General features: G+C 48.1%; 4 protein-coding genes, 3 long non-coding RNA genes and 1 other non-coding gene across 41 annotated transcripts; 5 read left to right on the forward strand and 3 right to left on the reverse strand.

The window, feature by feature from the left end:
• Nucleotides 1-7,524: 7,524 nt before the first annotated feature.
• RNF34 (ring finger protein 34) lies at nt 7,525-24,595 on the forward strand. Of its 5 annotated transcripts, none has more exons than XM_070629061.1 (7): nt 7,525-7,701; nt 9,962-10,022; nt 17,508-17,726; nt 18,870-19,277; nt 21,064-21,174; nt 21,446-21,647; nt 23,650-24,595. In XM_070629061.1, exons 2-7 carry the CDS (start codon nt 10,014-10,016, stop codon nt 23,838-23,840), a joined length of 1,140 nt encoding a protein of 379 aa, XP_070485162.1. In that variant the 5' UTR covers nt 7,525-7,701; nt 9,962-10,013; the 3' UTR covers nt 23,841-24,595. The 5 variants fall into 5 exon arrangements, with proteins under 5 accessions (XP_070485162.1, XP_070485161.1, XP_070485163.1 ...); XM_070629062.1 differs by having other exon boundaries at nt 7,612-8,287; XM_070629059.1 differs by lacking the exon at nt 7,525-7,701 and adding an exon at nt 8,739-8,885.
• A 3,245-nt stretch (nt 24,596-27,840) lies between these two features.
• KDM2B (lysine demethylase 2B) lies at nt 27,841-145,940 on the reverse strand. 23 transcript variants are annotated; one of them, XM_070629035.1, is made up of 23 exons: nt 145,451-145,940; nt 144,250-144,394; nt 141,241-141,319; nt 139,960-140,006; nt 119,890-120,068; nt 119,565-119,671; nt 107,976-108,069; nt 106,786-106,939; nt 98,480-98,595; nt 92,696-92,822; nt 90,171-90,646; nt 76,320-76,406; nt 49,253-49,477; nt 44,173-44,316; nt 42,910-42,996; nt 42,478-42,738; nt 42,168-42,281; nt 41,467-41,505; nt 40,644-41,323; nt 39,496-39,659; nt 39,246-39,407; nt 38,314-38,532; nt 27,841-29,160 (listed from the first exon to the last, which is right to left on the reverse strand). In XM_070629035.1, the coding sequence occupies exons 1-23, from the start codon at nt 145,481-145,483 to the stop codon at nt 28,979-28,981; spliced, it is 3,921 nt and encodes a 1,306-aa protein (XP_070485136.1). In that variant the 5' UTR covers nt 145,484-145,940; the 3' UTR covers nt 27,841-28,978. The 23 variants fall into 23 exon arrangements, with proteins under 23 accessions (XP_070485136.1, XP_070485135.1, XP_070485147.1 ...); XM_070629034.1 differs by having other exon boundaries at nt 42,478-42,746; nt 42,909-42,996; XM_070629046.1 differs by lacking the exon at nt 145,451-145,940 and adding an exon at nt 145,243-145,435 and having other exon boundaries at nt 42,478-42,746; nt 42,909-42,996.
• LOC139084749 (uncharacterized) lies at nt 59,680-63,758 on the forward strand. Its single transcript, XR_011542434.1, has 3 exons — nt 59,680-59,963; nt 60,052-60,166; nt 61,846-63,758. It is a non-coding gene; the product is annotated as an uncharacterized lncRNA (long non-coding RNA).
• Nucleotides 145,835-153,461, forward strand: LOC139084748 (uncharacterized). The gene is made up of 4 exons (XR_011542433.1): nt 145,835-146,464; nt 146,609-146,708; nt 151,184-151,344; nt 153,249-153,461. It is a non-coding gene; the product is annotated as an uncharacterized lncRNA (long non-coding RNA).
• A 1,377-nt stretch (nt 153,462-154,838) lies between these two features.
• On the forward strand, nt 154,839-162,276 carry LOC139084750 (uncharacterized). The gene is made up of 2 exons (XR_011542435.1): nt 154,839-155,023; nt 161,763-162,276. It is a non-coding gene; the product is annotated as an uncharacterized lncRNA (long non-coding RNA).
• On the reverse strand, nt 157,083-157,186 carry LOC139084968 (U6 spliceosomal RNA). The gene has a single exon (XR_011542907.1). It is a non-coding gene; the product is annotated as a U6 spliceosomal RNA (small nuclear RNA).
• A 7,644-nt stretch (nt 162,277-169,920) lies between the features above and the next one.
• Nucleotides 169,921-182,128, forward strand: LOC103541373 (calcium release-activated calcium channel protein 1). Its single transcript, XM_008508178.2, has 2 exons — nt 169,921-170,492; nt 181,117-182,128. The coding sequence occupies exons 1-2, from the start codon at nt 170,157-170,159 to the stop codon at nt 181,717-181,719; spliced, it is 939 nt and encodes a 312-aa protein (XP_008506400.2). The 5' UTR covers nt 169,921-170,156; the 3' UTR covers nt 181,720-182,128.
• A 1,860-nt stretch (nt 182,129-183,988) lies between these two features.
• Nucleotides 183,989-199,204, reverse strand: MORN3 (MORN repeat containing 3). 8 transcript variants are annotated; one of them, XR_011542436.1, is made up of 8 exons: nt 198,523-199,172; nt 195,702-195,857; nt 191,702-191,859; nt 189,712-189,871; nt 186,603-186,787; nt 186,235-186,321; nt 185,724-185,815; nt 184,627-184,745 (listed from the first exon to the last, which is right to left on the reverse strand). XR_011542436.1 is itself a non-coding variant. In XM_070629068.1 (7 exons), the coding sequence occupies exons 2-7, from the start codon at nt 195,844-195,846 to the stop codon at nt 184,668-184,670; spliced, it is 813 nt and encodes a 270-aa protein (XP_070485169.1). In that variant the 5' UTR covers nt 195,847-195,857; nt 198,523-199,172; the 3' UTR covers nt 183,989-184,667. The 8 variants fall into 8 exon arrangements, 7 of the variants coding, with proteins under 7 accessions (XP_070485169.1, XP_070485168.1, XP_070485167.1 ...); XM_070629068.1 differs by lacking the exon at nt 185,724-185,815 and having other exon boundaries at nt 183,989-184,745; XM_070629067.1 differs by lacking the exon at nt 185,724-185,815 and having other exon boundaries at nt 183,994-184,745; nt 195,702-195,875; nt 198,523-199,204.
• Nucleotides 199,205-221,552: the final 22,348 nt, after the last annotated feature.

Consider the following 221,552-nt stretch of genomic DNA (forward strand, 5'->3'; position numbering starts at 1 on the left):
TAACGTACACCAATCACAATCCTTTCACTCAGCTTTAGTTAGCTTACCTTACCCTAGAAATAGGCGCCTGCTAGCCTTCTAAGGAAATCCCTGACCTGCTAGCCAATCCTGCCTGTTTCCACAGGGTCTCTGCTAAACACATTCTATAGAACTCACTGTTGCCCAAACTCCCTCAGGAAGAGCGGTCCCCTGCTTCTGAGGCAACGTAATCCCGCAGTCTATGGATCGTTTTCCCTTGAATAAAGGACATCAAACTCATTACTAAATTGTTTTAGTTTTGTCATTTGACAGTGGTCAAAAGGTACAAACTTCCAGTTACAAGATAAGTTCTGGGGATGTAATGTACAGCATGGTGACTATAGTGAACAATACTGTACTGTATATTTGAAACATTCTAATAGAGCAGATCTTAAAAGTTCCTATCACAAGAAAAAATTTTTTAACTATGTGAGGTGATGGATGTTAACTAAACTTATTGTAATAATCATTTTGCAATATATACATATATCAAATCATTATGTTGTACACCTTAAAGTAATAAAATGTTGTATGTCAATTGTATCTCAATAAAACTGGGAAAAATAAACAAAACTGAAAAAGAAAAGGGCAACTGGCTAATTACAAAAGTTCTTTTTAGGGGCTGGTCCTGTGGCGTAGCAGTTAAGTTTGCACATTCGTCTTCCGTGGCCCAGGGTTCACCAGGTTGGATCCCTGGTGCAGACCTACGTACCTCTTGTCAAGCCATGCTGTGGCAAGTGTCCTACATATAAAGCAGAGGAAGATGGGCACGGATGTTAGCTCAGGGCCAGTCTTCCTCAGCGAAAAGAGGAGGATTGGTCGCAGATGTTAGCTAGGGCTAATCTTCCTCAAAAAAAAAAATTTTTTTTTAACTCTGATTAGGATGTTATTTTTTCCTGGTGGGCCTTCATATTTAGTGCAGTTAATACAGTTCTTGCTACAAGTAAGCAAAGCAAAAGACTTCTCTTACAAGTAAACAAAAAGGCCAAGAAATCAACAACCAGAAAGAACACTCAGAATAAGACAGGTTTCACAGTTTGAGGGAAAGTCACACCCTAGCACTCTGATCTGGATGCTGTTTATCTTCAGTTCACGAGTGATCGTGTTTGCTTTCATGCTGTTTCATGTGCCTTCATTGGTGAAGGCCTTAAAGTGACTGTCACCATGTGATGACAGTGACAGGAACATGACCATATTTAGCTGAATCACCACCAAGCAATCTTTCCATCCAAATCCAATCTATTTACTCCTCTCTGTTCTCCCTCCCCAAATGTCCTTGGGCCTTTTGTCCATGCATCTCAACTGAAAGCATTGGCTCCCATTTCTAGAGAACCAAAGCAGAGATCCTTTGTTCTAAAAAATAACTTCTTTACTTTATCACACCTGGTAGGGGAGGAAGTTGCTTTACCAGTCAAAGAAACTCAGTTCTCTAGGGCACCATGATGCTAAGGAGAATTACGATGTTTGAAGAGGTTCATTTAAAAGTACAAAGATGGAGAAACTTTTTTTTTTTTTCTGGGAAAGACATTTGCAACCACATGGATGAACCTTGATGACCTTAGGCTAAAGAAAACTGTCTGAGATAAATCAGACCGAGAAAACCAAACACTGAATGATATCTCTTATACATGGAATCTCAAAAGACTGAAATTATGGGCCAGCCCCGTGGCCTAGTGGTTAAGTTTGGCGCAGTCCACTTCAGCAGCTAGATGGGTTCCTGGGTACAGACTTACACCGCTCGTCTGTTAGTGGCCATGCTGTGGTGGTGGGCCACATACAAAAAGAGGAAGATTGGCAGTGGATGTTAGCTCAGGACAAATCTTATAGGAGAGGTGTTGTTTAAGGGTACATACTTGCAAATGGTAGATAAATAAGTCCTGGGGACCTAATACTGAGTATTAGGACTGGACTAATATCCACTAATACACTGGACTGGGGACCAGTACAGTGATTATAGACAACTGTATTACAACATTAAACTTCCTAAGAGACTAGATCTTAATTGTTCCCAACACTAGAAGAAATGATAATTATGAGACAAATTAGAGGTGTTAGCTAATGCTACAATGGCAGTGCATTGCAATATAAATGTATCAAATCAATGTTGCGCACCTGAAACTTACACAATGTTGCATGTCAAATACATCTCAATTTTAAAAAGACAAATATACCAGTATGTTTTAACACAGACACAATGAATAAAATTACTTCAATTGTGTAGCATTTTGTCCTAAAACTAAAGAATGAGAAGGTAGAACACTGAATGTATATTTCTCTTTCTTTAGCAGTCTTGCTACTTGTAGTGGGTTGAATGGCGGCCCTCCAAAAGTTATGTCCCCCAGAACCTGTCAATATGACCTTATTTGGAAAAAAGGTCTTTGGAATTAAATTAAGGATCTCAAGATGAAATTGTCCTGGATTATATGAGTGGGCCCTAAATCCAATATCCAGTGTCCTTTTTTTAAAAAAATTGAGGTATACTTGACATACAACATTATATTAGTTCAGGTGTACAACATAATGATTCGATATTCGTATATATTACCAAATGATCACCACATCCTTCACCACAATTAGAGTTTTTTTCTTGCGATGAGAACTTTTAAGATATACTCTTTTAGCAACTATCAAATATGCAATGCAGTATTGTTAACTATAGTCACCAAGCTGTAATTACATCCCCATGACTTATTTATTTTATAGCTGGAAGTTTGTACCTTTTGACTACCTTCACCTATTTCACCCCCCCCCAATGACCAGTGTCTTTGTAAGAAGAAAAGATGTTGCACACCTTAAACTAATACAGTGTTACGTGTCAATTATATCTCAATAAAACTGGAAAGAAAAAGAGAAGATACCAAGAAGGCCATATGAAGATGGAAGCAGAGACCGGAGTGATGTAGCTACAGCCAAGGAATGCCTGGAGCCCCCAGAAGCTGGAAGAGGCAGGGAAGGATGCTCGCCTAGAGCCTTTGGAGGGAGCACGTCTCTGCCTACACCTTAATTTAGGACTTCCGGCCTGTGAAGCCATGAGAGAACAAATTTCTGTTGTTTTCAGCCACCAAGTTTGTGGGTTTTGATATGGCAGTCCCGGAAAACCAATACACTACTTCTGACATTTTTTTTTATTGTGCCCATTTAAGGTCCATGAGGAGAAGGGATGTGTCCCTCTTTTTGGTGCTTGGCACATAGTGGGTGCTTAATATATGTCAAATGATATGAGCTATCAATACCGGGGGAAATTGTACTGACTCCACATTTCAGTGACAGGTGAATTGTTTCCCCAAAACTGTATAATGTTTACAATATCCATAAAGAGGTTCGATGTGAATGCAGATCTAATGTACAAGAATTAACTTGCTTTGCAAGGTCTGTCTCTTTATTAGAATAGTAATACTGGGCTGGGGATAGAAGCCTTGGCAGCTCTTCTAACTTTCATCACTGCCTCACTAAGCCTCAGGCAAGAGAGCTCATTTCTGTGGCTCAGTTTCCCAAGCCATGAAAAGAAAACCCTGTTCCCTTTCTGCCTACTAAGGAGAAGGATGGGGTTGTGGTGGGGGTGTGGGGGCCGGGGGAAGCCTGTAAAGTGCTTCACCGTACTTAAGAGAAATATAAAATGGCCCCACAGTATTTGTTTTACGCTCTGGAAACGAGTTTACAGTTCTGTTTCTGTTTCACTTTTGGTATCAGGATTTTTCAACCATTTAGCAAAGTGTAAGACATAAGCTGCCAGTTAATAGTCATTATCTCCAGTTTAAAGATAGAGAAACAAGGCAGAAGAGGGTTATATGTCTAAGTCGGCAAAGTACTTCACCGGCAGAATTCCAAAAAGATTCTATGAGTCCAAAACAAAATGATTCTGCAGAACCTTCTGTTCTCCAGCTGCAGAGACACTTCTGTTAAGTGCAGTAAGGATGGTTGAAAACATTTTTATTGTAGCAGAAGTCAATCAGACAGCCAGGGTTCAGATAAGACCCAGTGAAAAGATGCTTTTTCATTCTACCAGTGAGTAGATTTTATGACCTATCTACAACTTTGGCATTTGTGAACTCAGGTTAAGTCAGGCTAGTTAGAGAATCCCTTTCGTCTCTTAAATCATGAAATTCAAGCAACGGCCACAAAGAAGATGGATTACCTTGACGGCATAAAATAGTTATATTTGTGAAGGTGACCAAGGATAAACACAATATAGCAAACCAGATCCAATTCTCAGATAAATCCAACTTTCACTTGGCTCATATCTAGGCAACCAGAGTCATGCACTAATCTAATGATGCAACTTAACTCAGATGGGGGGTGGGTGGGGAGTGGGTGGGGAGATGCAAGCGCTGGAGACAAGGCAAGAATGGCAGAATGTAGAGAATTGTTAAAACTGGGTGAAGGATGCATGGGAGTTTGTTACACTATTTTATTTACTTCATACAGTATGTGTTCAAAATTTTCCAAAATATGAAATGGTGTAGTACAGCAAATTGCTAATCAACTTTGCAAAAGGCTCATATGGTCTTCCATGATTTATTATTTTTAAGAGAGTTTATTGCTAGAACAAAAATAGCTAGTTTTCTACCCTATTTTCTTATGAATATGCATGATAACTGATGTAGATTATTGAGTAACTTAAAATTTAAATAATGAAGCTTTTGCTACTTCTTGAATTTGAGACAGGTTTTGAAATTATTCAATTGACACATTGTGAATTCAGTAAAAGAATTTTTTTGAGGGATTAAAAAAAGACAAACTCAGAGAACAGCCCCAGCCCATCCTCAGCAAGTAGTTGAGCTGCAATAAATTATCCCACGTGTCTTAGTAATACTTTTTGAGTCTGTGATACAAAGTATTAGGCTATTTTAGCAAACAGACCACATTTTCCTAAACTACAATTGGTACAATTAGTACACCATTGAAAGAAGGGTGTCATATAAAGTTTGAAACAAAGAAAAAAATTTTGATCCCACAGTGCACCTCTTTTATATAAAAAGTATAATGTTTAAGCACAAAATTCCTCTCAAGCTTCAGGAGGTCCCAACTTCAAGTATTTAGAGATTATAGACTCATGTGTACTCTATTTATTCCCTTATGATTTTTTTTTCAATATCATATTCCTTCTCAGTTTTCCAGAAGAAAGAATTCACTCAAATATTTATTGGGAGCTTGCTTTGTCTTAGGCACAGAATAAGACAAGTCTTCCTCAAGAATTGCAGGGTTTTTTGTTTGTTTGTTTTTGTTTTTGAGGAAGACTGGCCATGAGCTAACATCTGTGCCCGTCTTCCTCCATTTTATGTGGGACACCTGCCACAGCATAGCTTGACAAGCAGTGCGTAGGTCTGCACCTGGGACCCCAACTGGCGGACCCTGGGCCTCAGAAGCCAAATGTGGGAACTTAACTGCTGTACCACCCAGCTGGCCCAAGAATTGCAGTTTTAAAGTGGTCTCCAATATTTAAATCTCTCCCGACCCTTGGTTGCTTTAATTGCCTTTCTCTGGCCACTCTCTAGCTGCATTAACTCTTTTTTGTGTGTTGTTTCTCAATATCACTATCATTATCATTACTATTATTACAGCTTATTGAGATATAATTCACATATACAATTCACTTATTTAAATTGTAAAATTCAATAGTTTTTAGTATGTTTACAGAATTGGGCAACCATCACCACAATCAATTTTAGAACATTATCATCACTCCAAAAAGAACTGTGCCCATTAGCCGTCACTCCACTTCTCTCTAACCCCCTCCACTTTAGGCAACTGCTACTCTACTTTCTGTTTCTATGGATTCACCTATTCTGGACATTTCATACAAATGGAATCATACAATATGTGACCTTTTGTGTCTGGCTTCTGTCACTTAGCATCCATTTTTCAAGGTTCATCCATGTTGTAGCACGTATCAGTACTTCATTCCAATTTTGGCTAAATAACATTCCACTGTATGGATAGAACACGTTTTATTTATCCATTCATCAAATCACGGGCATCTGAGTTGTTTCCACTTTTTGGCTATTACCATCACGCTGCTACGAACATTCGCGTATAAGGCTTCTTCGTGCACATATGTTTTCATTTCTCTTGGGTTTATACCTAGAACCGGAATTGCTGGGTCCTGCGGTAAGTCTGTGTTTAACATTTTGAGGAACGGCTAGGCTGTTTTCCAAAGCAGCTGCCCCATTTTACAGTGCCACCAGCAATGTATTAAGGTTCCAACTTCTCCACATCCTCAACAACACTTACATTTTTATTTTAGCCATCCTAGTTGGTGTGAAGTGGCATCTCTTTGTGGCTCTGATTTGCATTTCCCTGATGGCTAATGAAGTCAAGTGTCTTTTCATGTGCTTATTCCTTAACTCTTGAAGTAGACCTGCCAGCTTCCTTTCTTAATGAGTTAGAAATACGGCTTTGTACCACCGGCAAATTTTTATTGAGTTTCTTTGTGCCTAGGTCATTAGAAGAACAAGTTAATACTTTCTCTTCCAGCGAAGCTCAGCTGCTGCTCCCACGTGGTGAAGGAAAGGCTTTCTTTGCATTTTTCCAAAGAAGAAAATCTGGGACTATACTGCATAAGAAGTTAAATTACGTTATCAGAGCAGCGCTTGAAGCAAGAAAAAATAAATAAGCTGAAACATAAGCTAAAAAAATAAGTATTGTTTCAGCCTAAGGAAGTGGCGTGGCGGTGTTTCAGTCTGACATAATCCACATAAGCAAATACATTAAAAAGGGATACAACAGTCTCAGGTCCTCGTGAGAAGTGAACTGACATCTTCAAGTCTCCTCTATTTCAATGCTTAAATATCGGTTGAGTCAGAGGAGAGAGGAAGAAGCGTAGGGAAACCAACCAAGCGTCATCCAGTCGGGCTGAAGAAATCGGCACCTTAATTTGCAACCTCACTTTCTCTGCCCAAATAAAGTCAACTCCAAGGGCTAGCCCGAATTCTCTCACGGTGCTAGGACTTGATTATTTTGAAGGTCGCTCTGAACGAGCAGCTGGGTATCTGAGAACCGTTGGTTCTTAAGTGTTTTCACTAAAACCTCGTTTTGAAAGGCACGTCCTTGCGTGCGCAGCTGCCGCTGCTCACCGGGCCTTCGAGCGAGGAGACGGGAGGTCACGACCGAGGGGGAGAGGCCGGAACGCCTCGGGAGGAAATCCGAGGCCCTGCTCTGACGGTTACGACAAAAGCCTTCAAACCAACCGGCATTTTCAAATTTACCACGACCCGCCCCGCCCTCACGGCCCGGGAACTTGACCTCCTAGCCCTAAAGCCAAATCCCTGCCGCACAAGTTCCTAAGGGGACGCTGACTCCTATTTCAGCGACCCAACCACGAAAACCTCCCCAGAGAGCGCCTCCTGCCACGCCCAGGCCCGCCCATCTCCGCTCGGGAGGGAATGAAGTCTTTCTCCGCCCACCGGCAGCGCCAGAGGCCCCGCCCCATTCCCGCCACCTCATTGGTTCTGGCGACCGGCCCCCCGAGTGTCAGCTCCGGATTGGCCGCCTCGACCGCCGCTCGGCGCGCCTACCGGGGGCGCGCGGCGGGCGTGGCCACACCCCTTACGTCCGGACGCTGGGTCGCCTCGGGAGGCGCCGTAATCGCCGCCCAAAAGGAAGGAGGGCGGCTGTGCGAGGAGCTGCTATGGTGTTCAGTTCCCCGGCGGAGCCGACCGAGACGCGGCGGTCGCGGCCATGAAGGTGAGGGGACGGTGGGGCCGGCAGTCCCTCCTCGCCTCTCCTCTCCGGCTGGGGCGTCCGAAGTGCCTTCTTTTCGCCTCAGTGGTTACCCCGCCGGCACCTCGGAGAGCTCCGCTGAGGGGCGGCCCCGGCCGGCGTCTGGGGCCCTCTCCGGGCAGGGCGGAGATCCTGGGCTCCCGGCCTCTCTGAGTCCCGCGGCAGCGCCGTCTGCCAGCCCGGGGAAGGGGGAGGCCGGCCACCCGCCGTCTGCGCCGGGCCCGGGCCGCGTCCTCGGGGGCCTGAAGCAGACCCGCTGTGCTCGCCTGAGCCCTCCGAGCCTTTGCCCGCGGCGGCCCGCCCCGAGTCCTTGAGCTAGCCCGAGGGCCGGGGACGGCGCGGAGCTGCCGCAGGACGGAGGGAGAGGAGTGATGCACGGGGTCGCGAGGCGGGGCCGGGCTCGCGGGTTGGACGTGTCTCGGGACAAGCCTGCCCGACGGGTCTCTTCGTCGGCTTGACGCGGGGCCGCGACCTGAAGCGCTGGCGGACTGGGCGCGTCTCGGCGCCGCTAGGTGCGCAGCCGATCGTTTGACAGCTTGAGTTCTCCGAGGTGGGTGTGAGCGTGGGAGCATCCCCGAGAGAAGTTTAAGAAAAGTGGGGAGGCGGGTGGGATTCTGGCCTACTTCTGGAGCCGATCCTCCCCGCTCGGTCGCTGAGAGTCCCGAAGAGCTCTGTGCAGCCGTCAGTTCGGGTATTGATTCATTCGCCGAGCTCAGCACCCAGCGGGGTGTCACCAGGTGATGCTCTTTCAGACGCAGACGGTTTCCTGAGTCCCCACGGCGGGGTGGGCTTGGTGTGGGGGAGGAAAAGAGAGCGAACTGCTGGTTTGGAACTCCACCTTCCACCTTCGCGGAGCCGCGAGGACTGGCTGCGGAGGGTCGATGGGGAGAGTCCCGTGCCTGGAGAGACTCAGCACGTGTTTCGTGATACTTTTCCTGGGTGTTAGCTAAGAGGGCGACTTGGTGAACAGAAGTAACGGAAAGCATAATCCCACCTTTTAGGAGTTTATCAATCAAAAGGGAAAACACATGCGCAAGTAACCGCATTACCAGGCAGAATGTGATGTAAGGTATCAAGAAAACGCAAAACCCGCAGGAGCAAGGAAGGCTATTTCTGGCTGCAGGAAGCAAGGAAGATTTTTGGGATAGGTAACTTTTGAACTGTGCGTTTAAACACGAGGATATTGTAAGAGCTTATTTTTAACTTCCCAGTTTCGTTATAAAATACTACTTCAACTTAGAATACCTATTAAAATGTCTAAAACTAGCTTTCTTTCCTTAAAACCATCGTCTTACTATGTTAAGACCCGAAAACAAAGCAAGGATCTTTATATATATAATTTTACCTCAAAGAATGTCAGTGTCTTTATCAATATTAAATTCATGGCCCATCAAGGAACTACATGTAGAAGGAGAGAAGTAGGGACAGGTCCAGTGTTGAAATTTTTAATCAAGTTCTTTAAAAATAGAAGTGTTTTTGAATTTAAGTGGAAGATGCTGCTTTCTGAGTTGAAATTTTAGAAACAAAGTTTGGTGGCAGTTGAAAATGTAGAAAAGATAGATATTTTATGAAGCAAGATGCAGATCTAAATAGACATCAATCTGTGCAAGATGACAATTATGAAGATACTACTTTTCATTTATGTTTTTTATGGAAAGTAGACTCACAAAACTTGAATTTCAGCTATTTATTATTTAACTTTGTTTTATATTGAAATTGTTTAATTGTGGGGTATGCTCATCTGTAGCTTTCTGGGCAAGGTTGGTGATTCCTGCTATGGAATTCTAACATGTGAATGTTCATCTAGGCAAGTACTTCTTTCAGTGGAATTAAAATTACTTTAAAAGCTGAGCAATCAGACAAGTGCATCTTCACTTATAGCCAGGAGCAGCTGATTTTAGTATCTGTGTGGAAGGGGTATTTACTTTCTTCTTTTAATTTGTTTAGAAACTGATGTTTTGAAATAGGTTTTACCTCTCAAAGACTCAAGAAACTGTTTAACATGAGAGTAGCGTCTACTAAACTCCCTATAAGGGATTTAAAAATAAATCCAGATTGGTGTCCTGTATGTAATTTAATCCTCCTTCCTGTTTTTCCATACTTATATTGATCTCACCCTTAATTTTACTTAATCATTTTCATTCTTCCAAGTTCAAAATGAGATATCAAGGAAAAGGTAATCTGTTGAATGTAATTTCCTTTTCCTTTTTTTTTTCTCTGAAAGGTGAGGGAATGATGCTAAGGATCAAGTATGAAAAAGAAAACAAAACACAAACATGAGACAGGTAACATTTATGATCTCCAGCTCACGTTATTTTAAAAATCTATCAATTTAGCCAAATATCTTGCCTAAAAATATTACATTTTTAAGATGAGCATCATGTAGCCTGCTTAAGGTCCAAATGGTATGAGAGAAAGAATTTAGAATGTAGAATTCCCTGTTTTGTGGTATATGGTCTGATATCTGGTCATTGAGAGAGCAGAGTTCCCTGCATATTGTACTTCAATTGAAGCAGCAGTTTCCATAAGAAATCCTTTCACATTTGAAGGAGCATGTTTCTCAAGTGGCTCTAGTTAGAGCAAAGATTTTTTGCTGATTATCTCAATTGTTTCTTCTGCTTTGCTTTAACTTCGGTAGGAAAGTTTAACCTAATTGAAATTTAAACTGTAAAACTTATTCTTTTACATCACCAGCACTAAGATTTGAAGGATTTTTTTGTGTTTAACATAAGGACATTGAGTTTCAGTAAACTGGTTGTTCAGAATTTAAAACAAAGCCTATAGTGAGTGAGTTCTCTGAGGTGCTGCAAGAATTGAATCCCTGCCTCGTCCTAGTAGCTTCTTACAACATCCAAGAAAAACAGTGTTCTTGAATTTGAAACTTCTAGGTTTCTATTTAAAGTAACTGTGTAAAATATTACCATATTCAATTTAGAGTTCTGGCAAGCAACTCCTAGGAGGTGGCTTTATTGTTACTGCTGTTTACCCAGTTTAATCAGAAGCGGATGATCTAGTCTGTGAGCGTTTAGTGTCCTGCTGTTTTCAAATCCGTCAACTTACTCTTTGTCTTTGACGTTTAATCTTCCTGGAAACCACCATAGCTTTCCTGAGTCTTCCTTCTAGTTTGCCTGGTCACTGTTACATTTGGTGGAGTCATTAAAAGGGATCACATCTGATGTAGTTTAGAATAGGAGTCGAAATTTGTAGTAAACTTTTTATTAATTCTTTAAATAGAGCCTTTAGGAAGTATTTTCCCCCCAGGGATTCTAAAAGCACATTAGATCAGGCACATGCTCTGACGCTCAATCAAAGACAGCTGAACCTTGAGGCGTGTTGAAAACTCTGGCACTCTTCCAGAAAGAAGGCTGGGCTACTGTTTTTGTGAAGAAACAGTACATTTCCTCTTGCTTTTGTTGACTGAAATGGTGATTGAGAATGGGTTTATGTTGTGTGAATCTGACTGAGGAATCAGAGTGCTTATAAAATTGGTAGTCTGTTGTTATGGAAATAAGTGTCACAGTACTGGTAACCGTCAGTCTTGCTCTCCTGCAAATTGTTTAGGTTTGTGGCTAACATGCCCTCCGCTCCTTTATACTGCTACAGAGGGGAGGGAATTTCTAATTCATTCTCTGGGAAGGAACAGTAGAGGAGGAATGCTTTCAGCCTTTCTGCTACTAGAGAAAGAAGAGGAACTTTTGTGTCAGTGAGTTTTAGCCAAAGAGCTAAACATGCTTGGCTCAGTACTTTCTGGGAACTCCTCAGATCTGTCTTCCTGTGGAAGGATGGCAGTCTGGTCTCCTAGATGATAAGCTCCTGTCGCTCAGCTGTGCCAGTGACTGGGTGGCATATTATCAAGACCAAATAGCTGCAGAGCTAAAGTCATGTTCTCCACTTGGTGTTATTAGTAAAAAAGCAAACATTTAAATTTCTATTTGTCTGATTTCTTAATTAGTTCCAAATTGGGAGTGAAAAAAAGGTAGTGGTATTGGTGCCCTAAAATTTTGGTGCACTGGCTTTGAAAAAAGCACAAGAACTGGCATCAGATACCAGAATAATGTGAAGAGATGTAGGTGTCTGGGGCAGGGCAGATAGGAGGCTTTAGAATGTAATTTTTGACTATAGGCCGTGTAAGTTTTTAATATGATGCCTGGTTCTTAACCAGCCAGGCACGCCATGGTCCTATGGCTGATCTATTCGGGAGCAATTTTGGCCTAAGGGGGTGTGTAGGAAAGGGATTAGATTATCAAGAAAAAGTCATTTTCAGTAGTCATTGACGGCTAGAAAATAAACTGTAAACACAGCTAAATTCCCTGAGCTAGGAGTTTTATGCCAGTCATAGGTAAATAGTTACTCTATTCAGTTATTCTCTCTGTTGTTTTTGAATTACATTCATGGTCAAGGGAGGAAATGTAGCTATCTTTACAGATTATTGTTCCTTTTAACCTCTTGGATTCATGTGGTTTAGCCAGTAGAGTCCTACTCTCAACCATGGTCCCAAGTAGGATTTAGAATTGTTAGAAGCCCAGATCATAGCTTTGGTTTTCAGAGGTCAGACCTTGGCTTCACTCATGGAAGGGTAGTGGATTTTTTTTTTTTAATCAAATAAAAGATGGATGGTGACCCTTACATAAGGAATACGCCTCTTTGGTATTGAGGCAGAGTAACAACTCAGTGAATTTACTGCAAATTCAAAAGCCAAAGTGCTGCGCCTTGTGTACTGTCTGTCTAGGAATTGGGTTTGCACAGAAAATCTAGGAGGAGATGGAGTAGTTTGGAAAATATGCTTCAATCTTACTACCAAAAGGTGAGCAACAAGTGAATAAAAGACAAATAAGGGAATGGAGGCTGATTAAACTGGTGAAAGATCTTAGAGGACAGGAAGACAGAAATGGAAAGAGAAAGAACATGAACTTGAGTCTTTAAAGCTTTTAGAGGGAGGATGCAAAAAGAGGGAAGCTTTTTGGTTATTACCCTAGCAGATAACTGGGCTCCCCGAGGAAGTGTGACAAAGGCAGAGAGTCAAGAGCCCAGAGGATAAATTGACGTCTCCCCTATTCTTCCCTACCCCGCTTCAAGAGTCCACATTCAGTAAACTGTTGGGAAGATGCTGTCTTAAATCGTTCCCTAATTGCTTTTATATAGATTCTGTCACTTGAAAATTGGGACTGTTATATCAAGTAGCAACAGAAAATTTGGGCGGATTTGAGAAGGGAAGATCGGTGTAGGACACTTCAAGCATTTTTGGGTGAACATCAAGGTGACACTTGTTAGGTAGGGATGCATGTGCCCTGAGGGGACATGCAGAAGAAACTTGGGAAATTGGGACTTTAAGAGAAAGTGCAGGAAAATGAAGCATACTAAAAGAGGCAGGGAGATGGAGCCCAAGCCTGGGGGGATTCGTCTTCTGGGTGGATTCTTCAACTCAGAGGTGAACAAGGACAAAAATAGTTTAAACAATGGCTGTTTTTTGAAAGACCCAGAAATCAGTGTCTTTCTCCTAATATTGAAGATTTCACACAAGAAAACATGTAAAGGAATAAGTTAGGAAATAAAAATTTGGGCCAAAAAGCAAAGAGCAAATAAAATGAAGAAAGGCACCAAATTCCAGCAAAAGTTCCAGGCCAATAGGTGAAAAGGAAGTAATGTAAGAATCAGATTAAATTGTTGAAAACTTAGCTGAGCCCTTCTGAAGGGATTAGGGGAAGCCATAGAGGGAAGGGAAACACCAGAGTCTTGTCCCACTGCTGCGGGGGAACAAAAGGAGCCAGGTTATGAGGAGCATGCGGCTGAGGTGTTGGCCCTAGAACTCTAGAGGCACGGGCCTCAGAAGTAACCATGACTCCTTCCCCTCAGGAATCTGCTGAGAGTGATTCTGCAGCAGAAACCATGTAGGCAGGAAGGAGAAATCCCCTAGACTAAGCAGGTGTTAACCTTTTAACCTTGGCTGTAGATTGGAATCACATGGGGATTTTAAAAATATTTTGATGCCCAGGCTGTACCTCAGACCAGTCAATCTCTGGGGCTGGGACCCAGGGACATCAGTATTTTTTAAGGCTCCTCTGGTGAGTCCAACCACTGTCTTAAGGATAGTTTCACAGGCTTAGGCAGTTTCTTAGCAAGAGACAGTGATAGCAGTCCCTGTGGTACAGGACTCAAAATATTGGCTCTGAAGAAGTTAAGGAGGTCGAATCACTAAATAGATCACTTTCAGTTCAGCACTGAGGTGCCAGAAAACACGGGGCTTCAAGGGGAAATGGAAATTAAGTTTTTAATGGGGAAGTTCACATGTTCCGCTTTGTCGGCCCGGGGTTTGCTGGCTTAGATATCGGGTGTAGACCTGTGCACCACTTGTCAAGCCATTCTGTGGCAGGCATCCGACATATAAAGTAAGGAAGATGGGCACAGATGTGAGCTCAGGGCCAGTCTTCCTCAGCAAAAAGAGGAGGATTGGCAGCAGGTGTTAGCTCAGGGCTAATCTTCCTCAAAAAGAAAAAAAAGTGCTGGATGGGAAATAAAGGTACTTCGAATAAAACTAGTGACTGGAATGGCCAGCCTGGTGGCATAGTGTTTAAGTTCATGCACTCTCCTTTGGTGTCCCAGAGTTTGTGGCCCGGATCCCGGATGCAGAGCTACACACCGCTCATCAAGCCATGCTGTGGTGGCTTCCCACATACAAAACAGAGGAAGATTGGCATGGATGTTAGCTCAGGGAAAACCTTCCTCAAGCGAAAAGAGGAAGATTGGCAACAGATGTTAGCCAGGGCCAATCTTCCTCAACAAAAAAACCTGCCAAAAACAAAACAACAACCCACTAGTGACTGGGGCTTCCACTGTTTCTAATTTCTGAACTTTTAAGAGGGCTGGAATGTTGCAAATGCTACTGTCAGAGGATAACAGTATACATAGATTTATCCTTCAGTATAATGCTAAGAGTATTCTTTTATTGGGAGATTTTGTCCAAATTTAAGTTCACAGATCTAATGGGGCTAAAACCTAGATTTTTCAGTGTTTCCTCTTTCCCTCCGCTATACTCTTTGGCTGAGTTATACCAAATATTAGGTTATAGCAACATATTTTTGCCTGGGCCAACACTTCGGGGCTTGACTTGGGCTTTGTTTTTTAATTTTAGTTTTATAATGAGATGGCTGAAAGTAGATGGAAGTGTTCTTTTCATTATTTTCCGTTCTGGGGAATGAAGAGGAAATTCCCTCCCTTTTATAGAAATGTGAGGAATGGGATGAAATTGTTACCCTCCAATATTGATGTCTATACAGAGATTCCACCTGTTTTCCCAAAATAAATCCTCCTGTTGCCTTAACCAGAGCTGTGAATATTTTCAGCCTAGAATTTTAATGATCATACTCATTAATATGGTTTGAAACTTGTATCCTTCTTTAACTCTAGTTGTAAAACTGATTTCTGGTATAAAAAACAAAATGTGTGACAGTGCTGTTTTTAAAAGGGAGTATCTGGGGCCGGTCCTGTGGCCAAATGGTTAAGTTCACGTGCTCTGCTTCAGCGGCCCAGGGTCTCGCCAGTTTGAATCCTGGGCGTGGACATGGCACCGCTCATCAAGCCATGCTGAGGCGGCATCCCACATGCCACAACTAGAAGGACCCACAACTAAAAAAAAAAATACACAACTATGTACCCAAGGGGCTTTGAGAGAAAAAGGAAAAAAAAAAGGGGGGAGTATTGTTTGAGATTTTAAGCCCACTGGATCAGAATCTTTTTTAACTTTATTACTCTTTCTCAACAAGACACAATTTGGACTTGCTAGGTAGCACACAAAATTTAAATAATGTTGCATTGCCTTTAAAGAGGTAATATAAAGAAACTTTTTACACAGTTAATTACTCATCAGTCATGGTGGTGGAACTAGATGCTGTGGAAGAAGTTCACTTGAGTTAGGGAGACAACATAACCCAGGAATCAGAAGGGGGATAAAAGCTAACACAGCTGTTTAATTGTTTAGTAGCTAGGTCAGCAGCAAGCTGAAGCTTCTCAAAAACTTCTTTAAACTCTTGGAACAAAGAAAAGTTTATCTCGGTGTTACTTTCTGCAGTTAAGGTATCCCCCCCAAACTGTTATGTGCAGATTTAATTTTTAAAACGTTTTCCATTGTTTTAAGAGCTCACTGTTCAAAGCACTGTGGATGAATCCTTTGCTAAAAGAACACTCAGTTTAAGTGAACTGTTAGTAAATCTGGATTTTCATGCTTTTATGTTTAAATGAACCATGGCTCTAGAGTCTGAGGTATGTGTTTATTTAAAGGTATGAACTATTAATTATAATTTAACCTGACCTTTAAAAGCATCACTATTTCTTAAGAATTATAGAGTATGAAGCCATATAATACTTAAGTCAGTCACCCTGATACTTAAGACTGTTTGAACCTTGTATTGTGGTTTCTTATTGCTTTACCTACTCTTTTCCTTATATTTAATATAGCATTATTTTTGTGGGTAGTAGCAAGAATAGCACGATCCTTCTACAGTATTCCATATAGCCTTTTAAGGATGTTAAAAAAAATTTTTTTAAAGAGCTTGTTGGAGAAACAGTAGATGTTTGACAGAAATAATAAAATAAATGAAACTGTATGATTGTCATGTGCTGCCATTTTAACTAGTAAGACCTCACCTACCTGGACTTCCCATTACCTATCACATTATCTAGAGTCTAGAATATGCTTAAGAATTAGGACAAGGGACAAAAGCCGATTGGTTCCAAACACTATAGCATTTATACTTTAAGCATGGGAAAATGCCTTGAGCCCTCACTGAAAATGATATTTGTATATATACTTCTAACAAGCGCGGTTATCAGGTTTCCGAGTCTGAAGTCGGAAAGGGGACAGGTTGCTAGAGCTGTAGGTGTAGTGACAGCACTGGTGGCTCACAGGGAAGAGAGGAAAAAACATGAGGCAATACATTAGTTTCAGGCCATTTGGTGGAGTGGCAAATAGCCCTTACACCTCGAGAGGTCATTTTGGTTGAGTCATCAAAAATTGTGTTTAGTATTTTCAATTTGAAAAGGTAGGATAACTCCTTCTTAAGAATATTTTCCTTAGTGTCAAATTAATATATTTTTTATAAAAATTTTGGAAAGTAGAGAAAAACTTAAGAAAATAAATTATAGGAGTTACATTAAAAATCTAGAGAGAGCTTCACTTGACCTTTTGATATTTTTCCAGTCACTTAAAAATATATTTTTTTATTTATGTAGGCCGTAGTTTATTATGGCCAGCTACAAATGGGAGAACAGAAGTTTAATGAAATTCAGTAATGTGAGTTTATATTCTTTCTGCTGAATGACAGCTGGGTAAATCAGCCCCAGCGCAGTCGCCAGTTTAAGGGCGCCAGATAGAATCCAGGCCACTCAGTTACATTTGAATTTCAGATAAACAATGGACAATTGTTTTGGTATAAGCGTATCCCAAATATTGCGCAGCACGCACTTCTAGCCAGTCTTTTTCCTATGCATGTGCACATGTATCTCTGAGTGTATGTAGGTTTGTTTGTTTTTTTTACAAGATTGTGTTCATTTTGTCTTTTCCTTTTGTTTAACGAGTATTCTTAATGCCAAATATTCTTTGCAAATGCCAGGAAATTGTCTCTTTCCAAATTGCTTGAAATTTTGACACTTAAAAGAATAATCTGAAAGTTATTTAGAGCAAATATACCTCTCCAGAATGGCATTCTCTGAGGATCCCAGAGAAACCAGGTTCCACTTAGCTTTAAACTCTGGTCCCTACTTGTGTTCTTTTTTAGGCGGGTGCCACGTCTATGTGGGCTTCGTGCTGTGGGCTGCTGAATGAAGTCATGGGAACCGGAGCTGTCAGGGGCCAGCAGTCAGGATTTGCAGGAGGCACTGGTCCATTCAGATTTACACCAAATTCTGATTTTTCCACTTATCCACCAGCACCTACAGAAGGGCCTAATATAGTTTGCAAAGCCTGTGGACTTTCATTTTCAGTCTTTCGAAAGAAGGTGAGTTAGATAAAATTTTACATACAAAAGACATGAATTAGAATTCTTGATTGTATGTTATTTTGAATACTAATGAATGTTTATTTCTTTTTAGAAAAATATCAGAAAGTTAGTCCTATTAATCATTTCCCATTTAGAAAAGTACTCAGTTGGAGGGACTGTATCACTGCTCAGGTTTTCCAACTAGACATATTACTTGTCACATTGCTCAGGCATTCTTTCCCTTGAGTTCTGTACTTTGATTGTTCCTGATGATGCTTATGTTCTGAAGCAAGAGATTTAATTAGTCTGCAATTTTGTTCAGAGATGATTTACTATAACTGATCTCAAATTTCAAAAAATGTGTCCCTATCCATATTCTTAACTCAAGTGAAGAAATGAGTATATTAAGGTAACTAAATACTGTTTAGAGATTCACCATGAAACACTTGGGCTAAGACAGTTATTTTCTCTAGGAGAGAAAGTCATTCTCTCTGAGAACCATCATCTTGCTATGCCATCTCACAGTCTTTGATCATCAATTCAACCCTTTGAAATACTTACGGAACAAGGTGGTGTTTGTGGCAACAACATGCCAAGCAGAAATGACCACATCTTAGTGGCTTCTGTAAGCTTTGCTACTAGAATGGCTTTGATTGGGATTAAAGCTCTGTAGGGTACTGACTACTGTATTAGTGGGGTCCTCTGTTTGCTTGGATTGACTTTGAGAGATCAGTTGTCTTTCTCTTTCCATCTGTTATGTTTTTGTCCCCTTCTCCAAATGGGGAAATTGTTTGCATAGGAAAAGAGCAGGAAGAGTTTGTAGTTGTGCTTTCTGTTTTATGTGGTTCAAGTCAGCGCTGTTCTGCTAATTACATGTTTGCCTCAAGGAGTAGAAAGGTTTTAATTCATTAACACAAGAGTGTATGTTTTTCTTAAAGGGCTGTATTTGAACTTCTGTGAATCCAAACTGCCTCAGCAGTGACTGTTTTGATTTTCATGGCTTTGGGAATACAAAAATGCCTGTAAGAATAGTCTGGTGCCATGGGGGACTTGATAAGAACCAAAATTGAATTTTAATATAAGGCAAAAAGAAAACTAGTGCTTTCACAATGGCTTGTATCTGGCTATCATTAAATGCTTCTTTTCTATCTGTTTCTTCAGCATGTATGTTGTGACTGCAAGAAGGATTTTTGCTCTGTTTGTTCAGTCTTACAAGAAAATCTCCGTAGATGTTCCACTTGTCACTTATTACAAGAGACGGCCTTTCAGCGCCCTCAGTTAATGCGACTGAAGGTGAAGGATCTACGGCAGTATCTCATTCTTAGAAACATACCGATCGATACCTGTCGGGAGAAAGAAGACTTGGTGGATCTAGTCCTGTGCCATCATGGGCTGGGCTCTGAGGACGACCTGGACACGAGCAGTCTGAACTCCTCAAGGTCCCAGACTTCTAGCTTTTTTACACATTCATTTTTTTCAAACTATACAGCCCCCTCTGCTACTGTATCTTCGTTTCAGGGAGAGCTTATGGGTGGAGACCGGACCTTAGGATCTGGAGCGTTGGCACAGGTATGAGGGCATAATTACTCCAAGGGCCTGGCACATCTACCCTTGGCCTTATAGTGAGGCCTTTAGGGCTTGATGAGTCCTTGCAGGAGCAGAGGTTCCACAAGCTGCTGAACTCTGCACTCACAGGCTGTCCTGATGGGAGTCGTGGCCCCAAAGTCAGCTATGTGAAGGTCTCCAAAATAGCTCATCAGTCTCTTGACCTTAGTTACCTCATTTTCCCTTCCTTATATAGTTAAATACTAACTGCTGAAATAATGACTGTGAAAAGTAGCATAGAAACATTTGCAGGACTATTTGTGTGTCAGTGACCATGGAAACAATAGTGTAAGTTGACCTAATGCCCAGTGGCCTTGCTACAGTAAAATTGTTTTTATTTAGATAATGGGAAATAGCCATCCAAATTAGTGAAAGAATGTGGTTATGTACTAATTTTAAAGAAATGACAGTGCAGAATATTGTCCCAGTGAGGTCCTTGGGCATCCTGATTGAATAACATGCAAGTGCTTGTAATTAATTTTCAATTTGTATATATGAATGATTGTAAAATGCTGAAATAATTGTTTTGAACATTTCTGTCCACATTTAATTGTCTTCTCTGAAGGAGTTAAAAGCAGAGGGAAATTGGTCTAGTTGCCTTTTAAATAGTCATAAATTAGATAAGTACAAATTAGGAGTTTTATTCTTTTCCGAAATGAGAGCTGGCATAATTATGATGCAAACATAAGATCCATCTGACTTCTGTGCTACTGTTGGATGTCTGATACCACTTGGGAGGTGTGGGTCTTTGGATGCTACAGTATGGCGCTTATGAACCAGTGGGGTAGAGTATTTGAAACTGGAAACTGACTCAGGCTGTCGTAGAGCTATGGTCAATAAAGTCGGAAGAAAAAAATGGGAAAGAAGTGCACATAACCCAAATCAAAGGGATTTCTGTTCTTCCTAATGAAAGACTACCTTTGATTGGTGAGGAATTTCGAAAATCTAGAACTAGCATCAGCCATCAGTGAAGAAGTCTTAGAGAGCATTCGTTTTTCTTTTTTTAATTAAAAAAATTTGTTTTTAAAGCTTGGCACCTGAGCTAATAACTGCCAGTCTTTTTTTAAATTTTTTTATTCTTCTCCCCAAAGTCCCCCAGTACATAGTTATTTATTCTAGGTGTGAGTGCCTCTTAGTTGTGCTATGTGGGACGCCACCTCAGCATGGCCTGATGAGCGGTGCCATGTCTGCGCCCAGGATCCAAACCAGTGAAACCCTGGGCCTCCAAAGCGGAGTGCGGGAACTTACCCACTCAGCCACGGGGCCAGCCCCTAGAGAGCATTCTTTAGAATTGGAATGTCCAAGTATGATGTAGGATTGAGATCTTTTCAAAGCAAATGCCCCTGACACTTGGGCTGATTTTAGCCCTTTAGTTTCCACCTGTACCTTAGAGGTTCCAGTTAAACCACCCATATGCAGGTCCTTTGATAATGACGCAGTGCAATTCCATACGCTTATGGCTTTGGCATTCCCTGATAGGATTTTCCTTGGGGAGTTAATATTCTGGTTAGGTTTTACAAATTCACACACACATAGGAATCTGGTTTTTGAGATAACTTTATGGAAGGTAGGGCCCAGCCCTTTGGGAGGGGCAGAGGCATGCAGGATTCAGAGAAGTTGTGGAATATGCCAGGTGTTGCAGTCATTCTTGGGAGAGGACCTATGGAAAGTCTTTCTCCAGTGATAAATACGGGTTGATACTGTTAGGAAAATATGATTCCTGACCTAATCAGATCCATTATGTCTGTAGGTACAAAGTGAAGTAGCTTCAGCAAACACAGAAGATGATGATGATGATGATGATGACGATGATGATGAGGAGGATGAGGATGAAGATGATGAAGGAAACTTGGAGGAGCGGGTGAGATCTCCTATAAAATTTTGTTTCCCTGACATGTCAACCTGGCAGGCAGTTAAAATGTCTTTGTGGACTTTTGCTAGATTAGGACAGGGTGTTTCTTCTGTTTGGATGTAGCACAATATAGAAAATACTTCAAGGACTGAGGAGAGGTCTGGGAAGAATATCCAGGGCCAGTGGTGACTATAGGGTGAAGGGAGCATGCCATTTTCCTTGCTGTGGGGAGGTCTGGATTTGCAGGAACAGAGGTAATGGAAGCGCTCTCTGATTTCAGACGCCTGGCCTCTCTAAGAAAAGAGTGAGAGCTTCGCTGTCTGACCTGTCAAGTCTGGACGATGTGGAAGGGATGAGTGTGCGCCAGCTGAAGGAAATCCTGGCTCGGAATTTTGTCAACTATTCTGGCTGTTGTGAAAAATGGGAGCTGGTGGAGAAAGTAAACCGGTTATACAAAGAGAATGAAGAAAACCAAAAGTCATGTAGGTTTCTTTTTTCTTTTTTCCCCTATAGATCCTTCCTTAGGCTTTTAAAAACTGAGCTATTTTGGTCACAAATAAGTCAAATTTATTTTTGAGAAAACTATGCATCCTTTTACTGAGTATGAATTAGTTATATGAACCTGTTTATAGATCTGTTAAATAGTAAGTTCATTATGCGATGTGGGCTCTCAGACTACCATTGCCACGTGAGTTAGGCAATCATCTGTTCAGTCTGATTTTCCTTGCCATAATTTGTTAGAACTCTAATGAAATTCATTGTCTCTAGAAAAATGATTGTTTTCTCACTAACTCCTCCGGCAGGCTAATACTTTGGTTATTTCAATAGTAGCTTTTAAATCCTAACAGTGGAAAAGAAAGTTCCATGGAGCCACGGTAGTTAAGGAGTTCTTAGCATCAAGTAAGAGGAGTTTCTTTGTAAGTCACAGAAAGCTGAAGTCAAGAACTTCTGTTATTGATGAAGCATGGAGCAGAAGTCCTCAGCAGATAATAGTGCCAAGCCATAGAGCACTTACAAGCAAGAAAAAAAGAATTCAGTGGTGTTCAGCCTGACAAATATTATGTTCCTATCTAGACTGAAGCAGTCCTCACGTCATTTCTCACAGCCTGGGAAACGGTATTCTGGCAGTGAGGGGAGAAGTCAGTTTACTTAGTAGATGTACATGCCAGCTGTGTGCTGGGAGTGCATGGCCATTTCCACTCTCCAGGAGTGTACGGTAGAGCAGGCCACGGCATGCATGGTTGCCAAAGTGCCTTTCTCAGTTAACTCACTGCTTAATCTATCCCTGGTCTAATCTCCAGGCTTGTGGAATACATGGTGTGTTTTGAGCACAGCTGGAATACTTTCCTAGTTTGACTGGCTTCAGCCACTTATGCCGAGATTCACCCCAATAGCCTAGTCTAATCTGCTTGACAGACTCTGGCTCCTCTGCTTTATGCTCAGAAATTCTAAGTGTTAGAAGGAACCTTCCACGCAGGAGAGGAGACCAAGGCCCAGATTCTGATTTACTCTCAAGAGCCCTCTAGTGTCTTCTCCATCAGCTTATCTGTCATCTCGTCCCATGAATCCTTTCTCCTCAATCCCCAGGAGTGGAATGGGCTATGAACTAAGACCCCAGATTACAAGACTCTTGACATGGCACTGTTTATTTCTCTTAAATCCAGAGACTACTGGCCCTTTAAGCTTGAATTCCTGTTCTTTCTAACTGTATTCGTGATTCCCCTCGATCCCCTCTATGACCTATAGAAAGGGAAGCCTCAGTGTCCGTAGCTCTATGGCCAAACCCCAGACTGAGATGAACTTTTTAAATTCATTCAGCACCTTTCTTATTCAGAGCCTAGATTTTCTTAGAACCTAAATCTGGCCACAGAGCCAGGATGGCCTATCCCTTCTGAGTTAGACAGACTTTAGCAGTACCAGGGTGGCTGGGAACACAGATGGCTTTTGAGATGCTTCTAAGGCTGGGGTCGTGTTCCAACTACAGGCTATTTGATGTACGACTCTTCATAGCTTTCCTATCAGTGTGGAAATAAAGCTCCTCTTTCTACTGAGATGAGGCTCCGGAGACTGCAAGTTTCCTAATGCCACATAATTGGGCTGGAAATTCCAATGTTCTGACTCTGAGGCCCATATGTACGACAACCAGGGTTTCTTCATTTTTATTTACAGAAATAATCTATCCTTATCACAAAAGCCTTGAATTATATACAGATATAAAATAGAATTAAATAGCTAACATTTGTTGGGCACTTCCTACCTGGCCTTAAGCCAAGCATTTCTCATTTATTCTTCACAAAACTCTGAGATGTAGGCATTATTATTATTATTGCCATTTCTAGTGGAAGGAACCAAAGTGTAGAGAAGTTGGGATTATTTCTCTTACAACACTGGGCTCATTCTGGGCCTGCCGTGGTCACAGCAGGTGACTTCTCAGCCTCCATCAGGTGGCTGTGCCCGAAGCCCCAGCACTCTATTGCCTTTCAGATGGCGAGCGGCTGCAGCTGCAGGACGAGGAAGATGACAGCCTGTGCCGTATCTGCATGGATGCCGTCATCGACTGCGTCCTGCTCGAATGTGGGCACATGGTCACCTGTACCAAGTGTGGCAAACGCATGAGCGAGTGTCCCATTTGCCGGCAGTATGTGGTACGGGCCGTGCACGTGTTCAAGTCCTGAAGCCGAGCCTCTCCCCAACAGGACACTTGCCCCAAGCTTGAGCCCAGGCATTTCAATGCACAGAAGGGACTGGATACTTAGTGTTCAAAGGCTGAAACTATTTTTAAAAATTATTTTCACTACTAACTGGGGACAGAAAGATCCATCCTAAGTTGCAGCAACTTTGGTCCATGCTGTATGCCTGTCAGCCTGTGGACATGCTCAGTTTCCCAGGTTCCTCCGGGCTTCATCACACATCCACGATCACTAATTACTGAAGTCAGACTGCTTACAACTGCTCTCTTTGGAGGACATTTATCCTGTTCTCTTATTTCTCCTTCATCCTATTTTTAACTTAAACTACTCAGATGTTTGAAACTTCTGTTCTTTGGATGAGATCACTGTCCTCAAGTGGCCGACATGGTTCACACTGAGCAGTGGCCCTTCTGAATGTTCACTTTATTAGTCATGTATATTTAAAATGCTACTATTTGATGAATGTAAGTTTCCACATTGTTTCTATTTCTGCGTTTAAACGTAACTGGGAACAACTGACATTCTATAGTCAACTGCCAGGGCCTTAGACTAAACATGTCCATTCCTGTTCAGGTACAGCTTTTTATAGCAAGGGCTGCATCTAGCTTCTTTCATTAGAAAAGTGTGTGTGTGTTAAATTCTTTATTAATGTGTAATCAGTTTACAATGTTTTGTATAGTGAAAGTGTATTTTCCCGCTAGCTAATTTGAACTTTAGGAATAAAATTAGATTTTAAAATATGCTTTTGTTTACATTGTCCTGGTCAGTTCCTAATTCACTTGGGTACAGCATAAATGAGTTGTCTGTGCCTAATCTCGCTCCCTTCTTAAGAGATGGGAGCACCTTCAAAGATGTTGCAACGATCTACCTTTGCTGCTGACTTACCAGCAAGGTTAACTACTGACTTGCTATTTACCATGACTAGGTTTCATGCTGGGTGCTTGATGGTCACCTCCAGCATCTGAAATAGATACTGTCTTGCTTTGCAAATGGGGAACCTGACCTCTGAGAAGTTAAAGAACTTGTCCAACTCTCAGTTAAAAAGTGGCCTCGTCAGAATTTGAACCTAGCTCCGATGCCAATGATTTTTCCTTAACTCTGCCAATACCACATAGTAAATGAGAAACCTGAGACGTGAGCTTATGCAAAAAGGTCTTGGGGGCCAGCCTGGTGGCACAGTGGTTAAGTTCACGTACTCTGCCTTGGCTGACTGGGGTTTGCTGGTTCTGATCCCAGGCATGGACCTACACACCACTTATCAAGCCATGCTGTGGCAGGCGTCCCACATATAAAATAGAGGAAGATGGGCACAGATGTTAGCTCAGGGCGTCTTCCTCAGCAAAAAGGTGGGTGTTAGCTCAGGGCTAATCTTCCGCAAAAAAAACAAACAAACCAGTTCTTAGGACATGATCTGAAATCTCTTCTATGTCTAACTCTAATCAGGGTGGATTTTGGGGTTGAGTTGAGACAACCTGTGGATTAATTCTCATTGCTAGCAGACAGGTAGGCTTTTCAGAAATGCCTAACTTCTCAGCCGAGTCTGGTTGGGTTTTATCTGTTGACTCTGCAGTGGGTACTTGCTCAGGATCCATGAGTCAATCAACAGACCTGAAAATTATAGCAAGGGAGGCAGAGAGACTGCCCTTGGGCAGAAAGTTTGACTAGTTGTGAAGAAAAACATGCCTTTCTACCTTTTTTGATTTTGAAGGTAGAAGCATGCAAATCAAGGCCTTGTGGGCTATTTTCAAATACCCTTCTCTCCTGTTGCCTGCAGAGCCCAGGGTGGGTGTTGGCCACAATTCATGGTGACCAGCCTGAGCAGACCGTTTCCTCCTATAGAAGCAGGACAAGCGCAGCCCCTGCTGAAGCTTTAGGAGCACTTTCCTTGTCTGTCCTCCTCTAGAGACAGTGAAGGCCCGAATTCAACCTTCCCCACACATCACTAATTTCGTGGAGGGAAGTTTTCAAGTCCAAGCCAGTAGGGGATGCTGAACACACTGAAAGAGAAGCTGAGCAGCACGTGCTGGTTTGTCTAAAGTTAAATTAGAAAACAGATTTATTTGCACATAGTCTCAGCTTGAAACAGCTTGTTTTATGTTTCCTCTTGGATTTATATATTGTTTCAGGTACTTATTTTTAGCAAGAGAATAAAAACTGCTAATGGTGGATCTTTTTAGGTAGCGTTTTAAAGTAACCTTGGTTTAGTCAGAAACCAACCAATTTTTAGCCTAAGAGGCTTGACATTTGGAATAACCAAATTTCAAGGAACTAACTGATTTGGCAGAAGGCATACATTTCTGTCTGGAATCTGCATTTTCTAGGTGGCATGCCATCCCTCTTTAATTTTCTGAATAGGTAATATATGGATAAAATTCTGAAGGTTCACAATGGAATACAGTGACACCTCTGCCCCATCCTCGCAATATGGAAGGACGTCATTTGATGCTTTGGATGTGCTACGGTGTCTTCCTTTGTAAACCTCAGGTTGCCTAGAGGAGGGGGGCTGGAGCTTCTCTTCTTTTCTGGGCTAAAAAGCTGCCATCTAACAGAGGAAGCACTCCCCCTGGTTTATGGTCCTTTCATTACTTTGTCAGATATAGTGTGTGGGCTCAGAGCAGCTGTTTGCAAGCATCTAGCTTAGCCTGGCCTCATCTAAAGCTTATTTGAAAAAAAAAAATAGGTGTGTACAGTCTGTGTACTAGGGTGTAATCTTAACTGGCTTGTTGAGTACACTTCAGGGGAGCTCATCTGTGACCACTGCACTACCCCAGCCTACCTCGAGCCTGGAGAGACACTGTGTCTTGGCTCTGTGGTGTGTCCCTAGGGAAGCTGTGGCTCCCCAGCCCTGGCGGCCCCTCTTTCGCCCCCTCTCTCGGCAGACCTCTATGCTCCCAGAAACGTTACAGGAGAAAGAGGGCCCTCTAACCCCGAGGACTGGTCACCCGGAAACCACTATTACCCTTAAAAACAGTTCCCAAGGAAGAGGATGCCTTTACTGGATGGCAGGGTAACTCTTATTTCGAGGTTCAGAGAACTCCGGCTGCCAAGAGAACCGAAACTTGGCCTCTTGTGGGGGTGCTCCATGATGAACAATCAGGCTTGCAAAGGTAAGCCGCATTTTTATAAATAAACCACAGAGTGTTAAACCAATCTTACTTCTGTTAAGTACATCTCCTGAGTTAAATTCCGAGGTGCAACAGCTTCAGATGTCTCCAGTTTGAGTCAGAAAGGATCTCTGTATCTAAATTAACAGAAAGTACGAACCTAGATGGAATCTCAAACTGTTTCACTATGGCAAAAAAAAAAAAAAGGGATAATATGAAACTACTATTAGCAGGAAAGTCTTGTCCCATGAGACTAAAGTCTTATGTTGCTATTGATTATTGAGGAAGTTGAGTTATCTTCTCCATTTTCAGAGCAGTTGTTTCTGGATATGAGTATGATGCTGCAGGGCCCTGTCCTTAGAAAAATTCTGTGATCTAAAATTATGTCTGTCTGGTTTCTGTCTGCCACCTGGGGAAGTCACCTCATAACCAAGTGCCTCCAGCCACCCCAGGCCAAGGCTACCAAGCACAGGATAGCAATCCTTGAGTTGCCTCCAATGGGAGGTTGAGGAAACGGACCCCCTGCTCCCCTTTGGCAGTGGAAATGCCAAGTGGCCACAGAAGGTATTTTATATAGATGTGGTCAGAGGCACCCAAACAGGGAAGCCACCCTCTCCCTTAAGGCATCTGTACCTGATTCCTACAAGAGGCCATTTGTGTGGCACAGTTCTTTCCCATTACCTTTATTAGCCATGAACCCTAAGATCTCTTTCTGAAGATGGGAAAAAAACATGTACCAAGGGGCTGCTGCATTTCTGAGATGAAGGAGAAATTATAGCTTGTTTGGCTTCACAACAACGTAAACTAGTGTTGAGACTGCGCCTCTGGACTTTCCAAATTTCTAGTCTACTTCTAGAACAGAAACCCTCAAAGTCCAAGAGTCTTTTTTTTGTACAATTGTTTATACAAATTCAACAAAGGTAAAACTGCATCTGGGAAGGTCTCGGAAAACAACACCTTACAACAATGGCACTTATGAAGGCATAACTTTACAACTAGGAAAAAGCCATGTTCTAAACCTTAAATGAGAACTCAACTCACACTTCAAAGGAGAGAAAAAAGGAAAAGAAAGGCTATGTTGGATCATTTATTCTACTTCTTGACTCACTGTATAAATTAGCTGTATGTAGAGTACAAGAGCTCATGCTGGAGCAAAACCCTCCTGAGTGCAAAGGCTGAATTCTGAATTTTAAAATTTTGAGAAAAAGGTAAATTCTATACAGAGGAAACTTGGCAAAGTGTCTTACTTCAACTATAATTTACATATATCCACAACATGCTTATGTAACTTCTTGACATACGAAGCAGGCTCCCAACCGCCAGTTACACATGCTCTTAACTGGAAGGTCTTAGCCTGCTCTGCCAGATCTGGGCACGTGTTAGATGGATTATTTGTTGGTGAAGTACAGGTTAAGTTCTCTCCTACCTTAAGAAAACCAGGAAAGTTGGCAATCTCAAAACAATAAAAACACTGGTATGCATTCAAACCTTGCATAAATAACTTTTAAACAATTTGTACAAAAATAGTTCTGCATAATGTAAGATGTAACAAAACCAAACAAACAAACAAAACAAATATGTCAAGGCGGCAAATGTGGTGTGTGGTCCACTTTATGCTGACACCAAAAACCTCAGAGTTGCAAGGAATGAGGTGTCCAAAACAAAAACACCACCACCAAAAAAACTCCTAAGCTCATGCTTCAGTAAGAGAAATTCTCCAGAGTTCATCCTCCTCTCCGATGGGAATGTCTTCTTGGTAAAGGCCACCTTAGAAATGGTCCAGAAAGCAGTGCAGTTACGATTCAGAAAGACCAAAGGAAAGTGTCCAGCTCACTCATCCCCAAACGGGTGGTGGAACAGCTTCTCCCTCGGCAAGACTTGCAAAATGGAATCGTTCTGTGGTCTGTAGTTCCAAGTTCCAAATTGAAAATAAAAGCCCTAGTTTCTGCAAAGTCTTTCACCCTCCCCTGCCACATCCCCGCCCCCCACCCACCCCGTATTTACATAATTGTCCTTGGACTAACTCAGTTTTTGCAGGAGTTTTTCTTCCACTTGCCCGAACTGGACACTCACAGACATTTCAGCTATGAACTGCTCGCAGCCTTCCTTGGTCACTTGCTTGCAGTACCTTAGGTCAATATGACAGATATTTCCACAGCGTTTGAAGAAGGACAGGCACTGGTCAGTAACCTTATTGCAGTCTGCAGAGAAGAGGAAACAGCATGAGGTGCAGGAAGCACGGAGCCCAAAGGCCCCCCACCCCCACCCCCAGGCACTCAGCAATGGAGAGACCTCTTGCGCATTTACCAGCCCCTGGTGCCCTAAGGAAAACTACTTGCTTCAAAGCTTTCTTCAAATGGGTAATGGTTTCATCTACCAATTATAAAGGTTAATATATGCTCGAAAAGCAGGAATACTGTTCCAAGTGAAATCATTTAGCATCTTACTGCATAGCCGCCTCTTTATATGTATATACTCTCACATCAACAGGTCTCCTGTCTGTGTTGTTTTACAAAGACAGGATCACACGATATGTTAAATTGCTTGCTTTCCCCGTCTAGTATATTGGTGATGAATACCTCTCTATGCACATTATTGTGCATTTATGCATCTGCTTATTCCCTTCAGATAATCCCAGGGGAGAAGGGCTGGGTGGAGTGAAAACATCTGTAAGGTCATCCTGGCATCCTTTTTGCTCACGTGGGCACCAGCACTGTTGAGCAGGGCACAGCATGAAGGCTAGCCCTTTACTGAATGTTCCCCTGAAACTTATGCAGAGGACCAATGTGCTAGAAGGGGCTGGAGAGATTGTCTACAGAGAGCAAAACCAGAATTCAGCATCCTTCATCCTGCCGTCACCTGCAGGCTCACTCTTCAACTGTGTGTTTCTATCAATTTGTCCTTTGCTTTTATCATCATCTTTTCTTTTAGAACTGACTCTACAGTCAACTGGCTTCAATAACAGTTAGCATGCAACTGAGGCTCAGAGCCCCCACTCTGGGCCAGATGAGTAATTCCTTCGCTTCAATGGCATTCAACTTGAGGCCTCTGCGTGTCATCACTAGTATCTGCACTTTCCTTTTATTAAATTAAGTAGGAATAAAAACAGCAAGGGCAGGGGCTGGCCCCGTGGCCGAGTGGTTAAGTTCGCGCGCTCCGCTGCTGGCGGTCCAGTGTTTCGTTAGTTCGAATCCTGGGCGCGGACATGGCACTGCTCATCAGACCACGCTGAGGCAGCGTCCCACATGCCACAACTAGAAGAACCCACAACGAAGAATACGCAACTATGTACCGGGGGGCGTTGGGGAGAAAAAGGAAAAAAAAAATAAAAAAATCTAAAAAAAAAAAAAAAAAAAAACAGCAAGGGCAAACTGCAAGAACGCAGATAAGGCCTGTGCTAGCTCCATACCATCAAAGTCCCTGCAGGTTAGGAGGTGATATAAGGAAGTCAAGTCATAGCACCACACGAGTCACCAAGGAACTGACTACTTTATGCCAGGAGCTCCTTTGAAACAAGCTCCTCAGGTCAGCACAAAATGTTAGCACAGACACGCGCAGATTTTTGGATGCCCATTTCAGACAGCATAAATACAACCCAATCTCATAAAGGCAGTAGGAATTCATGAATTTGGAAGAAGTGGTGATGGAGGCCTGTCTGCATCACAGGCATTGCCACTAACAAACGAAGCCCAGGCAGTTAGTTGGGAAAAGTGACAAGGATGCTGACAAAGAGATGCTTTGAGGATAAGACCTCAGTTTTTCTAAGAGTATTTCTTAACCTTCTAATTAATCCCTCAAATACTTCCCCACAAATGGCTGATCCTTTTTATAATCTTACTGCAAAAAGTCAAGCGATGAAGGATGTTGTACAATGCTATCATACAATTCAGAAAAATCATGCCCCCCAAAACTCAATACTTGATTCATTCTAAGTGCAAACAGGATAGGGATGATTTTGCTGACATAATAAAATAAACTTACTGCCATATATTTCTGTTTCATTTTCCACTCTTCACTATTACACATAGGCCCTGTACTGAACAGGCCTTTTTCTCGTATCAATTGTCCTTGGATATAGCACGAGTGTTCCAGCACTGGCCATGTGACCATACTCCTCCACAGGCGGCAGCACCGTTTAAGCTGACTGCAGGGAGGTCTAATGTATGCCAAAACTGTCTGCCCCAAGACACCCTGGCTAGGACTCCAGGTCACACTTCACAGGAAGTATTGCCTCAGTGTAAGAGGTAACCGCCAGGACACCCTGGAGGTCCCCTCAGCCACCCAACAGCCACGGGCACGACAGCGCACCAGCTAGATGGTGAGTTCTCCAGGATGGAGGTGCCCGCTCTGGAGCATGAAGGCACTGAGGGACCTGAGCCGGGTCCTGCTGCAGGGAACTGGGAGAGTGTCTCAGGGCAAGAACAGCCCTGAGCTGGTGACGGAGGCGGGCCTAGAAGCAGGGGAGAGCAGAGGTGGATCTGAGTGGGGAACGAGAGACACTGGGAATTGAACTAAACAGCACTCTCTGGAAGGCAGGTGAGGAGCTTGCAAGGGGAAAGGTAGTAAAGCTGGAAGATTCTGAGGAATGACCTAAAGCAGGCCAGTGGAGGGGCGTGCCAGGAGTCCAGGGTCATTCCGCCACGTGCATATGCCCTGTGAGCACCAGTTCCACTGCTGGGAACACATGCCAAAGATGAGCACAATTATGTCATATCAGCAGGAGACATACAAAGTACATAACCAGCACCTATGAGCTTTTCTTGCCAAAACTGTCTAATCAGAATCCAAGCAAGCTTCTGGACCTAACTGGCAGTTTACAGGAAATACAGGGGATCAAGTACAAGCTAAAGGACACATGGAACCAACAAACAAATCCTGAATGTGAGAAAACATGCTGGGATACTTCAAAAGGTCAACGTCAGGGGGTAGAAAGCCTAGAGGGACTGTTGTAGGATACGAGAAATTACATTTGGTTGTTTTAACTCTTTAATTTTTTCCTTTGGTGTTGACAGTGCTCTCGTAGTTATGTGGGGAAGATGGCCTTATTCTCATGAAATGAGGGCTGAAGTATCTAGAGGTATTCAGGGGTTTAAGTGTCACAATGTTTACAACTTTCAAATGACAGCAAAAGAAAAAAAGGTCCATATAGAGATGAAGCACATGCAGCAGAGGACACAGCTGTTGCGTCTAGCAGGAGGATGTGCGTTCGTTATACCATTCTTCCAATTCTCCTATGTTTGAAAATGTTCGAATTATAAAACTGGTGGTGTGGAGAACATCATGGATAGGCCCATGATGGGTTAGTAAACAAAGACGTTTTTCCTCGTCTGTTTAATAATGAAAAAATAGACGTCCAAAGAAAGGAGAAGAAGGATTAAGAATTACAAATCTGAAACAATGTGGCCTATCAACACAAACTCCTACCTCACAACACAATAAATTCTAGACAGATCAAAGCACTGAATTAAAAAAATGATACTTATGGAAAGGAAGAAGTAAAATTATCTTTGCCAGCAGATGACATCATCTTATGAAATCCTGAAGGTTCCACACACACACACAAAGTAATAAATGAATCCAGCAGAGCTGTAAGATACTAAATCAATACACAAAAATCATTTCCATGTCTAGCAATGAACAATCTGAAAGAAAATTAAGAAAATAATTCCATTTACAACAGCAGCAAAAAGAATAAAATACTTGGGAATAAATTTAATGAAGAAAGTGAAAGATTTGTATACTGAAAACTAAAAAACATTGCTGAAAGAAATTAAAGATCTAAATAAATGAAAAGACATTCCATGTTTATGAAGTGGAAGACTTCATATGGTTAAAATGTCAATACTACCCAGAGCAATCTACATATTCAATGAAACTGCTATAAAGTACCCACAGCGTTATTTGCAGAAATAGAAAAATGCATCCTAAAATTCATGTAGAAATTTAAGGGACCCTGAATTGCCAAAGCAATCTTGAAAAAGAAAAACAAAATTGGAGGACTCATACTTCCTGATTTCAAAACTTACTACAAATTCAGAGTGTTGTTACTGGGATAAGGATAGACATATAGACCCAATGGACTAAAATTGAGAGCCCAGAAATAAACCCTTGAGTGGTCAAATGATTTTTGACACGGTACCAAAACAATTCAGTGGTGAAAGACAGACTTTTCAACAAATGGTGCTGGGAAAAGTGGATATCCACAAGCAAAAGAATGAAGTTGGACCCCTTAAGCTCACACCATATAGAAAAATTAACTAAAAATAATTCAAAGATTTAACATAAATCTGTTAAAGAAAACAGGGAAAAATCTTCATGACCTTGGATTTGTCAATGGTTTCTTAAACTTGACACCAAAAGCACAGGCAAGAAAAGAGGAAAGAGATGGAATTCATCAAAATTAAAAACTTTTGTGCAAAGGACAGCCCAGGGTTTCGCCGGTTCAGATCCTGGAACATAGCACCACTCATCAAACCATGCTGAGGCCGCGGAAGGACCCACAATTAAAAATATATACAACTATGTACTGGGGGGCTTTGGGGAGAAAACGGAAAAATAAAATCTTAAAAGAAAAAAAAAAGACAATACACAGAATGGGAGAAAGTATTTGCAAATCATGTACCTGATAAAGGATTAATATCCAGAATATATAAAGAACTCTTACAACAACAACAAAATAACCCTTTAAAAAAGTGGGCAATGGACATGAATAGATATTTCTTCAAAGAAGATATACAAATGGCAAATAAGTAGATGGAAAGATGCTCAGCGTTACTAATTATTTGGGAACTGCAAGTCAAAACTACATTGAGATCTTCACACTCATTAGAATAGCTATGATAAACAAATAAACAAACAAATCTCAGAAAATAAGTGTTAGCAAGGATATGCAGAAATTGGAACCTTTGTGCACTGTTAGTAGGAATGTAAAAATGGTACAGCCACTCTGGAAAACAATATGGTATTTCCTCAAAAAAAATTAAACAGAATTACCATATGATCCAGCTAGTCCATTTCTGCATATATACCCAGAAGAACTGAAAGTTGGGACTCGAACAGGTATTTATTTGTACACCCATATTCACAGCAGCATTACCCAAGTGTCCATCAAAAGATGAATGGATAAACAAAATTGGTATATACATATAAGAGAATACTATTCAGCTTTAAAATGGAAGGAAATTCTGATACATGCTACACCACAGATGAACCTTGAAGACATTACGCTAACTAAAATAAGCCAGTTACAAAAAAACACAGCTCCTGGATGATTCTACTTATATGAGATTCCGTGGGAGTCAAACTCAGAGACAAAAAGTACAATGGTGGTTGTGAGGGGCTGGAGAAAAGGGGGAACTGGGGAGCTATTTTTTAGAGGGTTGAGAGTTTCTGATGCAGTGAAGAAAAGTTCTGGAGGTGCACGGTGGTGGTAGTTGCACAACAACGTGAATGAACTTAATGCTATTGAACCGTACCCTTAGAAATGGTTAAAATGGGCAATTTTATGTGTATTTTGCCACAATAAAAACTTTTTTCTTTTAATCTTGGAAGGTGGAGAGGAGGTAACAATTTAGCAAACTTGAGAAAGCTTAACCCTAAACTGGCTGAAGGGAAAGCAGAGAAGCAGTTAGTCTACAAAACACCCCAAAGGTTCAAGCAATAGAAGCAATGGGGACATTGGAAGTGGGGCTAAAGATGGGGTTAGAGACAGGACTGGTTGAAAATCTGTTTAAGGAGCGATGAGACAGCCAGACTCCCTCCCCAGCTGGAGAGGAGTTTTAGACTCTGATGGGTAAGAGAAAAAGTCTCTGGACCAGACGCCATCAGGCACTGTGGAAGGTAGGGGCACCCACTGAAAAACGGGGGCTACAGGGAAACTTACCTGCTGACTTTCGAGACCCCCCCCCGCAGCCTCTTTCCTCTGCCAAGCCCTAGAACACGGGCAGCCTGGCATGCACTCTTCAGCTGGGAGGTCAAGGAGAGTCCTTCTGACAACCCTGACCAGCTTAAGAGGAAAGACGGCAAGATCTCACATCTGGGTTTCCCCAAAGGAATGAGCCACGCCGACCACATGACAAGTGACGTCTACAGCAGACCAGCTCCAGTGTGTGCCCAGAGCCTCCAATCACCCTCGAGTGGAAAACCGCGCACTGACACTCAGTCCACTAAATCTGAGGAGGCCTCTTATGAGGGCCACTAACTACATTTGAAGCAAACAGTCTACGCAAGGAGAATAAAATAAAACTATCAATATCCTCAGGATGGACAATATCTTGATCCAAGAAACAAGAACAGGCCACTCTACAAAAGTTCAGAGAACAGAACACAGCTGTAAAATTAGAAATATAGGTTGAACCATATGAAACTGCCAGTATTTGACTGTTATTGAATTACATAAATAGCAGCTGCATTTGGTTCAACCTAACATGACAGCAGAAATGAAAAACTGACTACAGTCAGGCGTCACTTAACAACAGGGATATGTTCTGAGAAATGTGTCCTTAGGCAATTTCATTGTCGTGCAAACATCATAGAGCATACTTACGCAAACCTAGACAGTACAGCCTACTACACAGCTAGGCTATATGGCATAATCTCATGGGACCACTGCCGTATATGCAGTCCATTGTTGACTGAAACGTTATTATGTGGTGTGTGACCATATATGAATTGTGTGATCAAGTGGAGGAAAACTTCCAGAAAATAGAACAAAAAGACACAAAGGTGAAAAACAGGAGGAAAAAAAGGTATCAGAGGACTAGTGGAGAAAGAGAAACAGAATTTCCCAGAACTGCAGGACATACGTTTCCAGACTGAAAGAGTGAAAAGGCTCATATGCATGTGGTATGGGTGAATATACATTCAAACCAAGGCTCATCATCAAAAACTACAGGAAACCAGAGACAAAGAGAAAACAGATTCACTGAAGGACGAAGAATGAAATGGTTTTGGACTTTGACTCTGCAAGGCAGAAGAAAGAGGAGCAATGCCTCCCACTTTCTGAAACATTATGGTTCCCACACTAGGATTCTATATCCAGCTAAGCTATCAACTCAATGTGAGGGTATAATAAAACCATTTTTGGACATACAAGAAACAGAAGATGTCCTCCAGCAGATCAGAGATCCAAGAAAGAAGATATGAGACAAGGAAAGAGGGGACCCTACACAAGACACAGACCAATGAAATTCCCAGGACGGTGGGAGAAAGTCCCAGGATGGCAGCCATACAGCAGGCAGAGACAGCCAGTTCAAACACAGGCAGGAGCCCAGAAGGAGAAAACAGAAGGGGAGGAAAAGAAATCCAGAAGGGAGGGCTCTACAAAAACTGGTTGGGATCTAATGATTTTGTTTGGGGAAAGAATAGTATTCAAGTCTGTTGTAAAATCTGCTTAGAGACTAAGCAAACAAAAATGAGACAATTATTGACTCTAGGAAAAACAAAAAAAACTTTGCAAGAAAGGAAACTTACTCATGATATACTATTTGGCTCAACAATGGACAATACTTACACGGCCAGAATAAGGTAAATAATAGTGATGTAACCACAAATTGGAAAGATGGAGGGAAAAAAAAGAGGAGAGTAAGAGGATGTAAGAATAGCCATCCTTGTGTTCCACGTAGGAAGTTAATAAATACGGAATGTCTGAATGCAAAAAAAAAAAAAAATCAAGAAATAGCAATGTAGGCTCACAATTGGAAAATGTGCAAGAAAACGCTGGAAGAACTCAAGAGTTGAAGGTGGGGGCCTCCGGGGGTGGGGAGAGACAGGCAAAGAGCTGCCTTGGGCACCCAGTACATATTCCGACAATGAAATGCAACCTGGATAACTAGGCTAGACAAGCGCGACTTCACACTGTCACTAGACCAGATCCTCCAACCAATTCAAGGATCCTGAAACTGTCAACTGTCGACCATTTTGTGGCACAAACTCATTTTATCATTAACCCAACTAGTTATACCGATGGGAGGGGAAAACACTTTCAAAAGAAATGAATCTAGATGAGACTGGGCTTAGAGATTTGCCTCCATCTACTTCACAGTCTTAACAAGAATGTAGAGATCTATAGGTACTGAGACGAAAAGAAGACCTGAATGAATGAATTGTGGTGGAAAACAAAATGCAAAAGATGAGTTACACAAACACACATAGACATCATGGATTGCACTGCAGGGAAGGGGAGTATATATTGGGATCTCTGCCTCACATAGATAATAACTAAATTAGAACAAGTAAAAAGAGTTCATATAATACCAAGCATTTAGAACAAGATGCCACCCAAACCCTTCTCTGCAGGGCAGCCCCAGCATCAATTCAAGACCATGAGCTGAGCCTTGGGCTGGGATCCTGGTGAAACCTCACTTCTGCATGGCTCTCTGTTTTCTGCCTCCATGGGGTGGGACAACCCCCAGCATCAAAACTCCCTGAGAAGGAGGGATGGCTTCCTAGGCACCTAGTGCAGAATTATCTCATAGCACTCAAACCTCCCCACTCCCGCCTGACTGCGGCATGGTTAACAGGAAGGCGTTTATCTATCAGGCATGACCGTGGGATGCAAAGAGAGGCATACAACGAGACAGCATGTGAATCCTGATGAAGCAGAACATCAGACTGGACCGTGTCAAAAGCTAGTTTAAATGACGGAAGGGTGTCCTTTATTACTCGGTAATTTCTGGGGGGAAAAACATTTTTTTCTTTGGTTTTGTCCAAATCTTATATGCCCAATCCAACCATCCTAAGCTATCAGACCAAAACCAGGTTAGATGGGCTGAGCGTGGGCAGCATTGCCTCTGTCCACCTCAGTGACGGTCATGCCCCCAAGTCCTTAAGAACCGACTCCAGCCTCATCAGCAAGCGGAGGGAGAGAGGACTCCCTCACTGTCACTACGTAACAGACACATAACCATAAGGGCACCTAGTTTTGGGGTCGTCTTCTCCCCAAGAACAGGCCCCTTGATAGCAGGGTTAGGAGGAGTACACGGAACCAACAACAATGGCAGAAACCAAGCTGCCTGCTCCATCAGCTGAAGCCTGCTCAGCCTGGCCTTCCCTCACTGCCCACCACTCTCCCACACCCCGTTGCCAGGTGCAGGCCCGTCCACACCACCTGAAGCTTCCCTAGCCTGTATTTTGGGTCAGGAACCACTGCTATATGCTCTCAATGATACCAGCACTATTTTTTGGTAGCAATTATTACAAACCCAATATTTATTTAATGTATGTTTCCCCTCTAGATTAGGCTGTGTGTCTGTCTTGTTCACCGGTACGTCCTAGCACCTAACACTGTGACCTCCAATGAATGTGAAATTCCCAGCCTGTCCAACGGTGCTGGGCAGACGGGTGCCCCGACTGACCTGACAGGTTGATTTCGGTTAAGGAGTCTCGGGTGGTGGTGCCCACAGCAGTGAGCAGGTTGATGGACTGGTCGGTAACATGGTTACAGTAACTAAGGTGGAGCTTGGAGAGCAGGGGCATGTGGCGTATGATGAGCCGCAAGGAGGCGTCCGTGATGTCCAGACCTGCTAGACGCAGCTCCACGATGTTCCGGAGCTTGCTCCGATTGTCCATCTGACCTGAGGGGGCAGGCAGGAGAGGAGCAACATGTCAACCTGACTAGAGAGTTCTGATCACATTGACATGAAACTCTAAAAAGCCTACCAGCCAGATGTAACACTTGGGTTTCATTTAGCCATGAGTATTTCCCCCCAAAAATCAGAATTACTTCCAACATTTAAAAATCAGAAGATTCCACATCAAATTTTACACTTCTAGATTCTTGATAAATCAGAAGATCTAGAAACAGAGAGCCCACATTCTAACCAGCAGTACTTGGCCAACCAGAGCAGAGACAGCACGGCATCTCTGGATCACCACGGTTTCCTTATTTAAGCTACTGGCGAAGAGCAACAACCACCCCAACCCAACCTAGGAAGGCTCTGTCCTCCTGTAAGCCCCTGTCCAACCACACTGATCCCAACGTTAGTGAAGGCTTGAGGCCAGTGAAGGACAAATTAAGAGTAGTCAGATGCACACAGAGCCTCCAGGGTGGCATCTCGGGTGTGCAAAGGAGCCTCTGCCCTCTCTCAGATCACCTCTGTGCCTGAAACTGACTGAGAACACAACAGCTGGGCTCATCTCTGCACCCTCTAGAGAAGAGCTGAGGTCAGAGAAAGCTTGAGGATGTGCACCAGATGGGGTTTGAGTTGAAAACCAGATACAACAGCACAGCTGGGTCCCACCACCTCCATGTGACCCCCCTGGGCACACCCCGGGCCTGGCCTCTCACCTGGCCTGTTATCCGTGGGTGGGGACAGGAGATCCCGCATCTGGGCATCCTTTAGTCCTTCGACCCACTGGACATCCAGGGTCCGAAGCAAGGGACAACTGGAGCTACAGAGGGCTGAGACTGCGATCCACGAGCAACCCGACAGCACCAAGTCTCGGAGCCCTGGAGGGATAAAGAAGGGAGCAGCAGGTCAGGTAATGCACCCGAGCCCCCACTACTGCACATTTGGGGTCCCTGGCCCAGTGCTCACCAGGCAACCGGTTGATGAGCCAGCTCAGCTGTTTCTTGGAGATATTGGTCCAGCTGAGGTCCAGGGAGACAGGCTGTCGCCGAATGATGCCACTCAGCATCAGGGGCGTGATGGACTTGCAGTGGTTCAGGTCGATGCGGGTCCATAACCGCTTATCACAGCACCTGTGGGCCAGGCCCAGCAGAGGGGGCATTGTCAGAGCTGGAAGCTCACTTAGGGAGCCTCCTGCATGCCTGTGGTAACTCTCTGACGTACCAAGCTCAGGGGGAGGCTCCTTAACTCCACCCTCTGGACCCTTCTCTGTTTAGCTCTTGTCTTGCCTGCACCTGGGCACCTCTGCTCTGATTGCCATAGGGTCCCTGTGGAAGGTGCAGGCACTCGCTCTCCATTAAGCAGTTACTGGGAGCTTCATGTTGCTGACGCTGAAAGCTAAGCCACTGCTATTTCAAATACCAGCAGGGTCATCCACAGTGGAGAGGTTTCAGCAGAACTTCCAGAACACACAGACTAGGAAGAAGGACCTGGCCAGCCACTTCTGAAAAAATTGGCCAGGAAAACCCTATGAATAGCAGCGGAGCATTGTCTGGCACCGGAAGGTGAGAGGATGGCGCAAAAAAACCAGACAGGGCTCAGCTCTGCGGTCCACAAGGGTGCTAGGAAGTGCAAATGATTTGACCGCACCACCGACAGATTATTATGCCCTCTACACGCCGCATGTCAAAACCACCCTTTGAGGCAGGCATCGTGGCTGTTCACGGATGAGGGTAAGTAACTCGGCTGAGGCCAGAGCGCTGGGAAATATCAAAGCTGGGAGTGACACCAGAAACTGGCACTCTTGCTCTTAACCTTGGCTAATTTCTTAAGGAAAAGGACTCCACCCGGTCCTTAGTTCACCTTCCAAGGAGCTAAATCAGGAAAGCAAATAGGGTTCCCCTCTTCTGATAAGACCAGACTGACTGGATTGCTGGAGCCACCTGGAACTCTTTGAGGAAGATAATTAAAGCTGGACTGGACTTAAAAAGAAAGCATCATGAGTGACTCAGGTGGGGACACATGCCACCCCCGGTCTAGCCTAAGCCTTAGCCCAGAGCTTGACACAGGGCTGGTCCCTAAGTACGTCCCTGCCTGAGCTCAAGCAGCGCCCTCACCAGCGGTTCCAGGTCCTGCAGACCCGCATGCAGACACACAGGTCTTGGTGGCTGAGGTAGCTGAAGACGGCCATCCACACCTCCCTGTGCATGACGTGGGCCGCCCCATCATCCAGGGGCAGTGAGTCAGGTGGGGGGCTGATGGGGGGGGGCCGGATCACATGTCGCTCCATCTGGATGCACTTGGGTGGGGACACGGAGGGAGGGGGCCGGGAGATGACTCGGGGTGGGCTGCGCAGGCCAGGCCCCAGCTGGTGCCGCAGCTCCCGGGGCGTGCCGTTGAGCCCCTTGCTGAAGCGGTGAGGGCGCTCACAGAGGCCCAGGGGCCGCTTGGGCTCCTCATTCTCACTCTCGGGCTCCGACTTGATGGGCTGGTGGTTCTCGTTGGCCAGGCTATTCTCCGTCTTCTGGATTTCTTGGTTGAGCTCCTTGCTCAGCTCCTTGCTCAGCTCTTTGTTGGGGAGTCGCCGTTTCCGGCGTACCTTCACCTTCTTTTTCTCCTCTGGGCCCTCTGCCCCCTCGGTGCTGGGCCCGGCTGTGGGGGAGCTGGAGCGGGAGTGGTCGCTCTCCCTGGTCTTGGGGGGCGCCTCCGGCAGATCATCCTCTGGTTCCTGCTTGAAGCGCCGGAGAGGCTTGTTGGCCAGAGCCATCCGGTCCTCTGCGTTCTTCCAGGACCGCCGCTGGGGGTGGGGGGGTGGGGTGACAAGGGCAGGTAAGCCCCTAGGCTCAGCGCTGTTCCCACCTAGGCCTCCCCACCCTCTCCCTGACCCATTCCCAGGCCTGGGGTGAGAAGAGGGGAAAAGTGGGGAGGGGAAGCCAGTACCTTTTTCCTGAAAAGCTTATCTTCTTTGCCAGGTTTTAGCTGTCACAGGAAAGAAAGGATGCAGAGCTTGCTCCCAGGGTTGGTGAGATTTGGTCCCCTCTACACCCAACCCCACCATGAATCCACAGTCTCTAGTGTAGGGGCTGGAGGGTCACCTTCCCCGCAAATCCCATCTCCTCTGCTTTGACTGAGAGACGGGTAGGCCTTGCCTGCTGGTTTTAAGGAAAAAGCTGGAAGTGGAGGAGAGTGATCGAATTGTTCCCACCCAACTGACCTCCCCCTTGGTCAGACCCAGACATATGCAGTCGCCCATTCAGGTCAGACTTGGCCCTGGGAGCTAGTCCTGGAGGCAGGGCCTGCGGGATTCCCAGCCCAGCCTTAATGGCTAGAGCTGGGAAAAGATAACCGGGCGCCACCTCGTGGCTGATGCTGGAAGGGCCGGTGGGCGGAGCGGGGCCGCCGGGATCCTCCGAGGTTCCCCAGATCCAAAGGGCTTCCCCGCGGCAGCTTCAGCTTCCCAGGCCCCACGCCAGAATCACGAGCAAGCGATCTGGGACTGAGGCCTGGGAAGCTCCAGTGAAGAGGTGCCTCCCGGCGGCTGCGGCAACGGGTTGGAGGACCAGTGGGGCGGGGGGGGGGGGGGGGCGCCTGGGACTCGCAAGTCCCCGGGGCCTCCGGAGGGCGGGGCGACGTGGGAGCACCTGCTGCTGGAAGTAAGTGAGACTGGATCTCCACCAAGGGCTGAGGCTGCTGCCTAGAGGGGGCCTCGGCGAGAGGTGAGAGGAGGAACCGGGGGACGTTTGAAGCGTCGAGGCCTAAAGGGGTGGGAAGAGGAGTGACTCGCTGGTTTTCCCTCCTTTCCTTTGGGCCGAGCTCTCAGGACTTAGGTGACATGCTCAGGGCAGCCAGAGGCCAGAGTTCTCCCTGCTGCCCGTCCCGCCCCCGCCCCCGCCCAGGCATACCCAGGACCAGCCAGGCCACCCCTCACCATCAGCCCCTCCCAGTCCGTACTCGCTTGCGGCCACTCAGCTCTTGGGGCTTCTCGTATTTCCGTTTCCTCCGCAGGTGCACGTCGTCCGACTTTCGGCGCAGGATACCGTCAGGGGGCACCTTCTTGGGGTGCTCGTCTGACCTGCGCCGGGGCGCCTCCTCACACTCACTCCTCCGCTTGGCAGGCTCCTGTCCTTCCTTGTTGTCCCGGTTCATCTTCTGCTCCTTGAGCAGGGAGCCGGGCAGGTTTGAGGCATACTTAAAGCCAGGGCCACGCTTTTGCTTGTAGGCCAAAAAGAGAGAAGGGAAAAACAAACTGTATATCTTTGGACTTGCCCTTTCCCCGAGCCCGCAGCACCCCACCAGCCGACAATGCCAGGACAGGCTGGGTCTGGCAAGGCCAAGGTCCGCCCCTCCCGGGCTGACCCCTGGGACTTGGAGCGCGGCACTCACTTTCCCGGTCTTGCCGGCATGGTTACACTTTGGACACTCCCAGCAGTTTGGAAGCTCATCGTTGACCACGCCCTCTGACTCCTTAATCTGCAGGGACACGCGCCAGTCAGCAAGCAGGGAGGGGGCTGAAGAGGTCACCTCTGCCAGGAACATCAACACCCCCTCCCAAATGCCATTTCCATGCCATCTTTGGCCAAAAGAAAACAAGAGTGGTTAAGACAGGTGGCTCTGAATTCAGGCCAGGGTTCAAATCCTGATTTTCTAGCTCAGTAATCCTGGGCAAGTCATTCCATCCCCGTGGACCCGTGCCCTTGTCCATGGAATAGAGTCTGCCTATCTCACTGGAGTTCTGCCAGAATTCAACGTGATCACCTAGGCAAAGCAATTAGCTCAGGGCCTGGCACCCAGAAAGGACCCAATAAACTGCACTGAACTGGGTGTGAGCAAGTAAGGTGTGCTTGCCCCTGCCCTCTTGGAACTTCTGACCTGGGAGAGAGAGAAGTCACCAGGCGATTAAGACATGAAAGTCTGACTTCCAAAGCCAGGGAAAAATCATAGCACTCCCGTCAGAGTGGGAGGTGTGTGTGTAGAGGAGTGAGCATCAGAACAAACCCCCACCACCCCACAGAGCGAAGGGGATACTGCAGAGCTGAAGCACGGTGTGGGGCGGGGCCCACCCTGATCTCTCTAAAACACAGATGCACACAGGCTGACACCTGGGCTGACAGGGATGCGGCAGGTATGATGACATTCCCTAGGGACAGAAGGTATGTGCCAGGCCAGAGCAGTTTCTTCCTTTCAAAGGTGGAACCTGCTGTCTAAGACAGGCAGGCACAGCATGGCAGTCCCAAAGAGAAGGCAGCCCTGCCTTGGGCACACACAAGAACAGGAATGCAACTACCTGTTGCTACAGGACCTGCCCTCCCTTGGCCCAGGCCTTGTTTTCCCAGGAGCCCCGAGCCAGGAATCCAGTGAAGAGCCCAACCACCCGGTCTCTCCTTCTGGGAACTCTCTGTGGTTCTGCAATTTTGGGAGCGGGGGGAGGTGTGTTCATTCCCTCAAAGACACAGGTGGAAGGTCTGAGCTACTCCAGACTTTTCTTGCCCTTGGCTCATCGTCTGACACACAGAATACTCCAGACTAGGGGGTCCTCCAGGGAAGGAATCCAAGCGCAGCCACCAATCTCCCCCCAGCATCAATACCATCAGAGGCCATGGGTAGGGGTGTCAGGCAGCACAGCCAGATCCCTTAGGGGCCACTCACCTTAAGGCATCCAGGGTGGATGATTTCATTGCAGATGGAGCACTCCATGAGCATGAGGTTAAACTTGCCTTCTTCCTCTTCCACCGTGTCCTCCTTCCCTGCCTCGCCACATACTAGGCACACGGCGGTGTGGGGCAGCACTGGCTGGGGAGCAGGGAAGAGCAAAGAGAAGTCAGCAGGGGCCAGGAGCTCCGTGGGGAATGGGTCAAAGGCAATGAGCTGCTCTCCTCCAGCCTTCCAGGAGACGGCAAAGAACCAACCCAGGCACTGCCCTTCATTCATTCATATACTTCTCAGGCTACTATCTCCGTGTGCCAAGTACTAGTCTAAGTGCTGGAAATATAGCAATGCATAAGATAGATACAAACCTCTGCCATCGTGAGCTTACATTTTAGTGGAGGCAGACAAAATGAAGAACAATACAACGTATTAGACAGTGAAAAGGGATATGGAGAAAAACAAAGCAAAGAGGGCCAGGGTCAGAGGTGAGGGGTGGAAGGGGGGCTAATTTGAAATGTAGAAGATGGGGACTTCATATTTGAGGAAAGACCCGAAGGAGGTGGGGCGTGAGCTGAGCCCAGACCAGTGTGGGGCTGAGGCTGCATCTCACCAGCAGGTATCAAAGCATAGACTGTGGGCTCCGGGGTCCCCAAGATCTTTACAGGGGAGGTCTGGGAGGTTAAATCTATTTTCAGAATAATTCTGAGACTTCATTTGCCTTTTTCTTTGTGTTAACATTTGGTCTGGTGGGTGAAACCGCTGGCACATGTCAGGGCAGGGGCTCCACAGCACACTGGCAGTCACTGGCCACACACTTATTAAAAAGATTACCAGCTTCATTTAAGAATATCTTTGATGAAGCAGTAAAAATTATTAATTTTATTAAAACTCTGACCCTTGAGTACATGTCCTTTTAATACTCTGTGTGACAAAATAGGAAGTATGTATAAAGTACTTCTGCTATATACCACAGGACGATGGTTATCTAAATGGAAAGCGCTCACGTGACCAAGTAGTGAGCTGAATTGGCCACTTTCTCCATAGAACATCATTTTATTTGAAACAATGACTGATTAAAGAAAAAAAACTCATGGGTATTTGCATATTTTCTCAAAGACAAACAAGTGAGCTTGTCAGTTCCAGAAAAATAATTTATGGTATTTGTTACAAATAACAAAATTTGAACTTTCAAACAAAAATCAGAATTTTGGAAAACTTACATTAGCCATCACAAACTGGACAGCTTCCAAGGAATACTGAAAGACTTTTCTGACGAGATTGGTGGAGGTATTAACAAACATGGTGGTTGTTTTTTTTTTTTACATTGTATAACGCTATGTGCCAATATTTGGAAAATCTGTATAACTCATGAGCCAGTATTTTCCAAATGATGAATGCATGATGTTACAACATCACAGAGGAGCCAATGAGCTATTCCAGGGGCAAGAAAGACTAATGGGTTTTAATGTAACAGGATGCAAAGTCCGTTGATACAGTTTCAGATTCCACATTGCAACTAACCTTTAAGAAACTGCCACCTGTTGAGTTCTGGTGGAGTATCAGAGAAAAATACCCACGGATATCTGAAGAGCCTATTAAAATACTCCTCCCTTTTCCATCTATCTATCTGTGTGAGGCCAGATTTTCCTCATATAGTTCCTCCTAAACAACATATCACAAGAGAATAAGAGAAGCAGCTACGAAAATCTAAGTCTTTTCGAATGAACCAGATAAAAAAGAGATTTACAAAAACATCAACAATGCCATTCTTCCTATTAATCATTTTTGTTTTGGAGGATGTAGTTATTTCTCATAAAACTGTTACTTATGCTAACATGTAGTGGGTTTCCTGTTATTTTTAAATGCATTAAAAATATTTTTTAAATTTCTCAGTTTTAATTTTGAATACAGTAATATTAATAAATAACCCACACAGGGGCCGGCCCCACGGCCGAGTGGTTAAGTTTGCACGCTCTGCTTCAGCAGCCCAGGGTTTCACCAGTTCGAATCCTGGGCGTGGACAGAGCCCCGCTCATCAGGCCATGCTGAGGTGGCATCCCACATGCCACAGCTAGAAATACACAACTATGTACCAGGGGGCATTGGGAGAAAAAGGAAAAATAAAATCTTTAAAAAATAAATAAATAAAAATAACCAACATAGACAAAAGCTCTTTGAGGTCCTCCTGATTTTTAAGACGGTACTGAGATCACAGTTTAGAACTGATGGCCTAGGCCATACACTCCTTGAGGACGGGCCAGGCCACCTGGGGCAGGGGAGCACGGGGAGACTGAAGCTGGGGGTGCTGGGTGGGGAACACCCAGAGGCCAGAAGACGGTCTGTGACGGGGAGTGGTGGGTGGGCAGGGGTCGGAGACTGACTGAAACAAGTGAGGAGAGGCAGAAGCAGAGGTGAAGCTACTGCAGAGGAAACCGAGGTCTCGGCTAGCAGGCAGATGGCGCTGGACAGTGGGAAGGGATAAAGTCTGGGAAGGAAGCCTCTTGGAGGGGGCAGAGGGAAGGCTGGTTATGAGAAGAGGGAGACCCCAGCACATCAAGAGATAAGGGCCTGGAAAAGGAATAGAGGTGGACCTACATGTGTCAGGTGGATAAAATGTGGCAGGAAGAGCCCTAACAAAGTGGAAAGGCCAGCAGAGGAGTAAGGAACCAAGGGTCAGGCCAAGTCTGCATTTGCCATCAGGTCCAGAAGCCATGTCAAGTTGGAGAGAGGAGACATACGAAAGTGAGGTTCCCTTCGACCAACACTCACTGTGCCAGGCACCGGCCTAGGCACCAGAGATGCAAAGAACAGGGGACAGCAGAGACAGGTTTCCTATAACTGGGCCTGAGACACTAGGGAAGATAGAGGGGCTGGAAGAGAACATAAAGCTAAAGAGGAGACAGTTCTGGGTTACCGAAAAATGCCACGTTTTAGGTGACACTGTTCTCAAAATCAACAGTCCCTACAGACGACCTCTCTTAAATCCTGACAAAATGCAATGGGTCACCCGGACCCTCGCTCCAGAAAAATGCACATCAACACATGCGCACAGAGAAAACTCTGTATGTAATTTCAAGGGGGCTTTCAAATTCCCTGAAATCTATTCAAATGACCTGGGGTACAAGTAACAACTAAAAACACAAGCAGTGAAACTCACAAACTTCTGCACAGTAAAGGAAACAGAGTAAAAAGGCAACCTACAGAATGGGAGAAAATATGTACAGGCCATATATCTGATAAGGGGTTAATTATCCAGAACATATGAAGAACTCCTAGAGCTCAACAACAAAAATGCAAACAACCCAATTAAGAAATGGGCAAATGACGTCAAGAGACATTTCTCCAAGGAAGACATACAAATGGCCAACAAACATATGAAAAGATGTTGAACATCATTAATGTCAGCCAGATGTAAATCAAAATCATAAGGAGCTATCACTTCACACCCATTCGGATGGCCAATATCAAAAAACAGAAAATAACAAGTGTTGGCAAGGGTGTGGAGAAACTGGAATCCTTGTGCACCGTGGGTGGGAATGTAAAATGGAGCACCCTCTGTGGAAAATAGTATGAAGGTTCCTCAAACAATTAAAAAGAGAACTACCATGTGATCCAGCAATCCAACTCCTGAGTATAAACACAAAAGAATTCAAAACAGTGTCTCAAAGAGATATTGGGCACACTGATGTTCACTGCAGCATTATTCACAATAGTCAAGAGGTGGAAGCAATTTAAATGTCCGTTAACAGAGGAACTGATGAAGAAAATGGAGTATTTTACATACAATGGAATATTATTCAGCCCTTAAAAAGAAGGAAATCCTGTCACCTGCTACAACATGGATGAACCTTGAGAACATCATGCTAAGTGAAATAAGCCAGTCACAGAAGGAGAAATACTGCATGATTCCACTCATATAAGGCGTCTAAAAGAGTCACACTTAGAAACAGAGAGTGCAGTAGAAAGGTGCTGACAGGGGCTGGGGGGAGGGCAAGAGGAGCTGCTGTTCACTGGACATAGAGTTTCCACTTGGCAAGATGAAGAAGTTCTAGAGATCGGTTTGCACGACAACGAGCATACAGGTAGTACTACCGTACTGCACACTTAAAAACGGCTACGACGGTAAATTCTATGTTACGTGTTTCTGACCACAATTAGAAAAAAAAAAGGAAAAACAAAAACACCAGCAGTGTCTGCGTGGAGGGAGAGGCGGAAGGTGCCCCTGGGCTTGGAGGGGCAGCAGCGGCCAGGGAGAGTCTCACCCAACGCCAGGCTGGGCCTGCGGGGAAGCTCATCCCGGGTCAAGGGTCTGTCCCTCCTGCAGTGGCTGCTTTCCCATGGGAGAACGGAGATCACTATTCCCACAGGGAGGACCCTGGGGCTCCTGTGAGCAGTGCCTTAGGGAAGGCAGAGTGGGTGGGTGTGTGCAGGTGGAAGCACAGGCAGATGCCGGGACCATGCCAAGTCACCCGTCTGCATCCACTGCCGGTCCTGGGGCAAAGCCAGATATAAGGCTGTCTGCAGGGGTTGGCCAGCCTCTCCAGGAGGCCAGCTCCTGGGCTCCATAAATCAGTCCTCCTTATCTGGGGCAGTCCCCTCAGGAGGGCTACTGACCTTCCACCCAGACCTCTGACTTTGAAGGCAGGACAGGAAGGAAGGGAGGGCCTAGAACCGTCGTGAACTGGACCATAAATGTTGGCAACGGGGTCACAGACAGGACAAGCTGCCCTAACATCTTTAATGGCAGAGACTTCAAAGTACTCGGTCATCTAGGGAAGGAAGGAGTTCTAAGACCATCAGACTATCAAGAAAAAGGAGCCTGAGCACATGGCAGGACTGCCCCAGGACCTGCAACGTGGAATATGAAAACAGTACGAGTCGGAGCCCCCTTTCTGGGCAGACCAACAGGCAGATGAACAAACCAGCCTGGTGCAGAGGAAGGTGGGGTCTGGATTCAGGGGAGGGCCAGGGTCTGGGAGGAAGGAAGCGCTGCCACCTCCACTCCCGGGGGTGTAGAAGCGTGGGACCCTGCCGCATGCGGCACCCTTCTCAGGAAGGGGTGCCCCTCCGCTGCACTCACCGCGATGCACTGCCGCATAATGCAGCTCTGCTTCATCCGCCCGGGGCCCCCGAACTTCTTCATGTCCTTGCAGAAGTGGCACTCTCCGCACTCCGTCCGCAGGCAGGCCTCGCACTTGCGGCATCGCGTCCGGCGCCGGCGAGCTCCCGCCGTCGTCCGGTTGGCGGCCAACTTCACCGCGGAGGCCGGGCCCAGCTTCCCCTTGGGCCGACCTACCGCCCGGTTCTGCAGGAGAACACACAGGACGGTGAAACGGGAGGCTGCAGGGCTGGCCATACCCCAGGAGAGGGTGTTAGGGGTTGAACTGTGCCCCTCAAAAAGATATGTTGAAGTCCTAACCCCAGTACTTCAGAATGTGACCCCATTTGAAAATAGGGTCTTTATAGAAGTAACCAAATTAAAATAAGGTCATTAGGGGTAGGCCCTAATCCAATATGACTGGAGTTCTTATGAAAGGGGGAAATTTGGACACAGGCACAGAGGGATGGAATGTGAAGACACAGGGAGAGGATGGCCATGAGACTGGAGTGATGCATTCTACAAGCCAAGAAATGCCAAGGAAGTTAGCAAACACCAGAAGCTGGAAGAGGCAAGGCAGACTCCTTCCCTAGAGACCTCAGAGGATGCAGGGCCCCGCTGATGCCTTGATTTCAGACTGGTGGGCTCCAGAACTACGAGAGAACACGTTTCTGCTGTTTTAAGCCAGCCAGTTTGTGGTACTTCATTATGGCAGCCCAGGAAACCGACACAGAGGCACCTCTGCTCCTGATGGCAGCATGCTCTGGCTCAAGACCCCTCCGTGGCCCCCACACCTCAGGCCAGGCTCTGCTACCTGTGCTTCCCTGGAGAGGACCCAGTTGACACACTGCTTTCTTCTGGCAGCCCTCCCTGACCACCCTGCACTGGGTTCGGGGTGCCTCTTGTGGGCCCCCATCACAGCACTTATCACAACTGTCAGTTCTCCCGTGGCTCTTCCCTTTAACAGGGAGCTCAGCAAGGCAGTTATCAAGGGTGTCTTGTCACCACTGCCTCTCAACAAGGCGGCTGGCACATAGCATGTGTTCAATAAACCAAACAAACCCCAAGAGATGAGACAGTAACCTTAAGGAAACTTGACTTCTGAAACCTTCTCTAAATGGGATCCAAAAGCTTCTTTCTTTGTGACTCAAAGGAAAACAGAGATAGGCAGGTGAACAGAAAGTGATGCTAAATGCCAAACAGAGGATGCCAACAACAGGTCCTGCCCTGAGGTTCTTACATCCTGGCCACCAGCTCCAGAGCCTCTTGCAAACAAGGATCTGTGGTGGAGCTCCTGGGCCAGCTGTTGAGGATGCTGCCGGGGTCCCACATGCACCGGGGATCTGAAGTGGGAAGGACCAGGATGGTCGAGTGTGTCTTGTCTGAAGCACCTTTATGAGCAGCACGAGTCTGCTGAGAAATGGTTTGTTCATCTGTCAGGGAGACACACTACTCCCCTCAAAACTATCTGAGCTAATTGGCATCTAACGCTGAAAGCCCTTCTCAGCCAGTTCAACAACCTTCAGTCTAGGTCCAGCTTTTTAATTTTAGTTGCTTGTCAGACTCAGATCCCTAAACAAAATCCCAATCCTCTTGTTAGCTCCTGGGCCCAGACGTGTGGTTACTATGTACCGTAACAGTGAGGAGGGCCCTCCTGCCAGGAGGGCAACACCACAGGGGCTGCCGAGAAACTTATAACCACATCAGGAAGAAAAACAGTCCACCTTTTCCCGTGAATAAAGCCTCATCGTCATCCATTTTCTTCTGCAGTGCAGTGGGCCCTGCGGAAAAATCTCACAGACCCTGTCCCACACACACCTTTTGAAACTGACCCCTAAGTGGATCCTTCCCTCAGATTTATTTTCCCGACAGCCTGCAGCATTCAAGGAAACTGCAAAGTCTCTGGTGGCTGAGGTGCCCACCTCAGGAAGCTGGGCTGCCCTGGACCTTTATCCCGCTCAACTTGCTCTGCCCTCCAAGGAGGAGAGGGAGACGCGAGAGCCGGCTTCACTGGTCCACCTGTCCTCACCTCCCCCTGCCCTGACCCCATCGCTCCCACAAAGCCACTCCAGACTCACTCAGTCATGCCCACCCTCACCTCTGGGGCAGGCCAGCCCGCGGCCTTGTCATCAGGGAGGGCCCCATGGGCAGGCCTACACACCAACCAGCTGCCTGGGGGAAGGGGCTGCTCCAACACCAGTTATTCTTCCTTCAAGCAATGAAGGGTCTCACAGGCCTCCTCATACCAGTCCTTATACAACAGTGAGGTCTGGGGTGCCCCTTGTCATGCAGCAATAACACCTTAAGCGTGATAAATCGGCCCACACATCATGTACGTCAGTTCAGGCCAGGTCTTGCTGCCAGATGAGTAATGAAAAAAAAAGAGAACAGTTTTCAGAGCCTTTGGATTTGAGAATGGCACATAAGGGACCGCTGGACTTGAAAACTCAGCAGCTGACCAAAGAGCAGCAAGGAGAGCCGGGTGGAGGCAACAACGACGAGGACGGTGACAGCAGTGAAGGTGGCTATTCGCTGAGTGCCTGCTGTTGTACTCATCATTTTACATGACATTACCTATTTTCCCAGTAATAACCCTAAGAGAGACATCACTTTTCAGATGAGGAAAGTGGAGCCAGAGGTTGAATGACTGGCCCAAGGTCAAGAAGGCGGCAGAGGATGTGCACACCCCCAAAGGGCATTCTGAACACTGTGAACCACAGTGATGTGCGGACAAGGAGGGCAAGAGTCCCTGAGAGTCCACAGAACTGACCCCACGCCCTGGGACGGTTCACAGCCAGGGCCTCGACACCCTGTGTGACGGGTGCCAACAGGAGGGGCAGAGAAGCACACCTACTTCCAGAGAAATGGAAATCAGGAAGGTTTCTGCCTCTCTTCACAGCCCGAAGACTTTCTGATAAAGATCACATGTCCTATTACCGATTCACTCCGCAAACCCCTGAAACACGGGCAACAAGGCTGGCGCTTCAAAGCCTCGAGTCAGGTAAAGAGAGAGGAGCGCACGGTCCAGCCTCCAAGGACAAAAGCAGAGGCGAAGGGCTCACACTCTGACCCTGGAGCAGGAGACTCCAAGGACTAGCTTCTTTGGTGAAAGACTGAAAAGAAAATTCCAGGAGTCCAAACACAGCTCTTCCCTCCCCCTCAGGAACGTCAGGTATAAATAGCCACTGGGCACCTCTGGACTTGTTGGCCATGAGGATAGTGTCTCTCAGAAGGAAAAACGGTGGGCCGATCCAGCCAGGGTCACAAAGCTTGTATGTGACTGTGGAACAAGCCCACGTCCCTGTGCTTTCCAAAACGCACTCCCAACCTATGGAAAGAAAGAAATCTGCCTGGATCTCAATGGCAGCTAAGACATCCCGGAAAAATGACAGAGCAAATGACAGACAGCGCCTCAAAAGAAGAGGTGTAAGGAGCTGCTGTTTCCGAAGACCTTGATTCAGGCCCTCTCCAGCCAGCTGCCAAATCCAGCTAGGAAAGCTGCCACCGCCTGCAGTTCACGAGCCAGCATTTGTAGAAGTGTGCACAAGCTGGCTTGTCAGGAGTCAACTGAGCAACACCTGAAATGCAGGATCCTAATAAAGACCGCTGAGAAAATCAACAGGTAAGAAAGACATCAGAGAGTCTCTACTAGGGAAGGTGAACAAGCCTCTCAATTTGGCAAGAAAATTCTGTCCTAATCTCTTTTGGGTGACATCTAAAAGTTTACAAACCAATACTAGATTTTACTCTATCCTACCCTTGCCTCTATTTGTTTAAGTAACCAAGAACGCCTCTTAGCATGAAATGTTCTCAGCAAAAGGCAGTGAGGGCATCCAACTTCTGTTTAGAACTGCAGGCCACCTGTTGATTTCTCAGTCCAGGATCCATATCCTCAGCTCTATCTGGTTAGGAAAAGCTAGAGTCCATATGCCCACACACCCAAATCTTAGTATTCCAACATCCTTTTTCCATCAGCAACTCATAAGTAATATGCTTACAAGAAATACTATTAAGGTAGTTCTCTCATTCATTCATTCCACAAATACTGAGTACCTCCTATCAGATCCTCCTCTCCAGAATATTCATGGGCAGAAACTCTTCAATCCCTCATCTCTAAAATACTTGGATAAACCTAAATGACTGGAAAGACATCCCATGTTCATGAATTGAAAAGACTTAATATCGTTAAGATGGCAATACTCCCCAAAGTGATCTATACAGATTCACTGCAATCGCTACTGAAATCCCAGCTGGCTTTTTTGCAGAAACTGACAAGCTGATCCTAAAATTCAAGTGAAAATGCAAGGGACCTGAAATAGCCAAAATAATCTTGAAAATGAAGAACAAAGTGGGAGCACTCACACCTCCTGATTTTTCAAAACTTACAACAAAGCTGAAATAAACAAGACAGTGTGGTCCTGGCATAAGGACAGACAAATAGATCAATGGAATAGAATTGATAGTTCAGAAATAAATCCTCACAATATTTATGATCAACTGATTTTCGACAAGGGTCAACACAATTCAGTGAAGGAATGAACAGTCTTTTCAGCAAATGGTGTGGGGACAAATGGATAGCCACATGCAAAAGAATGAAGTTGGACCTCTACCTCACAGTATAAACAAAAATTAACTCAAAAATGGATCAAAGACCTAAATGTAAGAGCTAAAACTATGAAACTCTTAGAAGAAAACATAAGAGTTATCATGACCTTGGATCAGGCAATGGTTTCTGGGATTTGACACCAAAAACACAGACTATAAAAGAAAAAAAGATAAGCTGGACTTCAAAATTAAAACTTTTTGTGCTTAAAAGGGCACTATCAAGTGTAAACGACCACAGAATGGGAGAAAATATTTACAAATCATACATCTGGTAAGCGTCTAGTATCCAGAATATATAAAGAACTCTAACAACTCAACAATAAAAAGACAAGTATTCCCAATTTTAGAATGGGTAAAGGATTTAAACAAATATTTCTCCAAAAAAGATATACAAGTGGGCAATAAGCACATGAAAAGATGCTCATTACCACTAGCCAATCAAGTATATGATCCACACTGGAGACTCATTCATTAACTCTCTCACCCACAAAATTCACTCACCCACATACCCACCCCAGTGTTTTCTGGCTGTGAATTATGTACCAGATTCAATGCTAGGTGCAGGGACTACACCTCTGTTGTCTGCGTTCCCTACGCTCAAAGGCACTAGTCTGGGGGGAGAAAGACATGTAACCACATAAATGCAATGCAATGTGATGATGATAATATTTATTGAAGTAACCACTCTCTTCAATACCTTTATCAATAATCTGTGAGGTACGACTTATTATTATCTCCATTTAGAAAGGAGGAAACTGAGGCACAGCACAGTTAGCTGCCCAGTGTCATACTGTCAGTAAACAAGAAGCTGAGATATGAACCCAGGTGGCGGCTCTAAAGCCTGAACCCTGACATGCTGACCCAGAAGAAATGCATCTCACTGGGAAGGGAGGTTGGGAAAAGTGTCACAGACACAGGAGGTGGTGACTCAGGTGAGTCTTAGAGGGAGAATGGGACTCTGCAGGCCAAGGGTAGGGGTGGGGTTAGGGAGTGGATATTTTAAGCAGAAGGAAGAGTAAGATACAGATGTGAAACTACACGACACATTCAAGGAATAGCTTGATATGGCTGCTGGAATACAGCCCTGAGGTGGCAGAAGCCCAATTCTGTAGAGCCCCATACACCACATTAGGGAAATGGTGGCCCTAAGAGTAGTTCAAGGACTTCACATGCAGGAGCAACATGATTGTATTCCGGCAACCGTGTGGAGAGTGAATATTTTTGGGGCAACGGGCAAGATGAAAGGCAGGGAGATGAGTTGAAAATACTTCAGTAGTCCAGGCTCAAGATTATGAAGGCAGAAGCAGAGGCCGCAGACGAGGAGATGATTCAGGCTGTTTCAGAAGCAGCCCTGGGTTTCAACAACCCAAGAGGTTGACTAACATGGGGTACACAGGCAGGAAGAGTCCTGAGAGACTCAGAAGCTTCTGGCTTGACCAACAGAACAAGGGACTTAGGAGAGGGCAGAGAACAGCGACTCCACCATAGACACGTGGCAACTGAGGGACCCAGGGCACATCCAAGGAAGGCGGAGCAGGCAGGAGGGACGGGAGCTGAGACACACAACAGGGAATCAGCGCCACAGCGTTAAACTAGTTAAATCCGCGAGGTTGCCCAGGGAGAACAGGGAGAGGGGAAAGAGGGCCCTGGACAGCGCCTTCAGGACTAAAAACATTTGAGGGCCAGGCAAGAATGAGCAACCTGAAGAGCCACTGCCAGAAAGGCAGGAAGAGCAGCAGGAGGCTGTGGCATCTCGAGCCAAGGAAGAGTTTCAAGAAGGGAGCAGGCTGGAGTTTCAACTGTCAAGAGGAGTCAGTGAGAAAAACAGCAGAACGTGGCTGTGTGTTTTTACTATCAAGATAGTTCAATGTTTCCCACCAAATTACCGTAACAGCAGCACAGTGACACTTAGCCCAAGGGGTAGCTATGGCCCCCCAAACAGCATGGAATTCCTTGTCATGCTAATGTTGCATCCTACTGCATACCATAGATTTATTTCAGTATTATGTCTGTTTCCAAATCTTCCGGCATAATGGACAGCCAAAGAAAAGCTGGATTTTAGCAGCATCACGGGCCCCTTAGCACACACCTGTAGAATCCGGGGAGGGCTTCCGTTTGTTTATATAGTGAGGGTAAAGAGCAAGGGAATAAAAACACACAGAAACCCAGTGGGTGGGAAGACCTCTGGAGAATCTGAGGAAGGCTAAGGACCTTTTTCCCCAGAAAAATGCACAGGCATAAAATCACAAAACTTTTGCATATAATTTCTGGAAGGTTCAGGGAACCATCTTAAAATTTCACTGTGTAAGAAGCTATAATGAGTAACACAGTGGTTAGGGCTGCATAAATTTCCAAAAGATTTTCTTCTTCATAATTTCCTAAATATTACTATTTTTATTATTTTAAATAAGCAACAATCATTTTTATAGGAAAAAAGAAATAAATGTATTTTCACTTCAGGGGTTAAAAGAAACAAGATAGGGGTCGCCTGGTGGCATAGCAGTTAAGTTCGCACATTCTGCTTCAGCAGCCCAGGGTTCACCGGTTCGGATCGCGGGTGTGGACATGGCACCGCTTGGCACGCCATGCTGTGGTAGGTGTCCCACATATAAAGCAGAGGAAGATGGGCACAGATGTTAGCTCAGGACCAGTCTTCCTCAGCAAAAAGAGGAGGATTGGCGGCAGATGTTAGCTCAGGGCTAATCTTCCTCAAAACAAACAAACAAACAAGATGGAACAAGAATTCTTCTCACCTAACAGCCCTTCTTTAAGGGGCATCTCCACAAACTCAAAAGCAGAGCTGAAGAATTTTCTGACACATTCTGCACTGGAGAAGCAAATGAAGTCCATAGGAGAAGTCCCAGCTAAGGGTGGGCATTGGCACAGGGCGTGCAAGGGGTCTCCTCCTACCCACCATCACCCCCTTGCTCCAGTCCCACAGGCTGCAACATCGGGAGCAGGGGAAACCCTGGCTGCTGTGGTAAGGTACGGGGCAGACAGGCCAGCCCAGAAGAACAGGCCGAAGGAAGCCCAATGCTGCCCAGGACTGGACACCAGCCTCGAGTGGGGATGGGAGAAGAGCACAGACTTTTAAGGTGGAGCAGGAAAATTCTGATGAGGGGTGGGAGTGAGGGGCTGGGCAACAGTGACTTCCCAGCGGCTGCCGCGGGTCTTTTCATGCAGCAGGTGGGCGAGTATACCTGCCTGCCCGCACTCCAGGACTTCCACCTGTCCTCCCTCCAAAAGGGCTGCTCCTCTGGTGTCAAACCCATTCCGACAGGGTGGGGTGGAAGCCGCAGGAGTCAGACCTCCTGAGCCCTCCCAGAAGGAGACTTACTTAGAGAAGAGCGGGGTCTAGAGCCTGCGATCTAAGACTCCAAAGACTTTGGCTCTCGTGTGGAAGAAACAAATGCCTTCGAGGTCCTTAGAGGAAGCCACTCTCCTCCGGCCCAAGAAATCCCAGGGCTGAGAAAACCGGTGAGAGGGTGGGGGGAGGCTGGCAGCAGTGAGCCACAGCCACAGTGTCCCTAAGAGCAGGTTACTTTCGCTGACAACTGTCTTCTCTGTTGGGACTGTAGGAAAAACCTGCTGCCCACGGATCTGGCTTAGATGTTATCTCCTTCAGTGCACTGAGTGGAAAAAGTCGTTGTAGAGTGAATATCGCAACCTCGAGAACGTCTGTTGTTAACAACTCCAGAAGTGCCACGACCGGCCGACTGACCAGAGGAGGAGGAAAGAAAATCTGGCTACAGGGAGTACAGGTCCTCTCCTGATGGAAGTGTCTCAGGAGTGGCAGGACCTGAAAGCGTGGTTTTAAGCCCAGAGACACCCGAGGTGCTGTCTCCTGCAGTGTCAAAGATTGTATCTACCACAGGCCATAGGGTGTGGCCAAATTAACAAAACAAAACAAAACAGGTAACAGGAACCTCAATCCTGGAATACCAAAGCACAGTCAACGCTGAACACAAGAGTCTCATTAAGGACCAGATGCCACAGAAATGGTAAACTGCTGGCAGGGATCAGACAGACCGAAATGAACCGAAAATTCCAAACCAAGACTTGAAGTGTGAACTAAGCAGCAGTAATTGAGAGCCACTCACCGAAGGTGCTACTGACTCGAGAGAAGTTCCGAGCCCAAACCGCCTGGGTTGTCTCTGGCTGAATCCAAGCCCTAAAACCATGAGATTCAGGAACACCTCACAAGGTCTACGTGGCTGAGAAACGTCCAGCAAAACTGAGAAAACAACACAACTTAACTTTGTCAAATGAAACCACGGAATAAAACGTCAGCTCCGACTTCAGTGCGGCAGAGGTGGCGCTTCCTCAATCCCACCTAGGGGCGGGAGACAGACGCGTCCACAGCTCGGCCTGCACGTTCCCCAGCCTCCTTATTGCACCGAGGAGACGCGCCCCGGACTGGAAGCAAGCATCTCACTCGCCAGCCCCATGCCCACAGCATAACTCAGCCCGTCCACCGCTTAATTCCCCGGGCGACTCCATCCAGCCCGCGTCCTGGTGCAAATACCGTGCCGATTATACTTCGTAAAACCTCAACTTTCTTCCCCCGCTTCCTAGACACGAAGCTTCCCGGAGCAAATTCGTGCCGTAAACACACCCAGGGCTTTGTTTTATACACGCATCTCTCCCCCCGGTCCCAGGAGAGCTTGCTTTCCCTTCTAAATCCGACCGCGGCCACACGCTGCCATCTGGGGTCACGGCTTCCTCCCGCCGCCGCGCGGAGCGGACTCGCCCGGGTTCCGGATTCCCCGCGCCGGCCGCCGCTCGCACCCCTTCCTGTCTCCGTCTGCCCACGGCGGGCGCGCGGCGCCCAGACAAAAGCTCGGGCCGTCGGGCCCACGGGCCCCGTGCGCCCTCCGGCCCAGACGCCGGGGGTCCCGGTGCAACTTCGCCGACGGAAAGCGAGGCGGCGCCGGCCCCGGGTCCGGGTGCGCCCGGCGCGCGCGTGGGCCGCGGCGAGGGCGCGAGGGGAGGGCGCGGCGCGCCCCGGCCGCCCGCGCCGGCACCCGCAACTTGCCCGCCGGCCGTGGCCCGCGCCGGCAGGGCCCGCCCGACGGCGAGGCCCACATTGTCCCCGCGGCACGGCCGGCCACCCTCGCGCGGCCGCCCGCACACGCCCCCTGCCCGGGTCGGCTGCGGGGCCCGCGGCGCCCGCCGGCCTGCCGCGCTCCTCCGCGCCCCGCTCGGGCCCGGCCCTGGCGGCCCCGCCGGCGGCGGCTGCAAAACTTTCTCCTCATCGCGGCGGCGGCGGCGTCGCGGCCGCCCGGGGCGCGTCAGTCGGTCGCTCGGGAGGTCGGGCGGGCGGCGGGTCCCTCCCTCAGCCCCACCCCGGGCCGCCGACCTGGTCCGGCTCCGATTCATAGTCGTCGTCCTCGGCGCTCACGGACATGGCCATGGCTCATGGTGGGCCCAAGCTCGAGCGCGCTGACATGGCTGGAGCGGCGCCGCCGCCGCCGCCGCCCGCCCGGAGCAGGCTCGGCTCGCCCTGGCTCGGGCTCGGGCTCGGGCTCGGGCTCGGGCTCCCGCTGCCGCGAGGAGGGAGCCGCGCCGCGCGCCTCGCACGCCCGCGCGGGAGGGGGCGGGGAGGGGCCGGCGCGGGGAGGGCCGGGGGGCTTATGCATATGCATGAGGCGAGCCAGGAAGGGGCTGGCCCCCCGGGCCGGCGGGCCAATGGCGCGGCCGCGGCGCTCAGGCCGCACACAAAGGGAGCCCGGCCTGCGGTGACACGGGGGCGGGCCCGGCGAGGGCGGCCCCTCGCGGCCGGCGCGCGGGGACTGGGGCTGCGTGGGGGCGTGCCCCGCGCCCCGCCCGGCCCGCGCGCCGCGGGATGCACATGGGTGGCTGCACGCCGCCGCCGCTCGAACAGGAAATGCACGCTCGGCCTGGGGTGGGGTCTTTTGTGTGGTCCTGCAGGGCGTCTCGCGGGGGCCCCGGGGCGCAGAGGCCACGGCGGGCAGCCCTGCACGCGACGCCGGGTACACGTCCTTGTGCCCCAGGAAGCGGGCACACGGGTTCCCGGGTTTGCACAAGCCCTGGGACCGGGACCTGATGCCGGCGAACCCGGGATACGGTCAGTGGCCCAGTTCCCCCGGACGCGGGCAGTTGGCTTGGGCGATCCCCTGACGCTGCCCTCTCTGCCCTCTGGTTTGCCTTTCCAGGTAGAGAGGGAGTCAGCGTAAAACGTGGGGTGGTGCAGGCCGGAGTTCCGATCGAGCTGCCTGACTTGGAGGCTGCCAAGGAGAACGCCCTGAATTTTCAACACTCTGCCCTAAGGTGGGTGCCCCACACTCTTGGACAGGAACCCCTCTTCCTGCGGTGCCCGGGAGCTGATCTCAGTAAGGGTGAGGGCGCTGCAGGCCAGAACTCAGTTCTCCTAGGAGACTGGCAGTACCCGTGCCTGGCCCAGAAGGTGTGGGTTTCTAAATTCTTAAACTGTAAAGGTTCCTAATGCTTATTACTCCAAAAGCAGCCCACTCCTGCAGAAAATTGTTACTGGAAATCCAGACTGAGATTCATTATAAAAAATAATGTCTATGGGGCACTTATGCCAGCAGCCCTTAGTGGGAAGGAGGAGGTCAGTGACCATTAGCTAGAGTGATCAATGCTGTTATAAGCATCAAAACCACAGCTAAACTCAAGCTAAGGAGCAGGGTTACTTAGCTGAGCAGCTGGCATATACATCATCTAACTAAGAATGTCCAAGGTGACACTAAACAGGCATATCTGTACCTGCTCATTTCTTCATCTATAAAATGGGAAGGTTTGCCCAAACCAGGGATGGGTAACCTTCTGTAAAGAGATCTGAGGCTTTCCCAAGAAAAAGCTCATTAGCTGTGAAATCTGGTGATCAACTCTGTGATGTCATCCAACTGTTATTCATGCCCAGGCCACTGGCCATGAAATCCACTGTGAGAACAGAAGGGACCCACAGGCAGGTCATGGCCTGGGCTTTCAAGGAAGGCAGAATGTGTGGCAGGAACCTTGTAAATAAAAATCAGGAGGCTTCTAGCAGGAGTGAACAAACGGGGATGTCAGTTTTCCTGAGTGGATTTTTAAAGTCTGTCTGAAATTTATACACCGACTGACAACGATGGGAAAAAAATCCCAGCAGACCTGCTCTTTACTGAAACGTCTCTCCTCTGAGTTTCCTTCTTCCCTTCTTACATTTTTCACAATCCACTCAAGGTTAACGACAAAGACAGAAAGCAAAAGAATACTGCCCCCCTCCACCCCCAGAGGTCTCAACCTTTAAAAAGCTACCTTGATGGACTGAAATCTGCATCTGATGACCTCTTAGGGGCCACACTACCCTGTAGGAAGCCTCTTAAAAGAAAGGGGCGGGGGGGGGGGGGGGGACACTGATAAAATGCTAACCATGCTTTCACTTCATTGTAATTGATCAAAACTGGAAGCATACAGAGATACCCAAATAATATAATGCATCAAGAGAGAGGTATGGAAGCAGGGCTTTTTCTTAAAGGTCTCTCCCATTACATATCAGGAATGCAAGATTATTTAGACTTGTCTTTGAGCTGATTTTGAGAACTCTCAAAAGCTCACTTCTGTATTTAAGGAAGTAAAAAGACAGTTTTCATTTATCATGGCTCAAAGAAGAGAAAGGGAAAGTGTTGATAAACAGAAGCTGTAGCTAACACAAACTTCCTTCCTTCCATCATATCATTTCTGAGCTAGAAGGGGCCTCACCAGAGCCCCTCACTTCACAAGTGAAGAAATAGAGGCCCCAAGAAAATTATGAAGTAGCGCTCAAGCCGGGGGTCCCTTACATACCGCCAACCAGAGACCTCCTCCAGGGACCTAGGCAATTTCAGCAGCTAATACTTACTAAGCTTGGTTGAAGGGCAAGACCCAGCACTAAGTGTGCTGTAGACATTATCTCATTTATTCTTTTACCAGCCCTGTGAGGTATGTACCATTGTTCACCCATTTTACAGACAAGGAAACTGAGGCACACTGCTGCTAGGAAATGAAAGGACCTGGATCTGAACCCATAGGCAGTTGGAGCCTGGAGCCTGGGCTGTTAATCGCACCACTCCAAAGCCTCATGCCTGCGACAAGAGACAAGGATGCTAAATGAGACCTGCATAATAATCCAAGTGAAAAACTCAGGCTTACGTGTTTCATACTAAATTTTGCAAATTCTGTATTCTTGGTTCAAATTCAATTTCAAGGCAGGTAGGTATGGTTTTGATAACCAAACTGCTGTCTGATTGATCTGTCAGGGGCCAACCATGGAAGTGGGAAGCCAGGATTAAGACATGATGATGCGGTGGGTCCTCTCTAAATGCTAAGAAGGCTCCTGGCAGCCACTATCCTAACACCTCTTAAAAATTCCTCTTCTGGGGGCTGGCCCCATGGCCGGGTTGTTGGGTTCGTGTGCTCCACTTCGGCAGCCCAGGGTTTCCCTGGTTTGCATCCTGGGCGCAGACATGGCACTGCTCGTCTAAGCCATGCTGTGGAGGCATCCCACATACAAAATGGAGGAAGATTGGCACAGATGTTAGCTCAGGGCTAATCTTACTCACCAAAAAAGGAAAAAAATTCCTCTTCTGACACTTGCAAAGAGCTTCTCCCTCTACTTCCCACAATCAAGTTTCCTTTAGCTTACTGGTCCACACAATTATCCATCATTTGTTTTGTATTAACAGTGTGCTGGACTGTATATAAAATACATTGTGCCAGCCCTCACCCAGTAGACTTGCCACCTTAAAATTTAGTGTTGACATTGTACCTTTGACGTCATCTTTGAGTGACCCTAAGAACTGAACACTCTCTCTGAGCCAGTGCTTACAGTCTTAGTAAGAGCTCCCTGAAACTCATGCCACCTAGGCAGTTGGTGCTTGCCCTGAACCAGGAGGATCCAGAACTTACACCAAGTGGTGAGGAACTAAGCAAAAACAAATGGAAGCCAAGTCCCCCTCGGTCACAGTCGTTACCCACTTGCCTGCTTTCTCTGAGTGTCATTTAATATTCTGGTCTATCAGATCATGAGACACCAGGAATGACCCCTATCGGCCAAGAGATTCTGCCCAGATTTAGACACCTAAGGGTGCTGCAGGCTGTCCCAGGGCAGGGGTCAAGAGAAGAGGAAGAGGGAAGCCATCCTCGCCATCCTCATTTCCAGGAAAGGGAAGGGAAAAGGGCAGACTGGGTAGTGCCCCTGGACTCTGGGATTCCTGCAGGCGAGCATCTCTCAGCATGTGGCCCCTTTCCTCCTACTTAAGTCACAAAGGGCTGGGCAAAAGCTTGGAAACATTATTTCCAAAGGATCGGGGCAGGGAAAGAGTCCTGAACCAGTGGACACCATTTGTAAACATGTCCCTAAGGAGGGAAGAGAAATGACAGAGCAGGCATGCACAGGGTCCCTTCCTGATGCAAGTAATAATTTGTGCTTAACAGGCAATAGAGAATGCATGCTTCAGTTATTTTACTATTATTTTACCATTTGTCTCTCTGTTCTTCAATAGGTTTTTTCCCCCTTAATGGCAAAAGAAGGTCTTTTGGAGAGTTATTTTTCTAATAAAATGTAAATAAGAAGAATTTTTGCATAGGGTTACATAGCAACTTAGGACTGATTCCGGGGTTGCCTGGATAAAACTGTGGTTCAGAGAGTGACTGAATGACAGACCAAGGGCTGCAGTGATTTCTGTTAAGGAAATTACTGATGTTATTTAATTGCTTTTTATTTTCCCCCTGGAGAGGCATTCCACAAGCATTTAAAAACCACGTGTATTTGTCATATGGGTCTTTTAAACAGACCGAGCTTTCTGTTAAATGGGGGTTCCTCTCCTAATACTGTCTCCTTACATTACCAAAATCAACCAATAAATATTTACATTCACTGGAAGACTTGTGGCTGTGCACAGGATTTTTAAAAAATTAACTAATTTAACAGGTGACTGGCAGTGATTTGAGAAATGTTTTTCCATCACCCACCCTATTTCCAATTCATTCGCTGACCTTAGAAAGTTACTTCCCTTCTCTATTCATTTCCCTCCGAAAATCCAGGCTAAGGCTGAGGGCTCAGACAATCCGGACGAGACAAATAGGTTCACTTTACAACCCCGACTCCCCACTCCCGGCTCCAGAAAATATGAGGAGCTAAAAGTACATAACATGCCAGCATAATTCCAGCCTACAAACAGGACTTTTGTAATTTAAAAATATTTCTCTTAACAAGACCACATCTCCCCCTTGGTTTCCTTCCTAACCAGAGCACCCATCACATTATCTATTCTACCATCCTCAAAAAAGAACTTGGAGAAACAAGTCTGTATAAAGTTACGTGGAACTTAGATTCAAAAGAAAAGACCAAATCCAAAGATTACTCAAAATGGGATGATAAAGCAGACAGTTAACAGGCAAAATAGGAATAAAATTATGTTCATCATTGATAGCAGCTCTGTTCACAATAGCCAAAATGTGGAAACAACCCAATTTCCATCCATTGACGAATGAGTAAACATAATGTGTCATATCCATACAAGGGAATGTTATTCGGCCATAAAAAGGAATGAAGTACTGATCCATGCTACAATGTGGATAAACCTTGAAAACATCATGCTAAGAACAAGAAGCCAGACACAAAAGGCCACGTACTATATGATTCCATTTATATGAAGTGTCCAGAATAGGTCAATCCATAGAGACAGAAAGTAGATTAGCGGTTGCCAGGGGCTGGAGGGAGGAGACGCGGGATGGGGAGTGACTGCTGATGGGTACAGGGTTTCTTTCTGGAGTGATGAAAATAAATATCTTGGAGTTTAGATAGAGGTGATCATTGCATAACATTGACTACATACTAACTGCCACTGACTTGTCCACTGTAAAATGGTTAATTTTATGTTAGGTGAATTTTACCTCAATAAAAAAGCATATTTTTTAAAAAATTTTTATTTTCATCAGCCATCACTTTAGAGGGATCTTAGTTCCTATTCCTGAAAGGCAATCTGGTTAGGAAATGAAGGCCCTAAATCCTGGGGCATGTTGAAACTAACCAAACCAAAGAGATAGTTGAATCACCTCTCAAACGAGCTGCTAACAGTCACTGCGGGGGTCCGATAGGCTCTTCTGCTCCGGGACAAATGACAAATGCAAGCGCACACAGGTTGGTGTGGCTGGGAGTAGGGATGGGGAACAGACACGAGCACACATACACACACACACACACACTCTCTGGCTGTTGCCATGTGCTGCTCTTCATTTACCATTCTTGCTTTTCTTTAAAAATGGCTCATCTCCAGCAGGCCAATTTGCCTCTAAAAGCCCCCTGGATCTATGAAAATCCATGAGTTTATCATGACACTCAAAATAGAAAAAGCCTGACAAAACTCATCCGTCACCATCTGAAGCAGTCATTAAAACCAACTCCTTACTTTGAAAATTGGTATTTAAAGGGAAAGAATTAAGCATGTATGCTGCCTTTTCAGGAGGAACTGTATTTAAAGGTAGCCCCAACTGATGAGGGAAAGTCCTGCAAAAGAAAGCCAGCTAATCCATATGGGAGGGATGATGGACTTCAAAGCTTCCTTTTCGTCTCCTGATAAAATTATTGATACAGGAAAGAAGGATCAATTGGTGTTGAAACCATCAGTGAATGATGGAGGGAAGCAAGGGGCCAACGTATCCGCTTCCAGATTATTCTCTGGAGGAAAGAGGGACCAACATAACTGAATAATGGAGGAATCAGGCTGGCATCACCTTAATCCACTAACTATGATATTTAACCTTAATCTAACCAAGGCTTTAGATCTAACTTCCAGTTTACAGAAATTACAAGAGATAGGGAAGAAGCTACATGACACCACAAGGACACAATCAGACAATTATATAAAGCGGGATATTCTGCAGGACACATGGTTCCATCTTCTCTACAAATCATTGTCCTGAGAAATGTCTAGATTAAAAGAGAGAATTAAGAACAGATTCAATGTGTGGTCCTGGACTGGATCCTGATTTGGACAAAGCAGCTGTAAAGGGTAATTTGGGAAATCTGAATATGACCAGGCATTAGGTAGTATTAAAGAATTGTAAATTTTTTTAGGTGTCACATTATTTTGGCTATGTAGAAAAATATTCTTTTTCAGGGTGCAAATCTAAGTATTTAAGGGTAGAATGCCATGATATCAGTAATTTTCTAAAGAATACTTCAGTATAAAGAAATAAAGTGAGTTAAAAAGAAATAATACCCACCACATCACACCCATCAGGATGGCTATTGTCAAAAAAACAGAAAATAACAAGTGCTGGCAAGGATCTGGAGAAACTGGAACCTTTGTGCACTGTTGGTGGGAATATGAAATGGTGCAGCCGCTATGGAAAATGGTATGGCAGTTCCTCAAAAAATTAAACATAACATGACCATATGATCCAGCAACTCCATTTCTGGGTATATATCCAAAAGAATTGAAACTAAGGACTTGAAAAGATGTTTACACACCCATGTTCACAGCAGTATCATTTACAATGGCCAAAGATGGATGCAACCCAAGTGTCCATTGACAGATGAACGGATAAACAAAATGTGGTCTATCCACACAATGGAATACTATTCAGCCTTAAAAAGGAAAAAAATTCTGACACATGTTACAACAAGGATGAACCTTGAGGACTTTTTGGTAAGTGAAATAAGCCAGGTGCAAAAAGACAAATACTGTATGATTCCACTCATATGAGGTACTTAGAGGAGTCAGATTCATAGAGACAACGTAGAAAGGTCATTACCAGGGACTGGAGAGAAGGGGCAATGGGGAGTTAGTGTTCAAGGGGTACAGAGTTTCAGATAATGACAAATTTCTGGAAATCAGTGGTGGTGATGGCTGCACAACAATGTGAATGTACTTAATAATGCCACTGAAGTGCACACATAAAAATGGTTAAAATTGTCAATTTTATGTATATTTTTCCACAATTGAAAAAAATAAAATAAGAAATAACACCATTCCCCAGAAGAATCAATCAGGAACACTCAAACCAGCAAGCCCTCCTGCTATCTCGTCCTATAAGCATTAACCAGGAGGGAAACAAATCTAAATGGCCAAAAAATATATATATATCATTTTTCTAAGTGAGATTATCTCTGAAATCCTTCAAAGTACTTGCTGTTCAGTCCTTTACACTCCTTGGTGGTTTAGAGCAGGTTTTACTACAGCTTTCACTTCCCACCCACTTTCTTTGTGTATAATCAAGGTTCCCCTTGTCCCGACAAATACCTTTGCCCTTCCCATCTCTGCAACATGAAGTAAAATCAAACAATGCAGATATTTCACCTGTATTCACGTAATCATGCTTTTTTCCTGTAGATCACCTAAATTTGAAGAACAGATTATCTGACAACGTCATTTGTTCGCGCACACATCCGTCTTTCCAGCAAAGCCAAATCATAGCGAGGGGAAAGAAAGACTAGGACAACTTATTCCCAATGTCAATGATCAAGTGTCCTCCTTTAAAATGAGAAATACACGATGACATCTGACAAAAAGAAAAGTCTGAAGGATAGGCCATTGTTCCAAAAATAAAACCATGATAATGGCAAGCAATCACTTACAGTGCCTGCCCAGCTTTCTAATTACTCCACCAAAGGCAGGAGCCCTCAATATCTCAATTGCTTTCCAAGAATTTGTCTTTGGCATTATTAACACAGACAGCTGAGCAGGTTATCAGACTAAGAAAGAAATCCTGGGCTATAGACTTTAATTACAGGTTATTGCAGCTGAACACTGTCTTAAAGTTCCAATAAAGTGGTTCTAAAATGATACAGATGATGGCTGAAAAATTCCAGGTGAGGTAAGATCCAGGTGAGGTAAATCCGGTGGGATTAAGGGGGATGCCTAAATTTGAGGGACAAAAGGATTTAGGGAGCGCCAGGAGCTCTTTTTAGTACTCTTCCATTTAGCATTCTTTCAACAATTGGCTGGGACTGAGACACAAAAGTTAAAGGGGAGAATCTTATTCTCACCAAAGAGAAGACTCGGAGGCATCTGGAGAGCAGGTGAAACAGCAAAGAGACGGAAACTGACTGAATACAACTTCATCTTTTAGAACCTCTGGGAAAATCCTGCTCTCAAGTTCATTCATTCAACAAACGTTGCCCGGGCCCATGCTCTCTGGGAGCAATCTTGCATGATAGGATACAAGAAGGGGTAAGGAAAGAATTAATAAGGTGAGCTCCAGTCCCAAGAAGCTAGTGGAGGCTTAGGACAGATATGCAACAAAATGCAGAGAAGAATGTGGACGTCCAGTGGGAAGGGAAATTGGGGGAGTATATCAGCCAGGATGTTGGCAGAAAATAGATGGCACCCTGGCACCCTCACACCAGGTCCTGGAGAAGAGTTTAACAAAGGCTCAATTTACAGAGTGTAAATAGAGTCAAGGGAAACCAACAAAGCATGGTGATGCGCCCCAAGCCTAGTGACAGTGATGAGCCATTACCTCCCTTTGACCAATGGGCTGGGGGAGGGAATGGTAATCAGAAAAGCAGAGAGCAAACGTGGAGAAAGCAATGAAACAGAAGCTGTGGTCTTCATGGAAGGAAATAGCCAACCTGCAATGATGTCATGGGGAGGAAACCAGGGGAATAAATACCCCAACCTCTCTCTCCTCCCACCTCCTGCTGATACCTCCCATTGGCTGAGCCCAACCAGAAGCCAGAGAGGTAAAGAATTCCTTTGATGCAGCCCACAGAGTGCCTGGAGGAGGCTGGAGTGGGGCGCTGGAGTGGGGCTCTGGAGGTACAGCTCGAAGACATCCAGCTCAGGAAGCTTCCTGGTGAGGAAGGAATTAGGTTGGAGAAGGTGGTCGCCTAAAGGTGGAGAATTTCTATGTGGGAAAATAAGAAGGGTATTCCCACAAAGACTGAGGCTGACAAGTAAGTGGAAAATATGGAGTAATTCAGTTCTCTGGCAATGTATAGAAGATGATGAGAGGACTTCAAGGGATCCTAAGGCACAGGGACAATTGGAGACGTGGGCACTCAAGGCCAGGTTAAGGATTTGGGAGATGATGTTAAAGAAGATAGTCAATGAAGGTTTGATAAGTTTATAGGCTGAACTGTGTCTGCCCCAAAATTCACATAGTGAAATCTTTCCCTCCAGTACCTCAGAATGTGACCTATTTAGACAAAAGGTCTTTACAGAGGTGATGAAGTTAAAATGAGGTCATTAGGGTCCTAATCCAACATGACTGGTGTCCTTATAAGACGAGGAAATTTGGAGGCCGGCCCCGTGGCCGAGTGGTTGGGTTCACGCGCTCCGCTTTGGTGGCCCAGGGTTTCACGGGTTCAGATCCTGGGCACGGACATGGCACCGCTCATCAGGCCATGCTGAGGGGGCGTCCCACATGCCACAACTAGAAGGACGCACAACTAAAAATATACAACTATGTACCAGGGGGCTTTGGGGAGAAGAAGGAAAAAATAAAATCTTTAAGAGGAAATTTGGACACAGACTTGTACAGAGAGAAGATGGCTAGAACTCGTGCCTCCAGAAAGCCAGCAGGTAACGCTACTGTCCTGTCCTGCCCAGATCTCTCCTGTGGTGTGACTCTGGAAACTTCCACTTTCTGGCTTCAGTTCACTCCACTAAAAAGGGGGGCTCCGATGGGATCCTTGTCATCCAGATTACCAGCAGGTACAAAATCATACGGTTCAGTCACTAACAAATTTGGAATCGGAGCCCACATAAACCAGAGACCTGGGTCCCTGCTTCTCCCTTTACCACCAACAATTTTCTTTCAACCGGATTTTTCTGACGTTGACATTGTACATAACATCATTCAGAATAAGCGGACCATCTTTTGTGGGTATTCTCTTATCACAGGTTTTTTGCTGCACTTCTGGGAACCTGCCAGACTCCAAACTCCATAAATGATTTAGCTATCACTTAGGAAAACCCTGGGGATTCCACGCAAGGGTCTCAGATGGTTTTTTGCTTGGTTCCCCCACCTTGCACCCTCCTCGCTGTCCACTGGCTTCTCTTGCCTTTCTCTGCTCTCCTGGCCCTGTGGCTTCCCGTGCCGGCCTCCTTCCTGCCTGGTGAGCATCACATGTTCCGGGTCTCGGAGGCTGCTCTCCCACGAGGCTCTCAGGCCTTTTCCTGATCTCTGGAGGGTAGAAGGACTGGACACCCTTGACTCTCAACACCCTGGACTCTCAACACCCTCTCCTTCTACCCTGGGCCCAGCAGGTGGCCTCAGCTGCCTCAAACCCCCAGAGGCAAATTCTAAGGCAAAAGTCACCCTCTGCTCACAGGGCCTAGGACATCTCCCTTCAGGGGAGTGAGGAAGGGATAAAAAAGAAAGCACTTCTTTGAACCAGCCCCTTGTAGGAAACACCAGCCATTTCAGCTCAGCTGTGACTACTTTAGGGAAATTAAGCCATTCGGGCCCTTGAGTGACATTAAATTCTTGCACCAGCCAAGAATAATTTAGGGATGGAAAACGTCTCTAAACTTTTCACCGCTTTCCCCTGCTCCTGGCTCTTCCTTCCGTGTCCTCCACTCCATTGAGAGCATCACCAGCCTTCTGGGAGGGAAGGTTCAGGGTTATTGTTTACTTGTAACCCAGAGTTACAAAAAATTATAATAGCCATCACTGACTGATGGTGTACTATAGAGGTATATTACAGACAGCATCTCACGGCAATCCTGCACGAAAGGCTCTGACAGCCCCTTTTACAGATGAGTAAACTGAGGCTCAGACTTGCCCACAACCACACAGCTAGTAAGTGGCAGTGGCAGGATTCAATCCCCAGGTGCATCTAACCCCAGAGCTCTCCAGTGATTCTGAGAAGCATTTAGAAAGTACAGATTCCCAGGCTCCACCCCAAACCTACTGAATCACAGTATCTGGGGTGGGGCCCAGGAAGCTGTATTTTTTTTAAATAAGCTCCCCAAGTAAAGCTGATGCCACCAGCCTGAGTGCTGGTCTTCATTAGAATACACTGCCCTTCTAGGAAATTACCTGGCCCGGGGTAGGCAACAATAAATGGCAGCTCTTATCGTCGTCATCCTCCTCCTCAACTGTACATCAGCAACTTAATTACTGCAGGGTGACAGGAATTGGGAGCATGGCAGAGGAGGAGATAGGAAGTATAGGGGGGCTTCTTTTACTGAAGTATGTGCCTCTCCTTCAGGGAAAGGCTGAGTGTCACTCCCAAGGTACCCCTACTTACCAGGCCTCCCAGATGGAAATGCAGAGGAAGGGAAAAGAAACAAGGCAGGACTGAGGGTGACACGGACATCAGGTGTGTGTATGCTGCTTCCTCCAATGGTTCCTGTGTGGCCCCATAGTGTCCCCGTAAGGAAGCTGATCCAATAACTGCTGAAGGGGACGGTTCCACGTCCCCTGTCAGGGCACTTGTTCATACACACTCCAGCCACTCTGCTCCTACACTCCATAAAACTTGCCAATAGGAGCCAGCCCGGTGGTGTAGTGGTTAAGTCCGTGTGCTCTGCTTCAGCAGCCCAGGGTTCGCGGGTTTAGATCCTGGGTGCGGACCTAAACACTGCTCGTCAAGCCATGCTGTGGTGGCGTCCCACATGCAAAATGGAGGAAGACTGGCACAGATGTTAGCTCAGCAACAATCTTCCTCACCAAAAAAAAGCGCCAATAATTGAAATTCAAGTGGTGGCCTGGTTTGGCCACTAGACATAACGGATTAAGAAGCAGGATTCATCAACAGGCTTGCTTTCCAGAGGCAACCTCGGCTCAGTCTCCCCTCCTTCCTCAGTTTCCTTTTCTGTGAATGAACCAGCAGGCAGGCCGGGTAGAAGTGTCTGGCTGGTGAGCTGAAGGTCAACTTGCTAATAAGGCTGAGGTCAGAGATCAGGCCTCAAAAGCTCAGTTCCTTGGCTTGGTTCTAAGGTCACAGACAGGCCCCTAAATCCTGCCACCTGGTCATAAAAGGAAGCGGCCAGAGTGTAGACGGGTCAAAACAAATCCATCACCACTGGTGGAAACAGCCAATTGGGGTGAATGGTGACGGATGGTGATTCAGTAGCATCTCTGATTTGAAAGACACCACATCAGAAATGACCTCACAGCACCTAATCAGTTCCAGAAAAGGACTTTGTTCTCCAGGAGGCAAGGTGGGAGATCAAAGCATTTCTTGCTAATCATCATTTAGCATTAATTACTTGTTAAGTAACCTGACCCAGACCGAATACCGCTCCCTACCTCGCATCCTGACAGCCTCAATGAGCACCCTTGATCTTTCAACCCAGCCTGCATCAAATTGGGAGGAAGCCGACTGCAAACCTGGGAATCGAGAGACCCCGGGTGGCCCAGGCAGTCAGTCGTTTACTTACTTCTTCCTCTCCTGTTAACTTTTTAACCCCACCAGCCAGGAAATGCATAAATATAGTGGCGGGCCTCCCCTCCCCCTTCCCTCTGCCACACTTCATTGAGTTCCTCTCAGCACAGGGACAGATCTGGGGATGAACGCCTTGCTATTCACAAGCTGTGTGGCCCAAGGTGTACCAGTGTACCTCTCTGAGCCCCCAGTGTCAACTGCACCATGGAGATAATATGCTCCACCTCCTGGCCTCTTTGTAAGGATTAAATAAGATCTAAAAACTGCATCTAAAAACTGGCACATCCACTGAGGAAAAATACCCAGGGGTTTGGCTGTACTGGCAATAACTTATTTCTAGAGCTGAGTAGGGGGCCATGGTGTTCATTATTATTATTTATACCTTTTTGTAGTTCTGAGATAATTTATAATAAATATTGTGGGCTGAATTGTGTCCCCCCAAAATTCATGTTAAAGTCCCAACCCCCAGGACCTCAGATTGTGACTATATTCAAAGATAGGATCTTTCAAGAGGTAACCAAAGTAAAATGGGGTCGTTGGGGTGGGCCCTAATTCAGTGTGACTGGTGTCCTTATAAGAAGAGATTAGGACAGGCACACACAAAGGGAAGACCACGAAAGGACAGAGAGACACAACAGCCGTCTACAAGCCGAGGAGAGAGTCCTAAGAAGAAACATGCCCTGCCAACTGACACCTCGATCTCACACTTCTGGCCTCCAGGATGGTGAGAAGATTAATCTCTGTCATGTCGCTGAAGCCAACCCGTCTGTGGCACTTTGTTAGGCAGCCCTTATAAACTAATACAGCAAACTTAAAATAAGTTATAGAAAACATAAACTAAATCAAAAAGAAGAAGACTGCACTGCCACAGCTCTAATCAAAAAGACAGGTAATAAATGTTGGTGAAGACATGGAGAAACTGGAACCTGCTGGTGGGAATGGAAAATGCTGCAGCCACTGTGGAAACAGTCAGCAGCTCCTCCCAAAGCTAAACACAGAGTTAGCATCTGACCAGTCAACTCCTCTCCTAGGCTCTACCCAAGAGAAATGAATACACATGTTCACATAAAAACCTGTATACGAATGTTCACAGCAGCATTATTCACAACAGCCAGAAGACAGAAACAGCCCAAGTGTCCATCAACAGACGAATGGATAAACAGAATGTGGTATATCCACACAAGGGAATATTATTCAGCCAGAAAAAGGAATGAAGGGGGCCAGCCCAGTGGTGCAGTGGTTAAGTTTGCACATTCCAGTTCTGCAGCCCAGGGTTCACCAGTTGGGATCCCAGGTGTGCACATGGCACTGCTTGGCAAGCCATGCTGTGGTAGGTGTCCCACATATAAAGTAGAGGATGATGGGCACGGTTGTTAGCTCAGGGCCAGTCTTCCTCAGCGAAAAGAGGAGGATTGGCAGAGGATTGGCAGAAGGACCTATAGATGCTACGACTTGAATGAAGCTTAAAAACATTATGCTAAGTGAAAAGCCAATCATAAAAGGTCATATACCACATGATTCCACTTATACAAAATGTCCAGAATAGGCAAATCCATAGAGACAGAAAGCAGATTAGTGGTTGCCAGGGGCTGGGGGGAGCAGGGAAAGATTGGGGGGAGGGGGGACTGACTGGTGATGGGGTTTCTTTTAGGGGGTCTGAAAATGTCCTAAAATTAGATTGTGGTGATGGTTACACAATTCTCTGAATATTTTCAACATACTAAAAACATTTAATTGTGTACTTTAAGTGGGAGAACTCTATGGTATGCAAATTGTATTTGTTTTATTACAAGGTGTTAAAAAAAAAAAAGGCTGGTACTCCCTAAGTGTTGTTAAGCGTTGAAAGTCCTTTCTTCTCCTTCCTACCCACTCTTTCCCAACCACTGTAGGAGTTTCAGTGTCTCCCGCCGGTGCTGATGATACCAGCCATGCCAAACCGGTGCACAGTGCTTACAGACCGTCCTCCACAGGAATCTTACTTAGACAGGGGCTACTGCCCCCTTAGAAGCCAGCTCCCTGTTTCTAGGCCTTTGGAGGAAAGAGGGCAGAGGTTTGATTTTTTTTTTTTTAAAAGTGCCTTTAAGCCCCTTACGAGTGGGCTGAGGGTCTCAGGCACGGAAGACAGGACACATTTGCAGTCCTGAAGTGATTTCTCCCAGAAAGGCTCATTTGGACCCCTCCATTAACTCTGAGATAATAGTGCATAGTGGTGCATTTGTTTTTTAAAAGCCCATGTTCTGTGAACCCTAATCCCTCCCTGGAGCAATTCCTCAGCCGGGGGGAAGCGGGCGGTGAGGCAAAGCCACGGTTCCCTCTTCACATTCAGAGCAGCTGGGGGCCTGGCTGGGTTGTTTCAAGGTGCTATGTCTGCAGGTACAGTCTGTGGTCTGATAAATGGCATTTATATTTAGTGCCCACGTAAGGGGTAAGTCAACTTTAAAATTCCGCACACCTCCACAGATTGGAGAACGAAGGGCAGAAGATATGGAGGCAATATCTTTTTCATTTCTATTGCCACCTGAATTCCCACTAAGCTTCAAAGAGAATTAGAATTCAATACCTGCAAGTAATGGGTGCCTTTCTCCCCAGCAATCCCACGTCTAGGAACATACTCTAAGGAGATAATCGAACAAAGGTGAAAAGAATAACCTAGAACAGCACTGTCCAAGAGAAATATAATGTGAGCCACCTATGCGCTTACAAATTTTTTGTAGCCACGTTTAAAAAGGTAAAAAGAAACAGGTGAAATTAATCTTAAAAATCTATTTTATTTAACCAATATATCCAAAATATTATCATTTCAACTAGAGTCACCAGATTGAGTAAACAAAAATACAGTTCACTCAATTACATTTCAGATGAACAACAAATAATCTTTTTTAGCGTGAGTATATCCTAGGCAATATTTATACTAAATATCTCAATTTGGACTCACCACATTTCAAGAGCTCAATAGCCACATACAGCTAGTGGCTACCATTTTGGACAGCACAGATCTAGAATGTTCCTCTGAGTGTTTTTATAACAGCAAAAATAAATCAGAAATTAACAAAATACCCATCCACGAGGAGGCTGCTTAAGTCACAACCAACATTTAGAGAGCGCTAACCATGGGTCAGTCCTGGTCCTAAGGACTTTGCAGGCATTATTTCATTTCTTATTACAGTAAACCAGAAACAAGTTTATTCAAGAGATAAATTCAACAATGGCTTATCTCCTTTAGTCCTCACAACCACCATTCGGAGTAGGTACTGGTATAACCCTATCTACAAATGAGGAAGTAAGGCTCAGGGAACTTATATAACTTGCTCAAGAAAGTGGTGAAGCCACGTGTAGATAGATAGATGGTTACTAAATGGGTTAATATATACATATCCCACTCTAGCACTGTCTTTGGAAGGAAACACGCCAAAATGTTACTGGTCTTCTCTGGATGCTGGACTTTGAGGCGAGCACTGGTTGCAAGTTCGCTGTCAAATAGACCCATCTTCGCATCCCTGGCTCTGCCAAGTACCCTAACAACTGACTTCGCCTTTTTAAGCCTCAGTTTCCACATCTGGAAAACGGGTCACGAGTGTCTACCCCACCGGGTCGCTGGAGTCTAAATAAGATAAAGAATGCAGAGGACTGGGCAAAGTAACCTGTTCCTGATGCGCGCGCAGTGACGTCACTACTCGTCTTCCCAGTGTTTGATGAGACTCTCATGGTGAGCATCAATCCGTTTTACAAAGAGAAAAAGGCTACTTTCAAAGAGAGGGAAACAGCCCATGAAGCAGCTGGAGGAAAAAGGGAAGGAAGGAAAGAAAGAAGCAAGGGGAGAGGAGAGGAGACAAAGAAAATTCCCCTAAAGATGGAAGGTGAAACATCACTTCCCCAGTTTTCTGAGGGACCACCAGGGGGCACTGCCTGCAGTTTCCACAGCTACGGAAAATGGTCCCTTTTAAAAAACAAAAACTGGCAAGGAACGAATCACCAAAACCATTCCTCTTAACTGGGGTGCCCTCTCCCAGGGGTCCCCCCTGAAAAGATGCCAACGTTCACCTTACAGGAGAGGGAAAAGGCAGGGGCACCGTCTCCCAGCGGCGGCAATCTGCGTCTTACCTTTGGAGTCTTCTTTGGCCAAGTGACTACGGGGACCCCAGTGATGGCCAGACTGGGGTCGTCTTCCGCGTGCTCCTTCAGGACATTCTGTGGCCAAACAAAGGAGCCATATTAGCCCAGGGTAGGGGGAAGGTCTCTGAAGGGGGCCGGAGGCCGACCTAACCCAGCCAAAGACTGAGAGCGCTCCACAGTCGATGCCCCCCCTCCACCCACACACTCAATGGAAACCACGTCAGTGTCACTGATGTATAAATGCTGTTTATAAAGCGTCTCGGTTCACTGCTACATCCCCCTTTAAAGCCTCACACAATGACTAACCTATAATAAGTTTCCAGTAAATAACTCAAAAAAAATAAAGCCACAAATCCCCAAAGAGGGACTTTCTACTAAATGCCTGACCAATCCTCCTCAAATCTGTCAAGGTCAACAAAAACAAGAACGTCTGAGAAGCTGTCACAGCCAAGAGGAGCCTAAGGAGACACGACGACTAAATGTAATATGGTGTCCCGGGTGGGATCCTGGGATAGATAAAGGACATTGGGCAAAAACTGAGGAAATATGAATAAACCATAGACTTTAGTTAACAATAATGTATCAATATTGGTTTATTATTTGTAACAAATGTACTATACTAATATAAGATGTTAATAATTGGGGAAACTGGGGGGTGGGGAGTGGAAACGCTCTACTGAAAAGAAATCTGCTGAATTTTTCTGTAAATCTAAAACTGCTCTAAAACATAAAGTCTATTAATTTTGAAATGCCAATCAGACAGTACTAACAGCAACAATAAAGCAAAATAGAATTCTTATGGTGCCAATTTTTCTAACAGGTACGTAGCATATTTAAAAAGAAATATAAGAGAAAGGAACCAAGAATATGGACACGACTCAGCTCAGGTGAGGACTTCACATGGAGTATGAGGGGCCCCCAAAGGGTGGGGGCTGTGGGGAGCATCTGTCCCTGGGGAAGGAGTATTTCATCACTGACGCTGTTTAGAATTGCCAGGTCCCAGTGATGCTACAAAGCAGAACAACTTCTCATCAGTTTCAGCTTTAATGAGGTTAATTGCTGTTTTTAAATGCACTGCAGACAATGCACCCCAGGCGTACTTGCACCCAGGTGGGCCATCCCATGGCCCTCTCCCCACCTTGGTCTACCACTCAGGGTAGGTGAGACTGGCTAGGTGAGGGGTGCAAATGTAAGCCTCAGCAGGACAGACACTGCATGTTTGTTGAATGAATATCTGAGTAAGATGTATTGAATACTTGTTCTGTGCTGGGCACTGCAATAACTATTTCATATCCATTCTCTCATCCCATCCTCTTGACCACTCTGTGAGATGGCTTCTTATCATTTCCACAGCGCACATGAGGAAACCAGGGCTTAGCGGGGTGGAGAAAACGGTCTAACGCCACTCAACCAGTAAGGGGTGGAGACCCCTCCACTCCACAACCTGTGCTGTCTAACTGGAGGATCATTCAGCCTATCTTTAAAATACGGAAAGGGGGCCATGTTCAAGCAGCATTATTCACAACAGCCAAAAGGTGGAAGCAACCCAAGTGTCCATTGCTAGATGAATGGATAAACACATGTGGTCTATCCGTACAATGGAATATTACTCAGCCTTAAAAAGGAAGGAAATCCTGTCACATGCTACAACATGGATGAACCTGGAGGATATTACGCTAAGTGAAATACGCCAGTCACAAAAGGACTAATACCGTATGATTCCACCCATGTGAGGAAACCAGAGGAGTCAAACTCATACAAGCACAAAGTAGAATGGTGGTTTCCAGGAGCTGGGCTGGACAAATGGGACGTTACTGTTTAATGGGGACTGAGTTTCAGTTTGCGAAGATAAAAAAAGTCCTGGAGATGGATGGTGGTGATGGATGCACAACAATCTGAACGTGCTTGATGCCAGTGAACTCTAGAAAATGGTAAATTTTATGTTAGGTATATTTTATCACAATTTTTAAAAAGGGGGAGGAGGGAGTGCAGCTAAGCAGTCCCCCCTTAAGGAATGAATTCAGAGGTTCTAGAAAGTACAAGTTGGGGGCCTAATATTGCACTACTTACCTGTCACTGTTATGCTAGGTCTAGAGTCAGCAGATCTGGGTTCAAGTTCTGCAACTTACAGACTGTGTGACCTTGAGTAAGCCATAGCTGCCTACTGCTCCTCCCAAGAGTAGAACAGTGATACCCGCCTTGAGGTGACACTGTGAAGCTAGATGTGATTTTACTACCATTCTTAGGAGCAGTTGTTAAGTGCTTGCTCTGGACATTAAAATAATCCTATTTGTGGGGTAGGGCCGATTCTCCCCATTTCACAAAAGCAGAAACCAAAGTTCAGAGAGGTTAATTGACTTGCCCAAGATCACACAGCTAGGAGATGTTGGAATCTGACATTGACCTGGTCCACCTGACTAAAAGCCTGGGTCACAACACTGGGTGATAAAGCCTCAGGAAATATTCCAGTAACCTCTGGAGCTGATCTACACCCCATTATTCAAAAACGGGACACCTAGGAGCCAATCTGGGCTCCACATTCACGGTTCTATTAACAAATACAGAAGCGAGCCATCCTTGTCTATTCCTTGCAAATAAGAGAGCTACTTCTGCCACTAACTCCTTAGAAAGCATTTCTCAAACTTTCCCCCAATCACAGAAGAGGCACGTGCACCCAAAGTGGGCCTGCACAAGCATGAAATTTCATTATTTCATGGTTTCTCTTAATAATCCATATGAATTTCACACCCTCTACAATACATCAGGGTTGTTTTTTTCTAAAAATAATGTTTCCCGCCCTCCCCAAATAATTTTTTAAAAAGATTTTCCAGGAAGATGCTCCATGGTTAGCCAAAGCCTTTCAATTATATACATATATATATACACATATATGTATAGTCACATACCACATAATGACATTTCAGTCAATCATGGCGCTCCATTCAGTCAATGATGGTAGCTCCATAAGCTCAGTGCCGTAGAGCCTAGGTGTGGGGTAGGCTGTACTGTCTAGGTTTGTGTAAGCACACACTATGATGTTTGCACAATGACACAACTGCCTAATGATGCATTTCTCAGAAGGTATCCCCGTTGTTAAATGACATGTGACTTTATATATATATATATTCCCCATATGGTTGGGGCAGGGGACCCATCACTTCCACAGGATTTTCTGTCCCCTTATCCCAATCTCAAACTCTAGGCCGGGGGTGACAAGCTCAAATGCCTCCAGGAACCAAGCTGATAAAGTGAAAGATGTACATAGACTATGGCAATAGAGAGTGGTGTGGCCTATGGCAAACTAGAGATCACATGCTTCATTTAAAGAGGGCAAATGCTACTCAATTCCAATCTACTAACCTCCTATGGGAATGAAAGACCTTCCAGATCTCTGGTTTTTCAGAAGAAATCAAAGACCCAGAGTTTTACTTGAAATCTCTCCACTTTTAAATATTAGCAACTGATCGAAAAATCTTTTTAAAAAACCACAGTGAGCCAAACATACCTGTGGGCTGGTTTGGGCCATGGGCCACCAGATTACAAATGCTGCTCTGCATATGACTGAAAATAATGCCCACTCGCTTTTGCTTTCCTTGAGTTTCCTTCCAAATTGTCTCAAGATATCTTGTCATTTCAACAGCAGAGCTGGAGCAAGTAATTCCCAAACACTGAAGTGAGGTCTCCTTAGAGGCCTATCTGGCTACAAAAAGTTATACTGAAGGTGTAGGTATTATTAATGATCAACACATTGATAATGATAAATAATAATTAAAAATTAAGGGGGCTGGCCTGGTGGCATAGTGGTTAAGTTCGTACACTCTGCTTTGACAGCTGGGTTCACCAGTTCACATCCCAGGCATGGACCTACACACGGCTCATCAAGCCATGCTGTGGCGGCATCCCACATACAAAATAGAGGAAGACTGGCACAGCTGTTAGCTCAGGGCCACTCTTCCTCAAGCAAAATGAGGACGATTGGCAACAGGTATCAGCTCAGGGCCAGTCTTCCTCTCTCTCTCTCTCTCTCTCTCTCTCTCACACACACACACACACACACACACACAAATTAATAAAGAGACCTCCCCAAGTGCCCTTAGTGCCAGGATCTCCCACACCCTGCCGGAAGCAGAGTTCCCCTCCATGTGTGGCCCGCGATGGCCACCAGGGGGCGCTCTGGGCTCTGTCCCTCAGGGAAGTCTTTTCATTTGTATGTGACAGGCTGCAGGAAGAGGAGATTATTCTAATTGGAGATTTTCTCTCTGGGAAATAAATTGTGCTGAAAGGAATCATGTCACTGGCTTCCCTAGGCTCTGCCAGAATTTATACACTCCCTGGGGCTCTTGGAAGCCAAGACTAGGAAGCCTGGATGCCTGTACCAGCCCAGCCCCCTAAGGTTACACCCTGCAAGCCTTGTAGGAAAGCCCAGGGCAGGCTTCTAAAAGAGAACAACTGGGGCCACTGGGCCCTTTCTGCTGGAAACTGCCCTGCTTTTGACCTAATAAGACAACCACAAACAATGGATGTGCTGGGCCTCTGCTCCCCCTTATGCCAACTTCTCTCAAAGAGCTTAATTAGTTAACAATGGATTCAGGCCCCACTGCTCCTGGGGTGGTGAGTTAACAATTAGAAACTCCATCTATACTGTAACTAAAAATACCAGCACTGTGACAATAAAACAGAAGTAGGCATCGGGAAAGAATCGCCAACCACAGGCTGGTAAAGGGAGAGTAATGCACACGGAGCACCTCAGACTGCTGCCCTGGGGAACCCAGCCATCTCAGGGGAACCCCCTTGCCACAGGCAAGGGCCCCTGCAACCAGGTGTCAATGCACCTTGGGTCTTCCCTTCCTCCACTCCAGCCCCGCCATCTTGTGCCTGCCTGTTCAAACCCATCTGTACTAGGCGGAATTGAGTCTCTCAGAAAGCTATGTTCAAGCCCTAACCCGTGGTAGCCATGAATGTGACCTTACTTGGAAAAAGGGTTTTTGCAGATGTAATTACTTAAGGGTCTCGAGATGAAATAATCCTGGATTGAGAGTGGGCCCCACATCCAATGACGGGTGACTTTATAAGAGGCAAGGGGAGTGGGATTGAATAAAGAACGCAAGGAAGAAGGCATGGGAAGGTGGAGGCAGAGATGGGAGTCATGTGGCCACAAGCCAGGAAACACCAGGAACCACTAGAAACTGGAAGAGCAAGGAAGGATCCTCCCCTAGAGCCTTCCCAGGGAGCACAGCCCCACCAACACCTTGATTTCCCACTTCTGGACTCCAAGACCGTCAGAGAATAAATTTCTATTGTTTTAAGCCACCAAGCTTCTGGTTATTTGTTATGGCAGTCACAGGAAACTAACTTACCAGCCTTGCCATAGCACATTATGGTCAAAAGTTTATTAGCTGCATGATTTGGGCAAGTCACCACATCTCTCTGAGTCTCAGTTTCCCCATCTAAAAAAACAGGAAAATAACAGTCCCCATTTTTTGTCTGGTTGTGGTTGTGGTGAGGATCACAATGCATGGAAGGTATCGGGCGCATGGAAAATGCTCAACACATGTTGACCAATCCCTTTTGACTTGTGCCATGTTCCTTGTTGCAATACACTGCCCCAGCCTCTGCTTGCAGAATTCATCCATTTAACAAGTTCTAAGCACAGGGAAACTTAACAGTTTATTTAGCTGCATATGTCATAAAGGTAATAAATGTGATTCAGGGGCCTAGAAATTAATTTTAGGCTAAAAAAAGCCCCAAGTGGCATGGATAAACCTATCCATTTTTCAGGTCTGGGGTTTGCCCGGGTGTCTGGAACTCAGATCTCTGAACCCTCGCTGTTCTCCTTCATTCTCCTGAGGCGGCACAGGCAGGGGACTGAGATTACTTATTCTGTAATCATGCTGAAGGTCCTAAGGTGAGAGGCCTATCTTGTTGACCCTTACATCAACCCTCTATCCCCTCACTGCACCCCAAAATACCAAACACAGGGCGCGGAATTACACCAGCCCCCGCAGGAGAGCCTCAGCAACCATGGGTGGCCTGATCCCCCTGGTGGGGCTGAATCTGGCTGTGCTGTTTTCTGCGCTCTGGGTCATCTTCAGGGGGTGACCAGGTCAGGCTGCAGTCCTCGCACTGGGTTCCCACCTTTAGGCTCCTCTGAAGCAGGCAGGGGTGTGATGATTCTACACACACTGCTGGAGACCTACTCTACACCTCACTGTTTTGCAAAACAGCAAGACCCAGGAGGGGCAACTTAAATGAGCAGGTGTGTTCCGGGGTCAGCACCTGATGACCCCAGGAGAGAAAAGCTATATACACCTTCCACGGTCATGGGCTCTGCAAACTCTCCCACTTGACCCTAAATGGGCCTGTTTTCATCCCACCGTGTCTGAAAAAATAATAAGGCTTTACACATGTCACTTCGCTGAACCCTCACGACCCACAAGCATGCATTCTTACTATCCCCATCTCATCAAGTCCCCAGGGGCACTGAGCTGGTTAAGGGATGGCTCAGGGGGTTCAGCCTGACTCCAGAACTTTTGGTCTTAAAAGATAACACCTGTTTGGATAATGTATTCAATTTAGAATTTTTTTTTTTTTTTGAGGAAGATTAGCCCTGAGCTAACATCCATGCCCATCTTCCTCTACTTTATACATGGGACGCCTACCACACCATGGCTTGCCAAGTGGAGCCACGTCTGCACCCAGGATCCGAACCGGTGAACCCCAGGCTGCCGAAGTGGAACGTGTGAACTTAACAGCTGCGCCACGGGGCTGGCCCCTAGAATTATTTTCTTTCCTATTATATTTGGGTTTTGATGAGAAAACAATACAATTGATGTCTTTTTTTTAGCATTAAAAAAAAGATACCTGAAAGCAATGGTCCCTCACTCTCTCTTCCAGCCCTTTAATTTCATTCTGCCCCACAATTCCATGTAGCCCCATAATTCCCTGCAGCCCACAATCCCATGTAGTCCCATAATTCCATGCAGCCCCATAATTCCATGCCATCCCATAATTCCATGCTGTCCCATAATTCCATGCTGTCCCATAATTCTGTGCAGTCTCATAATCCATGCAAGAAGAAAGGTGGCTGTCTACAGTGAGCTCTGACAGCCAGGGGAGCATGATCTCATGGGAAAGAGCCTGGTATCACCTTAATTAGCAACGACAGCTGCGAAATCACCTTGCAAAGGGATAACTGACAAAGACCCTCCCACCTCCAGTCTCGGTGGTCGCTCCCCACTTAGGCCCAAGTCCTTCACAACCTTGCAAGGCACCTGGTCGTTTTCAAATCATTTACCATCGATGTGAGGACTAGATCTGCCCCTAAATAGCAAAATGCCCTATTGTCCTCCCATCAGGAGCCCAGTTCCCTGAGTTCTAGTTGAGTGTAGGTTCTTCTCGGGGGGATAGCATGCAGGGCGATCCCATCTGACTGTGAAAGACTGTGTCCACCAATTAATGGTTGCCAATCCAAGAGGGAAAAAGATGATGTACTGGATTGAACAGTGTACCCCCGCCGACATTCACGTGCGTCCAAAACCTCAGAATGTGACCTTATTGGGAAAAGAGGTCTTTGCAGATATAATCAAGTTAAGATGAGATCACACTGGATTTGGGTGGACCCTAATCCAATGACCGATGTCCTTATAAGAAGAGAAGACACACAGACACACAGGGAGAAGACAGGCAGCCAAGTGAAGATGGAGGCAGAGATTGGAGTGATGCAGCTGCAAGCCAAGAACACCAAGGATTTCCAGCAACCACAAGAAGCTGGAAGAGACAAGGATTTTCCCCTAGAACTTCAGAATGAGCGTGGCCTTGACTTCGGACTTCTAGCCTCCAGAACTGTGAGAGGAGAAATTTCTGCTGTTTGAAGCCAGTTTGTGGTACAGTACTTTGTTCTGCTAGCTAGCCCTAAGAAAATAATACAGATTTCAATCGCTAACCTGAAAGAGGGATGGGGGAAGCTGAGAGGTGGGGAAAGAGCTTGGGAAGGGTGGGGAGCTGGCCAAAGACAGCCTGGCTTTCCTCTGACTCTTACCTGAGAACGGCTAATCTTTCTCCAAGGGCTTACCAGCAACCCGAGGTGTTCATTACCTCATTGTTCCTCAAAATAATTCAGTGACATAGGTACCTTTATTATCCCCATTTTACAGTGAGGACACTCAGGTTTCAATCAGTTAAGCACTTCAGAATGGCCAAGAACTACAGAATCTAGTACATGTAGTCCAATATCCTCATTTCACATACAGGTAAACAGAAAGGTGGAACGACTTGCCCAAGGCCACACAGCAAGTAGCTAAGAACAGAAACCACAAGTGAACTCAAGGGTCTCGTGTCTTGATTTCTTGTTCTTCCCATTACACACAGGCCAATATCCTGCACCTGCAGCAGAATAAGTGTCTCGAAGGAAGAAGGTCACTGAAGGCACCTCAATGCCAAATCCCAAAGGGTTTCACAAAGTCAGGGAAGAACATGGTTTTCTTAGTTACATTTTTACAAGATGCTAGAATCTCCTTTCCTTTCACAAACTAAATTAAGCAGGATGGTCATTTTGGTTTGAATCTAAATCCAGATCCCTCATGGCAAGTTTTCAAGGTCCAGAGGAGCTCTCTCGGACCTGCTGAAACCACAGGGTCACACTGAGGTACTCTCGTCAGCACAGCTGCAAGGACAAATTCAACTTTCAAAAAGTCTGCCCTCGGCCCAAGTGGGCAGTGGTTAAGCTCGCATGCTCCGCGTCGGCAGCCCGGGGTTTGCAGGTCCAGATTCTGGGTGTGGACCTATCCGCTGCTCATCACGCCATGCTGTGGTGGCATGAAAACAGACGAAGACTGGCACAGATGTTAGCTCAGCGACAACCTTCCTCACACACAAAAGTTCTGCCCACAAAAAAGAGTGAGCTAGACTTACAGGTATAGACACAAAAAGGAAAGCCTTAACGGACAAAAGCAAGTTGCAGAACAGTATGATGCAATTTTTTAAAAATTATGTATAGGAGGGTGAGGGGAAAGCTCCAAAAGTATATTCACCAAATGATTAACAGGGGTTACCACCAAGGTGTAAGAATTGAAGAGGGGGCTGGCCCCATGGCCGAGTGGTTAAGTTCACGCGCTCTGCTGCAGGCGGCCCAGTTGGTTCGAATCCTGGGCGCGGACATGGCACTGCTCATCAAACCACGCTGAGGCAGCATCCCACATGCCACAACTAGAAGGACCCACCATGAAGAATATACAACTATGTACCGGGGGGCTTTGGGGATAAAAAGGAAAAAATAAAATCTTTAAAAAAAAAAAAAAAGAATTGAAGAGAGGGACGTTTTCTAGCCGATAGCTATGTTTAATTTCTTTTTACATTGATCATGTACCACTATTACTTAAAACTTTTATATCGATTATTTTCAGAAAGCAAATGTTAGGATGCAAAGCTACCTTACAATGAAATATCCAGAATAGGAAAATCCATAAGACAGAAAGCAGATAGGGGGTTGGGGGAAATGGGAAGCACCTGCTAACAGGTATGGCGTTCAGTCTGGGGTGATGAAAAAGTTCTGAACTACACAGTGGTGGTTGCACAATATGGTGAACGTGCTTAATCCCACTGAACTGTGTACTTTAAAACGGTTAAAATGGGGCTGGGCCCGTGGCCGAGTGGTACGGTTTTGCTGGTTTGGATCCTGGGTGCAGACACGGCACCGCTTGTCAGGCCACGTCAAGGCAGTGTCCCACATGCCACAACTAGAAGGACCTACGTCTAAAATATACAACTATGTACGGGGGAGATTTGGGGAGAAAAAGCAGGAAAAAAATATATATTGGCAACAGTTGTTAGCTCAGGTGCCAATCTTTAAAAAAAATAAAATAAAATGGTTAAAATGGTGAGCCAGCCCTGACAGCCTAGTGGTTAAAGTTCGGCGCTCTCATCACTTCAGCAGCCCAGGTTCATTTCCTGGACACAGAACCACACCACCCGTCTGTTACTCGCGATGATGTGGCAGCAGCTCACACAGAACTAGAAGGACTTATAACTAGAATATACAACCATGCACTGGGGGCTCTGCAGAGGAAAAATAAATAAAATAAAAAATAAAATGGTAAATCTTATGTGTATTTTACCACAATTAAAAAAAATATTTATTACAGGGGCCAGCCCCATGGCCAAGTGGTTAAGTTCACAAGCTCTGCTTTGGCGGCCCAGGGTTTCACCAGTTCAGATCCTGGGCACGGACATGGCACCACTCATCAGGCCATGCTGAGGTGGCATCCCACATGCCACAACTGGGAGGACCCACAACTAAAAATATACAACTATCTACTGGGGGGCATTTGGGGAGAAAAAATAAAAAATAAAAATAAAAATATATATACTACAAATGAAAGAAAGAATGGATTTTTGATAAAAGCCAAAACCTAGACGTCTGGAGACTGAGTTGCTTTGGGGACAGTCTCCAATCCCAGGGGCTCTGGTTACCAGGAGCCACCATGTGCAGCAGCCTCTGAGGTCCCAGAGAAAGGGAGAGAAGGAAAGAAGATGTCATCTTTTTGCAACACAAATCAAAGATCGTAACTGGTCAGTCCTCAAGGGCACACCACCCCTGCTCAGGAACACAAGTCACTGAATGGAACTCGGGGCAGCAGGCATGGGCTGAGAATTCTGTCTTGGACTCACATTCCTGAGCTATCTTTTATTTCTTAGCTGGTGCAAAAGAAACCCCACCATCTGAGAAGAGAGAACAGAGAGACCTAAGCGTGCAGCCCGGAAAAGCCGCTTACCTTCTGTGACAACACTCTCACTGTGAAAGTCAGTCTTGGGTTCAAAATCTTTTCTGGGTCTCCAGGAACTGTGAGGGGCTGATGGCCTCGCAGACAGCCAGGAACTCCTCTGCTTTGGAAGAGACGACTGGTCCACTTCCCCCATACAGGCATTTGGCCACACAGCACTCAGAGGCTGGCAGAGGCTCCGATTTTCCTGGGACTCTAAGCAGCCCTGTCTACCTAATTTACAAGCTGTTTAGCCTGAAAAGGGCCTCCTCAGGCAAAGATCAAGAACGTAAATATCTCTAAAGACAGGCAAATTCAATAAATGAGCTAAGTGGCTAGATTATACAAAAAAGATGGGCGAGCCCAATGGTAAATACATACTCAAGGAGACAGTGGGGAGTGCTGGGAACTGAGGTGTATGAGGTCACCTGCTACTCACGTCCTGCTGGTTGTAGCCAGTCAGGAGCATGGGTCAGGATAGCCAGGATATTTTAATACTGTGCAGGCGAAACACAACGCCTAGAGGCTAGATTTGGCCCAGGGACTGCCAATTTGCAACTTCTGTTCCAGGACCAAATCCATTGCTTGTCCTGTAAAGAAATCCCCAGCAGTCATCTTACTACCTTCTCCCTAAATGTAGGATGGCCTCTGAGAAGGGAGAAAACTGCTTTCCCTAAAGCCGCCAAAGAAGCAGGATGGCGTAGTGGGTGAGCTCATGGACGGCCCCACTGAGCAGCATGTGTGGTCTTAGGCAACCTTAACCTGTAGGTTACTTAACCTATCTGTACCTCAATTTCCTCATCTGCAAAATGGGGATAATAAAAGTACCACAGAGGGTTGATGGGAGGTTTAAATGAGTTTATATGTAAAAAGACACCTACGACAGCATATAGTAATTGAGACACATTATCATGAGCGGCCACTGAACCCCATGGTGGGGATGGAGGGAGGGAGGCTGGGCTCCTTGAAATGTGTCTAAGCCTCCACCCCAGGCAGCCTCCACACCATCAAGGGGCTTAGGCTGGATCCAGCCTCAGACACCCATCAGGCAGGTATAGGTGAGAGATGGGAGGGGCCGAGCCCCATCCCTGCAAAGAAATCTGAGCAACCAGGAACACTGCACAGAACAGATCAGAGACACAAAGCTACTTTTAAAGTAAAAAAGGCTTTCCACGAGCACAAAACAACACTTTCTCTTAAGATGAATGTGTTGTTGACTCATTTACAACATTTTGGGACCCTAATACTATTAACAGTTTTATTACTGATGAAAATTCCTTGTTTTTACTTTATAGGACTCAGATAAAAAAACAGCCACATGATAGAATTCTAAGGTTTCCTTTAGGAAACCCAATATACAAAAATCCATGCCATAAGATCAGGGGTCTAGGAACAGGCTCAGGGGGTCAAGAATCCCTGACATTGCATGCAAAATTTTGTGTGTATAAGCATACTTTGATAAAACTCTCAAGAGAGGTCAGCAACCTCCCAAAAAGTAAGAATCAATAAAAAAGACCCATTAGGAAATAAAGATTTGCTTTATAGGGATATTCACTACAGCGTTCTTTTACCTGGCAATTTCTCCAGGTTATAAGATTTTCATTTCACAGCACCTAAGGGGGACATACCTGCTAAATTAAGAGAGATGTACTGGATTAATGATTTTGTACACCAGCTCCTTCTGCTGGTGGCACCTGTCAGGCTACTTGACATAGGCCCCAGTCTCTATCTGGCTAGACCCCAAGAGTTCAGCCCCTGATCACTGAGCACCTCAAGGGCTGGACACTCTGAATATTTCTAGATCCCAGGACCTGATACAATGTTTCCTAAATGAACAAATGAACGAATTAATAAGTCCTGGGTAGAGTTTGCAACCCTCAAAGAGACTTTTTCCAACCCCAGCAGGCAGCTGAAGTCACTTGGGAATCAGACATAGGAGAAGGAAGCCCACATGCCTCCAAGGGCTCACACCAAAAGGCCTTAGCAATGCTGAAACAGGACGCAGTTCCATGTGGTGGTATACACACGGGAGCTCTGGAGCCACTGCTGGGTCCTCATCCCAGCTCCCCTATCTAGCTGCTCTGTCACCTCAGGCATGTCCCTTAACTTCTCTGAGCCTACTTTCTCATCCGTTAAGTGCAGATAATTAGGGTACCTTGCCTAGCACTGGTACCTGACAGGTAGTTGTGTTTTCAAAAAATGTTATGATTGTGATTACTACAGGACAAGACCTCCCAATGTATTTCCTGGGAAATAAAACACACGGCACGTTTGCACTCTGCCTGTAGCAGTCTTCCCCATCTGAAGAACTCCTATGCAGCCTCTAAGGCCCAGGTCAAATTCCCTGTGCATAACTGTCCCAGAGCCCTGGCCCCTGGTATAGCTGATAAGTGTCCCCTCACCCCACTTCCATGCCCTGAGTACACACAGCATGCTCAGTGGCACTTAATTCCCCGTCTCCTGATTTCTTCACCCGCCTGCTCCCCTGCTAATTGGTGAGCTACCTGAGGGCAGTGACCGTGCCCTCCTGCTTTCTGTTCCCCCAACGGCCAGCACACCTGGTGCTCAGTGAGAGTTTGCTCAATGAGTGGGCTCCATTTGGAGACCTCTGAACCTCGTGTAGCCACATGGCCCACCTTAGCTGGCCACCTGGAGGACCATCAGGATGTACCAGCTGCTCACATGAAACAGAGGCACACTTCAAGGGAAGGCAGCCCAGAACAGCAAGTCTTCCTGAGCAGGACGGAGGAGTCTGTCCCCAACCCAATGACAGTGCTACGAGCACACCTGTAACACTGCTGGTGACGCTTCTGATTTCTCAGCAAGTGCTGAGCGAGAACTCATTGTCAACCAGAGCCAACTTCCCCCAAGCTTCCCATGCAGCTCGCAGTGGTGGCCTCTGCTTAGACACTCCAGATGGGCTTGCTTGGACCAGAGACCCCAGAGGCCCCGCTGCGCCTCGACTTACCCCCGGCCAGTCTGCACCGAGCCACCCTGAGCTGAGCCGCCCTTGGGAAGCTGCACCTTGAACAGAACCTGCCGGCCCTCAGCTGCCCAGCCCCAGACGTGACCCTCTGCCCACCTTCACACCCTCCAGGAGTGCCTGGGGGTCCTCGATGCCTTCAGGGACACACTTCTTGTTTTCCGGGAGGGATTCAAGTTTCTCCACCAGAGCTTTCAGGCCCTTCAATTCAAACTCGGTAAGGTGGGTCCATTTAGCTGAGACCTCGGTGGTGGGAGAGCCGGTGGGCGTCTTGGGGTAGTCTATGGGCACCGTCGTGGACTTCACACTTTCCTCTGACTCATTAGACAAAGTCCTTTTGAGGAACCGCATGGCAGGTGCTTTGGGCTTCTTCCCAGGGGCCTCCTGGTCCTCAGAAGGGGTGCTGGTGGGTGAGGCAGGGCCATCGGTGGGCGGCTTTGGTGCCTTATCTGCACCTTCCTCCTCCTCCTCCTCCTCCTTCTCCTCCTCCTGCGGCTGCTGCTCACAGGACTCCTCCTCCATCTCCAGCCAGGAATCAGATGAGAAGCCGTCTATGCTGGGCTTCCGTGGGGCATCTACGGGGGGCAGGGGTAAGGGTCATAAGAAAGACTGAGGTGACATCCTAAACTCCCTGCTGGAAGTCCCTGGGACCTCTACTCACTGCACCTCCACTGTACTCTGCAGATGGAGCGTCTTTTCACAGTTCTATGGTCTATGCCTCCCTCAGCCTCTAGAAAGGCTGGGTCAGTCAGACATAGGTTCAAATCCCAGCCCTGCTCCTTCCCAGCTGTGTGTACCCAGATAGGTTGCTTCACCTCTCAGAACACACCTGGCATTTTATTTTTCAATATATAAATATAAGGCAAAAAGAGCACATATTATATATGATTCCATTCATATGGAACATCCAGAACAGGGGGAAATCTATAGACGGAAAGCAGATCACTGGTTGCCTAGGGCTGGGGTGTGGGGTGGGATATGAGATAAGGAGATGATAACTCAAGGGTACAGGTTTCTTTCTGGGATGACGAAAATGTTCTAAAAGTTGACTGTGGTGACGGTTGCACAACTCTGGGAATATTCTAAAAAGCACTGAATTGTACACAGTGAATGGGTGAATTGTATCATATGTTACTATATCCCAATGATGCTGTTTAGAAAATATAAGGCAAAGAACACTTCTGAAGGCTCGTTGTGAGGATTAAGTAAGGCGTCACCAAGCACGGTTTGGCACACAACTAGCATTCGATCAAGGAGGTGTCTCCCTAACATCCCCCCTTCTCTTTGGGGGCAAGGAGAAAAGAGTGACAAGACAATTTAAGAAAAGAGCGGGTGCCGATGACCCAAACACTGCCTCCAGATTTCCTCTCCTGCCTGGAAACGGAATTGGAAACGTTCTTCTATGGCCCTAAATATCCACACGAGACAAGAGACCCTTCGTTTCCTGGTCCTGGGGACTGTCACAAAATCAAGCCTCCGGTCCCCACAGGAATGTGTAGCTACTGCAACCACAGTAGCTATGACACTCTTTCAGAATCATTTCCCATCTCGGATCAGGCTGGGAGCTTCAGAAGAGCAGGTTGTAGGGTTTCAGTATTTTTCAACACCTGAATATCGCATCATCTGACAGGAATGAGACTTACAATAGACCCCCCCAGACAAAACTGAATTTCCAGAAGGCGAATGAGCACTTCCCAATAAAGACCCCAGCAGAAACATTAGTCCCCATCATCTGTTCGGCCTGAAACCCCTAAAGTCATTAAGGAGGGGAGTCAAGGGAAGGAAGGAAGAAGGCTTACAGTGAGGGGTAAAAAAAAAAGAATCTGAAGATCCCGGAAATTGCAAGAGAAATCACGCAGACCCTAAAGGAGATAGACCGATGGCATTTTTCTATCCCGTGATGAGAAAGATGCAGTGAAGGAGGCACAGCAAGTGCAGCCCCGGAAAACCCCTCAACAGGAACAGCAGAGGAGAGACAGAGAAACGCGTTCCTCCTACAGATCGCTCTTTGGGGCTGTCACAGCCAGATGCAACTATGGGGAGGGCGTCTGCGAGTCAAGATTCAAGGACTGAGCCATTCTAGGGGGACGATGTCCCTTTAAGTAGGGCAGGGCGCTGCAGCTGCGGCTATAAATGTGCTCTCCCTGCCACTGTCAGAACCACCCACTGCTCTGCCAAGCTTGTCTCCAGCCCCGGTCACCCCTCCCTCTGGCTTAAAGCTGGCTTGGGATTTTGGAGACTGGTTGCATCTCATGGGCCTGCTCCTATATAGACAAAAACCCAAACCCCGGTGCAGGAAGAAAAAAGTCAGCTGGTGGCCAGGGAGGAATAAAAAGAACCAAGATTCTTTGCTCCGTGGGGATCTTTGCCCAGGACGGGCCCCTCCCCACATCTGCATGGTCACCAGCGAGAAGGGAAGCTGTTGGGGTCACGATTTCATTTTCTTGGACTCTGTGTTCTAAGGCAAGAGATGACAAGAATGGCTTCCCCTTCTAAGGGGTCTCTAGGATCTGCCCAACACTCTGGCTCAAAAGATTTCCTGAACCCAAGACTCCCAAAGGCCCACTGAAACAATTTCTGCCCCAGCTGAGCAGTCAAGGCGGTCGGGCCCGAGGTTCACTCACCAATAAGCATTGATTCTCTCTGGTATTCCTGAGTGAGGTAGGACCGCTGGGTCACACAGTACACGTATCTCTCCAAGACATACCAGCACATCTCATAGTAGAAGGGGTAACGGAATTTGGGCTGCACCTGAAAGCAAAGACCCAGGGGCAGAGATCAGCTTCTGGAGGGCAAAGGGGATCAGAGGGAGAGAATTAGGGGATGGGAGGAGTTCCTTGGGGGGAAGTTATTTTCATCATCTTAGCAAGAGTACAAATGGTGTGAGGGAAAAATGGGGGTGGGCTAGAGGGAAGGCAAGAGGGAGGCACTGGACAGGACAAGATACCAGTAGCATGCACAAATGAGGAAGAGACCTATGTGAGAGCATCATTTCAAAGTTCCCTGAGCTGTGCACAGGGGAAGCTGGATGGGGTCCGCTTTGTGCTTCTGTGAGATGCAGAGAAACAGAGTTGTCCCCTGCCCTGCTGACAGAGGGTGCGGGTACCTGCAGATGCAAGCCACTGCCTGATTCTAGCTACAACAGACGGGGGCTAGAATTCTTGCACAGACTCTACTACCCCTTGAAAAACAGAAATCAACCCCCAAACCTTACCCATTTGCAGACAGGCTATCAAGCATCTCCTGTACTCTAGGAGGAGGCCACACCAGGCACACCAATGACGAAGGAGGGGTGTGGCCTCTCCTACCTCTAGGGCGGGGACTCAGAGGGGTCCACCTCCGGCTCCTCCTCCACAACCACCTAGCACTGCCCAGCCTGTGTTCCCACAGAAGACTCCCTCAGACACAAGTTCCCAGTGTGACCTGGGACCACCCTAACACACCCCAGGGTCTGGAGCAGGAATCCAGGTGGAGGTCCCCTTTTGCCTGTTCCTTCTAGGGAAGGATAGGTGCAGATAGCTTTGCGCATCAGAACTGTGAGAAGGGCTGGGCCCCGTGGGGATTCCGATGGGTGGCAGCGAGGGGTCTATACGGATGAGATGGCAGCGAAGGATGGGAAGGAAGCAATACCACTGATGGCCCTGGCACAAATGAACCTTCCAGAAACTACATCCTGAGGGCGCAAGGGAGGAATGCGGGTGATAGGAGGGTGGTCTCTGTGTCCCACCGCTGGGCCCAAGGCTACACATGGATCCTGCACATCCATACTCACCCCTGGCCTGCTCACTTGCCCTCTCACCAAGGGTGTGTCTGCCTCGAGGGACCTCTGCAGAGACCAGAGACCCCTCCTCACCTCTCCTATCCTATCCTCCAGGAACGCAGGAAGTTGGGTGTTAAGCAAGCACACTCTCCCACTTTGTCTGCTGACAATCAATAGGCGACATTCTACAACTGGGATGGCGGCAAACACAAGCAGACAGATCCTCCATCTGCCCCAGAATACGACTGTCCTGCCTCTCTCACAGTGCCCATCTGGAAAAGGCCCCAACTCTGCCCTCTTGGAGAGTCCCAGCTCCTGTCCACCCCAGGCCCCACCGACTCAGCTTCCAGGTGCGAGGCCCTTTACCCACATTGGGGGCCTCACTTTTCCTATCTGCATATTGGGTCCATTTGACCTCCCTGCCTCTGGCAGATGGTATGCTTTGGAATGAGATCCTGGCTGCCGCATGCTTTCAAGCTCCTCGTGGGGATGCATGGAGTTGGGAACATCATCTAGCGGTTTCCTTGGCTCCAGCTACTTTCCCGAGAACCCCAGTTTCATTGCTGGGATAACATTAATCTTTTTGCACAGTCACAGGATCGGTGTCCTCTGGAGTTTAAAAAGGAGTGAGGCTCCTCGTCTTGAGGCAGACCCTGACCTCCTGTGAAGAGGGTTTGGGGGTCTCAGCCCCACCCCGACTCCAGAGCAAGAGCCAAGCCATTTTGAGACAAATTGCCAATACCTAGAGAGCAGCGAGAGACAGGCGGCCTGCATCTCCCCAGACCCTAACCCATCTCCTGACTTCAGACTCAACTGGTAAAACTCTGAAGTTGCTTTTGACTTTTCAAATTTTGGGAAACCGTCCGAGCCACTCTGCCTTGACGGGCACCATGGTGCCTGAGAATCTTTCTAGATTAGGAAAAAAAAAAATTTTTTTTGGCTGTATTTCAGGAGAGGAAGATAAGTATCCTCTCACGGTTGCTGAACCCAAGGGAAACCAGCTGGGTGGAAACAAATGCTGATGAAGGAATTCAGAGTTTTTCATTTTATTTTTTTATTTTTTTTTTCCAAGAGAGCACCGCAGGAAACAAAATTTGCAAAGAATTGACTTACAAACGGGTTGTCGCCTTCCACCCTTCGCCTTCAAAAGGTTTCAGCCACATGCCTGGGAACATTAAACACACGATTGCTCAACATTATTTGTTGACAAATTCGGAGCCTCACCAAATTGAGCAGTTCACCAAAAGGCAAGGCAGTCAGAAAGCATGCAATGCTCCCAGCCTGGGGGGTAATCAATCTATCAGCGGGTCTCAAGGGGTCAGTTTGAGTTCCCAAAGGCCCATCTGAGCAGCACCTGGCCGGAGCCCTGCCTCGTAGAGCTGAGTGACCTCAGGAGATAGAACCACAGGTGCTTCAGTGTATCTAAAACTCCCAGGTCTCAAGGACATAAAACACTAAAATATGAGGGTGGGTGGAAGTGTCTTAAAATTTGTTTTTCTCCTGGAAAAAAAAAAAAAAGTCAATGGAAAAAAAAAATCCAATGGTAAGGGAAAGGCGAGAGAAAGGGTAAATTATTTGCAATTTCCAAATCGATTCACTGGCTGAGAGGGAAGGGGCGTGCCGGCATTACCTTTCCTGAGAAGGCTGCTTCACCAGAGCCATTGGGGGAAAAAAAAAGATAAATATAATAAGAGACGGCAATTTAATGAGTGATCAGCTGGAACATCCCTATCCCTTATCAACCTAACTGGAGTGAAAAATATGTACGGATAGTTGTTGAGACGTTATCTTCAAATAATAAACATGCAATACATCCATTCTTTGGTGTAGTTCTGCCACCCCTCTGCATTGCTTCCAACGAGAAGGGGAAGATTTAAACTGCACAAGGGGGAGGGAAAAGGAAACCCCCCAGTCCAGGACACCTGCACCTGTTCGTGCTTGCCTTATGGGCTGCAGGGTGAAATAACCCATCACCCGGCCCAGAGAAATTAAAGTCATGAGAGCAAGACTTGGCTTCCTAAACAGAGGAGAGCTTTGGGGTTCCCCTGGTCTGGATGGGAGGTCCCCCACTTTGGGCCACAAAGGCAAATTCTTGTTCTAAAACAAACTCCCCACCGTGAGGCTTGGAGACTGATGGTTTCCTCTGTCCCACCCCTTGCTTTTGGTTTCCAAGCAAAGCCATGTTTTAGGACTCTTCAAAAACTATTTTTAAATGGCCATAACCTTCTTACGAAAGCTCGCGGGGATGTAAAGAATTAAGCTGTAGTGAGCTGACAAGGAGCCCTGGCATTTTCTCTGCTTCCAGTCCTCTCTCCCCAGTATCTTTTGTCTGCCTTGGCTCCTAAGACATAAACAATTGGGCCTTGTAGCCAAGCCCTCTCCAAAGACCAGAAATCAAAGCAGATTAAACAGCCTGCCACTGCTTCCAGCCCAGCCTGCCCGCCAGCCCCCCGCCCATCAACCTGCTTCAGGGAAACCAGATGGGGTGCCCACTCAGACAACAGGACAGTGGGCCTTAGGGGAGGGGCCCCTGCTGCGTTCATCCCAATGTGGGCGCGATATTCCACAGGAGCTCAGCGGGATGCAGGGTTCCGCTCGATTACTCTCCCTCCCGCCTCCTGCCAAGGGTGGGGGAGGGGGGCTGGGTTCCTAATGGAATGATGGGGCCCAAATCCACTGAGATGTATGATCTGGTTTCTCTGGGGGAGGGGGACGGCTGCCAAGCAAGTTGCAGAAGACTTTAGAAATCTCAGCCTGACTGGCTTTCAGGAATTGCCTGGAAAGTCGCGGGCCTGCCTTCTTGGAGATTTCTCCTTTTCTATCCCACACCTCCCAGTCTGCTCACAAACAAACTGGCCCATTCTTCAGGGCTGGCCAAAGAACAGTTGGCCAGAGCCCCAGACAGCACTTGACCCAGACTATGAGATGACCACTCACACCCAAATGGTTTCTTTCTCCAGAATGCCATGGGCGGCATCCTCCAGAACGCCACGGGCGGCATCCTCCACAACAGGGCTGGGGCTGGCCTCCCCTAGACCAGGAAAGGGATGGTGGGTGGGCAACAGAGAAGCCAGGCGCAGAAGTCCACAAAACGAGATCCAGTCTCTGCAGATCTGGGCACCCTAGGGAGCAAACCTGCCCATCTGAAGAGGCGCATTCCCCCTTGTAGCACACCTGATGGTTGAATGTGGCTCAAAGTGGTCCCCAGGAAACCCCAGGACGAAGACCCTCAACATCAGGACTGTTAAAAAGGTCAGATACGCACATAGTGGCTAAGACTTTGCCTCACTATGCATGTGATTCCATGCAGACCGAGGCCTGAAAACAAGACCAGGAAAGGCAGGGAGCCTGGGCAGGGGGCATCTGCCGCTAAGACGTTCTTTAGGGTCCAGGCACGGCAACACCTCTCAGGGGCAAAAAAGTCATCTCCACAGCTCAGCCTAAGAAGACATGGTGTGGTCTATCCACACAATGGAATATGATTCAGCCATAAAAAGGAATGAAGCACTGACACCTGCTACAACATAGATGAACCCTGAAGACATCATGCTAAATGAAAGAAGCCAGAACCCTAAAGGCTACGTATTATATGATTCCATTTATAGGATATCCAGAACAGGCAAATCCATAGAGACAGAAAGCAGATTAGTGAGTGACAGAGGCTGGGGGAGGGGGGGATGGGGAGGGATTGCTGATGAGTGTGGGGTTTCTTTTTGGGGTGATGAAAATGTCCTGGAATTAGACAGAGGTGATAGCTGCACAACATTGTGAATGTGCTAAATACCGCTGAATTATGTACTTGAAACGGTGAAATTTAAGGTATGGGAATTATATCTCAATTTTAAAAAGAAAATAAATATTTGAATAACTATAAGAAAAAAGAGGAAGAAATGGGCTCTTTTTGCCCCAGTTCCCCACCCTCGGACCTGTCTCAAATGCCTGGGGACCCTTGGTCAAGTTCCAGCCTGGGACAGAGAGTAGCCAATTCAAGTGGCCAGTGCTTTTCAAGGGAAACTCAGGGAGTGGAGCGGAGGGTACACGGCAGGTGTCTGAGCCTCGCCCTGGTCCCAAGGCGGACGGGTGGGTGAGACTCAATGTCTGAGAAACTGTTAGGGTAGCTGTCAAGGGGAGCTAGGGACCCCCAAGCGGACACTGAGGCGGAACTCAGAGACAGCACCTCGGGGACCCACAGACACTGGCTTCCTCGGGGCTCCACACCACATTTGGGGGCCCCGGGGGACATATGGCCAAGACCTGACCTTCTTTCCAAGGCCCCAGCCCCTCCCCAAACCTCAGCAACAACAACCATGAAATTCCCCCCACTCCTCGCATCCTTTTCTTCATGTGGGAAGAAGGAAGAGGCAGGGTTCCCGACACCTCACGGTGCTTTCTCAAGAGGTACTTCCTCTTCAGCAAGGGGGTTTTGGCCGCCACCGGCCTGGAGGTGCACAGAAACCCCCGGGGCCCTGGGTGGGGCTCTTGTGGGCACCCCCTGCCCTGCAGAACCAGGACCAAGGCCCAGCTTGGGGCAGGGAGCAGGAGAGAGGGGGACTGTGGAAGACTTCAGAGTGACTTGTCCGCATACCCCGAGCGCCCGGCAGAGCTCAGGGGCCGGCATGCCCACAAGGAGAGAAGGAAGCCGCCTTACCCGTGTTCTGTCCTCGATCTCGTAGATCCGCAGCTGCATGGGCACGTTAAAGCTGTGCAGGATGTTTCCGCCGAATACCAGAGAGTCTACAGGGGTGTAGACTGCATGGATCCAACCTGGGGTGGGAGGGCAAAGGGAGGGTCAGTCACCGGCCCCTTTGGGGTCCCTCACCTACACCAGCATGCAGGAGGGTGCAGGAGGCCCAGGTGAGCACCCAGGGCTGGGATCGAGGATGCTTGGGGCTGCCTGCTGCAGTACGCTGAGGCTCCTGGCTGGCCTAGAGGACTTCAGGCCAGCAGCCACACTGGACCACTGCAGGCAGTGACTCCTGGCCAGCTCAAGTCAGGTGGTGGGCAGCTGGAGACTAGCCCTCGCTTCTTGAGGACCTCGATGACAAAGGCTTCCTCGTAGTGTCGTGGACCTGGCTTCAGCAGCCAACAGAGAGGCAGGCTCTGCCCGCCTCCCATGCTGGCCGGGGAGCTGGAAACCCCTCGCTCAGGCTGTTCAAATGTCCTTGAGCCTTCTCCTGGACATCCCAGGGACCACTGATCTCAGGAGGGGTCACAAAGGATTACTTGGGGCCACAACAAAGAAGTGGTATCTTGCCAGGGCTACAGGACCCAGACGCTTCCCTCTGCCCAAGTCTACCTTCTGCCATCAAAATCCTCCCAGGCCCATTTTCAGGTGGTCTCCTTAGCCACACAAACCTGTAGTCTCACATCAGCTCTGCCCTACAGGCCATATGATGCTGCCAAGTCTCTCTCCTGCTGGCTGCAGCTTCTTGACAGCCTGCGGCATGGCCTTTTCACCTCCCTGAGCTCCCAGACCAAAGCCTGGCACAGGAATCATGAACATGATAACTGAGTGCTACCCCGGTGCCAGACACTGGTCTAAGGGCTTTACACTGGTCTAAGTCATTTAATTCTTACAAAATCCCTAAAAAGCACATTCTATATTCATCCCCAATTTACAGATGAGGAGACTGAGGCACAGAAAAGTCAAGTCACTTATCAGGATTGCAACCCAGGGAGTCAGCCTCCGCTTGATCCATAAAGGCTAGGGACAAAGCAAGTCACCGAATTAACTCACACATCTCAGACTGGCCATATTGTAATTGCTCAACAGGCCTACATGAGGCTCCTAGCTACCGTAATGGGCAGCGCAGAGCTAGAGAGAGGTGGTATTATGATCCACTCCCATTTACAGATGCGGAAACAGAGGCTCAGAGAAGGTAAGTCACTCGCTGAATGAAGTCACAGCTGGTAAGTGACAGCACCTCCGTTTTTCACCGTGATGCTGCACTGCCGTTGCATCAAAGGCTTAGCACAGGCCTGCGAGTCCCAGGAGACAGGCCTGCAAACACAGAGGGGAGGCAAAAAGAGAAACGCAGATAGAAACAAGAGACACGGAGGCAAAGACAGGACAGAGGAAGAGGGCCTCACAGTGAAAGACAGGATCAGCAGAAGGGGAGGGGACAGACGGGGCAATCCGAGATCCCGAGCCAGACACTGCCGCCCCTCTTCTCCCGTCCACTCTTCTCCTGAGCCTGTGCCTAATGCACTGCTCAAAGGAAAATTCCAGAGTCCCCCCTGAGCCCGAGCAGTTCCAGCCTCTTTCCTCCGGTGAGCTGAAACACGCCAGCCCTGAGTCACGGGCACCATGGGCGGCAGGGCTGCCGGGAGCCAAGCTGCCACCTGGGAAGAGAGCTTGGAGGCTGCGAGGCAGTGCTGGCATCTGTGCCGACACTCTGGGCGGCTGGCCCTCCCTGGCTGGGGGCAGTGGGTGGGACAAAGCTGGCAGTCCTGCGGGGAGGGCAGGGTAACACCGCCAGGCAAGTGCACCAGAACGAAGGCTTTATGTAACCTGGTTCTGCTGTTAGCTCCCCTCGTCTCTGGCTCAGTGGCGACAGAGGGAGCTGCTCTGCTGGACAGGTGTGCCCTTGTCGCATTACCTGGGCGCCCACCCCACCACCTTCACCCGCTCTGTGCAGGATGAGTATGGCTGCCGCCTTTAAAGTCTCGGTTTCCACATCTGCTCCAGCCTCTCCGCCTCAGCTGTGTACCAGCTGATTTTCTCAACTGTACATTTTAATTTTTCCACCAAGCAGAGCTACGCCGTCTACTATTACTGTTGTTGTTACCACCATCGGCGCTATTCAAGCAAGATTTCTGTAGACCTAGGACTGCCAGGTTCAGATGGATGCACATGGTGGGGTGAAGCCTGAACGGGACCAAAAATTCCTGAGTCCTGTTCCTATGCTCCTCGCGGGCCTACCTACCACCCCACAGAAAGCCCAAGTCCGGGAGCCTGGGCTCCAGACTGTCCCCAGCCCCGACCCACCACGTGACACAGGGCACTTCTGCTCCTTCTCCTGGCCTCCCTCCGCCTGCGTGAAATGAGGGAGACCACTGCCTCCGTCGTGGGGAACTTGGTGAGCAAGAACTCAATCCATGTAAGCAACTGCCACTGATATTTGTGGGAGACTCATCCATCACGAGGGCTTTGGAAAGAACGGTGCCCACGTGAACCCACAGTTATCAGCCCTGGACTCGCCCTTCTCTCCTATCAGGTGGAAATGCAGACACATCTGACTTTCATGTGTTACCGTGATGCGTGAGCAAAGAGGGAAACAGAAGAGAGGTGCTGTTTCAAGTAGGGGGCCAGGGAATTTGTACTCCCAGACATTCGAGGGGTTCTGGAAGCTTCTACCCATTCTCCTCTCCTCCCCAAGCCAGGGCCTCGCAGGTGGATCAGGCAGCCTCCCCTGGATTAGAGTTGCTGCCAAGTCCCTTCCCCCAGGCCCCATCTCATCTGCTCCATTAAACGCTTCCCTCAGGAAGAACCAGAGAGTGGAAATGACAGCGTTCGTAAGCCCCTCCATGCCCGCCCTCCTGATGGCGTCTCATTCGCCGCACCCCAGGAAGCATGAGAGAGCAGGCGTCCCTGGGCTGGTGACTGGGCTGGGGAGGCTGCTTCCGTACCAGAGTCAGAAACAATATGAAGGCAGTAACAGAGGCTATTCAGGCCAAGTGACAAGGGACAGATTTAGTCGTGGAAGGAAAACAGGCGACCCACAAAACCTACTGACGGGTGTTCTCTGGGACCTGAGGGGCTGAGAAGGCCAGTGGAAGCACATGGACTCTCGCTCACAACCCAGACACTCGGGATTCAGAATCCAAAGGCCCCCCGCCCACATCTGTCTACCTTTGTGGCTGCCACAGGGGTAATCCCAAAGGTCACAGAACGCAGCGGCGCCTCACAGAGGCCCACGGTCTGCTTCCTTCATGAGCACTGATGAACTCCCTGGGCTGGGCCAGGCACCAGGGCTGGGCACTGCAGTGGCCAAGATGAAGTAAGGATGGCCTCTCCTCTCTAGGACCCGGTAGATGGTACCAGGGGCTCAAATTGGCAGGCCAGGGGCTCCCTCAGACCCAGGGGCATGTCTAGTTTGACACACCTGTGTTACAAAAATGGGGAAATTTCACAAGACAATCTGAATTGCTTTCTTCCCTAGAAAAATGAGAAGATGGGTTCACCAGGCCCACTCCCACCTGGCCATAACTGGTTGGAGCTGAGCAGCAATTGCCTGGTTTCCCACAGCCCCACCACCCTCTGCCTCATGTCCAGCTTGCTTTACTACCACCCTTTGTCTGCTCTGTACCCATTTTACAGATGGGTCATCTGAGGCCGAAGTCACGTTACACCATTAAGTAGCTACAAGTTACTGTTTCTCAGACTTGCCAGAGTCTAAGAAATACCTGGGGCTACCGTGAATTTTGGGTCTCAGGTGTTTCTTAATACAAGGCACGGATGGGCAACACTTTCAGGCCAGCCCAAGCCACTGACGCCAGGGTCCTTTCCCAGGTCCCTATACTGGGCTCCACCATCCTGGCTGCTATGTGGCTGGAGAATGGAGGGCATCTGTCTGACATCCTCCCCAGGGCCTTCCACAGCACCAAGCAGGCCCTAAAGAAAGTTTATTAAATGAGCAAATAACTCTCCCAAAGTCACACAGCTGAGAAAGTGGACCAGATCCCAGGTCCACTGACTCCCAGGTTAATGGGGAACCAGGTGGGCTCTGAAACCAGACACACCTGGGTTCTCACCCTGCCCTGTTACTTATTATTTATTTATTTTTTTAAAAGATTTTACTTTTTCCTTTTTCTCCCAAAGCCCCCCAGAACACAGTTGTGTATTCTAGTTGTGGGTCCTTCTAGTTGTGGCATGTGGGATGCCGCCTCAGCATGGCTTGATGAGTGATACCATGTCCATGTCCAGGATCCGAACCAGTGAAACCCTGGGCCACAGGGCCAGCCACAGCCCTGTTACTTATTAACTGTGTGACCTTGGGCTAGTTTATTCACCTCTCTGGGCCTCAGGAACTTTATTAAAAAAAAAAGGGCAGGAGTTGGGAGGATGTGTTTCCTGACATGCTTACGGAGAAGGTAAGTAATGTAGATAAAATGTTCATTGCTCAGTAATGTGAGTTCTCATTACTATTAACTGTAGCTCCCCTGGGCTGGTGAAGCCAGGGGGTGAGGCCGAGCCCATGAACGTGGTCAGGGCATTGGCCATAGGTCAGGTCCGGTAAATGAAAAAGATGTCAGCAGCTTCATCCAACTTCCTGTTCCTTGGGGATGCATTCCAACTCCAGCCCTCCTTACTCCTAATGATCAGACTGAATCCTGGTGACTCCTCAGCCACTCCTGACCCCGACTCTGTGTGGTCTTGTGAAGCCACTGTTTTCCCACCTTCTCTGCCTCATTGAGGGCTGGCCAGCTCAGCAGGACAAACCCAAGCCCCCTTCTCCAGGTCATCCCAGTCCTCAGTCTCCTTCAACAGTCTTCCTCTTCCAGGCAGCCTTCCTGGACTACCCAGGAGTGAGATCGGAGGAATCAGCACCCCTGAAACAGAGCCAGTGCCCAACCCCTTCACCCCCAGACACCAGAAGAAAAAGTTAAACCGTGTCTCACAAAGATACTGTGTTATTTAAAATCTTCCATGGGGCCAGCCCAGTGGCGCAGCGGTTAAGGGTGTACGTTCTGCTTTGGCGGCCTGGGATTCACCGGTTCGGATCCAGGGTGCAGACATGGCACCTCTTGTCAAGCCATGCTGTGGTAGGCGTCCCACATATAAAGGAGAGGAAGATGGGCACGGATGTTAGCTCAGGGCCAGTCTTCCTCAAAAAAAAATAATAATAATAATAATAAAAATAAATAAAATTGGGGCCGGTTCCGTGGCCGAGTGGTTAAGTTCGCACGCTCTGCTGCAGCAGCCCAGGGTTTAGATCCTGGGCACGGACATGGCACCGCTCGTCAGGCCATGTTGAGGCGGCATCCCACATCCCACAACTAGAAGGACCTGCAACTAAGAGGTACAACTATGTACCGCGGTGGGGGGGTTTGGGAAATAAAGCAGAAAAAAAAAAAAGATGGGCAACAGTTGTTAGCCCAGGTGTGAATCCTTAAAATAAATAAATAAATAAATAAAATAAAATCTTCCTATCCTATCAGCAGCCATGAGCTTTCACAGAGGCGACGGGAGGGGACTTTAGGCCGGCATGAGGTAGGAAGACGGGTGTCTAATGTCACACTGTGGAGATAAAAACCCAGGTCAGAGGCAGGAAACACCAGGATTAGATTCTCCACTTTGATACAGAAAAACTCACATGCACACACCCCAACCAGCACAAATCTCAGATGTGTGTCTATCCATGGCTCAGAGATGTGGTTGCCCCCGTGAGGACCCAGGGTGGCCATCTAGTTCAGTGACTCCAAAACTCCGGTCCTTTAGTTTGCAATAGTTGGCAACAAAATGAGAAAAATGAAGATGGTGTCGATTTTCATAAAGTCAAAGCCATCAAATTTAAAGTACTGTCCTTTATTCTGGAACTGCGTACTTTCAATTTTTTTAGCGTCAGAATAGTCTTCCTTACATGAAACATCAGAAACAGTAGATGCTGGGTTGTTTTTAAATTAATGCCCATCTTTAGCAAAACTACAAATTAACAACTTTGTATCAGCTCCTAACTTTTTTATTTCATTGGTTCATGAAATCAAAGCCTGGGAACCACATGTACCCCCTGCCTCTGAGAAGGTGACAAATTCCAAGTGTCTCTTTTTCACTTTCCAAAAATCCAGAAAAAAGTCCTAGTGTCTCACTCCTGACCCTGAGAGCCAGAGCCTTTGCAGGGTCCTCCTTGACCCCTGCTAGCCACCGTTCAAATCCACACGTCCTCTGCCTGCCCGCAACACTCACACCCCTACCGTGGTTCAGATGCCGGTTCTCAAGACCTTTTCCAACTTGCTTAAGTCACCAAAAGTATCACCCCTCCCATCCAGGACTGGGGAAAGCAATGAGCCACCTCCCAGTTCTGCATAACGTCCTGAGCCAAGAGGGCCTGGTTCCCAGGGAGGTTAGGAGGCCTGCGCTCAGGGAAAGGAGGAAGGGTCCCAGAGTTCAGCCCCACCCAGCCCCACGCAGAGACGGGATAGCTGAGGCACACAGAGGGGTAGAGACCAGCCTGAGATCACAGAGAGAGTCAGCAGCAAGGCCAAGAGCACTCTAGAGTTCCTATGAATCCGCCAGGGCCCAGCCCCCACACCTGCAGAGTGGCGTGAACCCATTTCCCAAGGACACCGCCTCCCTTCCGATTCTCCATGGCATATTGCCAGGGTGTGAACCATAAACACTGCCCACCAACTATAATCCCTTCGTGTCCAAGGCAGGGGTCCCTACCTTCCCGAAGCCAAACACAGGCCCAAGAAAAACCTAGGGCCATGGTGACAAACTCACCCTCACTAAACCCTGCCACCTCCAAATCCCAGATTTCCCTAACAGTGAAGTGTCCACCTTCTGCCCGATTTTCTAGAAGAGCCCAGGTGTGCAGGCCCCATCCCCATGGTGGGAACTGCTACCGCAGCCACTCCCCTTTACTTGACTCCACACACGAGTGCTTGATGTCCAGCTTCAAGCCCAACTCTCAGAAGCCTAAGTGTGAGCAGCTTCTCCATCCAGTGGATCTTAGTGGCCCCAAAGGATATGCCTATCCTAAGGTCCAAGCTACCACTCAGTGGCAAATTCTCTACAGACTCCTTGGGTATACCCATATCTGGACTCTACTTGTATACCTCCTGTGGTGGGGAGCTCACTACCTAGCAGAGCAAGTCATTCCAATACTACTCGGTTATACCTTTTCTTCCAGGAGATAATCTTTCACTTGGCTGACTGCCATTACCACACACCTTCACTTCCTTGGGTAAAACAACCCAGTTCTTCCTTCAAACTCACCTCACCTGTCCAGACCCCTCTCTGTCCAGGTCAACTTCTCCTCTAAAGTACAATAACCAAGAGGAACACAGCCCCCTACATGTGGCTGAACCCCTCACCCTAGACAGTAGGACTGCCACCTCCTTCTTCCTGGGTAAAACGCATTAATTTTACCATTAATGAAAGCTAAGATCACACTCTCTGATTCCTAGGTCACCTGCCACATCCACTAGTGACTCAGCCTGCAAGTGGCCAAAAGCCCTCAGTCCATCTCTGAAGAGCTGTAAGCAAATAGGTCTTAGCTCACTCAGTCCTCACAACCACCCTGGGAAGTCTTACTCCCATTTTACAGATGAGAACACTGAGGCACAGAGAGGTTAAGTCATTTCTGTGAAGTCACAGCGTGAAAGCAACAGAGCTGGAATTCAAACTAAGGCCATGCAGGCTGGCTCCAAGCTGGTGCTCTTAATTACCGCCCTCTGCTGTAGTTGTGGAGTTAATTTTTTTTTTTGAAGGGGGAGTCCAAGTGCAGGAACTGACGTTGATCCCAATGACATTTCACCTTGTTCTGCAGGAAGGAGGCGGCCACTCCGGGTCCTTCCTGGACAGCACATTCCGCCCCCACATACACCCACATCCCCTGGGTCTGCCCTTCCCCGGGGCCTCCCTCTGAGTCCTCAGGGTAAACGTCCTCCTCTCCCCACAGGCCCACCGTCATCCTCTCACACAGAAATCTCTGCAGGAAGTCCTAGGAAGGCTTCAAACCTCCCCTGAGGGGGAGCCCTGGGCTTTCTCCCAGGGAGAGAATTCTTGCCCTGGGCAGGGAGATACAGGGGAGATGTGAGAGCAGACGGTGCTGTTGTTCCCGCAGCCTGAGGCTGCTCCTCTCATGGACTGCCAATGGCCAGGAGGCACAGAGAAACCCGTCACCTGGCCAAAAACCCTGGCTGAGGCCACAGGGGCACAGGAGACTACTCCGAATGCTGGGAGAGTTGGTGGCCGAGCAAGAGCCCAGTGTCAGCCTCGCCAGAACCTACCGGAAGGGATGAAAAACGTGTAGCCCTGTTTCAGCTCAATTCTTTGGCATCGCTCCACGCGGTCTCCCAGGAAGATGTCGCTCTGTTTGCCTGACAGCACCCACTCCTCATACAGTGCCAAATTGTGCAGGGTTGGAGGAATCAGCCAAAAGATCTTGGGAGGAAAAGAAGGCAATCAGAGGAAGACGCAGGCCAAGGCCTCTAATTTCATCCAGGTTCTACCACAACCCAAGGAGACAGCCCCACTTGCCTGGGAGGGAGCGGGACAGAAGAGGCTCCATCCCCAAGGACCCCCTCCAGGACTGGGCCCAAAGGGTATCTGGGCAGGCTGGGAGGGCTGTGCCACCCTCCTTGGACGCCCCTTGCCTGCCTTTAGGGACTCTCCGTTCCAGCTGAAACACCAGAGTGAGAAGACTTCCTGGACTGGGTGGAACATTCTTTCTCCTGAGCCACAGGCTCGTTGGAGAGGTGGGGGAAGGAGAGGAAGGGGAATTTCCTAAGTTGTATGATAAAGTGGCCCAATAAATAAACCCAGCTTGTGCTCACTCTGGAGAAGGAGAAAAAACATCTGGAACCAAGTGGGATGACTTCCTACCCAGAATTTCTTCCAACGAGTTTGGTTACAACAAATGCACACCCCAACCCAGTGGAGCAGGGTGGCACACACACACGTATCGTCAAGGAGCACCCACATCTGTGCAGGGACCTCCATGTCCCCACGCAGACGTGCACACAGAAGCAAACACAGCAGGAGCATCCTGAATGCACGCCCCACCTCCTTTCTCTGGGTGATGTCTGTCCCTAACGTAAAATGTTCTTGGAAGCAGGTGGTGCTGGCGACTAGACTTTTAAGTTCAACGGTCTCAGTGCTGGAGCTGAAACTAGAGCCAGGGGAAATGAATGCTGGAGGTCCTTGGGAGCCAAATCTGGAGTTCTAATCTGGCCCAAGGTGCTTAGAACACTTGGGTGGGTGAGCAGGTGTGAACAGATGACCAGATGTGATGCAAAAGAGTGGATCTTGATCTTTCCCTCCAGAAGAAGACAGAGACTGAGGAGGTGGCCCTGAAAGTACTCACAGGGCAACGGCTGGCTGGAGGAGGGGGGCAGGAGGAAGGGGAAAGGTGAGTGAGCCCTCCATGCCCAAACAGCCAAAGATGTACAGAGAGTTAAAGAGACTCGACCCAACTCACCTTCCCACCCCGGAAAACGTGGTACCAAACGGAAGTGCCTCCGAAGTCGATGTGGAAGTCAGTGAAACAACCTTTCACGCTCATCAGACAGTACCTGCAGCACAGAAGCAGGGGAGTAGAAAAAACAATTCAGCGCCTGAACCACAGGAGGTGAGCAAACAGCTTCAGAGATGCTTGACCTGCTGCCCTTTTATAAACGCTGACACCGGGGAATTTTCTTTTCTTTTCTTTTCTTTTTTAAATCCAAATCTAATCGGAGTTCCCCACGGGGGAAGCCCCTGCGATCAGGTGACGAATCTCAAGCTTTGGTCACCTGCCCCCAAGGCCGGGGGAGGCATTTTTGTTTTCAGGTGAGGCTGGCAACCCACAGGCTACTTGGTTCGGTTTCTGCTCTGGCCCCACCCCTGCCCCTGGCCAAGTAAGAGGCTTCCTTTCTGCTCCTTCGCAGCTGAGACACCTGTAGTTCCCCCAAGCTGCCAGCCCCCTTGTAGCAGCTGGGCCCCCTGGAATTCAGTTGTAAACCACCTGCAGAGCTTGCCAATTACCAGTCCTCATTCATTTCCTTATTCATTCAACAATCACTTCCTGACAGCCAACCAGTGGTCCAGCCCAGAGAAGGCATGGCACTTAGAGAAATGCTTAGCCCTCTGCCCTTAGGGATGGGACACTCTTCATGGAGCACTGCACAGAAAAGCTGAATGGCAAGACAAATGGCAAGTGACTTCAAAGCAAGCAATGCAGCTAAAAGTACAGGGGTCCCAGTCACAAAAGACCACACGGTGTATTATTCCACGTATATGACATGTCCGGAGTAGGCAGATCTACAGAGACAGAGAATAGATTAGTGGTGGCCAGGGGCTGGGGGGGGGGGGCGGGCGGTTGGGAGGAAATGAGGATTGACTGCTAATGGGTACAGGGTTTCATTTCGGGGTGACAAAAATGTTCCAAAATTGACTGTGGTTGCACAACTCTGTAAACATACTAAAAACCATTGAAGTCTACACTTTAAATGGACGAATGGTATGTGAATTATATCTCAGTAAAGCTGCTAAAATAAAAAGTAAAGGGATTCAGAGAAGATCCTGGGGGTGTGGTGGTGGACAGGCAGAGAGGGAGGGAAGGAGAGAGGGAGGAAGAGCCTGCCCCTTAGAGGCTTGGATGGAGTGCATTTGGGGAAAGAAGGAACACGCCAGCAGCCCCCATTCTGAGCTCTAGCAGCAGCCAGACAACCCACCCTCCCTTGCAGGAACTCACCAGTCTCCTCCCTCGATATGCTGCCCTCCTAGGGGTAGGCAGAGCTTAAGGAGGAGGGGAGACAGAGCTGGCTTCCAAGTCCAGGCCTGGCAGACAGCAGTGGCAGGGACCCCTCCCTCCTACCCACCCCTTCCCACAAGAGCCACCGGTGGCACGGATGGGGCAGCCTCCCCACGGCTCCTGCCCATGCACCTTGGCATCGCCGGAGGCCCGCACACACATGCTTACCCCACTGACCTCTTTTCCCTGCTGCACTTTGCTTTTCCATGGTTTGGGGAAGGGAAGAGGAATGGGGCGGGAACGGGCAGGGAGGAGCCAGCTGCAAGCCCAAGAGAAGATAATGGGGGGTGTGGGGCTGAGCTGGTTAGGAGGCTGGAGGGCTCCAGGTGCCCCCTCCCTCTGGCTGCCTTTTGCACCTCACATTCAGGTGGACCCGGGGCTCGGCAGTATGCAGGCGGCGTGCCCCGCGTCCCTCCTCCGGATAGGCTGGAAGGAGCCTTAACCATGTGTCTGCAGGAGGCTGACAAATCAGAAGGCCTTCCCGCACATCAGAGCCCCGCTGCCTAGCAACCCCATCGGAGGGGTGTAGTTGACAGCACAGGACGCAGCCCTGTCACGAAGACAGGCGCGGGCTGCGGTGCTGCCGCTGGGGTGGTTAAAGTCCCGGCTCGCGCTGGGGCTCCACAGCCTCCCTCCTCCCGCAGTGTGCCCAGCCCCAGTCAGGTCCCCACTCTGAAGGCCTGGGTGATCCTCTTCTCTCCAAGGAACTGGGGGGGGCGGGGGGAGCGGTCAGAAGCCCTACCCACCCCACCCCCACAGACCACACCGGCCTCTTCTCTCCAAGCACCACTTCAAAATATTAGTCCTCATTTTCCTAAAACCACCTCTTTGCCTTGGTTTTTTTTCTTTTCTTTTTTTAATCTAACCTTGGTTTCCACCCCCTCCAGGCCTCGGCAGAACACAGTCTAGGGAAAACAATTTAAGTGTTTGTGAGGTGGAGCCAGGAGACGTGCTTCCTTCAATCTGCAGCTGGATACCCACTCAGGTGCCCACAGCGGAGAGGTCAGGAGAGAAGCTTGGCTCTTCGGCCTCCAGGCCCCAGACCTGCCTGGCCAAACTGGTCACCCGGCCCCCCAAACTCCCGCCCCAGCCCCAACCTCCCCAGCGTGTAAGGAGAGCGGAATCCCTGCGAGCTGCGGCCGCCGTGTGCGGGGAAAGTTCTCCAAGTTGAGCTGGTGTGTGATCTGCCCTCCCAGTCACCCTCCAGCATCCTCTGAGGCCCCTCTGAGCTGGGGGGCGCCACTTCCAGACCCGCCTCTCCTGGAGAGGCCCCTCCTCCCATGTCCCTCATTTCCTGGCCGCCAGGCCTGGCCACCCCTCCCGCCGGGCCACTGCAAGCGTTTGGTGGGCCAGGGTGGCTGTGACAGGGCGGCTTTGTCCGGGCCCCTGCAGCCCGCCACCCCCGCCCTCTCGCCGGCCCCGCGCTCATTCCGGGTCTCCCCCTTCACTCCTGCTCTCGCTTGCTCTGGCGTGACGCCTTTGCACTGACCTCTACAGCTTCCTCTTCCAAAGCACACCGCAGTCACATGGGCACCCCGGCTCGGTGCCACGGCCGCTCAGCTCTCCCCGGCCGGCCAGCCAGCCGAGCTTCCGCCTCGGCCGCCCCCTGCCCGGAAAGCCGCGCCCCTCGACACCCCCAACCAGTGGCCCGGGTGGCTTCCGCGTAGGAGAGCACCCTCCAAGTTGGGGGCTGAAAATGGGGAGCCCCCGAGCTAAGCCTTTGGGGGTTCCCGCCTCCCGAGGCCCGGGCTGGCGGGGGAGGAGTGTGGTAGGAGGGGGCGCTGCACCTGCAACACCAACTTTGGGGCGCTACCTGGGGTCTGGGGAGGCCAGGAGGCGGGGCGGCCCCACCCCGCCCTTTTCCCTCCAACTTAGCGAAACTCCCCCGGCAGCCCAGGTGGCGTCCCCTCGGGCAAAGGTCTGGCGGGGGCACCTGGAAAGCGGGCACCGGCTGACGCGGCTGGAGGCGCGCGCACACACTACACACTTACACGCAGCCCCAGGAGACACAAAGAGCTGCTCCGCGACGCCGGCCGTGCACCCGCGGGCGGGAGGCGACCCGCACCCCGCCCCGGCGCGCCCCGATGGAGCGGGGGCCCCCGGCAGCCCCGGCCCGGGCTGCCCGCGGGGCGCAGCGCAGGGGCGCCCGCCCAGCCCCGCCCGGCGCGCCCGCGGTTACCCTCGGCGGCGGCGCGGCTCCCGGGCGTCCCCTTTGGCGGCGGAGGCTCGACGCGCGCCCGGTCCCGGCGACCCGAGCCGAGCCCCCTCCACCGCGCTGCCAGGCCCCGGCCGAGGACCGCGAAGCCCTCACGCGCTTCCTTCCTTCCTCGGGGAGCCGGGCGCAGCCTGCGCTCATCCCCGCGCTGAAACTGAACACCGGCGCGGCGCGGCGGCCGCCAGGGAGGCGGAGGGAGGCCGCGGCGGCGACAGGGAAGCGCGCCCGGCCCGCGCCAGGGGACGCCGCCACCGCCCTCCGCCGCCCCGTGCCCCGGCTGGGTGGGGGCACGAGGGTAGTTCTCCCTACCCCCGTTCTACCGGCGTGCGCTAGGGCACCCCCGCACCCCAGTTTTCAGGGAGCGTGGACGCCATCCTGCTCCTGGAGGTGACAACCCAGCAAAGCCACCTTCCTTAAATGTGCCCATCGGAGCCCAGCTAGAGAAGAGACCAGTGCTAGGGGGTTGCAGGGATGTCAGACGCAGGGTACGGCAGCCCAGAGACCAGGGATGTGGCTCTCGCCCTCAGAGGGACTGGCTGCGTGACCTTGGACAGCTTATTCACCTCTCTGAGCCATTTCCTCATCCTAAGGGCAGGGAGGTGACCTAAAGTTCGACTCTGCATTCTAAGATGCTTTTTGCTGTCCCTTCCCCTACCTGCCCCGCTAAGTGGCTGTGTAACCCTACATCGCAGAATTATGGTGGGAATTCACTGAGATACATACGTGTTAACACAGTACCCAGTTCTATGATACCTGGATTATTTAATCCCATTTTCACACAACCTATCAGGTCATTCCCAGGGTTGTCCCCATTTTACAGATGAGAAAGCAGAGGCTCAGAGGTAGTGACCGTAGTCACTACCCTAGTCGGTGATGGTGCTTACCCAAGCTGTCTGTCTTGAGTTTCTCAGCCCTTCTTCCAGGTCTACCTGGCAAATCCCAAGACTCTGAAGAAGCAGAGTCTGCAGGTTACAGCCAAACCTCAACCACTGACTTCCGGCTGAAGAAGTTAGTCCAGCTCAAATCAGAAGTCCCACCCTCCAGGGCATGCTCACCAGGGCCACCGCCCTCCTCCCATCCTGTCCCCACACCCTTCCCCCAAACCACCGGGGGCAGGAGATGGTGGTATCCACTCTGCAGGGGCAGAAATCAAGCTTCTCCATTCTTTGACCAGACCCCATCCACAGGGGCTCCCCACCAATATTAATTAGTAGGTTCCAATTATTAAGTGCTAATAATAATACCTGTTTTGTTTCACCCTTAAACAACCCTATAATCCCCACCTTAGGGGAGCAAACACTGAAGCCATGTCAAGGTGGTCAAGGCCCTGGGCCAGGGTGTTGCTTCCTGGAGTCATTTACGGGATGGCCCACCCATCAGTACCTCCCCGGTGGCCTGCTGTGAGGTCAGACTGTGAACTCTTGGGAACTAGTTGAGTTTTTCACCATATGTATGTTTTCCCTATTTAAAAGAAAAAAATAGTAATTACAAGCAATATCCCCCAGTAGGATTTGAGCACCAGTCATTGAGTGGGTGTCCCTGACCAAGGGCTTTGACACACACAAAACAGAGGTGGAGTTAAATGAGCTAAGAGAGAAGGCCCTGACAGCTAGACCAGACTGTCCACATGGGAGAATTATTATTACTTTTTTTAGTCACAAATGCCTCAGCTCCTTCATGGCAGGGATGACATCAGATTCATCAGTGTAAGTGTAGCCCCCAGCAACGGCCCTATAACTATTCTAATCAGCTGTGTGACACTGGACTAAATCTTCCCCTTCTGGAACTCAGCATCCCCATTTGTTGAACTAGTCAGGGGTCTCTAACTGGTGGCCCTCATGGGTCAAACCAGGCCCTAGATGTGCTTTGTTTGGCCAGCACTGTTTTAAAAAAAGGCCTGCCTCTTCAGTCATCCACAGGCCACATCAGCCCCTTCTGTCTTACACTCAACTGCTACACCCATTACCTGAACTGAGCCACTGTGCACTTCAGTTTCCTTGTCTGTAAATTTGGGTACTAACTGCTTCCAGTACTGAGATGTGTGCGTAAATGTCTGACACAGCGCCTGCGTCCATCTATGGCAGCACAGAAAAGCCTGACTTTCTTTGTTCCTCTTTGAAAGGCAGAGAGGTAGAGAGGAAAAGCCAGGAATCCAGAAGCTTGGGGCCTGGTGCATGGACCACAGCTTCCCCGTTGTGTGACACTGGCAGCCTCTCTAGGTCAGTTTCCCTGCCTGATATATTACACTGGGATGACCATGTAAGATGCCAGCAAACATGGTTGATGAGAGTTAAAGGGTGAAATGTGAGTTGTAGAGATAAAAGCCCAGGGGCCGGCCGGGTGGCACAGTGGTTAAGTTCGCACGTTCCGCTTCTTGGCGGCCCAGGATTTGCTGGTTTGGATCCCGGGTGCAGACATGGCACCGCTTGGCACGCCATGCTGTGGTAGGCGTCCCACATATAAAGTAGAGGAAGATGGGCACGGATCTTGGCTCTGGGCCAGCCTTCCTCAGCAAAAAGAGGAGGACTGGCAGTAGTTAGCTAAGAGCTAATCTTCCTCAAAAAAAAAAAAAAAAGAGAGAGAGATAAAAGCCCAGTGCAAATGGGAGGGGAGGTAGCTTGAAAAGCAGAGGATGCCAGGATGCCAATGGTGGCTGGAGCCCTTGTGTCCACTCCGGGCCAAACAGACAAACATCTTGTCCGAACCACATTTCACATCCACTAGAGGCTCCATCCTCCTTACAGCGTGGGAAGGAAGCAGGGCAGGGATGACAGGATCCCCAGTTGGTGGAAGGGAAAACTGAATCTCTAAGAAACGAAAGACTTGCCATGGCCACCACAGAGTGGCAGAGGCAGCTCGTGAAATATGCTCATCCCAGTGCCTGTTGCCATCCTCTCTGTGTTTCAGATTTGCACCCCAAAATTTTCCCACCACCCCCAGAAAGTACATGGGGAGAAAAATGCAGTCAACTCTCAAATATTTGGGAACAAAATATAGGCTTTATGTGGGGTCCCCTTTTTGTGGAGCTTTTGAGCTCTTTCACTGCTTGTCAGTCCACAGCATATCTCCACTAAGCTGCAACCTTCATTTCTGCAAGTCCTGTGTGCTACAGGAGCAGGTGAGGAGGGAACTGACTTGCTAATTTCCTTCTGGAATGTGTTATAAGATCTAATGGTCCTAAGTGAAAAAGCTGTGCCCAAGTCACAGACCTAGGAGATTGTGGAGGCTTCAAAACATGTCCACAAAGTCTTTGAGACTCCGCCCTTCCAGAAGCAGAACTAAATTCCCCTCCCCTTGAGTGTGGGCTAGACTCAGTGGCTCGCTTCTAATTAACAGAATATGGCAAAAGTAAACAGTGCGTGACTTCCAATCTTAGGTCCTGTGGCTTCCTCCTTGCCCTCTCTTAAACCACATGCCTGGGGGGACCAGCTGCCATGTCATGAGGACACTCAAGCAGCCCAATGGAGAGGACCATGCGATGAGGAATTGAGGCCTCCTGCCAACAGCCACATGAGTGCGCCATTTTGGAAGTGAATCCTCCCAGTCCTAACCAAGTCTTCAGATGACTGCAGCCCAGGCCTAAGTCTCGATACAAGCTCTGGTTCTGAACCAGAACCACCCAGCTAAGCCACTCCCAGATTCCTGATCTACAGAAACTTTGAGGTAATGCTTGTTGTTTTAACCCACTAAGACTTCTGGGATTTTTTTTGGTGAGGAAGATTGGCCCTGAGCTAACATCTGTGCCAATCTTCCTCTGTTTTGTATGTGGGATACCACCACAGCATGGCTTGATGAGCAGCGTGCAGGTCTGCACCCGGGATCCAAACCCACAAACCCCAGGCCACCAAAGCAGAGCAGGCGAACTTAACCACTATGCCACCAGGCCGATCCCAAGACTTTTTTTTTCAACTGTGAAGTTTTAGGGTAATCTGTTATGCAGCAATAAACAAGTGATACAGAGATACCCGCAAATAATTGTTACTGTTTATATGATTATAAGGAATTTTCCAAGACAAATAATTCTCTACAGCCAAAATATTTCTGCAGGTGGGGATGGAGGGGATGGCAATGGCAGAAATGCACGATGCAGCTGATATTAGTTCAGCCCACCCTGTCATCCCCTTTTCCCTTACTCCTGCTTTATGGTTCTTCGCAACACTCATCACCTCCTAAATTATATTATTCACCGTTTCCCTGTCTCTTCTCCCCACCAGAACATAAGCTCCATGAGAATGGAGACTTTGCTTTATTCACCGCAGTCTACCAACGACTAGAATGGTGTCTTGCACTTAACAGGCACTCAGTAAATGCAGCAACAGGTAACTAACACACGAACATACTCCTTACAAGTCTTTTGTCTCCCACAAAATTGCAACTACTCCCTCGACAACTGTCATTACCCCTTGTATTAAGTATCTCGACCAAACCCATTAAAATTCCAAATCCCCTCACCATGATGGAACAGCATAAATCCTGGAGCCGGGAGAAGGCGGTAATGGGTTTGTAACACTTCTCTCTTCCCTCCTGCAAACCCTCAGTTCAGGTAGCCTGTCAGCTGTCTCCACTCTCCAGGCACCTCCAGCATAAAAGCTCTGTGATTTCTAGAAACAGTGTCATTTTAATTAAATTCCACGGAACCATTCTGTGGTCCCGGAGGGCTTCATCATCGTGGGATTTTTACCTTGCTTATGAACTGAAATCAGCATTCTTTTCAGCCGAACAAATGGACTATTTTCAAGGTGACAGTTTCCTTCCTAACAAGGTTCAAATCCTCTAACAAGTTCCCACGGCCACTGACGGGGTCTGCAAATCTATTTGCCACACAATCTAACCAATATGTTGAAGACATGCGGTCCTAGAAAATTGTGTGTGAGCCTTTTTTTGGTGATTAGATAGGATTCTCAATGTATTAACAGAGCTTACTATTTAGAGGAATCTTTCAATAAAGTGAAGAATATACTGAATATCTCAGGGAGGCAAGACAGACATAAATTAATTGAAATCTGTGTCAGCCAGTGCTGTCTGTTCTACCTTCCCTGATACATGTCCAATTTGTCCTCTCCTCTCCCCTGCCCCATCGTTCGCCCGCATCTAGACGATGCACTCTTGCTCTTCATATCACTCAACTCCATCTCCTTCAATCCACGTAACAGCAGGAGAACTTGCAGAATACAAATCTGAACACATCCCTCTCTGCTTAAAGTCTCAGAGAGCTTTCCGACTGCTCTTAGGAGAAATACAGACCCACTCACCACGGCACATCAGGCCCTGTTCAGCCTGGCCCCGCCCCCATCCTGCACCCACTGCCCCTCCCGCGCTCTGCTCCAGCCCCCCTGGCCTTCCTGTCCCAGGACCCCCTGCCTCCCTCTCTCTGCCCCTCCCCGCCATCCCCGGCTCTCTGCACACAGCCAGGAAAGCTCTTCCCAGGCCTCTTCACCTAAGAGAGCCCTCTCCCCTACAGACCCCAGCTCGGACACCTGCCTTGCCCTCCTCGAAAGGTGAATCCCCTGCTACACGCTCTCATAGTATGGTGGGTCCCCGCCTTGTGGCCTCATCACAGCTGCAAATTTCCATTTGTTTCTCTGATTATTGGATTAATGTCTGTCTCCCAGATAAACTGTGAGCCCCACAAGGGCAGGGAGTTCATCTGGTTTTCTCCCTGCTATATTCTCAGAACTAATCAAATGTTCAATACATATGCTGAATGAATGAATCAATCAATGAGAGCCATGATCTGCCTAAAACTAACCTGAGTGCCACACTCTTTCCCCGAGGTCCACCCTTGATTTCCTCAAGGCCCTTTGCAATTCCCAACCTTCGGCCCTCCCCACCAGCCTCCCATCTCCTCTGTCTTTTTTTTTTTTTAAGGAAGATTAGCCCTGAGCTAACTACTGCCATTCCTCCTCTTTTTGCTGAGGAAGACTGGTCCTGAGCTAACATCCATGCCCATCTTCCTCTACTTTATATGTGGGACGCCTACCACAGCATGGCGTGCCATGTCAGCACCCGGGATCTGAACCGGCAAACTCCGGGCCGCCAAGAAGCAGAACGTGCGAACTTAACCACTGCACCACTGGGCCGGCCCCCTCCTCTGTCTTTTAAAGCCCAGGTTGAACATCCCCTCTGAAAGGACTTCCCAATGCCACCAGCCAAAAAGGATTCCTCTTCTCCCCATCGCCCTCCCGGGAACCTGTGTCCCTCTGCGTGGATGAGGTCTGCCCCTTATCCCTGTGTTACATGGCATGTTCCCCAAAGGGTAGGGGCTTTTAGTCTCATCCTTTTACTTTCCCATCCCAGGGGTTCCATACATTTTGCTGTGATCGAATCGGAATGGAATGGAATTGAAAACCCTCCTACCCTCCTCACCTGGAGCCCAGTCTTTGCTTTGATGCAGCCCTGATCGAAGGGGTGCACAGAGCTTCAGCTCTGAGGGGAGGAAAAATGCCTGAGAAATGATTAAAGAAAGAGAGAGAGCTTGAAAGCAAAATCTTGAGAAGCCCAGGGCCAGCGTGCTGGCCTCCCTCACAAAGCCTGGCACGCAGTCCGCATTCAATATGCACTGAATGAAGAGCTGCGTGAATGAAAAGTTCACAGCCTGTAAGCTCCTGGGGGCACTCCTGGCAGCAGCGCGGAGCAGAGGGATGCTAATGGATTCCCAGGCGCCAAAGCCAACTCTTCTAGGAAGCCCAGAGCAACAGTCCTGCCTGGGACAGCGGGTGTCTCCTTCCCGTTTTGGAGATGGAAACAGAGGGCCTGAGATGGTAGGGGCCCCAACGTGACTTCCTCCTCCCCAGGGTTCGTCCCTGAAGTCCTAGGACATGAGGGGCTTGTTGGTGCCTCTGCTCGTGTTAAACAATCAGTCTGGGGCCGGCCCGGTGGTGCAGCGGTTAAGTTCACACGTTCCGGTCCTCGGCGGCCCGGGGTTCGCCGGTTCGGATCCCGGGTGTGGACATGGTGCTGCTTGGCATGCCGTGCTGTGGTAGGCGTCCTCCCACATACAAAGTAGAGGAAGATGGGCACGATGTTAGCTCAGGGCCAGTCTTCCTCAGCAAAAAGAGGAGGACTGGCAGTAGTTAGCTCAGGGCTAATCTTCCTCAAAAAAAAAAAAAAAAACAATCGGTCTCAGGACTTGCTGGTCACATCCCATGTAGCGATTTCCCTGCAATTAGATGTGGCCACTTTCCCAGCCCCACGCCAACCTCCCACTTAAAGGGCACCGTCTAAGGAACATCTGGCGAGTAAGTGCCCTGAGGCTTTCTTTGGGAAAGGTTCTTCTGGATCAGAGGCCCCGGATCTCAAAAGCCAGAAGCAGAGGCTGGCCCTGTGGCATGGTGGTTAAGCTCAGTACACTTCACTTCAGCAGCCCAGGTTCGTGGGTTTGGATCCCAGGCATGGACCTACACCGCTCATCAGCCATGCTGGGTGGTGACCCACATACAAAGTGGAGGAAGACTGGCATAGCTCAGGGCTAATCTTCCTCAAGCAAAAAAAGAGGAAGATTGGCAACAGACGTTAGCTCAGGGAGAATCTTCCTCAGCAAAGAAAAAAAAAAAAGAAGAAGAAGAAGAACACCAGACCTCTCCCCATCCCTCAACAGAAACAAAGTGTCCATGGTGGGTGGGTCCCACTGAAAACGCCCATGCCCAAGGCATGCTGTCATTTAGAGAGAGCAAACAAATGTTGACAAGAACACACAGGCACTCAGAGAGACAGTTCCATTACTCTCCCTCCTCTTCAGATCACAACCCTCCAGGGAGAGCCGGCAGGAAGGTCAAAGGACCATCTAGATGAAGATTCCAGACCCAGAGCAGAATACAGAGACCCTGCATTCCAGGGAAGCAAGATCCCAACCTGCCCACACCAGGGACCCCCACCCCCTACATGCCAGCAGCACCCCTGTGGGGCTGTGGCCTCGGCCTGGGCTCATTCCTTCAGCTCTGGAGAAGACTGGCTGCAAAGTGATGCTCAAGCCTTCATGGACAGCCAGAGACCCCTTTTCAGGCCCCCCAAGGCTGCGAGTCACCGCCTCCCAGCTCCCGCCGCCAGCCAGGCAGTCTTACTTCTTCACTTTCGGGTACTTCATCTCTGCAATGGCATTCGTGGCTTCTGTCTGCTTCTCCTTCAAGTGCTGGGGCCACATGTTGTCCACCCAGTCCACCAGGTCCACCTGAAAGTCAGACCACCGTCAGAACTTCCTGTCTCTGGGTACTCTTAAGCTGGGCCGTCTCACCAATTCAACCGCTTTCTCCTGCTCCCAACAACCCTCCCACCCTCCCCCAGGGCTGGCACAGGCTGGCCTTGAACCTGTGTAGCAGCAAGAGAGGCAGGGCAAGGAGAGGAGGAGGTGGAAGGTGTCAGGGGAAGGCACCGCGGCCAGGGGCCTACCACAGTCGGACGCTTGACCAAGTGCTCCAGCTTGGTGTGGCTGAACTCGAGGCTGATGACGTTGTACAGCTTGTCCCGCTGAGCCTCGGGCGTCTCATAGTACCGCACAAACTGGGACATGCTCATCTCCGTGCCCTTCTGGGTGTTCACATCCATCACGTCCACCAGCCGCCGGCTACCTGGGGGCAGAATGCACACGCTGGTGGCTCCTGCCGGCTTGGGGTCCAGATCCCACTTGGGAGCCTCCAAACAAAACCTCCTCCTCCTCTAGGGTTTCCCATACGCCTCAGCCCTACACCACATCTGCTCAATTACCTCATCTTGCTGCTTTTCTTACTGAACCTCTCTCCAATCCGTCTGCTTCCCTGCAACACCACGGCCTCCACTCAAGTCCAGTCCACCATTACTACTCTACCAGGTGGCCTCAAGAGCTTCCTAAGGGGTCTCCAACTATCCCCTCCTACCCATCCTCCACACTGCTTTCTAAAACAGAGACCATATACAGACACTCCTCTCTCTGCTTAAAACCTTCCATGGCTCCCCACTGCCTACCGAAGAATCCCTTAGCACGGTATCAAGGCCTTTCTGCTTATTCATAGCACCAGGACAGTGCTTATCTCTGTAGATAACTAGTTGTTTAGTAATCTCCCTCCCTAGTCTGTGAGGCCAGGAAAGTTACTTGACTTCTCTGAACTTCCTTGTCTTCATCTTGCTGTCTCTTCTGATAGGCTAGTTGGGAGGATTAAATCAGACGAAGTACTCCAGATGCAGTGGCACAGTGTCTGGTACACAAATGAATGGGTCCCCCGTCATTCCTGAGCACTAATTGCAATTCCCTGAATATTGTGTTTCTTTGTCCACTTTGCTGTCTTTCTTCCCTACTACTCTGTAGTCATCGTGAGAGCAGGAGTCTTGTCTGTCTTGCTCAATATTCTATCCCAAGTACATGGAACAAAGCCTGGCACATAGTGGGAGGTCAGCAAACACTCATGGAACAAACAAAAGATGAATGTTGGCTGCCCTGTACAGCACGTGACACGTGACTTCTCATACGCAGGCCCGCCAAAGCACAGAGGATGAGGGCCCTTCTCAGCAAAGGCCCGACTTTCATCCCAGCAGCAGGCTGCGTGCCTCTCACGGCTTCCCAGAGAGCGGGGAACAGCTCTGGACCAGAGACAGGAACCTCCAGTGCTAGCCCTGGGGCCACCGCTGATTAAACCCTGGAGGAAATCATGACCCTTCACGGCCTCTGCTCCTCATCTCTAAAATGGAAACAATAATGGCTCCAGAACTCCAGCCAAGGTGCGAGAACCACCAAAGCTAAGTGGAAGTACTCGGAAAGGGGAGAAGGCAGACACAAAGCAGATTGCCAAATCCGTGGTGATTGATGAGGAAAGCTGGCACCTCCTGTCTGTTAGGACTCAAAATAAGCATCATGACTGCAACGAGACGCCCACCATCTGGTAAGGAAAGATCCCAATTCCTCATTAGCTCAGTGACAAATACACAGTCCATGGAGACTCAGAAACGTGGAAACCAGGGGGAAAAAAAGCAAAGAAAAGAATAGGGAGCAGGGGATCACCTTGTTCAAAGCTACCCAGCAGCAAAGACTAAACTAAGAACAGTCAGCAGACGACAGCCCAAGGGCCAAAGCCAGTCCACCGCCCGTTTTTACATGGCCTTAAATGGCCTACATACGACCTAAGAAAGGTTTTCACATTTTTAAGTGGTGGGGGGGGACATCAAAAGAAGAAGAATATCTTGTGATGTGAAAATTCTATGAAACTCAAATTTCCAGTTCATACATAGTTTTACTAGCACACAGCCCCACTCAGTTCACGTATCACCTCTGGCTCCTTCCACGCCCCCACTGCTGAGCTGAGGAGTTCACAGAGACTGAATGGCCGGCAGAACGTGCAAAACCTACTTTCTGCACCTCCACGGAGAAAGGCCGGCGACCCTTAAACCGGCACAAATCTTCATGGAACTCACACACTGATGTGAGCCATATTCCCATCTGGTTCGTCGCTACACACTCAGCTCTGTGCACAGAGCCTGCCCCACAACAGGCCCCATAAAAGGCCCACGGTCAATATTTGTTGAATAAATACACAGTGCTTTTCACATAGTAGGAAGCGAAGGATAAAAGTAATCCCCTAAGCGCGCAGGACAACTTGGGTGTTACTATCTTTTGGGTTCAATATCTAATCTTCACAACCACTCCAGAAGCTGGGTAGGACTGTCCCCACCTTACAGATGAGGAAACCAAGGTCGAGAGATGATGTGAGTGGCTCAGGGGCCCCAGAGCATACTCTTTCTACCCATGAGAACAGTTAACACTGAGCGCTCGAGCACAGGCAAGCTCTCCACCCAGGTTATCTTCATTGTGTTGACAGTTCTGGGAGGTAGAACGTCGACCGCAGCATACACAGTCGATGGATGAGAAACTGAGGCTTGGACAACGAACTTGCCCCTAAATGCCCAGTTAGTGAGCAGAAGAGCTGGGATTTGAAGCCAATTCCATCTAATACCGAAGCCCAGGCTCATATCCCCTCTCCTATCCCCGACCCCTGCCCTGAATCTTGATCATGTGCCAAGGTTGAAAAATGATCCCGGCCTTCAGTGGCTGGCTCCGAACCCAGTGGTGGATCCTGGGAAGCCTCAGGGTCATGGGAGAACAGCTTTGTTTTTGAGTCAGGAGTGCAGATCCACCAGGGGGCATCCCTGAACTTTGCTGGAAATTCTGGCCGTGTTCTAGGCAAGTGCTGGCTCCTTCCTTACCAGGGCTCCTGGAACAGGTGGGCTCTGCTCAGCTTTTCTGGAATGCCCACCTGGCAGAGGCCCTGCTGTTAGAGTGGGGGAGGTGGGAGGAGAACAGGCACCCAAGCCCTCCTCACTCTCCGCCTGCATCCTGCCTCCCTCTGCCTCTCTTCCCTAACCTCGCTTCCGGCACGTCTGCGAAGCCCCCTGTTGGGCAGGTAGGAGATGGGATAACGGACTCGAAAATCACAGTCAGCACAGAAGGCCCAGGGCTGCGCCGCCCCTGTCAGCACTATGCAGTGGTTAAGCTAAGATTTCATGGGTTCAAACCTCAGCTGAGCCTCAGGCCCCAGTTTCTCTGAGTATCAGTTTCCCCATCTGTAACAGGAGGACAAAAAAGGTAGCCAGCCAATGGGGTTGTCCTGAAACTTATGAGATAATGCACATAAAACACTTCCAGAGGGGCTGGCCCTGTGGCTGAGTGGTTAAGTGCGAGTGCTCCGCTTCTGCGACCCAGGGCAAGTTCGAATCCTGGGTGTGGACATGGCACTGCTCATTGGGCCAAGTTGAGGCGGTGTCCCACATGCCACAGCTAGAAGGACCTACAACTAGAATATACAACTATGTATTGGGGGTTTGGGGGAGAAAAAGCAGAAAAAAAAAGATTGGCAACAGTTGTTAGCTCAGGTGCCAATCTTTAAAAAAAAAAACAACCCTTCCAAGAAGTGCCTACAGGTAGGTGGTGTTACCCAATCAGCCAATTTCATCTATAATTATAGGTGGAGAGAGGGAGGCGGTGGAAAGTCAGAGCCAGTGAAATCTCTGCCAGCCAGTCCAGTGGACTGACGGCTTAAGATCCTAAAACGTAGTCAGGACAGCTAATGGGTGAGGGGTTTTTATGGGTAGTGATAAAAATGTTTAAAAACTGACTGTGGTGATGGTTGCACAACTCCAGGAACAGACAAAAAAAACACTGAATTGTATACTTTTTTTTTTTAGAGATTTTATTTTTCCTTTTTTCTCCCAAAGCCCCAGTACATAGTTGTGTATTTTTAGTTGTGGGTCCTTCTAGAAAGTTGTGGCATGTGGGATGCTGCCTCAGCATGGCTTGATGAGTGGTGCCATGTCCGTGCCCAGGAACCGAACCGGCGAAACCCTGGGCCGCTGAAGTGGAGCTCCTGAACTTAACCACTCAGCCATGGGGCCGGCCCCTGAATTGTATACTTTATTTTATTTTTTTTTTGAGGAAGATTAGCCCTGAGCTAACATCTACTGCCAATGCTCCTCTTTTTGCTGAGGAAGACTGGCCCTGAGCTAACATCCATGCCCATCTTCCTCTACTTTATATGTGGGACACCTACCACAGCATAGCTCGCCAAGCAGTGCTGTGTCCACACCCGGGATCCGAACTGGCGAACCCCGGGCCGCCAAAGCAGAACCTGAGAACTTAACCACTGCGCCACCGGGCCGGCCCCTAAATTGTATACTTTAAATGGGTGAATTATATGGTATGTGAAGTATATCTCAATAAAGCTATTTTAAAAAAAACAAACCTCAAGCTCTAAATGACCAAGAAAGTTGGGTTTTTCTAAACGCATTTTTTTCTGAGGGCCAGCCCAGTGGCCGAGTGGTTAAGTTCGTGCTCTCTGCTTCAGCCGCCCAGGGCTTCGCTGGTTCGGATCCTGGGTGCAGACATGGCACCGCTCATCAGGCCACGCTGAGGCAGCATCCCACATGCCACAACTAGAAGGACCCACAACTAAGAATATACAACTATATACCAGGGGGCTTTGGGGAAAAAAAGGAAAAATAAAATCTTTTAAAAAAAGTATTTTTTTCTTTCAAACGTCTTAAAAATCATGTAAGTTATTCAGCCAAAAGGAATAAGAACTGACACCTGCTATAACATGGAGGCACCTCAAAACATGATGCTCAGTGAAAGAAGCCAGACACAAATGGGCAGATACTGCATGATGCCATTTATATGCAACGTCCACAACAGGTTAATCCATAGAGATGAAAAGTAGCGAGTGGTTGCCAGGGGCTGGGCGGAGGGGAAATGGGAGTGACCACTGATGGGTACGAGTTTCCTTTCAGGGTGATGAAAATGTTCCAGAACTAGAGTGAGGTGATGGTTGTACAACCTCGTGAACTAGCAGAAGCGACGGTTGCACAACATTGCGAATGCCCTAAATGCCATCGAATTGTTCACTTTAAAATCGTTTATGTTGTTACGTGAATTTCACTTCAATCATTATTTTTTTAAAAAAGCAACGGAAGACATTATTTTAAATCTCATCTACTTCCTCCACTCTGCTGGAACAAGAACTTCATTTCTTCCACTTCTCGCTCTCTTCTTTTACCTGTTTCTTGCGTGTGAGTCTCCTCTCCTCACAGCTCAGGCACTTGGGCCACAGACTCTTTCAGCCCAAGTATGGGTGGCCCCCCAAAAAGAGTTATCTTCCTAGAACCTAGGAATAGGATCTTATTGGGAAAAAGTGTCTTTGCAGAGGTAATTAAGGTAAGGATCTTGAGACGAGATCATCCTGGACTTAGGGTGGGCCCTAAATCCAATGACAAGTGTCCTTAAAAGAAGGTAACGTGGGGCTAGCCCAGTGGTGCAGCGGTTAAGTTCACACGTTCCGCTTCGGCAGCCAGGGGTTCACTGGTTCGGATCCCAGGTGTGGACATGGCACCTCTCGGCAAACCATGCTGTGGTAGGCATCCCACATATAAAGTAGAGGAAGATGGGCACGGGTGTTAGCTCAGGGCCAATATTCCTCAGCAAAAAGAGGAGGATTGGCAATAGTTAGCTCAGGGCTAATCTTCCTCAAAAAAAAAAAAGAAGGTTACGTGTAGACAGAGGCAGAGATGCAGAGATTGCAGTGATGCGTCTACTGGCCAAGGAATACCAAAAGCTGGAGGAGGCAAGGAAGGATTCTCCCTCAGGGCCTCCAGAAGGAACTGATGCTGCCAACAGCTTGATTACGGATTTCTGACCTCTGAAACTGAGACTAAATTTCTGTGGCTTTAAGCCACGTAGTTTGTGATACTCCATTATGGCCACCCCAGGAAACAATACAAGACAATGGTCACCCTGGAGGTGGGAGGGTCACACTGGAGCTTCTAAGGAATTGCAATACTTCCTAACCTGGGTGGCAGGTGTTCATTTTATAATCTTTTTGTTTGTTTGTTTTTTGTCTTTTGGGTTTTTTTTTTAGGAAGATTAGTCCTGAGCTAACATCTGCTGCCAATCATCCTCTTTTTGCTGAAGAAGATTGGCTCTGAGCTAACATCTACACCCATCTTCCTCTATTTTATATGTGGGATACCTGCCACAACATGGCTTGATAAGTGATGCATAGGTCCTTGCCTGGGACCCAAACTGGCATGCCCCAGGCCACAGAAGCAGAGCGCACGAACCTAACCACTATGCCACCAGACAAGCCCCTATAATCTTTCTTTAAACTTCTTGGCACATATAATATATTTCACATACATCCCCCCCAAAAAAGATGGATCCAAGGACTCATGTTTCAGATTCCAGTCTTCACAGCATAAGATCTTTAGGCCAGCTATCCCAGTGTTCTCATCTGAAACCTGGAACTAAAACCACCTATCTCAAAAAAAAGCTATGAAAAAAAAATTTAACTAAAATTTTTTTAAAACATTCAGACAGTTAATTCTGGAGGCAAATGAAAGACCTTTAATTAAGGGCACCAAATGTGCCCCACCTCTCAGCGTAGAGAAGTTAAAGATCTGTATACAAGCCACAGCTTCCCCTCCTTGCCCATCTCAAACAAGACTGGATAAGCCCCTTCTCTTTCAGAACAACTCTGACTCACCAACCTGATTCTCAACTTGCACAACAGAACTAATGGGCAATAAGCATACAATTCTGACGACCCCAAAATGGCAGGTCATCATCTCAATGTTATTCTATAAAGTTGGTATCATGTTTGATGCCAACTTATATACAACCCAAATCAAAGAAGACGATAATTAAAAGATTTCCCAAAAAAATGGCAAATCTAATTCTAAAAAGTCTTCTTAAAGGAGTATATTTATCCATTTTTATTAGCATATATGACAGACATATGTGATACACATATAATGCATGTAACAAATGTGTATATAAATATATCATATAAGCAAGCATTAATATAGATATGTATATAATATATATATGTACATTTAGAAAAGCTCTTTAGGGGCCAGCCCCACGGCCAAGTGGTTAAGTTCGCGCGCTCCACTGCAGCAGCCCAGGGTTTCGCCGGTTCGGATCCTGGGCACAGACATGGCGCTGTTCATGAAGCCATACTGAGGCGGCGTCCAACATGCCACAACTAGAAGGACCCACAACTAAAAATACACAACTACGTATCAGGGGGCTTTGGGGAGAAAAAAGAAAAACAAAATCTTTAAAAAAAAAAAAGAAAAGAAAAGCTCTTTAAAAGAAATTAGATGTCATCTATTCAGTTATTCATGGTTAGTACACAGCAGTGTAAAAATCACTGATATTTTTAAGACACATAACACCTTCCTTGCAGGACATATATATAGGCACATGTAATTGTGATTAAAATTTGGGCACAAGTGTGTTTTCAAACACGTATATACCTTGTATATATCAAGATACTTGCCTTTGTAAGACAGCTGATGCAACACTTGTAAGCTCACTTAATCCCATGTGTGTATATACACACACACACACATATATCTCCCACTCACTTGTATAAATATATTGATCTATAAATTATCATTTTCTTTTTTTTTTTTTAAAGATTGTCACCTGAGCTAACAACTGTGGCCAGTCTTTTTTTTTTTTTTCTGCTTTATCCCCCCAAATCCCCCCTGGTACATGGTTGTATATCCTAGTTGCAGGTCCTTCCACTTGTGGCATACGGGACACCGCCTCAACGTGGCCTGACGAGCGGTGCCATGTCCGCGCCCAGGATCCGAACCAGCGAAACCCTGGGCCGCCGCAGCGGAGAGCGCGAACTTAACCACTTGGCCACTGGGCCGGCCCCCTATAAATTATCATTTTCATTCTTAGTCCAAATGTAGACAAAATAAAAAGCATCTGAGATTCATTATCATTTGGTAAATGCAAGAATAAATGACAAATCATGTTTTGTGAAAAAGAGACACAGCTTTAAAATAATTTAGTTTAACAGTATCATTTAGTTACTAGGATGTAGTAATTTGCAAAATTATACCTTAACACTCTGAAAATGTTATTTACTTCGCATATGTCAAGGTATTAAAAAAAATAAAACTAGTATGGGGAAAAATTTCAATAGTAATTTTTAAAATAGGTAAGTAAAAATTTAAAATTAAATTTAAAAAAAACGTTGTGGGGGGCTGGCCCTGTGGCCGAGTGGTTAAGTTCGCGTGCTCCACTGCAGTGGCCCAGGGTTTCGCAGGTTCGGATCCGGGTGTGGACATGGCACCGCTCATCAGGCTGTGTTGAGGCAACGTCCCACATGCCACAACTAGAAGGAGCTGCAACTAAGATATACAACTATGTACCAGGGGGATTTGGGGAGATAAAGCAGAAAAAAAAAAAAGTTGTGGGATTAACCGAGATGACCCCTATAAAATGCTGGAGACACAGAAAGCATGACCTAAGTTGGCTCTCTCCTCACCCGGCCTGATCCCAGTCCCCTCTATCCTGCTAACAGACTTTAGTACCCACTTGTCTCGAGGGCTGTTGTAGGTTGAATTGTGTTCCCCAAAAACATATGTTCAAGTCTTAACCCCTGATACCTGTGAATGTGACCTTATTCGGAAATAGGGTCTTTGCAGATGAGATCAAGCTAAAAACAAGGTCAGATTGGATTAGGGTGGGCCCTTAGCCAAGGACTGGTGTCCTTATAAAACAAGAGAAATTTGGACAGAAACACCAGAGGGAACACATCCGTGTAGAGACGGAAGCAAAGACTGGAGCGCTGCATCTACAAGCCAAGGAACGCCAAGGAAGCCAGCAACCGGCAGAAGCTGCAAGAGGCAAGGCAGGATCCTCTCTAGAGCCTTCAGAGAGAGCTCGGCCCTGCCAACACCTGGAGTTCAGACTTTCGGCCTCCAGAACCGTGAGAGAATAAACTACTGTGGTTTTAAGCCTCTCGGTTTGTGGTACTTTGTTATAGCAGCCTGAGGAAAAAACACAAGGGCCAACGAGAGAATTACTGGGTGAACCTAGATACATGGCTCCATAAATGTCAGATCTGAAGCAGGGAAGGCCCCTGGCCTCCCCCACGGCGCTAGTACAAGCTGTCACAGGACAGACACTCTGTATAAATAACCTGGGTAATTTGCCTAGTGGCTTCACAAAGAGAAAATGTCATCCTCGATGACATCATATCATTTCATCCTAAATACTAGATTTCTTTGTCTACTTGTTTCTTGTCTTTCTCCCCTACTACTCCGTAAATGCTGCAAGGGCAGGAGACTTGTCTGTCTTGCCCACTATTCTATCCTGAGTATCTAGAATGGAGGGCCTGGCACATAGCGGGATCTCAGTAAATACTTGTGGAATGAATAAACAAATGTTGGATGCTATTCACTTTTATGTCCTGTGCAGCAGGTGACATGTGACTTCACATACAAATGACAGTTAACCTGAAGAAATGACCGGGAGGTGGTTATGTGTAAGCTCCCCACCAAGGAAGATGATTCCCCCAACCCGGAAAATATCTGGAAGTCCTGAGCAGTCAGGAACCCCAGCCCTGGGACAACCGTCACTGATCGCAGAAGGAAAGGTCTATTTTCACTTTTTTGAGCACTAACCAGACTTCCAGCCCCCGCCCTCCATCACAATGCCCAGGGCTCCCTATGCACCCTCACTTCCCTCTGCTCTTAGTCAGTTGCAGGTCCCCAGCTGACCCCACCTCAGACTGCTCCGCCCACAGATGAAAAGGGAAGTCAGGACTCGGGTGGTTAGAGCAGTGAGGAGCAGCTGGAGCCGATGTGGGGGAGGGGAGCATGCAGGGAAGAGGCCCAAGGGTGGGAGAGGCCGAGTGGCTGTATTAGGAGCGGAAGGCTAGGGCACTTAGTTGTAAGAATAGCTTATTTGGTGTGCAGGGAGCTCTATCCAGCTCCCCAGGTGTCCTGGAAGCCACAGTCTGTGGGAGGGGTGGGAGTGAGAGTGGAGGGAGGTGGAAGAGAAGTCAGGTCTCCTAGGTGCCTGGGCTCCATAAACCCCCAGGGAAACACAAATGTACCAGTAACCAGAAAACTCAGTCCTGCTGGGTTCTGGCCCCCAGGTGACAGTGAGAAATGCATAAACAATAGCATACTGCCTAGGGAGGCAGAAGGACACTGGTAGAAGTGACCACTGTGGCTTAGGAGTCTAGCCCATCCGAGATAAGGACCAGCTCTAAACCAAACAGCAGATGAGGGGAATTTTCTCTCCATAGATGTAACCCAGTCACTAAACGACAAAGGAATGACAGAATTAGACCATCACCACTTTGCAACCCTTAATAAACTAACGGAGCTAGACATCAAAGATCAACGGTTGCTAACATCAGAGAGAGAGATGCTCTGACATTACGTGCCTTCTGACAGAAACACAGAACACCATCTACGAAGTTAGTCTTGCCAGAAAAAATGAATGAACAAATGAATGAATGTGTGCATTTTTGTGTCTTGAGAGAGACCCTAATTCTGATCAAGTGTCTACATCCAACTAGCAATTTACAGGAACTACAGAGGACAGAGGAAGAAATTAAACTACTCCCAGGAAATGCCATTGGCAAAATCCAGAAAATGGAAAACTCTACAGATCAAACAACCCAAATCTTCAGATTGGAGGGAAATGGAGGGAGAAGCCAGAGATTGTAAGAGACTTAAAAGGCATCTCAGCCAGTCCCAACACAAGGACCATATTTACATTCTGATTCATATGACTGTCAAAAAAAAAAAGAAAGAATGTAATATTTATGATATACATGAAACAACTGGAAATTTGAAGAATGAATTGAGTATTTACTAATTTTAAGGAATTATAGTCTTTAAAAAATAAAGTATGATAATGCTACTGTAATTATGTTTTTAAAAATCCCTTCCCAGGGCCAGCCCCGTGGCATAGTGGTTGAGTTACGAGCACGCTGCTTCAGCAGCCCAGGGTTTGCAGGTTCGGATCCCAGGCACAGACCTACTCCACTCGTCAGCCATGCTGTGGCCACAACCCACATACAAAGTGGAGGGAGAGTGGCACAGATGGTAGCTCAGGGTGAATCTTCCTCAGCAAAAAAAAGCAAAATCCCTTCTCATTTGGAACTATATACTGAAAACTTTGTGAATAAAATGGTATGATGTCTGGATATGCTTCAAATATTGCGGGAGAGGAAGAAGCGGATGGGGCATGGAAGGGGCCAGACCACAGATTGATGGGTGTTGGGGCTGGGTGAGGAGTGCATGGGAGTTCATTATACTTTGTCTACTCTTGTTACTTTTTAAAATTCTCTCCAATAAAAAGTATTTTCATAAATCCCAGCCCTGTTACTAGCTAAGTCGCTTCAGGGGACTCATCTACCCTTTCGAGACTTAGAGAGTCCTTATTTGTAAAGGGGGCCCATTAATGTAAGAGAGCCTAACATGGTATCTGCCACATGGTAGGGTCTGCAACACATTTAGCCACAAGCCACTGAGCAGGTCTGAGGCTTGGACAGAAGCATGAGGTTCTAAATACAAACTAAGGTGCTGTCGCAATCAGACAGAAAGGGAAAGGGAACTCCTTCTTCCCGTATGTGGACTTCTCAGGCACCTCGATTTTAACCCTGAAACCACAGCCCCCCTCTGGGCTCTATTCTTCTCACTTGAAGAACCACACTGGAGGCACGGGTGCCCGACTGGTTCCTCAGTCAGCGATGACCCACAGGAGGCCAGAGAATGAGCAGTGGGGGCCCGAAGGGCCGCCGGGACACTGCCAAGAGCCATGGACTGAGCTCGAGTCCCGGCCACCCTGACTGACCCTGCTCTAGACTTGAGTTACCTCGTGTGGAAAGACAGGAAGAAGCTGACCTTTATACTTTTTATCGTTGCCACAGAACTCTTTCATCAAACAGAGGCTTTGACAAGAGCCAAATGCATAAATAAAAACAAGCAGCTCAGGCTGAAGGGGGAAGGGGGGCGCTCAGAATTCAGACCCGGATTCCTGGGATTTCCTTTCGAAAACCACTGCGTTAGGTCAGTTGTAGGTCCTCTTTCAGGGTCGACACACTGATTTTCAGCCTAGTTCTTAAATACTCAGATCAGACCCCCTAAACGTGAACTAGAGGGAAGCAGAAGGAGGAAGAGACCGAGAGGCTCGCCTGAGGGTCACTGGGGACACTTGGGGTCTGCCAGTCCCTTTCCGTTTGAGCTGGGAGATTAAGAATCGGTGCTCCATCTTCTCAGGTTCCCAGTCTGATCTGCTACTGGTGGCCAAGGGGAGCGGGGCACAAGTGGCCAGTCTCCAAGCAGGAAGCTCAGCACCAGAGGAGGCAGGTGCCCCACGGGACAGAAGGGACAGATCAGCGCTAAGAATGGAATGTGGCCTTCCAAGCTTTGGGGAGCAGCCACACCTGGAGCAGGTGACAGAACAAGCTGCTCCTTGGAACCTGCCAGGGATCTACAGCACTGGAACTCTCGGGCTCTTGAAGTCACTGGGTTACAGGAGAAATCTTCCACATGGGAGCGGTGCCGGGCGTTCCCAACTAGGCCGTCAGCTCAACCCTCCTCCCCTCCTCGCTCCCCTCCCTCCTCCCCTCCCTCCAGTCTCATTGGTTCTCTGGGCTCACAGGCTACGCACATCCAACAAATTCCAGCAGCAGAAATTAATCCACGGCCCCATGGCCCTTGCTTTGAAGGCTCCATCAGTCAGCTCCAAGAGCCATGGGCTCCAGCCAGGAGGAGGCCACTGAAAGTCACCTTGAAGGCTACTAGAAAGCACACATGGCCACTGACCCCAAACTGCCCCTGAGCCTGCTCTCCAGAGAGTGCACACAACTGCCCCCTCATCATCACTCTGGAGCCTTGTCTATCATCCTCAAGTTTCGGGACTGGTTTATTATTCTGCTCCTTGGGAGTAGCTCCTCATCCACCTCACAGAGACAGTGTTTCTCAGTGAGAGTGTTGGCCACGGTTCAAATCCCGCCCCGCTATTTCCTAGCAGTGAGGCCTCGGGTCTGTCCCCGAACCTCTCCAGGACTCAGTTTCCTCATCTGTAAAGTTGAGCTAATAGGACCCGCCTAGTGAATTATTGAAAGCACTTTGTAAACTTAGAAGCAGGGGTCCTATTGAGGCCACGGACTCAAAGTGGAGGTGCAAGGTGTAGCAAAGAGAGGGCCCAGGGCTGAGAGTCACTGCACGACTTGGACCCAATCTCTTCCAAGATCTGGGCCTCGGTTTCCTCACTGCGAAATAAGAAGATGCTTGCAAGGGTCCCCAGGTTTTCCTTGAACACGAATATCTTCTGGCTTCTCACCTTGGCACCTTAACAACTCTTGCCAGGACAGATCCAGGGTCCTCTGCACCCTGGGCTCATGACCCTGACCCTCATGGAGAGATGGGCATAAGATACAAACCCAGACTCACAAATCAGGGCTAAACTCAATCAGACAAGAAAATCCAAAAAGACACCCAAGCCAACATCAACAAAGCTTTCTGATTAGGAGATGCCGAGAGCCAGCCCCAGTTCCGTGCAGAAGTTGGGAGAATGGCTCTACGGTCGGACGGATACAGGCATAAATCTCAGCTCTTTCACGCACTAGCTATTGGACTGTGGACAAGTCACTGAGCCTCAGTTTTAACATCTATAAAACGGGGATAGTGATAAATAGGGCTTTATGTGGATCACATGAAATAATATAGATGAGGTCCCTGGCTTATAATAAGATCTCAGTAAACAGCAGCTAATGCTATTATTTCTATTCTAAGGAGCTCCCCCACGGGAGAACGATTCCTATTAGGCAAACAATGGGAAGAAGCAAGTATAGTCCCCTAGGCCCCAGCACTATCAAGATTTTTATTTCAGAGCACTAGCTTTCCAGGAAAAGAGAAACAGAACAAATCACAGAGGTGGGTGTTCATCTTGAAGAGAAGACACACCTGAGAACATAACAGAACCCCTCTGAAACCCTCCTCGCTTGGGGGCTCATGATCGTCAGCTCTCCTGACTTCAGGCACCTTCCCCTCCATGCATTTCCATCTGTCCTGCCAGGTGGCTGCCCCCGCGCCTGTCCAACTGGACTTCTCTTCTGAGCTCAAATTCAACGTGGCCGGAACTGAACTCATCTACCGCCCCTCCCCCGACAGGTCTACTTTTCCCCTGGGGTTCTGTTACAAGCATCATCTCCCAATCGCTGAAATTCAAACCTATATTTGAATCTGATGTGCTGTCTACTAGCAAGTCACCTCTCTCCAGGCCTCAGTTTTTCCCACCTGTGAAATGGGAAAGCAAGACTAGAAGAGTTCTAAGAACTCTTCCAGAGTTTAAAATTTTAAAAGCCTATGATTTTAAATCAACTTTAAAAAAGGTCTAGGGACAAGTCAGCCATCTTTGATTTCTAAGGAGTGAGAATTTAAGTCTTCTCCCTAAACACGGCCCGTCAAGGGCAGGGCCCACGTTTTATGAGTCTCCTCAGCCCCAGCACCTCGCACAGAGCCAGACACAACCCAACACCCAGTAAACGTGTGAATGAAGAATGAACAGAGGATGGTCAGGGCTCGGGTTCAGGTTTGGGTTCAGGTGAGGATTAGGGTTAGGGTTAGGGTAGAAAGGCATAAAGCTAAAGCTTTGGAGACACCCGGAGCTGGCTTCAGGTCCTGGCTCCACTGCCCACTAGCTGTATGGCTTTTTCCCTCTGACCCTCAGATCCCTCATCTGGAAAAGTGAACAATAACAATTTATATGATTATTGGTGAGGACAAAATGATAAACACACAGTAAAACACAGGTAATTATTACTATAATTGGATGAATAAACGAATACTGAATGAGGTGATTTGTCCTGAGGATTTTTCAAGAAAAGGGACAAAGAAAGTATCCGTTGGTTTGGGTATCCTCATTAGAGAGAAATACAACGAAGAGATCATGTGTAAGACCCCACAGCCATGGGCCATCCCAACCCTCAGCAACATAAGTACGGAGAGCGAGTGGGGACCGGCACTTTATGGACGCGTTTCCTCCGAGGGTTTAAAGCATCTTCAGAGGTAACTAGAATTACCTCTTCTGCAGTCTCCCTATCCCCCCAACTCCCAACCCACAGATGCGAAAATATCCCAGTCTCTTAAGTGAACTGTCTGGGATAGAGATCCTGTTGAAAGGTGGCCTCGGGATGCACACAGAGTAGAGCACCCAGAAACTGACCCACCGAAATGCAGCCCCCTGATTCACGGCAGAAACCAGACTTCAGCGCCGTGGGGAGAGTTATTCCTCATATGGAGAAAAGACTTGATCAGATATTTCACAAAAGAAGACATCCAAACAGCAGACAAACATATGAAATGGAGCTTAATTTCATTAGTTATTAGAGAAATGCAAACTAAAACCACAATGATATACAACCATACCGCCACTGGCATGGGAGCATGGCTGAAATGAAAAGGATGAAAACATCAAGTCATGGTGAGGATGCAGAGCAATCAGAACCAGAACAAAGGCTCTGGACAATTACTTTACAGTATCCACTAAAACTGGACATACACACAAATTCTATGACCCAAGCAATTCTGCTCTTAAGTATATGCTCAACAGAAATGCAGCCATCTGTTCACCAAAAGTCATGTTCTAGAATGTTCATAACAGCACTATACATATAGCCTTAAAATGGCAGCTATTCAAGTGCCCATTAATAGCAGAATGAATAAATAAATTGTGAAGTATCTCATATAGCAATGAGAATAAATAATCTACAACCACACACAACAGTACGGACGAAACTCATAAACACAAAAGGTCAGCAAAAGAAGCCAAAACCAAAAGAAGACACCTTGTATGATTCCACTGACATAAAGTGTGAAAACAGGAAAATTCACCCATGCTATGAGAAACCGGGATGACAGTGGAGGGTATTAACTGGACATGAATAGTAAGTGGACAAGAGGGGCTGATCCTTGGGTGTCAGTTACCCTGGTGTGTTCAATTTGTTAAAGTTAATCGAGCAGTATGCTAACTATATGTGCACTTTCCTATATGTATATTATACTTCAATAAAAAGTTATTTTAAGTGTCCAGCATTAGAGAAATGGAAAGTGCCTTTTTCTAAAATGCGGGGAGCTAGGAACAGAGGCTGGGTGCCTGTCTTCCCAGTGGGCAGAGAAAAAGCTCAATTTTAGGACTTAGAGAAGAGTCGGTAGCCCCAAGCTGTAGACTAAATAGCTGGCCGTGCACCAGTCCCCCTCTGAAACAGGTGCCTCCCAAGATACAGGGCCTGGGGAGGGGGAAAGAGGCTGGAAGACAGAGGCTGAGATCCCACACCAAGTGGGAGAGTTGGTCCAGCCTCCCCCATACACTGCCCTCCAAAGCAGAACTCCCATTTATGGTAGGGGCATATTTATGCCGCCCAGCAACACTGGAGGATCACTCCTTCCCTATGCTGAGGCCACGTGGTTCTGCCGGGCAGACGCCAGTCACCAGCTCCTGGGGTGGGGGTGTGCTAAGACTATCAGAGACAATCCAGAGACAGCTGATGGAATTATTGGGAGTTGGGAAGGAGGACCCTGAGCCTGTAGGATGGATGCCTGGAGCTGCTGGCTCTCAACCTTCGGCACCACATGGGGAGAAGCTGGCCTGAGAAGGAACCAGAAAAAGGAAGCAAAAGAGGGAGGCAGAAAGGAAAAGTAGGAGTCGACTTCTTGAGATCTTCTTGGAGCACCTAGATCTGGATGTGGCTGGAAGTGACACCCAGAGCCTATTACGTAAGCCAATGAATTCTGCTTTGCTTAGGCCAGCTTGAGTAACATTTGTCACTTAGGTCACTATGACAAACACGTCCTATTACTGCTCTCTGGAAGCCCGTGTGCACTCTGAGACTAAAATGGCTGTAATAACACCCCACACTAACTGCAATTACAGGCAGGCATCACTCACCATGTCAGAACATGCTATACTTTTACAAAGCTTTTTTTTTTTTTTAATATTTTATTTCTTTCTTCTCCCCAAAGCCCACCAGTACACAGTTGTATATTTTTAGTTGTGGGTCCTTCTAGGTGTGCTACATGGGACGCCACCTCAGCATGGCTTGAGGAACGGTGCCAGGCCGCCCCCAGGATCTGAACCGGCAAAATCCTGGGCCTCCGAAGCAGAGCGGAGAACTTAACCACTCAGGCATGCGGCCGGCCCCCGCCTTTTCTTTTTAATATATTTTTACAAAGAGTTTTAATATTTCCTCCATCGATTTGATCATCACAGAAATGCCAAGAGACATGGGGTGCAGGTATTACAATTGCCACTTTCTTTGCCATCCCAGACTTTTCAAGAACTGGCAAGGATGTCGGGATGTTGGGACCATCCGATTGGACCCTCTTGCTTCCACAATGAGAAGAATGAGGCTCAAGGAAAAAAGAGGCAGCCTGGGCACAACCAGAGCATAATAAAACTGCAAAGGGCTTAAAAACTCCTCAAAAGGGCCAAGAGCAACATTATTAAGATTGTGATGTGGCCTGAACCCCAGATTTGAGAATCTGGCTTAAATCCTTGCTCATAAGAGAATCTCATCAGATCCACGTTCTGCCATTATAATAAATAATAATGGGGAGCAGTTATCAAGCACCCGTCATCAAGCGTAATGTTAAGCATTCATTCATTCTCTTATGGAATCCTTCTTTGAGGCTGATTTCTGCTATTGGGTCCATCTTGTAGAGGAGGAAACTGAGGCTTGGGTAGGTTAAGTAGTTTGCCCAAAATCACTGAGTCAAGTAGCAGAGTTGGGCCTCAAATTAAGCTTGTTCAACAGCAAAGGCTGGGGCTGGCTTGAGCCACCAGACCGAGTCGGCTGTGCCGAGACTTGATTTATGGGGTCCATCGTCCCAGCTTCTGCCCACTGCTGGAAGTTGGCCCCCTTCTTCTCTGACATTCACTTCCTTCAGCATTTCCAGAATCCAGCTTTAAAAAAAAAATCTATCTCCTGAGCAAGCCCTTGCCAATTAGCTGAGATTCTTCTATCTATAACATAGCCAATTGGTCCTCCCTTCTGAGTTAACACACTTTTGGGTCAATTATTCAGGCTGGAGCATCCAACACACCCACTAGACAGCTGCCTTCATCCTCCACACAGCCACCAGGGTCAGCTTTTATAATACATAAATCAGATCACACCACTTCACACCCACTAGGATGGATATCATCAAAAAGACAGACAATAACTAGTGTTGGTGAGGATGTGAGAAATTGGAACCTTCATACACTGCTAATGGGAATGTAAAATGGCACAGCTGCTTTGGAAAGCAATCCGGGAGTTCTTCAGGAGGTTAAATATAGTTACTCTATGACCCAGGATTTCCACACTTAGGTACATACCGAAAAGAAATGAAAATGGATGTCCACACAAAAACTTGTACGTGAATAGTTACAGCAGCATTATTCTTAATAGCTACGAAGTAGAAACAATCAAAATGTCCACCAACTGAAGAATGGATGAACAAAATATAGTCTATTCATACAACAGGATACTATTCATTCATAAAAATGAATGAAGTACTTACACACGCTACAACACAGATGAACCTCGAAAACATTAGGCTAATGGAAAGAAGCCAGATACACAGGACCAGATATTATGTGATTCCACTTATACGAAATGTCCAGAATAGACAAACCCACAGAGGTACAAAGCAGATCAGTGGTTGCCAGGGGATGGAGAGAGAGAATTGGGAGGTACGGGGTTTACATCGGGGGTGATGGAAATGTTCTGAAATTAGACGGTGATGGCAGTTGCACAACATTTTGCATATACTAAAAACCACTGAATTGTACACTCTAAAATGGTTAAATGGTGAATTTTATGGTACGTGAATTTTATCTCAAATGAAAAAATGTTTTAATCGTTTTATAGTATATGTAAATCAAACTGTCATACTTAAACGCCTTAAACTTACACAGTGATGTACGTCAATTATTTCTCAATAAAATTGGAAAACGCCCCCAGGAAAATAACACAGCAACCCCCCCCCTCACCCCACTTTAAAACTCCGCAGTGGCTTCCCATCGAACTAGGAGTCAAACCCAAACTCCCGACCAGGGCCTACAAGGCCTGGCTCTGGGACCTCTCTCGTCTCCTACTACTTTCTCCCTCGCTCCTTCCCTTCCTCCCCTACCTCTGCGCTTTGACCTGACTCATCCCTCAATCCGGAATGTTCTTTCCCACAGCGGACCCCAAGGCCTTCCCTGGCCACCCCATCAAAATACAGCTCCATCCCATTACCCTGCTTTATTTCCTCATAGCCCTTATCCTCTGAGAAGATACTGCTTTTCTTTTTAAAGATTGGCACCTGAGCTAACAACTTGCCAATCATCTTTTTTTTTTCTGCTTTTTCTCCCCAAATCCCCCCAGTACATAGTTGTATATTTTAGTTGTGGGTCCTTCTAGTTGTGGCATGTGGGATGTACCGGGGGGATTTGGGGAGAAAAAAGAAAAAAATAAAATCTTAAAAAAAACCCAAAAAACTCTACTTCTTTGTTATCCATCGCTCCCACCAAGAGGGCAGGAGTCTTGCCTGTCATGTTCACAGCTCTGAACTTGCCTGCCATGTAGGAGCTACTTGAGCAACACTTGTGGAAAGAACGAATTTACTGAACAACTTTCTGTGAGATCTGAAAGGCCGCCTGCTATCTGGTCAGGAGTCCGGAGCACACAGGGCTCAGCCACACTCTGCAGGTGCTCAGGGAGTTAACAAACATTTGCTGGGCACTCAGAGGCAAGCCCCGCCCTAGACCTGTCTAGAACCCTGAGGAAGCAGGAAGAATGTCTGAAAGTCTTTTAGGGGTCACAAAGCACGCAGTGTTTACACAGCAACCCACAAACAAACTTGAAGGAGAGATCTAAGATTGCGTTGCTGACACCCAAACTGGACGCTGGGGTCCAAATCGGCCTCATAAAACTGCACTGGCAAGTACCCTCCAATACAGCTTCTCGGGACTTTGCGATCTGACCTCTTCTCTAGAATGAGACGGTTGCAGCTCACACCTGCTCCTGCCTCCTCCCATAGGGACTTTCTTTTCAGAGGCCGTTAAAAATCTAACTAGGCAGGTGGCGATGGCCTCCTTCCCCTTCTCCTCCTCCCTACTTCAGCATTTCTGAGGCGCGCACACGGCAAGCAACTTACCCACTAGGAGTTTGACATCTCGGACCGTGAAATCAGGGTCAGGCATCCTGGAAAAAGTGGAGCACAGACATTTGGTGAGAAGCCAGAAACAACAGAGTTAGGCCTAACTCGGGGGGCAGGAGGAGGCCATTTTTCCAAGAGGGATCCCTTGCTCTCAGTTTGGGAACCCAAAATGAGATAACCCTGAGGGAGGGTGGTAGACCAGTTGGTGCTTCAAAGGAGGGTCACCTCCAAACCACTGAGCCCCTTCCTCAGCTCAGGAGGCAAACCAAACCCCCTCACTCTCCCCAACACCTGAACTCAGCACTGCTGCAGGAAAGAGGATGGGACATCCACCATCCACTGCACTTTTCCGGGGAAGACGGAGGTGTGGTGTCAAGGGTAAGTGCCAGAGCTGGGCATTCAAACCCTGCTTTCTTTTAGGGTGAGTGGCCTTCTCTGTGTCTCTTCTTCTAGAAAATACTCTCCATAAGGAGTTGTATGAAAAGTGGGAGGGATCCCTTTAGGTTCAGAGGGACAAAAAGACGCACATCATACCAATTCCAGAGACGTGGTAACACTGGCTATGACTGTGGTGACATTTACCATTAATTAACAATGATGCCAAAGGCTTCATTTCCACTAGTAGGAATGAGATTCTTGAGCGAGTCTGGCAGTAGATGCTGGAGAGGGAGGCAGGCGGGGATGACACCCTCAGCCTCCTCCCCACCCCTGCCCAAGGGGTGGAAACCTGTTCTTCCAGCCTGCCTCCCGGATCTCTCCCCGACCTGGAGTCCTCACAGATCCCCAGGAGAATGTAAAGGGAACAAGACACAGTGGCGAGGCAGGTACCAGGGCAGGCAGACAAAGGGGAGACCTGGGCCGAACAGCCTAGGAAATGCACCCTCCACAGAAAAGGACCAATTTCCCACAAAGGGAGAGCCTGAGCTTAGAGGCTGGCCAATCCCCTTGCAGCTCAGGCCCTGCCTCAGTCTCCTGATTTGGGGAGAGGGGCACAATTCTCTTTAGGAAGTCACTGCACATAACTGGGGCAGGTCAGGGAAAAAAGTCAACACTGTTTAACTACCTTATGTCCTCTCTGCCCAAATTCTCTGAAAAAGACCAATCTTTGGAGCGTTTTTCCCCTTTGTCAAGGCTTGAACAAGGAAATACTATCCCCAGATAATAAAGATCCTTCTCAGCCATGAAAGGTGGAAAAAAGGGTGGAGGAAATCCACCCCAAGCTATAAAACACGTTAGGGAGGGAGACAGGGAAAGAAGCGATTAGTTTCAGCAACTTACTTAATTCCTAGTCCATCCTTTTCTCGAAATATCAGAGGAACCCTGAGAGCTTCTCTCTGCACGTACTCATAGTTGAAATCTGTTTGGATGTTGGAATTAAAACAAGTTGGTTAAGTCATGAAGGAGCAAATGAACCACCATCAATTGGTTAGGAGAAGAAAAATGATGGAAGAGGGGGCAAGGGTTATACTAGACACAGGCACCAGCCCTAGGGCAAAAGCTCCCTGAAAAATGACAGGGAAATGGATCAGGCAAAGCCCAAGAGAAGCCATGCCAACTATCAGCTCCTCTGCCTACTCAGTCATTCTCTGCATGCCCCACGGGTCAGAACTTGTCAATGAACAGCCCAAGGCCGGCGAGGGCTGGGGAGGGAGACTCATGAAAGAGCCCCACACAGAAAGAGCCCCAGCTATGGCTGGGAAAGGGGAACAGACAGAGAAACGCATCCCAGGCTGAGCTCAGAAAGTAAAGGGACTGCAAAATTGAAGAATGCCACCTGGGAGGATCTGAAGCCCCAGAGAGGAGGCTGGGAGGAGGGCTCTCATTGTAGTAGAGCATCAGGGAAGATCTTATTGTAATATCCTGCATAGTGAAGAGGAGGGGGGGAAAGCCGGTTTCCCTGGAAACTGTGTATTTGGTGCCAAAATAACTAGGGAACTGGGCACAGCTTTGTTGTCTTAATAGTGAAATTTTGCTGCAGCCATCGCAATACTTGCTTCAACTGGATAACCGAGAGGGGTGCTCCCAGGTGAGGGCTGTGCAAGGAGGGCAGAGTGAGACCCCAAGAAAATTCAGTGTGGTTTTCTGTCTGGGGCTTCTCTAGTGTTGACCCCAAAATCCTTACTGAAAGCTCTAGAGCATGAAGGAGGCCTTAGTTTCTATCCTCCTTGAGTTTCAAAAGCAGGGGATCTGACCCAACCATATCCCTATAAATACAGAGGTGAGGGAGGCTGAGATAATTCTGCACAGCCTGAAATCCTCAGGTAACTGAAGCAATCCGCAAGGGCACAAGCCCTCCCTGGCCAATCGGAAGGGAGATAGAAGAGATCCCAGGCCGCCGAAGCCCCTGCCCCGGGGAAACAGGGCACCAGGGCAGCTGGGCGGGGGGGAGGCCAACACAACTCAGCTCAGAGGAGAGGGAGAGAACAAAACCAGAGCCGGGGAAAGCCCTGACCTCAGCAGCTCAGATCCCCAGGGGCTCACAGTGAATGGGGATGCCTAAGGATTTAAAGGCAGAGAAGTTTAAGAAGCTTCTATTTTGAATCCAGGCTAAGGGCTCCTTCTGTTTCTCAGCTCCTCCCTCGAGGTTTGGGGCCAGATCTGAATTAACTACCAAAACCCTAGGGCCCTCCTGAAAGGAGCCCAGACCGCAGATTTAAGGAATCTCCCTTGCTGGAACCGCACCCCCACACACACACACACCCAAAGCCCACCCCCTGGGTGAGCCTCAACTTCCTCAAATGAGCCTGAGAAACTGCTCTGAGATCCTGGGCAGAGAATTCCTCACAAATGACTAGGAAAAGTTTGCATATTGTTTTCTCATGGGCTCTGTGTAAAAGGGGGGAAGAAAGGAGAGGAATTAAAACCTCATTTACGCTAAGGAAATTCAAATGCAGTAGCCCCCTGGACTGTCCGCCTCTGTGTGCAATGCTCTTAAGACCTGGCAGGCTAGAAGAAATTTCTTCTTCCCTCCCCCCACAACTACCCCCTAGCACGGAAGCCCAGCGCCCCAGGAAGCAATGGGCACAAAAGAGAAACTTCAAAAATGCAAAGCCAGGACCGTCTCTTCTAGGGCAACTCCACAGCCCCCACCACTCAACCGGAACCTGGAGGCGGGAGTCCCTGTTGTCAGCTCACTGAGGGATGGAAGGGTTTTCCCAAGGGGATGGCGGATAAACAAAATGGAAAAAAGAGTAATATAAAGCAAACTCGAATATCTGAAAGGAAAAAAATGAATTTACAAACCCCAGGACGGCCCAGGGAGATGCCTAGGTGGGCAGGAGCATCTTCTAAATTCCAAGCCCACAGGCGTACCAGGGCCTCGCGGCACTTCTAGAGGCCTCAGACCCAAGCCAGAGCGTCACCTGGACGATACTCCCAGACACCTTCCTAGTACCAAGGTCAGGGAGAAATTCAGATCCCGAAGGTATCAGGCTGGGGTGGCACCCCAAAACCCAAGAGGCTTCCCCAACTTCTGCTCTAAAGTGGCAGGGCCCACAAGAGGAAAAGAACTCGCAAGGTCTCAGGCCTGGGAAGAGACTCTGTTTCCCAGGGGGAGGGTCCCAAGTCTTCAAACTGCCAGGGGACAGCGATCTCAGCCTTAAGCCTAAGGAGGACAATACCCCACCCACAGTCCCGGCTTCGAACTGTCAGGGCTGCCCGGCTGAGGCCTCAGGCTTAAGTAGAGGCTCCGGCCAACAACTGGGAGCTCATCCAGCCCCTGCCCCAATCCGGCCGAGCCCACGAGGTGATGGGGTTCAGGAGACCCCAGGCCTGAGGAGGCATCACTCAGTGGCTCGGGGCGTCCCCAGCGCCAGTTCCTAACTGGCAGGGCCCAAAATGGCATGGGGTTTTGGGAAGCTTCGGGCCTGGGGGGACCCTCACCTCAATGCCCCAGGGGCGCCCAGCGCCTCTCCGGCCAGGTGACCGCACCTCTCGCAGCGCAAGGAGCTGGGCCGGCTCCGGGTGGGGTAGAATGCGCCGCACCCGCCCTCCCTCCATCCGCTCGTCTGTCCTCAGGTCCCTCTGTCCCCCTGCCCCCTGGCTCTGCCCACCCTGAGGCTGGTGGTGGGCGCGGACCCGGCCTAGGCCCACGGCCGGCCCCGGTTCCCGCCTGCCCTCCTCCCTCGCCACCCCACCCCACCCCCCCAGTGCTCGGCCTCGTTTCGTCACCGGATCCCCTGGAATGGGGGACGCGGGCGCGAAATACGAACCCAGCCACCGGCAGCTCCCTCCCCACGTGCGCTTGGCCCGCGGCACGGAGGGCGGCCCGAGGAGGGGGCGCCTCACCTTTGCCCTCCATGGCGTGCACGAAGTCCCCCTGGTACAGCTGGCTGCGCAGCTTCTCCTCCAGGCTGAAGCCGCGGACGCTGACGATTTCCTCCACGTCCGACAAGTCCTCGTTCTCGTCGTATCTCTGGCGGTCAATCGGGCGCTGCGAGGACCCAAACCAGAGACCCCCGGACATTACTGGGGGAACTGGGGGTCGCCTCTCACCCTGGGCCCAGTTCGAACAGGTGCAGGAGCCGCGCGCCCCCTGCACCCCACCATTGCGACCCGACCAACTTTGCGCAAATGCCAAAGATGCTGAAAATCAAGATAACGAGAGGGGCCCGCACCTCCAGGATCCGGCTGCGCCCTATACAGGGCACTCCTCTCCTACATCTTTGGAGGCCATGGAAGGGACGTCTGGGGGCTCTCCCTTGCCCCCCACCCCGAAGAGGTGTTGAGTTTTGCCTACTCGGCCGGGAGCCTGGTTATGTAACCCGCGAAGGGGGCTCCGCGCACGGGCTGGCGGGGCATTTGTAGGCCCCGGGAGGAGCCGCCGCAGCGCCCGGGCTCGGCGCTAACAGCAGCCCAGGCGGCAGCGGCGGCAGAGCCGGGAAGCCGGAACCCGGGGCCGGCGGCATTTCTAAGACTGGAGCCGCCCCCGAGCTACCAGGGAAGCTGGAAAGCTGAAATGGAAGGGCTGAGACCCCAGCCGCCCCCGCCGACCGCCCGCCAGTGCAAGAAGAAGGAGGGGTGGGGGGGTTCGGGGCTTGAGAGGGAGAGAGGCAGACAGCCCGCCACAAAGCTCCCATCGGAGACCCCAAAACGCACCAGCAGCTGCCTCATCTCCCCACAAGCGCGCGCGCACACTCACTTCCTAAGGAGACTCCCCCACCACTCCCCGCATCCCCTGCCTCCTCCCTCCACCGCCCAGAGCCCGGCCCCGCAGCCCCCCAGATTCCGGGCGAACCCCGAGCCCACTCAGCCCCCCCACACGCCTTTCCCCGCTACTACCTCCCCACTTAAGTGTCTGAGACTCTGAGCCTCACAAGGGACTGGAGGAGTAAGCTGCTTGCTTCCTTTTGCATGCAATTTATTATATTTTTTTCCGGTCCTCTTGCAAAATACAGAAAAGGAAAGAAAAGGCAGCGAGAAACAACAAAAAAAAATAGATCTATCATAAACCAGATACAGATTTGGAAAAAAAAAAAAAGCTACACACCAATCTTCTTCCAGAGTCTTTCTCTGCCTCCATTTTTTTAGGAGAGTTCACCAATTAATTGTCAACACTCCTGCCCCCTGCATTTTGGCGGAGGGGGGAAGGAGGGAAGACCAAAGAAAACAAACCAAAAAATAAATAAATAAAGCAAGCCAGAGCCGAGATCTACAAAGTTTTGCACCAACACTTAAGCAGATCCGTTTGCAAAGTCCTAGGAAACCATTTTCAGCAGTTGTGGGGGGGGAGGCGTCGACGTCATAATCCCCGGAACGTAAACATTGTTGCCGATCGCGCTCTGAGCCCGCGGCCCGGCTAGGTGGGGGGGGCACTCGGCCCGGGATGGGGGGGCGGGGGCGGCGGCCCGAGGAGGTGTGGGGCGGGGAGGGCGCCCGGGAGGCACCGGGCGCCGTTAGCGCCCTGGCATCGCTGTTTTGTTGTTGGGTCACGAGTGCGCCTCTGCACGCAGGCGCCGCCGCCGCCCGGGAGTTGTGTGCAGAGCTGACTTTTGGAGGGCTGAGTTGCAGGCGGCGGGCGCATCCCGGAGATGGCGGGGCAGGGAGGGAGGGAAGGAGGAGGGGTTCGGGAAGGAGGTGCAGATTTGCACGGCTGGCCTCAGCGGGAGGCGCGGAAATGCAAGCCGAGCTCGCTGGCGTGAAAGCCCCCGGGGCCTGGAACCCCCAAAAACGACCCCCCACCTTAATCCCCGTCCCCATTTGCCCAAGGCCCCCACGGGCTACCCCTCTTCCTCTTCCCTCATCCACCCCACCCTATTACCTACGTGGCCGACCCAAATTCAAAACATTTTGTATATATAATTTTTCTTTTTTTGCTTTGCTGCTGCATGTGGTTTTTAGGGGGCTGGGGACGATCCTCCCCAGACCCCCAGGTGCGGACCTGCCATATGGAGAAGGCATCTGGGGACTCAGGAAGAAATTAGCGCAGCTCCATACCTGTACGGACTGCACAGCTTTTAAACTCCGGGACTCAAAGATATGGACCCCCCACATACACACACAGGTACAGGAAATACAGCCAGACCAGAGCCTTTTCAGACCCGAGCTGACCGGAAGACGTTGCCTTTCATTCATTCATTCTGCCCGCGTCTGTGGAGTCCTTTACTAGGCGACGAGCCCTGGAACAGAAATTGGACATTTTTTAAAGGTCCCTGCGCTCGCCAAGAGGAGGAAATAGATGCTCAGGAGTGAACTACCGAGAGAATCGGATCTGGCGCCTCCTAACGCAGCTGGCAAACAGGAGGAGGGTAAGCCCTTATTGGCCGTTTATAGGAGAAAAGTCGGTGGAAAGGTGCAAGGCGCTCTGGGATGGGGCGCGGGGAATTTTGGGCGCCCTTGGTTAATCCTATAGAGCTTCTTGGCGGAGGTATTGGCATCCTCTGTACACATATGAAGTATCGTTAGATCTGAGTGTGCTTCCGTGTCCACATAACTAGTTCGCTGTGACCACCCCCAAAACTGGAGTCCTAAATGAGTTGTCCTGTAATTCCATCCTGAACAACAGCCAAATCGACTTTGGTTGTGAGAAAAGCTGGCCTTAAACATTCCTCCAGCCCATGTAGGCCTGATCTCGGGGGTAAAGATCACGCTGCGCTGACATGGCAGCAGGGCTTCCTGAAGGATTGTGGTGGATGCTCGCAGCAGGCTTTGCCAAAGTAATTCCCATGCTTGTATTTTTGTTTCTCCCATTAACCCTGTGGGATAGTTGGAGCAGGTCATTTTGCAGATGGGGAAACCGAGGCCTGGAGAAGTTATGAATCTGGATGATTGCTCTGCCCTCATATCGTCCCCATGTCAACACAGCGATCAGAAATGTGGGGAGGAAGTGGCTTCCCCAGCAGAGATCAGATGTAAAACATCAGCTCCATATTGGTCACCCTGAGAGACGGCTTCCCCCCGCTCACCTTAAAGTTTCCTGTCCCGTCTTTCTGTATTCCTTCCCCCACCCCACGCACCCAAAGACTACTCTTTGAAGTTTGTTTTAATCTAAGTCTACTAGCTGTAAAAAAATTTTTAAGTAGGGATGAGGCAGGCAAACATCAAAATTGTGTTCCCAAATTGAAATTGCCCTCGTGGGCTCAGTGGGAGTGAGAAGAGTTTTGCCTTCAGCCTCTGTCAAGAACCAGGGACCATTTTACTCGCTTCTCTCTTTCTCACAAGAACCCTTGAAGGGAAATAGTCTTGTTATTACTCATTTTGCAAATGAGGAAACTGGGACTCAGAAAGGCAAAGCCACTCACCCAAGATCACACAGATTGTAAGTGGGGCTGCTGGGGCTCAAACTGGAGCCTGGCTCTGTTATCACATGCTTTTTGGATATTGACCACCTTCACTGCTCCCACATAATGAAATAAATGTGTTCAAAGGAGGGCTTGTGGGCTGGAGCATCTTGAAAAATGAGTAAAGTGGAATAAGCAAAACTGTGAAATAGCACGCTTGGTCTTAATTCTCCTTTCCTCCCAAAGACCCTTCTTTTTCCCCATGTGGCCTCATGGTGTCCCCAAAAGCTGGTGTCAGGAAAAGATCCCATGGCAGGCACCTTAGTGTAAAAACAGCTAAGTCCATATATCACCCGGATGGGGAGTTCCTGGCCTGTCAGAGTGGGAAGGGGTTGAGTAGTCACCTAATTTAATCCCTCCCTTTACAAACCGTGAGGAAACCACAGACCAGAGAGAAGAATGGGCCAGCCGGGGGTTTATTCCCCTTTGACTCCCCCAGAATGCCTACCCTGCCGCCTGGTCCTAAGTGGTCACTCAATAAATGTTGGGCCCTTGATGGATCACCTTCCCCAGCGATATTTGCATTTTCCCTTTATCAGTAATTGGCAGATGAAAGGCTTTGTCCTCTGTTGAAAGAATTTCAGGCATTTGCTCAAAGTGGGGGAGGAGGTTATTTTGGGCCAAAGGGGGAAGGGCCAAGACCCTTAAGCTCCCAGTGTTGGCTAATTGTCCCAGAGGAACAGACGGTAGAGGAGAGAGGGGAGGGAAGCTTAAGGTGCTTCTCCAAGAGAGGTATTTTTTCTTGCAAAAAAGACCAGGCCAGTTGTATTTGAAACATAATAATAATGACTTCCTGGACCCTCCTTCTCATTCTTAGAACAGGCCCAGTCAAATCCTGGCTGTGTTGGCCCCATTCATTCATTTCTTAATTTATCAAAAGTTGATTGAGCAGCTAGCTCTGTGCTCTAAGACCAAGAGGATACAAGAACCAGCTCGGATTGTACTCCAGGCAGGGCAGGGAGTGGACAGACCAACCGCTTCCCAAGGGAGTTAGGAAGGGCTGATTCTGGATGGAACCCCAGAGTCCAGAATCCAAGATTTTTGAACTGTTAGAAACTGAATCTCTTATCTGATTCATATATAATTATAATAGCTCCTCATTTTTGAGAGCTAACTGTGTCTTCGAGCAAAACCACTCACGTTTGCTGTCTCTGTGAATCCTCATCAAGGCACTATGAGGGAGGGTCTGTAACTCCCCACTTTTATAGCTGAGGCTCAAAGAGCGGTCAAGTTACTTGCTCAAATTTTACAGCTGTGAAATAGCAGAGACAGGATTTGAACCCAGGGCTTGTAGGTATCTTGAGCCTGCAGGCTTGACCACTAGGCCTCCCCACAGGGCTGTCCCATAGAACGTGGTAGAAATGTTCTATGTCTTCACTGTCCAATACAGTAGCAGCCTCTAGCCGCATGTGGCTATTAAGCGCTTGAAATGTGGGTAGTGGGATTAAGGAACTGAATGTTAAATTATATTTAATTTTAATTAAATTTAAATAACTATATGTAGCTAGTGTCTATCTTTTTGGACAGCGCAACCTTAGAGTGTTTTCCAGAATTTGTCTTAACTCACCTACCAGGCTGTGTATACATCACAGTCTGATTTGGCACTGAGTCCCTATAATCAACCTTCTGGAAACATTTGTGGAATGAACGAAGGGTCCTAGAGAAAATGAAGTATTGGAATGATGAGGTGGGGGAAGGGGGCCAGAGATATCTGCAAAGGTTTCCAAGAAGGGGCCATCTGGAACAGTGTGAATGTCTGAAGTGTTAGCCCTTAAACCACTCGCTCTGAGAGTGCCTGCCAAGAGCTTGGCACTGTAGGCACCTGGGGATGCCAGTCGGGTATGGATTGTCCCACCTGCCCATATCTGACCATAAACTTCTCAAGGACAGATCATTGGCCATCGGGCAGGAAGCCTGAGAAATGGATGACCACTTCCTGACATATATCCTACTGATCAACTCAAACACAAAGATGCAATCCATTGTAGCTCGGTTTGCAATAGAGAAAGACTGAAAATCAATCTAAAAGTTGGGAAACTGATTAAATAATTCTTGGACCATTTGTCTGCTCAATGAAATGCTATTATCAAATCACTAAAAAGAGTTAGGGAGCTCTATATATACTCATGTGGAATGATTTCCACTTATGTAAACCAAAGGGGATATATCTCTATCTACTATATTCTTCTATATACGCAGAATTTTCTTTCTTTGGAAAACAAAAAAAATGAGGAGAAGAGAAGAAAACCTATTGTTTGGTACAAGGTGAAATTTTTGCCACATGTATGCATTCATGTTGCCTGATTTGGAACCTTATAGACCTAATTTCATTTTATATGCTATGGTACCTTTTGAATCTGTACTATGTACGTGTATTACCTACTCAAATATGAATTTCATTTGAGTCATCTTTTTTGAGCTTTTAAGGTTCAAAATCAGGCAAATCTAAATCAAATATTGTTCAGGTATAGATACATAAGTGGTAAATAAAAACAAGAGAGCGATTAACACAAAATACAAGAAAAGACTTAACTGGAGGACAGGGGAGGGGAACAGCGAGAGGTACGGTGCTTTTCTGATTCTGGACCTAGATGGTGGGCACCTGAGTGTAATTCTTTAAAGCGTCCTTAAATAGTTTACAGAGTCCATCGTCCTGATGAAATATGCCACAATTTTAAAATTGTTTTAAAATCGCGTTGTCTTTCTCCCCCATCCCCACCCACCCAGTTTCTCCCTTCCACACTCCCATCCCCAGAAAACGTGCTAACCAGTCTCTTGGGTATCCTGCCAGAAACAGTTTATGTATTTGCAAATGTCTACATATTTCCTTTTCTCACTGTGTCATACAAGTATACACACCGTTCTACCTCTTCTTTTTTAACTTAATATGAACTTGGAGCTCTTTCCATATACTTTCCGTAGAACTGCCTCATTCTAAAATATTATTTAAAGATGACGTAAATCTGAATGTTGTGAGGCAGGAAAAGTTCAAGATTGCTTAAGAAACAAAAAGGAGTTCACAGAAATGTATATATTATGATCCCATTTATGCTGAACTTTATACAGGTCATGTTGTATAGATATGCCCCCAGAACGCTGGAACGGAGCAGCACACTGCTGTTGGATCACTTCTGAGGGGGGCAGAACATTTTGAGGGGGTTATATAGAGACTATATTTATATATTATTTGCATTTTTAACAACCATTGTGCCCTTTTAAATTTATCAAATATTTCAAACATAGAGGCATAGAAAATAAATATAACGAAGAAACATAGCAAGGACTTTGTATCCAGTACCTAGCTTTGCCAAACCCCAGAGTTTTGCCATATTTTGTATTACTTTTGCAATTAAAAAAATTCTTTGGGGGACAGCAGACCACACTATTGCTGTTAAAGTGATTGCTCTTCCCCATGACCTTTTCCTTTTTTTTCCACTCCTCAGTCCCTTGGAGATTGAAGCATCAGAGTGAGAAAGAGCAGAGTCACATACAGCCTGACACTGGCTTTGGTCATGTGGGGAAGACTTCAGTTTCTATCCAGAGTTCTGCATTTTCTAATGTCCTCTTCCTGTGGGAGGATTGGAAGGAAACTTGGAAATAACAGGTGAGTTAATTAAGGGGTTAATGCCAGGAAGAGAGTCATAAAAGTTCAAAGATACTTTCAAAACTTGCATCTTTGGATTGATGGACAAGTGTGTGAACCAATGGAAATCAAAATCCAAGCATTACTTCATCATGCAAAATTGTCATTGGTTGCCAAGCCCCAAGGGCCGGACAGCAGGGCTGGCAGTTAACCCTTTCAGGGACAATCATGCCCTTTATATTAATTTTCTTTTGAAAGATGAAGTAGGAACAGACAAAAAGCCTAGAAAGGTCCCCAGACCTTGAAGTGCCACCTTTGGATCTCAGCCCAGAAGGCAGAGTTTCACCCGTCAAAAGAACACCAGGGGACAAATTTCCTGGAGAAAAGTTTTGAACTTTTCAAATGGGGGATCAGCTGCCCTTGCTTAGTAAGAGGAGAGGGGAGGAGAGAAGTCGGCTTTACTTTCTGTACCGTCAGAACAGAGACCAGCGTAGGAGACTATCCCATTAATCTTGCAGAGCCATCAGTCACCAAGAGGATTGAATTGCATTTCCTGCCCAAAGATGTAGACACAGATGACCTTTGCAGCAGCCCTCAGACCCCCAGTTCACAGCTGGAGAGAGGATGTGTCAGCATTTACTTTCGGGTCTCACCCTGCCTTTTGTTCAAAAATTCAGACTCTTTGTGTTCAGGCTGCTGCAGGGGTTTTGTAGCTGTTGATGCTGCTGATTTTTTTTTAACCTCCCACGACTTGCAACTTCTGAGAAACAAACTATTTGGCAGAAGATAATATCTGGAGGTGCCCCAGAGAGGGAACCAGAATAGATACGGGACAATTTTAAGAGAGGCCATTGGGCCTTTGGGCTTTCCCTATTGCCCCTTCCTGGGTTCCCTGAATGCTGCAGGCTCAACTGGATGGAGCCAAAAGTCCAGCAAAAGGAATAATCATGCCTTATGTTTACATGGCTCTATTACAAAAAAGCTTTTACATGCATTACCTCATGTGAAAGGAACGGCTAGAACAGACGCATTTACATACAGGAACATTCTAAATTCCCAAATATAGTGAGCTACGTGACGTTGGACAAGGTGCCCAAACTGAGCCTCAGCTATCCCATCTGTAAAGTAGGGGCCATAATATCAAACATGTAAGAGTGATGTGAGGACCGACCAAGCCAATGTGCTACAACAGGGCGGTTGGTAAATGGTGTGTCTTCATTCAAACGAAGTTGACCTCGTGGACTTCATAACCCTAACTAGTTGTGGTTTGGGGAAATGTAGTTTTCCCCCAAGGGGAAGGCTGCCTAAGATGGGTGGAAGAGCTCTGCTTTTCTCTCCCACATCCTTTGTCTCCCCACCCAGTCTCCTTCAAAGTCTGAACACGCTCAACTATTTTGAGTTCTTTGAATAAACCTGCTTTCTCTCCCCTATGCCTTTGCATATGCTGATCCCTTCACCCAGAGCACCCTTTCTGTATCTCTTACTTATCCTCCTGGAATCGCTTAGATATCTTCTCTTTCCTGCCCCCCTCCTAATGCTGATCACATTGCCTCGCTGTGGCCTCTGCTCTCACCAAACTGTGAGCCCTGGGAGGGCAGGAACCCTGCTGTCTCATTCATTGATTTGCATCCTACCTAGCACAGGGCCAGCGACCTGCTCCAAGAGTATGTGTAGAGTGGAAGCCCAGCACCCCAACCGTGCCTCCCCCAGTCCCCAAATTCCTCACCCGTCCGGAAATCTAGGAATAACAGTGCTGAGATTTTTCTCTTTTCCTGGCTAGCCATATTATAGCACCCTTTGCAGATGGAGCCCGTGACTTTTTAACCCTCCTTGGAATGACATTAATTCACCAGTTATTTATTGAGTGCCTCCTAGATTCATACACAGAGCGGCCTTTCTAGGAAACCCTCCTCTTCACTCCGCAGCAGCTATTCACGGCAAAGGACAGGCCTTTTGCCCTGGGGAGGCTAAGATGTTCTGAAATGCGAAGGGCAGTTGGCTCTGATTCCCAGCCTGGAGAGAGAAATCTCTGAGATCGCCCCTTGAGAGCAGGTGAGTTTGTCCAACCCTAGCACAAAACCCTTTCTCATTCAGAACACTTCTCAGAATTATAATAAAATCCTCATGTGTTAACAGTCTAATGTCTGTCTCTCTCATTAAAAGGAAAAGTCCCTGAAAGACTGACCTTGGGCTTGTTCACTGCTTATCCTCAGCCCCTGAGGGCCTGGTTCATAAAATATACTCAACGAATGTTGAATGAATTCCTCAGACACCAAAATATGTCTATTTTCAGCTTGAAAAACAAACCTTAAAATGTACCTCTTTGAAGAAGACACAAAGGTTCTAAGAGGCCCTCTTGAAGTGCAACAGACAAGGTGGTGTGCCTGCGGGAGGGGGTGCTCTACACCTTTCTAGCTCCGAAGCCCAGGCTCTCCTTCCCTGTATTCCAGACTGCGTCTCCGCCTCCCCTTCACGAGGCCGCCTGGGAACAGGGGACCAGCTGTCATCGCCCTCAGCTGAGGCCTGCAAACGTGCACTCCGCGTCATGGCCCCAGACCCCCCTGTCTGGGAGGCCCCTCAAGCTGGCGATGCTGTGTTGGGGGAAGGGGAGGCCAATATTTGCAAGCGAGTGTGGCTTCCCCAAGGCAGGGTCAGGACTAATCGCTCCGTCGCCAGCCTCTTTCAGGCTCCCTACTTGATGGCCTGGAGGCTGGAGACCGGAGGGTGGAAGGGGGCGGGGTGCAGAGCCAGCTGTGGGGGCAGGGCAGGGACTGGTGGGCCTCAGAGTCACCAACAGTCCCGGAATGACCTAGGCGGCTTGCCTCTTCTGCTCCTGATCTCCGTAATCGATTCGTCAGCCTGAACTGTGACTCCAGCCTCAGCATCCGCATCTCCCCTAGGCGATCACTCTTAATGTCTGCCCTGGGCAGGGTATCAACACATCAGTACTGCATTGTGAGTCCTCTGCTCACCTGGGTCAATTTACTCCCCTGCCAGATGTTAAGTTCTTGGAGAAAGTTTGATTTCCTTTTGAGTTCACCAAAATTCTAGGCGCTGGGTAGAGGCACAGCAAAAAGCGATTGGCAGGATGGGGTCGTCAGTCCTTCCGGAGTCCTGACTTCTCAGCCTATGAGCAGTGTGGGGAGTGACTTCACCTCTCTGAATCTCATTATTATTTGTACAATGGGAAAACCAGATTGTTGGGAGGATGAAATGAGGTCACTGAAACCCCAGTCTTCACACTCCATGTTTCTCTCTTCTGCTTTCATTTTCACTGATCACCATCTATCATGTATTTCACTTATTTGTTTTGGTTATTTTTTTCTCCTCCTATAAGGTGTTTTGTCCACCTCTGTACCTCTAGCCCCTCAAACAGAGCTTGACACATAGTAGGTTCTCAGTACATATTTGTCAAATAGATTAATGGATGAATGTAAAGTGATTAGTATTTGATAAGCACCAAATAAAGGTAAATTTTTTTTAAAGATTTTATTTTTTCCTTTTTCTCCCCAAAGCCCCCAGGTACATAGTTGTATATTTTTAGTTGTGGGTCCTTCTAGCTGTGGCATGTGGGACGCCGCCTCAGCATGGCCTGATGAGTGGTGCCATGTCCACACCCAGGATCCAAACCGGTGAAACCCTGGGCCACCAAAGTGGAGCACGTGAACTTAACCACTCGGCCACGGGGCTGGCCCCCAAGGTAAATATCATTGATTACCATTGTGATTAAGAACTCAGTCTCTAGAATCTAACTGAAAACAGTGCAACTGGGTCAGGAGAAATTTAGCGTCATGATAGGAGGTTGGGAGCTCTGGCTGAGAAATCCCATCCTGTCTGCACTGTTCACAAACTGTGGGACCTGGACTGAGTGACTTCACCTTTCTGCAGCTGTAAGGTGGAGGTAATAACAGTACCTCCCTGGTAGGGTGCGATGATAGGAGGAGATGGGAAATGTAAAGCTCTTAGTAGAATGCTGGGCACATAATAATTGCTCAGTAAACAATGACCATCATTACTCATTCCACTAATAGTAATACTCAGGCTAGAGGTGACTTCTGAATCAAACAGTTGCTAAGCACTTAAAATATGTCAGGGTCCAGCGAGCTCAATATTAATTGACCTTTATCTGTGAGTTTCTCAAGGAAAGGGATTGTGTTTATATTGTCATAATCTTGGCCACCAGCAGATGCTAATTAATGTTAAAACATGCTGGAAAAATTACACACTGAACTCGAATATGAGTGACAACATAGACCAGCTATTAGATCAATAAAAACAATTGCCTACTATGTGCCAGACACCAATGTTGGGCGCTGAAGATATGGTGGTGAGCTTAAACAAACATGGTGGTTACTGCTTTCAGGCTAGTGAAACTTGGGACAGTTGACATGCTTTGTACCAGTAGTTGCACAGAGAGATGGTACATTGCAACTGATGACATTGCAACTGATCACAACGGAGAGGTAAATGGGGCTATGAGGTCTTATGTGGGTGGGTGTGGAGGGGTCGACCTGATCTGGGGTTGAGGAAGTCAAGGGAGCTGTTCCAAGTAGGGTAGAGAGCTGAGCTCTGAGGAGAGAGGAGGCCTTAGCCAGGCTGGTGTGGGGGAAGTGTTCTCAGCAGAAAAAACAGCAGATGCAAAGCCTCCGTGATGCGGGAGCACGTGCTAAGGGAGCTGAAAGAAGGCCCCTATGATCTGAAATGGGGAGATGAGGGTGGGGGTAGAGAGGAAATGAACCTGAAAAATAAGTAGGCACTTGGGGAACTAATTGGGCAATATTTAGTAAAGCTGAAGGAGCGTGTAACCTATGATCCAGCAGTTCAGCTGCTAGGAACATTCTAGAGAAACAGACACAAGTGCACCAGGAGGTGTGAACGAGGATGTTAGCCCCAGCCACAGTCTGTGCCGTCTCAAAAAACTTGAAACGACTCAAATGTTCATTAACGGGAGAGCAGACAAATTGCAAAATGTGTCTCTCTTGGGTTCCTCAAAAAGCAGAGCCTGAATCAAAAATTTGTGCGGTACTAATTTATTGGGGAGTACAGTCTCAAGGAAGCAGGAGTGAGGAAAAGAGGGAATGGGGCAGGGACAGAGGTTCAGTGAATATGAGGGTACCAAAGAGAGGCCACATTTACCATGCCATCTTAGGACAGTTCTAGGCAGAGGAAGAAAAGAGAACAATTATCTATGGCACCTGGTCAAAGCTTTGCCCCACAGGGTATAAACTCCCTCCTACTTCAGGACTACCCACATGTGAGCACCTAGGAGGCCCCTCAATGTTGTGTACCTCAGCCACACAGAGAAGCCCCAGCTGGAGGCCAGTTGGTCAGAGCCCACGAAGAACCAGTCACCATAGTAACAGTCAGGATGGAACAAGTGACCAAGGGAGAGTACCCGAGAAGAGAAGGCTGAGAGGATCTGAAGAGGCCCACAATATCTACATTGTAAAGCAGAATACTATACAGTGGTGAAAAAGAATGACCTATAGCTCCATGCATCCACATGGATGACTGACCAAAAAATGTTGAGCTGAAAGGCAAGTCACAGAAGCAGGCACACAGTAAAGTTAGAGTGCAAAAACAGGCCAAAGCAAACAGTTATATACATAGAAAAGCAATGGAACAGTAAGGGATAAATCTAAAACCAAAGCCAATAGTTACTTCTGGGGGATTAGAAGGAGAGATTGGGATGAGGCCATGGAGAATTTCAAAGAAAGATGCTGATAATGTTGGGGGTTTTGTTGTTGCTGTTCTTTTTTTCAAATATGGAACACTTCACAACTTCAGCTGTCATCCTTGCTCAGGGGCCAAGCTAACCTCTGTGTCATTCCAGTTTTATTATATGTACTGCTGAAGCAAGCACTGTTTGTTTTTTAAATTGTGGCAAGATGTATATCACATAGGATTTATCATTTTAACCATTTTTAAGTGTCCAGCTCGGTGGCATTAAGCACATTCACACTGTTGTGCAACCATCATCTCTAGAACTTTTTCATCATCCCTTAGTCAGCTTGGGCAACTATAACAAAATACCATAGACTGGGTGGCTTAAAGAACAGACATTTATTTCTCACAGTTATGGAGGCTAGAAGTCCAAGATCAAGATGCCAGCAGATTCAGTTGCTAGTAAGGGCCCACTCCTTGGTTTGTAGACAGCCACTCTCTCCCTGTGTGCTCACACGGCCTCTCCTGGGTGTGTGTGCATGGAGCGAGAGATCTCTCTCTTCCTCTTCTTACAAGGGCACTAATCCCGTTGTGAGGGTCCCACTCTCGTGACCTAATCTAAACCTAATTACCTCCCAAAGGCTCCACCTCCAAATACCATGACATTGGGGGTTAGGACTTCAAGTTTTAATTTTGGGGGGACACAAACATTCAGCCCATAACAATCTCAAACAGAAACTCTGTACCCATTAAAAAATAACTCCCCGAAATTCCCCCTCCACACAGCCCCTGGCAACCACCAGTCTATTTTCTGTTTCTGTGAATTTAACTATTCCAGGTATTTCATATGAGAGCAATCAAACCATATTTGTCCTTTTGTGTCTGACTTATTTTACTTAGCATAATGTCTTCAAGTTTCATCCGTATTGTAGCAGATGTCAGAAATTTCTTCCTTTTTTAGGCTAAATAATATTCCATGGTATGTGTGTAGCACATTTGTTTATCCATTATCTGCTGATGGACATTTGGGTTGTTTCTACCTTTTGGCTATTGTGAATAATGCCACTATGAAACTGGCAAAATTTTGTTTTGTAAATTGGTAATGATAATAATATATTATTATTTTTTAAACCATATACATGTTATATATATATATATGATATACACATGTGTGTGTTTATTTCCTGCTTTTCAAGCTTAGGACTGCATAATATTTTTTGTTTTTATACTTGCTCATGTTGGCACAATCTTTATTACTTTGCATGACAGTAAATAACTCCAAAAAGTAATTTAATGACTAACTTTTACTATGACAAACTCTATATTAACCATTTCATACCAAAATAATGGGCCATTATTAAAATTATCTTTATAAATGTTCTAAATGAATTGATCATTAAATATGAGACCCCAATAAAAGATAATGAGTAAATGAGTCAATTTTTTAATTATTAAAAAGCAAGGGAGGATGGTGGTGATGGTTGCCTAACAGTGTGAATGCATTTAATGCCACAGAACTGTACACTTTAAAATGGTTAAAATGGTAGATTTTATGTTATGTATATTTTACCACAATTTACAAAAAAGGAGAAGGAGGATGAGGAGGAAGAAGAGAGAAGGAAAGTGTCAGATCAGACAAAGCCTTGTGACTACAGTGAGGGTTTGAGTCTTTAACAATCTCCATGCATCGCCTGAATTTTTACAAGAATAGATTATATAGAAGTCCAGGCAAGGGGTTACACCAAGGAGGGAGAATCAAATCCTCCACTTATAGCTGGAAAAGTCAGGCCAAATGGGAGGGTGGGCAGCGTGTCAGAGGCTCCCAGCTCCCTGCCAGCAGCATCTGCGTTAGGGCCAAGCCACTGCCCTCTTGCCTGGTGTATGAGCGAAGGAACCACTGCCAGTGGGAGAGGCCGAAGTAATCAGACAACAGGCACTGACCGAGCACATGCTACAGGCAAGGTCCTTCCTGGGCGCCCAGGGGATGGACAGGCAGGTGAGTGAGGAGCGAGTCTACCTGACCTTCAAAGAGCTGGTTCCCAGGTAAGAAGATAAGGCTCTGGGAAAGGTACCTGGCAGTACGAAGTGATAAGGGGAACCCTCTGCACTCTGAACACACCCACATTATAGCCTTATCGTTGTGTGTTGCAGTCATTTATTTACAGCCTATTTTGGCAGGAAGACTGGGGGCTCCTTGAGGGCATTCATTCATTCAGGCATTTATTGAACTACTCTGACCCAGGCGCTGATTTGGGACACCTGGTGTGTAGTAGATGCTTGATAAATGTACATTACCTAGCATTCAGTAGGCACTCAATAAATGCTCCTTAAATTGAATAAATAACACATGAATAAATAACAGACCTGGCACACAGTAGGTGTTCAATATGGTGAATTACATAAAGGAAGGACTAGCACAGGGCCTGGCATACAGGAAGCACTCATTAAATGTTGCACCCTCCTGCCTTTGTGACCTACCTCCATGCTGAGTCTGAATCCTGGTCACTGAAGCCCAGAGACCAAATTGGACGTCCAGACCATCATCCATCCATCCACCCACTCAACAAGCATTTCTCAAGGGTCTACTGTGTCTCCCAGGGATCTGCCAGTCCTGGGGATGCAGCAGTGAGCACAGCAAGGAATATTTTTTCTCTCTCATTTGCTCACGTTCTAGTGGGGGAGAAAAACAATAATAAATAAGGAAACAAATTTTAAAAAAGCAGCTACGGGGCCAGCCTGGTGACATAACGGTTAAGTTTGCACACTCTGCTTCAGCAGCCCAGGGTTCGCCAGTTCAGATCCTGGGCACAGACCTACACATCACTCATCAAGACATGCTGTGGCAGAGTCCCACATAGAAGAACTAGGATGACCTACAACAAGGATATACAACTATGTGCTGGGGGGCTTCGAGGAAGAGAAAAAAAAAGAGGAAGATTGGCCACAGATGGTAGCTCAGGGCCAATCTTCCTGAAAAATAAATAAATAAATAAAATTTATTTTTGAAAAAACAAAAAGCAGGTGACAATAAGTGCTTATGTTGACATTAAGTAACCCAGATGATATGAAAGACTGCAGGGATGGTGAGTGAGATGGATTACTCAGGGAAAGACCTCTGAGAAGGTGACATTTGAGCTAAAGTCTAAAAGGGAAGAACTGGTGAGCCATGTGATGATCTGGGGAAAGAGCACTCAGGCAGAGGGAGCAGCATGAGCAGAGGCCTTGAGGCAAGAATGGACTTGGCCGGTGGGAAGAACAGTGAGAAGCAAGCGGGCTCCTATGCTAAGGGGAGGGCGGGAAAGCATGGGGTTGGAGAGATGGGAAGGGCTAGGTCAAATAAGGCACTCTTATCTGGGGTGAGGAGCTTGAGTTTTATTCTAACTCAGATGCAAAGCCATTGGAGGGCTTTAAGAAATCAGGTAGGCTGAATAATGACCCCTCCAAAGATGTCCATGTCCTAATTCCTGGAACTTTTGAATATCTTACCGTAAATGGCAGGAGGGGCTTTGTAGATGCCATCAAGTCAAGGATCTTGAGATGCAGAGATTATCCTGAATTATCTAGATGTGCCCACTGTAATTACAAGGGTCCTTATAAGAGGTAGACAGGAGGGTCAGAGAGAAAAGAGATGTGATGATGGAAGCAGAGACTACACTGATGCGTTCTGAAGAAGGAGGAAGGGGCCACAAGCCAAGGACTACAGGCAGCCACTAGAAACTGAAAGAGGCAAGGAATGGATTTCCCCTTAGAGCTTCCAGAAGGAACCAGCCCTGCCATCACCTTCATCTTAGCCCCTTATGATTCTTTTTTTTTTTTTGGAGGAAGATTAGCCCTGAGCTAACATCTGCCGCCAATCCTCCTCTTTTTGCTGAGGAAGACTGGCCCTGAGCTAACGTCTGTGCCCATCTTCCTCTACTTTATATGTGGGACGCCTACCACAGCATGGCTTGACAAGCGGTGCCATGTCCACACCCAGGATCCGACCCAGCGAACCCTGGCCTCCGATGCGGAACATGTGAACTTAACTGCTGCACCACCGGGCTGGCCCTCATTTTTGACTTCTGACCGCAAGAACTATAAGAGAATAAATTTGTATTGTTTTAAGCCACTGAATTTGTGGTAATTTGTTACAGCAGCAATGGGAAACTAATATAACCAGAGAAGGGACAGGATCTGATTTATGTTTTAGAAGAAAGGATTTTTCTGGTTGCTGATACAGAATGGCTTTAGGAGGATCATGAGAGAAGCGGAAACACCAAGGAGCAGGTTACTGTAGACCTCTGGGAGAGCAATGATGGCAGCCTGGATAAGACGGAAGAAGTGACGCTGGAAAGAAGGGCTCAGATTTTAAGAAAACGTTAAGGGCTATAGTCAACTGGGTTTTCTGATGGGTTAGATGTGGTGGTAGAAGGGCACAGTGAAGGAAAGCAAGGACTCATCAGCACCCCACTTTCCCCACCTTCCTAGGGCCTCACAGACCCACACTGCACTTGACAAGCTGCTCCTGGGATGCTGGGCATTTTCATGTGATTAGGCTGGAACAGTTCTTTGGGAAATAAATGCCCTCAGTCTAAAAGACTTTTTTACAAGCCAGGGCAGGGGATTAAAGGCAGCTGGGCTGAGGAGAAATCCCAGGGTCAGGAGACAGCTGAGCATGGAGACTTCTAATCTAAACCTTAAACGTTTTTATTTTTCACTCCCTGAACTCAGGGTGTCACTTTAAATACATGTTTGGCAACATCGGCTGTTCTATTTTTCTTTTTAATTATACAAAGAGAGATCCTGGAAACGGCTCAGCCCCGGGCTGGGAGAGGCAAGGGAAATTGGCAGCAGTTGCAGGCAGAGGCACCAACGAAAAATCGAGTGGATTTGAAACCCTCTTGAAGGAGCGTGAAGACTGAACTCCCAGCTACCCTGAACTTGGTTCGGTCAGCCCTGACTCAGGATTTCTAAAAGGAGACTGACAGAGTCACCAGCTTAGAACGGAGAGAGGACAGATGGGCACGTCTGCGAGATAAAAATATCACTAGCACCAGCACTGCTCCTGCACCTTGAGTTCATTCCCAGGCTCTGTCTTCCCTCCTCTGAGAAGAAAACAGCTAACCAGATCGTTCATTCACATTTACAGGGTATTCCCTGCTACAGCCAGGCACTGGGTTAAACTGCTTACATGTGTCATCTTGTTTTATGCACTCAACTGTTCTATGCATATGGACTCATAGACATCATCGTCCCCATTTTCTAGATGGGGAATCTGAGGCTCAGGGAGATTAAATGTAACCCTCACTCTCCGGTGTTGAGCCTGGGCTTGTTAGCCCTCAAACCCATTCCTTGCCCTTCCTTTGCTTTGCTCTGTATCACATGAAGGCCAGCCCCTGGAGACTGCCAATCAACTGGCTTCTTGCACAGATAGACCAATGGGAGGCAGTATTAGGAGCCTGGTGGGCGGGAGGAAGGGAGAAGCCAGGGTATTTCTCCCCCTCTCTCTGCCTCCAGCAGCAGCTGCATGTCCTGCGTCTCTACCTCCCGCCAGACAGCCCCACTGTGGGTCCAGCTTCTATTGGGTGACTTCAGTTCTTCCTCGGTACCAGAAACACCGCCTCCCCCCTCAGTCCCTCCAGCCGCAGGGGTGGTACTGGCCCTCCTGCCGTTCTTAATCTGTAGATGCTTCACCCTCCCCTGTTTGCCTTCTTCCATAGTTCTTCCACTCCCTGTGAAGCAATTCTCTGTCAAAGTTCCACTATTCTGGTATCTGTTTTTCCTGGTTGGATTCTCATTGATATTCTGCCTTTCATAAACACTCACAGATTAGCCAATTCATTAGATTTGGAATGAGACAGTCCCCTTTCATTGAGCATGGCACATCCTACAAGAGGGAAAATAGTAACCGCCATTTACTGAGCATTGTGCTAATTGCCAAACAAATGCTATTTCGTGGAACACTCATAACAACCCTTTCTGCCAAGTCCTATTACTATTCCCATTTAACAGATGGGGCTCAGAGAGGTTGGGTTGCTTGCCCAAAGTGGCACAGTTATAAATTGACAAAGCTGGGATTTAAATCCAGACATCCTAGCTCCAAAGTTGGTGTCCCTTTCTAATCTCTGCTGACTCTTAAGCACAAGTGCAGCCCCTGATAAGCCCATTAGAACTCAACTTCTTGGGGCTGGCCCCGTGGCCCAGTGGTTAAGTTCACACGCTCCGCTTTGGCGGCCCAGGGTTTTGCCAGTTCAAACCCTGGGTGTGGACATGGCACCGCTCATCAGGCCATGCTGAGGTGGCATCCCACATAGCACAAGCAGAAGGACCCAGAACTAAAAATACACAGCTATGTACTGGGGGGCTTTGGGAGAAAAAGGAACAATAAAATCTTTAAAAAAAAAAAAAAAACAACTCAACTTCTTTGGCTGGCGAAAGACACCACCTGGACTCACTCCAGGGTTTCCTCGGGCTGCTGTAACAAAGTACCACAAACTAAGTGACTGAGAACAACAGAAATTTATTGTCTCAAAGTTCTGGAGGCCAGAAGTCTGAAATCAAGGTGTGGGCAGGGGGACTGGCCCAGTGGCGCAGCAGTTACGTTTGCACGTTCCGCTTTGGCGGCCCGGGGTTCAGGGGTTCAGATCCTGGGTGCTGACATGGCACCGCTTGGCAAGCCATGCTGTGGTAGGCATCCCACGTATAAAGTAGAGGAAGACGGACACGGATGTTAGCTCAGGGCCAATCTTCATTAGCAAAAAAGAGGAGGATTGGCAGCAGATGTTAGCTCAGGGCAAATCTTCCTCAAAAAAAAAAAAAAAGGTGTCAGCAGGGCCATGCCCCCCTGAAGGCTATGGGAAGGATCTGTTCTAGTCCTCTCTCCTAACTTCTGTAGCCTCAGGCATCCCTTGGCCTGATGGCCATCTTCTCCCTGAGTCTCTGTACATCGTCTTCCCTCTGGGCATGTCTGTGTGTCCAAATTTCCCTGTTTTATAAGGACACCAGTCATATTGGATTAGAACCCACCGTAATGTTCTCATTTTAACTCGATTACCTCTATAAAGACCCTATCTCCAAATAAGGTCACATTCTGAAGTACTAGGGGTTAGGACTCCAATATATCTTTTTGGGGGAACACAGTTCAACCCGTAACAGTCCTTCTCCCCGATGTCAGGTGCTCAGTCTCTACAGTATAGCCTCCTTGGTCCTGTTTTGCTAAGGAGGATGCTAGATCTTCCAGGAAGATGTTGGTTTTTTTTTAAAGATTTTATTTTTCCTTTTTCTTCCCAAAGCCCCCCGATACATAGTTGTGTATTTCTAGTTGTGGCATGTAGGATGCCGCCTCAGCGTGGCTTGATGAGTGGCCCCATGTCCGCACCCAGGATTCTATCCGGTGAAACCCTGGGCTGACGCAGCGGAGCGCTCGAACTTAACCACTCAGCCACGGGGCCGGCTCCCCTTCCAGGAAGATGTTTACTCTTGCTGATACCTGGCCCTTTAAGAGATGCAATGATTCCTAAATCATGTATGCATTGACAAAATTTATCCCATTTTACTCCAAAATATATTGACAGATGTAACGCACCTCATATAGCCAAATCAATTTTGAAAAGGAGAACAAAGCTGAAAGACTTAGTTTACTTGACTTCAAGACTTATTTTAAAGCTAGAGTCATCAAGACAGTGAGTATTGGCATAAGAACAAAGAGAGCAATGGAATAGAATAGAGAGGCCAGAAACAGACCCTTGTGTGTAGAGTCTCTTGATTCTTGACAAAAATCTTCATGCATTTCAATGGGGAAACCTCCCTTCACTCAAAAATCTGTTTGAGATGGATCAGACTCCTAAACATACAAGCAAAAACTCTAAAGTTTTTTTAAAAATCTATGTTTTAGAGTTTTAAAACATAGGTGAATATCTTCATGACCTTGGGGTTGGCAATGATTTCTGAGCCAGGACACAAAAAGCACTAAGCCATAAAAGGCATAGGCACAAACACATGGACCTGGCAGTGGCTTCTGACCGGGGCAGGAGGGGTAAGAGAGAGCCTCCAAGCCTAGGAAGTGGGGAGCAGGAGGCAGGCAGCGGCTCCCCTGGACATGGTCTCTGAGCTCCAGGCCACAGAGTCATTCAGAGATCAACAGCAGAGTCCGCAAATGCTAATTCTGAATTTTGCAACCGGTGCCCTGACAATACCTAACTTTGTTTCCAGCTTCCTTCACCCAATTCTTTGACTCTGAAAACCTTCTGGATCATTCACTAAAGCTGCCTTCCATATGTCTTGTGGTGTTCGCACCAGGGCTGAGCGGCAGAGGGATTTCACACATTCTGGGTAACACATAGAGTCACAGGGAGGCCTGTGTCAGCTCCATAGAAGGACACCTATTGAACTGTTAGAAATAACCGGTACCGGGGGCCGGCCCTGTGGCCAAGTGGTTAAGTTCAAGAGCTCCGCTTCGGCGGCCCAGGGTTTCACCGGTTTGGATCCTGGGTGCGGACATGGCACCGCTCATCAGGCCATGCTGAGGCAGCGTCCCACATGCCACAACTAGAAGGACCCACAACTAAAAACACATAACTATGTAGCACGGGGCTTTGGGGAGAAAAAGGAAAAATAAAATCTTTAAAAAAAAAGAAATAACCTGGTACAGAAACGCATGGCTTCTGGAAGGAGTGAGCTTCCCATTCCCAGAGGTATATTAGCACTGTTCTGTAAAGGCACGAGCTCACGAACTGGTGGCTCTTTTTATTATCACTAACAGGAGTTTCAAGTCTTAGAGCAGTCAAGGGGGAGGCACAGATGGGGGAGGAAGCAGACAGAGGCAAGCAACCATGATGGGCTCTGACAAAGTACTCACTTTTTTTTTTTTGAGGAAGATTAACCCTGAGCTAACATCTGCTGCCGGATCGATCCTCCTCTTTTTGCTGAGGAAGACTAGCCCTGAGCTAACATCCATGCCCATCTTCCTCTACTTTATATGTGGGACACCTACCACAGCATGGCTTGCCAAGCAGTGTGTATGTCCACACCCAGGATCACAACTGGCGAAAGGGCTGCCGAAGCAGAATGTGTGAACCTAACTGCTGTGCCACCGGGCCGGCCCCCAGTACTTGCTTTTTAAACTGAAATGAAACTGGGGGATTCTTTGAGGGCTTATTGGGCAGGAAGAGGTAAGGGGGTTCCTCTTCAGCTGGGCATCAAATTTGTCCCTCCTCAAAATCTGCCTGGGGGAGGTGACTGGGTGTCTAACTTCAGGGTCCATGAACAGGTATTTGTAATATCTCCATTTTTGCTAAGAGGATTGGGGGCTCAGAGAGGTTAAGTAATTTGCCTGAGGTCAAACTGCAGCTGAGTAGCCAAGGGGGACAGCCAACCTTAACCACTACAAAGAGACTAAAAGCAGGGGCCGGCCCATGGTGGCCGAGTGGTTAAGTTTGCGCACTCCACTTTGGCGGCCCACGGTTTCGCCGGTTCGGATCCAGGGCATGGACATGGCACCGCTCATCAGGCCATGCTGAGGCATCCCACATGCCACAAGTAGAAGGACCCAGGACTAAAAATACACAACTATGTAGCCTGGGGCTTTGGGAAGAAAAAGGAAAAATAAAATCTTAAAAAAAAAGACTCAAAGTACTCAAAAACTAAAGCTCATCTGGTTCAGTGGTTCTCAAACTTCACCCAAAGAACTTGCTAAAAGTAAACTGCTTGAATGGGTTTTAGTAATTTGCATTTTAACAAAATATCTCTCAAAAAAAAACCAGAAAAAAACCCACAAAATGCCTCTGGAGGTTCATTCTGATGCAGGGGCAGCGGTGACTTCGGTTAAGCAGCAGACTCTGGGGACTCAAGTGGGTTTAATGTCCTGTACTCCCACTTACTGGCTCTCTGTACATTGTTCTCACCTGTAAGATGATGATAATACCATCGGTCCTTGTAAGGAATTCCTGAGTTCAATATAATATAGTCAATATAACAAAATAATAAACAATGAAACTATTCAATATCTTTAATATAATATATAGTAAATATACAACTTGTTTAATAACAAAGGGCTTAGAATAGTGCCGGTCATTGCTAAGTACTACCTGTTGTTTATTTTTATACCCCATGTGATGGGGCGCTTGCTTCCACCTTCCCGGGCAGTTCATGTCATCTTTGGTCAGCCCTGGGCTGTGCCTCCTGGCCACGGTGGTGGGCGCGGGATGCAGCATCACTTTCAGCTGGATCTCTATACTCTCATGCGCAGAGTGGGTTGAAAAATTCTCTCTGGCCTTTTCGGGTATAAACCCCCAAAGGCGGAGAGCAAACCTTCCTAGCCACTAGGGGGAGCCACACACAGCGCTTGGAGGCGCTGCGGGGTTGGGCAGCCTGGGTTCCAGTCCTGATTCTCCGCTGGCTTGTTTGGTGTCCTTTGGCAGGATGTTTTCTCTCTGGGGCCTCAGTTTCTCTGCTAAATAGGCGTTTGGGACGAGGTTGGTGCATCTCACGGTCCCAGCTGCTCTAACGAGGGTGGGGAGAGTTCCTAGCCCCTAGCCCTGCAGGGCACTAGGACTCCAGGGCAGGAAGCAGGGGTTGCCACCCGGATGCCTTCCCCTCAAGTCTGGAGAGCATTTTTATTTTTTCTGCTCAGTGCGGATGGTGGGATTCAAACGGCAGAGAAACAGGAGAGGGGAACGGCATGGTGCAGGCGCTGGAGAAAGGAAACCTGGCCCCATCCCCGCCCCAAAGCCCCCTGCTGAGTTGCCACGCCCAGATCCTATTGTTCCTTCCAAATCAGCAAATCTCTCCTTCCAGCTTCCAGCCTCCCCCTCTTCCAAACCTGCTGGCCTCCGTCAGGCCCCACTAGCTTTCAGATGTTGTGTGTACCCAATTCTGAGCTGGGATTTCTCGGAACCAAAGACATTTCATTATTTTATTCCTTGCCCATGTTTCTCTTGGGAGTCCCCAGTGAGCCAGACCCTGTGTAAGGCCCTGGGGTGATAGCGAAGTGATTTAAACAGACATGAACTTTGCTCTCAAGACATGCACAAACAGGTCAATACATAAATAAACTAGGTGATTTCAGATACTGTAGTGATCAGAACTATAAAGGAAATAAAACAGGGTGAGCTGATAGAGCATGAAATGGGGGCAACTTTAGACAGAGAGGGAAGGTCTCTTTAGAGGTGATATTTGAGCTAGGACACAGATGGTAAGTGGAAGGAGTTACAAGTGCCACCAAAGAAACAAGCCCAGTGGGGTTAGATTTCAAATTCCAAGTTCCCTATTCTTCATAAAAACACAGAGAAAGGCCTCTGGGGGAATCCTAGAGACTTTTGGGAGGAGGTGCCTTCAGTTTTTTCCCATAATGTGGGTGAATGGAGGGGCGCTCTCTACTGGTGACAAGAGTTAAATTTCAAATCACTGACCTGGAATGCCACATGCTTGTGACTTGACTCTGGGATAATTATGAGCTTCACTCATTTCTGTCTCTCCCACACTTATTCATTCAACAAATATTTAATGAGTCCCGAGTATGTGCCAAGCGATGTTCTAGATGCTGAAGGTAGAATTGCGAAACTGACAGTAAAGTCCCTGCCGTCCTGGAGCTCAGATCCTAGGGGACAGCTCCTAGCCCAGTACTCTACCTCTGCCCTCCGCTATTTCGCAGCTAAGTTGGCCTCCTGATGCTCCAACAGCCAGATACCGCTGCTTCAGGGTCTTTGCATCTGCTGTTCCCTTCCCCTCTGGAAAGCAGGTCCCTGGCTCTTCGCATTGCTGGCTCACGTCTCAGCTCAGATGTGACCAATTCAGAAAGTGTAAACTTACCTTATTTGTTTGTTTATTGTCTGTTCTCCCCACTAAAATGTAAGAGTCCATGAAGGTTACCATTTCCTGGAATCCTTCAGCCTCGCACTTCACAGGCGCACAGTAAACACTTGCTTTGAGCTTTCATTCACTCATTCAAAAAAACATTGGGGCCTGCCCAGTGGCGCAGTGGTTGTGTGCACGGTCGGAGGCTCTGCGGCCCGGGGGTTCCCCTGTTCGGATCCCAGGTGCGGACATGGCACTGCTTCACACCCATGCTGTGGTAGGCATCTCACAGATAAAGTAGAGGAAGATGGGCACGGATGTTAGCTCAAGGCTAGTCTTCCTCAGCAAAAAGAGGAGGATTGGCAGTAGTTAGCCCAGGGCTAATCTTTAGGGAAAAAAAAAAAAACCTTATCACATGCTGGCCAGCCTACTATGTGTCAGACGCTGGTGAACCGTAAATGAACGCATTGAACAAAACAGACCAAAAACCCCTGCCCAGAGCATTCTAATAATAAGATTGCAGCCTCTGCATCACCCACCCCCATTTCCTTGCTTTATTTTTTTTCTATACATTTACCACCTAAACTATTATAACTTACTCTTCAGTGTTTGTGTGTTGCCCCCCCTCCCCGAATGTAAGCTTCCTGAGGGCAGGGGACTTTGTCCACCTTGTTCACCACCCTATTCTGAGCGCCTAGAACAGTGCTGGCACCCAGGAGATGCTCAATAAGCAAAGACTAAATGAACTCTAGACCTCAGCTTGTTCTTTTTCCTGCAGAACTTGAGCCATCTTGTTCCAAAGGGGAAATGAGCCTCACGGGGCGCCCAGAGGTGACCTCAGGCGGGCCGACCCAGGAGTCCGAGCTCCGGGAGAAGGGCCGTCGGAGCAGCGGCGGAGACGGGAGGCCCCGGGGGCGCGAGCCCAGCGAGGCGTAGTGGCCTTGGACACTTCCAGGAAGGGGCGCCAGCGCTCGTGGCGCCGAGCGGGTGTTGTGGGCGGTGCTGGCCGACGAGACGGATCACGTGACTCGAGCCGGCACCGCCCACCTCCTCTGGGCGGGGCGTCGGGGTGGGCGGGGGCGCATGCAAATCAGCCTGGGGCGGCAGCCAATCGCGGCGCGCGCCGAGGGTCCGGGCCCCGGGATCCGGACGCTGGCTCGCGCGCAGGCTCGCGTTGCAGCCTCCCCGGGCTTTTGCAAGAGGCGCGGCGGGGCTGCGAGCTGGCGCTGCAGGCGCGGTGACGATCTCGTCGTTGTCGTCGGCGCCCGGCCACGGGAGGCCGGCCCCGCGCGGGGGCAGGCGGTCGCTGCCTCAGGCGGAGGCGGAGGTGCGGCGTGGGGTGGGGGCCGCCGCCTTCGCAGGCGCCCGGGCCAGCCCGCGCCTCTGCAGCGTGCTCCATGCATCCGGAGCCCGCCCCGCCCCCGAGCAGCAACAGCCCCGAGCTTCCCCTCAGCGGCGGCGGCGGCAGCAACAGCGGCAGCCGCCGGAGCCGGCGCCGCAGCGGGGACGGGGAGCCCCCGGGGTCGTCACCGCCGCCGCCGCCGCCGCCGCCGCCTCCTCCTCCTCCTCCTCCTGCAGTCACCTACCCGGACTGGATCGGCCAGAGTTACTCCGAGGTGATGAGCCTCAACGAGCACTCGATGCAGGCGCTGTCCTGGCGCAAGCTCTACTTGAGCCGCGCCAAGCTGAAAGCCTCCAGCCGGACCTCGGCTCTTCTCTCTGGCTTCGCTATGGTGAGCTCGGGCCGCCCTGCCCTGCCCCCTCTCCTGTCCTGGTTGTTCCCTCCCGCAGCCCCGATGGGGCCCACAGGGGAGCAGGCGGGCTGGGGTGAGGGGAAGAGCTGGGAGAAGACTCATGGACCCTGGACGGGACCAGAGGTGTTGGACGTGAGCACAGATGAGCGACAAGTGATACCCGATTTGGGAAATTGGGAGGGTGACAAACCATACAAATGTCCAGGGTTGAGGGGCTCAGGTGCCTTCAGATGTGCAAGCTCGATGCAGCAAGGAGAGAGAAACAGCAGGATCCTCGAAGTAGATGTGCAAGAAGACCGTCCCACATATGTTCAGGGAGAAAGGAGGGACACAAAGGGTCTGATCTCCTTGGGAGCAGGTGTCAGGAGGTGGGAAGAGAGGGACCTCTGAGCTGTCTGTCTTGTACCCCCACACTTGAGGTCAGAAGAGGCTGGCCATGTTCTTTTATTACCTGGTAGAGGGGATTTCCTGACACCCTTTCTCCCACCGCATTTTCCGAGAGCCTGAGCCTGCTGTGCTGACAACCACTCCTCACTTTCAGTTTCTTCCCCAGAAACTTGCCACTGAGTCACTGGGTGTGGGGGAGGAGGGTGGGACATGTTCCTGTTGAATGGGCTCTTTCTTGATTTAGGGGGTTGGCATAGTTTCCTCTCCCCTTGCCCTGCTGAGCTAGAGTAGAAACAAGCCTCTGATGGGTGGGATGGGTGAGACACAGGTTGGGCGGAGAAGTGGCCTTGGGGATGCCTTAAGGCCTGGAATCTTGGAATCTTGGGACTAGGCCCTACGTAACAATTGATTATTATCACTTTCTTGGTGACATCAGCCCTCTTGAATGGGGTCAGCCCCCCCCACCCAAGGTCTCTAGCCTAGAGCTCTCCTCCCTTTCCCAGTGATTGAGCTGAGCCCTTGGCCTTGAGGGAGGGCGTGGCTGCACCCTTCTGTTTTCTTGGGAAGGGAGTGTGTCTGGTCCTCTCGCTGAGTTCTACAAACAAGTGGGCCGGTGCAGTGGAGCCTGAACTTTTTAGAAAGCCTGAGCAGGCACAGAGCACACCAGCCACAGTGGAAAGGCCAGGTGACCGGGTGTGGAGAAGAGCTCTCCCAGCCCTGCCACTTGCTGCTTGTGTGACCTCAAGCAGAGCCCTCTCTGGGCCTTGATTTCTGAATCTGTAAGTGAAGGCTGCTGCTCAGAAGTTTCTCTGACTTTAAGAATTAAGTTGAGGGAGCCCTTGAGAGGGGGTGAGATTGTGTGTGTGTGCATGTGCAAGGGAGTGGGAGTCTAGTTTTTGGTTTAGGTCAATATGATGAATTCCATCCTATGTTCTGTCAGTCCCAGATCCTGTGCCACCCATCTCTGCCTTGTGCCTGAAGAATCTCAAAGAATAGCTGACATTTACCATGCACCTGCTGTGTACTAGACACTGCATAGGTTCCTTAACTTCCATACTCCTCAGCCACCCTTTTGAGGTGAGTCTTGTCATGGGACTGCCCGAAGGCCACCCAGCTAGTCTGCTGGAGGGAGATTTGAACCCGGCTCTGCTGGCATCCAGAACTCAGTTAGGCTCTTGTGCCATTTGTGGTGTATGGAGCTCTGATTGATATCCAGCCAGGGACATGTTAGGACCAGGCCTTCTAGGGAGTGAGACATGGAGCAGAAAAGTTTCTTTTAAACAAAATAAAATTTTATGTTTTGGGGGAAGGGAGAGGAAGGGAGTGACATCAGCAATTGTCAGCTCCCCGCAGCAGCGCTCTTCAGGTGCCATGCCTGTTCCCTTTTTCTTGGGATCGTAAATTCATAGCTGCCCAGGCCCCCTCCCACTCCAGGAGAAGTGAGGACCCTGCCTTCTTGAGTCTTGTCTTCCTCCCGAAGAAGCCAGGCCTTTTAATCAAATGTCACCTCCCTCTTCCTCTTGCTAAAAACAGTGTGAGGAGGCAGGGGCAGCCAGCGACTTTGGGTGGGCCTTGGCTCACCCAGACTGTCTCTTGGGGACCTTTACTTTCCCCAGCCAGGGTGGAGAAGGCTTCCTGGCTCCAAGATGGAATCCCCAAAGTTCTGCCAGCAGGGAAGGGCCGAACCCCGTGACAGCCTCCATTCTAGTGAAGCAGTTACAAGAGGTAACTGCGTTTGCCATCAGTCTGGAAATCAATGAGAAAGATGGGGTTCGGGTAGAGAGTGGGGCTCAGCAGGGTAGGTGTGCCCATGCCCCACCCCCGCCGCAGACACCCAGCTTTGTGAGTGAGCCTCCGAGAGGAAGGGGTGCTGCACAGCCCAGTGCCATGGAAACAGAGTGAGCAAGTTTCCTGGACTGCTCCCCTTTAGCCTGTGAGTCAGCACAAACAACTTCCTGCCCCCGGAGGGCTTCCTTCCTAGAGACCTGGAAAACCAGAGGAACTGAGGTGACTTTTGATCTCCAGGGTGTGGGGGAGTTGGTGTGGATGGGAGGCTCACCTGCTCACCAGGTGAGATGGAGGGAAAATCTCCCAAGAGCCTGGAGGGGATTGACCCCCACCACCACCACCGTGGGTGGAAGGGCCTGGCAATGGGATCTCAGACAAGCAGCTTTACTCTTTGGGGGCCAGTTTTCTCATGTGTACGAAGGGGGCACAGATCCTCTTCCTTCATGGACTTACATAAGGATTCATTAGGAGGCCAGATTGGGCCCACGAAGGGTTGAGGAATTTCCAGGATCTGATGGTGTATACCTTAGCTGGCCCTCTACTGTGCAGACAAGATTCCCGCTCCTGACAGCATTTCTAGAAACAATAGGCCTTGTCTGGGCTCAGCATTGATTCCAATGAAAGATACAAAACCGGGGGCCCTGGATGAGCACAAGATCAGCATCCTGCACCCTTGAGCCGAGGGTGCTGTCATGGACTATGATCCATGCCGTCCGTGCCTCAGTTTACCTCTCAGTGAGAGGCAGCCAGCCTCAGCTTGGCCGTGTGCCCTACAGGACCGTGGCAAGCACGCATGGCCATCTTGGTTAGCTGGGGAGGGCAGGGTGTAATGTTAGCCTAAGCAGAAGATAATTGGGAAGGTCAGCCTGCTGCTGTAAACAAAATGCCTTCCACGACCTGGGATCAATTATTTTTGGATTATCTGCCTCCTCAAGTTCTCTGCCCGCTAGCACCCTTTTGTTCCCAGGTTCCAGAGCAGGTTTAGAAGTTTCTTGGAATTTCTGTTGAAAATGAGTTGGAAGGAAGAACTCAAATCATAAGACACTGAGCCTGTGACGTGTTCGGAGTTTGGTGGGCATGGAAGTGAGAGTAAGAAGTTACCAATCACGTTGCTGATACTAATGGTAATCATTGCTGTTGATAACTGGGCTCATGCAGTAGGCTCGCTGCTGTGCAAAGTATTGTTGACCCGTCTCGTGAGGGTAGGTGCTCATCCTAGGTGAGTGACGTCCTCACGGTTACCTGGCTGGTAAGCTGCTGAGCTCTGGCCTGTAGTGTAGCCCCGTTGCTAGAGGAGAGGAAGCATCGGAGTTGGGTAGGGCGGAGCTGGGGGGCTCCAGTGTGGGAGAGCAAAGTAAGACAGCTTGGGTTCAGATCTGGCTCTACCATTTACAACAGTGAGACCCTGGGGAAGCCACTTAATGGCTCTGGGCCTCAGTTTCCTCATCTGTAAAATGGGGGTAATAATAGTATCAACTTCATAGGTTTGGTGTGAGGATTCACTGATTTAGCATTTGCAGAGCACTTAGAATATCCCTGGCCTGAGTACCCGGGGAACTTAATTACCTTTGTTCCCATGGTGTTGGGACTGCCATTATAAGGGTTAACTGATTGGGAAGAATGATTCCAGCTAAGCCTTGAGGGTGGTAGAGGTAGGGCTTGAGGAAGAGCCCCTGATCAGAGGAGGTGTCTGGGACAAAGTCACAAAGATGAGAAATTATAGGGTCTCAGGGAAGGGCAGAGGGGCTGATGTGGCTGTAGCTGAGGGTGTGTAGGGAGTAGTAGAGAAAGATGAGTCTAGCCAGGCAAGATAGTGGAGGGCCTTGCCTAGCTGTTTAGGAAGTTTGAACTCTTGTATTGGCAATGGGGAGCCATTGAAGGTTTTGGAGCAGAGGAGTTACATGATGAATTCTGGGATAATGATGATGATGTTGCTGAACACCAGGCATGAGTCTGGACCCTTTTCTTTCATTCCTTTTTTTTTCTTTTTTAGAGTTTATTTTTTCCTTTTTCTCCCCAAAGCCCCCCGGTACATAGTTGTATATTCTTAGTTGTGGGTCCTTCTAGTTGTGGCATGTGGGATGCCACCTCAGCATGGCTTGATGAGCAGTGCCATGTCCACGCCCAGGATCCAAACTGGCGAAACCCTGGGCCACCGCAGTGGAGCGTGCAAACTTAACCACTCAGCCACAGGGCCAGCCCCCTTTTCTTTCATTCTTATTGAATCATCAGAAGGCTCTTAAAGTCGTGTACTATAGATAGAAAATCTAAGGCTCATAGAGGTGAAGATCACCCAGCTAGTAGAATTCAAGCCCTGGTCTGTCTGACTTGGAACCTTTTCTGCTCAACCAAGCTCTCACCCGTCACCTTAGCTGGTCGGCAACTGGGCCTTTGAAGTCTTCTGGGTGTGCGGCTCTGCACTCCGGGCTGTGTAGAAACGGAATTTTGCTGAATGCCCTGAGGGGAGGACACTCCCTGCCTAGCTGAGAAGCCTCTTGTAAAACTTCACAAGTGCCTGGTGGTGCATTTCTAGAACTTTCCACTGGGATCTGTGTTGAGCTCTGCTGGTTGCTGGGTCCAGGGCTGGTGAAGGAGAAAGCTAAGGCTTCCCCAGGTGGCCTATGGCAATCGGTGCTGGGGAGAGGAGGAGCTCCCTTGGAGAAATAAAACTGAGAACATTTAAACAGAAGCCAGGAGGTTTCTCCCTGATAGGCCTTCTGGGGAGCCTTAAATGTGTTCCCTAGCAGGGACCTCTCAAACTGATAGGGCCACACGCTGTTTTCTTCAGAGGAGAATTTCCTGGGCCTGTGATTTCACAGCCTTCTTCGGGAGCATGGTTCTAATGTAGGAGTCGGCCACCCTTTTCTGGGAAGGGCCGGATAGTAAATATTTTCAGCTTTGCAGGCCACACAGTCTGGGTGGTAACTGCTCAATTCCACCATTTTAGCTCAAAAGCAGCCACAACTGATAGGTAAATGAATGGACGTGGCTGTGTCCCAATAAAACTTTATTTACAAGAGCTTCATTCTTCAGGCTGCAGTTTGCCAACCCCTGGTCTAAGCGGTGGTCTCCAAACTTTTGAGTGCACACCCTCCCCAAAGATTGTTCATGCTAGCCTCAGTATTTGTACGCGTATGTATTACATGTTATGTGTCTGTGTACGTATATATAATACATATTATGTATGATATGTGTGCTCTAATCAAACATCATGTGCATTAAAACATACATAAAAATACAACATTGCAAAGTTGAAAAGATGAGCTAAATAATGTCATTAGAAGCTCTGATACGGTCTTCTGATTTCCAGTGGGTCACACAGGATTTAGAGACCCGGGGCTGAAATACCTATAAGTAAGGTTTATTCCTTCAACGATCTTTTCCTGAGGTCCCTAGTGGGACAAGGTCCAGCTCTAGTTGCTGGAGAAACAAAGGGAAGTGGAGCAGAGTGGAAGCAGACCTGTAATTATGTCTTTAGAGCACGTTTGTTTGGTAAGTGCGATAGTGGAGGAGCATAATTGAAGGTCGCTTATCACAGTCCGAAAATACTTATTTGCCTAAATGCTTAGTGTCTGCCATCCTCCCTGGGGCAGGAATTTTGCTGTCTGACTTCCTGCTTTCTCTCCAGCAGAGCCACAAGGTCCTCCAGGCAAAACTGACGAAGTCAGAATTAGCAGATGAAGAGAAAGTCTAGGCTTGTTCTCCCCCCAACCCCCCAGCTGCAGGTTCAACTTAGTGGCTTATGACATAAATTCAGTGAGTCACAACCAGCGTTGGGTCTTGGTTTAAATGAAACAAGAATGGAATGAAATAAAAAACAGCATGCATGGAGTGTTGTAAGAATAGGCTGCTATTAGTGGGCTTTCAGGATAAATATTATTTGGGGAAGCTTTTGTTTCTCTTATGCATGTGCGCGTATCTATTTCTAGAAACTTTTGGAGTACTGGACTGCAGTGGTCAAAGAGTCTGTAAACCTCTGGACTATGCCTCAATCCCCTCTTAATAGACGGTTTGCATTTGAGATGGGCTGGCAGGCTCAGACGGCCCTGCGTGACCCTGGGTGATTGCGGCTTGGCGGCCCTTGTGTGCCAGGCTGCAGCCACCCACCCTCCTAAAGACTGAACCAGAGAAGCCTGGGCTTGGGAAAGGAGACTTGTGTCTCCCAGCTGTGGGCCCTGGGGTCAGGCTGGGCGTGGGAGGGCTGCCTCAGAAGGGCCTGGACTTCCAGGCAGGCGCCAGGTGGCCGGGGTCTCCGTAGAGCCCAGCAGGAGTGAGGAGAGGTGGTTGGCATTTGGGCGTGGTGGGCAAATGCCTGGCAAAGCCAGCCAGGCCCTACCCTTTGCAAAATCACGTGACCCTCTTCTTGGCTCATGCTTGAAAATTGGCATCCCCAAGTCCCCTGTTGGGGGGGTTCTTAGACAAGCGTGAGGTGGGGCTGGCAGTCTTTTGCCCTTCCTACCCCTTTAGGACCTGTGTGGCCAGGTTCAAAGAGGCCCGTGGCCGGCTGGGAGCTGTTTATTTTATTTTGGGTTAACGGGCCCAGCGCTCCAGCTATATTTACCTTGCGAGGCTGCTTGCAATCTGATCTGATCTCTCTGGGACTCAGCTGGGGCCCTGGGAGTCGCCTGCCAGATTCCGTGAGGCCCCCAACTTTACTCTCTATATCCGGGGGGAGATTTCCCAAGCGGGAAGCATTCTGGAAAAAGCAGTGGCTTTTATTCCTGTGAACACTTTTCATCAGGATCCAGGATACGTGCCATCCGTTCCTTTCTTCTCATTCTGAACCATTCCTTTCCGAAGCCCCATGGCGCTGAGCTTGGTCCTACAGCCAGCCTGTGTGGTCGAAGTTCCAGAATTGTAGGGTCCTGCGAGGGTGATGGGGTTTCTTCCAGAGCACAGCAGCAGGCCCCTTCCCTGTCCTCAGAGGGCCCAGCGTCACAGGCTGAGCCCCCCAGTCCAAGACCTCAGGGAAGGCTGGCCCGTTCTGGTGTCCCCAGGCCAGGTGTGTGTTGGCAGCTATGTTTTCTGGCCCTGGAGCCTGTGGGTGTGACGAATGGTGTGTAAAGGGGGTGGTTTCAGTCCTGCTGAGGTGGCCGTCTGGCCAGGTGTGGTTTGGGGCTCGAGTTCTCCTAGTGCCCGACGTTTGCAGCTGGGGCAGCCTCAGAATGGAGCAGGTGAGGCCCAGAGTGGGGGTCCGAGACCCACACCCATCCCAAGGGGTGGAACATGGGCACATGGGGTCTGCTCTCTCCAGCCTGAGCTGAGGGCATCCAGGGGCTATTTCTCTCCCACTTCAAGCTCCGTGTTTTTTTTCTTAACTAAGATTTGTTGAGTGCCTCCTGTGGGCCGGCCCTGTGTTAAACAGTTACATGTCAAGACCTCATGTCATCTCCTCAGCAACTGCCTTAGTGCATGTGGGTGCTTTAACAGAATCCCACAGTCCCACAGCAGACATGTATTTCTCACAGTGCTGGAGGCTGGAAGATCCAGGGGCGGGCTTCCTGGTTCATAGACGCTGTTCACTCTCTGTGTCCTCACATGGCAGGAGAGGCGAGGGAGCTCCCTGGAGTCTCTCTGATAAGGGCACTAATCCAATCTTGAGGGCTTCACCCTCATGACCTAATCACACCATCACACTGGGGGTTAGGATTTCAGTGTGTTAGTTTTGGGGGGACACAGACATTTAGTCTGTGGTAGCAACCATGTGAGGGAAGTACTGTTCCCCCCTTTGCACACAAGCTTTCCAGCCAGGTGGACTTGAGTTCAGATCCTCCGCTCAGCAGCAGTGTAGCCTTTGGCACTGCCAGCCTCCCCTCTCTGAGCCTCAGTTTCTTCATTTGTAAAAGAAGACTAATGATGTTGCTGATAATCGCTGACACTTTATTAAGCTTATTATATGCCAGGTCTTGTTTTAAGGGCTTTGTATGCATTGATTCATCTTATATCAACCACAAGAAGTAGGCCCTTGTTGTATATGTGGAAGCTGTGGCACAGAGTGGTTGAAATACTTGTCCAAGGTCACCAGCTTTGTAAGTAGAGGAGCCAGTTTACTCTTCATGGCTATATAGAGGGAGCGGTTCCAGGTGAGGGAACAGGGTGGGAGCATTACCTGTATGTGTCCCCCCCTATATATACCCCCAGCGGCCAGCTCAGGGCCTGATGCACCTGACGGATCCCGACGTTTCCGGTGAGTGAATAAATAGCCAGTGGAGCAGGGGCAGCCAAGCAGCAGGCTCTCCTGCCTGTCCCTTCTCTGGTTTCAGGTTCCGGGGCAGCAGGCCAAAACAGGAAGAGGAAGTGCTGGGGGTGGGGAGGTGGCAGGAGGCACGCGCTGCTGGGGTTGCCCCCCTTTTCCAGTGTGGGCAGCCCGGGGGACAGAGACCAAGGGGCCTTGGGATGCGGCCCTTAACTCTCCGTGCCCTGTGGCCGGCCCTGACGCCCTGTGTCCCTCACCCGAACATACTAAGAATTCTCAGCGTTGGCTTGAGGCCATGAATGATCTTAAAAGAGGTTGAAATCCTAATGGCACAGCCCCGGATTTATATGAGCTTGAAACATTTCGTAAACTCCTGGGCTGTAAAGTTACACAATCATCACTTGTGGGAATTCCTAGGCAAAGTCTGTGGATGTCATTGGAACTGTCAGAAAAGACCTATGAATATATACGCCTGGGTGTTCTAAGGAGCGTGTCCCTTATTTTCACCAGGTTCTCAAAGGTCTTGGACCCCAAATCAGCTCTACACTGTGACCTTAATCTCGGCATGTCCCCTCCTTTTGCAGATATGAGGGGAGGGTCTCACCCAAGGTCACAGGGAAGCGCAGGGGTGGTTCCGGCACCAGAACCCAGGCCTGCCGGTTTGGCCCTGGTGTTCTCTCAGCCCAGGCGTGCCCCTCCAGCAGGAGGGTAGAAACCCCAGAGGATTCGAGATAGAGACAGCGGGATTGGGGATGGCGTTTCTAAACTGAATAATAATCATAATAAAGTGAACTTTCACTGAAGGTTTACTCGGTGCGAGGCACTAAGTTTTACGTGTATTGACTCAATCCTCACAACAACCCTCAGTCATGTATTCTCTTGTATACTCATGTATAAAATTATTCTCATTTTATAGATGAGGAAACTGAGGCCCAGCAAGTCAAAGGAACTTGCCAGAGTCACACAGCCTAATAAAGAGCAGAGGAGTCAGGGTTCAAAGCCAGGCAGCCTGGCTCCAGAGCCTGTGCGCCTAACCACTGCCCACACTGCCTCTCCGGGCCCTAGGAAGGGTGCGGAGGTACAAGACATGAAAGAGAACCGGGTCAGGCGTCACGGGCAGAAGGAGAGCTGGTGGGGAAGGAAGGGGCCCACTTCCCTCCCAGGAGTAAGCAGAGATCAGGGCAGGCCGGTGTGGGGCTGGCGTTAGACCTCCCGCTCTGAGCCTGGCACATACGGAGCAAACACTATCCTGAGTGGTATTGCCGTTGGCGCTGGCTGCCTCAGTCCTTCCTGCCCCGGCAGGCTGACCCTGGCAGTGTGCCCACTGCCCGCTGCTCCCGGCCCGGATCTGATGAGCTGGCTCCTTCACATGGGGGTATTTCGCAAGGCCCAGGTGAGAAGCAGCGGGTAGTGGGCCCGGAGCATGCATGTGGTGACCCTGGATCCACGGGTCTCAGGGAACTGGGGAGCAGCCAGTGCATCAGTCCTGGGGTCCTGAGCCCAGAGCCGGGACTGGGGGAGGAGATGGCCCCAGGGCTTGTCCGCACAGGCGGCTGGAGCCCTTCTCTTCTGGGAAGCCTCACCTGGTTCCTTGTTGGTTGGTGCACTGTGTTCTCAGAAAGGGCCTAGGTGTGACCTGGGAGGGCCTTCATCTCTCCCCCAACCGCAGGGTGTGAAGGAGAAGCCTCTGCTTGGGAATGGGAGTGGGGGCCAACAGGGAATGGGTTGGTGGTTGCTTTTTTAATGCAGACTTTTTTTATCATCATAAAAATATACATAAAACTTAGCATTTTAACTATTTGTGGTGGTTGGTTTGTAATACGTGGCTGGGTGGTAATTGTAGTGCTTACTATTTGGGAAGCATTTACCATGTACCAGGAGCTCTCGTTTAATTGTTAAATGATATCCCTATTTTACAAAGAAGAAAGCTGAGGTTCAGAGAGGTTCAGCGACTTTCCCAGGGACACACAGCTAGTGAGTGGCAGAACTGGGATTCAAATCCAAGCAGCCTGGGCTCCAAGCCTGCTTTCTTCACCAATACTTTCAGCCGCTTCTCAGCCTCAAGTGGGTGGGTCTTATTCTCCCCATTATAGAGATATGGAAACTGAGGCTCAGAGATGCCAAGTGACTTACCCAAGGTCTCAGAGCTTGATGGGAGGAGAGCCAGGATTTGAGTGCAGCTCTGTGGGCTGTGACCATCCTGATGCTTAGCCCGCTCTCCCCTTCTCCCAGGTGGCGATGGTGGAGGTGCAGCTGGATGCTGACCACGACTACCCGCCCGGGCTGCTCATCGCCTTCAGCGCCTGCACCACGGTCCTGGTGGCCGTGCACCTGTTTGCGCTCATGATCAGCACCTGCATCCTGCCCAACATCGAGGCGGTGAGCAACGTGCACAACCTCAACTCAGTCAAGGAGTCGCCGCACGAGCGCATGCACCGCCACATCGAGCTGGCCTGGGCCTTCTCCACTGTCATAGGCACGCTGCTTTTCCTGGCCGAGGTCGTGCTGCTCTGCTGGGTCAAGTTCTTGCCCCTCAAGAAGCAGCCGGGCCAGACGCGGCCCACCAGCAAGCCCCCAGCTGACGGGGCAGCTGCCAACGTCAGCAGCAGCGGCATCACCCCGGGCCAGGCCGCAGCCATCGCCTCGACCACCATCATGGTCCCCTTCGGCCTGGTCTTTATCGTCTTTGCTGTCCACTTCTACCGCTCACTGGTCAGCCATAAGACGGACCGACAGTTCCAGGAGCTAAACGAGCTGGCCGAGTTCGCCCGCTTGCAGGACCAGCTGGACCACAGAGGGGACCACCCCCTGACGCCCGGCAGCCACTATGCCTAAGCCCTCCCAAGTGTGGGTACTTCAAAGCTTTGGCCTTACGCCCTTCCCCACGACCTTGTCCTGCACCAGCCTCAAGGACAGCCTGCACACGGGGCTGGGTTTTCATCAGAGGGCAGAGTGGAGGGAAGAGGCTTCATTTTTTAAGAGAAATTACTGCACTTTGAAACTTTCCTCTAAGAGAATAAGCACTTCCTGTTCTTCCAGCTCCAGGTTCACCTCCTGTGAGGAGGCCACCGGTGGGAGCCAGAACGGGGACAAACACTCCCTTTGTCCCTCCTCCTCCCCCGTGCCAGTGCCACCTGGATGCCTCCTGTCCTTTCCATCTTGACCCCTCCCTCCCCGTTCAGCATCGAGTGTGTGCGTGCGTGTGTGTGTGTGAACACATAAATATACTCACAAGGGACGCCTCCTCTTGTGTCTGTATCTGTTGGGTCTCGACTGCCTGGTACTATTTCTCATGGTGCCCCAATCAGGTGAGCCTCTGAGCAGATTTTTTCAAGATTTTATTTCAAGAAATTTCAGAACTATGCAAAAGTTGCATGAATAGTAACTGAAATATGTGTGTGTGTGTGTGTATATATATATATATAGTCAATTCTTATTCACAGTAGTTCTGTTCTATAAAATCACTGTGAACGCTGAATTAGTGGATATTGAACCACTGCTCCTAAGGGAAATACGGGGTTAGGTTCCTGCCAGCCTCTAGTTACATTTTTGTCAACCGATTGACACATAGCTTGTTTTAGCTCTGTTTCTGTTTAAAGACACCTTACTTAACATATATGGTTGACTCATTAACAGGGAACTCGCTGCCAATAGCACTGTCACTTGTGCCTGACTGACACTTACCTAACAGGTGTTTTCTCCGTAAGGCACGTCACAGCCTTGCTGTGCTCAGGAACAGTAGATAGCGAGTTTGCACTCCACTTGAGATCCAGTACTAACTCCTAAAAGCAAGGACATTCTGCTACATAACCTTAATTCAATGACCAAATTCGGGACATTTGATACAATACTATCACCTAATAGAGTGTTTGTGTTCACTTTCCCTCTCGTCCCAATCATGTCCTCTCTAGATGTGATTTTTCCATTCAAGGTCATGTGTTGCATTGGGTTATCACGTCTCGTTAATCGCCTTTAATTTGAAACATCTTTCTTTGTCCTTTGTAACATTGACCTTTTTTTTTTTTGGAGGAAGATTAGCCCTGAGCTAACATCCGGCACCAATCCTCCTCTTTTTGCTGAGGAAGATTGGCCCTGAGCTAACATCCATGCCCATCTTCCTCTACTTTGTGTGTGGAACACCTGCACAGCATGGCTTGAGGAGTGGTACGTAAGCCCGCACCCGGGATCCGAACTGGCGAACCCCGGGCCGCTGAAGTGGAGTGCACGAACTTAACTGCTCCACCACCGGGCCAGCCCCAACATCAACATTTTTTGAGTCCAGGCTTGTGGTTTTGTAGAATGCAGCCTCAGTCTGGTTTCTCGGATGTTTTCTCATTATAATTAGGGTGTGCATTTTGGCAGGAATATTTATCTCCATTTTGCAGATGACAAAACTGATGCCCAAAGAGGTTAAGTAATTGGCCAGAATTCAAACCTGAAAAGTCTGGCTCAGAGCCCAGGCACAAAAAATCTGACATGGATTGATTCTGGCTTTGCTTAAGAACTTGGAAGATCCAGCAGCAGCAGCACTGGGCTCAGCTTGCAGAGCAGCAACGAGCAGGAGTTGAGTTGCAGCCACCCTCTTCCCTGGGAGATGTGTTGCCACAGTCCCCACCACTCCCTCTTGTCTCACACAGACCAGCTTCATTTATGTTACTTTCCTGGCCCTCATAGGCCTTTGAGTTTGAGGCCTTTCTGTCTGTCCCAGAAACCCAATATGGAAAGTGGTTTATAAAAACAAAGTGCTCTGGCTGAAGTGAAAGTTGTTTGGGGGAAAGTGTGGCCTTAAGCCCTTATCCTTCTGTGCAGACTTAGACACGGCTGTTGCAGCTTTGAGGGCTCCCTGCTTCTGCAGAGACCTGCGGTGCAGCTGGAGTAATTCCTGGACTGTGACTGTAAAGTTAGGTTTTCTTTCCTAAACTTGGCTGAACTCAAGAATCACCAGATTGGCTTCTAAAATGCAGATTTCCAAGCCCTTCCCCTGGAGGTTCTGATTCACTGTGATCGGGTGCATCTCTGCAATCTGTAGTCTTAACAAGCACTCCAGGTGTTCTCAAACCCAGGCAACTTAGAGAAACACTGGTAGCTATGAACACAGTCTCTCTCTAATTTCAGTTTCATTTATATTTTGAATAGACAATACATTCATACGGTTCCAGATACAACAGTGAAAAGTTGTTCTCGCTCTCGTTCCCAGGGTCCCAGTTCTCCCCAGAGACAACCATTGTTGCCAGTTTATTGTGTTCCCATCTAGAGAGATTTTATACATAAACAAGCGCACACACCCCCTACTTTCTCTGAGAAATGGTAGCCTTCTCTACACACCTGATTTTAAGTACCGTCACTTTCTAGCTTGGTGACTTGTGAACTTCCCTGAACCTCGGTTTTCTCCTCTAAAGTGGCACTAATAATAGTAGGACACCTCATACGTTGATAGGGAGGCATGGGAGAGGACACACGTAAAGCTGTCAGCACAGGGCCTGGCACCAAGTGAGCACTGTATCTGGTTAATTCTGTGTCCCAAGGTGGCCAGGCTCAGCTTTTTGGTATCAGAGGTACAGACAGAACCAGGCCCTGGGTCAGGCCACCTCGCTTATGACTTAGAGGGCAGAGAGAACCTCGATAGTGTCTGGGAGCGTTTACTGAGGCTTTTACAACGTGCCAAGCACTTGGTGAGCACTTTCCGAACATCACAGTATTTCAGGTCACACTATTGACGCTGGGCTGAATAATTCTCCTGTAGAGTGTCTACATTGTAGCACGTTTAATGGGATCCTCACCCTCTACCCATGAGGTGCCAGTAGCATTCTTCCCTGCCAGTTGTGACAACCAAAGATGTCTCCAGACATCACCAAATGATCCTGGGGAGGGAAGGGGACAGAATCACCCTTGAATTAGAACCACGCTTATTTCATCCTCACAGTAACCATGATAGCCATGGGTGGGAAGCACCATTATTGTCCCGTGTTAGAGTTTGGTTGATATATCCAAGAACACACAGTTAAGAAATCTCTGCCGGGATTCACACCCGGGCAGTGGGACTGCACAGCTCCCGTTCCTACCCACTGTGTAAGAGTCCCTCTTATCGCACAGGAAGGTTGTCTAGGTTAGAATTATGTAAAAAGCCCTTCCCAGACACCTGCTTCACAATTAACTCAATACACGGTGCTCATTATTGTTAGATCTGTTAGCACATCCTCAAAACCGCTTGAGAAATCTAAGTCCCATTTTACAGATGGGGCAACTGAGGTCACTTGCTTAGGGTGGCACAGCCAGTACGTAGGCTTCTGGCTGCACATTAGAATCACCTGGGAAACCCCGAAGGCCCAGGCCTCCCCCCAGATAGATGAGAATCTCTGAGTGTGTGGCCTGGGCGTCCACAGCTTTTAAAGCTCCTGCAGGATTCCAAGGTTGAGAGTCTCTGTGTTAGGTTAAGAAGCCAGGTCAGGTTTTAACCCCAAATCTTTGAGACCAGTGCGCCCAGAAGCAGGCTCTTTCTCCTCTGGTGTATCTGGGAGGTCAGAGACCTGGAGACGCCGCCCCTTTCTCCCAAGGGGAGTCCATGCAGCCCATGGGATGTGTTCCCTCTTCTCTACCTGAAACCCCTCCGGATGCCAGCACCCGCACCCCGGCCCTGCCCATCCACACAGCACAGGCCCCAGGTTAACGCCCCCAGGTTCTCCTTTATTCTCATGCACTCAGAGATGGGGTCCTAGAAGGAAGGGCTGTAACAAGAGGGTCCCCAAGGCCAGCCGGGGAGAGAAGCACTGGCCATATGGGCAAAGAATGATCCAGTGCTGCGAGGAATGAGGTGCCCTTGGAGGGTGCCAGGGGTGTACCTGGAGTCCCCCTCGCTCCTCCACAGGAGCCGCACCGGTCTGAGCAGTAGGTGACGTGGGCTTGGATTTCTTCCAAAGCTTGGGTGTTCTCACTGCAGCAGGAAGCGGGTGGTGGGAGCTGGCGTTTCAAAGACGCTGTGCCAATGCCCTCTCCCCGAACCTCATTATACCCACCCCAGGAGAGTTTAGGACTGGACGAGGCCCCCTGGACAGATGTGCAAGGGAAGGCCGGGACAGACCACCTCACTCAAGGGCATTCAGGGGTGAACAGGCCACCTGGGTCCAATCCAGCGTTCATCCCAGCAAGCCGAGGGTGCAATTTGGGCGGGACCGGAATGAACTGATCTTCTAGGAAATGAGTTTTGAAGGGGAGGAACCAAAAAGGACCAGCTGGACTGCAGGAGTCAAGAAACCCACCCTCTCTGGTCCTGCCCCTGAGCTCCTTGGCCAAAGGAGAGCCCTGGAGCTGCCCCACCACATCAGAGGGTGGCAGGCGTGCTTGCCCCCTCACCTGGCATCGGTCTCCTTCTTCCTCCTCTGTCTTCTTTAACCTGGCCAAGGCTTCCTGCAGCACACCGTCGGGGTCTAGAAGTTTAACCTGGAGGGAAGCAGCAGGGGTTGGTTTGGGGAGCATGGGAAGCCCAGGCTGCAAGCCTTTGGGGTGCTGCCTGCCTTGGGGAGGTGCTACCTACTTTGGGGGGTGCTGCCTGCCTCCCTGGGAACGTCCTAACTGAAAACAAATAAAACCTTGTCTGTTTCCTGGCTAGACTGGGCCAGGCTGGGTGTGGTGGCGGGGGGTGGGGGTGGGGGTCGGGAGTGGGGTGCTGTCTTCTGTCTCTCTCTGGGTGTGGCCACAGGGCCCTAGAGAGAGCTGCCCACCTTAGGAATGGGGAACTGAGTGGGCTCAGGGGCCTCATCACGGCCAAAGTCAATCATCGTGCCACACTTGGCCACGTCGTCCACCCAGAAGCCCTCAAAGAGCTGCCCGTGGTTCAGGTGGAAGAAACGTCCAAACCCGTTCTTCATGCCTCTCTGCCAGGAGCCCTCATAGCGGTTCCCGTTCTCTGCAGGAAAGGACAGAGAGGCGTGGGTGCTGGGGACCCCAAACCAGGCTGGACTACCAGGCGCGCCCCTCCCCCATGCCCAGGCCGGACCCTCTGCCACTCCCGGGCTAGACACTATGCCCACCAGGAAGCCAGAAGGAACCAAGTTGACTAGAGTGTGCTGAGCTGGGTGGGTAAAGTGGGGTCTGGGACGACTGACCTATAGCCTTAGAGCCCTGGGGTGTCAGCGACTTCCTGAATCAGACCTGGTTCACATCTTCCCTCCACTGCTTACCTGAACTTGGACAACCAACTCAGCATCGTTTCCTATCTGTAAGAAATACAGCTAATAATACGAGCAGGCGATGTTTCTTCAGGACTTCCTGTGCCTGGTTCTTTGCTATGCTTCTGACCTCACTTCTCACAAAAACAGTTCTATGAAGGATGACAGACCTCATCGTAATTACAGATGGAGCTTGAAAAGCTCAGGGAGTTTGACTGACCTGCTTGAGAAAGTCACAGAGCTAAGAAGTGGCAGATGCAGGATCTGAAACCAAGGCCTGTTCATCCCAGGAGCTCATGCCCTTAATCGGGAATCAATTCTGCCTATGTGATGGTGGTAGTGGTGTAAAAATAATAAGAAAGCTAACACTTCTCAGTGCAGACACTTACTAGCTCTGTGGCCTTGGGCAGGTCACTTAGCCACTTCGTCTCATTTCCTCATTTGCAAAATGGGGATAATGGTAACATCTACCTCACAGAATGTTTGTGAAGATTAAATGAGTCGATACCCAGCAAGGACTTAGAGGAGTCCTGGAGAGACTCTAGATCAGAGGTCAGCAAATTTTTTTCTGTAAAGGGGCAGACAGTAAGTATTTTCGACTTTGCAGACCATAGGGTCTCTGTCATAGCTACTCAACTCTGCCATTGCAGTGCAAAAGCAGCCACAGACAATATGTAAGTGAGCAAGTCTATGTGCCAATAAAACTTTATTTATAAAAACATGTGTTGGGCCATAGTTTGCGGCCCCCTGCTACAGACAAGTGAGAGCTAGTGATATTATCAGGGAGTACTTACTGTCATGTGTCAGGCACCATGCTAAGCACCTTGCAAATGGAACCCTCATTTAACATTCACAACAACCCTAAAGTTTATTTTTATCCTTACTTTACAGATGAGAAAATTGAAGCAGGAAGTTTAAGCAAATTGCCCAAGGTCACACAGCTAGTAAGAACTTGAACCCAGGCAGGCTGGCTCTAGAGTCCAAGCCATTAGTCAAGGCGCCCCAAAGCCTCCACTTGACCGAATCTCACTGGGAGTTGGAAGCTTGAGTTTTCAGGAGACTGGGCTCTGGTCTGTGTACTCACCAAGAGCACCTACTATGTGCCAGGCACTGGGGAAACAGTGGGAAACAAAACACAGTCCCGGTGCTCATGCAGCTCAGTCTGGAGGGACAATGATACTAGCTTTATAGAGAGCCTACCGGTGCCAGGCCCTGTTCTAAGCGCTTTACACAGACTCCCTCATCTAATCCTCACTAGAGCCCTATGAAGTGGGTACGATTATTATTCCCATTGTACAGTGAGGAAAGTGAGGCACAGAGACGTGAAGTAACTTGCCCAGGACTATACACGTAGTGCTAAGAAGGAAAGGAAGCAGGTGCTGAGAATAATGGGGAGAATGTGCTCCAGGTGGAGTGGACAGGGAAGACCTCTCTGAGGAGGAGACAATGCAAATATCTGGGGGATCTTCTTTCTGTTCCAGGAAGAGTGAGCAGCAGTGCAAGGGTCCTGAGGCAGAATATGTGGGAGGAACTGAAAGAAAGTTAGTATAGCCAAAACCAAGGGAGTCTGGGGGCAGAGGGGTGGGAGGCAAAGCTGGAGGGAGCAGCAGGGCCAGATCATGCTGGGCCCACAGACCCCAGTCAGGGCTCTGAACTCAGTCTGAGGGCAATGGGAACCTATGGAAAGTTTGAAAGCAGGGCGGCGACAGGGTCCACTTTGTAAAAAGCTCACTCTGGTTGCTGTGCAGAGAATCCTGACACCAGTGCGGGCTCCCAGCACTCTTCCCTCTGCCTGGGAATGCTCTTGCCTAGCTCAATGCATATCCCGCTCCTTCTCTTCCTTTGGGTCTCAGTTCACACGTCACCTCCTCAGGGAGGCATTCCTGATGTGAGTCAATGTACATAGCCGCTGTCTCCAACTCCTTGGTCATCCTCCAGCTCATCTGCCTGTTTTCAAGGGGGAAATTCCTCAGCACTTCTGACATCACAACTAACACACTGTGTGACCTTGAGCGAGAGATCTATCCTCTCTGTGCTTCAGTTCATCTGTAAAGCGAGGATAAGGGTACCTATCTTCTAGGATTGTAGTGAGGACTAAGTGGGCTCAGTGCTGGTGCCGCCTGGTGGGCAGTGATTAATTAAGTTGGTTAAGTTCGCGCTTTCCACTTCAGCGGCCCGGGGTTCGCTGGCCCGGATCCCGGGTGTGGACCTATGCACTGCTTGTCAGGCCATGCTGTGGCAGGCGCCCCATATATAAAATAGAGGAAGACGGGTAAGGACGTTATCTCAGGGTCAGACTTCCTCAGCAAAAAAAAAACAGGAAGATTGGCTGTAGATTTTAACTCAGAGCTAATCTTCATCAAAAAGAAAAAAAGGGCTCAGTGCTGTTAAGTGCAGGCTATGATTATCATGGCCATAAGAAACTGTCTTAATTGTCTATGTGTTTTTGTTAGGCCTCCCTTTTAGAGTATAAGCTCCCTTAGGGCAGGGATCTGGTCCTCCCGTTCACCTCTACGGGGCTTCGCGGGGGCGTGGCCAGAGGGGGCGTGGCCAGACGAGGGTGCGGTCATGCGGGGCCAGGAGGAGCGCGGCCGTGAGGGCGGGGCCAGGTGGGGCGGGGCCAGCAGGCGGGCGGGGTGGAGTGGGGAGGCGGGGCACTCACTCAGGCGCAGCATGCCCTCTCCGTCGGGCTTGTCTTTGCACCATTGGCCCTCGTAGATGTCGCTGTTGCTGTAGTACATGCGGCCCCACCCGCTGCGCTGGTTGCCGCACCACTCACCCTCGTAATACTCCTTGGGTCCGAAAAACTGGATCCCATAGCCCTGAAAGCACGGAGGTGTCCCTGTTCAGGGCGCACCCATGACCCTCCCCGGCGCCCAAGCCACACTCCGGGCTTCTTCCTCGCTTCCTTCCTCAGTCCTACAGCCAAGCTGATGGCCGTGCGTTGAAGAATCTCCCCAGGCTGTCCACGGCCCTCTATCCCCCTTGCTCCAGCCGTCATGCAGCCACCGTCATTTCTCCTCTCCCTCCCTGGTCCCCCTCCTCCACTCTCCCGTTCTCCCCACCCCATGCATCCTCCACACGGCAGCTAGAGGAATCTTTACATCGCCCATCCCATCAGCTTTGCCCCGTCTCCCCAGCTCTCAACTGAGCCCATCAAAAGTCACAGATGCCTCTGAGAATCAGATGGAAGCTACGGACTTTTCTCTTCAAAAAAGTGAACATAGGGGCCAGCCGGTGGCGCAGCGGTTAAGTGCGCACGTTCTGCTTCGGCTGCCTGGGGTTCACCGGTTTGGATCCCGGGTGCGGACATGGCACCGCTTGGCAAGCCATGCTGTGGTAGGCATCCCACATATAAAGTAGAGGAAGATGGGCACGGATGTTAGCTCAGGACTAGTCTTCCTCAGTAAAAAGAGGAGGATTGGCGGCAGATGTTAGCTCAGGGCTGATCTTCCTCACACACAAAAAAAGAACATAAACACACCTAGCATCCAACCACAGGGATTCATGGACTGTCCACGGATTGCACCTGCGGAGGCTGGGTAAGCAGCCAAGCCTACCTCTTAAAGTCCTGAGTCCCCACATAACCTTCAAGGCCCCCACCTGCTCCTCCCCTCACTCCCAGCCCTGTGGGCATACACACCCTGCTGTTTAATATCTCCTTCCCTTTGCAACTTCTGCCTCCTTTGCTATTTCCCCTTCTCCTTTTTTTTCCTCCTGGCTAACTCCTTGCATCTTTTGGTGTCACCTCCTACAGGAAGCCTGCCCTGAATTCCCAATGACCTTCTTCTGGGCTACCTGTGAAAACCTCTATCCTAACATCATATTATATGTAAACTGTTTATTTTGGGATCTTTGTCCCCATTGGCCAATAAACATTTTGAGAGCAGAGATCATGAAATCCTGGGCTCTACCACTTGTCTGCATTATAGCTCCAGGCAAGGGACTTTACCTCTATGAGCTTGTTTCCACATCAGTAAAATGGGAATGATGATGAGCATAATAATAATGATGATGATGTTGTTATGAGAGTTAATTGAAGTACTATATATCATGTTTCAGGGTCACAATAGCAGTTGTTCAATAGCAATACTGTATTATTAACTGTTTCCATGGCTTATGGTGAGGATTTGGGTGTTTATGGGTTGGGGACATGCCTCTGGCTGGCTTCTACCCCTAGGACCTTCCTCTCTTGTCCTGTGGTCAAGGGTGTGGCCTCAACTTTCTTGCTCCCACTTTTCCTACCCTCCTCCCCCTCTTATCCAGGCCAAACAGAAGGGGAATTCTCAGAAAGATATGCCCAGGGAAAAGAAAGCCAGGAAATGAGTGGGTATGGGGGGGAGGAGACTCTGCCCCACACAGCCTGGCGGCCTTCTTGTAGCAGCAGTGCATTTCAGGGCTCCTCCCTGGGCCCTCTCCTCCTGCTTCCTGTTTCCTGGGTTTTGTTCTGAGAAGCCTTCACGATTCCCCCACCCCTTCCTTTTCTCACCCACACAACAACCCTGTCCTCCTCCCCTCAGGTCTCCCCCTGTTCACCCAGGCCTCTCTGACTGCTCCCCCCTCCACACACACACACACACACACACACACACACACACACACACACACACGCTGCCCGGCCCACACCCCAGGTCCTGATGGGAACCACTCACTGATTTCTTATCGCCTTTCCACCAGCCCAAGTAGACTCTCCTGTGCTTTCCGGTCTCTTGGTCAGGAAGGCTGAAGGTGCCATAGCCATCTCGCTTCCCAAACTTCCAGTCCCCCTCATAGATGCCTCCTTTCTTCTTCCAGATCTGTGTGCCTTTCCCTGGTGACACATGGATGGGCCAGCACTTCAGATGTGGCCTCCATGGGGCTGGGGAGTTGGGGGGTGTGGGCGGTGTAGAGGCAGGTGCTGTGTCTGCCTGGATGTCAAGGGCTCCTAGACTGGACAATCCCCAAAGACGGGGTCCCGGGTCTATGCCTCATCTCTAGACCCCCAGCACCCAGGAAAACTCCGAGGGAGTTCCATTTCTACAAACAGTGGTTCTCCAGCCTTTTGCCCTGAAGCCAGACTGATATAGCAAACCCCAAGTAGAAATCTGCCCCTTTAGCATTTTAGCTGCATCTCTTAATAATACTGAATGGAATGAATAATACCGAATGGATATGCCAGATGGCCAGGGTTTCTAGAAAATGTTCTGCATATTTGTTCAGTTCTGAACATACGTGGAGACTCATCTCCTCGTACTCCAGCCCCTTCTATGTCCTCCACTCCCACCTTCCAGACTGCCCTCCAACCACTATGGCCTCCATGCCGTTCCAGGAACCTACCTGGATAGGCTTCTGCCTCAGGGCCTTTGTACCTGCTTGTCCCTTAGCCTGGAACACTCTTCCCCAAATATCCACTCACCCCCTTCCTCCTGCAAATCTTTCCTCAAATTTCATTTCCTCAATGAGGCCTACCCTGACCATCCCATTTAAAATGACAAGCCTCTGGGGCTGGCCGGGTGGCACAGTGGTTAAGTTCACACATTCCGATTTGGTGGCCCAGGGTTTGCCGGTTCAGATCCCAGGTGTGGACATGGCACCAGCTTGGTAAGCCATGCTGTGGCAGGCGTCCCACGTATAAAAGTAGAGGAAGATGGGCACGGATGTTAGCTCAGGGCCAGTCTTCCTCAGCAAAAAGAGGAAGATTGGCAGCAGATGTTAGCTTAGGGCTAATCTTCCTAAAAAAAAATAACAATAATAAATAAAAAATAAAACGACAAGCCTCTCCTGCCCCCTTATCCTGCTTTGTTTCTTTCCATATCTCTTATCAACTCCTAACATAATAATTTACTTATTTATGGTTTATTGTCTCTTCCTCATCTGTCTCTTCCAGGAGAATGTGTGCTCCAGGAGGGCACGGACTTCAGTCTGTTTTGTTCAATGCTCTACTCCCAGGGCTGAAGAACAGTGTCTGGCACGTTGTAGGTGACCAACACTTCCTGAACAAAGAGATGAATAAAACATTTGTGGGGGGCCGGCCCCATGGCTGAGTGGTTAAGTTCGTGCGCTCCACTGCGGCAGCCCAGGGTTTCACTGGTTCGGATCCTGGGCATGGACGTGGTGCCGCTCATCAGGCCATGCTGAGGTGGCATCCCACATGCCACAACTAGAAGGACCCACAACTAAGAATATACAACTATGTACTGGGGGGCTTTGGGGAGAAAAGGGAAAAAATAAAATCTTTAAAAAGAAAAAATATAGTGTCAGTCAAAAAATGATTTAAAAAAAAATATTTGTGGAGTACGTATACGGGCCAATTCATGTCTTGGTCCTTAGTAGCTCAGGAACAAATCCAGCATTGTCCCTGTGAGCTTTTTGATCTCGGGCAAGTAACTTAACTCTCTGGGTTTCAGGTTCCTGGCCTGTAAAATGGGGATGAGAATATCTCATGGTGTTGTTCTGATCACTAAATTCATTAATATACGTAGACGACTCAGAACAGTGCCTACAAATAGGAAAGATATCAACTATTTTTGCCCTGGAGGTAGGGCCCAGTCGCATGGTAGGGCACATTCCCTCCTTTGTACCTGTCCTTCTTCCAGTTTGATTTCCTTTGGACAACCAGCTCCCAGCACCCTGAGGTTTGCTGTGGGGCTGACTCCGCCTCCTGGCAAGCCTGGCCAATCAGTGTATTCTACCCACCCAGGCCGCTGGATTGGTTCAATGAGGGGCATGTGACCCAAGCTGGTCCGGTGAGACTACCTCCAAGACAAAGACAAAACTTACCATGGCGTGTGAGACCCTATATGGTTGGCTCTCCTAACCTGCCTACTCTCTCCCCTCGCTCACTCTGCTCCGGCCATACCAGCTTCTAGTCTGTTCCTTGAACAAGATTTAATACTCCAAAGCATCCTCCATTCTGATTGCCCTATCTAGAAGACTCATCCTTCTGGGCTCAGTTCGAACATCGCCTCTCTGACTGTCTGTGTTCTCACAGCCCCTTTCATGTCTCCATCACATCCTGATGTCACCACTTTTAGCTGAGCGACCTTGAGTAAGTCACTTCCTCTCTCTGAGCCCGCGGTTTCCTCATCTGTAAAACAGGATGTTACCTACTATACAGGTTCTCCGTGGGACTGGAGGCTCCCTGAGGGTTGGGATTATGCCAGATGCCCAGCCCAGGGCCTGGCATGGACCAGGAGTGCCGTGAGTCTTAGCAGAGGGAATAAATGAGCAGTCTGGGAACCACTGGGGCCACCCCATCCTCGCCCCACATGATGACTCTCCTCACTGCTTCTAGTTTGTTTACCCCACAGCAACCCACTTCAGTTTGGTCAAAAGGTGAGTGTTGAAGCGGGGATGGGTAGGTCTGGATTCTCTGACAGGTCTGCTTTCTGCAGCCCCAGCCCGCTGAGCTCTATGTCTCCAGGGTCCAGGGAGGGGAGGCAGGACTCACACAGAAGGAGGGCTGGGAGGGCCACGTCAGCCCACAGTGCCCTATCACTGGTGAGGCAGCCCAGATCCAGGGGATGGGAAATGTGGTATGCAGTGGTAGAGCCAGTCTCAGAACTTCAGGATCCTGACTCCTAGTCCAGGGCTCTGTCCACACCACATGCTGCCCACAAGGACTGAAGTACACAGGCAGGCATCTTTAACCACACACAGAGCTCTGAGCAGCCGCATAAAGCCTGGCCTTTAAGTCAGTGCTGAGGGCGGACGTTGTGTCACACACTTGATGGGGGCAGCTCTTTGGTGGGCTTCTTAGACAAGGAGGTTTCTAAGTAGTGATCCCTGCCGTGCTCACCCCTCAGAGAACATTCTAGAAATTCCCCTCCTGCACAGACCCTGGGCTACAGGCTTGACAGATGTCATCTTTTATCTTTACAGATAGGTATCATTCCCATTTTACAGATGGGGAGACAGCCTCAGAGTGGTGTGGTGGTTCATCCGGGTCTTAGTGGGTGGAGCTGGGACTCTGACCCAGGTTTATGGACTCCAAAGCACTTAGGCAGGAGAGAAGGGTGGTTAAGAGCATAGACTCTGGAATTGCAAGAGTGGAGTGAGAAGCCATGGCGCCGTTTTTTGCAAATTCTCTTTTTTTTTCCTCAGGGCTTAGTTTGTTTCACAAAGACGCCTGTGTTCCCTGCTGGTTAGGCCCAGAGCTCAGCCCAGTTAAAGTCTGAGCCCCAGATTCTTCCGGGGGGTGGGGGGAGTTGGGGATCCTCCCTCGCCCCCTGCTGGTCAAACCTCAGGCTGAGCCTTCTGCAGAACGGGGTCAGGGCTGAGTGAAGACCAGAATTCCAGCTGCCAGCTGGTTTCTGGTTTCTGGGGCACCACCTTTTCCTCCTGCTAGCTACCCCATGCTGAGCCCAGGTTTCAGAGGGTAGGGACTGAGCTGGAGGCCCCAGAGCCCCAGCTGTGGCTGGTATCTCAAGACTACTCTGCCCCCATCTGGTCCCTGAGCCCTTTGCTCAGCAGAGGTCAGGCTTGAGTTCTGTTTGAGAGCCTCAGCATAAGGAGGCCCCTGGCTGCTCCGAGTTAGCATTCACCTCTTAGGTGAGCCTTGGGATACATCTTATGTCCCCAGTGGACTCTGCATGCTGCTTTCTTGGCTCCGGTCACCCACCAAGGCCCAGACCCCACCCTCACCGCCTGAACCCCTGAGGGTCCCCCACTCACCGTGTTTCATGTTGTCCTTCCACTCGCCCACATAGCAGTCGCCATTGACAGCATATACCTGGTGCCTCAGTCCGTTCTTCTGGGCTTTCTGGTCCCACTCCTTCCACAGGGGCTCCGACTTCAGCAGGCACTTGGAGATAGGCATGTTGGTTGCTTCTGTGGGGCCAAAGGGTGCTGGCAAAGGGTTAGGGACATCAGGGGCTCAGTGTGCCCTGCACAATGCCAGGATCCTGGGCCTTCCCGGGGAGACACCTGTCTGAGCTTAAATGGGGTGAGTCATGTGTGTTGTGAGTCCCTGGGGCAGATGCGCAGCCCTTGGGAAGACCCTTTTGTGCTGAATTAACCTTGGATGCCCCTCTCTTGCTTCTCCAGGGGCCCCTGGGGGGGCGGGTCTGATGGCACAATTGCTTGGGAACCCAGGAAACCAGTAGAGCAGGGGGTTTTGTGATGGCATTGGGATGAGCTGCCCCCAGGCAGGGTGACAGTCACTTTTTTTTTTTTTTTTGGTGAGGAAGATTGGCTCTGAACTAACATCTATTGCCAATCTTCCTCTTTTTTTCACTTGAGGAAGACTGGCCCTGAGCTAACATCTGTGCTAATCTTCCTCTATTTTGTATATGGGATGCTGCCACAACACAGCTTGACCCGTGTGTCGGTCTGCACCCAGGATCCAAACTGGTGAACCCTGGGCCACTGAAGCAGAGCATGTGAGCCTAACCACTATGCCACCAGGCCGGCCCCAGCAGTCACATATTTAATAACCAGTGTGACCAATCAGAGTGGATGCTGGTCTGAGGCTAGAGCTTGCCTGGAACCCCCACTGGTGAGCACTGGGATGCACTCCGGGGGAGAGGTGGGTAGCCAGGCTGTGCTAGGCTGACATCCAGCTGCTATGGCACAGCCCACAGGGCTACCTTCCCACCACCAGCAGCCCAGCACCCAACATGTTAGCCCCCTTGGTCCTGCCTCATCTGTCTGGCAAACAGGATGGGAGAAAAGCCCAGGGACAGGCTTTGCAGGGGTTTCTGAGCTGTCAGGAGAGTCCACCAACTAAAGATACTGCCTCTAGGATGACCACTGTCCCAGATTGCCCAGGACTGCGAGGTTTCCTGGGACCTTGGACTCTTCAGTGCTAAAACTGGGACAGTCCCAGGCACACCAGAATGGTTGGTCACCCTTCTACCTCTGCCCTCTGCCTGGGTACTCTACCTGTCTGCCTCATCACCAGGGCTCTCCTCCTATCCTGCCTGGTGGGGTTGCAGAGACTTTGGGTGGTCTGGGGCCTCTGCCCAGTTTGGGAACCCCGTCTGTGCTCCATGTCCTCAGGATCTCCAGTGGAGACATTCATGCCTGTCTGTCTGTCTCCACGGGGCTTGTGCAAGGTGATAGGATGGTCTCCTCCCAATCTTGGGGATCCTTGTTTCCCCTCAACAAATACTATCTATCCTGCTAATAGGTTTGGGGAATACACACACACACACACGCACACACACACACGTGCCAGCAGTGCTGCCGCAGGGCCTAGCATGAAGTATTTATTTGGGGTTTTTTTGTTTGTTTCTTTTTTCTGCTTTTTCTCCCCAAATCCCCCCAGCACATAGCTGTATATTTTAGTTGTGGGTCCTTCTAGTTGTGGCATGTGGGATGCCACCTCAACATGGCCTAATGAGCAGTGCCACGTCAGCGCTCAGGATCCGAACCAGTGAAACCCTGGGCCGCCTAAGCGGAGTGCACAAACTTAACCACTCAGCCACGGGGCTGGGGCCGGCCCCAGCATGAAGTATTTAAACATCAGCATGCAAAGGTATTGGCCACCAGAATGACCTCAGGGCGAGCAGGTTCCAGAGATCATGGTGTCCCAGCATCTACCCATCCAAGGTCAGTGTCATGGGTGTGCAACCTGTGCAGCTGCACAAGACCCCATGCTGAGAAGGGCCCACTCTTGGTTTACTGCTCTGCTGTCACCATTTTGCAATTCTTAATACTTTATGAACAAGGGCCCCACATTTTCATTTTGCACTGGGCCTCGCCCATCAAGGAATTCCTTCTGCTGCTTTACAGCGGGGGCCTCCAGGAGCCCGAGCAGGCTGACCTACCACACTAGTTGGCACATGCTTTGACAGTCATGCCTAGGAATAGGGAAGGTCGCTCCAGGCAAAGAAAACAGCAAGGGCAAAAGGTAGGAGGGGGAAAACAGGTCCTAAATTTAATGTTTTTCTTTTCTCTCCCATTTCCAAGAACTGTTGTACCATGATGAATTTTTATATTTGTTAATTCACTTTAAAAAATCAATACATTTATCCAAGAAAGAGACTTGACATATCATTACTATAAATGGAAAATCAGTATCAGTTATCCTAAAGGGAAGGTAACTGTCAAAATAAAAATACTAGAAAGAAATCACCTTACGGCTTAGCCAGATATTGTGGCTTACAGATGAGATTAGCAAATGTTCAGGTGTTAATGCCATATTAGCCCCAAACTGACACTTTCTCCTTGGCTTACTCAGAATTGTAAGAGAACCTAGAACCTAGTAACTCTCCTAGATGTCACTGGGTGTTAATGCCTCATCAGTATAATATAAAATCATCCTCGGTCTCATACTTTCAGGAACATAAGTTTTACTCAAAAGGAGCTTGCGGACCTAACACATGAGCTTCTGATAGGAAAAGAAAGCCTTGCAGTGCGGTGCAGGGACTCTACCGGGGTTGCTTTGTTACTGAACAACAGTAATTACCACAATGGAAGGTGGGGGGGGCGGGGTCCAGACGGCTGGGAGTTGGCCCCGAGCCCCCGCCCCGTCCCACCTGCGCTCGCTCACCTGCGCAATCCCGCGGGGCGGAGCCGGGATCCGGAGTCCCGGGGGCGGGAGCTGTGGGGTCGCAGCCTCCAGCCTCACTTGCCGGAGCAGCGCGCGCTCCGGCGTCCCGGGCCTGGCCGGGGTCGCTATGGCAACGCGAGGCCCCAGCAAAGCAGCCCGGTAGTGCCCGCCCCTTCCTGCGGAGAGTGCGCCCGCCGGTCCGCGGGTGGGGAAGGTGCAGCTCCTCCGCCGTCGGGCGAGGACGTCTTCGGGCCTGTGGACGTCGACTGCCGGCTGGTGCACCGGTCTGGTGGCCAAAGGCAGGTGGGCGAGCCGGGAGCCTGCTATCTGCAGAGCGTGGGTCACAGTGTGCCCGGGGAGGTTACTGCCCTCCTCACCCGTCTGGGGTTCTCCAGGGCAAATGCAACGCCCGAGGCAGGCAGGAAAGGGTTCAAGGCTTTTCTGCTAAGCTGCAAAGATAAAGCGGCAACATTGGAAGGGAAAACCAACATCACACGGGTTCTTAGTCTTGTGGGGGGTCTGCTAGACTCCTTTGAGAATCTGAGGGAAGCTATACAGCTCCTCCATCCCTAAAAGATGCAGGCATTTTACATAGACACAAGTCGGCCCACGACACTCTCCACTCCTCGGCTCACATCTTTAGTGGCTTCCCTTGTCACTCAGAGTAAAAGCCACAGTCCCTACAGTGGCCTTGAAAGCCCTGCGTCATCTGCCCACATCCCTCCCCTTTCCTCTCTGACCTTGTCCCCTAATAGAGCACCCAGTCTGTCTTGGCTCCAGCCATACACTTGCTTCCTTGCTGTTCCCGGAAGGGGCTGGGCATGTTCCTGCTTCAGGGCCTTTGCCTCTTCTGTGCCCTCTGCCAGGACATTTCTTCCTCCAGATAGCAGCTTGGATCATTCCCTCCTCTCCTTCAAGGCTTTATTCAAACATCACCTTCTTAGTGAGGAGTTTCTGGACCATCATATTTAAAATTGGAATCTCCATATATACTTCCCAACCTGTTTTCCCAACCTCATTCCTGTTTCTTGTTCTCTTCAGCACTCAGTACACACACACACACACACGCACACACACGCTCATGCACACACACGTACATTTATTGTCTGTCTCTTTGAAAGCAAAGATTTTCTTCCAACTTTTAAGTGAAAAATTTCAAACACATAGAAAAGCATAACTAATAGTACAATAAACACCTGTTACAACCTCTACCTATATTCAACTATTATCGACATGTTGCCGTATTTGAAGTCAGAGAAGTTTTTGTGTTTTTTTCACTGCTATCTCCCTAGGACCTAGAAGAAATGCCGGGCCCCTAGGAGTTGCTCAATAAATGTTTGTCAAATGAATTAATGAAGGCTGTGCTTTCAGAGACCTCTGCTCCAGGAGTCCTTGGCCCTTTCCTGTGAGAGAGCAAGCTGACTCTCCAGACGCCTTTGTGGAAATAGTACCCCGCCTAGGAGCATGCAGCTTGCCCCAGCTGTTTGCCAAGCTGTGTGCCCCAGGGGCTTTGTCCTCCCTGGAGGGACAACTTTTTCTGATTTGCACAAAGATACAGGATGGGCTAGTGGCAGTCTTCCTGGGGTGGAGGTTTCCTCCAGCTGTACAGAAGCACTTCTGTCTTGCCCCAGGCTGTGTTCTCTCTCTGTGCTATTTATTCCAGGCTGTAGCCCCAATAACTAGCACAGTCCTGGTACCTAACATACACTTGGGATGTCTTTGTTGAACAGGAGAATGGTGAGTGTGGTCATCGGCCGTTATGACCTCAGATCCCTTCTTTGCCCTTCCCCTGCTCTGTTCTGTTTGGCAGGGGGCTGCATTTCTCGGGCCTCTGCTCAGTCCACTTCAGCTGCATTCAGTCAATGGGAGACACTGGCAGGAGACTGAGTGGCAGACAGGAGGAAGGGAGAAGCTGGGGTATTCCTTCCCCTCTCTCTCTGCCTTGGGTGGGTGGTGTCTATGGCAGAGGGTGCATCTGGTCTGGCCCCTGGGCTCTGTCCCCACCTACTCCCTTTGTCCCTCTCATCCTAGGTACAGTAGTGGCTTCCTCAGTTGCTCATATTGGGACTGTCTTCTTTTCTCCTAGTGCTCTTTATGTGTATCCATCACCTTTGTAACTAATTTCCTACCTGGAGTGGAGTTTGGTTTTCTACCTAGACTCTGATTGATGCAGTAGTGTGATCAGGTGACCAGTAATACCCAAAATATGTAACTTGCTGACCAGTTGGTGCAGGTGACCTGCGACTGGGTGGAGAATACACAGTTGGTGCCCACCTTGGTCCTTTCAGACCAGTTCTGTGTGCTCATCCCCCAGCTTCTATGTGCTTTATTTCTCCCAGCTCCCATTCTTCTGAGGACAGTCCCTCAGCTACTGGAGTCACTTCGCTGTTTGGGCAAGGAACTGGAAGTGCCTGGGAATTGATGCCCCTCCCGGGTGGCCTGTAGATGATGACTGACTCAGGAGTGTGAAGGCCCTGATTTCAAGACTGAACAAACCCAGGTGTAATTTTTTTCTTTTTCTTGTTTATTGTGGTAATATATACTTAGCATAAAAGTTACTATTTTAATCATTTTTAAGCAGACAGTTTAGTGGCATTAAGTCCATGAACAATATTGTGGAACTGTCACCACCATCTATTTCCAGAACTTTGTCATCGTCCAAAACTGAAATTCTGAACCCATTAAATAACACACCGTTCCTTCTTCCCCAGCCCCTGGTAACGTCTGTTTCGCTTTCTGTCTCTATGAAATTGCCTATCCTGGGTATCTCACGTAAGTGGATTCATAGAACACTTGTTGAAGTCATTCTTGCTCTAGAGTCCCCCTGGGATCGGGCTGCACTCACTTGGTTCTTCCCTACCATACTCAGCCGGTCTATCAACCAGTTTCTCCTGGGAGCACTTTCTTAACAAATCATATAAATATTATATATACTTTTTTTTTTTTTTCCAAAACTGGTTTGTACAAAAACCAACCCAGAGAACGGCAGAGCGTTTTCCCATGTTGAAACACATTGAAGAATACCATTTTAACACCCAAAGAGTTTCTCCTTCACCAACCTCCTGTTGATGGGCGTCAAATTTATAGCCAATGTTCCCCATTATAAACGGTGATTTGATGAATGTCCTTCCGTATAATTATTTCCTAGGACAAGTCCCTGGAGGCAGGATTATGTGTCAAAGAGTATGAACATTTTGAAGTTTTGATATATAGCACCCAACCGCCCTCCCAAAAGATTGGATCAATTCCATTCACAGAAAAGAAGAGTGTCTGTTTTTATCTCCACGTTTGCCCTTTGCCCACACTGAGTATTATCGTTTTTAAAGCTCTTTACCAATTTCATAGAAAAAAAATCTTGTTTTGATGGCTTTTCTTTGATTACCAGTGGGCTCTCTTTCATTGCTTTTCTCCTCACTCTCATTGGAACGAGAATTTTGCACTGATTTCCACACTTACGCCAACATTTTTAGTTAATTTGTCAAGTGTATGTCTTTTCTCTCTCAGTAGGTAGTAATTGATGGACACAGAACTTCCACAATGTATCTTCTGACCTTATCCAAGTTTCTTTTGGTCGCAAGTAGAAACACCATCTCACACTATCCAATAAAAGAAATTTATTAAGGATGCAAGAGTGTTGGAAAGCTGTCAACAGCAAAGCCATCCTCTCTCTCTCTCTCTCTGTCTCTCCTTCATATTTCTCATTCTGCCAATCAGCTTTCTCATGCTCATGGTGGAAAATGGCAGTCCCTTCCATCACCTTGGTTCCAGTAACTCACAGAGATTAATTGGCTCTTTCCGAATTCCAATCCCAAATTCCTGAGGGGCCCAGCTAGGGTCTGGAGTCCATCCCTGGCCGGTCATGCTGCTGACACTGTGTGGTTCTCCTCACAACATTCTCCTCTCCTCCTCAGGTACCTGGACAGCAGTCCCAGCCAGGCTTTACCCTGGTACAAACTGTCCCTTGGCTTGTGGCTTTGTCCACAGCTGCCCTGCCACCCGTTGAGTAGTGTCACATGGTCTAGAATCTCCTCTCTCCCTAGGCCAGGCTAAGACACAGCCTGAAGCCTCAGTCTCACCACTGCAAGGAGCCTTTTCACAGACCCTGATAAGACCTTGATTCAGGGGAAGGCAGGACTGTCCCCTAGAGAAGAATCTGGGACGGGTCAAGGCATATTTGCATCCGCAGGCCAGCTGAAAGGGCAGGTTACAAATCTATGAGATTATTTTCCCTATGGGGTCAGAATGTCGTAGCATTAATCACAAACTCCTGAGTAGGTGGCATGGACTGGCCACTCCCTGATACTGAAGTGCCAGGAGCATCAAGCTTGAGGGCTCCTGTCCCAAATACTCTTCTGATAATTACTTGCCAGATTTGAATGGCTAGAATTTGGCTGGGCTCCTCTCAAGGACCTTGTTTACAGCTTGGGGTGAAGGGAGTTCTCCTGTGTAGTCCATCAAAAGATGAATGGAGGGGCCGGCCCGGTGGCACAGTGGTTAAGTTTGCATGTTCCACTTCTCAGCAGCCTGGAGTTTGCCGGTTCGGATCCCGGGTGCAGACATGGCACCGATTGGCAAAAAGCCATGCTGTGGTAGGTGTCCCACGTATAAAGTAGACAAAGACGGGCATGGACGTTGGCTCAGGGCCAGTCTTCCTCAGCAAAAAGAGGAGGATTGGCAGTAGTTAGCTCAGGGCTAGTCTTCCTCAAAAAAAAAAAAAAAAAAAGATAAATAGATAAACACAGTGTAGTCTATCCATACAGTGGACTATTATTCAGCCATTAAAAGGAATGGAGTACTGTACTGACACATGCTACAACATGGAGGAACTTTGAAACCATTATGCTAAGTGAGAGAAGCCAGACACAAAAGGCCACATATTGTATGATTCCATTTAGAAGAAATGTCCAGGTAAGGCAAATCTATAGAGACAGAAAACAGATTAGTGGTTGTTTGGGGGGGTGGGGAGGAAGTAGGATGGTGATAGTTAAAGGGCTGGGGGGTTCTTTTTGTGGCAGTGAAAATATTCTAGAGCCTGGCTCCATGGCCAAGTGTTTAAAGTTCCAAGCACTCTGCTTCGATAGCCTCGGTTCACGGGTTCAGATCCCTGGCACGGACCTGCTCCACTCACCAGCCATGCTGTGGAGGTGTCCCACATACAAAAAAAAATAGAGGAGGACTGGCATAGATGTTAGCTCAGGGCTGATCTTCCTCAGCAAAAAAAAAGGAGGATTGGCAGTGGGTGTTAGCTCAGGGTGAATCTTCCTAAGCAAAAAAAGAAAGAAAGAAAGAAAATATTCTAAAACTGACTGTGGTGATGGTTGCACAGCTCTGTCAACAGACTAAAGATCATTGACCTGTATACTTTAAATGGATGAATTGTGTGGCCTGAGAATGCTCTCTCACTAAAGTTTTAAGAAGTTTCCTATGCAGGATGAGCGCCCTCTAGGGGCCCTCAAGTGTCCAGAGCGGATCACAGGCCACTTTTATTTTTTTGAGACTTCAGTTGAATTAAGTCAGAGAAATGACTAAAGAGAGTAACATAAACTGTGGCAAATGTTTAAATTTTTATTGAAGTGCAAAATATATATAGAAATGTAGAAATTTTTGCAAACGAAACACATCCTTCTTGTCAAGACTGACAGTCTCTGGGACGCTCTGGGGAACGATGCCAAAAGTCTAAATTTGAATCCCCTCATATATACGAGGCCACTTCTGAGTGACTCTGTAGGGCCCCTCTTTTCCCCTCCTTTCCCTCCTTCTTTCCTAATCTTTAGGGTTATACCATCAGTGAGGTGGCTATTTCTATTTAAATTTAAGGTAAATAAAAACAAAAATTCAATTCCTCAGTTGCACTAGCAACATTGCAAGTATTCACTAGGCATATGTGGCAACTGGCTACCGTATGGGACAGCGCAGATACAGAACATTTCCTTTATCATAGAAAGTTCTACTGGACCGCGGTGCTTTCAGAGGAAGAGCTTCTGTCCCTTCCTTGGAAAGGCTTTTTTTTTTTTTTTCCTCCAGGAAGATTAGCCCTGAGCTAACATCTACCGCCAATCCCCCTCTTTTTGCTGAGGAAGACTGGCCCTGAGCTAACATCTTTGCCCATCTTGCTCCACTTTATATGTGAGACGCCTACCACAGCATGGATTACCATGTCCACACCCGGGATCCAAACCAGTGAACCCGGGGCCACCAAAGGGGAACGTGTGCACTTAACCTCTGCACCACCGAGCCGGCTCCTTGAAAAGTTTCTTTTGATATCTCTCTCAAACCTCTTTTTCTTTCTTTTCTTTTTTTTTAAAATTGGTCAGCAAAATGCTCTGTCAGAACCCAGCATAATGTCTGCAAGGCTAAGCCAGTGGAAATTACAGTGTTGGAAAATAGTTGTTAGGCAAAGGAATAGAGTTAATAAATCATCCCGACGAAAAATGCACAGCCCCACTAGCAATTAAAGAAATGAAAGTTAAAATAACCCTGCCATACCATTACATACCGTCTAGACTAGGAAAAATGTGTAAAAATTATGGACTGTGATATTGGCAACACTGTGGGGGAAAGAGGCACCATTACATACTGCTAGCCATCCCGGCAGTTAGGTAAATCTTCACGAAGAACCATTTCGAACTATAGTACAGAAACTATAAAACTATTCCACTTAATGACGACTATTTAATAGACAGCTGGTATGAGACATAGTACTTGGTACTTTACATACTTTAAAAAAAAATGTTCTTTTCACAACCCTATGAGGTAAGTTGGTATCCTTATCCTCATTCCAAAAATCAGCAAACCCTTAGGTTCACAGAAGTAAAAGGGGAAGGAAGCGGCTGAGTCAGGATTCAATCTCGGACCTCTTGACCCAGGAAGACCTGCCCAGAGGACCCCACATCGCTTGGCATTTCAGAGAACTGCCTCCAAGGGAAGGGTGCCGATGGCGCGAGGCAGGAAATTTATGCAAAAACATACGTTAACGTAATTTATTACAGTGACTACAAAAGGAAAAACTGAAAAACGCACAAGGGAGACAGTGTGAGTTCGGCCTGGCACACAGGAGGCTCTCAATAAATGTTTAACTTTTAAAAAGAAATTGGTGAAAAAGGGCTCTGGCGCTTTAAAAGTCACGGGGGGTTAGGAGAGAAAGGAAGCGGATTACGAAGCTGACGCAAAAAGCCTCTTGCCTCATTTAAATGAGCATGCGAAAAGGCTTCCTTCGTCGCGTTCCTGCACTCAGTGCGCGTGCGCTGCCTGAACCCTGAGGAGGCTCTCGGCTCCGCCCGCCTATTTAGGTGGGCGGAGATAGTCGCGTGAGTTCGGTGGGCCTGCATTCTCCCGCGCAATTAGCCAGCCCCGCCCCTTTTTGCGCATGCGCGTACATCAGCGCCGGACCGGGAGATTGTTGAATGGCTCCTGGAGTTGCGCCTGCGCTCCCGACGCCCCTGCCGGAAGTGGGCGGAATCTTGTTCCAAAGGCGAAAGGGCGGAGGGAGAAGGCGCGTCGAAGGCGCGTGTAGCTCAGTGGGAGGCTGAATTTGGAAACTGTCCCGGATGCCCTGCTGCAAAATTCTAAACCTAGATGTTTAAAGACCAGAATACGATCACAGAGAACTTACTTTTCGATTTTAAAAAGATTTTATAAGATTGTTCTTGTTTACAAGTGTGTTAAAGGTTTTAGGGAGAGGGAAGATTGTCCCTAAGTTTTCTTTTTCCCCATGAATTCTTACATTTCTGGAAGACGTCAAGACTCAATAAAGAAACATTTGAATGACGCCTGTGTGCCCAGGTTGAAAACAAGTATAATAAAAAACCAAAATAGAGGACAGCTTCTCGCGCACATAAAGGTATGTCCTAGTCAAGAAATCAATAGGAGGATACATTAAATGAGAGCCAGAAAAAAGTCTGCAAACAATCAAGAGTAATTTTGTGTCATAAATATATAAATGCTTTGGAAGCCCCTCGTGTCAGTTCTTCAACTTTATTCCATAAACGTTTGTGGCAAGCATATTATGTTTTATATATGTACACTGTGCTGGATACTGGAGATTCAAAGATGAATATAATGCGGCCCCTGCCCTTGAAAAGTTCACACTCAGAGAGGAAGGACCGTGGGGTTCAGGTGTAGGAAAAGCCTGGCAGGGTCTTGGAGCAGCAATGACAGTATAAAGCGACGCTCGAGGCTGTCTTGACTAAAACGGAAGAATGCGATGAAATACCTGGGAGATGGTGTCCTAAAACATGGTATGATAGACTGGGAGTGACGAGGTCTGGATGGCAAGCTGAGGAAGTTTGGGTCCAAATCCAGTGTCCAGAACCATTGTGTTTTCTTGAACTTGCTTTGATGGCAGAGGACGGGGCAGAAGGTGACTTAGATCACAGTGACCTGGTTAAGGGACAAACTGGGAAAACTGTCTAAGACAGTCTCAAGCTGGCGGGCAGTAAAACCTCCTTGCCAAGAGTTATGAATCCTAATCAAGGATCCGAACAATGGAAAGGAGAGGTGGTTCTCAGGTATCCTGAGGAAGTTGCTCAGATATTCTGTGGAGCTAGGGTGAAAAGCTTTTCCCTTTTGGGTAGCCACCATCTCCCTAAACTATTTTCTCTTGGAGAAATAGGATCCTAGAAGGGTCCTAAGTCAAGAATGGACCTGATGCTGTAAAAAGAATGAACTGGTTCACACGTACCTCACAAAGAACACCGAAAAATAATGAAAAAGCAAACAAGGAAATTTTAAATGGACTTAAAATAGACCAGTTAGTACAATCCTCCTCACAGGGGAGTCACACAGGGCCTCATGCTCAGAACGGCCTTGTGCTTGATTTCATGTTCTGCTGTCACCATTTTGAAATTCCTAATAATTTTTAAATAAGGGATCCTATATTTTTATTTTGCACTGGGGCCCACAGTTTATGTAGCTGGCTCTGCCTGCCTCCTCCGACTTTTGTCTCTCTCTTTGTGTTTTTTCCCTGTCTTTCGTAGTCCTACTCTTTCTCCTCTTCCTCTCTCCTCCCTTCTTCTATTTTTCCTTCTTTTCCTCCTATTTTCCTTCCTTGGCTTCTTCCCACTCCTTTAAGGCTCTGTTTAAGTATGTGGTGGCCTTGTAAGCCTCAAAACATGTTCCTGTTATTGGTTGAATTGTCTTCCTCCAAACGATGTTGAAGTCCTAACCCCCAGTACCTATAAATGTGACCTTATTCGGAAATAGGGTCTTTGCAGATGATCAAGTTAAGATGAGGTCATTAGGGTGTATTCTGATCCAATATGAGTGGTTTTCTTATGAAAAGGGGAAATCTGGACGCAGAGACAGAGACAGAGGAGAATGCCAAGTGAGACTGGAATGATGCTGCCACAAGCCAAGGAATGCCAAAGGTTGCCAGCAAACACCAGAAGCTGGGAGAGAGACGTGGAACAGACCCTCCCTCAGAGCCTCCAGAAGGAGCCACCCCTTCTGACTCCGTGATTTCAGATTTCCAGCCTCCAGAGCTGTGAAACAATAAATTTCTGTTTTTTAAGCCAACCAGTTTGTGGCACTTTGTTACGGCAGCCCTGGAAAACCAGCACAGTTCCCAATACATCCTTAATGAATACTTGTTGAATAAACAGATGGATGAATAAAGGACAATTTTATTGTCTCTGGTTCTTCAAAAGATGACAAAAGAGGTATCAAGATAATGACTTTGTCCAACCTCTCAAGTCTGGTGAGTGGTTGAAAAACTGGCCCCCTCCCCAACCTCCTTCATTTTCTCCCTTGATATAATCTCTGTATTTGATACGCACTTTGTCCTGTATCTCAGACGTGTCCTGGGCCATGATAATAGGGGCCGGTAGAGTGGGTGGCTATAGTCCCCTGTGGTGGACACTATTGGTTGCTACTGAAATTCAACACCAACCCCGCCGCCCCCTTCCTCCTTGATGGCAGATCTCCAAACGTGTTAGCTTCCCTTTTGTCTGGGGAAAGCGACTCCGCTTCCTCACAGCCAGGAGGTGAATTATAATTGCGCAACCTTTTCTGTAAAGATAACAACTAGTTTTTGGCTTTGCAGGCCGAACATTCTCTGTTGCACACATATACATATATCTGGCAACAGTAACTACATTCTAAAAGGTGAGATCAAATGGAGATTGTGTTGCAAATAATATGGATCTCATTCATTGCTCAAAATGTTAGGCCCTGTCTTGGTTCATTCAGGTGGCTATAACGAGATACCACAGACCGGGAGGCTAATGAAGAAGAAATTGATTTCTCACAGTTCTGGGGGCTGGAAGCCTGAGATCAGGGGGCCAGCATGGTCGGGGGAGGGCCGTCTTCCAGGTTGCAGACTTGTGGTATTCTTACATGCAGAAGGGGCTGGGGAGCTCTGTGGGGTCTCTTTTATAAAATCACCAATCTCATTCATGAGGGCTCCACCCTCATGACCTAATCGCCTCGCAAAGGCCCTACTTCCTGGCACCATCACACTGGGTGTTAGGGTTCCAACTTGTGAATGGGGGTGAGGGGTGGGCAATATTTAGACAATAGTAGCCTCTAAATATAAGTCATTAAAAAGGAAAATCTCATGATCCTATGTACCATTCCAAAGAAGGGTTCCATATGACAAATCTAGTCCCATATCGCAGACTGTATCAGTTCGCTTGTGCAGTAAAACAAACAGCAGCCTATTCTGGGGGCAGACGGCGATAAACATCCCTTTAGCTCCCTCAGTGGTGGGTTGGTTGATGTAGGCCGGCCTGGGCCGGGGCAGCTCTCTACCAAGCGTCTCTCATCCTCCGTCTGGGATCAGTGCATTATCAGGAATATTTTCCTCACTGCAATGACAGAAGTGCAAGAGAGCAGATCTGTTCATTTATGTGCTTTTAAAATCTTTGGTAATGTTGGCCAAAACAAGCTACACGGCCAAATCCCAAATGAAGAAATAGGACATACACTGGCCTGTGGAGTATACAGTGCTCTGTTGATCTCATTACAATGAGTCGTTTGCAACAGAATTTTCCATGCAAGATACTCTCTCAGGTGCCCAGCTGTGGTGTGATGCAAAGAAACCACCTGAGCTACAAGCACCTGCACCGTAATTTCCTGGATGATCTGGATAGCTACGCCTCTCTGAGTCTCAGTCTCCTCATCTCTCAAATACACAATAGTGATATTTACCTCTCAGGATTGTTACGATAAATGAAATACTATTTGTAAAAGCATATTGTAAACAGTTAACAACTATTCACGTTGAAGATGTGTGGAAAATGTAGAAATGGTGATGTTTGCGCTGCTGTCAAACAGTGGAGAACTGAGAGGCGCTGAGCAGATGGTAAATTCTTTAAAGTGCTTTTCCTGGCAAGTGGCACTTATCTCCCCATTTCAAATAGCCCAATAGCAGCTTTCGTGAAAACCCACTTGGATTTTTTTTTAAACCGCCAACCATATGAAATACACTTTTCAAAGGTAATTCAAAAACAGGGAAGAATTGAACTCTTAGGGAGCATGAACTGCGTTGGAAGACAGTTTGGCCTGCTCTGGTAGAGTTGAAGACAGGAGTAAGCTTACGCCTGGGGGTTGACTCCTGGTTACATACCAGGATGATGTGCACGAAGGCCCATTGCTGCATTGGTCTTCGAATCCCCCACAGGAAATGACCCGAATGTGTATTGATGACGGCATGAGTGCTTTTCACACAATAGAATGTCTCAGCAGTGAAAACAAAGGAATTATAGTCACATGCAGCATGGATGAATCTTAACAATACCGAGCGCAAGAAGGCAGCATCAAAACCAACCAACCAACAAAGTATAATTTCACTTATAAAAATTCCAAGCAAGGAAAAACAAATCTATGTTACTTAGGGACGCAAAGATAAGTGGTAAAACTACAGGCAAAACAAAGAAATTACCATAAAAATTAGGATTGTGGTTACCTTTGGGGGAAAAAGGGCGTTGCGATTGGGAGTGAGCATGTGCGGGGCTTCTGGCGGCTGGCGATCTTCTACTTCTTGACCTGGGTGGTAGTTACATGGGTGTTCACCTCATAATTCTTTCTTACACTGTACTTAATGATTTTTGCACTTTCCAGTATGCATACTCAGCAAGTAAAAATTTTCTTTCCCTCCTTCCTTCACTCTTTTGAAATTTCCTAAAATAGAAAGCAGGAAAAAAATCAAGCTATGTGTAACATGATGCTTTCGTCTTTCCATTCCATATTCGAGGCCTCTTTTCCCTTGTTAGGGACCCTGATGGTGGGGTGCAGGGGGGCAGACGGCAGCCTCCAAACCCTTCACCCTGAAAGATGAGATTTGGAGCTTTGTTTCATCATAAAAAAATTCTATGAGGTAGAAATAATTGGGAAGTCTTGTGTTGTTAACAGGATATAGCCTTTCCTTTGATCATCTCCCAAGATCTTTTGTGTCATGCAACATTTAACACTACATATACTGCGTATGAACGGGAGCCCTCTCTAGGTTTTCTCATTATTGTAATCCCAGTGCCTAGCATGACACATAGCAGGCACTCAAAATTATGTATTATTTACAACAACTTTATTAAGATGTATCACCTACCATAAAATTCACTCTTTAAGTGCACAGTTTGGTGGTTTTTAGTATGTTCACAGAGTTGTGCAACCATCACCACTATCTCATCCCAGAACGTTTTCATAACTTCAGAAAGAAACCTCGGACCCATTAGCAGTCGCTCTCCCTTCCTCCTCATCCTCATTCCCTAACAACCGCTAATCTACTTCTGTCTCTATGGATCTGCCTATTCTGGACATTTCATATAAGTGGAATCATACAGTATATGATCTTATTTGACTGACTAATGTAGCATAATGTTTTCAGGGTTCTTCCGTGTGGCAGCATGCATCAGTACGTCATTCTGCTTTATGGCTGGATAACATTCCATTGTACGGTATATCACATTTTGTTTGTCCATTCACCAGTTGACAGACATTTGGGTTGTTTCCACTTTTTGGTTACTGTGAATAACGCTACGATGAACAGATCAACGTTCGTGTACAAAGTTTTGTGTGGACATATGTTGTCTTTTGTCTTGGTACTACACCTAGGAGTGGAATTGCTGGGTCAGATGGTAACTTCATGACTTTTGGAGGAACCGCCAGACTGTTTTCCAAAGTGGCTGCACCATTTTACATTCCCACCAATAATATATGAGGGTTTTAATTTGTCCATGTCTTCACCAACGTTTGTAATGGTCTGTCTTTTTAAATTTAGCCATTCTAGTTGGTGTGAAGTTCTATCTCATCACAGTTTGATTTGTATTCCCTAATGACTAATGATGTTGAACTCAATATACATTTGTTGAAAGCAGCAATAACCATGTAAATTTCCAGACTAAACAGCGACACCAAAATTTTCACATATTATTTTTTTAAATTAATATCTTAGTTGTTTTCTGGTTATAAAAGTAGTACATGCTCAAATGATTACCCCCAAAATCAGGATAGTGGTTACCTTAGCGGAAAGCAGGGGAGAAATTTATGATCAGGGAAGAGGGGCGTGGTGTTATCCAGGGTGATGGCAATCTTATTCTTGACCTGGGTCTCAGTTACACAGATTTTCTTTATAATTATTATTTAAGCTATGCATAAAAATTTTACGCACTTTTCTGATAGGTTATATGTCACAATAAAAAGGTAATATATCCTCATTGTTGAAAATTTGGAAATCAAATATTTTGTTTTATTAATGACGAAGAGCGTTGAAATATTTCTCTGCGAGTGATAGTTTTTCAAACGAAAGCAAAAGTGTTAAATCTGATTGAACACACCTTTTGCCTTTTGTTGGAAGAAACAGAAATTCTGAGAAGTTGCCAGCAGGTGGCGCAATGAAACAAGATTTAATCCCGCAGCCTAAGGATAAAACTAAAACAAAAACACAAAAAGCAGCTAACACTTCACTTGGTCGTGGGAAAACATTTTGGTTAATTTCCCACTACACTACAATCTTCCTCCGATATCTGCCTCCATACAAAGGACTGGTAATATGGCTTCACTGGGGAATTGTCAGAGCTAATTCTTCAAATGCATCAAACAAAGAGAAAAACAGAAAGACACTCAATGTTTTCTCCCTGTTTATTGACAGAAGTCCTTCAAAATAATAGAGTTGGGGCCAGCCCGGTGGCATAGGGGTTCAGTCTGTGCACTGCACTCCAGTGGCCCCAGGTTTGAGGGTTTGGATCCCAGGCACAGACTTACACACTGCTCATCAAGCCATGCTGTGGCAGCATCCCACATACAAAATAGAGGAAGATTGGCACAGACATTAGCTCAGGGACAATATTCCTCAGCAAAAAGAGGAGGGTTGGATGGGGCCAGCCCAGTGGTGTAGTGGTTAAGTTCACACACTCTGCTTCAGGGACCAGGATTTGCTGGTTCGGATCCCTAGCACGGATGTAGCACCACTTATCAAGCCATGCTATGGCAAGTGTCCTACATATAAGGTAGAGGAAGATGGGCACAGATGTTAGCTCAGGGTCAGTCTTCCTCAGAAAAAAGAGAAGGATTGGTGGTAAATGTTAGCTCAGTGCTAATCTTCCTCAAAAAAAAAAGAGGAGGATGGGCAACAGATGTTAGCTCAGGGCCAATCTTCCTCACCAAAAGAATAAATAAATAAATAGTAGGGTTGGCTGGGACCCAGGATATAGGGCTTTTTGTGTCTGCAACAAATGAGGACAGCAACGGTGTCTAGTAATAAATACATTCCTCAAATATTTTTAGGTGGCTTTTGAGATGAATTAGGAAGTATGCAGTCTCTAAGCGTTTATCAAGCACTTTCTTCCACTCATATCTGGTTGATAATTGCCATTGGAGGTTGGGGAAATTTTCATTATTTAAAAAAGACATTTAATTGGGACAGCAAGCCAAAAAAAGGATCAACATGCTTATCATCCTATTCATCAAGATACATTTATTTGGGGTGAGGCTGGCATTAGGATTGGGGAGAGGAGGGTGGTGGCAAAGAGAGATTGGTTACAAGTGAGGAGGAATGATCAGCTAAGTAAATATACTAAGGATAATGGGAGCTGGGTTTCTCACCGTTGGAGAAGGGAGTTGTGAATATGGAAAAAGGAGAAAACTAGAATGAACCCTTTGGATTGGAATTGGATATTGGTGTGAAGTCATGGTTTTCAACATTTATAGGGAGAGTTATAAATAAAGGTGTAAATGTGTACAAATATTTACATACATACATAAATATAGTCCCTAGATCTGTCCCCTGAGAGAGCTGGCAGTAGTGACATCCCATAGTGATGAACACACATATCTAGTACCCAGAACCTGGTTTCTAAATACCATTTCCACTGAAAGGAATCAGGACTACTTGGAGAAATGGCTGATTCCAGAGTCGGACGAGGGAAAGTGTACGACGTGCTCGGAACATCTTTTTGTCCCGAAAAGTAAGGAAATGCTGAAAGAATGATGGAGACATGTCAAAAGGATACAGAAGTCAGCTAAAAGTGGATCTCAGTCTGTGAGAACTTGAGCATCAAAATAAATAGTTATAGTAATGGATCATAACTCATTGACTAAAATATGGAAACGTGAGTTCATGCTAATATAAATAAATGGAAAGTTTGATGGAGAGCAGAATATTTACATAGAGTGCCTTCCATAAAATATTTACAAATTGCAAACAGAATCAAAGTAACTTCACGGTTGAGGAGCTGAGAAAAACACTACTTTAATCAAGCAAAGTGAACGTCATCAGTAGTGGGACAAATGGCAATTCTGTACCACCTGACGAGCTGCAGTGAGAAGAACGCAGCATCACCTCCATGGCAGTCGTAACAAAGACACCTGCCCTCGATGTAATCATGAGGACGGATGAAGCAAACCCTAATTGAGGATAATTCTACAAAGTAACCATCCTATCCTCTTCAGAAATATCAAGACAAGGAAGATGAAGAAAGATTGAGGAACTATTCCATATGAAAGGAGACTAAAGAGAGATGACAACTAAATGCACCAGATCATCCTCGATTGGATCGTTTTGCCATAAAGGATGCTATTGGCACAAGTGGAAAACTTGAATGGGGTCTCAGGATTAGAGGGCAGTAATGCCTCAGTGTTAGTTTCTTGATTTTGGTGATTGTACTTTGGCTGATTAGGAGAATGTTCTTGATTGTAGGAAATGCTCACTAAAGTATTCAGGAGTGATGGGGCATTGGATCAGCAATTTACTCTTAAAGGGGTCTGAAAAAAAGTCATTTGTACCATATTGTAACTTTTCTTTAAGTTTGAGATTTTGAATAAGTAAAAAATATAATCAACTCACAGAGTGGGAGAAAATATTTGCAAACCATATATATGATAAGGGACTTGTATGCAGAATATATAAAGAACTCTTGCAACTCAACAATAATAAGGGAAATAACCCAATTTAAAAATGGACAAAGCATTTGAATACACATTTCTCCAAAAGAAGATAGACAAACAGCCAATAAACACATGAAAAGATACTCCACATTCTTAGCCATTAGGAAAACACAAAATCAAAATGACAGTGAGATACACTTCACACAAAGCCACAAGGCTAAAATGAGAACCTCAGACAATAACAAGTGTTGACAAGGATGTGGAGAAATTGAAACCTTCATACATTGCTGGTGAGGGTGTAAAATGGTTGTACTCACTTTGGAAAACAGTTTGGCAGTTCCTCAAAGTGTTAAACGCAGAGTTACCATCTGATCCAGCAATTCCATTCTTAAGTATAATACCAAGAGAATAGAAAAAATAAGTCTACACAAAAACTTGTACACGACTGTTCATAGCAGCATTATTCATAATGGCCAAAAAGTGGAAACAACCCAAATTTCTATCAACTGATGAATGGATAAATAAAATGTGTGGTTCCAGTTTGAGTCTGAAGGTCTGAGAACCAGGAGAACTGATGGTGAAGGTTCTAGTTCAAGTTCAATGGCCTGGGAACCAGGAGAGCTGATGCTGTCAATCCCAGTCCAAGGACAGGAGAAGACCGATATCCCAGAGTAAGCAGTTGGCGGAGAGAGCGCCTGAAGCCTCCCTTCCTCTATCTTTTTGTTCTGTTCAGACCCTCGGCTGATTGGATGAGGCCCCCCTACAATGGGGACGACAATCTGCTTTACTCAGTCTACCACTTCAACTAATCTACTCTGGAAACACCCTCACAGGCACACCCAGAGTAGCGTTTAACCAGATAGCTGGGCATTGAGCAGCCCAGTCAAGCTCACACATAAAATTAACCATCACAATATCTCAATAAAGCTACTGTTAAAAATACGCATATTAGGGGTCAGCCCGGTGGCGCAGGGGTTAAGTGCACACATTCCGCTTCGGCAGCCGGGGTTCGCCGGTTTGGCTCCCGGGTGCGGACATGGCACCGCTTGGCAAGCCATGCTGTGGCAGGTGTCCCACATATAAAGTAGAGGAAGATGAGCACAGATGTTAGCTCAGGGCCAGTCTTCCTCAGCAAAAAGAGGAGGATTGGCAGTAGTTAGCTCAGGGCTAATCTTCCTCAAAAAAAAAAAAATAACACATATTACTCTTCAAAACTGTCAAGGTCGTGACAAAGAAAGAAAGACTGAGATACGATCACATACCGAGCAGACTATGGAGATTGACGCCTAAATGCAATGTCAGGTTGAATCCTGGGACAGAAAAAGGACGTCAATGGAAAAACCGGTAAAATCTGAACAAAGTCTGGAATTTAGCTTATAGCAATATACCAATATTAATTTCTTAGTTTTGATAAAGGTGGCATGGCTATGAAAATTGCCAACATCAGGAGAAGCTGGGTGAAGTGCATATGGGAACTCTCTGTACTATCCTCGCAGCTTTGTTTGTAAATCTAAAAGCATCCCCAAACAAAATGCTTATTTTTTTAAACCCAAATATATAAAGTCTGTGCTTTCTGGTGCTTACATAGGGTCAGGCACTTTATCTACATCATTGCACTGAATCCTCACGACAGTCCTACGAGAGCAACTCCCAGTTTACAGAGATGCTGAATTAGGTACTGAGAGACACATTCAGCAGGTGGCAGAGCTGGGGTTTGAACTCAGGTCTGTCTGACTGGGCCAAATAAATCACACAGCCCCACGCAGCCAGGACTTTCAGCCCCAGGTAAGTCCAGCAATGCAAATAACTGAATAAAGAAATTTTGATACCTGAAGAATAGACATTAAACAAATGAAATTTAACAGATACTACTTGCTGTTTATATTATAAACCCATCCATAAAAAGACAGGGGTTTAAAATTTCTAACAAACACTGGAAGAACAATTTAGGGGGAAAAATTCCACCAATTTATGTGACAGAGTATTTCTGTTCTACTAAATACACCCAATCTTTTTCAGGGAACACAAATGATCATATAACTTTAATCAGTATATACACATTATTGTGGGCTCTGCTTTCTTATTTAACATGATTTTTTGGTTTTTTTGAGGACGATTAGCCCTGAGCTAACATCTGCCACCAATCTTCCTCTTTTCTTTTTTCTTGCTGAGGAAGACTGGCCCTGAGCTAACATCGTGCCCATCTTCCTCTACTTTATATGTGAGATTCCTACCACAACTTGGCTTGACAAGGGGTGTGTAGGTCCGCACCCGGGATCTGAACTGGTGAACCCCGGGCCACTGAGGCAGAACGTGTGAACTTAACTGCTGTGCCACAGGGCCAGCCCCAACTTAAAGTGATTTAATATACCTGTTTACAGGCATCCATTTAGTTCCCATAATGATCATTTTAACAGCCATATAGTATTACATGAAATAGACAGACTATAGCTTGTTTCACTGCTTCCCTGTTGTGGGGCATTTGGGATGTTTCCAGTGTGTGGCTGATCTGGAAAGTGCTGCAATAAACATCTTTGTCCAAATTGCTTGCTACACTCTTTGGGACTATTTTGAGCATTTGTGGGAAGCAGATGAAGGAAAACTCTCTGGAATTTTCCCTTCTCCTAGGACAGGTGCTCTTTCTTTAGAATTGGCTCTTGGCATCCTGCAATGTGTAACACAGCTGCCGTCCAGCAGCTGGATGATCTCTTGGGTAAGTTCCTTCCCATCTCTGCACCTTGGACTCTTGCTATTTGAAGTGGGGCCTTCAGACCAGTAGTATTGGCTGCGACTTGGAGAATGACAGGGTCTCAGGCCCTCCCTAGAACCTACTGAATCAGAATCTGCATTTCAACCAGCTCTCCAGGAGCTGGTTCATGAGCACATTAAAAGTTGGAGAAACCACACCTTAGGGAACTTACCTCTCAAATAGGCATAATAAAGGTCTTTCCTCATAAGGTCGTTGTGAGGCCTTAATGCATTAATCTGTATACATAAAGCATATAGAAGAGTGCCAGGCACATAGTGAGTGCTATGTGTTTGCTACTTTTATGACTCTCCCATGTGGTTGAGCAAATTCTCAGGCTCACACGTCCCTAAGTCGGGTGCCTTAAAGAGAACAAATAGGGGAGATTTTCCCCTGGTGGCGTGGGCAGGAGGGTGGAGAGGACAACCTTGCAACAGGCTTTCTCACTCATCATGATCAAAGTCCCTAAGAAGAGCCAGATCCAGCCCCAGGGAGCTGATGAGCGATCTTAAAGTGCTATGGGTGGGAACCGGGAGACGGTGGCAGCCAGGTAAGATCTGATACTTCTGGCACCTGAGTGGCTACACTGATGGGGATGGCCAGCCCAAGGTATCTACATAAAGGCTTGTGAATAATGCACATGGAGTCCTGACCGCACAGAGAGAACAATCCCTTAGATTTGCAACCTGACTGTTGGCCAGCCTGCCGATAAGGCGCACCTGCCCAGATCCTCCTGGGGCCAGGGCCAGCCTCTCCTGACCCCGGGCAGCCTAGGATAGATGGACCTGCTTGGAATAAGCAACTGCAAGTAGAGGTGAAGGGGCAGCCTCTTCTCAAACCCTCTGCTTGGTGACACTTTATTCATCCTTCAAGGCTTTGTTTTCTTTTTGATTCTAATAACCTCAATTAAATAAACCATTTTCTGTTTTTCCACCAGTTGAGTGGTTTATCCGGTTTTGCAATCTCCATGAGACCTCATATCAGGAGTCTCACATTCAAATATCTCCAAGGACCACAGGTTACATACATATACGAAGCAGGCTAGGGTGACAATTGAGCTTGGTGGGGACTGAGGCAACTGGCAAGCTCCATGTGAGGGGACATCTGTTCGTCTATTCCAGCCCATTGCCATGCAGGCATGTGAGCCAGTGGGACCAGACCTTTCCAGTTTTCAAGAGAAAGTAAAAGTCTGGATTTTTTTAATGTAAAATCATCTTTTTTTTTTTAACAATTTTTTTTTAAAGGTTGGCCCTGATCTAACATCTGTTGCCAATCTTTTTTTTCTTCTTCTCCCCAAAACCCCCAGTACACAGTTGTATATTCTAGTCATAGGTCCTCCTGGCTCTGCTATGTGGGACGCCGCCTCAGCGTGGCCTGATGAGCAGTGCTAGGTCCACACCCAGGACCCAAACCAGCAAAACCCTGGGCTCCCGCAGCAGAGCACGTGAACTTAACCACTCGGCCATGAGGTCGGCTCCATCTTCTTTTTCTTAATTTAAAAATCTTTACATAAATGTTTATAGCAGCTTTATTCCTAACTGACCCAAACTGGAAACAACCTGAAGGTCCCTCAACTGGTGAATGGATAAAGAATGGACAAGCAAACTGATCCATCCACACAATGAAACACACTCAGCCAAAAAAAAGGAATGAACTAGTGAGACACATATGCATCACCCAAATCTCAAATGCATGATGCTGACGTCTGCTTCTGGCCAAGAGGCAGTAACATGGACCAGATTTACCTTCTCACCTGAAACAACCAAAAAATGGGCAAAATATATATGAAATGATGTTTTAAGTTAAGACACTGGACATCAGTCAATGGAGGACAGTGATCCCTGAGAGACAGGAAACAAACGGGGTCAGTCCTACGACGGCCCCAGCTTATTGTCTGGAGAGAGTTTTAGGCCATGGTGCAAAGAGGGGGACCCCAAGTGGAGCCTGTCAGACCCCCTGAGTTGAGAAGACAGAGCTGAGAGTCCAGGGGGACCAAGGAGGTTAGAGTCCTAGAGAGCAGACAGCTGCACACGGAGAATCCTGAGGTGTCCACAGAGTCCCCCCCAGGACTCAGCTGAGCACTGGTCACCACACGCACCAAGGACAACCCTCTGGGAAAGAACCGCCGGACACGACTAGAGGTCAGAGTGGATGGCTCTCACACAGGCCCAGGAGTAGCGCCTCCTCCCACCAACCAGCCTGGAAGACCTCGTGACTCATGGGGCATTCGCCTTGCCTCAGGAATTGGGGAAAATAAGCTCCAGACTGAGCGCTGTTTTGGTCCCAGGTCAATGTTAAAGCAAGAGTCAAAAAGATCAAATTATTTCCAAGTAACTTAACTGCATCCAATATAAAGCTCGAGAATATTTTTAGGAATACTAAAATACAAAAGAAGAAGTAGGGGGAGGGGGAGGAGGAGAGGAATGAAACCAACTCACAAGGTAACATTCACTACTTCTGAAGTCCAGTCAACAATAACCCCATCTGCAAACAAGCCCTGCTTCACTTTCTTTAAGAGGTGTTCTTATGGATTGAATTGTGTCTGCCAAAAAGCTATGTTCAAGTCCTAACCCCCAGAGATGAGAATCATGATTCAAAGTTGGTTATTTTATTTTTATTTTTTTCTGCTTTTGCCCCCCAAATCCCCTCAGTACATAATTGTACATTTTAGTGGTGGGTCCCTCTAGTTGTGGCAATGTGGGATGCTGCCTCAACGTGGCCTGACAAGCAGTGCCATGTCTGTGCCCAGGATCCAAACCAGTGAAACCCTGGGCCACCAAAGCAGAGCGCTTGAACTTAACCACTCGACCCCCAAAAGTCAGTTATTAATTAGCTGACAATCTTGACTAAGTCACCCTCTTCCTCAGCCCTCAATCAGGAACTGCAAATATTTCTGTGTGCTTATGTGCATATCCCCCAAGCAGAGTGTGCAAACTTAACCACTCAGCCATGGGCCGGCCCCCAATGTGCATTCTTTTTCTTTTTCTCTTTTTTTTGGTGAGGAAGATTGGCCCTGAGCTAACATCTGTGCCAATCTTCCTATATTTTTTTGTATGTGGGATGCCTCCACAGCATAGCTTCATGAGCTGTGTGTAGGTCTGTGCCCGGGATCCAAACCCCTGAACCCTGGGCCGCCAAAGCAGAGAGCATGCACTTAACCACTACACCACCAGGCCAGTCTCTAATGTTCATTCTTTCAATAAATATTTACTGAGGGCCTACTGTGTGCCAAGCTCTGGGGATCCAGTGATGACCAAGACAGAGATAAGATCCCTGAGATCTCATGGAGATTATATACCATGGAGGGAAACACACAACTAACATGGAGACAAACACTTTCATACAATGGTAACTTGAACAAAGGAAACAAAACAGGTGATATATAAGTGACTGGGCGGAGACGTGAACCTCTGGGGGTTCAGGAAACATCTGTTTTTGGAAGTGTTATAATAGGTGAAATTGTGTCCCCCAGAAAGATATGTTGAAGTTCTAATACCCACTACCTCAGAATGTGACCCTATTTGGAAATAAGGTGTTTGCAGATGTAATTAGTTAAGTCGAGATGAGGTGACGCTGCAGTGGGGTGAGCCCTTAAGAGGAGAGGACACACAGAGACAAGCGCACAGGAAGAAGACCACATACAGAGGCTGAAATTGGAGGATGAGGCTGCAAGCCCAGGAATGCCGAGCACCGACGGCCACCACCATAAGCTGTGAAGAAGGAAGGCAATAGTCTACGCAGACTCTCAGAGGGAGCATGGCCTTGCTGGCACCTTGATTTCACACTTCTAGCCTCCGGAACTGTGAGAGAATACATTGCCATTGTTTAAGCCCCCCACTTTGTGGTACTTAACCCAGTTTGTGGTCAGCGCAGCCCTAGGAAACGAATCCAGGTGTCATTTGAACTAAGGCTTGAATGGTGAGAAAAGGCAACCACATGAAGATTCAGAGGGAAGAATGTTCCATGC

The sequence above is a fragment of the Equus przewalskii genome, chromosome 7 (assembly GCF_037783145.1).
Source record: "Equus przewalskii isolate Varuska chromosome 7, EquPr2, whole genome shotgun sequence".
Taxonomy (NCBI): Eukaryota; Metazoa; Chordata; class Mammalia; order Perissodactyla; family Equidae; genus Equus; species Equus przewalskii.

Excerpts from the sequence above, each read along its gene's own strand:
- MORN3 (XM_070629064.1), bottom strand. The coding sequence starts at position 195,846 with ATGCCTATCTCCAAGTGCCTGCTGAAGTCGGAGCCCCTGTGGAAGGAG. Across the intron at positions 186,322-186,602 it reads CTCAGTTCCCCATTCCTAAG|GTTAAACTTCTAGACCCCGA; the intron begins GTGGGCAGCTCT and ends GCTTCCCTCCAG. Across the intron at positions 185,842-186,234 it reads AAGAAGGAGACCGATGCCAG|CTCCCACCACCCGCTTCCTG; the intron begins GTGAGGGGGCAA and ends TTGAAACGCCAG.
- RNF34 (XM_070629061.1), top strand. Across the intron at positions 17,727-18,869 it reads TTTCAGTCTTTCGAAAGAAG|CATGTATGTTGTGACTGCAA; the intron begins GTGAGTTAGATA and ends CTGTTTCTTCAG. Across the intron at positions 21,175-21,445 it reads AAGGAAACTTGGAGGAGCGG|ACGCCTGGCCTCTCTAAGAA; the intron begins GTGAGATCTCCT and ends CTCTGATTTCAG.
- LOC103541373 (XM_008508178.2), top strand. The coding sequence starts at position 170,157 with ATGCATCCGGAGCCCGCCCCGCCCCCGAGCAGCAACAGCCCCGAGCTT. Across the intron at positions 170,493-181,116 it reads TTCTCTCTGGCTTCGCTATG|GTGGCGATGGTGGAGGTGCA; the intron begins GTGAGCTCGGGC and ends CCCTTCTCCCAG.
- KDM2B (XM_070629034.1), bottom strand. The coding sequence starts at position 145,483 with ATGGAGGCAGAGAAAGACTCTGGAAGAAGATTG. Across the intron at positions 98,596-106,785 it reads CACGTTTTTCATCCCTTCCG|GTTGGATCCATGCAGTCTAC; the intron begins GTAGGTTCTGGC and ends CTCCCACCCCAG. Across the intron at positions 29,161-38,313 it reads AACCGAAATCAACCTGTCAG|ACTGCAATAAGGTTACTGAC; the intron begins GTCAGTCGGGGC and ends TCTTCTCTGCAG.